Source organism: Bos javanicus, chromosome 16 (assembly GCF_032452875.1).
Source record: "Bos javanicus breed banteng chromosome 16, ARS-OSU_banteng_1.0, whole genome shotgun sequence".
In the NCBI taxonomy this organism is placed as follows: domain Eukaryota; kingdom Metazoa; phylum Chordata; class Mammalia; order Artiodactyla; family Bovidae; genus Bos; species Bos javanicus.
This window is the reverse complement of record NC_083883.1, coordinates 10,766,957-11,055,314: the sequence shown is the minus strand read 5'-3', so window position 1 is coordinate 11,055,314 and position 288,358 is coordinate 10,766,957. Positions and strand designations below refer to the sequence as shown.

The 288,358-nt window shown below is 36.8% G+C and overlaps 2 protein-coding genes across 2 annotated transcripts; both read left to right on the top strand.

The window, feature by feature from the left end:
• Window positions 1-110,423: 110,423 nt before the first annotated feature.
• LOC133228278 (endogenous retrovirus group K member 7 Gag polyprotein-like) lies at window positions 110,424-226,350 on the top strand. Its single transcript, XM_061383792.1, has 2 exons — window positions 110,424-110,628; window positions 224,354-226,350. Exons 1-2 carry the CDS (start codon window positions 110,424-110,426, stop codon window positions 226,348-226,350), a joined length of 2,202 nt encoding a protein of 733 aa, XP_061239776.1.
• A 3,386-nt stretch (window positions 226,351-229,736) lies between these two features.
• Window positions 229,737-232,301, top strand: LOC133227400 (uncharacterized). The gene has a single exon (XM_061381826.1). It carries the CDS (start codon window positions 229,737-229,739, stop codon window positions 231,804-231,806), a length of 2,070 nt encoding a protein of 689 aa, XP_061237810.1. The 3' UTR covers window positions 231,807-232,301.
• The last annotated feature ends 56,057 nt before the right edge of the window (window positions 232,302-288,358 follow it).

Here is a 288,358-nt window from a genome sequence, read left to right as displayed (position 1 = left end):
TATCATGGCCATAATTAGCTGGAAGAAAGATTGGTAATGTGGTCAGTTTTCTGACAATGAGGTACTGGGCTAAAACTCTGGTGTTCCATTACTCTCACTCCTTGAGGGACAGCTAGGAGTTTCTGCTGCTCTGAGTCAGGTTTTGTTTTCAGAAATGAAGTTAAAATGATATTTCAGTAGTGCCTTTGCTCAGCATTATGAAAGCATATTATAAATTGAAGTGAAATTCAAGGGATAATGAGGGAGTAATTTTCTCAAAAGAAAAAAAATCTTGATGAAATATTATTAATAGAAGGTTACTTATCTCTTTATAAAAATAATCACAATAATGTCCCACAGCATTTTACCCACCTATTGCTTATATTGTATAAAAAAGTAGATTATATTTGAACTGTTTTTTGTGGGTACATACAACTCATCTGGAAAATTGTTTTGTGTGGATCATTTAAAATCAACACCATCTGTACAGTCAGCTAAACAACAGCTATCACTGAATGAGGATTTTATTTAACTTGATGGAAAAATCATCATTTATACTAAATGTTTTTACATTTCCATAATAGTTTGTAGCGCCAGCTTCTCAAAGTTTGTTTTTATAGCTTTTATATCATTTTTATTTATTTATTTTTTTGGCTGATGAATCTCCTACACCTTGTCTCATCTAAAAGTTAGTCAAAAAATATAAACTATAAGATTAAGCATCTTATTATAATTTTTCAGTTTTAATAATTAGTGAATGTCTTAAATGTCTTTTATTGTGTGACCATGGCATATGTCAATCAAAAAAAAAAAAAGTTAGGGATGATGCTGAAATAATGTATATGAAGAACAAGGACTAATTTATCTTTATCATTTGAAAGAGTAAAGCTATGTAGGAAAAATGTGTAGGTTATTATCTGGCTTTATGTCATTCATACCAGCCTTTCCTCATAGTTCAGATGGTAAAGAGTCTGCCTGCAATACAGGAGACCCAGATTCCAGATTTGACCCCTGAGCCAGGAAGATCCCCTGGAGAAGGGAATGGCAACCCACTCCAATATTTTTGCCTGGAGAATTCCATGGACAGACCTTGGAGTTGCCAAGAGTTGAACATGACTGAGCGACTAACACTCATTCATATTAGATAGTATTAAATCTGAAATATTTCCAGAATCATTTCTCATAAGTTAACATAATCTATTAACTGTTTGGCCAAATAAGTTATATAAAGGAAAATAAGAAGTCTAATTTGATACAGGGAAATGGGGGAGGGGGTGGAGTGTGGGAATCCAAGAGTACCTGGCTAGGGAGATGGGCATCTTCCCTCCTAGTCAACTGCCAGTATGTGATGAAATGTGAGCTTTGAGGTTCTAAAAACGAAACAGCAACCAAAACAAACTTCCTCACCAATTGTGAGATACCTTGCTATAAAAAATACCAATTATTAATACCTAATAATTAATTTGATTTTAAAATGGCTAAAGTGTATCTAACAATTTTGTGACAGAACTGATCTATGGACCATCACATTGCAAATGCTGCATTAGATTTTGAAGTTTATACGAATGTATTTCAGGTTAAATAGGTCACTCCAACAAATGTTTACTGATTTTCATTATGATTTCTTAATCTTGTTAATGTTGATCCTTCATATTTGAAGTACATTTTGGAGAATTTTTTATAGGAAAACTAAAAAAAATAATTATTGAATAAGAAGTGGATAAGAGACAGTAAGAGGGCTTCCCCAGGTGATTAAGTGGTAAAAAAAAATTTGCCTGCCAAGCAGGAGATGGGGGTTCAATCCCTGAGTCAGGAAGATCCCCTGGAGAAAGAAATGGCAACCCACTCCAGTATTCTTGCTGGGGAAATCCCATGGATAGGGGAGCCTGGCAGGTTATAGTCCATGGGGTTGCATTCATGGGGTGCATGGTCAGTCATGTTTGACTGACCAAGAGGCACCACCAAGAGGCAGTAAATTCATACACTTAAAGAAATTAAAAGGATGTAGACATCACATTGATGAATTTTCACACACAGAAAATAGATTTGCACTATACAGCAATAGGATAATTTGTAAGCAAGATGCCATATTACTAATGTCTCATTTGTATCTAATTAGGTTTTCTAGATTTAAGCACATTTAAAACCTCAGGGTTAAATGTAGATATAATAAATTTATTTATACCATTCAGTCAATAAAACTTTTCAGAAGGCACCTTCATAAATAGTACATTTCCATAACCTTATTTTTCTTCTAAAGGTATGTAAGATACTTACATACATAAACTATGTAGGTAAGGGAGAAAACAAATCTCTATGTATATGCATAATTTTGCAGTTCTGAAATTCTGTACACTTAACTATGTATTTTCTATAAGTGATCTATTAAAGTCCCCTTTTCATCTTAAGTGTGTTGTTAAAATTTAGAATTCTTCAGTTCAGTTCAGTCACTCAGTCGTGTCCGACTCTTTGTGACCCCATGAAGCACAGCACGCCAGGCCTCCCTGTCCATTACCATCTCCCAGAGTTCACTCAGACTCACGTCCATCGAGTCAGTGATGCCATCCAGCCATCTCATCCTCTGTCATCCCCTTCTCCTCCTGCCCCCAGTCCCTCCCAACATCAGAGTCTTTTCCAATGAGTCAACTCTTCGCATGAGGTGGCCAAAGTACTGGAGTTTCAGCTTTAGCATCATTCCTTCCAAAGAAACCCTAGGGCTGATCTCCTTCAGAATGGGCTGGTTGGATCTCCTTGCAGTGAATTCTTAGGTAACTTTATCCTCACTCTAAATTTCATCTTCAGAATCAACCGAATTTTCAGGCATGGCAACATGTTTTGGAGTTAGGGTATTGAACTGATTTTAAACCATTACTTTCTGAAAGATTACTAATTGTTTTACTTTCATATTTCTTTTTTTTTTTTTCTTCACACACTGAAAAGTAGCTGTGTGTGCATATGTTTGTGCATGTGCTTGTATGCTCTCAGCTGTATCTTACTCTGCAGGCCCGTGTACTGTAGCCCACCAAGCTCCTCTGTCCATGGGATTTCCTAGGCAAGAATACTGGAGTGAGTTGCCCTCTCCTACTCCAGGAATAAATGTAAGAAGTAACAAATCATGGAGAAACGTGAAAGGCCTGGAACTTTGCAAATGGAATATGGAAAATTAAGCAGGAAATGAAGAAAGAGTGGGACTCAGCTAGTCCAACGCAGTGGTTGTAATAAATCACAGAGCAAGAGCTAGAATGAAAAACAGAGTCAGAAGAACATAGAGTAGAAGGCAGAGTTTAGGAACACCTGATAAATAGAGGCTTGAGAGGAATTCCAGAAAAAAAAACAAACAGACATGAGATTAGTGCATCAGGATATACAACAGGTCCAAAAGACAGTTGATTCAGTCAGGCACATCATGAAGTTTTGGGAAGGTATTAAAACCCAGTTAAGTAAGGGGTCTGTAATGGAGAAGGAAAATCTTCACAGATCAGATCCCCAAATGCAAGGTTCAATAACAGATTCAAAACCAATAATGCTTGCTGATTACAAAAAAGTAAAATTTAAAAAGTTTGACATATGAATTCATACATAATCTTATTTAGCATGATATTTCTGAAAGGTCAAGATTATTATACCTATTTTGTCATTGAACAACCAGTTTTAGGAATCATGCATGCTGCTGCTGCTGCTGCTAATGCTAAGTTGCTTCAGTCCTGTCTGACTTTGTGCGACCCCATAAATGGCAGCCCACCAGGCTCCCCCATCCCTGGGATTCTCCAGGCAAGAATACTGGAGTGGGTTGCCATTTCCTCCTCCAATGCATGAAAGTGAAAGATGAAAGTGAAGTCGCTCAGTTGTGTCTGACTCGTAGCAACCCCATGGACTGCAGCCTACCAGGCTCCTCTGTCCGTGAGATTTTCCAGGCAAGAGTATTGGAGAGGGGTGCCATTGCCTTCTCCAATCATGCATGGTAGTACTAAATAAATAGCAAAGCTGAGAACTGAGTCCCTGTTCCATAGGACAGTGTATTAACTTCTATCTACTCTGTATGGGACTTCCCGCATGAAGAGCTGGTAAAGAATCTATCTGCCAATGCAGGAGACTCTGGCTAGATTCCCTGGGTCAGGAAGATCTCCTGGAGAAGGAAATGGCAATCCACTCCAGTATCCTTGCCTGGGAAATCCCATGGAGAGAGAAGTCTGGCAGGCTACTGTCCATGGGGTCACAAAAGAGTTGGACACAACTTAGCTACTAAACAACAAGGAATCTACTCTGTCTACTATTCACTGTAGATTTCTATTTCCACTAATTTGTTCCTGTAGCAGATTGCTACCAATAGTGGCTTCCAGTAATACAGATCTGTTACCTTCGAGTTCTAAGGTCAGAAGTCAGAAATGGGTCTCCTGGACAAACATCAGGATGTCAGCAGAGCTGCATTCATTCTCGAAGGTTCTGATAGATGGTCTAGTTATGTGGAATGTCTTGTCCAGTTTCCAGAGGGTGTCCATATTTCTTGGCTTGTGACCCTGTTCCCACATTTTCAAAGCCAGTGACTCTGGACTAAGGCCTTCTCACGTTGTCACCTCTCTGGTTCTCCTTAGTCACAGCTTCCTCTGCATCTTCTTAGGACTCTTTGATTACATTGGGTCCCTTTGCATAATCCAGGATAATCTTTTTATAGTAATAGCAGCTGACTGGCTAATTTACTTCCACTGCCTGCACACTTAATTCAGCATTGCCATGTAATATAAGATACTGACAAGCTTCAGGTATCAAGGTGTTGAGCATTTTTTAGGGAGGCAGGGCATTGTCTGCTGAGCCCAGATGTAGAAGCCTTTGTGTATTCTCAGCTCTAAGGCCTGAGCAAGCTCTTAGGACATGATCAAACTCCAGGACATGTTAGAGGACAGATGAGCCCATGGGGTTGCAAAGAGTTGGACATGACTTAGTGACTAAACAACAACAACAAAAGGCCTCACTCAGTTAAGGGACATTCACATGGGTAACAAAGCTACCAACAGAATGTAAAGGTTTCACCCCACTTTTTCTAACAGTTTTTCTAGCTTAAACTTTCAACCTCTGGACTAATCTTAAAAAATGTCTAAATCAGAAGAAAGTGCTAAAGTATAAAGCCCTGGTCAAAAATGAGGATGCATGTGTGTGTGTGTATCCTGATGAAGAAAAAATGATGAGTATAATATATAAGGATTTCAGTCTGAAAAATGAAAAGAATAATTTCATATGTACCTGCTCATATAATATCTTTTTTAGAAAATAAGAAAGATAATGAAAAGACATATAGGGGAGCAATTTTTTTTAAGTAAGCTCTAAATAGCTAAGAGGACATTGTGTTGAATATAGATATGTCATCATTTCTGATCTCAGATTTATCTTTAGTGAATTCTAGCATAAATTATGAAAATAATAGCATGATAGGGTATTTTAAGATAATTGAGCAAAATAGAATTTATAAGAATAAAGAACAAATGTATATTAAGAAAATGACATTAAATATAAAATATAGAATCCTACTGTTAGAATGAAGACTCCAAGATTCTTACATTTTTTGCAAATAACAAATTTAAGTAAAATGAAGATGTTTCCAATCTTGTCCAAGAGCTATGCTGAGTTGGAAGTAAATAGATATAAGGTTTAGCAGTATATAATAGGCTATGTAGAAAAAAGAGTTTTTCTGTTACTCTGTTGACAAAACTAGAAATATAGGAAGTGAAATTTGCTGATCATGGGACCAGAGGGAGAGAAAAGTATGTGATAAGGTGGGAGGAATGCCATGTGGAAGTGGCATCTTACACTCAGATCCATTGGGCTTTAAAAGTGCAGTGCATCATGTGTTTTATAAAAGAAATATGGTTGCCACCATAGGCCACAGTGATACCCAAAATGTTCTGTATTCCCTAAAATAAAAAAAATAAAATAAAAAGCATGTTTAATTAACAAATCAATCATTTCAAATAACTGCTTTATGAGTGTGTGCAATGAGAGCACCTGAGTTCTTCTATCTTAGCAAATATCCAATATATGATACAGTAATAATGCCTAGAGTCATCATAATGTATATTAGGCTCTGGAGAACTTATTCATCCTATGTAATTACCACTTTGTATCCTTTGACCAGTGTCTCCTTACCTCCCCACATCTTTTCCCCTGGTAACTACCTGTCTAATTTCTGCTTTTATGTATCTCACTTTTTTAGATTCTGCATATAAGTGAGGTGGCTCAGATGGTCAAGAATCTGCTTGCACTGCAGGAGATCTGGGTATGATCCCTGTGTTGGGAAGATACTTGGGGGAAGGAAATGGCTACAGACTCCAGTATTTTTGTCTGGAGAATTCCACAGACAGAGGAGTCTGCTGGGCTCCAGTCCATGGGGTTGCAAAGAATCAGATATGACTGAGCAACTAACAGACAAACATACGTCATTTCTGTTCAGTCACTCAGTCATGTCTGATTCTTTGCAACCCCATGGACTGCAGCATGCCAGGCCTCCCTGTCCATCACCAACTCCAGGAGCTTATTCAAACTCATGTCCCTGGAGTAGATGATACCATCCAACCATCTCATCCTCTGTCATCCCCTTCTCCTCCTGCCTTCAATCTTTCCCAGTATCAGGGTCTTTTCAAATGATTCAGTTCTTTGCACCAGGGGGCCAAAGTATTAGAATTTCAGCTTCAGAATCAGGCCTTCCAATGAATATTCAGGACTGATTTGCTTTAGGATGGACTGGCTGGATCTCCTTGCAGTCCAAGGGACTCTTAAGAGTCTTCTCCAACACCACAGTTCAAAAGCAACAATTCTTTGGTGCTCAGTTTTCTTTATAGTCCAACTCTCACATCAATACATGACAACTGAAAAAACATAGCTTTGCCTAGATGGCCCTTTGTTGGCAAAATAATGTCTCTGATTTTTAATATGCTGTCTAGTTTGGTCATAACTTTTCTTCCAAGCAGCAAGTGTCTTTTAATTTTATGGCAGCAGTCACTGTCTGCAGTGATTTTGGAGCCCCCTAAAATAAAGTGTCTCACTGTTGTTGTTTCTGCATCTATTTACCATGAAGTGATGGGACCAGATGCCATGATCTTAGTTTTCTGAATGTTGAGCTTTAAGCCAAATTTTCACTATCCTCTTTCACTTTCATCAAGAGGCTCTTAGTTCTTCTTTGCTTTCTGCCATAAGGGTGGTGTCATCGGCATATCTGAGGTTATTGATATTTCTCCTGGCAATCTTCATTCCAGCATGTGCTTCATCCAGCCCAGCATTTCACACGATGTAGTCTGCATATAAGTTAAATAAACAGGGTGACAATATACAGCCTTGGGATACTCATTTCCTGATTTGAAACCAATCTGTTGTTCCATGTCCAGTTCTTACTGTTGCTTCTTGACCTGCATACAGATTTCTCAGGAGGCAGGTCAGGTGATCTGTGCCTTTATCCAATTCCTCCTGCTTCTTTAAATTCATAGACTTAATACTTTATTGCTATTAAAGCAATGTTATCAATGTTGTAATGACTTCAAAAAGATGTAATTAACATCAGGAAGCAGATAGGAAGATAGATCATAGTTAAATTTGAAAAAAATTCAGAATGTTTGTATTTGGAAATTCATTAAGCCCATAATTTAGGTGTAAACAATTGTCATTGCTGCCATTCACTGTTTTATATTTTTTATTTGGGTACATATAGAAAATGTACCCAGTGTCCTTCTCAGTCTATCAAGTCAAAGGTTTTGACAACTTTTTGTTTCTTATAGATTTTGAATATACGCTATCAATATTGTGACTAAATTGTTAATTTCTTGATGTTTCTTACATGGCATGCTTTTCTATAGACTGTTTAAAATTGCTATTTATAATAGACTGGAAAGCTATGGAACTGTAATTGTTTAGTTACATAATTATGTTTCACTGGATTGGGGGGATTTCTTTATACACCACAAGATTTTCTGTGGATAATTAAATTCTGCCACTGTTGTCAGGCCCTTGAAATTGTACATCTATGAAAAGCATGAAATCTTCTCTGAATAAAATTAAAGGTAATTTAGCAATTTTTAAAATATACTGTCCTCATCATAACATGGATAACTGAAGGCTGACATGTGACTAGGCAGCGATCTGCTAATCCTTTCATTTATATTTCTATTAAGGATGTGCATTGTTCAGTCACTAAGCTGTGTCTGACTCTGACTCATGTGTGACCCCATGGACTGTAGCACACCAGGCTTCCCTGTCCTTCTCTATATCCAAGACATAAAAATATTAAAACAAACTATTTTAGATCATTGTGAATGTGAAATAAATTGGGTAAGGGTTAAAGAACATAAATAGCCCTGACTATATGTTATTTTATGAAGATTTTTTAATGCTTGAATAGTTGTTTAAATGATTCAATGGGAAGTCTTATGTTTTGGTAAATTAATCTCGTGGGGTGAAACATAAAGTGGACATGGAGTACTAAGGTGGAACATTCTCTTAAGAAACCTTTAAAGCATTTTTTGTTTATAGAGTGTTAATGCTCTTGTGATACTTTTTCAAAATATTTTCAAGAATGTTATTACACAGATGAGGCAGAGAGACATTTCAGGATACTGACAACCCACCAATGTTATTAGCTCCATAGTAAAATAGAGAATCTTTGCTAATTCTTTTGTGAAGCCACAATATTGAGTCTTTTCACACTTTGAAACTGCTGGGAATTGCAAACTGTCTTAAAATAGGGATCTATTGTAAAAAAAAAAAAAAAAGCTTAGTAACCATTATTAGTTTTTATACAGTTTTTTGGTGTGTGTCATTTAGATATACTATATTAGTAAGAATACTCAGTTACAGTAACTTGAAAACACTAATTTGGAAAGCAACTTCTCGGCAATATTGGACTCTACATTGTAAATACTGTGTAATATAAAACGTTGTGACAAGGGTTTAGATAGGATATATGACATAAGGATACAACAGCTAGGATAGAGATCATTTTGATGTCAACTTCGTAAAGACTTTTTGGTATTAAGTACAGACTTCTGAGTGTGCTAATTATTTTCTCTACCTCTTAAACTTTTATTTGAAATTGTTCTGCTGTGTACAATTGTACATGTGTTAATAATCAAAATACTGCATTTAATGTATTTCTGTAAACTGAGCTTTGTTTTAATAAAGTATTAATATTTTGAAAAAAAAAAAAAAAGCTTAGCAACATATGCAAATCTACTACTACTACTATTACCAATTATAGTTTGTAGATGTAGAAGCTAACTTCATCTTGAACTAGTAGCAAGGGAAATCTGGGATAAATTGAAGAAGCTACATGGAATGTCCAAGGATAGTAGCCTTCCTTTCACAGATCTACTGAATCCCAATTAAAACTTGTATAAAAGCTTTTTAACATAAAGGAAAGTTGGTGGTTCTATCTTTGAAATGTAAGTATTTGTAAGTATGTATGAAGTTCAAAGGTGGTAACTCTAAATTATTTTAATAATAAATGAAAATAAGAAAACTATGTTCACGAGGACACTGTGAGAAAATAATTAAAGTAGTCATTCATCAGGCTTTTGAAGTTACTGTCTACATCCATCCATCCATCTGTCCATCCATCTATTATATCTATATCTATTTATAACATCAGTATAGCTGTATCATTAGGTGAATTAACCTTTGGTTTTGTGGATTTCATCTAAGAATTATGTTGATTCATATTCCCAAGCATGTTTTAGAGCATTCCAAATATCAGTATTCCACATCATTTATTAATATGAATGACTGACACAAATAGCCACTGTCATTTGAGAATCTGTATATCTTTTGAAAATGATAGAATAGATAGAATATAAATCAAATATTTTATGAAGAAATTCTGAGCACATTTGATTGGTCATTATTCATATTCCTGCTCTTGCACATTGTTGTACAAATTTCTTAGATGTACATAGCTAACAATATTCTTCTTGATTAGCAAAGAATTGTTCTATGTTAAATGTATTATTTTCATTCTGTATTGTACTCTCTCACTTTCTCTCTGGGATTCTCTCTGTTCTTCTTCTCTCTTTCTCTCTCTCTCTCTCCAATCCCCAGCCATCTTGGCAGAAATATGTTCAACTCAAAATATAACCCTGATAAGTAAGAAATGAACAATAAGCTTTCAATTATAAATGCTATATAGTTTACAAATACTTGTTGCCCTGGTGATTATGAGTTTTATTAATTAAATCCATGAGTAAATATTATTTCTTTTAAATTGTATAAGTGATTACATGGGATTATATTTTTTATAGTTTTCATTGTCCAATGGAAATGATAGTCAAGACTAATCAATAGTAGGAGGTAACTATAGGGACAATGAGCCAGTTTGTTTAGTCATGGAAAACCCAACTGTATCATCAGCCCATTTAGCCATGTGTAAAACAAATATCTTTCATTTCTTGAAAAAAAGATAAGTGCATATCCAAGAATAAAAATATTCTTTAGGTGAAGGCAATCCCTCATAATATTCTTTTCACATTGAGTGGTGAAACTGATTAGGGAAATATTTGTATACCTTACTTAAAGACAGATCCTTTATTTCCAAACGTTTTATGATCAAAGGTTTTGACTGAAGTTACTAAGGCAGCATTGATTTGTTTTATTTTCCATGCTTTAGTCAGCAATATCAATGTCTGAAAAGTAAACAAATTGATTATTTATAAACATACTTGATGGCAAAATATATAGAAGCTTGGATGCTGGATATTAGCTGGTGGGAACTAATATAAAGAACTTCCTTTCTAGTCATTAAAGACTCCCTTTCTAGTCATGTACCCATTTATTTCAGATGCTAAGGATTTGGTTCCTAAGTAATACATTGACCATTCAGTAATGTAACTACCCCTCTAGAAAATTTCAAATGTATTTTGAATGTCAAAGTTGACTAGAGATATTTTCTGGTAGATCAACCACTCAGATAATTGAAATTATTCTCCCTAAAGAAGGCAATTCTAGTTCACAGGCTTAGAAGATAAAATGCACAGTCAATAAACAGTAAATAGCATAATGCTGATAAGTGGCATATGGTGCTAAACATCTAAGAAGTTGACAATTGATCATAAATCATTATATCTATTATTATGTCTATTAACTGATATTTTAGTTAGGAGAATATTTAATGTCTCTTGAGTATTTTATAAAATGAAAATCTCTGACAATACTTTTTCTAATTATTATGGATGCCTACAAACAATTACAAAAGTAATGTATAGTCACACACAAGCACAAACTTAGTGACAAATTAAAGGTAAGTGTAATTGTTGATTCAGATGGTAAAGAATCTGCCTGAAATGCAGAAAACCCAGATTTGATTCCTGGGTCAGGAAGATCCCCAGGAGAAGGGAATGGCACCTGACTCCAGTATTCTTGCCTGGAGAATTCCATGGACAGAGGCGCCTGGCGGCCCATGGTCCATGGGATCACAAAGAGTTGGACACAACTGAGTGAATAACACACACACAATTTTTTTTAATTTTATTTATTTACATTTATTTTTGGCTGTGCTGGGTCTTCATTGCTATGCAGGCTTTTCTCTAGTGACAGCAAAGGTGGGTAGTGTGCAGGCTTCTCATTGTTGTGGCGAGCAAGCTCTAGGACATGTAGACTTCAGTGGCTGTGGCTCCAGGCTTCGGAGCATGGGCTCAGTAGTTGTGGAGCATGGGCTTAGTTGTCCCATGGCAAGTGGGGTCTTCACGGAACAGGGATTGAACCCATGTCTCCTACATTGGCAGGTGGATTCTTTATCACCAAGCCAACATGGAAGACTCAAGTGAAGGATAATTTACTGTAAATACCAGGCTTTGTGTGGCAATGATCAGATTTTAAAATGTATGTTGAGCAGGCACAGAAAGAAGCCAGGAGAAAAGAATTAAGTCTTTTCTGGAAGGATGATGAGATTCTGTAGATCCAGGCCCAGTGGCTTATCTGAAAGAACGTGTAAAGCCTCTGTTCTATCTCAGGTTTAAACCTGAACCTGGAGAGAAGAAATCCAGCTCCACCCACCAGAACACCGACACAAGCTTCCATAACCAAGAAACCTTGACAAGCCACCTGTACAAACCCACACACAGCAAGGAAATGCCACAATAAAGAGAACTCCACAAACTGCCAGAATACAGAAAGGACACCCCAAACTCAGCAATTTAAACAAGATTAAGAGACAAAGGAATACCCAGCAGGTAAAGGAACAGGATAAATGCCCACCAAACCAAACAAAAGAGGAAGAGATAGGGAATCTACCTGATAAAGAATTCCAAATAATGATAGTGAAATTGATCCAAAATCTTGAAATCAAAATGGAATCACAGATAAATAGCCTGGAGACAAGGATTGAGAAGATGCAAGAAAGGTTTAACAAGGACCTAGAAGAAATAAAAAAGAGTCAATATATAATGAATAATGCAATAAATGAAATAAAAAACACTCTGGAGGCAACAAATAGTAGAATAACAGAGGCAGAAGATAGGATTAGTGAAGTAGAAGATTGAATGGTAGAAATAAATGAATCAGAGAGGAAAAAAGAAAAACGAATTAAAGGAAATGAGGACAATCTCAGAGACCTCCAGGACAATATTAAACACTACAACATTCGAATCATAGGGGTCCCAGAAGAAGAAGACAAAAAGAAAGACCATGAGAAAATACTTGAGGAGATAATAGTTGAAAACTTCCTTAAAATGGGGAAGGAAATAATCACTCAAGTCCAAGAAACCCAGAGAGTCCCAAATAGGATAAACCCAAGGCGAAACACCCCAAGACACATATTAATCAAATTAACAAAGATCAAACACAAAGAACAACTATTAAAAGCAGGAAGGGAAAAACAACAAATAACACACAAGGGAATTCCCATAAGGATAACAGCTGATCTTTCAGTAGAAACTCTCCAAGCCAGGAGGGAATGGCAAGACATACTTAAAGTGATGAAAGAAAATAACCTACAGCCGAGATTATTGTACCCAGCAAGGATCTCACTCAAATATGAAGGAGAAATCAAAAGCTTTACAGACAAGCAAAAGCTGAGAGAATTCAGCACCACCAAACCAGCTCTCCAACAAATACTAAAGGATATTCTCTAGATAGGAAACACAAAAAGGGTGTATAGTTTCAAACCCAAAACAATAAAGTAAATGGCAACGGGACCATACTTATCAATAACTACCTTAAACGCAAATGGGTTGAATGCCCCAACCAAAAGACAAAGACTGGCTGAATGGTTACAAAAACAAGACCCCTACATATGTTGTCTACAAGAGACCCACCTCAAAACAGGGGACACATACAGACTGAAAGTGAAGGGCTGGAAAAAGATTTTCCATGCAAATAGGGACCAAAAGAAAGCAGGAGTAACAATACTCATATCAGATAAAATAGACTTTAAAACAAAGGCTGTGAAAAGAGACAAAGAAGGTCACTACATAATGATCAAAGGATCAATCCAAGAAGAAGATATAACAATTATAAATATATATGCACCCAACATAGGAGCACCACAATATGTAAGACAAATGCTAACAAGTGTGAAAGGAGAAGTTAACAATAATACAATAATAGTGGGAGACTTTAATACCCCACTTACACCTATGGATAGATCAACTAAACAGAAAATTAGCAAGGAAACACAAACTTTAAATGATACAATAGACCAGTTAGACCTAATTGATATCTATAGGACATTTCATCCCAAAACAATAAATTTCGCCTTTTTCTCAAGCACACACAGAACTGGAGAAGGGTTTAGCCTTGGTAAATTCAAATACATTGAAATCATTCCAAGCATCTTTTCTGACCACAATGCAGTAAGATTAGATCTCAATTACAAGAGAAAAGCTATTAAAAATTCCAACATATGGAGGCTGAACAACACGCTGCTGAATAACCAACAAATCACAGAAGAAATCAAAAAAGAAATAAAAATTTGCATAGAAACAAATGAAAATGAAAACACAACAACCCAAAACCTGTGGGACACTGTAAAAGCAGTCCTAAGGGGAAAGTTCATAGCAATACAGGCACACCTCAAGAAAAAAGAAAAAAGTCAAATAAATAATCTAACTCTACACCTAAAGCAACTAGAAAAGAAAGAAATGAAGAACCCCAGGGTTAGTAGAAGGAAAGAAATCTTAAAAATTAGGGCAGAAATAAATGCAAAAGAAACAAAAGAGACCATAGCAGAAATCAACAAAGCCAAAAGCTGGTTCTTTGAAAGGATAAATAAAATTGACAAACCATTAGCCAGACTCATCAAGAAACAAAGGGAGAAAAATCAAATCAATAAAATTAGAAATGAAAATGGAGAGATCACAACAGACAACACAGAAATACAAAGGATCATAAGAGACTACTATCAGCAATTATATGCCAATAAAATGGACAACGTGGAAGAAATGGGCAAATTCTTAGAAAAGTACAACTTTCCAAAACTGGACTAGGAAGAAATAGAAAATTTTAACAGACCCATCACAAGCACGGAAATTGAAGCTGTAATCAGAAATCTTCCAGCAAACAAAAGCCCAGGTCCAGACGGCTTCACAGCTGAATTCTACCCAAAATTTAGAGAAGAGCTAACACCTATCCTGCTCAAACTCTTCCAGAAAACTGCAGAGGAAGGCAAACTTCCAAACTCATTATATGAGGCCACCATCACCCTACTACCAAAACCTGACAAAGATGCCACAAAAAAAGAAAACTACAGGCCAATATCACTGATGAACATAGATGCAAAAATCCTTAACAAAATTCTAGCAATCAGAATCCAACAACACATTAAAGGATCATACACCATGACCAAGTGGGCTTTATCCCAGGGATGCAAGGATTCTTCAATATCTGCAAATCAATAAATGTAATACACCATATTAACAAATTGAAAAATAAAAGCCATATGATTATCTCAATAGATGCAGAGAAAGCCTTTGACAAAATTAAACACTCATTTATGATAAAAAATCTCTAGAAAGCAGGAATAGAAGGAACATACCTCAACATAATAAAGGCTATATATGACAAACCCACAGGAAACATTATCCACAATGGTGAAAAATTGAAAGCATTACCTCTAAAGTCAGGAACAAGACAAGGGTGCCCACTTTCACCATTACTATTCAACATAGTTTTGGATGTTTTGGCCACAGAAATCAGAGCAGAAAAAGAAATAAAAGGAATCCAAATTGGAAAAGAAGAAGTAAAACTCTCACTGTTTGCAGATGACATGATCCTCTACATAGAAAACCCTAAAGACTCCACCAGAAAATTACTAGAACTAATCAATGAATATAGTAAAGTTGCAGGATATAAAATCAACACACAGAAATCCCTTGCATTCCTATGCACTAATAATGAGAAAATAGAGAAATTAAGGAAACAATTCCATTCACCATTGCAACGGAAAGAATAAAATACTTAGGAATATATCTACCTAAAGAAACTAAAGACCTATATATAGAAATCTATAAAACACTGGTGAAAGAAATCAAAGAGGACACTAATAGATGGAGAAATATACCATGTTCATGGATTGGAAGAATCAATATAGTGAAAATGAGTATACTACCCAAAGCAATTTATAGATTCAATGCAATCCCTATCAAGCTACCAACGGTGTTCTTCACAGAGCTAGAACAAATAATTTCACAATTTGTATGGAAATACAAAAAACCTTGAATAGCCAAAGCTATCTTGAGAAAGAAGAATGGAACTGGAGGAATCAACCTGCCTGACTTCAGGCTCTACTATAAAGCCACAGTCATCAAGACAGTATGGTACTGGCACAAAGACAGAAATATGGGTCAATGGAACAAAATAGAAAGCCCAGAGATAAGTCCACGCACATATGGACACCTTATCTTTGACAAAGGAGGCAAGAATATACAATGGATTAAAGACAATCTCTTTAACAAGTGGTGCTGGGAAAACTGGTCAACCACTTGTAAAAGAATGAAACTAGAGCACTTTCTAACACTTTCTACATAAAAATAAACTCAAAATGAATTAAAGATCTAAATGTAAGACCAAAAACTATAAAACTCCTAGAGGAGAACATAGGCAAAACACTCTCCGACATACATCACAGCAGGATCCTCTATGACCCACCTCCCAGAATATTGGAAATAAAAGCAAAAATAAACAAATGGGATCTAATTAAACTTAAAAGCTTCTGCACAACAAAGGGAACTATAAGCAAGGTGAAAAGACAGCCTTCAGAATGGGAGAAAATAATAGCAAATGAAGCAACTGACAAACAACTAATCTCAAAAATATACAAGCAACTCCTACAGCTCAATTCCAGAAAAACAAACGACCCAATCAAAAAATGGGCCAAAAAACTAAATAGACAATTCTCCAAAGAAGACATACAGATGGCTAACAAACACATGAAAAGATGCTCAACATCACTCATTATCAGAGAAATGCAAATCAAAACCACTATGAGGTACCATTTCACGCCAGTCAGAATGGCTGCAATCCAAAAGTCTACAAGCAATAAATGCTGGAGAGGGTGTGGAGAAAAGGGAACACTCTTACACTGTTGGTGAGAATGCAAACTAGTACAGCCGCTATGGAGAACAGTGTGGAGATTCCTTCAAAAACTGGAAAGAGAACTGCCTTATGATCCAGCAACCCCACTGCTGGGCATACACACTGAGGAAACCAGAAGGGAAAGAGACACGTGTACCCCAATGTTCATCGCAGCACGGTTTATAATAGCCAGGACATGGAAGCAACCTAGATGCCCGTCAGCAGATGAATGGATAAGAAAGCTGTGGTACATACACACAATGGAGTATTACTCAGCCATTAAAAAGAATACATTTGAACCGTACTAATGAGGTGGGTGAAACTGGAGCCTATTATACAGAGTGAAGTAAGCCAGAAAGAAAAACACCAATACAGTATACTAGCATATATATGGAATTTAGAAAGATGGTAACAATAACCCTGTATACTAGACAGCAAAAGAGACACTGATGTATAGAACAGTCTTTTGGACTCCATGGGAGAGGAAGAGGGTGGGATGATTTGGGAGAATGGCATTGAAATATGTATAAAATCATATATGAAACGAGTTGCCAGTCCAGGTTCAATGCATGATACTGGATGCTTGGGGCTGGTGTACTGGGATGACCCAGAGGGATTGTATGGGGAGGGAGGATGGAGGAAGGTTCAGGATGGGGAACACATGTAGACCTGTGACAGGTTCATTTTGATATATGGCAAAACCAATACAATATTGTAAAGTTAAAAACAAACAAACAAACAAACAAAAAAAAAACACTACCACCAGGGAACGAAGATCTGCATGCCTCGTGGCCAAAAAACCAAAAAAAAAAAAAAAAAATGTATGTTGATGGCTGTGTTTGTATAGTTTGTGAATAATGAACAATTGCAATGTTTGTTTTTGATAACTGTTTAGATTATCTAACTTAGATTTATTTTTGAAACATACTATCACTACTCTCAGTAAGAAGTATAAAGTTGAAATATCTACATATAATGCTATTTTATTATAATACGAAATAATTCAAGAGTCAAAGTATCAGAAACAGGTGGTTTTTGGGTCAAGAATTCCCAGTAGATAGACATTTTGAAGCCTATACTTCCCTTTAACATTAGGAATTAGTATGCCTTTAATCTGGTAAATACTTGATGTATGTCAAAGAATCCTGTATTTTCTATTATTTTATCTTTGTCCAGTCTCAACATTTTGTTTTGACTGCCTGATCCTTGTAGGCATTTGATTTTCCTACAGGAAAATTTTTTCTATGATCTCTGAGAATTAGTTACTTAGTATTTCCTCCTCATGTCTGATACAGAAGGTGTGCAATATCACAGGCCAGGTAGCATTTGAAATTAATCCTTGGCTGGTACCCAGCCAGTCATATAAAGACATGTTTGTTTCTAATACTAAGAGGGTGACATCAATAGAATTAATGGGAAACATTATAGAATTTACATGGACTTAAATGTTTTCAAACTAGCTCAAAAGAATTGTATCATTGACTTTCTCAGTGTCATTCTTCCTCTTCTAGCCCAATATGCTATAAATGCCTCTACTTAATTAAAAGAAGGATTATTGCTGGTCATTTTGTTTCTCCTAGCTGAATCATGCCACTCTTATTACCCTAACCAAAAGGTGACTTTTTTTTTTTTCCATGAAAAAATGTTATATCACCTTATGTTATAGTAAGTATGATTTCTTCTCAGATATACTCCTTTTGTAATTTTGCAACTAGATATAATTTCACTTGGATTTACTTTCTCAACAGTATTTCTGTGTGAGGCAAAGACAAATTTCAGCAAGGTCAGTTCACTCAGGTGTGTCTGACTCTTTGCGACCTCATGAAGTACAGCATTCAAGGCTTCCCTGTCCATCATCAACTCCTGGAGTCCACCCAAACCCATGTCTATTGAGTTGGTGATGCCATCCAACCATCTCATCCTCTTCTTTCCCCTTCTCCTCCTGCCCTCAATGTTTTCCAGCATCAGCGTCTTTTCCAGTGAGTCAGCTCTTTGCATCAGGTGGCCAAAGTACTGGAGTTTCAGCTTCAACATCAGTCCTTCCAATGAACACCCAGGACTCATCTCCTTTAGAATGGACTGGTTGGATCTCCTTGCAGTCCAAGGGAATCTCAAGAGTCTTCTCCAACACCACAGTTGAAAAGCATCAGTTCTTCGGCTCTCAGCTTTCTTTATAGTCCAACCCTCACATCCATACATGACCACTGGAAAAACCATAGCCTTACCTAGATGGACCTTTGTTGACAAAGTAATGTCTCTGCTTTTCAATATGCTATCTAGGTTGGTCATAAATTTCCTTCCAAGGAGTAAGAGTCTTTTAATTTCATGGCTGCAGTCACCATCTGCAGTGATTTTGGAGCACCCAAAAATAAAGTCTGACACAGTTTCCACTGTTCCCCCATACATTTCCCATGAAGTGATGGGACTGGATGCCATGATCTTCGTTTTCTGAATGTTGAGCTTTAAGCCAACTTTTTCACTCTCCTGTTTCACCTTCATCAAGAGGTTCTTTAGTTCTTCACTTTCTGCCATAAGGGTGGTGTCATCTGCATATCTGAGGTTATTGATATTCTCCCAGCAATCTTGATTCCAGCTTGGGCTTCCTCCAGCCCAGCGTTTCTCATGATGTAATCTGTATATAAGTTAAGTAAGCAGGGTGACAATATACAGTCTTGACATACTCCTTTTCCTATTTGGAACCAGTCTGTTGTTCCATGTCCAGTTCTAACTGTTGCTTCCTGACCTGTATATAGGTTTCTCAAGAGGCAGGTCAGGTGCTCTGGTATTCCCATCTCTTGAAGAATTTTCCAGTTTGTTGTCATCCACACAGTCAAAGGCTTTATATAGTAAATAAAGCAGAAATAGATGTTTTTCGAAACTCGCTCGCTTTTTTTTGATCCAGCAGATGTTAGCAATTTGATCTCTATTTCCTCTACCTTTTCTAAAACCAGCTTAACATCTGGAAGTTCACCGTTCACGTACTGCTGAAGCCTGGATTGAAGAATTTTAAGCATCACTTTACTAGCGTGTGAGATCAATGCAATTATGTGGTAGTTTGAGCGTTCTTTGGCTTTGCCTTTCTTTGGGATTGGAATAAAAACTGACATTTTCCAGTCTTGTGGCCACTGCTGAGTTTTCCAAATTTGCTCTCATATTGAGTGCAGCACTTTCACAGCATCATCTTTCAGGATTTGGAATAGCTCAACTCAAATTCCATCACCTCCACTAGCTTTGTTCGTAGTGATGCTTCCTAAGGCCCACTTGACTTCACATTCCAGGATGTCTGGCTCTACGTGAGTGATCACACCATTGTGATTATCTGGGTCATGATCTTTTTTGTACAGTTCTTCCATGTATTCTTGCCATCTCTTCTTAATATCTTCTGCTTCTGTTAGGTTCCTGCCACTTCTGTCCTTTATTGAGCCCATCTTTGCATGAAATGTTCCCTTGATATCTCTAAAGAGTCTGAAATGCAGTACTTGGATGCAATCTCAAAAACAACAGAATGATCTCTGTTTCCAAGGCAAACCATTCAATATCATGGTAATCCAAGTCTATGCCCCAACCAGTAATGCTGAAGAAGCTGAATTGAACAGTTCTATGAAGAGCTACAAGACCTTCTAGAACTAACACCCAAAAAAGATGTCCTTTTCATTTTAGGGGATTGGAATGCAAAAGTAGGAAGTAAAGAAACACCTGTAGTAATAGACAAATTTGGCCTTGGAGTACAGAATGAAGCAGGGCAAAGGCTAACAGAGTTTTACCAAGAGAACGCACTGGTCATAGCAAACACCCTCTTCCAACAACACAAGAGAAGACTCTACACATGGACATCAGCAGATGGTCAACACCGAAATCAGATTGATTATATTCTTTGCAGCCAAAGATGGAGAAGCTCTATACAGTCAGCAAAAACAAGACTGGGAGCTGACTGTGGCTCAGTTTATGAACTTCTTATTGCCAAATTCAGACTTAAATGGAAGAAGTGGAGAAAACCACTAAACTATTAGGTCATTAAGGTATGACCTAAATCAAATTCCTTATGACTATACAATGGAAGTGAGAAATAGATTTAAGGGACTGGATCTGATAGACAGAGTGCCTGACGAACTATGGACTGAGGTTCGTGACATTGTAGAGGAGACAGGAATCAAGACCATCCCCAAGAAAAAGAAATGCAAAAAACCAAAATGGCTATCTGAGGAGGCCTTACAAATAGCTGTCAAAGAAGGGAAGTGAAAAGCAAAGGAGAAAAGGAAAGATATACCCATTTGAATGCAGAGTTCCAAAGAATAGCAAGGAGAGATAAGAAAGCCTTCCTCAGTGATCAATGCAAAAAAATAGAGGAAAACAATAGAATGGGAAGACTAGAGATCTCTTCAAGAAATTCAGCAAAATTTCATCCAAATAATTGTAGAAAGATATTTGACATGTTGTAAAATTTCTATAGAGCTCTAATTATTTGTGATAATTTTATATAAATAGGAAATCATTAGCTAGACCTATAAATATAACCATGTCTTTGAATCAGTAATTTCACAATTCCTAGAGAAATCTTGAAGAATTGAGTTTAAAAAGTGCTATGAATCAAAGTGCACACTGAAAAGGTATCAAGGATATTAACAATTAAAATGGATTAGAATTGTGAGAAAACACACTCACCAGCCGAACCAAGGGATATGTGTGTGTGTGTGTGTGTGTGTGTGTGTGTGTGTGTGTGAGTCACTCAGTCGTGTCCGACTCCTTGTGACCTCATGGACTGTAGCCCACCATGTTCCTCTCTATATGATTTTCTCCAGGCAAGAATGCTGGAATGGGTTGCCATTTCCTTCTCCAGAGAATCGCCCTTCCTGACCCAGGGATTGAACCCATGGTCTCCCACATTGCAGGCAGACTATTTATGGACTGAGCTACCAGCGAAGAGAACAAAGGGATGGACTCAGAGAAACGAAGCACAGCAAAAATGACGCTTTTAATGACGGTTTTGAAAGATTGGGTGTCTAGCCGGCAGGCACACCCAGGGCGGTTACAACAAGCAATTTATTCCCTAAACACAGGTCCCACCCCCTGGTTCCTCATTGGTTGAGTACGATGGTGTGCACAATCTTGCCTAAGTTCATCATTTCTTTACAGGGTATCCTTTTTTCTCCTTTTCCAACTTAACATCTGCATTTTTCTTTCTTTTTTTTTTTTTTAATTTTAAGGCAAAGAGCCCGGCCTCCTTTTATTATTCTGATGGCTTCTTTGAGGCGCTCCCCCTCCTCTTCCACCTCCTGCTGCATTTTTCAACAAAGAGTTTCTTGTTAGTTTATCCCTTCTGCCAACATCCTGTTTGCTTAGGAACCTTCCAGGTACATGAACTATGTCACATCCGTAAGTCCTTAGGCAAGTTTACAGTCAGGGCACAGGCATTGGATGGAGTCCTATCTCTTTAGGATCCAGGCTAATCTCTCACCCTGAACTTGAAATTTTCTAGAGTCCAGGCCTCAACTTTCTCATGTCTACAAATGCAATAAACAATATTTGATCTTTGCTACACTAATCATAAAGACTACAAAAATATGAAAATATAAAGACCTAAATGAAAGACCAGAAACTATAAAACTCTTAGAAGAAAACACAGGCAGAACACTCTGACATAAATCAGAGAAAGATCCTCTATGACACACCTCCCAGAGTAATGGAAATAAGAACCAAAATAAATGGGACCTATTAAACTTTAAAACTTTCCTTTGCACACCAAAGGAAACTACAAACAAGGTGAAAAGACAACCCTCAGAATGGGAGAAATTAATAGTAAATGAAAGAACTAACAAAGATGTAATCTCCAAAATATGCAAGAACTCATGCAGCTCAATATCAGAAAAACAAACAACCCAATGAAAACTTGGGCAGAAGACCTAAACAGACATTTCTCCAAAGAAGACATATTACAGATGGCTAATAAACACATGAAAAGATGCTCAGCATTGCTCATTTTTAGAAAAATGAAAATCAAAATTACAATGCGGTATCAACTAACACTGGTCATAATGGCCATCATCAAAAAATCTACAAACGATATAGTCCTAGAGAAGGTGTGGAGAGAAGGGAATTCTCTTGCACTGTTGGTGAGGTAGATTGATACAGCTACTATGGAGAACAGTATGCTGCTGCTGCTGCTGCTAAGTCTCTTCAGTCGTGTCCGACTCTGTGCGACCACATAGCAGCCCAGGCTCCGCTGTCCCTGGGATTCTCCAGGCAAGAACACTGGAGTGGGTTGCCATTTCCTTCTCCAATGGATGAAAGTGAAAAGTGAATGTGAAGTCGCTCAGTCGTGTCCAACTCTAGCAACCCCATGGACTGCAGCCTACCAGGCTTCTCTGTCCATGGGATTTTCCAGGCAAGAGTACTGGACTGGGGTGCCACTTCCTTCTTCAGGAGAACAGTATAGAGATCCCTTAAAAACTAGAAATAAAACTACCCTGTGACTTAACAATCCCACTACTGGGCATATACCCTGAGAAATCCATAATTGAAAAAGATACATTTCCACCAAAGTACAAGGACGTGGAAACAATCTAGATGTCCATCCACAGATGAGTGGATATAGAAGTAGTGGTACATATATACAATGGAATATTACTCAGCCACAGAAAGGAACACATTTGAGTCAGTTCTAGTGAAGTGGATCAATCTAGAGCCTATTATACAGAGTGAAGTAAGTCAGAAAGAGAAAACCAAATATAGCATATTAGCACATATATAAGGAATCTAGAAAGATGGTACTCATGAACCTATTTGGAGGGCAGCAATGGAGACCCAGACATAGAGAACAGACTTGTGGATACAGTGGGGGAAGCAGAGGGTCAGATGAATTGAGAGAGTAGCTTTGAAACATGTACATGTACAAAAGAGATGGCCAGTGGGAATTTGACACAGGAAGCTCAAATTTGATGCTCTGTGACAACCTAGATGGGTGAGAGGTATGAGGGAAGTTCCAGAGGGTAAGGACATATGTGTAGCTATGGCTGATTCATGTTGATTGTATGGCAGAAACCAACAGAATATTATAAAGGCCTTATATTCAGATTAAAATTAAATATATAAAAAATATTTTAAGAGAATATAAAAATTTAAGCACATTAAAATTCATATAAGCAATGTTAGTAATTGCATCATCTATTACAGTAACATATAGTAAATAGTATAGCTACTAAGTAATAAATAGTTGGGTAATTAACATGTTTATTAACATAACTATTACTAATTACTTTGAGAAGAAGGAAGTAAACAGAAACAGTTATGAAATCATTGTTACTTATGAAATAAGAATTCCTGGAAAGAATTTCCCCTATTATGAGGCTCTGCATTTTACTATTTTTTAAAATAATACTCTTGATTTTCAAGGGAGGATGCTTTAAATTACTCTTTTAAATTGCATAGTATTCAAATATATAATTTAACAACAGAATAAGGAGACATTAAAAATGCCATTTTTTGTCAATAATAATTAAAGTACAAGGAAAGTAAGAGCTATATAATTTTTGTGTCATTGTTCAAACTGCAATCAACAACTGTGATGTATAGAATCAAAGCCACCACTCACCTCATTTGCCATATAAAATAGAATATTGAATTTTCTTTTTTACTTCTTTCTTTCGATTTGTAAAGAGTTGTTATTTTTAAGTGCAAGACATATATGATTCGCATTAATTTGGTCTTCAGGAAATTTTTAAGAGCAAAGCCTTTGTGTTAATGCTTTAAATTACTTTTTTTGCTACTATTAATAATAAAATGATAAACGTTTTGATGAAGGAAATAATGATGGTATAACTTACAGTTTAAAACTTTTTTGATTTTATTATAAAACATTATGAGTTATTTAATTCTGGTCACCTTGTAGAAAAAATCTAAAAAAAAAACACAGATAAAACTTAATAAACATAATAAAATCTACTGACACTCATAGAGCATTTTTACATACTGATAAAATTTACCGCTACACTCCACATATAATTTTTTTAAAGTCAGGTTTATTGAGTTAAATTTTACATGATGTAGGTACATCATTTGCACCTAGTTCTCTGAATTTTAACAAAAGTGTTGTAATTGCTACTGTGGTGAAGATGCATGTGGTCTTTAATACCACAAAAATCTTCTTGCTCCATGAAGTTCCTCTCCTTCCTCTTTTACCTTATGTTCTGGCCACAACCGATATGTTTCTTATACCACTGTTTTTGCCTATTCAAGTATGATTTAGGAATTAAATCTTCTAATATCTAATCCTTTGAGTCTAGCACCTCTCACTTAATCTACTTGGATCTCATTTCTGTTGTTGAATGTATCAGCAGTTCATTCATTTGTTGATAATTAACTGTCCATTACATGTCTGTATCAGATTGTTCAAACATTAGAGTCATACACATTTGGGTAGTCTTCATGTTGTGTTTAAACCACTGTAACCTTTATATATAGATTTTTATTTGGACATATATTCTTATATTGCTTGGGAAAATAGCTAATCAAAATGCAGGGCTGTATAAATAAGTTTTAGTATAGGAGGAACATTCCAATTAATGTAATTTTCTATATTCACATGTTATTCCTCTGTCTTTTCTAACTTTTAACACTCCAGATTAAAACTGGGTCAATTATATTTTAAAACTGATTTATAGTTCTTTAAGTATCTACATATAAGTACTTTGTTGTGAATATTTTATTTTTTCAAGTTTTTGAATGATGTTTTGATAAACATTTTTTTTTAATTTAATGAGATCCAATATATCAATGAGGCCCAGGTGGTGACTGTGGTAAAGAACCCACCTGCCAATGCAGGAGACTTAAGAGACACCAGTTCAATCCTTGCACGGGGAAGACTCCCTGGAGAAGGAAATGGTAACCCACTTTGGTATTCTTGCTGGGAGAATCCCATGGACAGAGGGCCCTGGCAGGCTACAGTCCATTGGGTCCTCACAAAGAGTCACAAAGAGTCAGACATGACTGAAGCAACTTAGGGCACAGCACAATATATCAATGGGCTTTCCTGGTAGCGTAGATGATAGAGAATCTACCTGCAATGTGGGAGACCTGGGTTCAATCCCTGGGTCAGGAAGATCCTGTGGAGAAAGGAATAGCAACCCACTCCAGTTTTCTTGCTTGGGGAATTCCATGGGCAGATGAGCCTGGCTGTCTGTAGCCCAAAGAGTCAGCTAACTAACACTAATATATCAATGATTTTTAATCCTAGACACTGTATATTGCTAATTTATGTGCTTAGTTACTCAGTCGTGTCTGAATCTTTGTGACCCTAAGGACTGGAGCCTGCTAGGCTCTCTGTCCATGGGATTCTCCAGGTAAGAATACTGGGGTGGGTTGCCATGCCCTCCTCCAGATCTTCTCAACCTTTGGATCAAACCCAGGTCTCCCACATTACAGGTGGATTCTTTACTATCTGAGCCAGCAGGAAAGCCTAATTTATGTATTTAGCTAATTGTACTGTATATCTATGTCTGTATCTGTATTTATCTACAATTATTTATCCACATGTCTAATTAACATCTTCACTGGTTGTCTCATAGACATTACAGAGTATTTTACAATGTTTGAGCTCATTAATCAACCTCTTAATTTTTATCCTTTCCAGACTCAGTAAATTACATCTTAATCCATGCAGTGGATCAATCTAGACTACCTTGGTTTCATGCTTTATGTATTTTTTTTCTCACACGGCACATCCCATTCATCATCAACACTGTGAATTAGGACCACAAGTTCTGTCTTGGCTCCTTGTATTTCCTTCCACATCAGACCTGAGCTCCATCATCCAACTTCCACCACCTCTCCTCCACGATGTTTGATAAATTTCCTGTTGACTATTACAGTGCATTTTGTTGTTGTTGTCATTGTTGTTGTCTCTCATCAGTTTTCTATACAGAACCTAGAGAGATACTTAAGTGTTAATTGGGCATCCATTTCACTTGGAGTCAACTAAAATTCCTTAACTCTATCAAGTAGTCCAACCTCAAGTTTTGTGTAATCCTTTTCATTTTTTCCAACTAGAGTCTTGATGGATCATTAGTTCCTGAAAAATCCCAGGTTTGTTTCTATCTGTGGTCTTAACATGTATTGTTATATCTCATTAGACATTCTGTTTTGATCTTGCATACTCTTTCAAGTAGCAGGTCACTTATCTTGTCCTCACCAGAAACTTGACAGCCTCCACTGTTAAAAGTTTGATGACAGTTTGTATCCTAATGTGCCCTGTATAGCTTGCTCACAGCAGCTTTACCTAACATTGTTTATCCCTAATATACCTTCAGAGTAACTTAAAAGATGCCTTACCAGGGATGTTCTTAAAAAAGAAGACTCATTAACCATAAAAAATGTTCTTAATGAAAAAGTTTGAACTTATTCTTTCTTTTCATACCTTGGAAAGCAAGCTGAATCTCCCACTAATAAAATTGCCAAGGACAATAGTACCAAAAGATAAAATAATGGAATGTGGAAAATATAGGAACTTGTAAAATATTGAAACCAATAAAAATAATCAAAATGAAATATATATATTCTTTTGTTTATTCTTTCATTGGTTGTTTCCTCATTGGTCTCATCAATTTTTATCAGTCACACAAATCAAAAAAATGTTTTATCAATCACACAAATAAAGTAAGACTACTTTATACCCATATTGTGATTTACTAACAGCCAAGGGGATAAACATTTTAATTAACTTGTGAGCAGTCTATTGGATTTATTACAGCATCGTAGTAAAATTTTATGTTTTCACCACAAACAGCAATGACCTTTATATAATTTCCTTTTGGAAGAAACTGTTGAACAGAAAAAAGAAATAAAAAATCATTACCACATATTAATAATTTTAGGGAAGATTACTATCCTCAATGTAACTTGCTTTATCCATCTATTGATTATAGCTCTTCATTCACAAAAAATTTTTTAATAAATTTCCTTTATAAAATCTATTTGGAAATTTTGGCAATAGTGATAGATATTTAACAAAAATTCATCATATAGAAATTCAAAACCTATGATTCTTCATAAGATGTTTTCAAAAAAACATGAAGTTGAGAATTAATAGATGATAAATCTATTAAATAGCTCTGTATATATGTAAATATAAAATGTTCAAGTAAGAGGCACTTGTTTAACAACCTGTAGTAAATGTTCATAGAAATATTTTAATGTACTTGTATTTGAATTTACTAAAGAACACACACATTTAAGTTTAATATCTCTAATTTGTCTATACTGGTCTGTTTTGCATGAAGTCTTTAAGGGAGATTTGAATCATCACAAAAGGACAAAAGTATTTTCACTGAATTGCTTTGGCCTTATCTTCTTGATTTCATCTTTTCCACCTCCTTCTTCCTTTGGTTCTGAGTCTGTGACCATCTGCTCCTAGAACTTTACAATTTTTTTTTTTCATCCTAATGTTGCATGTTCTCATTTTACTCTACTTTTGACCTGTACTTTTTCTTGAACATCACTTGGTAAATGGCTTACCCTCTATTTAGGCTGTCTGGGACAAACAGCAGGTAACTCAATTTTCTGAAAGGGACTAGAAAATATTCTAAACATCTCAACACAGAAGAGATTGAATGAGCACATAGTGTGCCATCATCATGCCTCTTACTGATGGCAAGAAAGCATATAAGAAGCATTTGTGATCAGTCTTTTTTTTTTTTTTAAACCTGGGATTTAAAAAATAGTTTTAGAGTATAGATGATTTACAATTTTGTGTTAATTTATGCCATACAACAAAGAATCAGTTATACATATACATATATCTACTTTTTTAGTTTTTTTTCCCATATAGATCATTACAGAGTATTGAGTAGAGTTCCTTATGCTATACAGTAGGGCTTTACTAGTTATCTATTTTACGTATGAAGTGAAAGGGAAAGTTGCTCAGTTGTGTCTGACTCTTTGCGACCCCATGGACTATACAGTCCATGGAATTCTCCAGGCCAGAATACTGGAGTAGATAGCCTTTCCATTCTCCAGGGGATTTTCCCAACCCAGGGATCAAACCCAGGTCTCTTGCATTTCAGGCAGATTCTTTACCAGTTGAGCCACAAGGGAAGCCCATTTTACATATAGTAGTATCTATATGCCAATCCCAGTCTCTCAATTTATCTCCCCCCTGACCCCCTTCCTGGTAACTGTAAGTTGGTTTTCTATATCTGTGACTATTTTGGTTTTGTAAATAAGTTCATTTTTACCATTAAAAAATAATAGATTCCACATGTAAGTGACATCATATTTGTCTTTCTCTGAGTTACTTCACTCAGTAGGAGAGTCTCTGCATCCATCCATGTTGTTGCTATTGATACTGTGTTCAGTCTTGGAGACCAGTGCTATGTGCCACTCAGGGTGATCATGAGAATGGTGAGATGGTATTGTCTTCTTTTGCTGAAGAGATAGAGCTAATGTCAAATTCACAACAGGAGAAAAGGAAAACTGGAATTCTTCTTCCAGGCATATCTTTATCCCCATTAATTTTTACATAAAAGCAATTTGAAGCCCAAGGTATCTTTTCTTCCCAAGCAACTCAGTGTTTCTCAATATACTGCAAATTTAGCTATAGATCAACTCCTCCATAATTTAAACCATTTAAATAACTTTCATATAGTACACAAGAATACACATAATCAAAAAATAATCTGCTTCTATATATTTAATAATACTCTCTATAAAAGAACAAAACTAGACAATTGTGAATAGTTTAAAACTAAAACCTGGTCATTCGATTCATGGTAAAAGAAGTCAGAGTAAGCCAGAGGAGAGTAACATTGAAAAAAAAAACCATGGCAGAGAAAGTCAGATTCACAGAATTTTAGTACCAAAAGTAAAATACATTCTTGTCTATTCTAAACTTCTTTTAGAGATGAGGGTACTAACACATAGACCATTACACAATTTGCTGTAATAGAAAATGTAATTACAGAGTCAAGATACTCCTGATAAAACAAGAGCAATCACAAAGAACAACATAAAAGCAATGAACAGTATTCTGTTTTTTGGCATTAAGAGACAGCTGCATTATAAGATTTCTGTTTTACAGTGAAGGAAAATAATTGTCCATTGCGTGTTACTAAAAAGAAAATATTCACTTTTTTCTCTGAAAGGGTATTAAATGATATCATGGTAACTTGATCAATAACAAACTCATAGATGTGAAAAATAATTTCATACATATGAAAGCCATCACTGGAAAATATATGGAGAGAAAATCAAAACTGTAGCCCTACAGAAGTTTTCAGTAAAATATGTGAATCTGGTGCCCCACACTGTTTGGCTGATTCCGAACTTACCACCGTGTAAGCAACTCTCAGAAGCAACTCTCTATCATCTCAACCTTCAGCGTATTCCTCAAAGTTGTTGGCAATGCACTTGTTTAGAAGAATATTTGTAGAATTATGGGGGCTTTTTCTGTATGCTTTCTCCATTAATGATTATCATGCAGCTCTTGGACTCCATAATTAATTTGAGCTCTTAGCTTTTTTTGTCAAGGTTGATTAATCTTCATTGTTCTTCAGTGTGCCTGAAGAACTATGGACAGTGGTCCATAATATTGTACTGCTGCTGCTGCTGCTTAGTCGCTTCAGTCATTTCCGACTCTGTGTGACCCCAGAGAGGGCAGCCCACCAGGCTCCCCCGTCCCTGGGATTCTCCAGACAAGAACACTGGAGTGGGTTGCCATTTCCTTCTCCAATGCAGGAAAGTGAAAAGTAAAAGTGAAAGTGAAGTCGCTCAGTCATGTCCAACTCTTAGCAACCCCATGGACTGCAGCCCACCAGGCTCCTCCGTCCATGGGATTCTCCAGGCAAGAATACTGGAGTGGGGCGCCATTGTCTGCTCCAATAATATTGTACAGGAGGCAGCAAACAAATCATCCCAAAGAAAAAGAAAAACAAGAAGGCCAAGTGGTAATCTGAGGAGGCTTTACAAATAGCAGAAGAATGAAGAGAAGTGAAAAGCAAGGGAGAAAATGAAAGGTACATCCAATTAAGTGCAGAGTTCCAAAAAACAGCTAGAAAATACAAGAAGGACTTCTTCAATGAACAATGCTTAATAATAGAGGAAAACAACAAAAGGGGAAAGACTAGAGATCTCTTCAGGAAAACCGGAAACATCAAGGGAGGATTCCGCCCAAAGATGGGCACAATAAAGGATAAAAATGGTAGAGTCCTAGTATATGCTGAAGAGATCAAGAAGTGATGGAAAGAATACACAGAAGAACTGTATAAAATAGATCTTAATGAACCAAATTACTACAATGATGTGTTTAGTCACCCAGAGCCAGACATTCTGGAGTGCAAAGTCAAGTGGGCTTTAAGAAGCACTGCTGTTAACAAAGCTAGTGGATGTGACGAAATTCCAGTAAGGCTATTCAAATCCCTAAAAAGGTTTTGCATTCATTATGTCAGCAAATTTGAAAGACCCAGCAGTGGTCACAGGACTAGAAAAAGTCAACCCTCATCCCAATATCCAAGAAGGGTAGTACCAAAGAATGGGCTAACCATCAGACAATTGCACTCATCTCCCATGCTAGTAGGGTCATGCTTAAAATCTCGCATGCTAGGTTTTAATATTATGTGAACTAAGAACTTTCAGATGTCCACACTTGGTTTAGAAAAGGAAGAGGAACTAGAGATCAAATTGCCAGCATTCACTGGCTTATAGAGAAAGCAAGGGAATTTCAGAAAATCATCTATCTTTATTTTATCAACTACGCTAAAGCCTTTGACTGTGTGGATCATGGCAAAGTGTGGAAAGCTCTTAGAGAGATGGGACTACCAAACCATCTTACCTGTCTCCTGAGAAACCTGTGTGCAGGTCAAAAAACAAAGATCATGGCATCTGGTCCCATCACTTCATGGGAAATAGATGGGGAAACCGTGAAAACAGTGTCAGACTTTATTTTTCTGGGCTCCAAAATCACTGCAGATGGTGACTTCAGCCATGAAATTAAAAGACTCTTACTGCTTGGAAGTAAAGTTATGACCAACCTAGATAGCATATTCAAAAGCAGAGACATTACTTTGTCAACAAAGGTTCATCTAGTCAAGGCTATGGTTTTTCCTGTGGTCATGTATGGATGTGAAAGTTGGACTGTGAAGAAGGCTGAGCGCCGAAGAATTGATGCTTTTGAACTGTGGTGTTGGAGAAGACTCTTGAGAGTCCCTTGGACTGTAAGGAGATCCAACCAGTCCATTCTGAAGGACATCAGCCCTGGGATTTCTTTGGAAGGAATGATGCTAAAGCTGAAACTCCAGTAGTTTGACCACCTCATGCCAAGAGTTGACTCGTTGGAAAAGACTCTGATGCTGGGAGGGATTGGGGGCAGGAGGAGAAGGGGACGACAGAGGATGAGATGGCTGGGTGGCATCACTGACTCGATGGACGTGAGTCTCAGTGAACTCCGGGAGTTGGTGATGGACAGGGAGGCCTGGTGTGCTGCGATTCATGGCGTCGCAAAGAGTCAGACACCACTGAGTAACTGATCTGATCTGATCTGGACTGAATATATGGCTGAACCCAGTTAATGCCCCTCTAAACTTAAGAGTTGCAAAGGGTGGGTGCAGAGATCTTGTTGTCCTGCAGCACTAAAGACAAGCCTCCTATGTAAGTTTGCTTGTTTATTAAATTAACCACTTACCAACCTAGAGTGGTCTGCTTCATTTATTTGTCTCTCTTTGCTCTCCATATACTAGTGTGAGTTTCAAATTTCACCTGGGAATTTCCTAACATGGCACCCATTGTTATATATTCTAATATATTTTATATTATATATATTATACATAGAAACAGAGAGACAGAAAGAGAGAAAAAAAACAGAGACAGAGAGAGAGAAACGAGGATATTTAACTATAGATATACACATGAAAGAATAGATGAATGGGATAGAAGCTAAGTGAAAACTACTAAAGAAGGAATAGTGCATTTTATTATCTCACTGAGCACACTGAACAAGAGAACTCCAGAAAAACATATACTTCTGCTTCATAAAATACAATAAGCCTTTGACTATGTGGATCAAAAGACTGTGGAAATTTTTCCAAGAGATGGGAATACCAGACCACCTGACCTGCCTCCTGAGAAATCTGTATGCAGGTCAAGAAGTAACAGTTAGAACCAGACATGGAACAATGGACTGGTCCAAAATGGGGAAAGGAGTATGTGAAGGCTGTATATTTTCACCCAGCTTATTTAACTTCTATGCAGAGTATATCAAGTGAAAGACTGGGCTGGATGAAGCATACACTGGAATAAAGATTGCTGGAAGAAAATTATGTAAACCAATCATCCTTCAGTTAAAAAGTAAATAAATTTAAAAAAAAAGGTCACTGGGAGAAATATCAATAACCTCAGATATGCAGATGGCACCACCCTTATGGTAGAAAGCAAAGAACTAAAGAGTCTCTTGATGAAGGTGAAAGAGGAGAGTGTAAAACCTGGCTTAAAACTCAGCATTCATAAAATGAAGATCATGGCATCTGGTCCCATCACTATATGGAAAAGAGATGGGGAAACAATGGAAACAGTGACAGACTTTATTTTCTTGGGCCTCAAAATCACTGCAGATGTTGGGTGCAGCCATGAAATTAAAAGAAGTTTGCTCCTTAGAAGAAAAACTATGACTAGCCTAGACAGCATATTAAAAAGCAGAGACATTGCTTTGCCAACAAAGGTCTGTCCAGTCAAGGCTATAGTTTTTCCATTAGTCAAGTATGGATATGAGAGTTGAACCATAAAGAAGGCTGAGTGCTGAGGAATTAATGCTTTTGAACTGTGATGTTGGAGAAGACTCTTGAGAGTCCCTTGGACTGCAAGATCAAACCAGTCCATCCTTAAGCATATAAGTCCTAAATATCCATTGGAAGGACTGATGCTGAAACTGAAACTCCAATACTTTGGCCACCTGATGTGAAGAACTGACTCATTGGAAAAGACCCTGATGCTGGGAAAGGTTGAAGGCAGGAGGAGAAAAGGATGACAGATGATGAGATGGTTAGATGACATCACCATCTCGATGGACATGAGTTTTGAGCAGCTGTGGGAGTTGGTGATGGGCAGGGAAGTCTGGTATGCTGCAGTTCATGGGGTCACAGTAAGTCAGGCATGACTGAGCAACTGAACTGAACTGAACTGATTGCACTTTATTTATAATATATAGTAGATGCTAAAACTGAAATTTTGATGAGAAACATAGTGCAGAAATAGATGGGTATCTATCTTCATTGTTATGCTTTGTGTATATTCTCAACTATTTACATATATATAAATATATATCCGTGGATTTATTATTTCAGTTGAGTCACTGATGGCTCAGTGGGTGAAGAATTTGCCTGCAATGCAGGAGACACAGGAGATGAGAGTTTGAACCGTGGGTCAGGAAGATCCCCTGGAGAAAGAAGTAGCAATCCATTCCAGTCTTTTTGCTTGGGAAATCAAATGGACAGAGGAACCTGATGGGTTACAGTCCAAAGGGCTACAAAAAGTTGGCCACAACTTAGCAGCTAAACACTCATTATATATAAATGCAATTAAAGATAGGAAACTTAATTCAACTGGTTGTCTAGATTATTTCTTTCTCAGTATACAAAATATGTATGTTTAAGATAATTATATCTGATGTTAGATGCTTACACATGCATTGTTATTTAGTTTGAATTATTTTCTTAAGAATGAATCAAGATCCTGCCAGAATTGAAACTTTCAGCTTAAGCCAAATCTGAGTCATGCCAATCAGAAAGGCAGTCTGGAAAATGTTGATATTGTATATAGAGCATTAATTTCACTGCTGAATAACTTTAATGCGCTTACAGAAATGTTTCTTAAATCTCACAATGAAATAAAGCACAAATATTTTCTTGTAGCTGGCACGTTTACACTCAGACTATTTAGAAAAAAAGTTCAGCAGGGGACAAAGGAAAAAAAAAGTTGCCAGAATTAAATATTGAAATTCAGAATCATGCAGGTTATGGCTAATGTCTTCATCTGAAATAATATTTGAAATGAGAAAATCATTTATTCAGGAAAGTACCATTTTGAACTACTATATGAAGGAAAACATCATATGCATACCAAGTTGTCTGATAGAAAAAAGATTTTTCTGTGCTTTATAATTATTATAAATTTTTAAAGTAAAATTATTTTCTCTTGGCCCATTATTTTACTATTCAAAATTTGCAATTTTTCCATTTTTCTTTTACTGCAAAAATAATAATAATAAACAGTCATGTATATATACAAACTTACATACATACATGCACATAAACATAGGAAAGAAAATGTTTATCTAAATATGTCCATTTTGTAATTTAAATCTATGCTCAGGATTATGTGTCTTGTTTTACATGGGTATTTTGGAAATCAGTAATACAAATTAACATTAAAATTAACTGCAACAATTAATCTTAATTTCACTTAACACATTACTTTCTCCTGTGTAAAAGGTTAAAGTATATTAGTAAAACTCAGATGATTTAGTACTAGATACTCATTATCATTTAATAAGTTTATATGTGTTATTTTATTATTACTGTTACATTTTAATATGAATCATAAAATTTTAAACCAAAAGATAACTTGAAATAATACTAAACTCTCAATTGTGGCCTTCTCAGAAGCTTGTGATCTCAAGATTCCTCCTTCTAGATATCTAGAACCAGACTGTGGGATGGGATGGGTTAGAGGTGATTCCAGTAAGGACACAGTCCAGAGACTGGAAGTAAGATCCTGACCCCAGTTAGCTGACTCTCCAAATAATGAAGGGTGTGTCTGAACCTAAGTACATTAAAGGAAGCTGGAGAGAAAAGCAAAGTTCATATTTCACTAAATCTGCAAAAACATTAACCAATCTTGACAAAAATACTTTAATGTTGTTGCTGTTCAGTCACCCAGTCATGTCCAACTCTTTGTGACCCCGTGGACTGCAGCATGCCAGCCCTCCCTGTTTTTCACCATCTCTTGGAGTTTGCCCAAGTTCTTGTTCATTGCATCTGTGATGCATCACTTTCTGCCACTAGAGTGGTATCATCTACATATCTGAAGTCATTGATGTTTCTCTTTCCTGTCTTGATTCCAGCTTGTTACTCACTCAGCACAGCTTTTCTCATGATGCACTCAGTGTATAGGTTAAACAAACAGGGTGACAGCAGGCAGCCCTGTTGTACACCTTTCTCGATCTTGAACCAATCAGTTGTTCTGTCAGATCAGATCAGATCAGTGATGCCATCCAGCCATCTCATCCTCTATCGTCCCCTTCTCCTCCTGCCCCCAATCCCTCCCAGCATCAGGGTCTTTTCCAATGAGTCAACTCTTCGCATGAGATGGCCAAAGTACTGGAGTTTCAACTTTAGCCTCATTCCTTCCAAAGAAATCCCAGGGCTGATCTCCTTCAGAATGGACTGGTTGGATCTCCTTGCAGTCCAAGGGACTCTCAAAAGTCTTCTCCAACACCACAGTTCAAAAGCATCAATTCTTTGGCGCTCAGCCTTCGTCACAGTCCAACTCTCATATCCATACATGACCACAGGAAAAACCATAGCCTGGACTAGATGAAACTTTATCGGCAAAGTAATGTCTCTGCTTTTGAATATGTTACCTAGGTTGGTCATAACTTTCCTTCCAAGGAGTAAGCATCTTTTAATTTCATGGCTGCAGTCACCATCTGCAGTGATTTTGGAGCCCCAAAAAATAAAGTCAGCCACTGTTTCCACAGTTTCCCCATCTATTTCCCATGAAGTGATGGGACCAAATGCTATGATCTTCGTTTTCTGAATGTTGAGCTTTAAGCCAACATTTTCACTCTCTACTTTCACTTTCATCAAGAGGCTTTTTAGTTCCTCTTCAATTTCTGCATAAGGGTGGTGTCATCTGCGTATCTGAGGTTATTGATATTTCTCCCAGCAATCTTGATTCCAGCTTATGTTTCTTCCAGTCCAGCATTTCTCATGATGTACTCTGCATAGAAGTTAAATAAACAGGGTGACAATATACAGCCTTGATGTACTCCTTTTCCTATTTGGAACCAGTCTGTTGTTCCATGTCCAATTCTAACTGTTGCTTCCTGACCTGCATACAAATTTCTCAAGAGGCAGGTCAGGTGGTCTGGTATTCCCATCTATTTCAGTCAGAATTTTCCGCAGTTTATTGTGATCCACACAGTTAAAGGCTTTGGCATAGTCAATAAAGCAGAAATAGATGTTTTTCTGGAACTCTCTTGCTTTTTCCATGATCCAGCAGATATTGGCAATTTGATCTCTGGTTCCTCTGCCTTTTCTAAAACCAGCTTGAACATCAGGAAGTTCACGGTTCACATATTGCTGAAGCCTGGCTTGGAGAACTTTGAGCATTACTTTACCAGCGTGTGAGATGAGTGCAATTGTGGGGTAGTTTGAGCATTCTTTGGCATTGCCTTTCTTTGGGATTGGAATGAAAACTGATCTTTTCCAGTCCTGTGGCCAGTGCTGAGTTTTCCAAATTTGCTGGCATATTGAGTGCAGCACTTTCACAGCATCATCTTTCAGGATTTGGAATAGTTCAACTGGAATTCTATCACCTCCACTAGCTTTGTTTGTAGTGACGCTTTATAAGGCCCACTTGATTTCACATTCCAGGATATCTGGCTCTAGGTCAGTGATCACACCATCATGATTATCTGGGTCGTGAAGATCTTTTTTGTACAGTTCTTCTGTGTATTCTTGCCATCTCTTCTTATTATCTTCTGCTTCTGTTAGGTCCATACCATTTCTGTCCTTTATCGAGCCCATCTTTGCATGAAATATTCCTTTGGTCTCAAATACACCTCACTGTATCAAGGCTGTGAACTTGAAAGGGCTCTTAGTATGGGAACAATGCTTTTTGTTCAGCCTCTCAGTCATGTCCAACTCTTTGTGACCCCATGGACTGCAGCATGCCAGGCTTTTCTGTCCTTCACTATCTCCCAGAGTTTGCTTAAACTTATGTCCACTAAGTCACAAACAGTAGGCTGAGCCAAGGACAGGAGAGGGGTTAAGGAGCCTCAGATAGCCTAGATCTAGCCAGGGATCAACCTGCAGTCAGGTCATGTCCTTTCCACCTCCTCCAACAAGGTATCCTCCTTTTATTCAAAGTTACAGTCCCTGAAGATTTTTATTCATTTTCATTTTCGAGATGTCACAGATTTAGCTGCAAAGGCTCTTCCTCATGGGCCTTCATGTCCTTTTGACATAACCCATGGCTCTTTGAGCCTTTTCTTGCTTCCTGTTCAAACAAAATATTTCAGGTTCTTCTTGTAATTATACTATCCAAACCCTAAATTAGACATAAGTGCAGGAGTCCTTGTTTCATTAAGTGAAGAATTTTAGAGATAAGAATGAGACATGACTTAGAGGCCAAGAGCAAGGTTCTAGGTCCTGAAGGACCTGAGATTTTTCTTCTGGCTCTGCTGTGGCTTCTAGCGCTGACATCTTGGGAAACTTCCTTACTATGTTCTTATGTTTCCTCACTTATAAAATGGGGATAATAATAGTATCTAGCTTCTAAGATTATTGTTATAATTAAATAAAGTTTAATTACATCTAGGACATGGCCCTTATTTCGAGTTCAATTAATGTTAACTGTTGCTTTTTTATGTGCCCAACATTCTATCTTTTGATTTGATTTCAGTTTTCCAAATAAGTGTACATCCAGGAAAAGAGGGGCCTTCTAGTCATATTTTTGTGCTATTTTAGCTATTTGTTGTTGTTGTTGTTTTGTTGTTTAGTCACTAAGTTGTGTCTGAATCTTTGTGACCCTATGGATTTGCAGCCTGCCAGGCTTATCTCTCCATAGGATTTCCCAGGCAAGAATGTTGGAATGGATTGCCATTTCCTTCTTTAGGGCATATTCCTGAGCTAGGGATCAAATCTGCATCTCCTGCATTGTAGGCAGATTCTTTACCACTGAGTCACATGGGAAGTCCATTTTGGTTATATATTAGAATGTGATTTCAATGAGAGTTTCACCAGTCAGTAGCATTGCCAGGCACTTATTCTTTCTTGTCGCTTTTATATCTTTTTTACTGAAATATTGTGCTTATTTAAAAAATATATTTTATTTTGAGTTAATAGATGCTCTCATCTAGTTAATTATTCTATCTGTCACTTCAAATGTGTACTTTTTTTATGAATGTATGGGAACTTTTAAGTTCTACTTTCCTAGCAAATTTCAATCATAGAACACAGTATTATCAACTACTGTTGTCATATTACATATGAGAGCCTTAGAACTTAGTCATCTTATAATTAAAACTTTGTACCCTTTATCAACCTCATCATATTACTCTAAATGCCCAGGCCCTGGCAACCAGTTTTCTGTTCTCTATTTATATGAGTTCTTTTTTTTTTTTTTTGATTCTACATATAATGATTTGTCTTTCTCTGTGTGGCTACTTATTTAGCATAATTCCTTACAATTTAACCCATGTAATTGCAGATGGCAAAATTTTCCTTTTTCATTTTGACTGAGTAATATTCCATATATGGTATATATGTATATACACACCAATATATAGCTGAGAATGTTTTATATTTTGATTGTTGTATTAGTTACACATGAACATATTGCCAAGATTCAGAATTTACACTTAAAGTTTATGCATTTCACTAGAATTTGACTTAAAAAATAATAATATATAAAACTGAACTAGTGCACACAATTCAGGCTTGTATTCATGTTGCTATTTGACAGAAGCCAATAAAATTCTGTAAAGCAATTATCCTTCAATTAAAAAAATAAATAAATTAGAAAAAGAATTGAACCAATGCACACAATTGAGATTTGGAAGTAGTCATTTACATCTTCATCCACCATCTGGTGGAATTTGGAAATTTTTAAAAAATCGCAACATATATTCAATCTAGAATACTTAGTCCAAAAAACTTGTATTTCATTCATTGAATCACTTAAGTGTGAGAAATTTACATATGTCTTTTGTTATAATGCCTATATCAGAAAAAAATGGATTCTTTGCCAAATTGTATCTCCACAATAATTTTCCATGACACGCTATCCATTTGGCTATCCATAGTTTTGTATCTAAGAAAACTTTGTTTCTCATTATCTCATTGCTTTCTGGTAAGTTTACATCTAAAAAAATGAAACATTAATCTTCAGTCAGATTATTCTGTCATATCTTTGATATAGCTGATCTTTTCATATTCACAGAAATCATAATAATGGTTTCTAAATTAAATGCCAGTATATTTTCTGTGTTTGAGATTTCCTCAAAAATGATTCTTCAAAATAAAGGACATACTAAAATTCTAAGCAACAACTTCCCCCACAGTTTGAAATTATGTTAGCTTGGACTCAGGATATATCCTATTATAGCAATTCTTTCATTACAGGGAAAGTAATACCTCCCTTCCCTTGAGATACTAATGGAACACCACATTTTATTCAGTATTAAATTTGGGGTACTATCTGTGGTCTTAATGCTATTGTTTCCACAGTTAAGATTATTGTTCAAGCCTATGTGTCCCATACAAATAAAGGCATATTTAACAAAACCCTGATCTAAGGATCAAACCCATGTCTTTTACATTTACTGCATTGGCAAGCACTTTCTGTACCACTGGCACCACCTGGGAAGCCCCCGTTTATCAGAATAACAAAGCTAAATGTCACTTCAAACAAGTCCTGTAATCTGGGTAGATTAATTTATTGATATTTCATTTCTTGGTGGTCCTGATATGAGTCTGGCAGCCCTTCTTCAATTAGTAATTGCACCATGGTTGCATCATGTGGAACCCTTGCTCTCTGAAGTCTCAGTACATGCAAGGATTGATATATATATACATGTGTGTGTGTGTGTGTGTGTGTGTGTGTGTGTGTTTGTGTTTGAAGGACAATAGCTCTGAACAGCTTCACAAGTGGTACAAGCAACTTTCCCTCAAAGTCATGGAATAGCAGCTCTGCCGCTTCAACCTAACTGCAAGGGAGACTAGGAAGTGGAGGAGAGCTCAGGAAATACTGTAAGCACTATCCTTGCCAACAAGTAACCCCCAGATGCCCTGCAGATGAAACAGGTCAGTCTGGACACACATCCAGTCAGTTTTTGCACAGGTCCTCCAGCTCAGGGCACTCTGTTGACACAAGGTAGAAGCTCCACATCTGCTGTTGGAGACTCCACCATGTGGGAATCCAGGATTTCTGGGTTAGAAGAATTTCACTGTTTTTGGTTTTTTGCTCTTCCCCACAAGATTTGAATTTTCTGTTGTTCACTCACAATGCTACATCACACCACAGTCCCCAGGGATATAATACAACAGGGAATGAAATGAACCAAACTATACCAAAGGCATTTAAATGATAAATGTGTGCAAAGTATGTCCACAAAAGTTTATATGTGTGTATGTATGTGTGTGTATAAAGAGAAAGGAAATGCAGAGAAGGAAAGATATACCCATTTGAATGCAGGGTTCCAAAGAATAACAAAGAAAGATAAGAAAGCCTTCCTCAGTGATCAATGCAAAAAAATAGAGGAAAACAATAGAATGGGAAAGACTAGGGATCTCCTCAAGAAAATTACAGATACCAAGGGAACATTTCATGATAAGATGGGCACAATAAAGGACAGAAATGGGATGGACCTAACAGAAGCAGAAGATATTAAGAAGAGATGACAACAATACACAGAAGAACTGTACAAAAAGACCTTTATGACCCAGATAATCATGATGGTGTGATTACTCACTTAGAGCCAGACATCCTGGAATGAGAGGTCAAGTGGGCCTTAGGAAACATCACTACAAACAAAGCTAGTGGAGGTGATGATATTCCAGTTGAGCTATTTCAAATCCTGAAAGATAATGCTGTGGAAGTGTTGCACTCAATATGTCAGCAAATTTGGAAATCTCAGCAGTGGCCACAGGACTGGAAAAAGTCAGTTTTCATTCCAATCCTAAAGACAGGCAATGTCAAAGAATGCTCAAACTACTGCCCAGTTGTACTCATCTCCCACACTAGCAAAGAAATGCTTAAAATTCTCCAAGCCAGGCTTCAACAATACGTGAACCATGAAATTCCAAGAAGTTCAAGCTGGATTTAGAAAAGGCAGAAGAACCAGAGATCAAATTGCCAACATCTGTTTGATCATTGAAAAAGGGAGAGAGTTTCAGAAAAACATCTACTCCTTTATTGTGTATGCCAATGTTTTGACTGTGTGGATAACAACAAACTGTGGAAAATTCTTAAAGAGATGGGAATACCAGACCACCTGACCTGCCTCTTGAGAAATCTGTATGCAGGTCAAGAAGCAACAGTTAGAACTGGACATGGAACAACAGACTGGTTCCAAATTGGGAAAGCAGTATGTCAAGGCTATACATTGTCACCCTGCTTATTTAACTTCTATGCAGACTACATCATGAGAAATGCTAGACCAGATGAAGCACAAGCTGGAATCAAGATTACTGGGAGAAATATCAATAATCTCAGTTATGCAGATGACAGCACCCTTATGGCAGAAAGCAAAGAAGAACTAAAGAGCCTCTTGATGAAAGTGAAAGAGGACAGTGAAAAAGTTGGCTTAAAGCTCAACATTCAGAAAACGAAGATCATGGCATCTGGTCCCATCACTTCATGGCAAATAAATGGGGAAACAATGGAAACAGTGACAGACTAATTTTGGGGCTCCAAAATCACTGCAGATGGTGACTGCAGCCATGAAATTAAAAAACACTTGCTCCTTGCAAGAAAATTTATGACCAATCTAGACAGCATATTAAAAAGCAGAGACATTACTTTGCCAACAAAGATGCTTCTAGTCAAAGCTTTGATTTTTCCAGCAGTCATCTATGGATGTGAGAGTTGGACTTTAAAAAGCTGAGTACTGAAAAATTGATGCTTTTGAACAGTGGTATTAGATAAGACTTGTGAGAGTCGCTTGGACTACAAGGAGATCCAACCAATCCATTCTAAAGGAAATCAGTCCTGAATATCCTTTGGAAGAAATGATGCTAAAGCTGAAAATCCAATACTTTGGCCACCTGATGAAAAGAAGTGACTCATGAGAAAAGACCCTGATTCTGGGAAAGATTGAAGGCGGGAGGACATCACAGACTCTCTGGACATGAGTTTGAGTAAGCTCCGGGAGTTCATGATGGACAGGGAAACCTGGTGTACTGCAGTCCATGGGGTTGCAAAGTCGGACAGCACTCTGCGACTGAACTGAACTGATACATAAATATATTTCCTTTTAAAGTTTGAAAATTCTAGCTTAGATCATAAAGAAAAAAAATGCTTTTTAAAATTTCCCTGATGCATGAAGTCAGGAAAAAAGAATTTTAGGATGTGGTACCTTGGCTATTCTCTTGTGAGAGGGAGAAATTTTTATCTCTCAACGATTCCCGTAAATTGATATGTATGAAAATACATCAGTGTTAATTTTTCAATCTGATTAATCTGTCACATTAATTTGGGGAAAATCTGTCATATTCTAAAGAGCTAGGACTGAGCTCAAGGCAACCAGAAAGCACTGATGTTTAACTCATTTTCTTAAGACAGAGGCATGTTGTTAGATTTTTTAAAAACTTTCACCCTTAGCAGAGTTTATAGAAAAGACACCATAAATGCTTAGTCTTAAAATATTCTATTTAAAAGTTGACCCGTAGTATTATCTTTCCACTGACTCAGTCTCTTTGTGTGTATTCAGTAATAATTTTCCCTTAAGAGAATTATTTTCAATTTATATGACAATTATGTATTTAAGACAACACATTAAAATATTGTAGGAAGATATACAATAAATTTAAAATACCAAATTTTCCACACCCCAGAGTTAGCTACTTGCTCAGTAAAACCTTCTTTAAACTTTTTCTTTGTAGTACAATGGAAGTATTCTCTAAGCCTTTTCTAAATTTATGTTCTTAAATTGATACATATAAAACTAATACATATATATTAATTATGTATGTGTCTTTATCCTCCATTAATGCATATGGATAGGTTTAATTCTAGTTGTTAATCTTACAATGATGAAATTATTATAATTTAAAAAGTGACTACAGTAAGCTCTTCATATCTTATCTCTTTGTAAGCCAGTCACTGGGCAATAGTTATAATCTTTCTAGAATGCCTTCTACTTGAAGCACACCATCCTGGAAGAGTTTCAGAAGAGCAAAAGAGGTGTTTTATTATTACATTGGAGATTTGCCTGCTGGTTGGGAAGGGAAGGTTTTATCTTCTGCTGTGTCATCCAGGTGATGGGACCAGATGCCATGATCTTTGTTTTCTGAATGTTGAGCTTTAAGCCAACTTTTTCACTCTCCTCTTTCACTTTCATCAAGAGGCTTTTTAGTTCCTCTTCACTTTCTGCCATAAGGGTGGTGTCATTTGCATATCTGAGGTTATTGATATTTCTTCCAGCAATCTTGATTCCAGCTTGTGCTTCTTCCAGCCCAGAGTTTTTCATGATGTAGTCTGCATATAAGTTAAATAAGCAGGGTGACAATATGAAGCCTTGACATATTCCTTTTCCTATTTGGAACCACTCTGTTGTTCCATGTCCAGCTCAACATTCAGAAAACTAAGATCATGGCATCTGGTCCCATCACTTCATGGGAAATAGATGGGGAAACAGTAGAAACAGTGTCAGACTTTATTTTTGGGGCTCCAAAATCACTGCAGATGGTGATTGCAGCCATGAAATTAAAAGACACTTACTACATTATAGGGGACTGGAATGCAAAAGTAGAAAATCAAGAAACACCTGGAGTAACAGGCAAATTTAGCCTTGGAATACGGAATGAAGCAGGGCAAAGACTAATAGAGTTTCACCAAGAAAATGCACTGGTCATAACAAACACCCTCTTCCAACAACACAAGAGAAGACTCTACACATGAACATCACCAGATGGTCAACACTGAAATCATTGATTATATTCTTTGCAGCCAAAGATGGAGAAGCTCTATGCAGTCAGCAAAAATAAGACCAGGAGCTGACTGTGGCTCAGACCATGAACACCTTATTTCCAAATTCAGACTTAAATTGAAGAAAGTAGGGAAAACCGCTAGACCATTCAGGTATGACCTAAATCAAATCCCTTATGATTATACAGTGGAAGTGAGAAATAGATTTAAGGGCCTAGATCTGATAGATAGAGTGCCTGATGAACTATGGAATGAGGTTTGTGACATTGTACAGGAGACAGGGATCAAGACCATCCCCATGGAAAAGAAATGCAAAAAAGCAAAATGGCTGTCTAGGGAGGCCTTACAAATAGCTGTGAAAAGAAGAGAAGTGAAAAGCAAAGGAGAAAAGGACAGATATAAACATCTGAATGCAGAGTTCCAAAGAATAGCAAGAAGAGATAAGAAAGCCTTCCTCAGCGATCAGTGCAAAGAAATAGAGGAAAACAACAGAACGGGAAAGACTAGAGATCTCTTCAAGAAAATCAGAGATACCAAGGAACATTTCATGCAAAGATGGGCTCGATAAAGGACAGAAATGGTATGGACCTAACAGAAGCAGAAGATATTAAGAAGAGATGGCAAGAATACATGGAAGAACTGTACAAAGAAGATCTTCATGACCCAGATAATCACGATGGTGTGATCACTGACCTAGAGCCAGACATCTTGGAATGTAAAGTCAAATGGGCCTTAGAAAGCATCACTACGAACAAAGCTAGTGGAGGTGACAGAATTCCAGTTGAACTATTCCAAATCCTGAAAGATGATTCTGTGAAAGTACTGCACTCAATATGCCAGCAAATATGGAAAACTCAGCACTGGCCACAGGACTGGAAAAGATCAGTTTTCATTCCAATCCCAAAGAAAGGCAATGCCAAAGAATGCTCAAACTACCACACAATTGCACTCATCTCACACCCTAGTAAAGTAATGCTCAAAATTCTCCAAGCCAGGCTTTAGCACTATGTGAATCGTGAACTTCCTGATGTTCAAGCTGGTTTTAGAAAAGGCAGAGGAACCAGAGATCAAATTGCCAACATCTGCTGGATCATGGAAAAAGCAAGAGAGTTCCAGAAAAACATCTATTTCTGCTTTATTGACTATGCCAAAACCTTTGTGTGGATCACAATAAACTGTGGAAAAATCTGAAAGAGATGGGAATATCAGACCATCTGATCTGCCTCTTGAGAAATTTGTATGCAGATCAGGAAGCAACAGTTAGAACTGGACATGGAACAACAGACTGGCTCCAAATAGGAAAAGAAGTACGTCAAGGCTGTATATTGTCACCCTGTTTATTTAACTTCTATGCAGAGTACATCATGAGAAATGCTGGACTGGAAGAAACGTAAGCTGGAATCAAAATTGCCAGGAGAAATATCAATAACCTCAGATATGCAGATGACACCACCCTTATGGCAGAAAGTGAAGAGGAACTAAAAAGCCTCTTGATGAAAGTGCAAGAGGAGAGTGAAAAAGTTGGCTTAAAGCTCAACATTCAGAAAACGAAGATCATGGCATCCGGTCCCATCACTTCATGGGAAATAGATGGGGAAACCATGGAAACAGTGGCTGACTTTATTTTTTTGGGCTCCAAAATCACTGCAGATGGTGACTGCAGTCATGAAATTAAAAGATTCCACTTACTCCTTGGAAGGAATGTTATGACCAATCTAGATAGCATATTCAAAAGCAGAGACATTACTTTTCCAACAAAGGTCCATCTAGTCAAGGCTATGGTTTTTCCAGTGGTCATGTATGGATGTGAGAGTTGAACTGTGAAGAAAGCTGAGCACTGAAGAATTGATGCTTGTGAACTGTGGTGTTGGAGAAGACTCTTTGAGAGTCCCTTGGACTGCAAGGAGATCCAACCAGTCCATCCTAAAGATCAGCCCTGGGTGTTCATTGGAAGGACTGATGCTGAAGCTGAAACTCCAGTACTTTGGCCACCTCATGCAAAGTGTTGACTAATTGGAAAAGACTCTGATGCTGGGAGGAATTGAGGGCAGGAGGAGAAGGGGATGACAGAGTATGAGATGGCTGGATGGCATTACCGACTCGATGGACATGTGTTTGAGTGAACTCAGGGAGTTGGTGATGGACAGGGAGGCCTGCGTGCTGAGATTCATGGGGTCACAAAGAGTCGGACACGACTTAGCGCCTGAGTTGAACTGAACTGATGTCATCCAGAGAATGTTTCATATCATTGGGCTCCCTATTGACTATATTCTTGGTCTTTCACTGTTTATTTATAACAGTAATACTTCTGCAAGTTTATCTTAGGCTATAATTAGTTAGTTCATTTATGGTCTTATTCTAACTGGTATGATAACTTAATTTTTTTTTAATTATCTGAACAATATTTAGTTGTTCCATGGTGTCACTATCATCAATTGACAGGCAAGATAAGGAAGTACTTGAAATCTTTGGTAGCTCTCTTTCAAATCCATTACTTCCAAAAAAAAAAGAAAATGTGATGCACTTGAACTCTGTTCAGATTCATTTAATAGCATTAATAGGTCAAGATAGAATGTCAGTTTCTCTCTGTCTCTCCTTTTGGAGGGAGAAGTAGTGAACTGATATAAGAAATCTTAAACAGAGAATCTTCAAAAGAACATGAAAAAAATGTCTTCTTCCCCATACATTAGGATAATAATATATTGATTGATAATTATTTCATTTAACTCAAAAGACTTACTAAGTATGTATTTTGTCATAGAAATAAAGATAACCTGTTTTAACAAATACTGACTTCATTATCAGAGATGTTTTAAGCTGTCTATTTATGACCACTTAAAAATGTGTAAGAAGAAATAGAATTATCATATGAGTGATTTAGATCCCTTTGAACTTGGAATTTTAAGTAATAAAAATGATAGGGACTAAGAGGGATAAAGTATAAAGCTACTACACAATGCCTGACTTCCAGGAGCCAACTTCTAAAGGAGATACTACTCTGCAGAAATATGTATTCTATTTTTTAAATTACCTTCTGTTAAAAACATTGGTTAGTTCCATAACATCATTATTCTTAATTTTGCATATAAACCAGTAAAACATTTGTTATTAACTTTGCACAAATAAGAAAAATATGAGCTATATATAGGATCTGCATAATGGTGCATTTTAGTTAAATTTTTGTAAGAGGCATAAGGTTACATATGGTGAACAAAGGTTATCAGATTATTTTTAAAGACCCTGCCCTGAAATGTTCCTTGAATTTCACTTTGGCATGATTACCAAAAAATAACCTATCCACCCAGAACCACAAACTGCATCAAGAATAACAACAAAATGTTCATTAACGTTAATCTAATTTAGATCCTTTATCAACAGTATCTTTCCATATCCATATTAAAAAATCCACAATTATTAGACAGTCTTTTAAATGTCAATTAGATGTTGTCAGTTTTTTACATGTCATCAGATTTAAGACAGAAAAGATAACACTTAAATTTTAGTTTGAAGAAAAAATAGCGATTGGAGTGATTTTGTTTTGGTGGTGGTAGTGGTAATGCGGTGGTTTTTTTTGTTTTGTTTTTTTGTACAACTTAAATGTGAGCTGCAAGAAACTTTGTTTGAAACCAGGCAAGCTTTATAACTGTCCCAATGAGAAAAGTTATCTTTATATTTTAAGAGGATTTACAAATCAAGTCAAAAATTATCCATTATTCAAATAGGATATATGTGTATATATCCAGATATTACCATTTCAGCCTTAAAAAATATAGATTACAGGTGAATGATTAAAAGATTATACTAAGAATGCAGATTTGTATGATTACTATTCTGAAATCAGTCTCCAATCACTATTGTAGGTTTATGTTTATTAATTAAATTATTGTTGAAAATCAGTGTCATGAAATTCTGGTCTCCTCTTCATTTTAAAAAAAGTTTGCTTGACAAATTAATATTCAGAATTCTTCATTAGTATTTAGGAGTGCTGATTGAGTTATAATTATTGTAGTTTAATTTGCTATTAAATAGACGTGATCCACAATGAAATATTTTATATTAAATAACTGTTTTGTTTATTTATTGAAGATTAATCTAGCCTCAACTTTGCTGTAGTTCCCATTAAAATTATAGAAAGTTATTTAATATCTAGTAGAAAAAGGAAGGGTCATATTAAACCCTTGACATAACCATATTTTGGAGTTAAGTTCACTTCACTTTTAACTGCAAGTTGAAATGTTTCAAATTATTTAAAAATATATTATGCATTTACCCTCTCCAATATTTTCTCTGTGTGCTGAAAATGCAAAATGAAGAGAAGACAAAATGTCATGCACATTTCACTGGGAACTGAACAAAAAGATCACCTGATTCAATTCTATAAATTTATTTACTAAATTACACCACTACTTATATTGGATGAACTTTCTTAGCTTAAAAAGGAAAACAGAGAAAAGGGAACCCTCTTACACTGTTGGTGGGAATGCAAACTAGTACAGCCACTATGGAGAACAGTGTGGAGATTCCTTAAAAAACTGGAAATAGAACTGCCTTATGACCCAGCAATCCCACTGCTGGGCATACACCCTGAGGAAACCAGAATTGAAAGAGACATGTGTACCCCAATGTTCATTGCAACACTGTTTATAATAGCCAGGACATGGAAGCAACCTAGATGTCCATCAGCAGATGAATGGATAAAGAAAGCAGTGGTACATATACACCATGGAGTATTACTCAGCCATTAAAAAGAATACATTTGAATCAGTTCTTATGAGGTGGATGAAACTGGAGCCTATTATATAGACTGAAGTAAGCCAGAAAGAAAAACACCCATACAGTATACTAATGCATATATATGGAATTTAGAAAGATGGTAACAATAACCCTGTATACGAGACAGCAAAAGAGACACTGATGTATAGAACAGTCTTTTGGACTCTTTGGGAGAGGGAGAGGGTGGGATGATTTGGGAGAATGGCATTGAAACATGTATAGTATCATATATGAAACGAGTCGCCAGTCCAGGTTCGATGCACAATACTGGATGCTTGGGGCTGGTGCACTGGGACGACCCAGAGGGATGGTATGGGGAGCGAGGAGGGAGGAGGGTTCAGGATGGGAAACACATGTATACTTGTGGCAGATTCATGTCAATATATGGCAAAACCAATACAATATTTTCAAGTTAAAAAATAAAATAAAATATATATATAAAAAAAGGAAAACAATGTTTTATACATTCTGCCATTTAATTAGAAATATAAAAGCAAAATGTTTTGGGCTTGAATCTTCATTCATATAGTTTTATTAGTAGATCACCTTTCAAAAGTTATGGTAAAAATAAATAACTTCAGGCAAAATAATATTTGAAAAATATTAATTTTATAAATATTTCTTCTTTGTGTTTTTATGTTAAAAAGAGATTGAAAACTCATAATAAGGGTTATTTGATTTAGTAAAACATATAGCACTAGAAAACAGAAGATGGTTTCCAAGGTTATTTTTCCTCTTATTCCTTATTCCTTCTTATCTAAATGCATACAGCTTTCAGCCTGAACAAGCACTGAATTCACTCTTCAAATTATGTATGTACACTTGACTTAGCTCCAATGCAGGAATGGAACATAAACAAGAAAATCTGCACAGCAAACAGCCATCAGAAAAAAATCTTTGTGGTGTCCTATGTGGTCTGAAAATCATAATAAAAGTTAGCAATATATATTTGAAGAATTTTTCAAATATATTAAAAACATGTATTTCCTCTAAACAAGTTTGCATCTGCTACCAATGGATGATGTATTTTAAGGAGACCATGATTTTTAATGAGGTAGATTTTAGAAACTCATAATTATATCAATAAGAACCCCAAGTAGATTCCTATAAAAATAAAGTTTTATTCAACATACATCAGAGAAATAGTTCAATTTGAAAACTCTTCTCACTGTGTGAGTACTATTTTAAGGTAATTTCATATGTACATGAAAGTATTTTGTAATAACTTCCAAAGTCACAAAGTGATGATTTAATTGGTAAGAGATGTTTCTAAAGGTCATGAAGATGTTGTTGATTACATAATTTCTAAACTTTCTCTGACTGCTCATCTGTTCACTCACATCTGTTAAAGGACACTCCTCCAGGTCCATGTTAGCAATTCATTTGTTACACTTGATCAGATTGAAATAGAACAGAAGTAAACAGCAGATATTTGCCCAAGGCAGGTTGATTTTAAATTATTTTGGGGAAAGTTGGTCAGTTCATAAAGTTTTGGAGAAAACAATTTTATTTGCTTAGAGAAACGTTATCTTTATATAAGGTCAAATTCTTTCCTAGCAAAAAAGTAGAGAGAAGTGAAATAATTAAAGTTACTCTACTATTAATAGCAATAATGATTGCCTTTAACAAAAATACTGATAATGCAATATTTTACAAAAAAATTATTATAACAGCAGTGTAACAGTGACTGTAAGGGAATAAAAATGTTTGACATTGAAATTGACATGCAGCTAAATATGTATACTTTCACAGAATGTAAATACATCTTAAACTCATCCTCACACATTTAGATATAGAGAGTAAAGCAGAAGGTGACTAGGTGTCTTGGAGCATGCTTTGAAACAAAATTGAATTCAACACATGGGAAACTTGCCTTACTTACACTTGAAATTCAAAATTTTCTATAAATCTGTGTATATATAACTGTGCTAAAATGTGTTATAGAACATATAAGGAAAAGTCATATGAAAAAGCCAGAAATCAGCCCCACTTTAGGCACAGAATATTGTGCCCCTGGTTCTCCACCCACTTTCTTCTCCTTGGGTCTAACCACTAACCTTTGTTTACCCAGATGGAAGAGGAATCCATGAAATTCTTACAGTAATCCATTGTTGTGCTAAGATATATGCGTTCCTATTTATTTTTGTATCTTAAAAAAAATGATGATAACTTTGCTTATATTGAATATGTGGATTGACAGTAGAAACCCTTTCCCATCAGTTAGTCATATGTCCAGACAGCCCTAAGTGGCTTCCTAGATATGGAGTATCCTGAAAAAGGGGTGAGATTTTCCCAGTACTGGGAAGTGAAGGTGGGGAGACAGAGAATGAAAGGTGTCAAGGAGTGGAAGGAAAAGGAAGATGTTTAACTTACAATCTGAATCATGATATGTCTGAGTAAAAGGAGTCCAGTTAATAATTGGCCAGGACATTGGTATAAACCAGCACCATTCTGGGCAAGTGCTTGGTGTTATTAAAAAGGGGTAGAAAGTTTTGTGTTCAATGCCAGCTTATTGGGACATATGAAAATGCACATTCACTAAGGCAAATGCAGTTAAATATCATGTTATAGGGACAATTAGTTTTTTTTTTTTTTTATTAAATAAGCCATTGCAAAATAGACAGAAGGTATATAAATTAATGGTTCTCAGTGTTCATATACATATTTGCTTAGGAAACCTCTCAGGGGCAGATGTCCTGCAGAATTTAGAATTTTGATTTATAAAATTGATGAGTAATACCGTCCCAGCAGGTTTGGAGAAAACTCTAAATTTGCATATTTTCACATATGTTAACATATTTTCAACAAGACATGCATACAATCACAGCAAAATACATAAAGGTCATAAATAACCTCATGCTAATTCACACAAGGTTTCCATTAATGGACCATATGATTATGCTTGCTACTAGAGCTTTTGAGATTTACGAGGTGTGAAAAAGGAGTTGTGGACATGTACTGTATATGTACTCCAGTATGCTACTGGAGATTAGTGGAGAAATAACTCCAGAAAGAATGAAGGGACAGAGCAAAAGCAAAACCAATACCCAATTGTGGATGTGACTGGTGATAGACGCAAGGTCTGACGCTGCAAAGAGCAATATTGCATAGGAACCTGGAATGCTAGGTCCATGAATCAAGGCAAATTGGAAATGGTCAAACAGGAGATAGCAAGAGTGAACGTCGACATTCTAGGAATCAGCGAACTAAAATGGACTGGAATGGGTGAATTTAACTCAGATGACCATTATATCTGCTACTGTGGGCAGGAATCCCTTAGAAGAAATGGAGTAGCCATCATGGGCAACAAAAGAGTCCGAAATGCAGTACTTGGATGCAATCTCAAAAACGACAGAATGATCTCTGTTTATTTCCAAGGAAAACCATTCAATATTACCGTAATCCAAGCCTATGCCCCAACCAGTAACGCTGAAGAAGCTGAAGTTGAACCGGTTCTGTGAAGACCTACAAGACCTTTTAGAACTAATACCCAAAAAAGATGTCCTTTTCATTATAGGGGACTGGAATGCAAAAGTAGGAAGTCAAGAAACACCTGGAGTAAAGGGAAATTTGGCCTTGGAGTACAAAATGAAGCAGGGCAAAGGTAATAGAGTTTTGCCAAGAGAACACACTGGTCATAGCAAACACCTTCTTCCAACAAGACAAGAGAAGACTCTACGCATAGACATCAGTAGATGGTCAATACTGAAATCAGATTGATTATGTTCTTTGCAGCCAAAGATGGAGAAGTTCTATACAGTCAGCAAAAACAAGACCGGAAGCTGACTGTGGCTCAGATCATGAACTCCTTATTGCCAAATTCAGACTTAAATTGAAAAAAGTAGGGAAAACTACTAGACATTCAAGTATGACCTAAATCAAATCCCTTATGATTATACAATGGAAGTGAGAAATAGATTTAAGGGACTAGATTTGATAGAGTACCTGATGAACTATGGACAGAGTTTCGTGACATTGTACAGGAGACAGGGATCAAGACCATCCCCATGAAAAAGAAATTCAGAAAAGCAAAATGGTTCTCTGAGGAGGCCTTACAAATAATGTGAAAGGAAGAGAAGTGAAAAGCAAAGAAGAAAAGGAAAGATATTCCCATTTGAATGCAGAGTTCCAAAGAATAGCAAGGAGAGATGAGAAAGCCTTCCTCGGTGATCAATGCAAAGAAATAGAGGAAAACAACAGAAAGAGGAAGACTAGAGATTTCTTCAAGAAAATTAAAGATACCAAGGGAACATTTCATGCAAAGATGGGCTTGATAAAGGACAGAAATTGTATGGACCTAACAGAAGCAGAAGATATTAAGAAGAGGTGGCACAAAAACACAGAAGAACTGTACAAAAAAGAGCTTCATGACTCAGATAATCATGATGGTGTGATCACTCACATAAAGCCAGACATCCTGGAATGTGAAGTCAAGTGGGCCTTAGAAAGTATCACTATGAACAAAGGTAGTGGAGGTGTTAGAATTCCAGTGGAGCTATTTCAAATCATGAAAGATGATGCTGTGAAAGTGCTGCACTCAATATGCCACCAAATTTGGAAAACTCAGCAGTGGCCACAGGACTGGAAAAGGTCAGTTTGCATTCCAATCCCAAAGAAAGGCAATGCCAAAGAATACTCAAACGACCACACAATTGCACTGATCTAACATGCTGGTAAAGTAATGCTCAAAATTCTCCAAGCCAGACTTCAGCAATACATGAACCATGAACTTCAAGATGTTTGACCTGGTTTTAGAAAAGGCAGAGGAATCAGAGATCAAATTGCCAACATCCACTGGATCATCAAAAAAGCAAGAAAGTTCCATAAAAACATCTATTTCTGCTTTATTGACTATGCCAAAGCCTTTGACTGTGTGGATCACAATAAACTGTGGAAAATTCTGACTGAAATAGATGGGAATACCAGACTACCTGACCTGCCTCTTGAGAAATTTGTATGCAGGTCAGGAAGCAACAGTTAGAACTGGACATGGAACAACAGACTGGTTCCAAATAGGAAAAGGAGTTCGTCAAGGCTGTATATTGTCACCCTGCTTATTTAACTTATATGCAGAGTACATCATGAGAAACATTGGGCTGGAGAAGCACAAGCTGGAATCAAGATTGCCAGGAGAAATATCAATAACCTTAGATATGCAGATGACACCACCTTTATGGCAGAAAGTGAAGAGGAACTAAAAAGCTTCTTGATGAAAGTGAAAGAGGAGAGTGAAAAAGTTGGCTTAAAGCTCAACATTCAGAAAACTAAGATCACAGCATCTGGTCCCATCACTTCATGGGAAATAGATAGGGAAACAGTGGAAACAGTGTCAGACTTTACTTTTGGGGCTCCTAAATCACTGCAGATGGTGACTGCAGCCATGAAATTAAAAGACACTTACTTCTTGGAAGGAAAATTATGACCAACCTAGATAGCATATTAAAAAGCAGAGATATTACTTTGTCAACAAAGGTCTGTCTAGTCAAGGCTATTGTTGCTCCAGTGGTCATGTATGGATGTGAAAGTTGGACTGTGAAGAAAGCTGAGTACCAAAGAATCGGTGCTTTTGAACTGTGGTGTTGGAAGAGACTCTTGAGAGTCTCTTGGACTACAAGAAGGTCCAACCAGTCTATCCTAAAGGCAATCAGCCCTAGGTGTTCATTGGAAGGATTGATGCTAAAGCTCAAACTCCAATACTTTGGCCACCTCATGCGAAGAGTTGACTCATTGGAAAAGACTCTGATGCTGGGAGGGATTGAGGGCAGGAGGAGAAGGGGACGACAGAGGATGAGATGGCTGAATGGCATCACCAACACAATGGACATGAGGATGAGTAAACTTCAGGGGTTGGTGATCGACAGGGAGGCATATCGTGCTACAATTCAGGGGTTGCAAAGAGTCAGACATGACTGAGCAACTGAACTGAACTGAACTGTATATAAAAGGTCTTTCTTGGTAAAACTTTATATTTTTTACATTTAAAAAATAAAATAATTGATTTGTTCCTTAGTTCACTAATTGGAGATCAATCTTTACAAAACTTTTACTTTTCTTGGTTTTGTGCTTAAATCTGAAAAGAAAATGTTTTTTTTTTTTTATCTTAATGGCTCACACTATAAATTTATGCATGACCACCAACCTTCTTTGAGTTCCCAATAATAAAATGTGTATATTATCTAGTAATTATTGACATTGAGAGATGATATCTAATATTGCTTATATCTTTAAGCATATCAAACAGAATAAGTCTGTCAAATCTGAATTTCTCAATAGAACAATATTAAAAGTCTCATCCCATTTAAGTGCAAGTTATTGCCAAGGTGATTAGTATGTTTTCCACACCCATCTACAGTATTGTTCAAAACAGATTTTCCACCATTTATTGTCAATCATGATGCATAATGTAATTAAAGGCTAATAAATAACAACCACATATTAAGAGGACTCATTGGAATGACAATTTCTCTTATTTTACTCCATCATTTTTCAACTCCAAAATAATGCCATTGGATAGCTTCCCTAAATCATAGTGTTTTATTTGATATATATGTATAATATCCCCTATGGGAAGAAATGGTAACCTACTCCAATATTCTTGCCTGCAGAATTTCATGGACAGAGGAGCCTGGCAGGATGTATAGCCCATGGGGTCGCAAGGAGTCAGACATGACTCAGTGACTAACACACACACACACGTGTGTGTATAGATACGCATATATGTATATATATATGTTTATATTTTTTAACCTTCCACTGAAGAATTGTTTAGCAGATTTCAAATACAATATTTGGAATTAAATAATGCCTTATAATTTTCTATTTATATAGAAGACAGAAAAATGGAATAATTTGCACTATTAAAAGATAGAACAAATACTTAAAGTAATTTATGTATTGGTGGTTAAACTCAAGAATAAAGGTATCAGCATTTCAAATCAACTGATAAATGAGTTAAGAAATTCTTCTATAATGTTTTAAAAATCCTAACGCTTTCTTTCTGAGCTAAATTTAATGTGCTTTAAAGCTTTAACCCCTCCTCCCCCCAACAGTATAATTTTGTCAACGAATTTGTCAGTAACTAAAGGAGAAATGGTTTCAACACATTTTGGCAAAACACATAACTGCAAAACTGGTACTTTAATTTTATATTTGTCAATATGGAAGATCTGATAGATTATGAGTTTTAAATTTGAAAGATAAGGATTTAGGTTTATATATAATAAATATGAGCCATGCATGTATTTATAAATTGACTAGTAGCTCTATTATAATGAATACAAATAAAGGAGTCTTCTGGACTAAAATAGTGCTGAATTAATCTTCCATGATCAGTTGCAAATTCTTATAAAAATGGACATGAAACACCCTTAAAAGAGAATTACGTGTAATAATCAGCCATTTGCTAGAGTTTTCAAGGAATGTGAAATAAGATGCTGAAACAGTCTTATGGACTCTGTGGGAGAGGGAGAGGGTGGGAAGATGTGGGAGAATGGCAATGAAACATGTAAAATATCATGTAGGAAACGAGTTGCCAGTCCAGGTTCGATGCATGATGCTGGATGCTTGGGGCTGGTGCACTGGGAAGAGGGATGGTAAGGGATATGGGGAACACATGTATAATTCATTTTGATATTTGGCAGTAAAGTTTAAAATAAAATAAAATTGGAAGAAGGAGTAAAAAGAAATGATCAGATACTGTGTTTTAGTCTCTGTGATAGAACAGCAGGCACAATAAAATAAAAGACATTCAGAATCCAGGCCCTGAGATGAGTTGAAGGAGGTTTTATGAAACAAAACAGATATTTCAGGATATCCATAGCTTGGTCCAAGTTTCTATTTTTAAAAAAAACCTTCATTTGTTATATCTAAGCTTAAATTCATCTTATGTTTATGGGATTTACCATATATAATGTGAAGCCATCCTAAACCAAAATGATTATAACCATAAAGAATCACTACCAATTCAGTATCTTTTATTACTGTTACTGCCATACATGTTTATAATTCCTGCCATGAATAGACTGTTTAAGTAACACTGAAATAAAAATAACTGAAAAACTATCCAATATTCTGTTTATTAAAAATGAAAAACAAAACTAAAAACCAAGACAATGGAAAATTCAGTAAAGTAAGTGGAATTTCAAAGAACTAGAAAGATAGAAGTATAATACAGATAGTTTGTCTTATTTTATGGTTTTCCAGATGATATAGAAAGAGCTTAAATTTTTATATCAATAGATAAGGAATACTGTAGACACATAAACAGTATTAATAATATTTTGTAGTTTTTATCACTAATTTATGAAATGAGAGTTTAATTGATATGAATTTTAAATTGTATTTGGGAATTTGAGTCTTATGCCTTTATAATTAAGTTTTATGGAAATTCCTCTGTGTCTTGTCACTTATATTGCCTTCAAACAGGGAGATCAATCCCAGGAAATTAGCTAAAATGAGGTTATAGTCTCCCTCTTCTATGAAGTTACCTATGATAATAACATGACACCAAGATACCATTTATTCTGATATATGTTTGGGAAAATTCAATGTTCATTGGATGAAATCAAGAAGGTATTAAATATAACTTTGTTCTTACTCTTAAAAAGATGCCGGAAGGCAAAAGTGCCATTTTCTGTCAAGTACGACTCAATTGATAGTTCACTCTTCATTCTGCACAAATGCCTCCTTTAAAACGATTCAATTCCTCTTCTTCCTCATCTTCTCTGGTCAGGCAAGAGTCATCAAGAAGGAAGATTGGCCTATTATCTTCCCACCCTGTCAGAAGCAGCAGCAAGAACGGGCATGATTTTCTCATATGCTACCAGTTCAGTGCCTCATAAAACACATGAACTGTGCTATCTAGACTTAATTGTGCCTAGAGTAAAATGAAATGGAATGAAGTGGGCACTGAAATAATATGCTGGTATTACACTGTCTCTCTATGTACATATCTTAATACTATAAAAGCTAAATTAGCATGTGGACTGAATTTCTTAATAGGCTTTCCCATATTTAAAAATGGAATTTGCACCATATCTAAAATTTGAGTTGGTTATTTTTACAATAACGAACAGAAACAGTGAGAAAAATACATTCTGTTCACTTTGTCAGCCCCCTTATAAGTAGAAAAAGATTATTACCAGGTGTTATTATCTCTTAGATCAATTAATCTTTGGACAAAGCCTGGGAGATAATTGAACACAGGTCTCCCCCGCTCTTTTCTTCTTTAGGCTTTGAGAATGTGATTTTATGTATGCAAGCATATGACTGTGTGTCTGCACGAGTGCAGAAACCAGCTGAAGTAGAAAATATACTGTACGACAGTCTACTTTTCATGGCATTTCTGATCTTGCCAGTTAGAGAGTGAAAAAATTATGTGAAAGTTTATTCTTGTCAGATTTCCAGACTGTTTTCCAAGTAAAATTCTCAAAGCGATATAAGTGAACTACAGGGATTTCTTTTAAATCATATATTAAAAATAATCTGGGGACCCATCAGATCTCTTACTTTTTCATGTTAACGATTAGCTTCAGTAAAATATTAATCCCTTAAGGAAAACTTATCAATAATTGGGTGTTGATAAATCCAAACCCCAGTTGTGTGGACAGATATGAGTAGAAGGAAGAGTGTACACACACACACACACACACACATTCATACACAAAATATAAGATGGGATAAACCAATAGAGAGATGGCATGATGGGTCACATCTCTGTAAAGAACTCTGAACTAAAGAAAAATGCAAAATGTCCAGGAAAAAAAGCAAAGACCAAGCACTAGATGAGGAAAACAAAGGCGATGTCAAATAGGAGCAGGGAAGAGGAGCTGGGGACACCATAGCAGGAGGAATGAATTTGCCAGCTTGCCCATCTTCTAACCTATTATAGCTTCTTGAGGACGGTGAAAGAGAGTGAAAAATCTGGCTTTAAGCTCAATATTAAAAGAAATAAGATAATGGCATCTTGTCCCACCATTTCATGGCAAACAGAATGGGAAAAATGTGGGACCAGTGACAGATTTTACTTTCTTGGGCTCCAAAATCACTGCAGATGGTGACTGCAGCCATGAAATTAAAAGACACTTACTCCTTGGAAGAAAAGCTGTGACAAACCTAGACAGTGTATTAAAAAGCAGAGATATCACTTTGCAATCAAAGGTCCTTCTAGTCAAAGCTACGGTTTTTCCAGTAGTCACGTATGGATGTGAGAATTGTACCATAAAGAAGCCTGAGCACCAAAGATGCTTTTGAACTGTGGTGCTGGAGAAGACTCTTGAGAATCCCTTGGACAGCAAGGAGATCAAACCAGTTCATCCTAAGGGAAATCAACCCTGAATATTCATTGGAAGTATTGATGCTGAAGCTGCAATATGTTGGCCATGTGATGCAAAGAGCCAACTCATTTGAAAAGACCCTGATAATGGGAAAGATTGAAGGCAAAAGAGAAAGGGGCAGCAGAAGATGAAATGGTTAGATAGCATCATTAACTCAGAGGACATGAATTTGAGCAAACTCTGGGGGATAGTGGAGGACAGAGGAGCCTGATGTGCTGCAGACCATGGAATTGTAAAGAGTCACACAAAACTAGCTACTGAAGGACAAAAAACACATTTTGTGTATCAGTCGGAAGTTAAAGGCTCTTGGAAAGGAGCAACACATGAGAACTTGTTAATAGAACTTTTATGGATTCAGGCTGAGCAATTTGGGGTATGTAACAGTTAACTGAAGTTTCAATGGAGATCCTACCCCCTGGAAAAACTACCTGAAAATTTAAACAACACATGTGGTCACAAGTTAGAATATCACCATTATTTATTCCTCCAAGGATATGTTACTACCTAAGGTTTCTGAATTCTTCAACATATGAATAATAAACAAATATTTAATTTGAAAAGTTGGGTTGGCCAAAAAATTAATTTGGGTTTTTCTCTAAGACGTATGGAAAAGCCTGAATTAACTTTTTGGTCAATGTGATAACTTCCTGCACAAAAATGTTCTAGATCCAGATGGTGAGTAAAATTCCAAGAATTAGAAAATATTTTAAGAGATAAATGAGAAACATAACATGAAGTTGCCCTACTCATTCTGTAACCATGATCATTAAGTGAATTTAAACAGCACAAGAAAAGAATAATATAGGAAAATGTCAATTAGAAGCATACCTATGGAATTCTTAATAATAAAAATTACCTAATAGAACCTCTTCAGTTCAGTTTAGTCACTAAGTCATGTCCGACTCTTTGTGACCCCATGAATCACAGCACGCCAGGCCTCCCTGTCCATCTCCAACTCCTGGAGTTCACTCATCCTCATGTCCATTGATTCGGTGATGCCATCCAGCCATCTCATCCTCTGTCGTCCCCATCTCCTCCTGCCCCCAATCCCTCCCAGCATCAGGGTCTTTTCCAATGAGTCAACTCTTCGCATGTGATGGCCAAAGTATTGGAGTTTCAGCTTCAGCATCAGTCCTTCCAATGAACACCCAGGACTGATCTCCTTTAGAATGGACTGGTTGGATCTCCTTGCAGTCTAAGGGACAGTTCAAAAGCATCAATTCTTTGGCACTCAGCTTTCTTCACAGTCCAACTCTCACATCCATACATGACCACAGGAAAAACCATAGCCTTGACTAGATGGACCTTTGTTGGCAAAGTAATGTCTCTGCTTTTCAATATGCTATCTAGGTTGGTCATAACTTTCCTTCCGAGCAGTAAGAGTCTTTTAATTTCATGGCTGCAATCACCATCTGCAGTGATTTTGGAGCCCCCCAAAATAAAGTCTGACACTGTTTCCACTGTTTCCCCGTCTATTTCCCATGAAGTGATGGGACCAGATGCCATGATCTTAGTTTTCTGAATGTTGAGCTTTAAGCCAACTTTTTAATTCTCCTCTTTCACTTTCATTAAGAGGCTTTAGTGTCCTAATAAAATAATATGAGTTTTTATTCTGGAAAAAGCAGACTGTATTTTCTAAAACTCATAAGATACAAATTAATAATAATCTAGAAATCTATTTCTTCAACCAAAAGGCCAGTGCATAACCTTATAATACTGCTCTCTGTCCTAACTATACAATCAGTGAAAGTTCCTGCCTGCCTTCATGTTATGATTTATCAACCAAGTCATAGAATTCACTGTCTTGGTATACAACTGAAACCTTCTTGGAGTATTGCTGCCATCCACTGGGATTCACTGTGCTCCCAGGCAGAGGCATGAGAGAATGGCTCTCTTTCAATAGCAGCTCAAATGTCATTCAACCAGGAGATGACAGCCTGCACCCCTGTAAATAAGTGCATCCCCTGGGAGGCTTTTCTTTGGTTGTCATGACAGTTAGTGTTCCCTTCCTTCTATGGAAAAAAAAAGTAAAGTGTTCCCTACAAGAAAGGTACTGTTAAGCTGCAGCTTGGTGAACAAGTGAGATCATTCACTCTAATGCCTACAGAAATATGACAACAGAAAAAAAGGAAAGTTTAAGCAGAGGAGAGGTGTGAACATAAGAAGGTCTTGATTTATTCAGAAAACTGAGGTAATAATAATGACAACAAGGAATTAATGGCATATAATAATTGAATTGCTATAATGAAAAAGAAGCTGGAGGAAAAATAATTTCAATGAGGAGTTTCTAAATAGACTTTTATGAGGACATTGGTTCATTTAATTGAACATATATCTATATATTTGTCTTTTTTCATGTTCTTGTTTTTTATTTAGTAGCTATGACTAGAATATGCTTCTGTGTACTAAGAATTATTTACAAAAACATATGACAATTACACATGAATTTTAATTGTGTATTTTAAAAATGAATTAGGCATATATGCCATAATGATTTATATGTGGTTGTGCATAAATATAGGAATTCCCTGGTGGCTCAGAGGGTAAAGCGTCTGCCTACAATGCAGGAGACCTGGGTTCAATTCCTGGGTTGGAAAGATCCTCTGGAGAAGGAAATGGCAACCCACTCCAGTTCTCTTGCCTGGAAAATCCCATGGACGGAGGAACGTACATATGGGCTTTTCTGGTGGCTCAGTAGCAAAGAATCCTCCTGCCAATGCAGGACATGAGGGTTTTATTCCAGGGTCAGGAATATCCCCCAGAGAAGGAAATGGCAATTCACTCCAGGGTTCTTGCTGGGGAAATCCCATGGGCAAAGGAGCCTAGTGGTTACTGTCCAGAGGGTCACAAATAGTCAGACATTGCATAGTGACTAAAAAACAACAAATGCATATTGAAATAACAGAATATTGAAATAACATATGTATATGCTTCTTTAGAATTTTAAAAGTAATTTTAAATTTGGATATTCAATTTCATGTTGAAGCCATAGGAATTGATAAAAACATAAGAAGAAATATCAGTATTAGGAAATGTTGTATGTACTTCTTTTATTCAAGCACTTTAAGATACTTGAGTAAAAAGTTGTAAATACAGTTGTAAACACAGCTCATATTAAGCAAGCTTAATTTATTTGTTATTGTATCAAAGAATTAGGTACATCCAAAGGTTATAATGCTATGCTCTCTTCCTTTCATAAGAATAAGGAACAGTAGAATAAATGACATTTAAGGAAGAGGATATCTTTGCTAAATTATCAGTACATGATAACTAGAAGAATCTATTGATAGAGAAACCAATTTAATAATTTGTATAAGGTTCATGTTTTTAAGTAAAATATATAAATTTTAAGACTAAACAAGAAGGCATATAGCAAAATTTTGGATCTAATTATTGAATCATGTTTATGGTATTCCAGATTTTATATTCAAATCATTCTTTCCTAAAACAAGAACAGCAAGGATAGGAATAACATTGACTCAAACTTTCTCCAGTATATAGGGAGACGTTCAGTCATTTGGTCATGTCTGACTCTTTGCGACCCTATGGACTGCAACACACCAGGATTCCCTGTCCTTCACTATCTCTCAGAGTTTGCTCAAACATATGTCCTTTGAGTCAGTGATACCATCCAACCATCTTATCTTGTGTCATCCACTTCTCCTATCCTCGATCTTTCCCAGCATCCAAGTCTTTTAGAGTGAATTGGTTCTTCATATCAGATGGCTAATGTATTGGAGCTTCAGCTTTAGCATCAGTCTTCCAAAAAATATTCATAGCTGATGTCCTTTAGGAATGACTGGTTTAATCTCCTTGCTGTCCAAGGGATTCTCAAGTCTTCTCCAGTATCACATTTGGAATTTTTAAAGGATATTAGTATAAATTCAGTTTAGTTGTCTGACGTTTTGTGACCTCATGGACTGCAGCACACCAGGCCTCCCTGTCCATCACCAACTCCAGAATGTACTCAAACTCATGTCCATTGAGCCGGTGAAGCCATCCAACAATCTCATCCTCTATCATCCCCTTGTCCTACTGCCTTCAATCTTTCCCAGCATCTGGGTTTTTCCAAATGAGTCAGTTCTTCATATCAGGTAGCCAAAGTATTCTAGTTTCAGCTTCAGCATCAGTCCTTCCAATGAACACCCAGGACTGATCTCCTTTAGGATGGACTGGTTGGATCTCCTTGCTGTCCAAGGGACTCTCAAGAGTCTTCTCCAACAAACACAGTTCAAAAGCATCAATTCTTTGGCACTCAGCTTTCTTTATAGTACAACTCTCACCTCCACACAGGACTACTGGAAAACTAGAGCTTTGACTAGATAGACCTTTGTTGGCAAAGTAATATCTCTGCTTTTAATATGCTGTCTAGGTTGGTCATAACTTCTCTTCCAAGGAGCATGTGTCTTTTAATTTCATGCCTGCAGTCACCATCTGCAGTGATTTTGGAGCCCAAGAAAAATAAATTCAGCAACTTTTTCCACTGTTTCACCATCTATTTGCCATGAAATGATGGGACAAGATGCCATGATCTTAAGTTTTCTGAATGTTGAGTTTTAAGCCAACTTTTTCACTCTCCTCTTTCACTTGCATCAAGAGGCTCTTTAGTTCTTTGCTTTCTGCCATAAGGGTGGTGTCATCTGCATATCTAAGGTTATTGATATTTCTCCTGGCAGTCTTGATTCCAACTTGTGCTTCATCCAGTCCAGCGTTTCTCATGATGTACTCTGCATATAAGTTAAAGAAGCAGAGACAATACACAGCCTTGACATACTCCTTTCCCAATTTGGAACCAGTCTGTTGTTCCATATCCAGTTCTAACTGATGCTTCCTGAACTGCATACAGATTTCTCAAGAGGCAGGTCAGGTGGTCTGGTATTCCCTTCTCTTTAAGAATTTTCCAGAGTTTGTTGTGGTCCATACAGCCAAAGTCTTTGGCATAGTCAATAAAGCAGAAGTAGATGTTATAAATTAAAGACAGAACATTTGTTTTTTCTAATCAAGTAGAATACTCTAAGCAGTAAATTAGCACTAAGCGGACAATGTGTATTAAACACTTGCATCATTTATTCCACACCCATACAAATTTTGATTGCTTGTAGATTTATTATTATTTTGTATTATCATTCAGTTCAGTTCAGTCGCTCAGTCATGTCTGACTCTTTGTGACCCCATGGACTGCAGCATGTCAGTCTTCCCTGTCCATCACCAACTCCCAGTGCTTGCTCAAACTCATGTCCAAGTCAATGATGTCATCCAAACATCTCATTCTCTGATGTCCCTTTCTCCTCCTGCCTTCAATCTTTCCTAGCATCAGGGTCTTTTCCAATGAGTCTACTCTTTGCCTCAGGTAGTTGGAGCTTCAGCTTCAGCATCAGTTCTTCCAATGAATATTCAGGGTTGATTTTCTTTAGGATTGACTGATTTGATCTCCTTGCTGTTCAAGAATCTTCTCTAACACCACAGTTCAAAAGCATCAATTCTTTGGTGTTCAGCTTTCTTTACAGTCCAACTGTAACATCCATACATGACTACTGGAAAAACCATAGCTTTGACTAGACAGACTTTTGTCGGGAAAGTAATGTCTCTGTTTTTTAATAATGTATCATCATTAAAATGCTCTGCAATTTATATACTAAAGCTGTTTAAAAAGCCTTGAGAGTATAAATGGTCTTTATAGTTAATAGAAAGAACTTAGGGGATCTAGCAGTTCATAAAAGATGAATTAAGGAGGTGTGAACTGAGAATATCAGTAGGATTAAAAGAGTAAGCATGATTTCCAGGTCTTAATTGTGTAACCTATAAGAAAATGTTTGCACACTGTAGTAGTTTCAATGTGATGGTCTTGTTGCTTTATTGTGTATAAAGTCATATATAATGCTATTTTACATTCTTAGACATTTTAAAATGAAAAATCTAAATGTTGTTAAATAATAACAAAGCTATTATTCAGTTAGAGGCTGCAAGATAGAGGCGACTGTGGTTACCCAAGAAAAGAGAAAGAATTAGACTATGTTTGGCCTAAAAACAATTTTTCACACAAATGAATTAAACTTAGGTGCCCTGAGTATTTTACTGCAAACAAATGCCTTATCTAATCATAAAAGAAAATTCAAAACAGTTGTCACTTTGACAGAGCTATAAATTTGCAATAAGCTGATATTTTTTAAATGGGACATTAAATTACTTTGTTAAAAATTATAGTTTCAGTGGTTAAAAATGCAATTTATTAGATCTTTGGTTAGCATCAGATATAGCACCTCATATACAAATTATTATCTATTATATAATAAAATACCATTTCAAATGAGTGCTACTAATTTAATAAATGGTGCTGGAATAGTTATGAAGAGCTCATTTTTAATTGAGATACAGAAATTATAATAAAACTAATCTTCAAATAAATTTACATGGCTCCTCTAAATTATGTCATAGAAAAGAAGAAATAGCTATGTTTTTCAGATACACTGGCTAGTTTCAACATTTCAAAACAAAACAGTTAAAAACAAAACAAAATACAAACTAAAATAGAACAACTTAAAACATACAGTGAAGCTATGTTTGGCCAGAAGAGGTAATTTTAACTACAAAAAATAATTTATGTCCAGGAAACAAATGATTGCAAACTCAAAAGAGAAATGATATTTGGAAAATTATTTGCAAAACAAAAAAAATGTTTAGACAAGGGTTATTATATTTAATCAATTAAAATATTTTAAATTAATTTAAAAGATAAAATTGAGCAAAGAATGTGAGCCAATGATTGACAAAGAAACCAATACTGAAGAGTCATGAAAAAATATTGTGACTAGTAGATTAACAAATTCTGATGAAGATTTCTTCAAATTTCAACTTGAAAAATACAGAAAAATTCAGACAAGATTGTACAATGCTAATTAAAGCACAGAATTGCAATAGAGACACTACTTTAATTCATCCAACTCATTAGAAATTTGGGTGTTTTCATAAAGAGTCTATCAAAATTAACAACCTACAAAGTTCTCAGTGATCTGATGCCAGATCACCATCTGATCACCACTACAACCTTTGCTTGTAATGTTAGCACTAAATAGTTGAAATATATCTGTATACAAATTGCCTTTTAGTCATGAAGTTATTACAGGAGTCAAGGAGAAATTTGTTTTCTTAAAAAATTAATACACACATGTTACATATATACAAACCTAAGCAATGATTTGAATGTACCAGATAAGTGGTGGTATTATCTTCATATTAAACAGGCAACTGAGGCCAAGAGAGCTAAGAAACACACACAAAGACATACTACATTGAACTAAGAGTTAAATATAGATTATTTTTTTGTAAGTAAACTATGTGTGTGTGTCTGTGTGTGTGTGAAGTTATAAAGCTTAATTAAAAGTTTATTCAACCAGTTTTGTTATGAAGAAATGTTGTATATTTATCAAACTTACCTCACTGAATATTTAAATATGATTTTTGGTTGCAGAAAGCAACAGATTGTGACATTATATTCTTCATTTTATAATTTGTTTCACATTTAAATATGTTTAAACATTTTTGTTGTATTTTAAAAATTACATTTTAAAAATATTTTATATTTTAAAAATATTAGTTTATTCAAAATATGTTCTCCTATTCCCCAAGTCAGGAAAATCAGATGATCTGCTACTACAGTAGACTTTATTGCTGATAGATGTATTAAAAAAGAAGAGTCTGAAGACAAAATTTCTCTTCAAATATTGTGAGTCTAGACTTGAAAGAGCTTGTGAATTATTTTAATTGATTTTTACTCTCTAGTGAAATCAAAAGCCTGTTTTTATGAAAGAGGAAAGCTGAGCTAGTAAATTATTGAAGCTACAAAACTAGAATCTGGTTGAAAATTCAAATTTTTAAGCACACCACTATAATTCTGTCAATAATTAAAGGGCAGATTATGATCTCCTCAAATATAAAAAATAATAATAATCAGACCCTAAATATACATATTCTTTCAGTTCAGTTCAGTCGCTCAGTCATGTCCAACTCTTTGTAACCCCATGATTGCAGCACGCCAGGGCTCCCTGTCATCACCAACGCCCAGAGTTCACTCAGACTCACATCCATTGAGTCAGTGATGCCATCCAGCCATCTCATCCTCTGGCGTCCCCTTCTCCTCCTGCCCCCAAACCCTCCCAGCATCAGAGTCTTTTCCAATGAGTCAACTCTTCGCATGAGGTGGCCAAAGTACTGGAGTTTCAGCTTTAGCATCATTCCTTCCAAAGAAATCCCAGGGCTGATCTCCTTCAGAATGGACTGGTTGGATCTCCTTGCAGTCCAAGGGACTCTCAAGAGTCTTCTCCAACACCACAGTTCAAAGCATCAATTCTTTGGCTCTCAGCTTTCTTCACAGTCCAACTCTCACATCCATACATGACCACTGGAAAAACAATAGCGTTGTCTAGATGGACCTTAGTTGGCAAAGTAATGTCTCTGCTTTTGAATATGTGATCTAAGTTGGTCATAACTTTTCTTCTAAGGAGTAAGAGTCTTTTAATTTCATGGCTGCAGTCACCATCTGCAATGATTTTGGAGCCCAAAATAATAAAGTCTGACACTGTTTCCACGGTTTCCCCATCTATTTTCCATGAAGTGATGGGACCAGATGCCATGATCTTCATTTTCTGAATGTTGAGCTTTAAGCCAACTTTTTCACTCTCCTCTTTCATCTTCATCAAGAGGCTTTTCAGTTCCTCTTCACTTTCTGCCATAAGGGTGGTATCATCTGCATATCTGAGGTTATTGGTATTTCTCCTGGCCATCTTGATTCCAGCTTATGCTTCTTCCAGCCCAGCATTTCTCATGACGTACTCTGCATAGAAGTTAAATAAGCAGGGTGACAAAATACAGCCTTGATATACTCCTTTTCCTATTTGGAACCAGTCTGTTGTTCCATGTCCAGTTCTAACTGTTGCTTCCTAACTTGCATACAGATTTCTCAAGAGGCAGGTCAGGTGGTCTGGTATCTCTTTCAGAAGTTCCCACAGTTTATTGTGATCCACACAGTCAAAGGCTTTGACATAGTAAATAAAGCAGAAACAGATGTTTTTCTGGAATTCTCTTGCTTTTTCCATGGTCCAGCAGATGTTGGCAATTTGATCTCTGGTTCCTCTTCCTTTTCTAAAACCAGCTTGAACATCAGGAAGTTCACGGTTCACGAATTGCTGAAGCCTGGCTTGGAGAATTTTGAGCATTATTTTACTAGCATGTGAGATGAGTGCAATTGTGCGGTAGTTTGAGCATTCTTTGGCATTGCCTTTCTTTGGGATTGGAATGAATGACCTTTTCCAGTCCTGTTGCTGAGTTTTCCAAATTTGCTGGCAAAGAATCATCTTTCAGGATTTGAAATAGATCAACTGGAATTCCATCACCTCCACTAGCTTTGTTCCTAGTGATGCTTTCTAAGGCCCACTTGACTTCACTTTCCAGGATGTCTGGCTCTAGGTGAGTGATCAACCATCGTGATTATCTGGGTCGTGAAGATCTTTTTTGTACAGTTCTTCTGTATATTCTTGCCACCTCTTCTTAATATCTTCTGCTTCTCTTAGGTCCATATCATTTCTGTCCTTTATCGAGCCCATCTTTGCATGAAATGTTCCCTTGGTATCTCTAGTTTTCTTGAAGAGATCTCTAGTCTTTCCCATTCTGTTGTTTTCCTCTATTTCTTTGCACTGATCGCTGAGAAAGGCTTTATCTCTTCTTGCTATTCTTTGGAACTCTGCATTTAGATGCTTATATCTTTCCTTTTCTCCTTTGCTTTTCACTTCTCTTCTTTTCACAACTACTTGTAAGGCCTCCCCAGACACCCATTTTGGTTTTTTTTTGCATTTCTTTTCCATGGGGATGGTCTTAATCCATGTCTCCTGTACAGTGTCACGAACCTCATTCCATAGTTCATCAGGCACTCTATCTATCAGATCTAGGCCCTTAAATCTATTTCTCACTTCCACTGTATAATCATAAGGGATTTGATTTAGGTCATACCTGAATGGTCTAGCGGTTTTCCCTACTTTCTTCAATTTATGTCTGAATTTGCTAATAAGGAGTTCATGATCTGAGCCACAGTCAGCTCCTGGTCTTGTTTTTGCTGACTGTATAGAGCTTCTCCATCTTTGGCTGCAAAGAATATAATCAATCTGATTTCAGTGTTGACCATCTGGTGATGTTCATGTGTAGAGTCTTCTCTTGTGTTGTTGAAAGAGGGTGTTTGCTATGACCAGTGCATTTTCTTGGCAAAACTCTATTAGTCTTTGCCCTGCTTCATTCCATATTCCAAGGCCAAATTTACCTGTTATGCCAGGTGTTTCTTGACTTCCTACTTTTGCATTCCAGTCCCCTATAATGAAAAGGACATCTTTTTTGTGTGTTAGCTCTAAAAGGTCTTGAAGGTCTTCATAGAACCGTTCAACTTCAGCTTCTTCAGTGTTACTGGTTGGGCATAGGCTTGGATTACTATGATATTGAAAAGTTCACCTTGGAAATGAACAGAGATCATTCTGTTATTTTTGAGATTGCATCCAAGTACTGCATTTTGGACTCTTTTGTTGACCATGATGGCTACTCCATTTCTTCTGAGGGATTCCTGCCCACAGTAGTAGATATAATGGTCATCTGAGTTAAATTCACCCATTCCAGTCCATTTTAGTTCGCTGATTTCTAGAATGTCGACGTTCACTCTTGCCATCTCTTGTTTGACCATTTCCAATTTGCCTTGATTCATGGACCTGACATTCCAGGTTCCTATACAATATTGCTCTTTACAGCATCAGACCTTGCTTCTATCACCAGTCACATCCACAGCTGGGTATTGTTTTTGCTTTGGCTCCATCCCTTCATTCTTTCTGGAGTTATTTCTCCACTGATCTCCAGTAGCATATTGGGCACCTACTAACCTGGGGAAATCCTCTTTCAATATCCTATCATTTTGCCTTTTCATACTGTTCATGGGGTTCTCAAGGCAAGAATACTGAAGTGGTTTGCCATACCCTTCTCCAATGTATTCTTTAGGCACTAAGTAAATGCTTCTCAGCTTTTTGAAGTGCCAGTTTTGGAAGGAGATGATCACTGTGACTGACCACAGTGTATGAAAATATATTCATTACTCATGGAACTATTTTATTGAATAGCTACCAATGTAGCTATGAGATGTAACAGACGTGTGTTCAAAATCCCTGGGTGGGGAAGATCCCCTGGAGGAGGGCAATGGCAACCCACTCCAGTATTCTTGCCTGGAGAATCCTATGGACAGAGGAGCCTAGCAGGCTACAGTCCCTAGGGTAGCAAAGAGTCTAACATGGCTGAAGCGGCTTAGCATGCACACACACTGCAACAGATTCTCTCTCTGTCCCTGACACACTAATATAATGACAAAGTAATGTTGATGTGATTTCTACCCATATGGAGAATATATGCCTCTGAAAAAGAAAGAAAGGACTGAAATGATTGCAAAATATGAGGAAAGTGACCACTTTAGAAAACCACATGCGATGAAGCTGCTTGGCAATATAATAGGACAGAGCTTGGGCATAAATAGCACAGAATATAGGTCCTTAGATCTGGAGAAAATGCAAAAGGAATTAGGGTGTGGGATGTATGGGCTATGATTTGGGAATGTAGAGATCGTCCAGGGGTATCCCCTTTTAAGGTATTAAAGCAAGTTTATAGTTACTTGTCTTCAAAATGACAAATTCAAATTAATCAAGTATAGAAAGTCTGTCATTTGGAAACTGGTATGATTCATTTTCCATCTTCAAACTATCACTTGAATGGGAAGGGTCGATTGGAGGATTTCCATTGACAGAAGATTGGTAGGCCTGAGAATCTGTCCAAATGTGCTGGACACAGAAAGGCACATACTTTCCTTAAAAAATTCTTTAAAATGGCATGGATGTTTCCAACTTCACTCTAAGTACAGGGAGGTGGAGTTTGCTGGTGGAATCAGGTTTTTCTTTAGCTGTCGCCAATCTGATGAGAAAATGAAAACTATCAGTGTCTAGAGGATGTTTCTGCTACAAGTGAAGACACACACGTGATTTGCTGAGCTAAGGAGTGTGACTTGTACTCTGCTAGACATGGGAAGAAAAACTGAGTTGGATGGACATGACTAACCCAGCTTGTGCCAGGGCAGTCTGAGGAATATGCACTTGTCAAGTATTAATGAAAATTGAACAAAACAATATCATCAGAAGGTAGTATTAAATTTAATGTAATTTATTTCCCTTCTTGTCAAAATTTAATGGGTGTTTTCTCAGACTTCAAAGTTCTTACATTTCTGTTGAAAAAGTTCTTTCATGTATGTGAAAATTTTTGAAGTATTTTATCTGACAATAGATAGACATTAATGAGTAAAATTTTCAGGGCTTCATTTTGTTTGGATGTTTTTCTATGAGGAAAAGGACCTGTTTATATAATTGTTTGTTAGGATGTTGTCCCAAGGTATACTAAAAATGCTGTCCTTGAAAAGAGGGTCCGTTTATATATAAAAAAAAAACAAAAACAAAGATCCTTTATTAAGCCTAGGAGTGTGTCTATAAATTACAAAAACAAAGTAAAGATGATATAAGGCAATGCCAAAAAAAAAAAAAAAAGTCACAAAAATACTCATAAGAAATTGCACCTTAATTAACATTAATAATAAATGACTCACACTTATGATTATTTCTTTGATGAAAAGTCTGCATAATATAATAAACTAAATATCCACAGAGAAAATATAAAAGATAATAAATACATGGCATGTGAAAACATCGAAGCAGTATCTATTTTCAGAAGTGATTTCCTCTAATTTGTAAAATTTAGAGCAAATGGAATATCTGTCAAAGAAATAAATACAAAACTAAAATGTTTTGTTGGGTATCATTGTCCAGTTTTTTAAACCTTTACCAGATGTATCAGGTATATTGCAGAGACTGCTGTGGGTAGAGAATTAGATACATGTGCCTGTTTATTTCTTTTCTATTGGCTTTATCCAGTTTTAAAATCAATCTTCTACCATCACTATAAAATGCATTCAATAGCCTTCAATCATCTCTTCTTTAGAATGATCTGTATCAGAGAGGAGTTATATTTTCCTTCTTCAAAGTTAGAACTTTCTATGATGGTATTTTAGGTAAGAGTTTTTATAGCAATCAAATTAGTTTCTTTAGCCATTGTCTGTATATTAGAGTTTTCTGTTTCTTTAGTCAAATCTAACATTCTGTAAAAATTAAATTTTTAACTGTGTTTTAAAATTTTTGTTGGTATATGTTTGTTTATATTTCACTTTAAGTACATCATACCCATTATGTCTGAACTTTTGTAATTTTACACCATGTTTTATTTATTGGAAGTCTCTTCTTTTTACTTGGGAGGTTCTCTGAGAGTTCTATTATTATTATTAGTGTTTTACTTATTTTCAAAGAGAGAGATTTTGTCTGTATTAATTTTTGATATTGATTTATAGTTCTTTGTTCTATTAATCCTTTCCTCATCTCTAACTTTACTTTCTTTCTTTGAGAAGCAGTGCAGAGGCATTAATTTGATTGTGTTTAGCTAATTTCTTTAATAGCATAGCATGAATGCTTATTTCTTGTATTGTTTTTATTAGGCATATTTAAACATCTTTGTTTTAATTGCAATAAGTATTGCATTACTTTGTCCAAGATCTGTTATTGTAATTATTGTACTTTATTATTTACTATCACTCTGATTTCTGTTTTAATCTAAAGGTTACGCACAGATATATTTTATGAAATTTTAAACATATTTTTCTAATTGTCATCAGTGATTTTTAATCATATTAGGCTTCATTCAGAGAATTTGGTTAATATTCACTGATTTTTCAGGATTGTTAAGGCTTTGTTGTAGTTTACTACATAAAGTTTATGTTCTGTTCCACAAAGAAACATACACTCTTAGTTCTGAATTAATGTTTGTATTATTTAGATTATTTTTAAGAAGTTACTTTGCTTTTCTCTCTCTACAGTCAAACTGATTACACTATTTTCTGCATATATATTTTTTTCAGTTTGTGCCTTATTTATTTTGGATTTATACTTTAGTAATCATTATGTTTCTTGTTTCTCCTTAACTTATTAAATTTTACAAATATATTTGTCTCTTCCTTAATTTAAAAGAGTTTGATTACTATTTTTTATTAAAATTACCTAGGCTTTCTTTTCAGAGAAAGCAATGGCAATCCACTCCAGTACTCTTGCCTGGAAAATCCCATGGAGGGAGGAGCCTGGTAGGCTGCAGTCCATGGGGTCGCGAAGAGTCGGACACAACTGAGCGACTTCACTTTCACTTTTCACTTTCAAGCATTGGAGAAGGAAATGGCAACCCACTCCAGTGTTCTTGCCTGGAGAATCCCAGGGATAGGGGAGCCTGGTGGGCTGCCGTCTATGGGGTCGCACAGAGTCAGACACGACTGAAGCGACTTAGCAGCAGCAGCAGCAGGCTTTCTTTCATTTTGTGTTCTTCTTTTAAAAATTTTTGTCCTACATTATCTTATTTTCAACATCACTGCATTATTTAAATAGAAGTGCTTAACTTTAAACAATACCTTGGTAAATCATTGAGTGACTTCAGACAGCCATCTCCTGATGGTAGGGTGCAGCAGCTACCCTCTCGGCTGTTTTACCTGAGGTGTCCCAGCAGTGGAACCCACAGGTTGTTCAGTGGGTCAAGTCTTGGTGCCAAAAGGAGGACCTTCACGAGAGCTCACCCCAGTGAATATTCCCTGGAGCTTCTGCTACCAGTATCCTTCCCCCACCGTGAGCTACATGTGACCCCTGCCTCCCCAAGAGATCCTCCGTGACCCACCAGCAGTTTAGCCCAGGCTCCTCTGGAGTCACCGCTTTGGGCTGGGTCCCAGTGCACGTGAAAACTTGTGTGTGTCCTCCAAGAGCAGAGTCTCTGTTTCTCCCAGTCCTGTGGATGTCCTGCGCTCAAACTCTCCTGGCCTTCAAAGCCAAGTGCTCTGGGGACTCTTCCTCCCAATATCAGACCCTCAGGCTGAGGAACCTGAGGCAGGGCTCAGAAGTGTCACTTCTGTGGAAGAATCTCTCCAATAGAATTAATTTCCTGTCTATGGGTCACCCACCTGGCAGGTTTGGGATTTTATTATCTCACAAAAGTGCCTCTCCTACCTTCCCAATGTGGCTTTTTATTTGTCTTTGGATATAAAATACCTTTTTTTACACAGATTCCAGGCATTTCTGTAGATGGTTATTCAGCAGGTAGTTGTGATTTTGGTGTTTTCCTGAGATAAAGTAATCTCAAATCCTTCTACTCTGCCATCTTGTCCCTCCCCCCCGCCACACACACACACTCTGTAGCTCTAATTCAGTATAAGGGCATCTGTTTTTTGATTGGTGGATTTAAAGTAGTTATTATAGCCATATATTATTAAGTAATCTCAGACCTAGAATTAATCAGCTAGTTTAACATTGAAATGAAGTGAAGTGAAGTGAAGTCGTTCAGTCGTGTCTGACTCTTTGCGACCCCATGGACTGTAGCCCACTAGGCTTCTCCTTCCATGGGATTCTCCAGGCAAGAATACTGGAGTGGGCTGTCATTTCCTTCTCCAGGGGATCTTCCTGACCCAGGGATCGAACCCAGGTCTCCCACATTGCAGGCAGATGCTTTAACCTCTGAGCTACCAGGGAAGCACATAATTCATATGAATCAATCCATATGTACTATATTTTTCTATTGTGTATTGTCATAATCTTCTAGATTCTAATTTATTCCTCTATGTTCCCTTCGAATTTGAGAAACAATATATTAAAATGTGTTAAATTATCAGTAACCTTATATTATCCCAGACCAAAAAAAAAAAAAATCAACTTTGGTCTTCTAAATTGTTAACAGATAAACTGAGGCAAATAAAAACTTTTTAAGATTTTTTTTTTTTTTTGAGTGACATATATTCAAATCTGAAAGTACTCCACCTGCAGGAACTAGGAGAAAGAGTTTTATAGAACAGATGCAGAAGCAAAGCAAGGGAATTATTTGATTGGGTATGGCTCATGTAAATACACTATATGTGAAAACTAGTTGACCATTTGTGATTTGCTGTTTTTAAATATCTTTTTTATATGGATAACAGTGCATTTACAAGTGACTGGGGCACCCGGCTCCAATACTCTTGCCTGGAAAATCTCATGGACGGAGAAGCCGGTAGGCTGCAGTCCATGGGGTTGCTAAGAGTCGCACACGACTGAGCGGCTTCACTTTCACTTTTCACTTTCATGCATTGGAGGAGGAAATGTCAACCCACACCAGTGTTCTTGCCTGGATAATCCCAGGGCCAGAGGAGCCTGGTAGGAGGCCGTCTATGGGTCGCACAGAGTCGGACACGACTGAAGTGACTTAGCAGCAGCAGCAGCAGGGGCTTAGGTTTTCATTTGCTATGTAGTCTTCCAGACACTAAGTCATCTCAGTCTAATGGCCTCCTCATTTAGTTACTTTAATGCTACTGTGCCCCAGTCAGTTTTATGCTTTAATGTTTTTCGTACAAATGTACCTTTTTTACGGCATTGATTATCCCCCCCAAAAATACATTATAAAACTGCAAGTTACCCATCAACCCATATTTGTCCTTGAGTTATTAATAACCCATCTTATTTATGATGCCTTCAATATCTTCAGTGTGTGTTCAATATAAGCTGTTGTTGAAACTAATATACTGTTTCTAGTTTGATTTTATGACTTCAAACATAGAAAGCAGTATCCACCCTCCCCCACCCCCCAGTTTTTTTTTTTTTTTTTCCCTTAGAGTTTTGTTATTAGAGTCTGACATCAATATCAAGGAGAGATTGCATTAATTGTATAAATGAGTGTGTTTATTCAGTACTTAGATACTGGTTTCTAGAATTGGTCTGCCTAGATGTAAATCTCTTTCCTGGATTTTCTTATATCTACTTGGGGATAATGATAGCATTGTAGAATTGTTTTATTACATTACTCAATCACTTAAAGCTCAGGAGTCTTGCACCATATCCACACTCAAATTCATTTTAGCTTCATTATTAAAAATATTAAAATTTTCTCAGATCATTATAGACAGCATATTAAATATCCTCAGTAATAAGTTTGACTCCATACAAGAAGCAGGAAGTTCAATATATTGAGAATAAAAAATATATATAATATTGTCAAAGCTACCTAAGAAAAGAACATTGAATTATGCCTCCTATTATATGAAAAGCTAATTTTAGATAGGTTAATGAATTAACTAATAAAATAAAAATAAATATTAAAATAAATTATTTTGCAGGCATGTTAAACTCAGAAGTCCTTTGTAAAAAAGATACAAAACATAACAGGTGTAAAATAATTAACCCACTCAACAGAAACACATATCTCCAAGACTATCAGACAGAGTAGAGATTTGTGGATTATTCATGGCAAATGATATTACATAAATAGGGCAGAAATAATGGTTGCAAGTTTATAAGAGCTAAAGGGCTTCCCTGGTGGGTCAGATGGTAATGAGTCTGCCTGCAGTGTGGGAGACCTGGGTTTGATCCATGGTTTGGAAGGTCCCCTGGAGAAGAGAATGGCAGCCCACTCCAGTATTCTTGCCTGGAGAATCCCATGAACAGAAGATCCTGGTGAGTACACTCTGGTTGCAAAGAGTCAGACAGGACTAACACACACAAAGGGTCAGTACATGTAATAAAAACAAATCAATAAAGGAAGATTAATAATAAAATAGTAAAAATATCCAATGTACATCAGTAGCTAATTCAAAGAAATGCTAAAACAAATAAACACATTAAAAGATCCCAAACTTAACTAGCAGTCAAGGACATATATATCAAGAATCTGTCAATAAAACTATATCTGTTATGTAGCCAAAAAATTAAACTATAATAATTCTTATTGCTGAGATATTAGGGGAAATTATAGTATTATATTGCAAGTGACCACATGGATGTATTGACTTTTAGACAATTAAACTGTCTTTTAGATAGTTAAACTGGTAGTTTTAAGCCCTGTCTTTTCCTCTCTCTCATCCTGCCACTGGCAGTATAAAATTAATATAGGAAATATTATTACTGAATAATCAAAAAGATAATTGCATATTATTTATATTGAAGTATTTTTCTTGATGTTATTCAGGAGTTGAAACTAAGTGCATATGGTGTTTTCAGCAAGGTAGACCATCAGCCAAGGATTATAAAGAAAAGAATATAAAAGAGTTGAAATTATGAGGAATATGTATTCTACTTCAGTGGCTTTGCACTACAGATCTGTTACAAGATGAGTAGAAAATTTTTAAATAAAGCACTCTAAAAGTACAAAGGAGTTAAAGAAAAAAACTAAAGAAATTGGAAAATATAATTTAAAAATACCAAAATCTATGGAAAGAAATTAAAGCAGTGATTAAGTGAAGTTTACAAGATAAATGTTTATGTTAGAAGAAAAAATGCCTAAAATGAATGATCTAAGATTCCACTTTAAAAGCTAGAAAATAGAAATGAAACTGTGTTAAAAGAATGAAATAAGGACAGAATTCAATGAAACAGTAAACAGGCAAATAACAACAAAAAATGTGCTAAACTAAAACTGTCTCTCTTTTCATTTCTTTTTACTGTGATAAAATACACAAAATATAATATTTACAATCTTAACCATTTTAAGTGTTTTAAGTGCATCCATACTGTTGTGTAAACATCACCACCATCTATTCTGAAATGCTTTTCTTCTTGCAAAACTAAAACTTTATATCCATTAAACAATAATTCCCCATTTTTCCCTACCCCTAGTCCTTGGAAACTACCTCTCTACTTTTTATCTATGAATGAGGCTATTGTAGGTATCTCAAATAGAGAGAACTAGTGAGATATTCCGTAATGAATAAGTGATATAAACCCTGGATGCTTTAACTTTCGAGCTATAGGAAAGGTAATGCCAGTATTACGGATAATAATTAAGGTTTTTTATTGGTTTATTTCACCTATGTCCTCAAGGTTTGTCCATATCAGAATTTCCTTCCTTTTCTAGGCTGCTGCTGCTGCTGCTAAGTTGCTTTAGTCGTGTCCAACTCTGTGTGATCCCATAGATGGCAGCCCACCAGGCCCCACCATCCCTGGGATTCTCCAGGCAAGAACACTGGAGTGGGTTGCCATTTCCTCCTCCAATGCATGAAAGTGAAAAGTGAAAGTGAAGTCACCCAGTCGTGTCCGACTCTTAGCGACCCCATGGACTGCAGCTTACCAGGCTCTTCCATCCATGGGATTTTCCAGGCAAGAGTACTGGAGTGGGGTGCCATTGCCTTCTCCATTTTCTAGGCTAATACCCCATTATACATATATACCACATTTTGTTTGCTTATTCAACCTGTCAGTGGATACTTGAGCTGCTTCCACATTTTTGCTACTATGACTAATACTGCTATGGACCTGAGTGTACACATATCTTTTTTAAGATATGATTTGAATTTTTTTGATTATATACCCTGAAGTGAAATTGTTGCATCATGTGGTAATTCTAATTTTTTGAGGAATTACTTTACAGTGTTGGCAACAGCTATACCAAGTACATTTCACAACAATGCAAAAGGGTTCCAAAATTCTTCACATCTTCACCAACAGTTGTTATTTTCTATGTCTGTTTTGTTTTAATATTAGCCATCCTAATGGTTATGAGTTGATATCACATTGTGATTTGATTTTTCATTTCCCTCAGGAAGAGCAATGGTGATCATCGTTTCATGAGCTTATAAATCATTCATATATTTTTTGGAGAACTATCATTTCAGGTTCTTTGCACATTTTTTGAACCAAGTTGTTTTCTTACTGTGGAGTTTTAGGAGTCCTCCATATATTCTATATATTAAAAACCTCATTAAGTCTATGATTTGTGAATATTTTCTCTCATCTTGTGGGTTTTCTTTTTCCTTTACTCATAGTGTCTTTTGATTCACAATTGAAATAATATAATAAAATCCAGTTTGTCCATTTTTTCTTTTGTTTTCTATGCACTGATGTCATAGTCAAGAAATCACTGACAAAGACAGCATCATAACATTTTTGCCTTATGTTTTCTTCTGAGAGTTTTATAGTTTTAGGTCCAACATATATGTCACAAATTCATTTTGAGAATTTTTTGTATATAATCTTCAGTAAAGTTCCAAATTCATTAATTTTCCCAGCACTATTTGTTGAAAAGACTGTCTCATTCATTGAATGATCATGAAAGCCTTGTCAAAAATAATGTGAACATTCATTATTTCTTAACTTTTTATTTTAATCCATTGGTCTCTATATCTATCTTTATGTCAGGACCACATGTTTGATTTTTCTAACTTTGTAGCATGCTTTGAAATCAGGAAATGTGAGTCCTCCAGATTTGTTCTTTTTCAGGATTGTTTTGACTATGTGAGGTAATTTGAGATTGCATATGAATTTTAGGATTAATTTTTTCTCTTCAAGAATGTCATTGGGGTTTTGATAACAATAGCATTAAATATATAGGTTGATTTGAATTATATCAGCATATTGAGCGGAGAAGACAATGGCAACCCACTCCAGTACTCTTGCCTGGAAAATCCCATGGATGGAGGAGCCTGGTAGGCTGCAGTCCATGGGGTCGCTAAGAGTCGGACACGACTGGGTGACTTCACTTTCACTTTTCACTTTCATGCATTGGAGGAGGAAATGGCAACCCACTCCAGTGTTCTTGCCTGGAGAATCCTGGGACGGTGGAGCCTGGTGGGCTGCCGTCTATGGGGTCGCACAGAGTCGGACACGACTGAAGTGACTTAGCAGCAGCAGCAGCAGCATATTGAGAGGGTAGCAGGTAGGAAGGTTGCTGCTGCTGCTAAGTTGCTTCAGTCGTGTCCAACTCTGTGCCACCCCATAGATGGAGCCCCACCAAGCTCCCCCATACCTGGGATTCTCCAGGGAAGAACACTGGAGTGGGTTGCCATTTCCTTCTCTAATGCATGAAAGTGAAAAGTGAAAGTGATGGACTGCAGCCTACCAGGCTCCTCTGTCCATCGGATTTTCCAGGCAAGAGTACTGGAGTGGGGTGCCATCACCTTCTCCGGTAGGAAGGCTAGAGGCCACAAATGGAAGAAATAGGCTGCAAGTGTCAGACATCTTCATCTCTCCCTTAAGCAGCAGGAGGAAACAAACTGCAAGAGTCAGATTTTTTTTCCCTTCTCTATATAAAATTAAAAGGTTTCTTTTAAAATTCTGTGTTGCCATGACAACACTTGATTCCACCTGAACTTAACTTTTCTCAAACCTTGAGGTAACCAATCAGATTTTCTTATGGAAATGTTTTTCCTAATCTATGTTAATGAACTAAGTATTTGCCCTAGACTCTTGTCTTTCTTCAAGTGGGTTCTGCCTAAGACTCAGAACCCATAATCACTCAACAAGCCAGTAGGTTTTACTCATACAATTGTTCTCCTAATCTATGTTAATGAAACAATGAGGTTGCTTGGAAACCTGCCTCTCTTTAAGATTCATGTCAATTGTTTTATGGTCCTGGATGACTCACCTTGTGCCAATATTATCTCAAAATGCATGTTGTGGGTGAGATGCCTGGTGCCACTCTCTTAGTTTTGAGACATTTCCATTCTCTAATTAGCAACCTGCTAGTAGGTATATAATTTTCCCTTAAAGACTAGCAGGGGGGCACTCTTTCTGTCCCCTTCTTATGTCTATGTCAGAAGCTTTCTCTATTTCTTTTATACTTTAATAAAACTTTATTACACAAAAGCTCTGAGTGATCAAGCCTCATCACTGGCCCCAGATTGAATTCCTCTCCTCCAGAGGCCAAGAATCCTGGTGTCTTTCATGGTTCGGCAGCAATCTTTCAATATTAATAATATTAAGGTTTCTAATCTATGAGCATGAGACGTCTTTTTGTTAGGGGAAGCACACTGACTGAAACCACCCACCCTGGTCAGGCCCTTTACTAACAATTCGCATGAGTTGGCAGGAGACCCTGGTAAGGAATATGGAACTAATCAGCCACCACCAATCAGAAGAGTTCAGGAAAAGTCAAAAGGAGACACCTCTTGTCTATCCACTTCCCAGAATCCCTCTCGCTAGCGTCCACCTGGCTGAGCTATGCATGTGCCACCAGGAAAGACTCTGAATTAGAATGATTGGCCATAGATAACCCAGAAACTAATCTCATCACCATAAAACCCTAGACTGTGAGCCACGTGGCAGAGCAGTTCTCCTGGGTTCCCTTACCCTACTGCTCTCCACCGGGGTGCCCTTTCCCAATAAAATAAATCTCTTGCTTTGTCAGCACATGTGTCTCCTTGGACAATTCATTTCTGAGTGTTGGACAAGAGCCCAGTTTTGGGCCCTGGAAGGGGTTCCCCTTCCTGCAACATTTTCATTTATTTATATCTTCTGTAATTATTTTAAACAGTGTTTTTTGATTTTCAGTGTGAAAATCATTTAACTCCTTGGTTAATTCCTATTATTTCTTCATTTCATTTTAAGTAAATTATTTTCTCAATGTTCCTTCCAGATTGTTCATTGTTTGAATACAGAAATGCAACTTGTTTTTGTGTATTGACTCTGTGTCTTCCCACCTTGATTAATTTATTAGTTCTAACTTTTGTGTGTGTGTATGTGTGTGTGTAATCTCTAGAGTTTTCTACATATAATGGCATTTCATTTGCAACAGAGATGATTTTACTTCTTCCTTTCCAATTTGATGCCTTTTATTTCTTCTTCTTGCTAATTGCTTTGTCTAGGACTTCTAGTACTCTGTTGATTACAAGTGGCCAAAACAGGCATCCTTACCTTGTTTTAGATCTTAGAAGAAAAGTCTTCAGTCTTTCATCTTCAAGTATGATGTTTGCTATGGATTACTCAACATGGCTTTTATTATATTGAATAGTTTATGGTCTAGTTTGTTAAATGATTTTATCATGAAAGGATGTTGAATTTTTTTCATTATTTTTCTTCATCAGCTGTAATGACAATTTGGTTTTTTCCTTCATTCTGCTAATGTAACAGATGCAAACTTATTTGTGTAGCTCAGACCCAGAGTTTACCCATTTTCATTTGGATGTTTTATAGGAAGCCAATAAGAACATATCCAAATGCAAACTAATAACTTCTACTGTTTCTCAAGGTAGAAAATGCTGTTGATATATATTGGAACAAACAATAAATCTTAATTGCTTCCCCTTCACAAACATTTCTCTAAACAACTTACTTCTGTCCATTTTTACCAACACTGACTCAGCCAAATCTCCTACTGTGATTCATTCTCCATTCTGAGTCAGAGTAATGATTTTTAAGTAGAAATTATCAAGGCACTATTCTGATAAAACTTCTCAATATTCTTGCCTGGGAAATTCCATGGACGGAGGAGCCTGGTGGGCTGCAGTCCAAGGGACCTCAAAGTCGGACACAACTGAGCAACTAATGCACTCTTATAGTGTAAATGCTGATAAAGTAAACTTAAGATCTAAATATTCCACTAATCATGAAGACTAAGAGAAAATAAGTTCCCCCAAATCTATTGAGGATAAATGAGAGACTCATTTAACAAAACACTACACTTAAGCTTTGCCAGTAGAATATTTGTATTTAAATACAGATATGTGATTAATTCTTTAGCGGTCAGAGTGAGTCAGATATTTATAATATAGATTATATAATATTTTTATAGCACTCAGATAACAACAACACATTACCAAGAGTTTATTTGCCCACCAAAATCTTGACTAACTTGTATATAATTAACGTGAATTATCAGTGCATCTTTTACTTTAGCATAGCTATTTAAAAAAAAAGAAAAAAAAAAAACAAAAAACTTCTCAATGTATTACCATTACGTATAGTATAGTGTTAGTCGCTCAGTTTTTTTCAAATCATTGTGACCCCATGGATTGTAACCCACAAGGCTCCTGTGTCCATGGGATTCTCCAGGCAAGAATAATGGAATGGGTTGCCATTATATTCTCCATTCACAATATATTGCCATTATTCTTAGTTAAAGAAAAGAAAAAAAAGTTTAATGTGGTCTATGACAATTAGAATAAACTTGCTCAGCTTATCTCCCCAAACTCATCCATGCCACTCTCCCTCTGGATCCTTGACCCTCTATTGATCAGTATTTTCTGTTATCCAGATGTTAAAATTTATCTGATTATTATGATGTATCCAGGCCCTCACACATTCAAGTCTAACTTCCTGAAATGTTCTCTATTAGCATTATCACATAGCTAATTCTTATAACTAGTCTCACATTCAGTGCTATTGAAGATATTATTTCCCAAAAAACAAAGGTCAGGACCACTGTTATATGCTCCAATAACATCTACACATTAGTATTATCCTTAATACTAGCATTACCTTCCCTATAGCTCTCTCTTTCAAGACTGAAAAGTAAAGCATTCAGGGTTTATATCGCTCATTCATCACTGAATATCTCAGAATTCATCATGGTTTTCACAATACAGTAGTTTTAAAATTATCATTTGCTGAATGAATCAGTGATTGGATTAGACAAAATATATATTGTAAAATAGATAACAAAGGATTTATTTAATGTAGCTTAATGTTTTGACTTGTATTAAAGCTCTATCTTGTGATTTTCATAAAACTAATATATTCTGTATTCTTTGTGCCACAGAAATCTAAAATTTGTAGAAATGTAGCATTTAAAGATTTTCTCACATGAGAGCAGATTGCCTAGCAGGATAAACAGGGAAGTAAGGTTTAGACATCATAAAAAAGTCAACATTATTTCTGTTTCCTATATTTTGTTGGGGATTTTTGCATTTATGTCATAAAGGATATAGGCCTATAATTGTTTTTCTTTCTTTCTTTCTTTCTTTTTTTTTTGCATTATATTTGTTTACAATGTTGTGTTAGCTTCTGCTGTACAACAAAGTGTATCAGCTATATGTATATATATGTCCCCCCTCTCTTGGACCTCCCTCCTACCCCAACCCTCCCCACCCATTTAGGTTATCACAGAACACTGAGCTGAGCTCCCTGTGCTATACAGCAGGTTCCCACTAGCTATCTATTTTACAGATGAGGTGGCTCAGTGGTAAATAAACTGTTTGCCACTGTAAGAGATGGCAGAGATGCAGGTTCCATTCCTGGGTCAAGAAGATCCCCTGGAGAAGGGAATGGCAACTCACTCCTGTGTTCTTGCCTCGAAACTCCCACGGACACCAGAGCCTGGAGGGCTACAGTCCAGGGGGTCACAAAGAATGGGACATGACTGAGCACACAGTGTATCTATGTCCATCTTAACCTCTCAGTTCATCCTGCCCTCCACATCTGCCGTGTGTCCTCATGTCCATTCTCTATGTCTACCTATTCCTGCCCTGCAGATAGGTGCATATATACCATTTTTCTAGATTCCACATATATGCATTAATACGTGATATCTGTTTCTCTCTTTCTGACAATTCTGTATGACACATTCTAGGTCCATTCATGTCTCCACAAATGATAAAATTTTACTTATACAATAATTCTATTTTCTTATAGTGTCCTTGTCTGACTTTAGTATCAGAGATTACTATCAGAGATTACATTAGCAAACCAAATTTAAAAACATTAAATAACATTAAAATGATCATATACTATGCTCAAATGATATTTATCCCTGGGATTGTCAAGATGGTTTAATTTAGCAAATCAATACATGGGTATACAATGTTAGCAAAAAGGAGGATAAAAATCATATGATCATATCAATAGATGCAGAAAAAGCATTTGTCAAAATTTACATTCATTTTCTGACAAAAATTCTCAACAGATTAAGTATAGAAAGAGTTAAGTTCATCATCATAAAGGCCATGAATGACAATCATACACCTAATATCATACTTGATGATATGGCAGAAAGATTTTTCTTCAAGATCAGAAATAATATTAAAATCCCCACTGTTGCCACTTCTATTCAACATAGTAATAGAAGTCTTAAGAATAATTAGGTCAGAAAAAGAAGTAAGGCATCTAAATAATAAATAAATGAATAATACTTTTTCTGTTTGCAGATGACATGATCTTATACATGGAAACATCTAAAAACTCCACCAAAACCTATTAGAACGAAAAACAAATATACTAAAGTTGCAGGATACAAAATATCATATATTTATCAGAAGGATTTCTATACATCAACCACAAAGTATCTGAAATTTTTTGAAAAAACTAATTTCTGAAAAAATAATCCCATTTATAATAGCATCAAAAATAGGAATAAACTTAATCAAGGAGGTGAAAGGTACATATACTGATAAAAGTATAAAATATTGATAAGATGAATAAAGAAAATACAAATATATAAAATTACTTCCTGTCTTCATGGATTAAATAATTAATATTAATAAAATGGACATACTACCCAAATCAATGTACAGATACATCTGTAATCCCTATCAAAATTCTGATGGCATTTATCACAGAAACAGAACAAAAATCTTAAAGTTTGTATGGAAACCACCCCGCCCAAAAAAAAGACCTCAAGGTACCTAAAACATCTTGAGAAAGAACAGAGTAGAATGATTCACACTTTCTGATTTCAAATTATAATACAAAGCTATAATAAAAGCATGATAAAAACAGACATGTAGACCAATGGAACAGAATGAAGAGTTGAGAAATAACCAATGCATATAAGGTCAATTAATTTACACCAAGCAGCTAAGAATATAAAATAGGAAATAAAGAAATGGTGTTTAAAAACTTGGTCATCACATACAGAAGAATTAACTGGATGCTCTATCTCATATCACACACAAAAAGCAACTCAAAATGCATTAAATACTTTAACGTAAGACTTGAAAATGTGAGACTCCTAGAAGAAACAAAGGGGTCAATCACCTTGATTGGTCTTGACAGTGATTTTTTTTTTTTTTAATTTGACACCGAAGGCAGAGACAACAAAATAAAAAATAAACAAGTGGGACTGCATCAAACTAAAAAGCTTCTTCACATCAAAAGAAATCATGAACAAAATAAAAAGGCAACTTATGAAATGAGAAAGTAAAATATCAGCAAATCACACATCCAAAAAGGAATTTATATCCAAGATACACAAGAAGCTTAAACAGCTCAAAAGCCAAAAATAAATAGGCCACTTAATGAATGGACAAAAGATCTGAAGAGACATTTTTCCAAAGACATAAAAATGGTCAACAGGTACAGGAGAAAAATACTCAATATACCCAAACACAAAGGCAGTGCAAGCCAAAACCACAATAAGATGTTATCTCATATGTGTTAGGACAGCTGTTAACAAAAGCACAAGGGTAAGAAAAGCTGAGGAGGAGGTAAAGAAAAGAGAATATTTTAGCATTATTGGTAGGAATGTAAATTGGTACAGCCTTTACTGAAAATAATATGGATGTTCCTCAAAAAATTAAAAATAGAACACTTCTGGAAATTTATTTAAGGAAATACTGTGCTGTGCTTCCACGGTCAGTTGTGTCCAACCCTTTGCGACCCCATGGACTGTAGCCCGCCAGGCTCTTCTGTCCGTGGGGATTCTCCAGGCAAGAATACTGGAATGGATTGTCATGCCCTCCTCCAGCGGATCGTCCCAAGCCAGGGATCGAATCCAGGTCTCCCACATAGCAGACGGATTCTTTATTATATGAGCCACCAGGGAAGAGTCAGACATGACTTAGTGACTAAACAAACCAACATCATCTATCTATTAAATATCTATCTACGTAAATATATGTACACATACATTTATATTTGTGTATATATGTGTATATACACATATGCATATATTATTTTTGTTTAGTCGCTAAGTCGTGTCAGACTCTTGAGACCCCATGAACTGTAGCCCGCCATGCTTCCCTGGCCATGGGATTTCTCAGGTAAGAATACTGGAGTGGGTTGTCATTTCCTTCTCAAGGGGATCTTCCCAACCCAGGGATTGAACCCATGTCTCCAGCATTGGCAGGTGGATTCTGTACCACCTACCCTCCAGGGAGAAACTCATGCATATACATACATACATACATACACACACACATACACACACACACACACACACACATACACACACACACATATATTTATATATTTTTTCTTCTGTACCACAAACCCACTTCATTAGCCTCTCTGAATATGTATCACAAATAGGGCTAGTTTTCTCTATACCACCTTTATTGCTACCAGTGTATAATTGATCTCTTAGTTAAAAGTGTGAACTCTGATTTCCTGAATTCAAATCTCAGTTCTAACACATACTAGCTTGATTAGGAATGCAACTCAGACACTTAAGTTTCAAATCTGAAATATGGAGACAATAATAACTTTGAAGCCAGTTACTTCTTAATGAGGTAAGCTCCCAGGTGTTCTCTTTGTTTCTAAACCTGTCTTCCCTCCCTGCCATATTTGCCCTCCAATCCATAAAACATAATTCTTTAAAACACAAATCTTCTTATCATTCTGGTCAAATGCTCCTACCACTGAAATCAGGTATAGAATAAAATCTAAGGTTCATACTCTAGCAGATAATCAAAACTCTGTCTACCTCTATTCAGAATATTTTTTTAATTTTTATTGGAATATAATTGCTTTATAATATTGTATTCATTTCTTCTGTACAGTAAAGTGAATCAGCCATAAGTGTGTGTGTATATATCCCCTCTTTAGTGGATTTCCTTCCGATTTAGGTCACCACAGAGCACTAAGTAGATAGAGCTCCCTAAGCTGTATAGTAGTTTCCCATTAATAATAGAGGCCAGGTCTCCTGCATTATAGGCAGGATTTTTTTTTTTTTAACCATCTGAACCATCAGGGATATCCATCTACTTTATACATAGTATCAGTAGTGTATATATGTCAATCTAATCTCCCAATTCATTCCATCTCCCCTCCCCATCTCGGTGCCCAAAAGTTTGTTCTCCACCTCTGTGTCTCTTATTTCTGCTTTGCAAATAAGATCTGTACCATCTTCCTCAGTTCCATGGATATGCATTAATATACAATATCTGTTTTTCTCTTTCTGACTTACTTCACTCTGTATGACAGTCTCTAGGTCTATCCACTCCTGTCATTACAAATGACCCAATTTCATTTCTTTTTATGCCTGAGTAACCTCCCATTGTGAATATGTACCACATCTTCTTTACCCATTCTTCTTAAGTTGCTTCCGTGTCCTGGCTACTATAAATGGTGATGCTACTATGAACATGAAATAAACTCTAAATGGATTAAAGACCTAAATTAAAGGCCATAAACCACTATAAATCTCTTAAGGGAAACCATAGGCAGAACACTCTGACATAAATCATGGAAAGATTTTTGACCCACCTCCTAGAGTAATGGACATAAAAACAAAAACAATCAAATCAGACCTAATTAAACTTAAAAGCTTCTGCATAGCAAAAGAAACCATAAATGAGGCAAAAAGACAACCCTCAGGATAGGAGACGGTATTTACAAATGAAGCAACAGACAATAGATTAATCTCCAAAATAATATAAATAAATCATTCAGCTCAATATCAAAAAACAAAACAACTCAATCAAAAAATGGTTGGAAGACCAAAATAGGTATTTCTCCAGATAAGACATACAGATGGGCTTCTCAGAACATATGGTTGCCTACTTTCCCACTTTTTTTTTTTTTCCTCCACAAAACCACACATCTAGGATGCCTTAACCATCTCAAGCTTAACCCCACCTCAGAGTCTGTGTACTCAGTATCCTTCATGTCTAAACACTTTTTGGTCCCTTGTTTCATTTAGGATAATCTTTGAGTAGAATGTCCTAAGTGAGGCTTACTCTTACCTCCAGAAATCTCAGCTGATTTCTTTGTATTCAATAGCATTTTTCACTAACTAGCACTTGTATTTTTTATATGTTCATTTGGATAATAGTCATGTACACTTAGGACAAAGATATTTGTGTTTTATTTGCTATATTGCCAGTACAATAATAACAAGTGTGCAATTCCATTGATTGGGCCTAACAGAAGAGAAGATATTAAGAAGAGGTGGCAAGAATACACAGAACTGTACAAAAGAGATCTTCATGACCCAGATAATCACGATGGCATGATCACTCACCTAGAGCCAGACATCCTGGAATGTGAAGTCAAGTGGGCTTTAGGAAGCATCACTTCAAGCAAACCTAGTGGAGATGATGGAATTCCAGTTGAGCTATTTCAAATCCTAAAAGATGATACTGTGAAAGTGCTGCACTCAATATGCCAGCAAATTTGGAAAGCTCAGCAGTGCCCACAGGGCTGGAAAAGGTGTTTTCATTCCAATCCCTAATAAAGGCAATGTCAAAAAATGCTCAAACTACTGCACAATTGCACGCATCTCTAACACACTAGTAAAGTAATGCTGAAAATTCTCCAATCCAAGTTTCAACAATACATGAACCGTGAATTTCCAGATGTTCAAGATGGATTTAGAAAAGGCAGAGGAACCAGAGATCAAATTGCCAACATCTGTAGGTCATCAAAAAAGCAAGAGAGTTCCAGAAAAACATCTATTTCTGCTTTATTGACTATGCCAAAGCCTTTGACTGTGTGGATCACAATAAACTGTGGGAAATTCTTCAAGAAATGGGAATACCAGACTACCTGACCTGCCTCCTGAGAAATCTCTATGTAGGTCAGGAAGCAACCGTTAGAACTGGACATGGAACAACAAACTGGTTCCAAATAGGAAAAGAAGTACGTCAAGGCTGCATATTGTCACGCTGCTTATTTAACTTAAATGCAGAGTACATCATGAAAAATACTGGGCTAGGCTGTGAAAAGAGACAAAGAAGGTCACTACATAATGATCAAAGGATCAATCCAAGAAGAAGATATAACAATTATAAATATATATGCACCCAACACGGGAGCACCACAGTACGTAAGACAAATGCTAACAAGTATGAAAGGAGAAATTAACAATAACACAATAACAGTGGGAGACTTTAATACCCCACTTACACCTATGGATAGATCAGCTAAACAGAAAATCAACAAGGAAACACAAACTTTAAACGATACAATAGACCAGTTAGACCTAATTGATATCTATAGGACATTTCATCCCAAAACAATAAATTTCACCTTTTTCTCAAGCGCACATGGAACCTTCTCCAAGATAGATCACATCCTGGGTCATAAAGCTAGCCTTGGTAAATTCAAAAAAATAGAAATCATTCCAAGCATTTTTTCTGACCACAATGCAGTAAGATTAGATCTCAATTACAGGAGAAAAACTATTAAAAATTCCAACATATGGAGGCTGAACAACACGCTGCTGAATAAGCAACAAATCACAGAAGAAATCAAAAAAGAAATCAAAATTTGCATAGAAACGAATGAAAATGAAAACACAACAACTCAAAACCTGTGGGACACGGTAAAAGCAGTCCTAAGGGGAAAGTTCATAGCAATACAGGCACACCTCAAGAAAAAAGAAAAAAGTCAAATAAATAATCTAACTCTACACCTAAAGCAACTAGAAAAGGAAGAAATGAAGAACCCCAGGGTTAGTAGAAGGAAAGAAATCTTAAAAATTAGAGCAGAAATAAATGCAAAAGAAACAAAAGAGACCATAGAAAAATCAGCAAAACCAAAAGCTGGTTCTTTGAAAGGATAAATAAAATTGACAAACCATTAGCCAGACTCATCAAGAAACAAAGGGAGAAAAATCAAATCACCAAAATTAGAAACGAAAATGGAGAGATACAGAAATACAAAGGATCATAAGAGACTACTATTAACAATTATATGCCAATAAAATGGACAACGTGGAAGAAATGGACAAATTCTTAGAAAAGTACAACTTTCCAAAACTGGACCAGGAATAAATAGAAAATCTTAACAGACCCATCAGAAGCACGGAAATTGAAACTGTAATCAGAAATCTTCCAGCAAACAAAAGCCCAGGTCCAGATGGCTTCACAGCTGAATTCTACCAAAAATTTAGAGAAGAGCTAACACCTATCCTGCTCAAACTCTTCCAGAAAATTGCAGAGGAAGGTAAACTTCCAAACTCATTCTATGAGGCCACCTCACCCTAATACCAAAACCTGACAAAGATGCCACAAAAAAAGAAAACTACAGGCCAATATCACTGATGAACATAGATGCAAAAATCCTTAACAAAATTCTAGCAATCAGAATCCAACAACACATTAAAAAGATCATACACCATGATCAAGTGGGCTTTATCCCAGGGATGCAAGGATTCTTCAATATCCGCAAATCAATCAATGTAATACACCACATTAACAAATTGAAAAATAAAAACCATATGATTATCTCAATAGATGCAGAGAAAGCCTTTGACAAAATTCAACATCCATTTATGATAAAAACTCTCCAGAAAGCAGGAATAGAAGGAACACATCTCAACATAATAAAAGCTATATATGACAAACCCACAGCAAACATTATCCTCAATGGTGAAAAATTGAAAGCATTTCCTCTAAAGTCAGTAATAAGACAAGGGTGCCCACTTTCACCATTACTATTCAACATAGTTTTGGAAGTTTTGGCCACAGCAATCAGAGCAGAAAAAGAAATAAAAGGAATCCAAATTGGAAAAGAAGAAGTAAAACTCTCACTATTTGCAGATGACATGATCCTCTACATAGAAAACCCTAAAGATTCCACCAGAAAATTACTAGAACTAATCAATGACTATAGTAAAATTGCAGGATATAAAATCAACACACAGAAATCCCTTGCATTCCTATGCACTAATAATGAGAAAACAGAAAGAGAAATTAAGGAAACAATTCCATTCACCATTGCAACGGAAAGAATAAAATAGGAATATATCTACCTAAAGAAACTAAAGACCTATATATAGAAAACTATAAAACACTGGTGAAAGAAATCAAAGAGGACACTAATAGATGGAGAAATATACCATGTTCATGGATTGGAAGAATCAATATAGTGAAAATGAGTATACTACCCAAAGCAATTTATAGATTCAATGCAATCCCTATCAAGCTACCAACAGTATTCTTCACAGAGCTAGAACAAATAATTTCACAATTTGTATGGAAATACAAAAAACCTCGAATAGCCAAAGTGATCTTGAGAAAGAAGAATGGAACTGGAGGAATCAACCTACCTGACTTCAGGCTCTATTACAAAGCCACAGTTATCAAGACAGTATGGTACTGGCACAAAGACAGAAATATTGATCAATGGAATAAAATAGAAAGCCCAGAGATAAATCCACGCACATATGGACACCTTATCTTTGACAAAGCAGGCAAGAATATACAATGGATTAAAGACAATCTCTTTAACAAGTGGTGCTGGGAAATCTGGTCAACCACTTGTAAAAGAATGAAACTAGACCACTTTCTAACACCATACACAAAAATAAACCCAAAATGGATTAAAGATCTAAACGTAAGACCAGAAACTGTAAAACTCCTAGAGGAGAACATAGGCAAAACACTCTCGGACATACATCACAGCAGTTTTCTCTATGACCCACCTCCCAGAACATTGGAAATAAAAGCAAAAATAAACAAATGGGACCTAATTAACCTCAAAAGCTTCTGCACATCAAAGGAAACTATTAGCAAGGTGAAAAGACAGCCTTCAGAATGGGAGAAAATAATAGCAAATGAAGCAACTGACAAACAACTAATCTCAAAAATATACAAGCAACTCCTACAGCTCAACTCCAGAAAAAAAAACGACCCAATCAAAAAATGGGACAAAGAACTAAATAGACATTTCTCCAAAGAAGACATACAGATGGCTAACAAACACATGAAAAGATGCTCAACATCACTCATTATCAGAGAAATGCAAATCAAAACCACTATGAGGTACCATTTCACACCAGTCAGAATGGGTGTGATCCAAAAGTCTACAAATAATAAATGCTGGAGAGGGTGTGGAGAAAAGGAAACAGTCTTACACTGTTGGTGGGAATGCAAACTAGTACAGCCACTATGGAGAACAGTGTGGAGATTCCTTCAAAAAACTGGAAATAGAACTGCCTTATGATCCAGCAATCCCACTGCTGGGCATACACACTGAGGAAACCAGAAGGGAAAGAGACACGTGTACCCCAATGTTCATCACAGCACTGTTTATAATAGCCAGGACATGGAAGCAACCTAGATGTCCATCAGCAGATGAATGGATAAGAAAGCAGTGGTACATATACACAATGGAGTATTACTCAGCCATTAAAAAGAATACATTTGAATCAGTTCTAATGAGGTGGATGAAACTGGAGCCTATTATACAGAGTGAAGTAAGCCAGAAGGAAAAACATAAATACAGTATACTAACGCATATATATGGAATTTAGAAAGATGGTAACAATAACCCGGTGTACGAGACAGCAAAAGAGACACTGATGTATAGAACAGTCTTATGGACTCTGTGGGAGAGGGAGAGGGTGGGAAGATTTGGGAGAATGGCATTGAAACATGTAAAATATCATGTAAGAAACGAGTTGCCAGTCCAGGTTCAATGCACGATACTGGATGCTTGGGGCTAGTGCACTGGGACGACCCAGAGGGATGGTATGGGGAGGGAGGAGGGAGGAGGGTTCAGGTTGGGGAACACATGTATACCTGTGGCGGATTCATTTTGATATTTGGCAAAACTAATACAATTATGTAAAGTTTAAAAATAGAATAAAATTTAAAAAATAAAATAAAATTACTTGCAGAAAATAAAATAAAATTTAAAAGTCAAAAAAAAAAAAAAGAAGAAAAATACTGGGCTGAATGAAGCACAAGCTGGAATCGAAATTGCTGGGAGAAATATCAATAACCTTAGATATGCAGATGACACCACCCGTATGGCAGAAAATGAGGAAGAACTAAAGAGCCTCTTGATGAAAGTGAAAGAGGAGAGTGAAAAAGTTGGCCTAAAACTCAACATTCAGAAAACTAAGATTATGGCATCCAGTCCCATCACTTCATGGCAAATAGAGGAGGAAACAGTGGAGACAGTGGCTGACTTTATTTTTCTGGGCTCCAAAATCACTGCAAATGGTGATTGCAGCCATGAAATTAAAAGACACTTACTCCTTGGAAAGAAAGTTATGACCAACCTAGACAGCATATTAAAAAGTAGCAACATTACTTTGCCAACAAACATCCATCTAGTCAAGGCTATGGTTTTTCCAGTAGTCATGTATGGATGTGAGAGTTGTACTCTAAAGAAATCTGAGTGCCAAAGACTGATGCTTTTGAACTGTGATATTGGAGAAGACTCTTGAGAGTCCCTTGGACTGCAAGGAGATCCAACCAGTCCATCCTAAAGATCAGTCCTAGGTGTTCATTGGAAGGACTGATGTTGAAGCTGAAACTTCAATACTTTGGCCACCTTATGTGAAGAGCTGACTCATTTGAAAAGACTCTGATGCTGGGAAAGACTGAAGGTGGGAGGAGAAGGGGATGACAGAAGATGAGATGGTTGGATGGCATCACAAACTCAATGGAGATGAGTTTGGGTAAATCCGGGAGTTGGTGATGGACAGGTAGGCCTGGTATGCTGTAGTCCATGGGGTTGCAAAGGGTCAAATACAACTGAGTGACTGAACTGAACTGAATGCCATTGATTAAATAAACTAAAACAGAACAATCTTTGCATGATCTCTCTGTTAAAGACAGAGAACTTTGTACAAAACTCTTGTAGGTCGGAAGGCTTTAATGGTAAATCATGCAATTTTATCAGATATGTGTATATACTTAAATAACCCAATATGTTTGTACTTATATTTATGTATATGTGTATATATGTATGTGTGTATATATATATATATATATATATATATATATATATATATATATATAGTATTGTACAGAAACTCTCTACCCCCCTTTTTTTTCTGTTGAGTTTTATTTCAAACAAAGAGGCAGAATAGTGTGAATATTTCTTATTTGATTCAAGACTATTTTAAACAAAAGGGAAATGCCAGTTAAGTGGTGAATTTAGAATTCAGTGACTCAGCGCAAAAGCTATCAAAGTGTGTTATTTTATGGTGTAAGTTTTTTTTTTTTTTCCTGGTACAATCTAGATTTATATGTCACATAGGAGAATTGAAAAAGAGACATTCTATATTTAAGGAATTTGGTTTATTCCTATAGGAACCTTTTGGCAATGAGTTGTGTGAGAGAAAATGACTAAGAATTTCAGATTCTAATGCTCTGCTATTTGTTCTCTTCTTCTCTTTTCAATGTTCCAGTGTCTTGAACAATTTAAATGATTGAGATTTCAACTATGTGATTAAAAGGCCTGACAAACTGCATTTCTACTTTCAAATGTTAAGAAAGAAAAAGCAACACACAAAACAGTATCTGATTAATTCCAGTTTCATTTTGAGGTACTTTGAAAAAAGTTAATGCTGAAACTTCTCTCCATGCAATTTTTTTTTTTTTAATTTTGTAATGTCCACATTTTATTCTTGCTATTTATATTTATGAACAGTATCTTTCTGAAGTTTAGGATTTTTCTTTTAGGTCTATAGCTTTTACAATTTAAAAGGAGAATTCATAACCTATAATTTAGGCCTAATATTACAAAAGATAATTTCTGCTGAGAGAATTATTATTAAAAAAAGAAACTTCAATTTAGCATGTTTCCTTTGGAAGGAAATCTTTACTTTACAGAAAACAAAGGAGAAAAGACAATAGTTCCTGTGGTCCCTTTAATTTCTGTGGCATTAAATGCAATGGGTTCTTTTTCAGCTCCAATTTATTTACTTGAACCTTCTACTTTACTTAATATAGCTAAAGTTTTCTTAATTTAATTTTATTTTTTTTCAAAAAGCCAACTCACTGTTTTGTCAATTCTGTTTTGATTCTCTATTTTATTATTCCCATCCTTTTGCTAACTTTAAACTTGTTTTTATTCTAACTTAGTATGATAAATTAGGTTTCTTTCAAATCATTCTTCTTTTTAATGTAGATATGTATTGCTAAAATAAATATCTTAGTCCACTTAGGACTGCTTTTATTACATCTTACTGACTCTAGCAGTCTTGGGAGGTGCAACATGTTTTGGAGGGGGTCACCATTACCCAAGGAGGGAACACAGCCCCACCCATTAGCAGACAGTTGGATTAAAGATTTACTGAGCATGCTCTTGCCCACCAGGGCAAGCCCCAGTTTTCCCTACAACCAGTCCCTCCTATCAGGAAGCTTTCACAAGCCTCTTATCCTCATCCATTAGAGGGCAGACAGAAGGAAATACAGTCACAGGAAACTAACCAAAGTGATCATATGGACCACAGCCTTGTGTAATTCGGTGAAACTAGGAGCCATGGTGCGTACAGCCACCCAAGATGGAGGGGCCATGGTAGAGATTTCTAACAAAATGTAGTCCACTGGTGAGGGCGATGGCAAACCACTTCAGCATTAATGTCTTCAGAACTCCATGAATGGCATGAAAAGGCAAAGATATGACACTGAAAGATGAATTCCTCAGGTTGGTAGCTGCCTGATAGGCTACTGGAGAAGAACAGAGAAACAGCTCCAGAAGGAAGGAGGAGGCTGAGTCAAAGACGAAACAACACACAGCTGTGGCTGTGTCTGGCATTGAAAGTAAACTACAATGCTGTGAAAAACAGTATTTCATAGGAACCTGGAATGTTAGGTCCATGAATCAAGGTAAACTGGAAGTGATCAAACAGGAGAAGGCAAGAGTAAACATCAACATTTTAGGAATCAGTGAACTTAAATGGACAGGATTGGGTGAATTTAATTCAGATGACAATTGTATCTACTTCTGTGGGGGAAAATCCCTGAAAAGAAATGCAGTAGCACTCAGAGTCAACAGAAGAGTCCAAAATGCAGTACTTGGATGCAATTTCAAAAACAGAATGATCTAAGTTCATTTCCAAGGCAAACCATTCAATATTACAGTAATCCAAGTCCATGCCCCAACCATTAATGCTGAAGAAGCTGAGGTTGAGTGATTCTATGATAACTTATAAGGCCTTCTAGCACTAACACCCAAAAAAGATGGCCTTTTCAGAAACATAGTAGATTGGAATGAAGAAGCATGAAGTCAAGAGATACCTGGAGTTACAGGCAAATGTGGCCTTGGAGTTCAAAATGAGGCAGGGTAAAGGCTAACAGAGTTTTGCCAAGAGAACTCATTTCTCATAGCAAACACCCTCTTCCAACAACACAAGAGAAGACTCTACACACGGACATCACCAGATGGACAATACTGAAATCAGATTGATTATATTCTTTGCAGCCAAAGATGGAGAAGCTCTATAGAGTCAGCAAAATCAAGACTGGAAAACGACTGTGGTTCAGATTTCCTTATTGTGAAATTCAGACTTAAATGGAAGAAAGTAGGGAAAACAACAAGCAATTCAGATATGAACGAAATCAAACCCCTTATGATTATATAGTGGAAGTGACACAAAATTTCAAGGGATTAAATCTGATAGAGCACCTAAATATCTATGGACAGAAGTTGGTAATATTATTGTCAATATGATATAATATTGACAGAAGGCAGTCAATCAAGACCATCCCCAAGAAAAAGAAATGCAGAAAGGCAAAACAGTTGTCTGAGGAGACCTTACAAATAGCTGAGAAAAGAGAAGTGAAAGGCAAAGAAGAAAAGGAAAGATATACCTATCTGAATACAGAGTTCCAAAGAATAGCAAGGGGAGATAAGAAAGCCTCCCTAAGTTAATAATGCAAAGAAATAGAGGAAAAGAATAGAATGGGGAAGACTAGAGATCTCTTCAAGAAAATTAGAGATACCAAGGGAAAAGCTTCATGCAAAGATGGGCACAAAAAAGAACAGAAACAATATGGACCTAAAAGAAGCAAAAAATATTAAGAAGAATTAGCAAGAATACACAGAGAAAAAATACAAAAAAGATGTTAATGACCCAGATAACCATGATGGTGTAACCACTCACCTAGAGCCAGACGTTTTGGAGTGCAAAGTCAAGTAGGGCTTAGGAAGCATAACTTCAAATAAAGCTAGTGGAGGTCATGGGATTCCAGCTGAGCTATTTCAAATCCTAAAAGGTGATGCTGTTACAGTTCTGCACTCAATATGCAAGCAAAGTAGGAAAACTCAGCAATGGCCACAGAATTGGAAAAGGTCAGTTTTCTTTCCAGTCCCAAAGAAGACCAGTTCCAAGGAATGTTCAAACTACCACACAATTGCCCTCATTTCACATGCTAGCAAAGTAATGCTCAAAATTCTCCAAGCTAGGCTTCAACATTACACAAACTGAAAACTTCCAGATGTACAAGCTGGATTTAGAAAAGGAAGAGGGACCAGAAATCAAATTGCCAGCATGTGTTGGATCACAGGAAAGCAAGGGAATTACAGAAAACAATATCCACTTCTGCCTCATTGACTATGCTAAAAGCTTTGACTTCACATTCCAGGATGTCTGGCTCTAGCTGAGTGATCACACCATAATGGTTATCTGGGTCATGAAGATCTTTTTTGTATATGTATTCTGTGTATTCTTGCCACCTCTTCTTAATATTTTCTGCTTCTGTTAGGTCCATACCATTTCTGCCCTTTATTGTGCTCATCTTTCCATGAAATGTTCCCTTGGTATCTCTAATTTTCTTGAAGAGATCTCTAGTCTTTCCCATTCTATTGTTTTCCTCTATTTCTTCGCACTGATCACTGAGGAATGCTTTCTTATCTCTCCTTGCTATTCTTTGGAACTCTGCATCCAAATGGGTATATCTTTCCTTTTCTCCTTTGCCTTTAGCTTCTCTTCTTTTCTCAGCTATTTGTAAGGCCTCCTCAGACAACTGTTTTGCTTTTTGCATTTCTTTTCCATGGGGATGGTCTTGATCACTGGCTCCTGTACAATGTCATGAACATCTGTCCATAGTTCTTCAGGCACTCTATCAGATCGAATCCCTGGAATCTATTTGTCACTTCCACTGTATAATCATAAGATTTGATTAGGTCATACCTGAATGGTCTAGTGGTTTTCCCTATTTTCTCCCATTTCAGTCTGAATTTTTCAATAAGTGTTGATGATCTGAGCCACAGTCAGCTCCCAGTCTTATTTTTGCTGACTATATAGATCTTCTCCATCTTTGGCTGCAAAGTATATAATCAATATGATTTCAGTATTGTCCATCTGGTGATGTTCATGTGTAGAGTCTTCTCTTGTGTTGTTGGAAGAGGGTGTTTGCTATGACAAGTGAGTTCTCTTTGCAAAACTCTGTTAGGCTTTGCCCTGCTTCATTTTGAACTCCAAGGCCACACTTGCCTGTTACTCCTGATATCACTTGACTTCCTACTTTTACATTCCAGTCCCCTATGATGAAAAGGATGTATTTTTTTTTGGGGGGGTGGTGTTAGTTCTAGAAGGTCTTGTAGGTTTTCATAGAACCATTCAAATTCAGCTTCTTCAGCATTAGTGGTTGGGGCATAGACTTGGATTATTGTGATATTGAATGGTTTGCCTTGGAAACGGACAGCGCTCATTCTGTCATTTTTGAGTTTGTACCCACATACTGCATTTTTGGCTCTTTTGTTGACTCTGAGTGCCTTTCTTCTAAGGGATTATTCCCTACAGTAGCAGATGTAATAGTCATCTGAATTAAACTCGCCCATTCCCATCCATTTTAGTTTACTGATTCCTAAAATGTCGATGTTCACTCTTGCCAACATCTGTTTGACCACTTCTAATTTACCTTGATTCATGGACATAACATTCCATGTTCGTATGCAATACTGCTATTTACAGCATTAGACTTTACTTCCACCACCAGTCACATCCACAACTGGGTGTTGTTTTTGCTTTGGCTCCATCTCTTCATTCTTTCTGGAGTTATTTCTCCACTCTTCTCCAGTAGCATATTGGGCACCTACCAACCTGGGAAATTCATCTTTCAGTGTCATATATTCTGGCCTTTTTATACTGTTCATGGGGTTCTGAAGGCAATAATATTGAAGTGGTTTGCCATTCCCTTCTCCAGTGGACCACATTTTGTCAGGACTCCCCACCACGATCCATCCATCTTGGGGGGTCCTACAGCATGGCTGGCAGTTTCATTGAATTAGACAAGGCTGTGGTCCAGGTGATCAGTTTGACTAGTTTTCTTTAATTTTGGTTTTCCTGTGAAATGCTGGGCAGGATGAACCGCAACTTGCAATGCCAGGCTGGGTGAAGTGCAAGCTGGAATCAAGAATGCCAGGAGAAATATCAATAACTTCATATAGTCAGATGACACCACCCTTATGGCAGAAAGTGGGGAGGAATTAAAGAGCCTCTTGATGAAAGTGAACGAGGAGAGTGAAAATGCTGGCCTAAAACTCAACATTCAGAAAATGAAATCACAGCATCTGGTCCCATCACTTTATGGCAAATAGATGGGGAAACAGTGGAAACAGTGACAGACTATTTTCTTGGCCTCTAAAACCACTACAAATGGTGACTACAGTCATGAAATTAAAAGACATTTACTCCTTGGAAGAAAAGGTATGACCCACCTAGACAGCATATTAAAAAGCAGAGACATGACTTTGCTGACAAAGTTCCATCTATTCAAAGCTATGGTTTTTCCAGTAGTCATGATGGATGTGAGAGTTGGACTATAAAGAAAGCTGAGCACTGAAGAATTGATGCTTTTAACCAGTGGTGTTGGAGAAGACTCTTGACAGTCCCTTGGACAGTAAGGAGATCAAACCAGTCAATCCTAAAGAAAATCACTCCTGAATGTCCATTAGAATGACTGCTGCTGAAGCTGAAACTCCAATACCTTGGCCACCTGATGTGAAAGAACTGACTTTTTGGATAAGACCCAGATGCTAGGAAATATTGAAGGCTGGTGAAGAAGGGACAACAGAGGATGAGATGGTTGGATGGCATCACCATCTTGATGCATGTGAATTTGAGTAAGCTCTGGGAGTTGGTGATGGACATGAAAAGCTGGCATGCTGCAGTCCATGAGGTCACAAAGAGTTGGACATGACTGAGTGTCTGAACTGGACTGAAAGGCTTTGACTCTATGGATCATTACAAACTGTGGAATACTCTTCAAGAGATGGGAATACTATACCACCTTACTTGCCTCCTGAGAAACCTAATTACATGTTAAGAAACATAGTTAGAAATGGACATGGAACAACAGACTGGTTCAAATTTGGGAAAGGTGTACTTCAAGGTTGTACATTGTCACCCTGCTTATTTAACTTCTATACAGAGTATATCACGTGAAATGCCAGGCTGAATGAAGCACAAGGTGGAATCAAGATTGTTGGGAAAATTATCAACAACCTTTAATGTACAGATGACATCACCATAATAGCAGAAAGAGGAAAACAAACAAACAACTAAAGAGCCTCATGATGAAGGTAAAAGAGAGGAATGAAAAAGCTGGCTTAAAACTCAGCATTCCAAAATGAAGGTCATGGCAAATAGATGAGGAAACAATGGAAACAGTGACAGACTATTTTCTTGAGCTCCAAACCACTGCAGATGGTGACTGCAGCCATGAAATTAAAAGATGCTTGCTCTTTAGAAGAAAAGCTATGACAAACCTAGACAGTGTATTGAAAAGCAGAGACAACACTTTGCTGACAAACATCCATATAGTTAAAGCTATGGTTTTTCCAGTAGTCATGTGTGAATGTGAGAGTTGGACCATAAGGAAGTCTGAATGCCAAAGAACTGATCATTTCAAACTGTGATGTTGGAGAAGAACTCAATGTATATGAGTTTGAGCAAGCTCCAGGAGATGAAGGACAAGGAAGCCTGGTGTGCTGTAGTCCATGGGTTTGCAAAGAGTTGAATGCAACTGAATGACTGAACAACAGCAGTATGAATTTTAGTATGTTGTGTGTTTATTTTTATGTCTCTAAATATATTTTCTGATTTTCTTTTGATTTTTTCTTGAGCCATTATTTGCATAGGAATGTATTTTTTGCTTTTCATGAGTCTGTGAATTTTCCACTTTTCCTTCTTATTGGTTAATAATTATTGACTTCAGTTTCATATAATGAGTTGTAAAACTTACTTGATATGATTTCACTATGAAAAATTGTCAGAATTTGGATAACCTAGAAAATTGAATATGATTTTAGAATCATGCAACATATCAATTATGTACTATAAAGAAATAGTAAATTTGAAAAGAGCAATGACTATGGATATTGAAATAATGATAATAATAAAATTTTCCAACAAATATAAGCATAGGCACAGATTGCTTCTCTGGTAAATTTTATCAAGCACATAAAGAAGAATGAATGCCAATCTTTCTCAAACCATTCCTAAATTTTGAAGAAAAAGGAAAGCTGTACACAGGGTTATTGTTACTCATTTTATGAGGCCACTGTTACCTGGATACATGCCAGAGTCCAGCTCCAGCAGCCAGGGAATCAGCCTGAAGGGGTGAACGGTGTCGGTGGATGATGATGTAGTCTCTGACTCATCGTACGGAACTACATGTTTATTTCAAGCTTCAGGTTCTCTTTTATACTTTGACCAAAGCATTAGGTCAGAGGTTTGACATTTTCAGTTTCCCCCATCCAGGTTTACTGTCTCCACAAATCATTGTTGTCCTAGGAACAGAGTTCCTGCTTCAGTGATTCTCTCAGAATCGGCTTTACTGTCTGTTATCTACTTTCTCTTATGTGTCCTATACTTAACTTGTGATTACATAGTAACTCATGCTACATTCCTCAGTTTACTTCTTATCTTTCTAAATCCTGTTTGCCCCTAGCATCTTAAGATCACTATCTCCTAAAAAGGCTTCTAGCTATTCTTAATTATTCCTAAGTCCTAAACTCAACAAACTTCTTTTGCCATAAATATTTCCCTCACAAACAGGCCTCAGAAAACAATCCTTCCCATGGCCTCAAGCTGCGGCCTACGTGCTCATCCTAGGATATTCTTTGTAAAGATCCTTGAACAAATTTCAATGGTTACTTTATAGATTATTTTCTGGGCACAACTATAGAAGGCTTTATGCTTTCTCATGCTTCTCTCAAGCACCTTAACATTCTTTCCAGCAAACTCAACCGAAGAAAGGAAAGAACAAGTCTGAATCACAAGAGCTAACTCCTTCATCCTGGGTCCGTGCCTGCGGGATGAGGAGAGGGGGTTGGGGGCTGTGCCTCCATTTTGTCAGTAATATCTAATACGGCTCCCGACAGATACTAAAATCAAACAAAGACCTTGCACTAAAAGAAATTACAGATCAATAGCCTGTAATGCAAAAATCCTCACACATATATAGTCAACTGACCTCAACAAAGATGCCAATTATACAGAATGATGAAAGGAAATCTCTTCAACAGATTGTATCAGGAAAACTGGATATTCATATGCAAAATACTGAAATTGTATCTCTTACACCTGTCAAAGATCAACTCAGAATGGACCAAGAACTTAAATTAAAGACCTAAAACTGTAAAACTCCTAGAAGAAAACATAAACAAGTTCTAGACATCTGTTTTTACAATGTCTTGAACATACACCAAAAAAGTAGGACAGAAGTTAAATAGACAAAGAACTATATTAAATTAAAAAGCTTCTACCCATCAGAGGAAAAAAAAAACAAATCAAGAGTGAAAGGCAACCTATGGAGTGGGAGGAAATATTTACAAACCATTTATCTGAGAAGGAGTTTGTATAAAAAATGTGTAAGACACAACTCAACAACAACAAAAGCAGAGACACATAACTCAAAAATGGTCAAACGACTTGAACAGATAAATGGCCGACAATTATTTGAAAAAGTGTTCAAATTCTAGAGATCTGTGTAGTAGCTGTAGTTAAGGACATGGTACTGCATACTTCAATTTGTTTTTAGAAAGTAGATCTCATGTTAAGCATTCTAACTATACATACAAAGATAATAATAAAAGGACAAAGACTCATACTGAGACAATGAATATATTTGTTATCTTGATTTAGGGACAGCAGCATAGATGTACACATACGCCCAAACCCATCTAGTTGTATATGAAACATTTCTGTATTAAATATTTTGTGTATCAGTTATACCTCAATAAAGCGGTTAATAGGAGAAAGTATAATTTATGAACAATACACAAATTTGCCCTATCACTTCTTAGGTCTCTACTGAAAAGTTAAACTCTGCAAAATCTAGAAATACTCTTAAAGTGTCCTAATTGAAGTTCTAATTGAAAAAAAAAAAATCCAACAAATATTTTGGTTTCAGAAATCAAAGGAAACTACTTTTGCGTGCCCAATGGTGAATGAAGATTTTATTACATATAGACTTCACTTTTGTTCCTTGTTCCTCTGCCCAGCTTAGTGACTACATACTTCAGAAATTAAACCTTGCCCATAGTATTTTCCTGGAAGAATTTCAAAGTTTGAGGAAAATACTCCCTATATCTTTTTATTTCTCTTCTTTCACCCTCCTGTTTATTGCAGCAGATAGACACACAAATACACACACACCTGCATACCATTACTCCTTCTGGGAATTAATGTCCCTAAATATAAAAGAAGACATCATATATTTTTCTTCTTCTATATTGTTCTTACCCCCATTGCTATAATTGGCAAAGACACAACTCTTAATTATGCTAATCTGTAATCCTCTCCTTTTCTCTCTCTTCCTCTCCATGTGTTTTAACTGTTCATAAGAAAAATATGTCATGGATTCAGTGATTTCTTTTAAGTTTGGAAGGATATAAACCTTAAAAGAAAAATCCAAGTTAAATCCAGATACTACAAGAAGAAACCTAAGAGACTCCAAAATGAAAAGATAACATGAAATGACAATCAAAAGACCAGTTCACTTTCGTAGATGGATCTGGTAAGCAAGTAACTACACAGATGACAAAGTAGTCGATCTTTCACACTGTGTCATCAGTACTGTCAATTCTATTCATTATGAAGACACAATTATTGGCCTAATTAATCAAGCAAAAACTCACATGTGCAGCATAGATGTAAATGTGAATCTGTCCCTTTTCCCTTGTTCAGGAGAACAAAGTTCCTAATAAGGAGTATAAGATAAAATTTTGATGTCATTTTCTTTTGATCATTCCTCAAAAAAAGAGATGAGATTTTGAAGATGCTCACTTCAGTGCCCTCAGCTAAAAATGAGATGCTGTGAAGTCTGTAGGGAAAAGACCTTTTATAACTTCTCTAAAATGACTTTGAACACAAAGTTGCCTAAAACTCAAAAGTGGCATGAAGGGCTCATGTTGTTACTTAATTGCAAAAATCACATTTTACTGTATTATACACAATTAGTGGGTTATGATAAAAAGTTAGTGATATTTTTAAGCTGAAGAATTCTATTTCAGGTAGGCAAAGACTGTCAAGGACTGGAACACAACAACAGAGTGTCTCCTAATTTTCCTTAATTTTGTCCTAGGATCATCAATTACTAATACTTAAAAAAAATGATTTTTTTAGGAACAGGATTAATCATTCCAAAAGTATTAAATATTCCATTTTTAACCAGTTAATATTTTAAAGAATATCTTGTTTCCAATTTTTATAATGTCAGATTATAATTGTGGCTGCTGCTGCTGCTGCTAAGTCGCTTCAGTCATGTCCAACTCTGTGCAACCCCATAGATAGCAGCCCACCAGGCTCCCCCATCCCTGGGATTCTCCAGGCAAGAACACTGGAGTGGGTTGCCATTTCCTTCTCCAATGCTTGAAAGTGAAAAGTGAAAGTGAAGTCGTTCAATTGTGTCTGACTCTTCACGACCCCATGGATGGCAGCCTACCAGGCTCCTCCGTCCACGGGATTTTCCAGGCAAGAGTACTGGAGTGGGGTGCCATTGCCTTCTCCGATAATTGTGGCTATTCATCTTAAAACAAACAAACCAAAAGAATCATACGTAATAGTCTCTAATATTGGTATCCTTGATTAAATGACTATGAAATATGCTTTTTTTTTTAGTTCAGTTCAGTTCAATCGCTCAGTAGTGTCTGATTCTTTGCAACCCCATGGACGGCAGCACGCCAGGTTTCCCTGTCCATCACCAACTCCCAGAGCTTACTCAAACTCAGGTCCATATAGTGAGTGATGCCATCCAGCCATATCATCCTCTGTCTTCCCCTTCTTCTCCTGCCTTCAATCGTTCCCAGCTTCAGGGTGTTTGCCAGTGAGTCAGTTCTTCACATCAGGTGGCCAAAGTACTAGAGTTTACGCTTTAGCATCAGTCCTAGTAATGAATATTCAGGACTGATTTCTTTTAGGATGACTGGTTGGATCTCCTTGCAGTCTAAGGGACTCTCAAGAGTCTTCTCCAAAATTTTTGAGAATTGATTTATTATACATCATTTGTGAATAGATATGAATTAGAATTAGGTTTTAGTATACAGAGTAAAATTAAAGGCCATGGCAAATGTATATAATATATGTAAGTATATGCTATATAATATGTAAACTATTAAGGCTTACTTTTATAATTTTTAAATTATTTGTATCATGACTTTAAAACTTTTTGGGCACATTTTAACACAATATAATTGGTGAGTGAGCTTTTAAATGTCAGTTCCACTAGTCCCTGTCTCCAAGGCCCTGAGCAAGTAACTGAAACTCTCAGAGCTTCAGTTTTGTCATTGTCAAATAAATGATTAATAATACCTTCCTCATAAAAATGCTATTAAAGAGAAATGAGAAGAGTACACAAGAAATCAGGACCTTTTCCTAGCTCATAGTTAGCATTTAATGAATGAGAACTACTATTTTATATTTTTTAAGAAACCTTGATCTACTCTGTGTCATCTGGTTCACTTTTGAGTCTCAGAGCTCAGCTGCAATCCTGGCAAACATTAGATATTCAATAATTATTTATAGACACTTGAAAAAACCTTGAGTTACTGTTTTGCCAAAAGTTTTTGCTTTCGTCTCAGGTTCAAAGGATATTTTAACAAAATAAGCCACTAGTTATATCCAAATAAATATTTATTAGTGAATTATCTAGCTTACTTTCAACATACTAACATTAAAAGAAAAGAGAAATAGAAAGAGCAGAATATATATCACCAAATTGGGCTTTGACCAACATCCAGACTTAATCAGTGCTGGGAAGTCCCAAGTCACAGCACATCAGGAGTCCCAGTTGGGAAAAGGTCCCAGGCAGTGTGTCAGCTCCATGGATGAGGCTTCAAAGATAGCAGTTCAGAGTTCCTGCTTATAATCCCAGTTCAGTTCAGTTCAGTTCAGTCACTCAGTCATGTCCGACTCTTTACAACTCCACGGACTGTAGCACACCAGGTTTCCCTGTCTATCACCAACTCCCAGAGCTTATTCAAACTCATGTCCGTACAGTCAGTGATGCCATCCAACCATCTCATCCTCTGTTGTCCACTTCTCCTCTTGCCTTCTACCTCTCACAGTATCAGGATCTTTTCCAATGAACCAGTTCTTCACATCAGGTGGCCAAAGTATTGGAATTTCAGCTTTAGCATCAGTCCTTCCAATGAATAATCCCAGGATGGAAGCAGACTGATATCACCATCAATCTGTGACCAAATTGCAAGCTTGTTTTCATGTTAATGCTGTTTGTTTTGTCTTGTAAAACTTGAAATTTTGCTAACCCTGGGGCTTGTTTGGGCCCTCCAGGGGCTCAACAATCTCAAGATTTCTCCCCCATCTTATCTATGATGATGCAAGTCTTGCGCTCACAGCAGGCAGCCTCTCGGGGCAGTGTCCAGGCAGAAGCAAGGTCAGAGGCCTGCTCTGCTTTGTCTCTGAAGGCTAAACAAGACTATTCATTTAATTTCCCTAAGAGTTACACAGATCATCTTTTATATGTATTTCTGAGTAATGGGATTTAGAAACAATAATCAGTATAGAATAGAAAGAAAGAAAATTATAACCTAAGGCAACATTTCATTTTGAAGATCAATAAATAAAATAAGCAATCTTTCATACTAAAAGAAGAAAAGACCTACTACTGAGTATAGTAGATTGCAATGAGATGTCATTGTTTTAGTTAGAGTATCATTTTAAAGCACTTTTTTGAACTCATACAATTTCTGAATCTCTTTTACATTTATCATCCAATGCTCTGCTTGTTCAAATCAACTCTATGAGATGGATATTATCATTATTCTTATGTTAGGTAGTTAGAATAGGAAAAAAGGAGTCAAAAATGGCCATGGCTAAAAGGCAAAGAAGGGAAAAGCCCACACAAATAGAACAAAGGTAGGTCAAAGGACTGGAGTGAGGACCTCAAGTAAAACAAACAGCACTCCTGGCTAGCCCAGTTTACATAGGGCAGGCCCTGGGGGAGGAAAAAACATGTTAAAAAAGGAGCCAAAATTGGGCCGGGCCTCTCTTCTCTTTGCGTCTTTTGGGTCGGCATTCCCTCACACCTTGAGGATGTATTTCCCTTTACTTTGTAAATAAAACTGAACTGTAACACTCACTGGCCCATCCAAGAACTGTAACACTGGTCCATTCGTTGTTTCAAATTTTTGTTGTGACGAGACAGAACCAAGGAAATTATACACTACCTCGACATCTATGGTGCTGTTTCTCAGATTTTACCTGGCTGAAACAACCTCTGCACGGCCCCAGCGAGGAGGAAGCCAAGTAAAGCAGGAGCCCAACAAAAATTCATGGTGCCTGGCTTCAGGACCCAGCGAAGCTCAGGCTCTGATGTCTCATTGCAAAAATTCAGTTAGAGACACAGCGATAGGTAAGAGGTGGATGTGTTCGGATTCAGAGAGAAGCACACTCCAAAGGGAGTGGGCCATCACAGAGGGCAAATGCTGTGACCATGCATGTGGTGTGGTTAGGTTTTGCAAGCTGGGTGAATTCATATGCTAGTGAGTGGGAGGATCATCCCAACTATTGGGGAAAAACCCACCTGTCTTTTGACAGTCTGCCTTGGAATGGTCCTGCCACTTCTGGGTGTGTCATTTAGCCTACAGATTGGGGATCAAGGTTTAGTTGAATTTGCTTTGTCATCTTGGACCCATTTGATTTTAATTGGTTTATGTTATGCCCTCGTGCAATGTCATTCTTTCAAAAGTTGTACCCTGCCCCTTCCCTCCTGTTTCATGCTCTTTTCTTGAGCCCCATCCAGACCCGCAATGTTGCCTCTACAATCTTCTGGAGGACAACCAGGAAATAGCTGGCATTTGGGAGGAAAATACTGTATAAGATCCAACCCCTCTAGATGTTCACACCTTCATCTTCCATGTTTCCTACAACATGTGCAACATCAGCATCTCTCAGTGAACGTGCTAAGGCGGGAGACAGGCACACAATGGCTGCTAGAAGTCCATCTGTTGGCATCTCTTCAAAGGCAATTGGGTTTCCAGGGATACTGTTTGCCATTTTGGGAATTAGCCCTGCAGGCCATTTGGGCCCAAACCGTTACCACCCTTCTCCTAAAGTTGCAAACATATCCCCGGATCAAATCTCCACTCCACTTTTATGGAACATCTGGTTTGTTGTCTCTTATCAATTTGTTCTTAAGCCACTTATTAACCCCTACAACCAGGACCCTGCCCCCTTACTGCTCTTATGGAGGACTAGGGGAGGAAATAAATGACTTATATTCTGTCAGAGCAATAAGAAGATAAGGGTTATGGCTGTTTCACCAGGTTCCCAGCCTCAGGACACAGGTTGGATTGCTTTACATCATGATATCTGTACCCATCTGTGGTGAACAAACTGGCAATAAATTAAAAGTGTAACCCCTTAATCCTACCCAGCACTGGTCATACTGGAGACCTTGAGGACGCCCAACTCCAGCCTGGGAGTCCCCGGAAGTCGACCTGCCTCGACCTACCTAGGGATCCAGTTCCTGGGAGGTTGTCACGCCTCAACCTGATTGAGGATCCATCAGCCTGGGATCCCAGGAAGTCCACCTGCCTAATGATCTGGTGTCCAAGAGGTTGTCATGCCTCAACCTGCTCAGGGATCTGCCAGTCTGGGAGATCCCACGAGGTTAACCTGCCTTGACCTGCCTAGGGATCTGGTCCTTGAAAGGTTTTCATGCCTCAACATGCTCAGGGATCTGCCAGTCCAGGGGTCCCAGGAGGTCAACATGCCTTGACCTGCCCAGGGACCCAATTCTCAGGAAGCCGACCTGCCTCAACGTGCCTGGAATTCACCCTCCAGGAGGCTGTCATGCCTCAGCTTGCTGGGGGATCTGCACCTGACATGGGGACTCCTGGCTCTCAGATTGCAACAGTACTGGGTAGGATAAGCTTCAGAAAGACTCACCCCTAGGGAAGTCCACCCATGGAAATAGTAGGAAGCCTATTACTTTTGGGACTGTGCTCAGTCTCAGCAGTAACTCAGGAGCCCAATGAGAACCCCATTGCCTTTCTGGAAAGACTAAAAGAGGCTCTCTGAAAGTTTACCAATCTGAACTTAGACTCTTACTAGGGACAGGTGATTTTAAAGGAAAATTCCTGTCCCAATGTGCATCAGATATTGGGATAAAGTTACAACAGCTACAGCAGCAGAACCCTGCTGCCATTTTAGGTGAGATGGTCCAGAAATTCACCAAAACCTTTTATAACAGAGAACAGGAAAGGGAGGCCAAGGTCCAGGAAAGGGAGAAAAGAAAAGAGAAGAGGGAAGCCCAGATGCTGGCCGCCCTCCAGGGAACCCGTAAGGCAAACCCTGAGTCTTTAAAGGACAAGGCATGAGGCAAATGCCTAATCTGTAGGCAGGTGAGGCATTGGCCAAAGAGTGTCCAAACCTTGATAAGTCTCCTAAAATGGCTTGCTATAAATGCCATCAGTTGAGACATTGGTCAGCACTCTGCCCTGGGGACCCAAGAGCCTCAAGGTCCAGCACCAAGCCTTCCCTCATGATGGTTCAACAGGACAGAAGCAGCCAACTCCAGCCAGCCCTCCTGTCACAGATAACCATCATGGGGCTGGAGCCAAGGGTGCAACTGGATGTGGCAGGTAGGTCCGAGAATTTCTTGGTTGACACAGGGGCTACCTATTCTGTCCTGACCTCCTACTCCAGAGCCTTCTCCTCCCAAACTTGTACCATTTTGGGTGCTACAGGAAAAACGAATACAAAAGATTCATCTGAGCTCTTCATCATTGCTGGGATGAACACATATTTTCCCACCAGTTTCTGGTGGTCCCTGAATATCCTACTCCTTTATTGGGGAGAAATCTCTCCTGCCTTTGAAATCTTCCAGCTGTTGCAGTCTTCCAGCTTGTTGCAGCTTTAAAACCCTCTTGGGGGAAAAATATTTTTACCAGCCACCAAGTAAAACAACTCCTGAATGGAAGAGGCCATTTATGGATGTCTGATCAAAGGATCCTCAGATATCAAGTGGCGCTGATGGAAAATCCAGGCCAAACTCTATTCCCTTGTGAGCTTTTTAACACTGCTACCCTCCTGCCTACCCTTGAGGGCTCTCTTCCCCCTTCACTCTTGCCTAGAAACTTTGGACCACTGGACAGATCCCTGAGAGGGATTGTTGGAAGATCCTCTGGCCAATCCTGAGGAAATCTGGTACACTGATGGAAGATTTGTCTTGGATGGAAAAAGAAGACCTGGACATGCAGTGCTTTCCAATTTTGAGACCATAGAGGCTAAACCTTTGCCACCAGATACTTCAGTCCAATTGGCTGAGCTCATAGCCCTGACTCAAGCTTTAGAGCTGGGAAAATGAAAAAAGATTAGACATTTACACTGACTCCATGTATGCCTTTCTGGTGCTATATGCACATGCTGCTATTTGAAAAGAAAGAGGCCACTTGACCACCCGAGGGTCCCCAATCAAATATGATGAAAAAATCCTTAGGCTCTTGGAGGCAGTCCACCTGCTGCTGAGGTTTCAGTCTCCCACTGTAAAGGACACCAAACTGGGATCATAGTAGTGGCCAAAGGGAACTAAGCAGCCAACCAGGCAGCTAAGAGAGCTGCATTACAGAATAATGACCTAATAGGGGTTACCACCTTAGTTCCACAGACTAATTTGCCAGAAACTCCTTCATATACCAAAGGTGAGACTCTTAAAGCTAAGAGTGGGGGCTTTCAAGATCATATGGGGTGGTTCCAAAGGAGGGACTCCTTTTTCTTTCTGGGAACCTCCAACATAAGTTAGTTAACTGCTTACATGCTACCACTCATTTAGGGAAAAAGGCCCTCCAAAGATTATTAGAATGGTCCTTCAAAGGAACAAGCCTCCAAATGACTATAAGGCAAGTGGTCTGCTCTTGTCCCACTTGCCAATTAAACAACCCCCAAGGAGCTTGAAGACCCCAGCTGGCCCAGCCCATCTAATGATGTGGGACCTACCCAGGAGAGGACTGGCAGATGGACTTCACCCAGATGCCAGTTTCTCAAGGGTATAAATACCTATTGGTCATGATTAGATACATTCACAGGATGGATTGAAGGCTTTCTCCTCTGGACTGAGAAGGCTGAGGGGGTGGTAAAAAAAAAAAAAAAAAAAAACTGCTCCATGAAATCACTCTGAGATTTGGTCTGCCCAGGTCATTACAAAGTGACAATGGGACATTATTTACTTCTAAGCTCGCCCAAGGGGTCTCTATAGCATTGCTGCTGCTGCTGCTAAGTATCTTCAGTCATGTCCACCTCTGTGCAACACCATAGACAGCAACCCACCAGGCTCCACCATCCCTGGGGTTCTCCAGGCAAGAACACTGAAGTGGGTTGCCATTTCCTTCTCCAATGCATGAAAGTGAAAAGTAAAAGTGAAGTTGCTCAGTCGTGTCCGACTCTTCAAGCCTCCATGGACTGCAGTCTACCAGGCTCCTCCGTCCATGGGATTTTCCAGGCAAGAGTACTGGAGTGGGTTGCTATTATCTTCTCTGCTCTAAAGCATTGGACATTATTTATTATCACCATTGTGCCTGGAGGCCTCAGTCTTCAGGAAAAATAGAAAGAACCAACCAATTCTTAAAATCAGCAATAAAAATAATAACCCAGGAGACCTTCCTGGAATGGAAGAAGGCTTTACCAATAGCTCTCCTCTGCACCAGTATTGCCTCTAAGGAACAGGTTGGTCTTAGTCCTTATGAAATGCTATATGGGAGACCTTTTGTTTATGTCAATGACCTCTTCCTTGATCCAGAGGCTCTGACCCTCCGGTCTTATACCATGGCCACTGGGCAATTCCAACAAGATATATGCTTGTGGGGTGTCAACCAGGACCCTAAAGAATCACCACCATATGCTCAGGGACTCAAGTCCTAATTAAAGTATGGAAAGATGGGTCCCCAAAGGCTGAACTCCAGCCCACATGGAAGGGCCCCTACACTCTAATACTTTCTACCCCCACAGCAGTCAAGGTACCAGGACACAACTCCTGGATTCACTACTCAGGAGTCAAGCTGTGGAAGAAAACAGAAGAGGACACTCAATAAACCTGTGTGCCCCTGGGAGATCTCAGACACATATTCAGAACTAAAAATGAGTAACATTCTAATGAACACCCCAAAATTAAGTTTCTGGGCTAAGATTTCTCAGGACAGCTCTAAAGACCCACCATAGTTTGGTAGGGATTGTACTTCAAAACAGACTGGAGATAGATCTCCTGATCCTTGGACAAGGAGGGACTTGAGCCATCTTGAATGAAATGTGTTGTTTCTGGGTAAATACCTCCAACTAAGTTAAAGAAAATCTCAAAGTCCTCAAGAAAAACATTCAGACCCTACAGGATCTCAAAGAACCAGTTGGAGAGTTCTCAGGGTGGCTGCTGATCTTCCTGGTGATGGGAAATTTGGAGTTAGCTAATGCCCCTACTAGTCCCTGTCATCGCCATATGGATGCTGCTTATGATTGTTCTATGTATTATCAATTGTCTAAACTATTTTGTCTCTGCCCAGGTCAACAAGCTACAACATGCAATGCCAGTTCAACAATGATATATAAAACTGCAGCCAACCACAGAAAATAGCACTCACCCTTAGATGGGCACTGCTACAAGGACTCTGAGGCTTGAGACTAGCAATAGGGGGAGGCCCAATGCCCCTCGCCATCCAGTTCAGCAGGAAGTAGCCATAGAGACCATGACGTCCCTATTCCCAAAGAATTGAGTCCCCCATCTCTTGAGGGGGGAATGTTAAGTAGTGAGAATAGGAAAAAAGAGCCCAAAATGGCTGTGGCTAAAGGACAAAGAAGGGCAAAGCCCAGACAAATAGAGCAAAAGAAGGTCTGAGGACCTCAGGTAAAGCAAAGAGCACTCCTGGCTAGCCCAATTTACACAGGGCAGGCCCAGGGAAAGGAGAAAAAAACATGTAAAAAGAGGAGCCAAAATTGGGGCAGGGCCTCTCTTCTCTTCACGTCTTTTGGGTCGGCATACCCTTACTCCTTGAGGATGTATTTTCCTTTACTTTTTAAATAAAACTGAGCTGTAACACGGGACTGTAACACTGGCCCATCCAAGAGCTGTAACACTGGTCTGTCTGAAGGTTGTAATACCGACCCATCTGTCACTTCAAATTTTGTTATGATGAGACAGAACCGAGGAAATTATACACTCTCTGACACTTATTTTATAGCAAAGGGAGATTGATGAGGTTAAGATATTCTCTCATGGTCACTCAGCTGATATGTGTCAGTTTGAATGTTTAATATTTGAATTGTATATGAGTATGTATGTGTGTATGTATAAAGCAACTGCAGTTTGTGTGTGTATATTGGAATTTAATTTATTAACCATATACATATGAAAACTTAAATTATTTTAAGCTTACAGTTTAAAATTGCAAATACTATTTTTTCCCTCATGACTTGATTAATACATCATGGAACAAGTTAAAAGATTAAATTTCCTTAAACAATCATATTCCATTTATAAATTTGGCTAATTAAATTATAATAAATTCTATATTTCACAGTTAACATGATATTCTTAAGCACTCTCAATACCTCATAGAATACTATTAGAATTTATCAAGCAAACTATTTTTAAGCATTTAAAGAAATCATAAATATAATAAGCCAAAATAATAAATGTAGTAAATTAAGTTCTCATATATTCCAATATCATTTAGAAACCTTAACAAATGTGATTGTGCTATGCGACTTAGCCTCACACACGCAACAGTTCCAATTTCCTCTTTCAAATTATAATCATGCCTAATGTTCCAGGTTCTCTCATATTTCATATTCTCTTAAATATTAATCTTCAATAACAAACTCAACAACACATGAGAAATAAAGGAATAAAAAAAAATTTTTAATTAAAAAAAAACAAACAACAACTATATTGCAATAAAACAACTTTCTAGGCAAAAAGGACAGTTATGCTGTGGGTTGAAATTCTTTGTCTTACTTCTAAGATATCTCAGTTATTAAGTCATTTACCCACCACATGAGGCAGTTTCTATTGTTCTAAAATTACTGGGTCAAAGTATCATAGGCAAGATACAGCTCAGTTATACATCAGTATTAAAGATTGAAAATTTGTACCAGTGTATCACAGACTATTACACTGATTTACCTGAACAACTATGAAACTGTCAAGAATTGGTCTTCCTTGGTGACTCAGATGGTAAAGAATTTGCCTGCCATACAGGAGACATGGGTTCGATCCCTGGGTTGGGACAATCCCCTGGAGGAGGGCATGGCAACCCACTCCACTATTTGTACCTGGAGAATCTCCATGGACAGAGGAACCTGGCAGGCTATGGGGTTACAAAGAGTCAGACACAACTGAGCAACTAAGAACAAGCACATCAAAATACTTCTCACTGTCAAGCTCTCTGTTCTGTCTGCAAAGTCAACAAAAAACTTTGAAGCAAAAACATTTTATTTAGAATTTATTTTCACAACCTAGTGCAGCATTTATATACTGAACAATTTTTAAATTACAGATTACTCAATTTTTATATCTTTCCTAATTGAACACCTAACTAGGATAGTCATGGAATTTTGCACATCACTCCACACTGACCCATGTCCATAGCCACCCATACACACACACACACACACACACACACACACACACACACGTAGGTATGCATATGCACAAAATGCATAAATATTTGCATACAGTTAACCACCTTTCATAGTCACTTATTATGTTGTAATAATTGTATTCATTTTTCTTTATGAAAATATTATGTATATTATCTCATTGCAATTTTTATAAAATTTCCAGTACATAGAGATACACAATAAGCAGAGTATCAGATAATAAAATTAGTAAAATATTTATGAAATGGTTATTAGCAATTGAAAGAACCATGCCAACGTGATTCAGATCACCATTTTGTATACAACTGAAGAAATGTTTTTATTAATAAATAATTCTTTATATCTTTTTTTAGATTCCATATATAAATGATATTGTATAATATTTCTTTGTCTGACTTACTCTTTCTCTGTCTGACTTACTTTACTCAGTATGACAAACTCTAGGTCCATCCATGTTGCTGAAAATAGCATTATTTCATTCTTTTTAATGTCAAGTAATATTCCATTTTATGTATGCACCATATCTTCTATAACATGGTCCTAAAGGACACATCCACCTTAATGTTCATTGCAGCACTATTTGGAATAGCCAAGACTTGGAAGCTACCTAAATGTCCACTGACTATAGAAAATTCATCAATGTGATAAGTGATCTTTATTTCAAAGCATGCTTCTACCTATTTGTCATGTTTACAGGAATTTGTCTCATAGATCAGAGATTGTATTGTATCTGTGTTTTCTTTAGAAAGCTTTCTTTTAGTCCAAAATTGAGATATATATTAATACCTTTTCAGTGGCCTTTCTGCTAGTTCTATCATACTTACATACATTCTGCAACTCTCTGCATTGGTTGTGTCTACTTAGCTTATTTCTGCTGATGCAACAGGGACTACTTGAAGACAGAGTTATTGATTGACCATCACTATCTGTAGAAGCCAATGTAAATACTGTAAGATTATTAGTCAAAATTATTAAATAAGGAAATAAATGTAATGGTACAGAAGGTATATTTAGTTATATTCTTTACCTCAATTAAACAATTATCAAACATTTTATACAGTAACAGCAGAAATCTACTGATAATGGGAAATGAGTAACTTTTAATAATGAGATTTTTTAATACACTTCAAAACCCCTCCTAAATTTGCTAATGCCTATTCATGTTTAATATCAATGTACTAATATGCTGACCATCCTAGCTGAAACTTCTGATTCACAGAGTCTTTAGAATGAACTACAAGAAGTGTCTCCAAGGTTAAAAGAGAGAACATGGATAGTGTTATAAAAATAAATTTCCATATGTATAATCTCCCTATGGTCTCTTTACTAAAATTGATTTGCCTGAAAACTGACCTATATGTCTCTCTAGGTTCTCTTTTTCCATATCCTGTTTTGTGAAATACCCTACCTAAAGAAATACATCCTTTTACTGTCCAGAACTTTATTCTGATATATTGCTCCTGGGTGTGAAATCAACTGGGATGCAAAAGTAAGTGTCAGTTAGAATTATTAGTTCTTGAGAAAGCCCCTTTTATGGTTTATTATATCATAAAACATGTGTGCATTTTCCATATATATTTTTGTTGAGTTAATGAAGCTTTGGAAACAAAGTATTTTGGCACTTGTTGAGATATTTAAAATTCAGAGATAGCATAGAAAAGTCGGTGAAAGTGACTTTTCTCTTTAATCTTTCAAGAGTTATTGTCAAATAGTTCATGGCTCCTCAGGAAGAGATTTTTAAAAGCAAATCAAAGAAAATATTGAAAGATAAAAATTATTCATTAGCCCATGGGGTCACAAAGAGTCTAACATGACTTAGTGACTAAACAACAAATTAAGAATAAGCAGTGTTTCTACATTTTCTTGTGACTAATCATTAGGAAGAGTGAGCATCTATACAGGAAAGTCCTAAAAAAAAAAAAAAAGTGAAATTTGTTTATGTTGCCAAATCTTTTAAATGTCACTGCAGTGCTTCCGAGGATGATCAAAAGTTTTAGGATACACTGAAGGGGAAAATGTGCGTGTGTGTGTGTGTGTGTGTGTGTGTGTGTTTACATACATTCTTCATGATTCTATGAAGTAGGCAATACATTATTAGAATGAAATATATATTACAGTTATGGTCAATTCTTATTTTTTTCTTTAAAGTATTTCTAAACATCTATTTCTGCTTTATTGACTATGCCAAAGCCTTTGACTGTGTGGATCACAATAAACTGTGGAAAATTCTGAAAGAGATGAGAATACCACACCACTTGACCTGTCTCTTGAGAAACCTGTATGCAGGTCAGGAAGCAACAGTTAGAACTGGACATGGAACAGCAAACTGATTCCAAGTAGGAAAAGGAGTACGTCAAGGCTGTATATTGTTACCCTGCTTATTTAACTCATATGCTGAGTGAAAGTGAAAGTGAAGTCGCTCAGTCGTGTCTGACTCTTTGCAACCCCATGAACTGTAGCCTACCAGCCTACTTTGTCCATGAGATTTTCCAGGCAAGAATACTGGACTGGGTTGCGAGCAGAGTACATCATGAGAAATGCTGGGCTGGAGGAAGCACAAGCTGGAATCAAGATTGCCAGGAGAAATATCAAAAACCTCATATATGCAGATGACACCACCCTTATGGCAGAAAGTGATGAAGAACTAAAGAGCCTCTTGATGAAAGTGAAAGAGGAAAGTGAAAAAGTTGGCTTAAAGCTCAACATTCAGAAAACTAAGATCATGGCATCCAGTCCCATCACTTCATGGCAAATAGATGAGGAAACAGTGGAAACAGTGGCTGACTTTATTTTTCTGGGCTCCAAAATCACTGCAGATGGTGATTGCAGCCATGAAATAAAAAGATGCTTACTCCTTGGAAGGAAAGTTATGACCAACCTAGACAGCATATTAAAAAGCAGAGACATTACTGTGCAACAAAGGTCTGTCTAGTCAAGGCTATGGTTTTTCCATTGGTCATGTATGGATGTGAGAGTTGGACTATAAAGAAGGCTGAGCACCAAAGAATTGATGCTTTTGAACTGTGATATTGGAGAAGACTCTTGAGAGTCCCTTGGACTGCAAGGAGCTCCAACCAGTCCATCCTAAAGGAGATCAGTCCTGGGTGTTTATTGGAGGGACTGAAGCTGAAACTCCAGTACTTTGGCCACCTGACGCAAAGAGCTGACTCATTTGAAAAGACCCTGATGCTGGGAAAGATTGAGGGCAGGAGGAGAAGGGGACGACAGAGGATGAGATGGTTGGATGGCATAACCGACTCGATGGACATAGGTTTGGGTGGACTCCAGGAGTTGGTGATGGACAGTGAGTCCTGGCGTGCTGTGATTCATGGGGTCACAAAGAGTCAGACACAACTGAGTGACTGAACTTAACTGATTTACTATTACTATAGTAGATGTTGGTTTATTTGATTTTAGCATGATGTAATTTTCTTTTTCATTAAATAGAAAGCAAATTATAATGGAAATTGGTTTGACAATGGAAATTGCTTTTGCTAAATTTTTAAATTATTTAAGAACTTCAATATAGTAGAAAATAAATAAAATTCAATTTTAAATTTTTGACAAGAACCACTTAAATATATGAGAGATTTTTAAAAACTATTTCATTTGAATACTTAGTAGCATGTGCTGTGCTTAGTCACTTAGTCATGTCTGAGTCTTTATGACCCCATGGGCTGTAGCCCATCAGGCTCCTCTGTACATGGGGATTCTCCAGGCAAGAATACTGGAGTGGATTGCCACACATGCCTCCAGGGGATCTTCCCAATCCAGGAATGGAACCCAGGTCTCCTGCATTGCAGACAGATTCTTTACCATCTGAGCCACCAGGGAAGCCCACTTAAGAAGATGTGTAATGATATTATAATTCCTATTTTTTCCTGATTTGTTTGTAAATCTGATAAAATAATAATCTTATTAGGTGTTTTAGTGTATTAGGTAGGATTATGAATCTTATGACTTGTTAAAAGCATTTTACAATTTGATAAAACTGAAAATCAAGTTAACATGCATCTAATGACAAATAAGCAAGTCCTATTACATGTTTTCTGTTCCTTGATTTCAACAAAATTGATAAAGGACTGAGCTTAGTTATCAATTGACAGGTCATTAATTATATTTTATGATGATAGAATCATATAAATTTTGACTTATAACTTTAAAGGAGCTAGAATAATGGTATGCTATAAACATACTGAAATTCCTTCCATTTACATCTACTATTTTATTTGATCAAGGTTCCTTAGAGGTTATACCTATGAAAACAAAACACTGATTCTAACAAAAGCAATAATCCTTGGGGGATATAGAAACTACTTGAAGCAAAAAAAAAAAAAAAAGAAAGAAATCTTCATTCATCTCCATAAGAAATATATTTCTAAAGAAATATTATTTTTGACTTTGAAATTGCAGATCATTAACTAACATTAATTATATGATGAAAAGAATTGCAACAATATAAAAAGTAAATAACATATTTGGGATCTCCATATATTGGTGATAAATATGACAGTGATTAATAAAGGACTTACAAACTAGAAATATAAAACATTAAGATAAAAATTAAAGTCATAAATTCTTAAATGGAAGTTCAATATAATTTCTTAGAACCAGCAACCATGTAACATTTCTGGTGATTAAAGACTTTTTCTAATATATCTTAAGTAATTGGTGTGGGTGTCAGGTTGCTTGGTTATTTTAATTCCCTAGGAAAGTAATATCATGATTATATTTTAAATATTAAAATCTGAGTAGATTGAGAATATATGGAGAACTGAGGTCATATGTCACAGATTATTAAAGGTCATGATAAGCTGATGTGAAACTTGCTGCTTCAAGAATAATATTCATAATTCATTTGATTTAGCTAGTATACAAAGACTCTTGTGTAAATATTCCAGATCATCAATGAAGAAGCAGCAGGTAAGAAAACACTGAATTTTTGTTTTAGGATTTTTACCAAAGCAGTGCTTCAGCTAAATCTTTTTTTTTTTTTTTAACAAATATCTACTGAATACTATATATATATATATATTTTTTTTTTCTCCAAATACCAGGTAAGCACTAGAAATGCAAATATAAAAAACAAAAGATGATTTTTTAAAAAAAGTATTTATTGGGGGAGTGGGAGGAGACAGATTGTAAATTGTATAAATATAACCATGTAACCACAATTTGCTTACTTTAAACATGAGTTTGCATTCAAAGAAATGTTGATCCAAAAATCCAAGAATAATTGAAATTGTTATATTTTTCTGACTCCTAGCAGTAAACAACCAATAAAAAAAAGAGGGTTTCTGCCTCCTTTATCTCATGATGGTGCACAAAGATGAAGAATGTTAATTCTAAATCTCTGTAATTACATAGCAACTGTTACACCAGATAACCACCCTGGGCAGAAGATAAGATTTGGCCTATATATCTAAACAACTTGCTGCTTAATAGCCATGAGGAGCTCATGAATTGGTGAACTAGGAGTTCAGAAAAAAACAAGTTAGAGTGGATAACATTTGAGCTTAGTTCAACATTTGAGATGAAGAAAGGATAGGATTTAAGTATTTCCAGGTAAGAAGAAAAACTGTCAAAGGAAGCATGTATGTAACATTGTGGGAACATTCCAAGAAAGAAAAATAAGTCAATCTTAGTAATGGTGAAGTGAAAGTTAGGATATAGAAGGAAATCCCATTCAAAGGGCACCAAGATACCCAGGCATCAGTTATCTTTTCTGCTCAGCTGACCTCTCTAAAGTTTATGTTCCTGCCAAAGTAAAGATCCCAGTACAGCAGAAAAAGGGCAGGAGTCAATATAGCTGATTTTGCTATGTGGACTTGAGTTGTCATAACCCTTGTCCATTCCTTTAGTGCTCTCATTAGGACGGCTGCAATATTCTTCTGTTTGGTTTTCATCTTTATCATGTTTCCCATTCCTCATTCCTTACCAATAAAGTTTCACGTAGTAGTCGGTGTAGTCTTTACTTGAATTAGGTCACGTCTGTACATTATTAACTTTCAAAAAGGTTTAAGTTAGTTTGTGTGTGCATGCTAAGTCACTTTGGTTGTGTCCAACTCTATGTGATCCCATGAACTGTTGCCCACCAAGCTCCTCTGTCCATGGAATTCTCCAGGCAGGAGTACTGGAGTGGGTTTCCATGACTCCTCCAGGGGATCTTACTGACTTAGGGATCGAACCCGTGTCTCTTAAGTCCCCTGCATTGGCAGGCCAGTTCTTTACCACTAGCGCCACCTGGCAAGCCCTAGGTTAACTTAGTGTACATATTATATGCCAGTTTTGTTTTGTTTTGTTTTATTTTTAACTGTGTAAGGTCTTACTGCAGCATGCAGGATCTTTGTTGTGGCATGCGGGCTCTTAGCAGCGTACAGGTTTCTCTCTGGTGGTGGTTTGTGGGCTTAATTTGCCTCATCGTACATGGGATCTTTGTTCCCTGCATTGGAAAGTGGATTCTTAATCACTGGACCACTGGGGAAGTCTGTATAGGCCAATCTTTTAACATATTCTGCAAGTAGAATGATCATATAATTCTTTGTGTAAAAGTGTCTGAGGGTGAACATTCTTGTTTGTTGTTCTGTTGTTAAGTCATGTCTGACTCTTTGTTACCCCATGAACTGCAGCACACCAGACTTCCCTGGTGAACATTAGGAAACTTATTAATAATTACACTAAAAAGATTTCATGATCTTACTTAGGGCATGATTGAATGCACAGTCCCTCTCCACAATGGCATGTGAGATTTGACTCCTGACTATTTAGCCAACCTCATCACATTGCAGTCTCTGGACAACTTACTTCTCAAGTTTATCTGTGATGGTCTTCTATCTGTTCAATACAAATGCTGTTATAATTGCTCTTCTATTTTCACCACCATCCCATCCAAATTTGCTTTCTCAGTTGCTGCCTCCCATATACTATTTCTCAATTGCTGCCTACCATTGGAGAAGGAAATGGCAACCCACTCCAGTGTTCTTGCCTGGAGAATCCCAGGGATGGGGGAGCCTGGTGGGCTGCCATCTATGGGGTCACACAGAGTTGGACATGACTGAAGCGACTTAGAAGCAGCAGCAGCAGCAGCATACTATCTATATTTTTACACATTATTTTTGCTCTCTGATTTTGTTGTTGAATTTAATTTCATGTTGTCTCCTTTCACAAGAATGTAGATATTTAAAATAGTATATTTGCCTAGCTTGTTCATTACTCTGTCACCAGTGCCTAGAAAAATGTTTGTCATATTTAAGGAACTTAATGATTGTTGAGTAAATAGATGAGCTATTCAGTTCACATAACATATCAGAAAATATTTCAGGAGAATAGTCAGGGTCTTATGAGACATTGAAACAGCAATTGGTATTAGAGATAAAAAAAAATAAGAAATAAGTGTAAAAAACTTTGCAGCAGTAAAAGGATTTTGGATTGGCACACTGTGGATAGCACATTGTTTTTAAAACAGGCAATATTGACATTTTGGAAGGATAATTCTTTGTTATTATCTAGTGTACTGAAGAATTTAGGGTTATTTGGCTTTAGTCTGCTAAAAAAGTGATACTTTTGTCTTTGTGACAGTACAGTGTGTTCTTACATATTTTAAATATACTTTACAGAGTGGAAAAGATTGAAAACCATTGCTCTGCACCAACCCCCCAAAAATATAGAATGATCTTAAGATTTGTGGTGTGAAGGTGAGGTAGAAGTTGATGAAAACCTAAAATAAGAACACTGGAGAAGTAGCGACAAATTTTAAGTCTTTCACATGCCGCACACGTGCAAGCATTTTTAAAGTAGGTCCAAGACTAAGCTATAAATGTAGATTTTATTATTGCTCATATAATAACTTTTGTGAGCACATTGCCTTCTTCAGTAATGACAGAAAAGAAAGAAGAAGTCTACTGAAGATTGAACACCCAGAAAGCAGGACAGAGTTCACAAAGAGGCTCAGCAGAAATAGTCAAACTTGGGGGAAATCTATGAGTTAATCACTGACAAGCCCAGATTTTTTTTGACAATAAAAAGTGATTTCAATATTATTCTGAATTAGTTTTGACTTAGAAACTAATGGAAGCAAAACTTATTTGATATCTGATCCTTTCCTCTATGAATTTTAATAACGATTGATGATGAGATCTTAATGTCAGATGACTTTCTCTATTAAAGACTGCTATGGATAAATTGGAATTTGGAATGAAGCAGGGCAAAGACTAATAGAGTTTTGCCAAGAAAATGCACTGGTCATAACAAACACCCTCTTCCAACAACACAAGAGAAGACTCTATACATGGACATCACCAGATGGTCAACACCAAAATCAGATTGATTATATTCTTTGCAGCCAAAGATGGAGAAGCTCTATACAGTCAGCAAAAACAAGACCAGGAGCTGACTGTGGCTCAGACCATGAACTCCTTATTGACAAATTCAGACTGAAATTGGATAAAGTAGGGAAAACCACCAGACCATTCAGGTATGACCTAAATCAAATCCCTTATGATTATACAGTGGAAGTGAGAAATAGATTTAAGGGCCTAGATCTGACAGATAGAGTGCCTGATGAACTATGGAATGAGGTTCATGACATTGTACAGGAGACAGGGATCAAGACCATCCCCATAGAAAAGAAATGCAAAAAAGCAAAATGGCTGTCTGGGGAGGCCTTACAAATAGCTGTGAAAAGAAGAGAAGTGAAAAGCAAAGGAGAAAAGGAAAGATATAAACATCTGAATGCAGAGTTCCAAAGAATAGCAAGCAGAGATAAGAAAGCCTTCCTCAGCAATCAATGCAAAGAAATAGAGGAAAACAACAGAATGGGAAAGACTAGGGATCTCTTCAAGAAAATCAGAATACCAAAGGAACATTTCATGCAAAGATGGGCTCGATAAAGGACAGAAATGGTATGGACCTAACAGAAGCAGAAGATATTAAGAAGAGATGGCAAGAATACACAGAAGAACTGTACAAAAAAGATCTTCACAACCCAGATAATCATGATGGTGTGATCACTGACCAAGAGCCAGACATCCTGGAATGTGAAGTCAAGTGGGCCTTAGAAAACATCACTACGAACAAAGCTAGTGGAGGTGATGGAATTCTAGTTGAGCTATATCAAATCCTAAAAGATGATTCTGTGAAAGTGCTGCACTCAATATGCCAGCAAATTTGGAAAACTCAGCAGTGGCCACAGGACTGAAAAAGGTCAGTTTTCATTCCAATCCCAAAGAAAGGCAATGCCAAAGAATTCTCAAACTACCTCACAATTGCACTCATCTCACACGCTAGTAAAGTAATGCTCAAAATTTTCCAAGCCAGGCTTCAGCAATATGTGAACCGTGAACTTCCTGATGTTCAAGCTGGTTTTAGAAAAGGCAGAGGAACCAGAGATCAAATTGTCAACATCCACTGAGAGAGTTCTGGAAAAACATCTATTTCTGCTTTATTGACTATGCCAAAGCCTTTGACTGTGTGGATCACAATCAACTGTGGAAAATTCTGAAAGAGATGGGAATACCAGACCACCTGATCTGCCTCTTGAGAAATTAGTATGCAGGTCAGGAAGCAACAGTTAGAACTGGACATGGAACAACAGACTGGTTTCAAATAGGAAAAGGAGTTCGTCAAGGCTGTATATTGTCACCCTCTTTATTTAACTTATATGCAGAGTACATCAAGAGAAACGCTGGATTGGAAGAAACACAAGCTGGAATCAAGATTGCTGGGAGAAATATCAATAACCTCAGATATGCAGATGACACCACCCTTATGGCAGAAAGTGAAGAGGAACTCAAAAGCCTCTTCATGAAAGTGAAAGAGGAGAGTGAAAAAGTTGGCTTAAAGCTCAACATTCAGAAAAGGAAGATCATGGCATCCGGTCCCACCACTTCATGGGAAATAAATGGGGAAACAGTGTCAGACTTTTTTTTTTTTCTGGGCCCCAAAATCACTACAGATGGTGACTGCAACCATGAAATTAAAAGTCACTTACTCCTTGGAAGGAAAGTTATGACCAACCTAGATAGCATATTCAAAAGCAGAGACATTACTTTGCCAACAAAGGTTCGTCTAGTCAAGGCTATGGTTTTTCCTGTGGTCATGTATGGATGTGAGAGTTGGACTGTGAAGAAGGCTGAGAGCCAAAGAATTGATGCTTTTGAACTGTGGTGTTGGAGAAGACTCTTGAGAGTCCCTTGGACTGCAAGGAGATCCAACCAGTCCATTCTGAAGGAGATCAGCCCTGGGATTTCTTTGGAAGGAATGATGCTAAAGCTGAAACTCCAGTACTTTGGCCACCTCATGCAAATAATTGACTCATTGGAAAAGACCCTGATGCTGGGAGGGATTGCGGGCAGGAGGAGAAGGGGACGACAGAGGATGAGATGGCTGGATGGCATCACTGACTCGACGGACATGAGTCTGAGTGAACTCAGGGAATTGGTGATGGACAGGGAGGCCTGGCGTGCTGCGATTCATGGGGTCGCAAAGAGTCGGACACGGCTGAGTGACTGAACTGAACTGAGGTCCCATTTGTTTGTTTTTGTTTTTTATTTCCACTACTCTAGGAGGTGGGTCAAAGAGGATCTTGTGATGATGTATGTCAAAGAGTGTACTACTGCCTTTGTTTCCTCCAAGAGCTTTATAGTTTTTGGCTTTACATCTAAGTCTTTAATCCATTTTGAGTTTTATGTTTCTGTTTAGTGTTAGGAAGTGTTCTAGTTTCATTCTTTTACATGTAGCTATCCAGTTTTCCCAGCACCACTTAATGAAGAGACCATCTTTCTCCATTGTATATTCTTACCTTCTTTTTCAAAGCTATGTGGATTCATCTCAGGGCTTTCTGTCTTGTTCCACTGGTCTATATTTCTGTTTTTGTGCCAATAGCATACTGTCTTGATGACTATAGCTTCAGATGACATGATACTATGCATAGAAAACCCTAAGTATGTCACCAGAAAATTACTAGACCTAATCAATGAATATAGTAAAGTTGAAGAATATAAAATTTATACACAGAAATCCCTTGCTTTCCTATACACTAACAATAAAAAAGCAGAAAGAGAAACTAAGGTAACAATCCCATTCTCCATTACAACAAAAAGAATGAAATACCTTAGAATAAATTTACCTAAAGAGACAAAAGACCTATATGTAGAAAACTATAGGACACTGATGAAAGAAATCAAAGATGACAGAAACAGGTAGATATACCATGTTCTTAGATTGGAAGAATCAATATTGTAAAAATAACTGTACTACCCAACGTAATCTACAGATCAAATGCAATCCCTATCCAAGTGCCAATGGTATTTTTCACAGAAGTAGAACAAAAATTTCACAATTTGTATGAAAACAATAAAGATCCTGAATAGCCAAAGCAATCTTGAGAAAGAAAAATGGAGCTGGAGGAATCACCCTTCCTGACTTCAAGCTACAGTGTCCTTTTAATGAACTTACTGTCTGCTTGGGGTGTCCCAGCAGTAAAGAATCCAGTGGTAAAGAATCCACCTGCAATGCAGCAAATGCATGTTCAGTCCTTGGGTCAGGAAGATGCTCTGAAAGAGGAAATGGCAACCCAGTCCAGTATTCTTGACACAGAAATTCCATGGACACGGGTGCCACGTGTTAGTGGATTCATGTTGATGTATGACAAAACCAATACAATATTGTAATTAGCCTCTAATTAAAATAAATAAATTTAATTTAAAAAAAAGAAATTCCATGGACAGAGGAGCCTGGTGGGCTATAGTTCATAGGGTTGTAAAGACTTGGGCACAACTGAGCAACTGAGCACGTGCATACACACACACACACACACACTGTCAGCTTAAAGGAGCTGCATCCAGCCCATCTTGTGACTAGGAATTCTGTCACAATGATTATGCAGACAGATGGCAAGAAATCTAGTAACAGAATCCAGAGGAATACAGTTTTTTTTTTTTTTTCTAAGAAAAATTAGGAACTAGGGATAGAAATCCATGTGAAGTAATGTGAGCTAGTATTTTTAAAAGACATTGAGAAAATGTAAGGACTCCAACTTTAGAAAGGTCAACTGTAGGAGTTTTTGGACTCTCCTATACCATTTTGCAGGTACACGCCACACATTTTCTCTTATGCTAAGTGGTTTAGATGATCAGTGTCCAACTTCCAAGTTTCTTGCAGAAAAATCTGTATTTCCCACTTGCAACAAGTCTGAGAAAAATAGTCTTTGTCAGATGGCTCTCTCTGTTACTTTTTCCAAGTGGTAAACTCAATGATTTATACTTCTTCCATTTTATGTCTAGATTAACATGACATCATTAATTTCCATTTATATAGAGCAGGATAGAGAGAGTAGGAAAGATCATGATCAATATCACTTTTCCCTACAGTCTTTTGACTAGAACTCAGTCACAAGAACTCACATGGGTGGAAGAAAGGCTAAGAAATATATCTATATTCAAAGAAAAATAAAAGTCATTTTAAGGACATACATCACTCTCTCTGCCACATTGTGAAATGATTGAACTTAAGTGGGATCAGGTTCTCTGAGAAAGGCAAATAAATAACACCCTACAAAGCACTTAGATATGATTACTATGAATGAACATGGTTAGAAATGGAATGTATTCACAAAATTTAGGAGAGAAGATATTAAGGTTATTCTTTGTGTGTGTTTTTTTTTTAAGTCGATTTTTTTAAGCATAAGTAACCTCTGTTTTTCATTTAAAAAATAGTAAATACTGGAAAAGCAGTATTCTTTCCCCAGCACATATAGAAATAATGTGGCCCCAAAACAGAGCAATTAGGATTTATATAAAATAAAAAGCTAGAAATAGAATTTGTTTTCCTTGGACACTACACAGAGAAGCTGGACATGAGAGAATGGGATATGAAAGATAAAGAAAGAAGCAAACTGCAAAGAAAAACCCAATAAGACATTCTTAAAAGTATATAATAGTTGCTTAAAGTCTTTTCATACATTCTTAATATGATAAAAAAATAAGAAATTTAACAAAGGTGTCTCATACTGAAAAATGTTTTAAATTTTGTTGAAATATAATTTATATACAGGTTTGTGTTAGTTTCACAAACACAGGCTTCAGGTATACAACAAAGGTACAGATAAATTAGATATTATATACATCATATTATGTATATATAGTATAATAATATTATATATATTATAAATTATATATATATTTACATTCTCTTCTATTAAAGGTTATTATAAGACATTGAATATATCTCCCTGAATTATATCTTGTTGGTTATGTATATTGTATATAGTAGCGTACATATTTTAATCCCAAATCCTAATTTATTCCTCCCCTCACTGCTCCTTGGTAATAGCAAGTATGTTTTCTATGTCTGTGAGTCTATGAAATATAAAAAGACCACAGGGATCAAAGATAAAAAAAAAAAATTAGAACTAAAGAGACATTGAAGATAACTTTAGTTGTGTTTGAGAATCACTTTGGTAAAAATGAATCAATACAGCAGACAAGCAAATCCCTGATATGGATAATTAGTTTAAAATACTCACTCAGAATGAAGAGTTGACAAGAAAAAGATAAAATTGCATTGAATAAAAGAGAAGTATGAGGCATACAGAATGAGGTCTACTTAACATCTCTAAAATAAATAAAATATGCTATGTCTGCTTAATATACATACATGTTAAAATATTAAACATATAAAACCTGACCTTAAACCTACATATCAGATGCATATGAAATAATTTTCATTCAGCCATTATTTCTCAAGATTTTTTGTGTTCATCAATATTAATTTGGATCAAGAGGGAGAAATAAATATCAACCATACATTAATACAGTGAATGATGAGAATTATAGTGCTATCTTTTGGAAACGGGGAAAAGCATGTTGTTAATTATTTTGTGGTCTAGGTCTATTTTAGGGAAAATAGACTTCAATTAGTGATTTTATTGTTTAGAGTTTATAAATTTAAAAAAATCTATATTCAATATCATTCAAGGGATAAAACATGGCAGATATCATAATCTGGCTTAAAGTCTTTCCAATCACCTTTATTCATTGCAGATTTTAAAAGTAAATTTCTCAGACTTCTTTCTCACTGAGGTACTGACTGACTTTTCACCCAGAATCACCTAACCAGATATACAGAGAAGATCTGAAAATTAAGAGTAAATATAAAGACATAGATATGCAATTTGGCTTTGCAGACTATTTTTTCAGTGTTCTAGAATTTATTCTCTGCATAGCTGCTGTTCCAAAGCAGGTTGAAGCACCATCAATGTTTCCAGGAAAAAGCTTCATGAAATCATTTTCCTTCCTTTCCCAGAGGAAGAATATTAGTTTTCATAATCCCCAAGGGGTTCTGTGAACTCTCTTACACACTTATATTCATCCTTTTCTGCTTAACTTAGCTAGACTGGTTCATCTTACTTGTTCCTATAATTCTTGATTTAAACAGGGTAAAAGTTTTAAGAAAGTATGTCTTAATGTATATCTATTAAGACACACTATCTTTTAAAGAGCAGCTGAAAGTTTTACTTTCAATGTAGTTCAATTCTTCAATATTATCTTCTATATTTGTGCTATGTGCTTTTTAAGAAATTTTTGCCTCTTCCAAAGTTGTGAATATATTCTTGGATGTGTTACTCTAGAAAAATTTTGTAGCATTTAATTTAGGCCTATGGTACATCTCAATTTGACTTTTTTCCTCTATCGTGTGAGACTAGGGTTAAGTTTCTTCTCTTTTCAGTATGGATAATAAGCTGTTTCAGTTTTATTTTGTTTTCCCATGAAAATGCTTAGTGCTCTCATCAAAAACCATTTGGCTTGTTCAACCCATAAAGAGCCTGGAAGTCATCACCCCAACCATACAAAAAAAAAGAAGAAAAAAAGCTGACACACTGAAAAATAAACAATTTTTAGATCCATTAGAGAATTGGGATCTCAGTGAAAATTGAGGCACTGAAAAGCTTACAAAACACAAGCAGGTATAGAAAATTTCAGCTTATCAGGAGCAGAAGCATAGAATCAAACCATCATAACTAGAGCTGGTATCCGAAGGAAGATTTTAAACTGTAACTGATGAAATGCTGGAGGCTAAGTGTAGACTAACTTGAGAGGTAAAAACTCTAAGGGACTCAGTCTCAGGAGACCACCACATTGTAATGAGCCCTACCAGATTCTCCTTTTGAAGATAGCAGAAAAAGGCTATCTTATGCAGAATGAGGGGAAAGAAGCCATGCTTTTGTAGTTTTATTGAGAAATAATTGACATGTGTGTGGATGCCAAGTTGTTTCAATTGTGTCTGATTCTTTGTGACCTATGGACTGTGGCCCACCAGGCTCCTCTGTCCATAGGGATTCTGCAGGCAAGAATACCGGAATAGGTTGTCATGCCCTCCTCCAGGGGATCTTCCCAACCCAGGGATCAAACCCACATCTCTAATGTCTCCTGAATTGATAGGCAGGTTCTTTACCATTAATGCCACCTGGGAAGCCAACGGACATACACCACTGTATGTAAGCTTAAAGCATTAAGCATAGTGGTTTTATTTACATATATTGTGAAATGATTACCCCAGTATTTTCACCTAACATTCATCTTCTCATACAGATACGTTAAAAAGAAAACAGAAAAAAAATTTTGCAATAATAACTCTAAGAATTTACTCTTAGCAATTTTCTGATATATCATGCAGCAGTATCAACAAAAATCATCATGTTGTTATGACATCCCTAGTCTCTATCTTGTAACAGGAAATTTGTTCCTTTTGACCACATTACCCAGCTTCCCTCTTCTCTCCCCTTGCCCTGGTAACCACAAATCTGATCGCTTCTTTTTCTATGAGATTTTGTTTGCTTTTTTTAAGCTTCCCTCATCCCTTGGACTGCAAGGAGATCCAACCAGTCCATTCTGAAGGAGATCAGCCCTGGGATTTCTTTGGAAGGAATGATGCTAAAACTGAAACTCCAGTACTTTGGCCACCTCATGCGAAGAGTTGACTCATTGGAAAAGACTCTGATGCTGGGAGGGATTGGGGGCAAGAGGAGAAGGGGAGGACAGAGGATGAGATGGCTCGATGGCATCACTGACTCGATGGACGTGAGTCTGAGTGAACTCCGGGAGTTGGTGATGGACAGGGAGGCCTGGCGTGCTGCGATTCATGGGGTCGCAGAGAGTCAGACACGACTGAGGGACTGACCTGAAATGAACAGAACTGATACCTAAGTAAAGTTATTCAATATGTGTCTTTTTCTGTCTGACTTATTTAACTTAGCATAATGCCTTCCAGGTCCATCCATGTTGTCTCAAATGATTTCTCTCATTTTTGACTGAATAATATTACAGTGTTTCTGTATCACAACTTCCTTTTCCTTTTGTTCATTGGTGGACACTTGGGTTGTTTTCGTCTTCCACTACTGTAAACAAGGCTTCTAAAAACATCACGGTGCAGACATTGTTTTGAGTTAGTGTTTTCATTATTTTGGATATATTCCCAGAAGTAAAATTGCTGGATGGTATGGTGGTTCTGGAGAAGGCAATGGCACCCCACTCCAGTACTCTTTCCTGGAGAGTCCCATGAAGAGAGGAGCCTGGTGGGCTGTAGTCCATGGGGTCGCTAAGAGTTGGACACGACTGAACGACTTCACTTTCACTTTTCACTTTCATGCACTGGAGAAGGAAATGGCAACCCACTCCAATGTTCTTGCCTGGAGAAACCCAGGGACGGGGGAGCCTGGTGGGCTGCCATCTATGGGGTCACACAGAGTCGGACAGGACTGAAGCGACTTAGCAGTAGCAGCATGGTGGTTCTACCTAGATAGCATATTCAAAAGCAGAGACATTACTTTGCCAACAAAGGTCCATGTAGTCAAGGCTATGGTTTTTCCTGTGGTCATGTATGGATGTGAGAGTTGGACAGTGAAGAAGGCTAAGCGCCAAAGAATTGATGCTTTGAACTGTGGTGTTGGAGAAGACTCTTGAGAGTCCCTTGGACTGCAAGGAGATCCAACCAGTCCATTCTGAAGGAGATCAGCCCTGGGATTTCTTTGGAGGGAATGGTGCTAAAGCTTAAACTCCAGTACTTTGGCCACCTCATGGGAAGAGTTGACTCATTGGAAAAGACTCTGATGCTGGGAGGGTTTGCGGGCAGGAGGAGAAGGGGACGACAGAGGATGAGATGGCTGGATGGCATCACTGACTCAATGGATGTGAGTCTGAGTGAACTCTGGGAGCTAGTGATGGACAAGGAGGCCTGGCGTGCTGGGATTTATGGGGTCGCAAAGAGTCTGACACAACTGAGTGACTGAACTGATGGTGGTTCTATTCTTAATTTTAACAGGATCCTCCATACTGTTTTCCATAGTGACTGTACCCATTTACAAACTCACCAGCAGTTCATGGGTTTCTTTTCTCCACATCCACACCTGCATTTGTTATTGTTTTGATGCCTTTTTGATTATAGTCATTCTAACAGGTATGGAAGACAATTCATTTGTATTTTCTTAAAGACTTATGATGTTGAGCATATTTTCATGTACCTGTTGGTCTTTCCTATACCTTATTTGGGGGAAAGTTTTTTCAGGTTCTTTGCTCATTTTTAATTGAGGTATTTTGTTTTATTTTTATTGAGTTGTAATTTATTTATTTTTCATATCAATCCTTTACCAAGTAAAGGATTTACAAATATTCTTTTTATATCAGGATAATCTTCACATTGTAAAATGAGTTTGGAAGTGCTATCTTCAGTTTTTTGGAAGAGTTTGAGAAATATTGATGCTAATTCTTCTTTAAATGTTTTGCAATCATTCTGTAGGTTTCCTTTTCATTTTGTTGATGATTTCTTTTGCTCTGTAGAAGCTTTTTAATTTGATGTAGTCCATATGTTAATTTTGTTTCTTGTCCTTTCATTGTCATAGCGAAAATTCATTAAAAGACCTGTGTCAAGAAGTTTTATTCATATGTTTCTTTTAGGAGTTTTTTTGTGATTTGGGGTCTTACCTTTAAATGCATTTTGAGTTAATTTTTATAAGTAATATAAGATATAACTCCAGTTTCTTTTACATGTGAATAACCAATTATCCAAGCATAATTTATTAGAGAGATGTCTATTCTACATCATGTATTCTTGGGTGTCTTGTCAAATATCAGTTGACCATATATTCTCAGGCTTATTCCTATACTTTTGATTCATCTCATTGGTCTATTTGTCTGTTTTTATAACAATACTATACTTTTTTTTTATATTTATTGCTTTATAGTGTAACTTGAAATTAGGAAGTGTGATGCTTCCTGCTTTATTCTTTTTTTCTCAGGATTTTTATTTATTTATTTGTTTTGGTTATTTGGGCATATTTAGTTTCTAGATAAATTTTGTTTTTTTCTACTTATGTAAGAATGTCATGGGAATCTTGATGGAAATTGCATTGAATCTATAGATGACTTTTTGGGCAACATTGACATTTTAACATTAATTCTTCTAATACATGAATGTGAAACTCCTTTCCATATATTCAATTTATTTCATCAGTGTCTCATGGTTTTCAGAGTTGAGAACTTTTACCTCTTTAGTTCAATTGATCCTAAGCAACTTATTGTTTTTGATGTTATTGTAAATGGAATAAAACAACTTCATTTCTTTAAAAAACAATCATTGTTCAGGTATAGAAATGTTACTGATTATTGTGTTAATTTAAATATTGCAAGTTTACCAAATTTTCATTGACTGGATCCAATGATTTTTTGGTGATCTTTAAGATTCTTTTTCTATAAGATCATGTTACCTACAAATAGAGACAATTTTAGTTTTCTCTTTCCAATTTTCATACATGCGTGCATATATTTGTTTCGGTTACCTGATTGCTCTAGCCCGGACTTCTGGTATTATGTTAAGTGAAAGTGGTGAGAACTTGTCTTATTCCTGATCTTAGAAGAAAAACTTTCAACTTTGCATGACTGATAATAATGTTAGCTGTGGATCTGTTATATACAAACTTTATTATGCTGAGATATGTTTCTTCTATACCTAATTTGTTCAGAGGTTTTATCATGAATGGATGTTGAATTCTTTTGAATACTTTTTTTTTTTGCATTTTTGAGATGATCCTATGATTTTCTTTCATTTTATTAATTTGATATATAACACTGATTTATTTATATATGTTGAACCATTCCAGCATTTTTGCTTTCTGACATTCCAGGGATAAATCCCACTTGATAAAGGTACATTTTTTAGTAAGTTGATGAATTCAGTTTACTAGTATTTTGAGCAGTTTTGCATCTTTATTCATCAGGGATACTACCCTGTAATTTTCTTTTCTAGTAGTATCCTTTTCTGATTTTTGTATCTGGGTAATGCTCACATTGTAAAATGAGTTTGGAAGTGTTTATTCTCTTCAATTTTGGGGAAGAGTTTGAGAAATATTGATGTTAAATCTTCTTTAAAGGTTTGATAAAATTTACCAGTGAATTCACCAGGTTTTAGGCTTTTCTCCATTGTAGACAGCAATGTTTTCCTTATAATGAGAGATTTTAAACTTTTTACTAGAGTTATGAGTGATTTATGTGCCACTATTGCCATAGCCTCAGAATCTAACTGTTACTATATATTTGCCATTACCAGTGAGATTTACACTGCCTTGTTATCTTTTTATAACGTTAATTAGTAAAGTTCTGCTTCCACTCAAAGAACACCCGTTAGTGTTTCTTGTAAGGCATATCTGGTGGTAATAAGCTCCTTCAGTTTTTGTCTACTTGGGAAAAGCCAAAGACAACAAGAAACACAAAAACCAGGACACCAGAGGACATTTTAGCCTCTAATACCATAGCTGAAGCTCATAGTAAATGTGGCCTGTCAACTCACACTAAAGGTCTGTCTATCTGAGTTCTTTTTATCTGATACATCAGGTTCAACTTTCAAACAGAACTATCAAAAGACAACCTACAAAGGCAAACAACACTGTTTAATGAATCAAAGAGAATATAAAAGCTAAAAGCAGATATTTCAGAGACTTTTGTGTTTTCAAACAAAATTTTTTAAATAGCATGAATAATATGTTAAGAGGTCAAATAGAAAAAGTGGAAGCTGTGCAAGAACAATATGAATAATGCAAGCAGAGAGATGTAAAGTCAAAAAACTCAAAAACTCAAAAAAGAATATAAAGGAAATGCTAGAAATCAAAAACACTAAGAGAAGTAAAGAATGCCTCTGATGGATCATCAGCAGACAAGATGTGGAGAGGAAAGAATCCGTGAGCTTGAGGATATACCAGTAGAAACTTTCAAAATTTAAATGCAAAGAGAAAAAAAGAATCAAAATTTTGAATAAAATATTTAAGAACTAAGGGGAAATCACAAAAAGTGTAATGTATGTCATGAGAATACAAGAAGACATGAAAGAGAGAAATGGGTAGAAGTATTTGAAGTAATAAAGGCTAAAATTCTTCCAAAATTAATGACAGACAACTCATTCAGGAAGCTCAGAGAAAACAAGCAAGATAAATACCCTCAGATTCAGAACTGAATCAACAAATTGGGTTCAAACTGTTTAAAATCCAGACAAAAAGAAAAACTTATACAATGCTAGGGGGAAAACAAAAACAAAAAACCTGACATACAGAAGGAGAATAAGAATTACCTTGGATTTCTATTCAAAGTAATGCTACTCTTGTGTATGGAATACACATCTTATTTATCCAGTCAGTTGTTGATGTACATTAAGGCTGTATCCATTTCTTGACAACTGTAAATAGTGCTGTTGTGAATGTTGGATTGTATATATTTTGAATTAGTGTTTTCCTTTGAATTGGTGGATCATATGGTAATTCTATATTTAGCTTTGGGGCGCATCCTTACTATTTTCCATAGTGGGTGAACCAACCTACATTTCCACCAACAATGTACATGGGTTCCCTTTTCCCCACATTGTTGACAATGTTTGTTATTTGTGATCTTTTGGATGATAACCATTCTGACAGGTGTGAGGCAATATCTTATGGTTAAGACTTGAATTTCACTGATTGTGAGCAATGTTGAGAATTTTTTCATGTGTCTTTTGACCGTCTTGATTTTCTCACTAAAAAATATCTGTTCAATTATTCTTTTCATTTTCTAATAGAGTTGTATTTTTTTAGATGTTGAGTTGTATTTTTTTTTAGATGTTGTAGAAGTTATTTATGGGGAAATTATAATTATGTGGTATTGTTGTTGTTTAGCAACTCAGTCATGTCTGACTCTTTGCAACCCCATGGACTGCAGCAGACCATATATGTGGTATATTAATCCCTTATTGGGAATGATGATAGTCATATCATTTGTAAATATTTTCTCCCATTCAATAGGTGGTGCTTTTGTTTTGTTAATAGTTTACTTTGCTGTGCAAATCTTTTCAGTTAGATTAGGTCCCATTTACTTTTGCTTTCATGTCCTTTCCCTTGAAAGAGTGTTCTGCCTACTTTTTTTTTCCCCTCTGGTAGTTTTATGGTATCTGTTCTATATTTAAGTCTTTAATCCATTATGACTTTATTTTTACATATAGTAGTGTTAGAGAATATTCTAATATAATTTTTTAATTTTTAGTGAAGTGTAGTTGATCTACAATGTTGTGTTAATTTTGCTGTACAGAAAAAGTGTATATATACACACACATTCTTTTAATATTCTTTTTCATTAAGGTTTATCTCAGGATATTAAATATAGTTTCATGTACTATACCGTAGACTCTTGTTGTTTATATATAATATTTTGGATCTGCTAACCCCAAACTTCAAGTCCATTCCTCTCCCACTCTCTCTCCACTTTGGCAACCACAACTTTGTTCTCCATGTCTGTGAGTTTGTTTCTGTTTGATAGATAGGTTCATTTGTATCATATTTTAGATTCCAAATATAAGCGATATCATTTGGTATTTGTCTTTCTCTTTCTGGGCATCCCTGGTGGCTCAGAGGTTAAAGCATCTGCCTGCAATGCGGGAGACCTGGGTTTGATCCCTGTGTCAGGAAGGTCCCCTGGAAAAGGAAATGGCAACCCACTCCAGTACTCTTGCCTGGAGAATCCCATGGACAGAGGAGCCTGGTGGGCTACAGTCCACAGGGTCCCAAAGAGTCGGATACAACTGAGTGACTTCACTTTCATTTTCACTTTTGGACTTACTTCACTAGGTATGCTAATCTCTAGATCCATGCATGTTGCTGCAAATGGCATTATTTCATCCTTTTTATGGTTGAGTAATATTCCATTGTATATATGTACCACATCTTTATCCACTCATCTGTTGATGGACATTTAGGTTGTTTCTATATCTTGACTATTGTGAATATAGTGCTGCTATGAATATAGGGGTGCATGTATTTTGAGGATTGTAATTTTGTCTAAATATATGCCCAGGAATGGGATTTCCAGATCATATAGAAATTCTATATTTAATTTTTGAGAAATCTGCACCAATTTACATTCCCACCCATGGTGTCTGAGGTTTTCTTTTCTCCACACCCTCTACAGAATTTTTTATTCCTAGAATTTTTAATGAGGGTCATTCTGACAGGTGTGAGGTGGCACCTCATTGTAGGTTTGATTTTCATTTCTCTAATAATTAGTGATGCTGAACATCATTTCATGTGTATATAAACCTTATGTATGTCTTCTTTGTAGAAATGTTTAGGTCTTCTCTTCATTTTTTGTTTGGGTTGATTTTTTGCTGTTAAGTTGTATAAGTTGACTTCATATTTTTGAAAATAAGTTCTTGTCAATCTCATTGACAAGACAATCCCAGTTTGTAGGTTGTATTTTTGTTGTTTATGGTTTCTTTTGCTGTGCAAATGCTTGTAAATAGGTCCCATTCATTCGTATTTGTTTTTATTTCTATTGCATTGGAAGACTGCCATAAGAAAGCAGTGGTTTGATTTATGTCAATGAATGTTTTGCCTATTATCTCTTCCAGGAGTTTTATGGTGCCGTGTCTTATGTCTAAGTCTTTAAGGCATTTTGAGTTTGTTTTTGAGTGTGGTGTGAGCACATGCTTTAATTTCACTGATTTCCATGCAGCTGTCCAACTTTCTCAACAAGACTTGCTGAAGAGGTTTTTTGTTTCCCATTGTATAGTCTTGTTTCCTCTGTCAAAGATTAATTGATTGCAAGTGTCTGGGGTTATTTCTCTTCTCTCTATCATGTTGCACTGATCTGTTTCTGTTTATGTCAGTACCATACTATTTCATTGCCCTGGTTTTACAGTGCAGTCTGAATATATATTCAATATTATCCATGGCTTATTTATTCTCCATTTGCCCTTTATTCTGAAATCTCAAGACTTCTATATTGATGTTATTCCACTCATGTGTCATTAGCAATATTCTGACCAAAAATGTCATGTCTTACAAAAGAAATAGGAATGATGTCTTCTCACTTCAGTATGCTACTCATTCTGCCAAGTCAAAGAGAAGTAGAAAATAATTTTTAACTAATAGAGAAAATAAAGCAAAAATATAAATAAAATTTACCACCTCCATTTCAAATTATGAATAAGACAAGAAATGATTTTGTAGATAAATTGTAGTTTTTTAAAAGCGTATGCACACATACTGATATACTTTTAACATCTATACTAATTGAAAAGTTTTGACAAAAGGATTTTTTAAACTTTCATAAATAACAGAAAAATTTTGTTGAAAGTATCTGATATAGATATATATGACATATACCTATAGATAGATATAGATATATATGACAAAAATAATTGATTACTTTAGCAACAATTTATAGCTACCAGGATTTTGAACATTATAAGATGGTCTATATAACACAAAATGTGGGAAAAGGGAATATTAACATACTGCTAGTGGAAATATAAATTATTATAGTATTTAGTATAAGTTCTAAGTAAGTAATCAGTAATTTCTATCTTGGAAAATATTTCATAATACATAAAAATCACAAGTACATAAGTGTGTCTGATACTATTTATTTTGTCCAGTTTCCTTCTAAACTATTTCTAACATTCAAAGGTTTGCATTCTATGATACTTGGGATAAAGATAGTATTTTAAGGTCTGTAAGCTCAGACTGTAAAGAATCTGCCTGCAACGCAGGAGACACAGATTCATTCCCTGGGTTGGGAAGATATCCTGGAGAAGAGAATAGCTATTCACTCCAGTATTCTTGGGGCTTTCCTGGTGGCTTAGAAGGTAAAGAATCTGCCTGCAATGCAGATGCCACTGAGCAACTAAGACTTTCATTTTCAAGGTAGATGAATTTGTGCAGGCTTTATTTGCAACTGAAGCATTCAGAGAGGAGAACATTAAAAAAGACACCAAGTTTGCTCATATTAATTTTGGAAAAAATCAGCATAGTTCTGACATCAAAAGTTTTAAGGAAAGTTTCCTGATTTTAGGTTATACATGGCAGCAGTGGCAGTAGCTTACTGGATAGCATATTCTTTTTTTCATTTGTTTGTTTTTTTCATGTGGTGTTCTTCCTGGAGACTTAGGTTAGTGATATTTTAACCCTCTCACTGATCCTGGAAGATTATATTAATACATGTTTATTATGTATATGTTTATAGGTATATCTTCAAATACATACACATATATTCATTAAATTCCTTTACATGCATTAAGAGTGATATATGTTATCTGTAATTAAGAATATTTATTAATATAGAAATTAGGACAATAAACATTTAAGGGATAGGGATTTGTATTGGTTTCCAATCAGTTAGTTTTGTTGGAAATGAGGATCCAGTTTCAGCAAAGAAACTTGATAAATGTTGGCACTCAGTGATCAATCAGTGGCATATTTATACAGTCAAATGTGATCATCTAGAATAATGTGTGTATTGAAGCAAAGCTTTGAAAGACTGAGAGACTGGAAACAGTAGACTAGCATGAGGTTCAGTTTACTCACTCATTTGTGTCTGACTCTTAGCAACCCCATACCCTGCAGCATGCCCGGCTTCCCTGTCCATCACCAACTCCCGGAGCTTGCTCCAACTCATGTCCATTGAGTCAGTGATGCCAAAAAAACACCTCATCCTCTGTCATCACGTTCTCCTCCTGCTTTCAATTTTTCCTAGCATCAGGGTCTTTCCCAATGAGTCAGTACTTTGCATCAGGTGGCCAAAGTACTGGAGCTTCAGCTTAAGCATCAGTCCTCCCAGTGAATATTCAGCACTGATTTCCTTATTAACTAGTTTGATCTCTTTGCAGTCCAAGGGACTCTGAAGAGTCTTCTCCAACACCATAGTTCAAAACCATCAATTCTCTGGTGCTCACCTTTCTTTATGGCCCAACTGTCACTTCTATAAATGACTACTGGAAAAGCCATAGCTTTGACTAGACAGACCTCTGTTGGCCATGCTTTTCTGTTCTTCACTATCTTCTGGAGTTTTCTCAAACTCATCTCCACTGAGTCAGTGATGCCATCCAATCGTCTCCTCCTCTGCCACCCCCTTCACTTCTTACCCTCAACCTATCCCAGAATCAGGGTCTTTTCCAATGAGTTGGCTGTTTGCCTCAGGTGCACAAAGTATGGGAGCTTCAGCATCAGTCCTTCCAATGAACATTCAGGGTTGATTTCTTTTAGTATTGACTGATTTGATCTCCCTGCTGTTCAAGAGACTCTCAAAAGTCTTATCCAGCACCACAATTTTAAATCTAGACAGCATATTAAAAAGCAGAGACATCAATTTGCTGACAAAAGTCCATGTATTCATGCATTTTATAAAGTTCATTCTTTAACTGATTCAATTTTTTTTCTCCATTACTAAATAAACTCAAAAGTTAAAAAAAAATTGCAAAGTAAATGTCTACAAACAAAATAGGTATAGGTATATGAGAAAATATTTTAACAATAAATATATTTTACACCGTAAATGATTATATTCTTAGTTCAAGTGAATATTGTAGGAAAGCTTATCTTTGTATCTATTTTAAAAATCAATTTGTGGTTTTTAATGATAATATATTAAATATTAGTACTATATATTTCAAACACTATGCAAAACTACATTAGGAAATAAGTTATATTCCATGTCTTATAAAATAATGCTAATGTTACCTGGAATCAAAAGTACTACAAAGAAAGAGATATATTGAAATGTAAATTAAAAAATTGTGTTCCACTTTAATTGGGTTCATTTTCTTTTTTAATATTTATTTTATATTGGAATATAGTTGATTTACAATGTTGTATTAGTTTCTGGTATACAACAAAGTGATTCAGTTATATATATATATACACCTATTCTTTTTCAATAATTTTCCCGTTTTAGGTATTAGAGAAGATTGAGTATAGTTCCTTGTGCTGTACAGCAGGTACTTGTTGGTTATCAATTTTAAATGTAATAGTATGTATATGTCAATCACAAAATCTCAATCTATCCCTCAACTCCCACTTTCCCCTTTGGTAACTGGAAGTTTGTTTTCTGAGCCTGTGCCTCTGTTTCTTCTTTGTAAATAAGTACAATTATATCAACTCTTTTAGGTTACACTCATAAGCAATATCATATGATATTTGTCTTTCTCTGTCTGACTTACTTTGTTTAGTATGAAAATCTCCAGGTCCATCCATGTAGCTGCAAGGACATTATTTTTGTTCTTTTTTATGCCTGAGTAATACTCCAATGTGTATGTGTATCTCCTTTATTCATTTATCTGTTAATGAACATTTATCTTGCTTCTGTGTCTTCACTATTCTAAACAATGTTGCAGTGAATATTAAGGTTCATGTATTATTTTGAACCATGTTTTTCTCTAGATATATGCTGAAGAATGAGTTTGCTGGATCACATGGTAACTCTATTTTTTAGTTTTTTAAGGAAACGCCATACTGTTCTCCACATGGATTTACCAGTTTGCATTCTCAGCTATAGCACAAGAGGGCTCCCTTTTCCCTGTCCAGCGTTTATTGTGTGTAGATATTTTGACGATAGTCATTCTGACCCTGTGAGGTGATAATCTCATTGTAGTTTTGATTTACTTTCCTCTAATAATTAGTCATGTTGAGCATCTTTTCACATGCCTCCTGGCCATTTGCATGTATTCTTTGGAGAAATGTCTCTATAGGTTTTCTACTATGTTTTGATTGGTTTGCTTGTTTTCTTTTTTTGATATTGACCTGCATGAGTTATTTGTATTTGAAGATTAATCCCTTGCTGGTTGCATTGTTTGCAAAATTTTCTCCTATTTGTGGGTTGTCTTTTCCTTTTGTTTATGGTTTCCTTTATCGTGCAAAAGCTTTTGAATTTAACTAGATCTCACTTGTTTTTGTTTTTATTTCCATTGCTCTCTAGGAGACAGATTAAAAAAGATATCATTTGATATATGTCAAATTTCATGTTTTATATCAAATTTTCCTTTGTTTTCCTCTAAGTTTTATGATATTCCATTTTAAATTTAGTTCTTTAATCCATTTTGAGTTTTTGTGTATTGTGTTAAAGAATGTTATACTTTCATTGCTTTACATGTAGCTGTCCTATATTCCCAGCAACATTTACTGGGGTGATTGTCTTTTCTCCATTGTATAGTCTCGCCTCCTTTGGCATAGATTAATTGACCATATGTGCATGGGTTTATTTCTGGGCTTTCTATCCTGTTTTATTGATCTTTATTTCTCTTTTTTTGTGCCAATATCATACTGTTTTGATGACTGTAGTATAGTCTACAGTCAGAGAGCCTGATACCTCACCTGTTTTTTCTTTCCTAAGATTGCTTTGGTTACTTGGAGTCTTTTGTGTCTCTATAGAAATTTTACAATTTATCATAACACTTCTATGAAAGAAGCCATTGATAATTTGGTAAAGATTGCATTGAATTTCTAGATTGTGTTAGGTAGTATAGTCACTTTTAGAGTACTGGTTTTTCCAGTCCAAAAATATAGCATATCTTTTTATCATTTTTTATATTTTATGTAGAAAAATATCTTCAAGGATATAAACAAATTAAAAAAGTTACACACTTTGGGAATTGTCTTAATACTTTCACTGCATCTGAAAACATACCAGGCTATTAGAAATTGTAGTGCAGAAAGATACTATTGCTCTCAGTATTTTTTAAAGTTTATCTTGGGTAGGATAGTACTCTAATATATATAAAATTTTGACTAATTAGTATGAAATTAATTTGACAAATGACAAATATGACATTTATCATGATAAAAATATTTTATCTACTTGCATTTTTATATCTTTATTAATTTAAATAGTATTTCCCCCAAATTATTCATGTTCGTGAAAGTGAAAGTCGCCCAGTTGTGTCTGACTCTTTGCAACCCCATGGACTATTCAGTCCATGGAATTCTCCAGTCCAGAATACTGGAATGGGTAGCCTTTCCCTTCTCCAGGAGATCCTCCCAACCCAGGGATCAAATCCAGGTCTGCCACATTTCAGGCAGAGTCTTTACCAGCTAAGCCACAAGGGAAGCCCAAGGATACTGGAGTGGGTAGTCTATCCCTTCTCCAATGGGTCTTCCCTTACCAGGAATCAAACCAGGGTCTCCTGCATTGCAGGTAGATTTTTTTACCAACTGAACTATCAGGGAAGCCCTAATCATGTTTGCAAGCATCTCTAATTCTTAGTAATAAACACATAATACATCATGCAATTTACCTTGTTAACTTATTTAATGTTTCTCATGTTTAATATAATTGAGTTATTTCTTGTTACTTAAAAAAATTTGAATTGCTTATTTCTTTACTTTGGTTTCTTTGATACTTTTATCTTGCTAATGAAGTTCCAATATATTTGAATTTTCTAATATTAAAATAATTAACTTTATGAATTTATGCTTGCTATATTTTTAAATTCTTAATTTTATCCCAATTTTAAGTTCAGTTCAGTCACTGAGTCATATCTGACTCTATTCGACCCCATGGACTGCAGCATGAAGGCTTCCCTGTCCATCACCAACTCCCAGAGCTTGCTAAACTCATGTCCATTGATTCTGTGATGTCATCCTACCATCTCATCTTCTGTTGTCCCCTTCTCCTCCTGCAGCAGAGTCTTTTCCAGTGAGTCATTTCTTCGCATCAGGTGGCCAAAGTATTGGAGTTTCACCTTCAGCATCAGTTTTTCCAGTGAAAATTCAGGACTGGTTTCATTTAGGATGGACTGGTTTGATCTCCTTGTCCAAGGGAACCTCAAGAGTCTTCTCCAACACCACAGTTCAAAAGCTCAGCTTTCTTTTTGGTCCAACTAGTTCTCACATCCATACATGACTAGTGGAAAAGCATAGCTTTGATTAGACCGAACTTTGTCAGCAATAAATGTCTCTGCTTCTTAATAAGGTGTCTAGGTTTGTCATAACTTTTCTTCCAAGGAGCTAGCGACTTTTAATTGCATGGCTGCAATCGCCGTCCACAGTGATTTTGGAGCCCGAGAAAATAAAGTCTCTCACTGTTTCCACTGTTTCCCCATCTATTTGCCATGAATTGATGGGAACGGTGTGAAGTGATGCCACCTGATGTGAGGAAGTGTCTCATTTGAAAAGACCCTGATGCTGGGAAAGATTGAAGGAGGGAGAAGGGGACAACAGAGGATGAGATGGTTGGATGGCATCACAGAATCAATGGACATGAGCTTTAGTAAACTGTGGGGGTTGGTGGATGAACAGGGAAGCCCATTGTGCTGCAGTCCATGTGGTCACAAAGAGTTGGACATGACTGAGTGACTGAACTGAACTGATGGGACCAGGTGCCATAATCTTCTTTTTTTTAATGTTGGGTTTTAAGCCAGCTTTTTCATTCTGCTCTTTCACTTTCGAAAAGGGACTATTTCCTCTTCACTTTCTGCCATAAGGGTGGTGTCATCGGCATATCTGTGGTTATTGATGTTTCTTCCTGCAATCTTGAGTCCAGCTTGTGCTTCCTCCAACCTAATATATTCCACGATGTAATCTGCATATAAGTTAAATAAGCAGGGTGACAATATACACCCTTGACATACTCCTTTCCCAATTTGAAACCAATCTGTTGTTCCATGTTCAGTTCTAACTGTGGCTTCTTGACCTGCATACAGATTTCTCAGGAGGCAGGTAAGGTGGTCTGGTATTCCCATCACTTTAAGAATTTTCCACAGTTTGTAGTGATCTACACAGTCAAAGGCTTTGGTGTAGTCAATAAAGCAGAAGTAGATATTTTTCTGCAACTCTCTTGCTTTTTCTATGATTCAACAGATGTTGGTAGTTTGATCTCTGGTACCTCTGCCTTTTCTAAATCCAGCTTGGACATCGGAAAGTTTTTGGTTCACATACTGTTGAAACCTGGCTTAGAGAATTTTGATCATTACTTTGCTAGCATGCGAGATGACTGCAATTGTGTGGTAGTTTGAACATTCTTTGGCATTGTCTTTCTTTGAGATTAGAATGAAACCTGGACCTTTTTCAGTCCTGTGGCCACTGCTGAGTTTTCCAAATTTGCTGGCATATTGAATACAGCACTTTCATAACTTCATCTCTAAGGATTTGAAATAACTCAGTTGGAATTCTGTCACCTCCAATAGCTTTGTTCATAGTGATGCTTCCTTATGCCCACTTGACTTCGCATTCCAGAATGTTTGGCTCTAGGTGAGTGATCGTGGTTATCTGATTCATTAAGATCTTTTTTGTATAGCTCTCATGTGTATTCTTGCCACCTCTTCTTAATATCTTCTGCTCTGTTCAGTCCATACCTTTTCTGTCCTTATTGTGCAAATCTTTGCATGAAATATTCCCTTGGTATCTCTAATTTTCTTAAAGAGATCTCTAGTCTTCCCATTCTATTGCTTTCCTCTATTCCTTTGCATTGATCACTTAAGAAGGCTTTCTTATCTCTCCTTTTTCTTTGGAACTCTGCATTCAGATGTCTATATCTTTCCTTTTCTCCTTTGCCTTTAGTTTCCAAATTTATTGATATATAATTACATATAGCATTGTATTAGCTTATGATATACAGATACTGATTTGTTATATGTATATATTGCAAATGATGACTCCAATAATTTTGGTTAACATGTAACATCTCACATTGTTACACATTTTTTGTGTCATATAAATTTTAAATTTTACTCTTGGAATTTCAGATGTAAAATACAGCTTTATTAACTGTAGTCATCTACTATGCATTATATTGCTAGAATTAGTTGTCGTAACTTCCCTAGTGGCTCAGATGGTAAAGCGTCTGCCTACAATGCAGGAGACCCAGGTTCGATCCCTGGGTCGAGAAGATCCCCTGGAGAAGGAAATGGAAACCCACTCCAGTGTTCTTGCCTGGAAAATCACATGGACGGAGGACCCTGGTTGGCTACTGTCCATGGGGTCGCAAAGAGTCGGTCACGACTGAGCGTCTTCACTATCTGTCTATCTATTGCTGTAAGTTAGGACCTTTTGTGTACCTTGTTCTATTTCCCCTGCCCCCAGACCCTTCCTCTGGCAATCACACCAATCTGTTTTCTGTTTATTTGAGTTTGCTCATTTGCTTGTACTTTGCTTATTTGTTTTCTTCAGTTCAGTAGCTCAGTCATGTCTGACTCTTTGCGACCCCAGGGACTGCAGCATGACAGGCTTCCCTATACATCACCAACTCCCAGAGCTTGCTCAACTCATGTCCATTGAGTCAGTGATACCATCCATCCATCGCATCCTCTGTCGTCCCCTTCTCCTCCTGCCTTCATTCTTTCCCAGAATCAGGGTCTGTTTTCTTAAATTCTACGTATAAGTGTGATCACACAGTATTTGTTATTTTTTGTTTGTTTGTTTCACATATTCACTTAGCATCATGTCCTCTTGTCCACTCATATTTGTTTCAAAAGACAAGAACTCCTTTAAAAAATATTTGAATGGGGTTGACTTACAATGGTGCATTAGTTTCTACTGTACCATAAGGTGAATCAGTTATCATGTACATATATACACTTTTTTTTAGATCTTTTTACCATATAGGTCATTACAGAGTATTGAGAAGATTTCCCTATTCTATCCAGCAGGTCTTTATTAATTATCTATCATATATGTGTGTATATATATATATATATATATATATATATATATAGTAGTGTATATACATCAATTTCAATCTCCCAATTTATCCCTCTCCCCTTTCCCCCCATGGAAACCATAAGTTTGTTTTCTACATCTGTGACTCTATTTCTGTTTTGCAAACAAGTTTATTCCATTTTATAAATAAGTTTACTGTTCAGTTTAGTTTAGTCACTCAGTCATGTCCAACTCTTTGTAACCCCATGGACTGCAGCATGCCTAGCCTCCTTATCCGTAACCAACTCCTGGGGTCTAACTCAATGAAACTATGCGCTCTGCCATGTAGGGCCACACAAGATGAATGGGTCATGGTGGAGAGTTTCTGACAGAATGTGCTCCACTGGAGAAAGGAATGGCAAACCACTTCACTATTCTTGCCTTGAGAAGCTCACGGACAGTATTAAAAGTTTACTGTACCATTTTGTAAATTCCACATATAGGTAAGGTCATATGATATTTGTCTTTCTCTGTTTGAAGCAAGCTTCACTCAGTGTGACAATCTCTAGATCTATCCATGTTGCTGCAAATGACATTATTTTTTTCATTTTTATGGCTAATATTCCACTGTTTATATGTACCCCATCTTCTTTATCCATTTCTCTTTTGATGAAATAGAATTTCCTTTTTAATTTGGCACAATATTGCATTGTGTGTGTGTGTGTATGTGTGTATGTGTATACACATGTATATCTCTCTGTGTGTATATACATATGTCTATATGTGTATTGCTGTAAGTACCACAGTGTTGGAGAAGACTCTTGAGAGTCCCTTGGACTGTAAGGAGATCAAATCAGTCAATCCTAATGAAATCAGTCCCAAATATTTATTGGAAGGACTGATGGCTGAAGGTGAAGCTCCAATATTTTGGCCACATGATATGAAGAATTGACTAATTGGAAAAGACCCTGATGCTGGGAAAGACAGAAGGCAGGAGGAGAAGGGGATGACAGAGGATGAGATGATTGGATGGCATCACCGACTTGGTGGATATGAATTTGAACAAGCTCTGGGAGTTGGTGATGGACAGAGAAGCCTGGCGTGCTGCAGTCCATGGGGTCGCAGAGTCAGACACAACTGAGTAACTGAAGTGAACTGAAATGTATGCATTTTATTTATAAATTATAGTAGATGTTAAAGACTGAGTGACTGAACTGATATATCCACGATTGCGTGCTAAGTCACTTTGGTGCACTTTGGTGGAGTCCTATGCTTTGCGATCCTATGGACAGTAGCCCACCAGGCTCCTCTGTCCATGGGATTCTCCAGGCAAGAATACTGGCATGGGTTGCCATGCCATCTTCCAGGGGATCTTCCCGACTGAGGAATCAAACCTGTATTGGAGGCAGATTCTTTACAACTGAGCCACCAGTGAAGCTATATATATATATATCCAGGGACACTTGTTTCTATATGTTGGGTATTGTAAGTAATGCTGCAATAAACATGGGGGAGCGGGTGGAGATATCTCTTTGAGAATGTGATTTCTTTTCTTCAGATCTACACCCATAAAAAGTATTCCCAGATCATATGGTATTTCTATTTTTAATTTTTTAATTTCTTGAAGCACCTCCACACTGTTTTATACAGTTGCTACAGCAATTTCCATCCCACTAAGTTCAAAAAGGTCTCAGCCTGTTCATCACATCCTCAACACATTTGTTATATCTTTTGGATAATACTCATTCTAACAGGTATGAGGCACTATCCATTGTTGTTTTTATTTGCTTTACCCTGATTATTAATAACATGAGCATGTCTTCATGTACCAGTCTTCCATCTGTATGTCCTCTTTGAAGAAGTGTTTTTTAAATTCCTCTGCCCATTGATAATTAAACTTGCTACTGAGCTGGATGTATTATATATATATATATATATATTGGATGTTAATCCCTAATGAGATATATGTTGCAAATATTTTCTCACATTACATAGGTTTCCTTTTCATTTTGTAGATGGTTTCTTTTGCTATGTAGAAGCATTTTAGTTTGATGTAGCCTAACTTATTTCTTTTGATTTTGTTGCCTTTGCTTCTGATGTGAAAATTTAAAAACTTATTGCTAAGATTGGTGTCAAGGGACTTACATTTTAGATTTTCTTCTAGTTTTACACTTGCAAATTTTATGTTCAGGTCTTTATTTATTTTTTTAATTTTATTTTTAAACTTTACAAATTGTATTAGTTTTGCCAAATATCAAAATGAATCTGCCACAGTTCAGGTCTTTAATCTATGTTCTATTGGTTTCTGTTATTAGGGATGTTGCTGACCAATTTCTCTAAACCATTTATTGATAGATTTATTCTTTCCCTATTATATATTTTGGGTTCTTTCACTGTGAATTATAATGACCATATATGTGTGGGTTTATTCCTGGGCTTTTTAATCTGATCCACTGTTAGGGAGGTGGCTTTACTTGTAGCTCAGTCAGTAAAGAATCTGCCTGCAATGCAAGAGACCCAGTTCTGATTTCTAGGTTGGGAAGATCCCCTGGAGAAGGAAATGACAATCCACTCCAGTATTTTTGCTGGGAGAGTCTCTGGGGTATAGGAGCCTGGCAGGCCATAGTCCATGGGGTTGCAAGAGTCAGATATGACTTTGCCATTAACCCAACACCACCACCATTGTTAGGAAATTAAATAGTCTTGTTTAGGCTTCACTTCACTTTTCACCTTCATGCATTGGAGAAAGAAATGGCAACCCACTCCAGTGTTCTTGCCTGGAGAATCCCAGAGACGGGGGAGCCTGCTGGGCTGCCGTCTCTGGGGTCGCACAGAGTTAGACACGACTGAAGCAACTTAGCAGCAGCAGCAGGCTTCAGAGACAAAGCAGAGTAGGTCTCTGGCCTTGCTTCTCACCTCCCTGGACACTTTCCTGACTGTGAGTGACTGCCAGCTGTGAATTCAGGACTTGAAACACCACAGATAAGATAAGGGATGAATCTTGAGATTGTTGAGTTCCTGGAGGAGGGCTGGACAACAAAGCTCTGGGCTTAACAACATTCCAAGTATTACACATTAACATGAAATCAGAGCTGCTGTTTACTTATAGGTTGATGGTGATATCCCTTTGCATCCTGAGATTATAAGCAGGAACCCAAACTAGGATCTTTGACATCTCACCCATGGAGCAGACACATTGCTTGGGACGTTTTCCCAGTTGGGACTTGAGATGTGCTGTGTCATGGGACTTCCCAGCACTATTTGATTCTGGATGTTGGTCAAAACTGAATTTTGTGATGTATGCTCTGCTGTTTCTATTTTTCTTTTCTTTTAATGTTAGTATATTAAAAGTAAGCTAGGTAATTCTTTAATACATATTTGTATTCTTTATTTGTATATAATGAGTGGCTTACTTTGTTAACAAATCCTTTGAACCTGAGATGAAAGTGAAAGCTTTCAACAAAACATCCATTTATCTATGTGTCTATATTTATGCCAGTGCCATTTTCTTTTGATGACTAGATTTATATTTTGAAATTAGGAAGCAGGATGCCTCCAACTTTGTTGATCTTGCTGAGGATTACTTTGGGTATTTGGAATCTTTTGGAGTTCCATGCCACAACTGCCAGTACTATGTTGACTAAAAGTAGCAAGAATGGTCCCCCTTGATTAGTTCCTGATCTTAATGGCATCCCACTCCAGTACTCTTGCCTGGAAATCCCATGGATGGAGGAGCCTGGAAGGCTGCAGTCCATGGGGTCGCTAAGAGTTGGACACAACTGAGCGATTTCACTTTCACTTTTCACTTTCATGCATCAGAGAAGGAAATGGCAAGCCACTCCAGTGTTCTTGCCTGGAGAATCCCAGGGACGGGGGAGCCTGGTGGGCTGCTGTCTATGGGGTCACACAGAGTCGGACACGACTGAAGTGACTTAGCAGCAGCAACAGCAGCAGATAAAGTGCTTTCAACCTTTCACCATTAAATATGGTGTTGCTTGTGGACTTGTTTTACATATCCTTTATTTTGCCAACGTAGGTTGTCTGTATACCTAGTTTGAGAACTTTTATGAATGGGTGTCGAATTTTATCTGAAGCTTTTTCTGCATCTTTGAGATGATAGTGTAATTTTAAACTTTTGTTAGGGTGATTTATCATAATGATTAATTTTCAAATGTTGAGTCATTCTAACATCTGTGAAATAAATCCTGCTTGATTGTGGTGTATAATCATTTTAATATACTGTTGTATTTGGTTTGCTAATATTTTGTTAATGATTTTTATATCCATAATACAGTAGTATTGGTCTGCAATTTTTCGTATCAAGGTAATGCTGGGATCCTAAAATAGTTTGGAAATATACCTTCTTCACCCAACTTTTAAGAATTTCTGAAGGACTGCCATTAATTATTTAAATGTTTCATAAAACTCATCAATTAAAACACCTGATCAAGTTATTTTTTTGGAAGATTTTGAGTATTAATCTTATTACAAGCAATTGGTTTAAATTTTTATTTTATTTTATTTTCAAAAACAGCATCAATAGTAGTATGGTTTAAGTGTTTCTTCAAGTGTATTAGTTTTTTTGCCAATATTTGCTTATGGTAGTCTCTGTTGATCCTTTATATTGTATGGTTTCATTTGTAATGTCTCCCTTTCATTTCTAATTTTATTTGAGTTCTTTCTCTTTATTTCCTGGTAGGTATAGCTAAAAGTTTCTCTACTTTATCTTTTAAAATAACTACTTCTTACTTTCTCTGATTTTTTTCTATTGTATGTTTAGTCTCCATTTATTTATTTCTACTATTACATTTTATATTTCCTCCCCCTACCAACTTTGGCCTTAGTTTCTTCTACTAACTTTGACCTATACTTTCTTAAGGTATAAAGTTGGCCTGTTTGAGATCTTTAAAGTGAAAGTGAAAGTGAGGTTGCTCAGTCGTGTCCGACTCTGCAACCCCATGGGCTGTAGCCTACCAGGCTTCTCCATCCATGGGATTTTCCAGGCAAGAGTATCAGAGTGGGTTGCCATTTCCTTCTCCAGGGGATCTTCCTGACCCAGGGATCAAACCTGGGTCTCCTGCATTGCAGGCAGACGCTTTACTCTCTGAGCCACTGTCAGGAAGCATTTAACAGGAGGCTTCCTGTGTGCTGTTTTGGATCTGTCATGAATCCTCTGTTCTTTATTAAGTCCTGAATATTCAGGAATTAAGAGGAGTGGCAAACCGCTCCTAGGGCTGAGAAATGCATGCATTTCCTTCGTTGGTTTTTCCATACGGTGATAAGTAACCATTTTTGATCCTCTTCCTTTTTATGAACCATACAGTAAAAGTGATTATTTACAACCCTTTCTCTTCGATATGGATTGCCTTATGTTTACTTGATAATTTGTAAGTCTTGATACTTGATAATTTGTAAGTCTGGACTTTTGATCTTTACTTTACTTGATAATATTAAACTATCAAGTAAAGATCTTTTTTTTTATCAAGTAAAGTTATCAATATTATCAAGTAAAGATCTTTTTCTCTTGATAATCTTTACTTAACAATTAAAGATAATTTGATCTTTACTTAATAATTTTTTATCTTTACTTGATAATTTGTAAGTCTGGACTTTTGATCTTTATCTTTGCTGAACAAAGCTACCTTGTAAGACAGTATATATATTCACATTATGTTGAATAAAACACGTGTTCCATCAGAGCCTGGGTCCCTGTGTCTTTCTTTCTTTCTCTCTCTCTCAAGCTAATTCTTTGGAGCGCAGAAGCCCGCTGAGCTCACTTTCTTGCTCGGGCTTGTAAGACCCTCGTGAGAGGGGGCCCTGTGCCTATGTGAAGCAGTGCAAGCCCCGTGTCAAGGGCTTTATTGGTTTTCTGCATAAACCAAGGAATATCAGCCTCTTTCTCTCTCTCTTTTACTTTCTTATTGTCGACTCCAGACCACCAGGTTCCGGTCCATTAAAGGACCTCAACAAGCCACCATTTGAAATCTTACTTCTTTCTTAATGTAGGCATTTATGACTATGATGTCCCTCTCTAAAATGCTTCTGCTATACATAGTAAATTTTGATGTGATATATTTATATGTATTTGTCTCAAGGTATTTTTGTAAAATTTCTCTTTTGACTTCTTTTTTGATCCAATGGCTGTTTATTCTCCACATATTTATGGATTTTCCAGTTTTCTTTTTATAATTAATTTCTAGTTTTGTACATTTATGTAAGAACATGTGCTTAATCTGATTTTAATCTTCTTTCATTTGTCAAGACTTATTTTGTGGTCCCATCTGTGATCTTGGAAAGTGTCCAGGTGTAACTGAGAAAATGTGTATTCTCCAGAGGTTGGATGGCATTTTCTGTACAATCTGTTAAGCCCTTCAGGTATAATGTGTTCTTTAAATCCAATGTTTCTTTACTAATATTTCTGTCTAGATGTCTATCCATTGCTGAAAGTGGAATATTCAAGTGAGGTATTATTCTATTGCCACTGGAAAAGAGGGAGGTATTAAATTTTGTTTTCTAAAAATTGTTTTTTTCAAGTCTTTTCCTGAGATATAACTCTAAACCCTTCTGATTTTCAAAGTGGTAGTACTGTATTATTCTTCTGACTTTATGCTAGTGATTAATGGTAGTCTCAGGATGGACACTTTATAACCACATGGTTGGTCTTTTCAGCATAGTCTCAGGCTTCTAGACCTGACATGGAGAGAAAATGCAGTAGGTCTGCTTTCTAGACCTTCCTAGATTTACTTGATGTGTCCATTCATTTGGCTGGTCATATTTGTACCACTTAAAATAAAACAATATTAGTAAATATATCACGTTTCTGAGTTCTGTCATTGTACTGAAGTATCAAACCTGAGGACATATGCAGCTTCTGAATTTATATTCAGTTGCTGAGAAGTGCCTGTGGCCTGGAGACCCCCAAAACTGTGGTTTTCATCTAAAGTAAGGATGGTCTTAGAAAACCATACCCTTAAACCTTGGAATCTGTACTAACTCTGAGTGGTTAGCATAATAATTCTTTGAGAAATATTGATAAAATTAAATAAAAGTATAGATATTTTACATATATTGCTGCTGCTGGTGCTGCTGCTAAGTCGATTCAGTTGTGTCTGACTCTGTGTAACCACATAGACGACAGCTCACCAGGCTCCACCATCCCTGGGATTTTCCAGGCAAGAATACTGGAGTGGGTTGCCATTTCCTTCTCCAATGCATGAAAGTGAAAAGTGAAAGTGAAGTCGCTCAGTCGTGTCTGACTCTTAGCGACCCCATGGACTGCAGCCTATCAGGCTCCTCTGCCCATGAGAATTTCCAGGCAAGAGTACTGGAGTGGGTTGCCATTGCTTACATATGTTACATAATCATAATATTTGCTATAGTTTGATATTATCAGTGATGCAATTTTAAAATCCCATATTCTTTTTTATTTATTGGTAATACTGATAAATTCACTGTGATAAATTCACTGTGTAAAATAATCCAATGTTGCAAATTTGACTTTGGGTGTGACTTATTTTGTAACTACGTATATGGTCTTTCCGGGTAAAAGTGCACATAAAAATGTTTGTTCTTAGTTATAACATTCCCCTTTTCATAATAGCATAGTAATTTAAAAACCTTTTAATTAACCACTTCTACTCCAGGACTGGAAAAGATCAGTTTTCATCCCGATCCCAAAGAAAGGCAATGCCAAAGAATGCTCAAACTACTGCACAATTGCACTCATCTCACATGCTAGTAAAGTAATGCTCAAAATTCTCCAAGCCAGGCTTCAGCAATATGTGAACCATGAACTTCCTGATGTTCAAGCTGGTTTTAGAAAAGGCAGAGGAACCAGAGATCAAATTGCCAACATCTGCTGGATCATGGAAAAAGCAAGAGAGTTCCAGAAAAACATCTGTTTCTGCTTTATTGACTACGCCAAAGCCTTTGACTCTGTGGATCACAATAAACTGTGGGAAATTCTGAAAGAGACGGGAATACCAGACCACCTGACTTGCCTCTTGAGAAATTTGTAGGCAGGTCAGGAAGCAACAGTTCAAACTGGACATGGAACAACAGACTGGTTCCAAATAGGAAAAGAAGTACGTCAAGGCTGTATATTGTCACCCTGCTTATTTAACTTCTATGCAGAGTACATCATGAGAAATGCTGGACTGGAAGAAACACAAGCTGGAATCAAGATTGCCGGGAGAAATCTCAATAACCTCAGATATGCAGATGACACCACCCCTATGACAGAAAGTGAAGAGGAACTCAAAAGCCTCTTGATGCAAGTGAAAGAGGGGAGTGAAAAAGTTGGCTTAAAGCTCAACATTCAGAAAACGAAGATCATGGCATCCAGTCCCATCACTTCATGGGAAATAGATGGGGAAACAGTGGAAACAGTGTCAGACTTTCTTTTTGGGGGCTCCAAAATCACTACAGATGGTGACTGCAGCCATGAAAATAAAAGAGGCTTACTCCTTGGAAGGAAAGTTATGACCAAACTAGATAGCATATTGAAAAGCAGAGGCATTACTTTGCCAACAAAGGTCCATCTAGTCAAGGCTATGGTTTTTCCAGTGGTCATGTATGGATGTGAGAGTTGGACTGTGAAAAAGGCTGAGCTCCGAAGAATTGATACTTTTGAACTGTGGTGTTGGAGAAGACTCTTGAGAGTCCCTTGGACTGCAAGGAGATCCAACCAGTCCATTCTGAAGGAGATCAACCCTGCAATTTCTTTGGAAGAAATGATGCTAAAGCTGAGACTCCAGTACTTTGGCCACCTCATACGAAGAGTTGACTCATTGGAAAAGACTCTGATGCTGGGAGGGATTGGGGGCAGGAAGAGAAGGGGACGACAGAGGATGAGATGGCTGGATAGCATCACTGACTCAATGGACATGAATCTCAGTGAACACCGGGAGTTGGTGATGGACAGGGAGGCCTAGCGTGCTGTGATTCATGAGGTCGCAAAAACTTGGACACAACTGAGCGACTGAACTGCTTCCATTTAATGCAACATTTAGATAATTTTTTTAATAAGACCCCATCTAAATGCTTAGACTTTAGTGATATTGTTTCATACATTCAAATCATTGCTAGTTTTCCCACTTGTCTTTCAAGAACATACATTTATTTTTAAAGTTTTATTATACATTCCGATAGCTTATACATATCCATTAATATTTATATGCTTGCTATATCAAATAGTCAATATTCATTGTACTCTCTAGTTTTTCTTTTATCTCTTATTTCCATAAGCAAAGCTTAGGAAAATATAAATACATTTTGAAATTCATTATTCTACTTGATTTCTACTCTGAGATTTATGTTTTGCTTGAATTTTTTAGTTGAATTATTTTCGTATTTTCTTTCAGTTCAGTTCAGTCACTCAGTCCTGTCTGACTCTTTGAGACCCCATGAATCAAAGCACGCCAGGCCTCCCTGTCCATCACCAACTCCAGGAGTTCACTCAAACTCATGTCCATCACTTCGGTGATGTCATCCAGCCATCTCATCTTCTGTCATCCCCTTCTCCTGCCCTCAATCCCTCCCAATATCAGAGTCTTTTTCGATGAGTCAGCTCTTTGCATCAGGTGACCAAAGTATTGGAGTTTCAGCTTTAGCATCATCCTTCCAATGAAGACCCAGGAGTGATCTCCTTTGGAATGGACTGGTTGGATCTCCTTGCAAAAGAGTCTTCTCCAACACCACAGTTCAAAAGTATCAATTCTTCAGCGCTCAGCTTTCTTCACAGCCCAACTCTCACATCCATACATGACCACTGGAAAACCCATAGCCTTGACTAGATGGACCTTTGTTGGCAAAGTAATGTCTCTGCTTTTGAATATGCTATCTAGGTTGATCATAACTTTCCTTCCAAGGAGTAAGCATCTTTTAATTTCATGGCTGCAATCACCATCTGCAATGATTTTTGGAGCCCAAAAAAGAAAGTCTGACACTGTTTCCCCATCTATTTCTCATGAAGTGATGAAACCAGAAGCCATGATCTTTGTTTTCTAAATGTTGAGCTTTAAGCCAACTTTTTCACTCTCCTCTTTCACTTGCATCAGGAGGCTTTTTAGTTCCTCTTCACTTTCTGTCATAAGGGTGGTATCATCTACATATCTGAGGTTATTGATATTTCTCCCAGCAATCTTGATTCCAGCTTGTGTTTCTTCCAGTCCAGCGTTTCTCATCATGTACTGTGCATATAAGTTAAATAAGCAGTGTTTCAATATACAGCCTTGACATACTCCTTTTCATATTTGGAACCAGTCTGTTGTTCCATGTCCAGTTCTAACTGTTGCTTCTTGACCTGCATATAGGTTTCTCAAGAGGCAGGTCAGATGGTCTGGTATTCTTATCTCTTTCAGAATTTTCCACAGTTTATTGTGATCCACACAGTCAAAGGCTTTGGCATAGTCAATAAAGCAGAAATAGATGTTTTTCTGGAACTCTCTTCCTTTTGTGATGATCCAGTGGATGTTGGCAATTTGAACTCTCATTCCTCTGCCTTTTCTAAAACCAGCTTGAACATCTGGAAGTTCACAGTTCACTTAGAGGTAAAATAAATAGATATTTTGTTTTCTGAATTTTTGTAATATCTGAAATGCACCCTTCTTAAAAATGTTATGTGAGTGAATGATATCTTGGATAAGCAAAGAGTTGGGGGCTGTGGTCTTTGCTTTCCGAGGCTTGCAGAGGCTATTCCCCACTGCTTTAGCACCTACTGAGGAGACAAGGACACTGGCAGAATAACTTTTCATCATTTGTGAGTCATATATCCTCACTCTATCTGGAAACTTTATAGAATTATTTCAGCTAAAGAAATTTTATGAGGCTAAGACTCATATTAATAGTCTTCCTATCATTCCTGCCTGTAAGTTAATAATGAAGTTCATTCAATCTGAGGAATAAAGTTTTCTATATTTTTAAAAATTTTACTTGAAATATTGCTTTATGTACAGAGTAGACAAAATAATTTAACTTGCAACTATTAACACAGATTGCAACTTTGTCAGATGGTATCATTTTGTTAGGTTTGCTCCAGATATTATTTTGCTGTCATTTTAAGTAAAAATAACTTACATATAAGAAGGATTTTTTGTATCTCTCCACAACCTACTCACTTTCTTCTTTCTCCAGAGGTAAAACCTATAATGAACTTAGAAATTATTAAACAATAGAGAGATTAAAAAAATGTTTTTCTTTTAAAAACTTTAAGTAAATGATATCTACTTTTGCAAATTTTTTCAAGATAATTTTTCAGTTTTACCACTCTTGATTCGTATAGTATCTGTTTATAGATTTGAACTACTTTAATATTTCCAGATGGCTCATTGGTAAAGAATCCACCTTCCATTTCAGGACGTACGAGTCCAATCTCTGGGTTGGGAAGATCCCCTGGAGGAGAAATCACAACCCACTCCAATATTCTTGCTTGGAGATTCCCATGGAAAGAGGTGCCTGACAGGCTACAGTACATGGAGTCACAAGGAGTTGGACACAACTGAGCATGCATGTATATATACACATAATTATTCCATTTTTATAAAAATTTTGTTATGTTTTGAAATTTAGATAAATATATATGTATGTTTATATATATTCATATATATATACACACACACATTCTTAAATTATGCATATATCTTTGGTATTTATTTTCATTTTAATGTTCATTTTAGATGTCTCATATATGGCTGTAATAATCCCATTCAAAATATATTTATATTGTTGAGATATATGCATATACCTTTCTAGAATATTTCCTTTGAGATAATTGCTAAATCTTGAGCAATATTACATCACACAAAGTTTAAAATGTATTCTGAAGGGCTTATATTTATGTATTTTATTACAAATATCTTATTATATGAGCTCTATATATTTTCATGTTTTAAATAAACAAATAATAGTAATGTATTTCAGCATTATTATTTGAGATGTATATTCAGTATTAAAATAAGGAAAGGATTAATAAGGAATAATTTATAGTAAGTTTATTACCTGGAATCCATATATGTGTATGTTATTAGTTAGATTACTCAATTTCAAAGCACCATTTATTTAATATGTATTGTTGTCCAATCCCTATCATGAGCCAACGTGGTACCAACAACACTGAGCCTTTTGTTTGTGAATTAGAGTGACCGTGGCTCTGTCCCTGGGAGGTTCCATAGGTACTAGAGACCTGTGTACATCTGGAGCATAGTCAATGGCACTGACACCAATGTTAAATTAGCTGATGCCACTTGACAATTACATGGATATTTCTGTGCCAGAAACTAGACCAAGGAACATATGCTCCTAATATCTTACATTAGAATGAAACTTCTGTTAAGATAGTGAAAGAAGGCATTCTGCTGAGCCCAGAGGCAGTCCTGTTGCTCTTGCAAAAATCAACAGCAAAAATATAAATTAACTAATTAATCAAAGCAAGGCTTCTATGATCAGATTTTGAACAAGTTCCATATATTCTTGAAACATTTTTGGTTGTGTGTCTGTATTGGATTTTGAATATGTCTGTTAGATCTGTGTGTGTTCAGTCATGTCTGACTTTTTGCAACCCCAAGGACTGTAGCCCACGAGGCTCCACTGTCATTGGATTTTACAGGCAAGAGTATTGGAGTAGGTTGATATTCTCTTCTCCAGAGAATCTTCCTGACCCAGGGATTGAGCCACATCTCTTGTATCTCCTGCATTGGCAAGCAGATTTTTTACCACTTGTGCCACCATGCTGCTACTGCTAAGTTGCTTCAGTCGTGTCCAACTCTGTGCGACCCTGTAGACAGCAGCCTCCCAGGCTCCTCCGTCCTTGGGATTCTCCAGGCAAGAATGCTGGAGTGGGTTGCCATTTCCTTCTCCAATGCATGACAGTGAAAAATGAAAGTAAAGTCACTCAGTCGTGTCTGACTGTTCACAACCCCATGGACTGCAGCCTACCAGGCTCCTCCGTCCATGGGAGTTTCCAGGCAAGAGTACTGGAGTGGATTGCCATTGCCTTCTAAAGCCTATTAAATTGCAGCCCTTTCTAATGCTTTGCTGGTCATGATCTGTCAACTACCAAAATAATGAATTACTGAGTAGTTTTCTTATAGTGACTGTGGATATATAAAAATTGACTTCTTTTTCTCTATATATTTGAGAGTATGTATATACATATATATATATATGTATATATATATGAGAGTATATAATTATATCCATCTATCTAAAAGTTAATTATTATGTCTTCCTGATTTTTAAAAATGATTATGATTATGTAGTATCTCTCAATCATCATTCATTATTTTTAATCTTAAGATCTCTTCTGTATGATATGAATTTATTGTGTCTATTTTCTTTATGTTTATACCTACTCAGAATTAAATAGATATTTTCTCAAAAGGAAATGATGATGGTCAACAGAAATGATGATGGTCAACAGAAATGATGCTCAACATCAGTAATAATCAAGGAAGTGAAAATCAAAACCACAGTAAGATATTACCTGACACTTGTCAGAATGGCTATCATCAAAAAGAATACAAATAACAAATGTTGGGGAGGGCGTGGAGAAACAGGAACTCTCATATACTTTTGGTGGGAATGCAGATTGGTGAAGCCACTGTGGAAAACAATATGGAAGTTTCTCCAAAAAACTAAAAATAGAACTACCATATGGTCCACAAATTAAACTCCTGGGTGTATATCCCAAAGAAACAAAAACACTAATTTGGAAAGACACACACACACACCCCAGTGTCCATTGTTTACAATTGCCAAGATGTGAAAGCAACCTATGTGTCCATCAGCAGTCAAATGGACAAAAAAGTTGTGACTTTCACACACACACACACAGATATACTACTTAGCCATAAAAAAGGGATGAAGCTTTTTCCATTTTCAGTAACAAGGATGGACTTGAAGTTCATTATGCTAAGTGAAATAATCCAAAGACAAATACTATATGATATCACTTACATGTGTAATCCAAAAAAGTTCAAGAAACCCAGGAATAAAACTAAAGAAGCAGACTCACAGATATAGCAAACAAGCTAGTCGTTACTATTGGGGAGTTGGAAGGGATAGTATAGAGGTAGGGGGCAAAAAGAGGCTATTACAGAGTTATAAAATTGTGTGTGTAAAAGTTTTGAAAATTGTAACACAACAGAACTTAAAAAATGCTTTATTCCACTGAAAAGAGAGAAACGTTTCTACTTCCAGAAAACACCATCAGAAAAAAAAGAAAGAACGGACATTTAGGTGACTTATATTCATCCCTTTAAAGCATAAGATTAGCTCTGAAGCCTATGTCAGAAAAAAAAAAAAGAGTTTATTTACTATGCTGCTATGTAAAATATTGTAAAGGGAAAGTTACAATAAATAATTACAGAAGTATTTTATGTAGAGTTATGTTAAAGTAGCAAAGCAGTTATTTTCAAAAGGAAGCCTACTAATCATTATTGTGGGAAGCATATCTCCACTAAGTAAGAAATTCATGAGAAGATAAGTTTTAACTCAGCCAAGTAGAAATTTTATGACCCAATGAATAATTTCAGATTGTCCATTCCAATCAATTAAAATATAATTATGCACTGATGAATGCATACATTCTGAAGCATTTGCTTAATTTAAAAATGCAATTCCATAAAGATCATGGGCTAGATAAAATATCATTGTTGTCATGGAAAGAACTGACATATATACCATTTAACAGAATGTAACAACAACAAAAAAATATAAGATTCTAAATCTGACAGAAGCATAAATCTCTCTAGCTGTTCAGGAACTCCATACAGATCCATCCCTACCCCTCTCTCCATATGGATGGAAGTGCATTTTGGAAGAGTATTTAACCAAATGGAATCTCATCAGGAAGTATTTCAAAGAAGTGCTTTTTAATGTTCAAATATAAATGTACTTTGATAACCTTCCTTTTATCCAGCCCACTAAAAAAATGCTTTTCTAATACTGCCTTCCCCCAAAGCCCAAGCTGGTTAATCATAGGATCTCTTTGAATAACCTTTGATCCTACCAGGTGATTAAAGGCAAATTTGAAAAGAATACACAAGACACTGATGCAAGTTTGACCTTGGTAAAATTGTAAAATTTTTAAGTAAGTATTACTTAAAATACTGCCTCAACTAATCGACACACAGGTCTTTTAGATAAACTATAAACAAGTTCTTACTTCCCTGGATCCTTATTGGGTTACCTGGAGCTAGTTCCTTTTCTGAACTTCAGTTTACTTATGTGTAAAGTTGGAAAACAATCTGATGCCACATAAAATTTAGTTGGAATCACCTAATGCTGCATATTGATTTTTCCGTTATAAAAAATATGCTATGCAGATTGGAATAAAGGTGGAGGATCATAGGAGGTAGAATTCACCTCTTCCCACAAATGCATTAAAAATACCTCTACTAATGGAACGATTCTTACAGATCACCTACTGAACACTAGCTGAATATCTCCTGAAGACCTCAAATGCCTAAGGACAAGAAAGTTCTCCACATATGTAGGCAGGATGAAAAGAAAAAAAAAAAAAAAAAAAGAGGAAAGATGCACCCTATGAGGGCCAGTGGGGATATCAGGACAGAAGCTTCAGAGTCTCAGAGGAGAGCACAACCAGCTAGTGGCAAGCAGAAGAGAGAGAAACCTACACAGATGGTCCATGCCCCAACCCTGCGCAACCCAGCCTGAGAGTGCATTTGCTGGTATGAACAGGGGCTTGTCCTGGAACTCAGGGTTTAGAGGGCAGACCCAGGAGAGAACTACCATTGGCTGTTTGGAGACAGCCTGAGGGGCTAGGAGTGTGGAGAGCAGCAACCAGAGTATTCGCAGAAGAATCCTAGGACACATAAAAGCTAAGTGTTACTGTGAAGTGGCCTGTGAAGGGCGGAGTAGGACACCCATTGCAACCTCTGCCCCACCCACAGGCTCCTGCCTCTGTAGGCTCCAGGAGAGACTCTGGCACAAGTAGAGCACTTTGCTTACTCTAGCTGTTGCCTCAGCAATCAGGGAGCAGATTCCAACTGTTTGCTAATACACAAGTTGGGGTTGGAATCACAGCTGAGCCCCAGAGGCCATCTGACTCAGAGCTGAAATCTCTCCCCAGAGCTGTGCAAACTGCATGTTTATAGTGCCACTGATGTAAATTCAGGACCTGGGGAACGTGTGAAGGGACAACTAGTGCCTCTAAGGCTGGGACAGGTCTGACCTGAGAAGCTGTGGGCTTTGTGGGTGCATACACATGAGGGCTGGACTGGGCCAGGGTCTGAGCTGCCTCCAGCACTTCACCACAGTCCTGGGATCTTACATCAGTGAGGCTGCACAGATGGCTTTGTGAAACCAAAGCCTAAGAGGCAACAAGCCAGTTGCCAGCTTACACCCATCAGAATGGCCATCATTAAAAACTATATAAATAGCAAATGCTGGAATGGGTGTGGAGAAAAGGAAACCCTCCTACACTGTTGGTGAGAATGTGAATTGGTATATAACCACTACAGAACTTCCTCAGAAAACTAAAAAGAGTTTCCATATGATCCTGTAATCCCACTCCTGGGCATATATCCAGACAAAACTATAATTCAAAAAGACCTATGTATCCCTGTGTTCATACCAGCACATAGCAAAGACATGGGAACAACCTAAATTTATTGACATCAAAGAATGAATGGATAAAGATTCCATATATACAATGGAACATTACTCAGGCACTGAAAAGAATGAAATAATGCCACTTCCAGCAACATGGATGGACTCAGAAATTATCATACTAAGCAAAATATGTCAGAAAAAGACAAATACCATGTTATATCACTTATATGTGGAATCTGAAGTAAGATACAAATCAGTGTGTATGTGTGTACGCACACGTGTGTGTGTGTGTGTGTGTAACAGGTATTTTGCTGTACAGAAGAAATTAACACATTGTAAATCAACTATACTTTCAATAACATTTAAAAAAATAAATAGAATATGCTGTAAGTTCATGTATTAAATGTAATGCCATGGCACTCTTTCACTGAAGCAACTATTACTTCCTTTAAGTAATTATTTTCTGCCTTGTTCTGTTTATATTCTGTGAATAACCAGCCTATCTTGGTAAATATGTAGGCTAAGCTGATTTTAAAGTTTTTCATTTTATTTTAAATTGACCTACTGTTTACAAGAAGGACCAGGTAGGTGACATATTATAGATAGAAAATGATCAAAGTTGGAGTTCAGTGTGTAATAACTTGGAGAGGGAAATGGCAACCCACTCCAGTGTTCTTGCCTGGAGAATCCCAGGGACGGGGAAGCCTGGTGGGCTGCCGTCTCTGGGGTCGCACAGAGTTGGACACAACTGAAGCAACTTAGCAGCAGCAGTGTAATAACTAAGTCATTATTTTTATTATCAACCTTTTAATGGATTTCCCTGGTGGCTTAGTTGTTAAAAAAAATCCACCTGCAATACAGGAGACTGCCTGCAATGCAGGAGACCTGGGTTCCATCCCTTGGTCGGGAAGATCCCCTGGAGAAGGAAAAGGCAACACACTCCAGTATTCTTGCCTGGGAAATCCCATGAACAGAGGAGCCTGGTGGGCTACAGTCCATGGAGTCACAAGAATCAGACATAGCTTAGTGACTAAGCCATTCAGACGTACAACATAATGATCTGATATTTCTACAAGTTATTCTATGTATAAAGTTATAAAATCATGGCAATATTCTCTGTCTTGCTTTTTATTTAGTAGACAGTCTCAGTTTTGTTTCATTATCATTAATACACTTTATTGTAGGTGTTTGTCTAACCCTACATGTTATTGTGATATTTTTAGCATTATTGTTTGACTTAACAAAAAACATATTTTTAATATGAATAAATATGAAAAATGCAAAAATCTTAACCACTGAACTATTTTTTCACATGGAAAATATGAATATATGGTAGAATTGAGCCAAAGGGAATAATCAGATGGAGCAGAGTAAAACTGAATATGTCAGAAAAAAGTATAATCTCAAAGTTTACACGACATAAAGGAGAAGCATATCAGTTAAGTTTCCTTTATTTCAGGAAATGAAAAAACTAGATAATTTAAAGGAGTAGTTTATAGAACTGAAATTCTTAACACTTTGGGCAGAGCCAATCCAGGAACCCAGGCATTAGACACTTGTCAAAGTCTTCGGGGTACAACTTCAGAAATGACTTAGCTATATACATTCTGTTATGAGTGCTAAATTTAAGTCTAGTTAGCAAGAATTCATTTCCAGTAAATATTGAAAGTATGTGATAGAAAATTATACATCAGTGAATCACAAGTATACATTTATGCATATTACTTTATCAACCATTTTGATCTCCTAAATATAGAACTTTTTTTAAAATTTTTAACATTAAATTGGTTTTAGATTGAAATCTAAATTTAAGTCTACTATTGTTTAAAATAATACATTTAAATATAATTGAATGTTAAGGTGAAACTCCAAAATTTCTAAAATTAGATAAAATACAATGCATCTTGGAACTATAACTTAAAGTCTTCATGCTCCTTATTTTCAGATGGTCCACTCAAATTTTATTTAAGCATTTTCTGGAGATAGTTCATTTCATTGTGTACTTTGAAATGAGGTAGAGAACTTATATATATCTCTAGGTTGTGAATCATTTTTATGGAGAAAATAGTTTATTTTCTATATTTTAGTAGAGGACTTTAGGAAAAAAATTGGCAATGGCTGCTTTGGGGGGAAGTTATTTTCTTTCAGAGAGCACTGGAAAGGCCCCAGGCAAGTGTTTTAATTAACAACAATTCCATCTATCATGTGAGTGCCCCCAAACTCAATTATCCACTTGAATAGTTCCAAACTTCCAGAATAAACCTTTGAACAACACAGTGGAATTATCAAAAGTGAGAAAAGTAGATTCATGCCTTACACTCTGAAACATGGTCATTTATTTTGTTACCACAACCTTTGTGCAAACAAATGCAGTTTTTATTTTACACAGGTATATGATATTATTACTATAAACCAGAAATATATTTTGTTATATAGATTATTAACCTTGCATTTGTGTGATGTTTTTAATGTTTGAATAAATCTTATTTAGGACAATTCTTAAGAACTATTTGCTAGACAAGAATGAAATTAATCGTTACTATGATTTTCAAATGCTGATTTTATTATCAATTTTGCCATAGTATATTGAGTATAAATATTGGTAATAAATTACTCATAAAATAATAATTCATATTGGTTAAGAGAATCTTAATGTCAGAGCTTCATTTTGCTTCTATTTCTAATACCTTTGAAATGGACACTTTACTTATCAGCTAGCTTGGTTTCCTCACTTTACAAAAAGTGGTTAAAATGGTTGAATGGTGTTAGGTTCATAGAAGGCTTAGTATATGTTCTTGTATATTGGAAATTTATGAAATTGTTAATATATTGGTAAACTACAAATAATAAAATTATTTCTAACTATTTACATATGCTAAAATTATTAAAGGCATTGCTTTTCATTTTATCAACATGAAAGTATTTTTTAGGTCCTTGATCATAGAACACACACTTTTGTTTTACATATTAGAGTTGAATGAAAAAAGCTTTTTTCATTTTATGTTCACTTAAGTGTTTGAATGGCAAAATATAATGTAAATATTCTATAAATAAATTTTCTAACTCTGAACATAAGATGGAGAGTGATGATTCCCTATCTTTATTAAGTTTGGGTTTTCATATTCTGGATTATGTTATATGAATGTTATTATGTAAAACAACACAAATCTATTACCCAAATATGAAAAAGAGTTTATTGTTGTTTGGTATCCTTAGAAACTTTAAAGACTAACGTTTTTTCTTACCTACTCTAGGAAATTGAAGTGAGAACAGGAAGAATATATTTATTTGGTTTATTTCAGTTATTAGTCCTTCATTTATGCTCCCCTTTCTCTTTTCTTCTCTCCCTTCCTGCCTGCCAACTTTTATTAACATAATAGAATTTTTGGGGATAGTTCATCCTTTATAATTTCCTCATGTCCAAAATTCAGGATTATTTAAAAGAAAAACAACAACAAAAAGTAACCCAACAGCAGATTTACTAAAATTAAAATGCAACCCAGTTGAAAAGCACAATATTAAAAACAGAGGTCACATAAAATTTAGAATTACATACATTTGAATTCTGAAAGTTGAACAATGTAGAGACAGAGTAACACTTTTCTATTATAAGTGGGTCATTCCTAACCAATCAATAATTGAACAAACGGTAAAATATTAACTAGCAGCAGACATCAACCAGCAATACTACATAGGAAAGGATAGGTAGACAGCAGAGTACCAGGATATCAAAGAGGAAAAAGAAAGAACAGACATCAGTGTCCAAATCTGTCATATGGTTCCATCAAATATCTGGAGAGAAGAGGACAGACTGGGATGCAACTTATAAATTATTTGTATTATGTTATGATCAAGAGTTGAAATGCTTTTTGCCACCTCAACATGCATTCACTATGTTTTTGGAAATAGTATGTCAAATGTCTTCCAAATAACTGTTCACTTTCTCATCATCTGTATAATTGGGTTAATTGGCTTCATCCCAGAGTTCAGAAATAATCAGCCCACTCAGGCAGGTCAAAGTCAAGAATCTCATCCTTCTAAGCTGTGAGAATAGATAGAGAATCTTATTTCCAAGGAAAGGGAATATTTTTATTTGTTTAGAAGAAGGCACATAGACACCTTCTGTATTTTCTGCTGGGTACCATCAACATCGAGTTGATGTGAAACTATGAGCCCTGGACAGAAAGCAATAGAAAACAGATCCTAGAGATGGAAAGAAAGACTAGCCATAGAGTATTGTTTAAGGTTTGGAAGTAAACTATACTTATTACAAGACGTCCCCTAACTGTTAATTTAATTAAGTCAATATATTCCTTTATACTTCAAAAAGCTTGTCTATTCAAATCCCAAAAGTCCTAAATGGCACATAAATACACCATTGTAAACACACATCCACATGTAAAGAATGCACACACACACACACAGAAGAAATTTGAGGATATTTTTCAATTGTAACAAATTTTATTTGTCCATAAACATTAAATTGATAATCTAATGTAAATTACTAAATTAAAAAATTTGTAAGAGCTATCAATTTTTTTAAAAAGACCACAGCTTATAGAAATCTGTTGCATTTCTTTTCACTAACAATGAAATGTCAGAAAGAGAACAAAAATCCCATTTAAAGTCATGTTAAAACAATACCTAGGAATAAACCTGACCAAAGAGGTGAAAGACTGAGAACTATACACTGAAAACTGTAAACACTGATAAAGAAAATTGAAGATGATTCAGAGAAATGTAAAGATATCCCATGCTGTTGGACTGGAAGAGTTAATATTGTTAAAATGGCTACACTATCCAAAGAAATCTACAGATTTAATGTGATCTGTATCAAATTACCCATGAAATTTTTAATAGAATTAGAAAAAATAAGCTTTATATAGAACAATAAAAGACCCAGAATTGCCAAGGAAATCTGGAGGAAAAAGAACAAAGCTGGAGGCAAAATCCTCCCAGACTTCAGACAGTATTACAAATCTACAGTAATCAAGACATAAGGGTATTGACACAAAAACAGATATATAGATCAATGAAACAGAATGAAAAAATAGAAATAAATTCACACATACATACAATTAGTTAACCTTTGACAAAGGAGACTGGAGAAAAGACAGTCTCTTTAGCAAGTGGGGTTGGGAAAACTGGACAACCACATGTAAATTGATGAAGTTAGAACATACTTTCACACCATTTACAGAAATAAACTAAAAATGCTTTAAAATTTTAAATATAAGACAAGACACCATAAAACACCTACAAGAGTACATAGGCAAAACAGTGTGACATAAATTAGAGCACTTTTTCTCAAGCCAGACTCCCAAGGCAAAAGAAATGAAAGCAAAAATAAACAAATAGGATCTAATCAAACTTAGAAGACTTTGCATAGCAAGAGTGGGATGATTGAGAGAATAGCATTGAAACTTGTATATTATTATATGTGAAACAGATCACCAGTCCAAGTTTGATGCATGAGACAGGGTGCTCAGGGCAGGTGCACTGGGATGACCCCGAGGGATGGGATGGGGAAGGAGGTGGGAGGGAGGTTCACGATGAGGAACACATTAACATCCATGGCTGATTCATGTGAATGTATGGCAGAAACTACCACAATATTGTAAAATAATTAACTTCCAATTAAAATAAATTAATTTAAAAAAAGGAAACTATAAACAAAGACAACTTATGGATTCAGAGAAAATATTTGCAAACAATGTGACTGACATCGGCTTGATTTCCAAAATATGCAAACAGCTCATACAGCTCAATAACACACACACACACACATTAAAAAAATAGAAAACGTAAGTAGACATTTCTCAAAAAAAAAAAAAAAAGACATACAGGTGGCTATCAAGCACATAAAAAGATGCTCCACATCACTAATTATTAGAGAAACACAAATCAAAACTCAAATGAGGTGTCACCTCATATTGGTCAGAATGTCCAATTAACAAAATAAATTCTGGAATTTATCAAATAAATTATCAAAAATTTACAAATAAATTCTGAAAAGGCAATGGAGAAAAGGGAACTCTCCTAAACTGCTGGTGGGAATGTAAATTGGTATAGCCACTATGGAAACCAGTAAGAAAAGTTCCTTAAAAAACTAAAAACAGAGTTATCATACGACCCAGCAATCCCACTCCTAGACATGTAACCGGAAAAGACAAAAACTCCAATTTGAAAAGATACATGCACCTCAATATTCAAAGCAACATGTATGAGAGCCAAAACATGGAAGCAACCTAAAAGTCTATTGACAGATGAATGCAAAAAGATACAGGATGTGTATATAGGGGAATATTACTCAGCCACAAAAATAAAAGTATTGCCATTTGCAGCAATATGGATAATCTTAGAGATTATCGTACTAAGTAAATCGGGCAAAGACAAATATTACATGTAGAATCTAAAATGCTGATACAAATTAACTTATCTACCAAACAGAAACAGACTCACACACACATGAAAGGATAGGTAGACAACAAAGTACCAGGATATCAAAGAAGAGGAAAAAGAAAGGACAGGTATCAGTTTCCAAAAACCTGTCAAATGGTTTCATCAAATGTCTGGAGAGAAGGAGTCTCCCAAAAGGGAAGAGGGGAGGGATAAATTAGGACTTTGCCATCACTGATATAACAAGGACCTACTGTATAGCACAGGGAACTAATTATATGCAATATCTTGTAACAAACTATAATGGACAAGAATCTGAAAAAGTATATTTATAACTTGTAACTGAATCATTTTCCAGTACACCTGAAACTAATACAACATTATAAATTAATGTATTTCAATTAAATAAAAAGTACAGTTCTCACGTAAAGCATGAGTTTCTTAAAGATCTCATAGACCTATAAATACCTGTGAAATGTAAAAAATATTTTATAAGAAATTTTATAATAATTCTGATCATTGCACACATTTCTGTAGCAATGTGTTGTGTTTATCATACCACCTGCTCAAGACACCATTCATATAGACTTAGATTTTCACCTTTGATCCTCATAACTAGATCTAATTAAGTGATATAAGCAGTCATCCCACAGTTTTCATATGCTGTTGCAATGTTAATGGTCACAGTATGAGGTTACATGAAACAAGTTAACTAAGTGAATATGAAATTTTGCCATTAAATTTAGCAGCAGGCATAAAAAGTTCTCTATTACAAAATATAATATGAATGTATTGTTAATCCTTTTAAGTTCATTTTGTTTATCAAATACAACTTGACACAATGATCATGAAAGATACCTCATATATGCACTATAACTGTGGGGGAAAAAAATGAGTTATCTTGTTTTCTATTGATTGCTCTTTCATGAATATATCCTCAATCCTTCACTGTACTCTGTATGAAGCTCCTGCTGGAGATTTCCATGTAAAACAGTAGAGCAGTTATGCTGTTTAACTTCATTTCATAATTTATCTCATTAAAAGGGGTATTTTAAAATAGTTACCTTTAGTTTTTAAAAACATCAAATATTACTCCCAACAAATTTAATAAGAACAATTTTACCAAAAATAATCTTATGTTTTATGCCACAATAAGATGCTATTATCATAAAGTCTTGTAAAGCTATAGATATTTAGAAAAATATGTCCATATGGCAAGATGGTGGTGATTCATGGCACATAATATCACTCATTTTGCATGACTAAGCAGCTAGCGAAATGTGCAAATATAATTAGCCACACACCTCATCTGTGAAAGGGTATCTATAAAATGAATCCAGTTCATGGAGACTATAGGGTTCATTAACTCTTTGGAGCCATTAGAGTACCATTCAAAAGGCATTTGTTCTCTCTGACATAATTTTCTGAATCATACTCTAGTGGCTGGCCTTGGGTATTCATTTACTTGCAGACACCAGGAGAGAGATAGGGAAAAAAAAAGAACTAAAAAGAAAAGAAGAGGAAGAGAGGGGAGGGAGGAAAGTAGGGAGAAAGGAAGGAAGAGGGATATTTTAATATATGTAAGTCTCCCAACAATAAAACATTTTCTATTTCCAGTTTTCTCTAATAAATTCTTATTACTTTTTGTTTAGAAATGGCTAAACATTATTTGTAAATATGCTTATAAATAACTAAAATGTTTATGGATAGCTTTCTGAATTACCATAAAATATCTATTTGTCTATTTGTCTGTCTATATCCATCCATCCCAGCTTTCCAAGTGGTAAAGAACTCTCCTGCCAATGCAGGTAGGTATAAGACACATTGGTTCGATCCCTGGTGGGGAAGATCCTATGGAGGAGGGTACAGCAACCCACTCCAATGTTCTTGTCTGAAGAATCCCATGGACAGAGAAGCATGTTGAGCTATAGTCTATACGGTTGCACAGAGTCAGACACAACTGAAGCAGCTTAGCATCCATCCATCCATCCGTCTGTCCACTCATTATCTATTTTCAAAAGAAATAAAACCAACTCAGTGGGATATTTGGGTTTTTTTAATTAATTAAGACTCAGACAATAGCATATGCTCTATTTTGATAATATATTCTTTTTGCCAGACACTTCTGAATTCTTAACTATTTAAAAGTTGAGCAAGGCAACTTAAAAATATTATTTATTAAACATAGTAAGTGAAGTATAGCCAGGTCAAAAATTTTAGTAAAAATGCAAATTATGTGTTAAAAATATTTTGTGCATTTTTCATATAGGCAAATAAAAATTCAATTATTTTGACTTACTTATAAAATGGAGATCTTAATGTATATATCCTGTATTTATCTGGAGAAGGACATGGCAATCCGCTCCAGTATTCTAGCCTGGAATGCCATGGACAGAAGAGCCTGGCTGGCTACAGTCCATGGGGTCGCAAGAGTTGGATACAACTTAGCGACTAAACAACCACCACCATGCATTTATATGTTTTTAAACTTTCTATGCTTTTATTTCCATAACAACAAATATGATATTTCAGCTAAAGTTATCATAACTATTTCCTATTGAGGACCATACAGAAGACATAGGACAGAGTGTTTAACAGGTACTCTCTAAATATTGTATGGATAAATGTTTAGGCTGTAGAAAGAGACAGATAAATTGTTAATTCACGTTATCTATTTTAAAACTACTGAACTATTTTTAAATTACTTCTAAACTCTCCTTACATAATTTCCATTTCCATATAACTGTTTCAACCTGTATAAAACAAATCTACCTTTGAATAACATATTTTGGAAAGAGTAATACTATCTTATTTTTCGCTGATATAGATACACATGGAATAAATGATGGTATAGTGAATGTTTAGCTATTTAAACAGTGTTTCTGGAGGATATTTTGCCTCCTTTTTCTTTTTTTAATTTGAGATGTAACTGACATAAAAACTGTGCAAGTTTCAGTTCACTTCAGGTTAGTCGCTCAGTCATGTCCAACTCTATGACCCCATGGATTGCTGCAGCCCCCCAGGCTTCTCTGGGTCCATCACCAACTCCCAGAGCTCACTCAAACACATGTCCATTGAAGTGGTGATGCAATCCAACCATCTCATCTTCTGTTTTCCCCTTCTCCTTCCATCTTCAATCTTTCCCAGCATCAGGGTCTTTTCTAAGGAATCAGTTCTTCACAAGTGGCCAAAGTATTGGAGCTTCCGCTTTAGCATCAGTACCTCCAATGAATATTCAGGACTGATTTTCTTTTGGATTGACTGGTTTGATCTTGCTGTCCAAGGGACTCGCAAGTGTCTTCTCTAACTCCACAGTTAAAATCATCAATTCTCTGGCACTCAGCTTTCTATATGTTCCAGCTTTCATATCCTTACATGACTACTGAAAAACCATAGCTTTGACTAGATGGACATTTGTCGGCAAAGTAGTCTCTGCTTTTTAATATGCTGTCTAGGTTGGTCACAGCTCTTCTTCCGAGGAGCAGGCAACTTTTAATTTCATGGTTTCAGTCACCATCTGCAGTGATTTTGGAGGTCAAGAAACTAAAGTCTGTATCTGTTTCCATTGTTTCCCCATCTATTTGCCATGAAGTGATAGGACCAGATACCATGACCTTTGTTTTCTGAATGTTGAGCTTCATGCCAGCTTTTCACTCTCCTCTTTCACTTTCATCAAGAGCCTCTAGTTCTTCTTCGCTCTCTGGCATAAGGGTGGTGTCCTCTGCATATATAAGGTTATTGGTATTTCTCCCTGTACTCTTCATTCTAGCTTATGCTTCATCCAGCCCAGCATTTTGCATGATGTATTCTGCATATAAGTTAAATAAGCAAGGTGACAATATACAGCCTTGATGTCCTCCTTTCCATTTGGCACCAGTCCATTGTTCCATGTCCGGTTCTTACTGTTGCTTCTTGACCTGCATGCAGATTTCTCAGGAGGCAAGTAAGGTGATCTGGTATTCCCATCTCTTTAAGAATTTTCCAGTTTGTTGTGATTCACACAGTCAAAGGCTTTGGCATAGTCTTGGTGTTAGTGCAATTTTAAGGTGTTCAATTTATTGATTTGGTATGTTTATATATTGCAGTATGATTCACACCATAGCATTAAGTAACCCCTCTACTCATCTCATATTATTTATTTTTCATTGGGAGATTATTAATATCTTGTCTCCTAGAAACTGTGAAATATATAATACAGTATTGTTGATTGTATGTACTACACTGTACCTTAGATATCCAGAATTTACTCATCTTCTAATTGCAAGTTTTTTGTTTTTTTTTTTTCCCCCACCCTGTCCTCCTCAGGCCCTGGTAATTACTATTCTACTTTGTTTCTATGATTTGGCTTTTTAGATTCTATGTTAATGTTGTAACCAATGATGGATTTATTTTTCTCACATGGCTGTATAATACTGACTATAAAGTATCCTTTTTTGTCCATTCATGGATGAACACTTAGGCCTTTTTCTACATCGTGGCTATTGTGAATAATAGCAATAAACATGGAAGTGCAGATAGCTTTTCAATATCCTATTTTAATTTCCTTTGGATATATATCCAGAAGTGGGAATGATGGATCTTATGAGAGTTCTATTTTTTTTTTTAAGAAACCTCCATACTGTTTCCCATAATGCCTACACAATTTACAGTCTCACCAAGAGGGAACAAGGTTACCTTTCTCTATATCTTTGTCAATATTGTTGTCTCTGGTCTTCTTGATGACAGTTATTCTAACATGTGTACAGTGGTATGTAATCATGATTTTGATTTGTATTTTAAATATGACTAGTGGAGAGGGCAATGGCATCCCACTCCAGTACTCTTGCCTGGAAAATCTCATGGGTGGAGGAGTCAGTAGGCTGCAGTCCATGGGGTCACAAAGAGTTGGACAAGACTGAGTGACTTCACTTTCACTTTTCACTTTCATGCATTGGAGAAGGAAATGACACCCCACTCCAGTGTTCGTGCCTGGAGAATCCCAGGGACGGGGAAGCCTGGTGGGCTGCCATCTATGGGGTCGCACAGAATTGGACATGACTAAAGTGACTTAGCAGTAGCAGCAGCAGCAGAGATGGTGAACACCTTTCATTTACCTGTGGGCAATCTATATATGTTCTTAGGGAAAGTATCTACTCAGGTTCTCTGCACATTGTAAACTCCGTTTGTTTTTTGTTCTTTTTGCTATTGAGTTGTAAGTGTTCTCTACATATTTTGTATATTAATCCCTTATCAGATATATGGTTCAAAAATTATCATGAAGTGCATGGTTGCCTTTTTATTGTATTGTTTCTTTTTATTGAAGTATAGTTGACTTACAATATTATATCACTTTCAGTAAGTAATAGCAATTTGACATTTTTATAAATTATAATCCATTTAAATGTATTAAAATAATGGTTATATTTCCTTGTGATGTACAATGTATCCTTGTTGTTCATTTGTATTACACATAGTAGTTTGTGTCTCTTGGTCCCATAGCCCTATCTCACCTCTTCCTGCTTCTCTTTATCACTGGTAGCCACTAGTTTGTTCTCTATGTCTGTGATCTGTTTCTGTTTTGTTGTCTACATTTATTTTTTAGACTCAGCATATAAGTGATAATAGAGTATTTTTGTTTATTTGTATGACATGTTGTGAATCATAATACTCTCTATGTCCATCTTCTTCTTCTTTTTTTTCAGCCATGCCACATGACTTGTGGAATCTTAGTTCCCCAACCAAGAAACAAACCCATGCCTGTAACAGTGAAAGTTCAGAGTCCTAACCAGTGGACCATCCACACAATTCCCCACATTGTTGCAAATAATAGGATTTCATATTTTTATGGCTGAGTAACATCCTATACACAAACACACACACACATGCATATTCAGTAGTGTCCAACTCTTTGCGATCTCATGAACTCTAGCCTGCCAGGTTCCTCTATCCATGGAATTTCCCAGGCAAGAACACTGGAATAGGTTGCCATTTCCTACTCCAGAGGATCTTCCTGACCAGAGATCAAACTTTCATCTGCATTGGCAGGCAGATGTATTACCACTCAGAGCCACCTGGGAAACTTATGTATGAATATGTATATTTCACATCTTCTTATTACTTCCTTACATTCTTCTATTGAAAGCCACTAAGTTTGATTTCATACCTTGGCTTTTGTAGAAGATTTTGCTGAGAACTTGGGGTGCATTTATCTTTTTAAATTAGTGTTTTCATTTTCTTCACATATATAATCTAGCAGTAGAATTGCCAGATCATATGGGAGTTTTAGTTTTTATATTAACCTCATACAGTTTTCCATAGTTGTTATAACAATGTACCTTCCCACCAGCAGGGTAAAGGCTCCCTTTTTCCACATGATCAACAACATTTATTATTAGTAGACTTTAAGGATAGTCATTTTGATTTATATTTCTTTGATGATTAGCATATGGAAAAGAAGAGACATTACCTTGCCAACAAAGGTCCATCTAGTCAAGGCTATGGTTTTTCCAGTGGTCATGTATGGATGCGAGAGTTGGACTGTGAAGAAGGCTGAGTGCCTAAGAATTGATGCTTTTGAACTGTGATGTTGGACAAAACTCTTGAGAGTCCCTTGGACTGCAAGGAGATCCAACCAGTCCATTCTAGAGAAGATCAGCCCTGGGTGTTCTTTGGAAGGAATGATGCTAAAGCTGAAACTCCAGTACTTTGGCCACCTCATGCGAAGAGTTGACTCATTGGAAAAGACTCTGATGCTGGGAGGGATTGGGGGCAGAAGGAGAAGGGGACGACAGAGGATGAGATGGGTGGATGGCATCACTGACTCGATGGACATGAGTTTGAGTGAGCTCCAGGAGATGGTGATGGACAGGGAGGCCTGGTGTGCTGCGATTCATGGGGTCACAAAGAGTCGGACACAACTGAGCAACTGAACTGACTGACTGATGATTAGCAGTATTGAGCATGTTTTCATGTGCTTGTTTGCCATATGTGTCGCTTTTTTGGAAAATGACTTCAGGTGTTTCTGATTTTTTAAAAATTGAGTTCATTGTGTTTTTGATACTGAGATGTATGAGCTATTTATAAGTTTTGAATATTGATCCCTTATTGATGATATTATTTGCAAACATTTTCTCCCATTTTGTAGGCTGCATTTTTGTTTTTTCCATGGTTTTCTTTGTTGTGCAAAAAGTTTTACTTTAAGTCCTATTTGTTTATTTTTATTTTTATTTCTCTTGGTTTAGGAGAAAGATCCAAAAGTTAGAGCTACAATTTTTGTTTAAGAATGTTCTTTCTATATTCTCTTTTAGGAGGTTTCTGGTTTCAGGTTTTACATTTAAATCTTTAATCCGCTTTGAGTTTATTTTTTTCTATGCTATAAGGAAATGTTCTAATCTCATTATTTTATAGGTAGCTGTAAATTTTTCACAGAACTGCTTATTTCTGCCTCATTGTATACTCTTGCCTTCATTGTAAATTAATTGACCATAGTTTGGAGGTGTATTTTCAGACTATTCTTTTACATTGGTCTATATATCTGCTTTTATTCCAGTACCATACTATGGGACACTCCACCCCAAAACAAGGGAATACTCATTTTCAAAAAATATAAATGAAACTTTCTCCAGGATATATCTAGGAGGAGACCACATGAGGCCATAAAAAAGTTAAGAAATTTAAGACAATAGAAATTATATCAAGTATTTTACAACTGCAATGGTATGAAACTATAAATAATTACAGGTAAAAAATGGGAAAAGCACAAACGTAAGATTAGACAATATGCTACTAAGGAAACATTGGGTCAATGAAGAAATCAAAGAGGAAATAAGAAAATAACTCAAAACAAATAAAGATAGAAAAACAACTTTACAGAATTTAGAAGATGCAGCAACAGCAGTTCTGAAAGCAAGTTTATGGTGATACAAGGCTACCTCAAAAAACAATTACAATCTCAAGTAAAGTATCTAATCTTGTATTTAAGGGGCTAGATAAAGAACTAAAAACCCCAAAGTTACCAGAAGACATAATAAAGATTGATGTGAAGATAAAATAAAATAGCTCTTTCCCCCCCCCCAAAAAAAAAACAAAGAGGTCAATGAAACTAACAATTTTTTTTTTTTGAAAAGACAGAGGGGGGGATGATTTGGGAGAATGGCATTAAAACACATATAATATCATATAAGAAATGAATCGCCAGTCCAGGTTCGATGCAGGATACAGGAAGCTTGGGGCTGGTGCACTGGGATGACCCAGAGGGATGGTATGGGGAGGGAGATGGGAGGGGGGTTCAGGATGGGGAACACATGTATGCCCATGGCAGATGCATGTTGATGTATGGCAAAACCAATACAATATTGTAAAGTAAAAAAATAAAATAAAAATAAATTAATTAATTAAATTAAATTTAAAAATAAATAAATAAATAAAATATAAGCAGTGTGTAAATTATACAAACAGAAAAAATATGTTTCTAGCTGTAGTATTAAATACTTTTATACTCTAATCAAGTAAACAACTGTGATTTTTCAACTCTGAAAAAAATTATTAAAAAAATTTGAGTTCTATTAAAAAAAATCAAAATAATAAAAAACTTTTATACTTTCAGTCCACCAATATTAAAACATAGCAGTAATGTATTTTTAAGGTAATAATAAAATGTTATTCCATACGTACCATATATGACTGGTTATAATTAGGTTTGATTGAATGATTCATTTTGATTGCTTTTCTAAGTTAAAAAATGAAATATGTAATCTAAGATCAATAAATATAATTCAAATTAAAAAAATTAATTAACCCTCAATAAGACTAAAAACGAATAAAAGAGAGGAATGAAATAAAAGAACAAATGAAAGAGGAGAAATAAACAGTATCACAGAGATATAAAAAGAGCACAAGTGCATACTATGAACAATTAGATGCCAACAAGTTGAACAACCTAGAAGAAATGGACAATATTTAGGAAGAGATAGATAGTCTGAATAGAAGAAATACTAGTACTGTAATTGAAATGGTAATGAAAAATACTCCCAGCAAGCAAAAGTTCACAGGGGATGGCTTCACAGGGAAAGTCTACCAAATATTTTAAAAGCTAATACATATGCTTTATTAAAATTTGCAAAGAATGGAAGAACATGGAATATTTCCAAATTCATTCTATGAGGTCACCATTACACTGATACCAAAATGAAACAAAAACACTACAAAAAAGCAAATTACAGTCAATATCTCTTTGAATATAGATGCAAAAATTCTCAACAAAATATTAGCAAACTGACTCCAATAACATATAAAAAAGATCATACACCACAACCAAAATGAACTTATCCCAATGTCAACATATGCAAAGCAATATGATACACCGCATCAAAAAAAACAAAAAAAAACCGAAATGACAAAACTACATGATTATCTCAATAGACACAGAAATGCATTTAATAAAATAAGAATCCTCAAAGTTGATATAGAAGGATCATATTTCAACATAATAAAAGCTATTTATGACAAACATATAGCTGACATCATACTCAAAGGTGAAAAGCTGAAAGTTTTTGATCTAAAAGGAGGAAGAAAACAAGGAGGCCCACTTTTATATAGTTGTGGAATCCCTAGACATAGAATCAGACAAAAAAAAGGAAATAACATGCATCCACATTGGAAAGGAAGAAGTAAAACTGTCACTATATACAGATGACATGGTACTATAGAGAATGCTAAACTATCCACCAAAATAATCTATTAGAACTAATAATTAAGTAAATTTTCAAAATAAAAGATTAATATTCATTAGCCTGTCACTTTTCTATACACTCATAATGATCTATCATAATGAAAAGCAAAATATATTCTATTTATAATCACATCAAAAAGAATAAAATACCTAGAAATAAACTTAACCAAAGAGGGGAAGACATAGTCTGAAAACTAAAAAATAATGAGGGAGTTTGAAAATGATACAAAGAAATGATAAGATATTGTGCATTTTAGGTTTAGAAGAATTGATATATTTTTTAAAATTTCCATACCACTCAAAACAGTTTACAGGCTTAAAACGATCCCTATGAAAATACCCGTGAGTTTTTTTTTTTTTTTTCACACAACTAGAATAATCCTAAAATTTATACAGAACCACAAAAGAATCTGAGTTGCCAAATCAATCTTGAGAAAAAATAACAAAGTTGGAGGTATCATGGTTCCTGACTTCAGACAAAAGCTATAGTAATCAAAAGAGCATGATACTGATTTTTTGTTGTCTAAAACATTTTTAGATTGATGTATTTCCACTTGTTGATTTTTCCTTTTGTTGTGCTTTTAGTGACGTATCCAAAAAATCATCGCCAAAATCAATGTTGAGGCACTTTTTCCTTATAATCTCTTCTAGCACTTTTGATTACATTTCTAGAACTTTTATGATTATATTTCTTGTGTAAGTCTTTAATCCATTTTAACGTTAACTTTGGTGAGTTGTCTGCATATGGATATACAGTTTTACCAACATCATTTATTGAAGAGACTATTCTTTTCTAGTTGAGTATTATTTACTGCTTTGTCAAGTATAAGTTGACCATATATTATCTGGGTGTATCTCTCTGTTCTCTATTCTGTTCAATGGGCCTATGTGTCTATTTTCATGCTAGTAACATGCTGTTATTGATTACTACAGCTATTTTGAATGCTACAGTAATATAGTTTGGAGTCAGGAAGTGTGATTCCTCCAGGTTTGTTCTTTATCAAGATGTCTCATGCTCTTCAGGATTGCTTTTGGCCCAATACAAATTACAGGACTGTTTTATCTAGTTCTGTGAAAATTATCATTGGAATGTTGATAGGGATTGAACTGAAATTATAGATGACTTTTACTAGTAGGGCATTTTAATATTCTTATGATTCATGTTTGTATGATACCTTACCATTTGTTTGTTTCTCTGTCAATTTCTTTAACCAAAGTCTTGAAATATCCATTGTACAAATCTTTTATTCCTTGGTTAAATATATTCCTAAGTATTTTATTGTTTTTGATGCTATTGTGAGTAAGATTGTTCTACTTTACATTTCAGATTTGTAGATGGCATAATATTATATTTCATTCAGATCAGATCAGATCAGTCCCTCAGTCGTGTCTGACTCTTTGCAATCCCATGAATCGCAGCACTCCAGGCCTCCCTGTCCATCACCAACTCCCGGAGTTCGCTGAGACTCATGTCCATCGAGTCAGTGATGCCATCCAGCCATCTCATCCTCTGGCATCCCCTTCTCCTCCTGCCCCCAATCCCTCCCAGCATCAGAGTCTTTTCCAACGAGTCAACTCTTCGCATGAGGTGGCCAAAGTACTGGAGTTTCCGCTTTAGCATCATTCCTTCCAAAGAAATCCCAGGGCTGATCTCCTTCAGAATGGACTGATTGGATCTCCTTGCAGTCCAAGGGACTCTCAAGAGTCTTCTCCAACACCACAGTTCAAAAGCATCAATTCTTCAGCTCTCAGCCTTCTTCCCAGTCCAACTCTCACATCCATACATGACCACAGGAAAAACCATAGCCTTGACTAGATGTTTCATTATTAGTATACAAAAACACAACTCTTGTCTATTAATTCTCTATCCCTCAACTTTACTGAATGTGTTAGTTTTAACAGCTTTTTGGTGGAGTCTTTAGGGCCACCTATACATAATATTCAGAGAAGGCAATGATACCCCACTCCAGTACTCTTGCCTGGAAAATCCCATGGATGGAGGAACCTGGTAGGCTGCAGTCCATGGGGTCACTAGAGTCGGACACAACTGAGTGACTTCACTTTCACTTTTCACTTTCATGCATTGGAGAAGGAAATGGCAACCCACTCCAGTGTTCTTGCCTGGAGAATCCCAGGGATGGGGGAGCCTGGTGGGCTGCCATCTATGGGGTCGCACAGAGTCGGACACGACCAAAGTGACTTAGTAGCACCAGCAGCAGCATATATAATATTATGCCATCTACAAGTAAGACAGCAGTAACTGCTCCATATTCTAGCAATGCTACCATAAAAATTTAACTTCTTCTGTCCTTTTTTTTTAATACATCAGATTTTCTCCAACTAATACTTACCTTGCATTAAATTTTCCAATTAAGAACATATCTGTGTTAATACACCACTAAATAGATCACTCATTTTCATCTATTCATTGAGGCTTTGTGGGATGGAATCTTTCAGTAGTGCAAATAATTGATAACAGTAATGGATTATGTAATGCAAACCATAAAAAGAAAGTGAATGTGTCTGGCCACTTTTTATTAGAAAAGAAAATGAAGAAACTGTGCATATGACATCAATAAACTTTTGTAGACTTTTGTACATATAATAAGGAAAGAAAGATTCAGCAATAAAAATAATTAGGACCATATCAAAAGTTCTAGCAAAAAGAACTCATTTAGTTTTGAGTCAAACAATATGATGACCTATTTCACTCTGTTAAATTTTTATTTAATATAGAATGATTTGTAAAACTAAATGATTATTTTTGAACTAATGAATACAGAGATGGGTAAAGATAAGAAATAATAAAAAATAATCTATAAGAGTTTGAATTTTTTTTTACAAGTGGGATAATAGAGAACACAAATTTGAAAATTTATATTTGGTAAACTCAGAAGTTTAGTCTATAGAAAATTTGTAGTGTGTCTGTTTCATTCTCCTCTCTCATGTCACTCAAAATTAAAATTTCTCTGAAATATTAAATATTGTACATGTTAATCCCAATTTGATATATCCTATTTTACATTTTAAAGTATTATATAAAAAGATTTGCAAACTCCTTATTGCAAAATTCAGACTTAAGTTGAACAAAGCAGAGAAAAACCACTAGGCCATTCAGATAGTCCCTAAATCAAATCCCTTATGATTATACAGTAGCAGGGACAAATAGATTGAAGGGATTAGATCTGATACATAGAGACCCTGAAGAACTACGGATGGAGGTTCATAACACTGTACAAGAGGCAGTGACCAAAACCATCCACAAGAAAAACAAATGGAAAAAGGCAAAATGGCTGTCTGAGGAGGTCTTACAAATAGCTGAGAAAAGAAGTGAAAGGCAAAGGAGGAAAGGAAGGGTATAACCATATGAATGCTGAGTTTCAAAGATTAGAAAAATGAGATAAGAAAGGCTTCCTTGGTGATCAACGCCAAGAAATGGAGGAAAACAGTAGAATAGAAAAGACTATAGAGATCTCTTCAAGAAAATTAGAGATAGCAAGGGAACGCTTCATACAAAGATGAGCACAATAAAGGACAGAAACAATATGGAACTAACAGAAGCAGATTTGAAGAAGAGGTGGCAAGAATTCCCAAAAGAACTATACAAAAAAAGATCTTAATTAACCAGATAACCACGATGGAGTGATCACTCACCTAGAGCCAGACATCCTGGAGTGTGAAGTCAACTGGGCCTTAGGAAGCATCACTACGAACAAAGCTCATGGACGTGATGGAAATACAGTTGAGCTATTTCAAAACCTAAAAGATGACGCTGTGAAAGTGCTGCACTCAATACATCAACAAATTTGGAAAACTCAGCAGTGGCCACAGGACTGGAAAACTCAATTTTTATTCCAATTCCAAAGAAAGGCAATGGCAAAAAATGTTTGAACTACTGCACAATTACACTCACCTCAGTTCAGTTCAGTCGCTCAGTCGTGTTTGACTCTTTGTGGCCCCCTTGATTGCATCACATCAGGCTTACCTGTCCATCATCAATGATAGAGAGAGGACTCAATGCTGTAAGAGAAAATCAGAGAGTCAGTTACAAGGGAATCCCCATGAAGCTATCAGCTGATTTTTTTTTTTTTTTTAATGGAAGCTTTGATTAAATCTGGACACTCCCTCTGGTCTCCAAAGTCCTGAAATTAAAAAACAAAAAACAACCCTACAATCTAGAATATGCTACTTAAAAAAATGTCATTTAAAATAGAAGAAGACATAAAGAATTTTTCATACAAGCAATACTGAAATAATACAGCAAACTAAGCATTCTAAAATACATATTGAAAGGTCTCTAAATGGAAAAGAAGCAAGAATCCATAAGAAAGGGAAAATCACAACAGGAAAGTTAGATGTATGCAAGTACTGGAGATCACTTAATTAAGACAGTACATAGATTAAAAAGCAATCCTATAAAAGTGATTATTACCACAATGAATAGAAAAAGTATAAATGTGAATATAAAATAAAACATTTAAATCACAAAATGTGGGAGAGTGAAGTCGCTCAGTCGTGTCCCACTCTTTGTGACCCCATGGATTGTAGCCTACCAGGATCCTCTGTCCATAGAATTTTCCAGGCAAGAGTACTGGAGTGGGTTGCCAGTTCCTTCTCGAGGGGATCTTCCTGACCCAGGGATCGAACCCAGGTCTCCCACATGGCGGGCAGACACTTTACGGTCTGACCCACCTAGGAAGCCCTTGTGGGAGAATGGAGTAAGAATTTGTAGATTTTTTAGAATGTTTTTGAGTGTATATGATAAGTCTAATGCAAGACAATATAGTTAGAAGTAACATAATTGAAAAATCAGGATATCCACAAATCAAAAACATACAATGGATCCACAGAAACTCGAAAGGAACTCAAGCATAAAACAAAAGAAAACCATGGAAACACAAAAAGAAAAACATAGGGAAGAATAAAGGCTCAATAGAGAACTGCAAAATTAACTGGAAAACGAAGTTTAAAATGGCAATAAACACATACTTATCAACACTTTAAATGTTGATAAGCTACTTGCTCCAATCAAAAGACCTAGGATCACAGAACATTGGATAGTAAACTAAGTACCTAAAATATGCTGCCTACAAGAACCCATTTTAGGGTGAAAGACATATATATTAAACTGAGGGAATTGAAAGAGATATTTCATGCAAATGGAAATGACAAAAAAGTCAGGGTGGCATTACTCATATCAGATAACATAGACTTTAAAGCAAAGGTCATAAAGAAAGACACTATAAAGTGATGAAAGGATCAAATACAATTAAAAAAATACTCCTTAACATACATGCACCAAATATAGGAATATCTAAATAGATAAAACGAATAGCAGCATGCATAAAGGGAAAAAAAATCTGATAGGAATACAATAATAGTGAGAGACTTTACCATTCCAGAAACATCAGTGGACAGTTCTTCCAGACAGAAAGTCAATAAGCTAACAGATCTTGAATGACACAATAAAATAGTTAGGTTAAATTGATAACTACAGGACATTATATCTAAAAACACAGAATAACATTCTTTTTGAGTGCAAATGCAACATTCTCTGGGATAGATCATAAACCTGGACATAGAACAAGCTTCAATGAATTTAAGAGGAGAGGAATTATTTCAAGCATTTTTTCTGACCACAGTGGCATGAAACGAGACATCAACCACAGAAAGAGAAAAGAGAAAAGACAGGTGATTACATGGAAACTAAACAACAGGATACTAAAAAACCAAAGAGTCAACATGAAATCAAAGAGGACGTTAAAAAGAATACCTTGAGACAAATGACAATGAAAACACAATTACAAAAACTCTATGGAATGCAGCAAAAGTAATTCTAAGATAGAAATTTATAGCAATGCAAGCCTTACTCAAAAAAACAAGAAAAATCCCAAATAAGCAACCTAATCTACCACCTAGAAGGATTAGAGAAAGAACAGACAGAACCTAAAGTCAGAAGAAGGAAATAAATAATAAAGCTCAGAGAGAAAATAAATAAAACAGAGATTAAAAATGAAAATGCAACATAAGGAATGTGAGAAAATATTTGCAAACCATAAGACAAACAAGGGATTATTTTTCAAAATATACAAACTGCTCATACAACTCAAAAAAAAAAAGAAAACAAACCCTATCAAAATATTGGCAGAAGAACTGAAGAGACATTTCTCCAAAGAACACATACAGATGACCAATAGGCACATGAAAAAATGCTGAACATCACTAATTTATTAAAGAAATGTCAATCATAATTACAATGAGGTATCAGCTCACACCAGTCAGAATGGTCATCATCACATCTAAAAATAATAATTGCCAGAGAGAACATGAAGAAAATGGAACCTTTGTACATTGCTGGTGGGAATGCATTTTGTTACAGCTACTCTGGACACCATTATGGAAGTATCCTTAAAAAAGTAAAAATAGTTACTGTATGATCCAGAAATCCCACTCTGGCCATATATCTGGGAAAGATAAAAACTAATTTGAAAAGGTACATGTGCCCCAGAGTTTATAGCAGCACTATTTATGACAGCCAAGATATGAAAGCAGCCTGAGTTTATCAACAGATAAGATGTGTGCATATATATATATATATACACACACACACATACGTGTGCATGTATATATACATATATACAATGTAATATTAATCAGTCAAAGAAAAAGAATCAAGTAATGCCATTTGCAACAACATGGATGAACCTAGGGATCATCAAACTAAGTAAGTCAGACAGAGAAAGAAAATTTTATATATCATTTATATATAAAAAATAGTGATACAAATGAATTTATTTGCAAAATAGAAAAATAAAACTCATATATATAGAAAACAAACTTATGGGTACCAAAGGGGATATGGGAGGGAGGATAAATTAGGAATATGGAATTAACAGATACACACTACCATATATAAAATAAGCAAAAAGGAATTACTGTAGAGTACAAGAAAGTATATGCAACATCTTATAATAACCTATAATGGAAAAGAATCAAATACAAGAGTATTTACATATATGAAGTACATATAACCAATTTGCTGTATACCTGAATCTAGCACAATATTGTAAATCAACTATACCTAATTTTAAAAAATGGATCAATGTTAAGAACTAAAGCTATAAAATTAGAAGGAACCCAAGGCATAAACTATAGGGACCTTGATTTAAGCAAAGTTTTCTTAGACACCTAAATCTCAAGCTATCAAAATTATTAAATTGGAATTCAAAATATTTGCTATTGGAGATTATTTGTGGAATTTTGTCTTTAAGCATTATGTCATGAATTCCAGTGCCCCACCATGTCCAAGAGTAACAAAAAATTACTAAACTCAAATATCTAAAAATCTCCATAGCTTTTCTGGTCCAGCTATAAACCAACTATATATCTATACATTGTATGAAAAACCCTTTGCTGGCAGTCTTCTAAAACTTCATTTTGCTAGTGCAATCACTGAGTCTCTTGAGCTAAAGTTCCAGTTTTTCTTTTACTTTGCCAGGAGATGATTTGTAATCTACAATGACCTAACCCTTAATAGTAAGATATAGATCTTGTAGAATTTAGTATAGTAAGCATAGTATTCCTAATAAAATAGGTGTTTATATGATGTCTTTAGACTTTTGTCATTGTGAAATATAATTAGGCAAAAATGTTTGTATAAAATAATTGGACTTTTTGTTTTTAAGGTGTAGAATGTGGTAAGTAATTTGACTTTGTTATTAGCATAACTCCAGTACTTTGGCCACCTCATGTAAAGAGTTGACTCATTGGAAAAGGCTCTGATGCTGGGAGGGATTGGGGGCAGGAGGAGAAGGGGATGACAGAGGATGAGATGGCTGGATGGCATCACTGACTTGATGGACGTGAGTCTCAGTGAACTCCAGGAGTTGGTGATGGACAGGAAGGCCTGGCGTGCTGCGATTCATGGGGTCGCCAAGAGTCGGACACGACTGAGCAACTGATCTGATCTGATCTGAATCAGGCCTAAGTTTTATATTTAATAAATTGATTTTTGGTTACAAGATGCAATATTTGGTAAATAACTAGACTTTAGTTTTTATTTAAGGTCATTAGACTCTTTACTTTGGAAACATAAATCTAGTAAATATTTTGACATTAATTTACTTTACTTTTGCCACATGATTTGCTATTGCTTAACTATATATCACTGTTATCAAATTTTACTATAAAAGGCTACATGATTAATATTTTAGTCTTTTTGGCTACTACAATTTCTAGTACACATTCCTCTCTTGTAATTTGTATCAATACAAACACATGTATAACTGATAAAAATTACTTTAGGTCTTAAGACATATGAACTTAGGCTCATTGGCCATAGTTCAATGATTACTGTATGTATAAATACATTTTTCATGTATTTTTCCTTTATTCTTCATTGCCTAATTTCAGCTGAATTCAGGAGACAATGTTCCAGAGGAAAGCAGTGGGTATAGGCCAAAAAAGTCTCCAATCCAAATGGTCTCTGAGAGATAAATTGTTAGAGGTCTTGCTAGGCTGAAGACAAGTTTGAAAAGTACGATTAGCTAAATTATGCCTTATGCCCTACAATGTTTTTAGAAATACACTTCACATGGCATAAATTTGCAAAATCAAAAAATCTTCATTAAAAGTAAATTACCACTTGGAGAAGACAACTTTTGGCAAAGATCACTGGAACTACATTCACCTATATGTCATACACATTTAAAAATCATCAATTTGGCCATAGTTTTCTCTTTACTTATTTAAGTTTACATATTTTTCAATTCTTCAATCTTGTTCATTTCACCAATAATAATAAATTGTCAAAGACTAGGATTTTATATATAAAATCATCAAATTAAATATAAAACCAGCTCTCAATAGTACAACCAATGTAAGAAGTGGTATAAAACTATCATATACATTAATCTTGCAAATAGTACATTTTTGTAAACAGTGAATACATTAAGGAAAATCCTTCCACTAGAATTATCAAGATGCAAGAAAGTATCTGCCACAAAACACCCAAAGAAAATATTCCTACAGCTCCAGCAAAATTGTTTGCAACTTTTGTGTGACTGTTAGGTTCTTCTTTTGTAGGTATAAATTGGGCTCTTGATGTCAATCAAAGATCAAGGTAAATTGTTTTGTGGGTCTATTGGTTAGATGATTCTAGGAATATAATTTCCTCAGATACTCAGGGAAATATGTCCTCTTATGAAATTCCAAAGGGATAAAACTCTTTATAGTGAATAAATAGTTACAAGTGGAACAGATCACCAAAGATGTTCATTCTATAAGACTTGGAGAATTTGAGATACTCATCAAATATTTGTCACTCACTGTGGCTGAGATGTTAAATAGTAATATTCAAACTACAGATGCACAATGATTCAACCAAGTATCCTTATTTCAGGTAGATTAAAAAATAGGATTATAATGGGTGGGGAGGGGCAGTGGTTGTATATGAAATATCTAAAATATTTTATAATAGTTCAAGAAACACTGGGCCATGTCTACTGTTAGAGAAAAAATATGCCACATGTATTATTTGCTATAATTTTAATCTTTTTCATAGTGATTTATTATTTGCATAGCTATTATTTTTGTCAATACAGGATATGAGTTTAAAATTGAAAATTATGTGTAATGGTATTTACTATAACTTCTTATCTAGATAGTGTATATTCACTCAGTATTTTATCTATGAGATAGAGTTTTATATGAGATAATTTTGAAACCACTTTATCTAATGTTGAAGAAGAAAATGGCAACCCACTCCAGTATTCTTGCCTGGAGAATTCCATGGACAGAAGAGCCTGAAAGTTAGGAAAGGTTTGTGCTTATTATTACCTATTTGCACATGTAAGTATGGCTTTAGTATTTGAAACTATAGACTATAAAGAATTTTAAGTTTTTGCTCTTCTTTTTAATACATGGTTTTGTTTTTCTTTTGTGAATATAATACTATATAAAAAAATTCTAAGTCTACATTGAAAACTGAAGTATTATGGTAATGATGACCCTATATGCAAGACAGCAAAAGAGCCACAGATGTAAAGAACAGACTTTTGGACTCTGTAGGAGAAGGCGAGGGTGGGATGATTTGTGAGAATAGCATTGAAACATGTATATGTGAAATAGATCACCAGTCCATGTTCAATGCATGAGACAGGACGGTGTACTGGGATGACACTGAGGGATGGGATGGGGAGAGAGGTAGGAGTGGAGCTAGGAGATAGGAGGGAGGTAGGATGGGGGACAGATGTACATCTATGGCTGATTCCTGTCAATGTATGGCAAAAACCACTACAACATTGTAAAGTAATTAGCCTCCAATTAAAATTTAAAAATTAATTAAAAATAACTGAAATACAATACATATGATCTTAGAAATTTTTAATGTCACTTTAAGGCTTAAATTTATGAGACATTTTTATAAATTTATATAGACTTTGGGATTTTATTTTATCCATTTCATGATTATTTAGAACATTTAATTTTTTTTAGATTCTATATGCTATGTTTTCATTGTTATGCTGAATGGCATTATAATTTTTAGTGTTTAAAGATTATAATTAGATTATGTTAGATGATTGTAAATGGGAATTCATGCTTACAGAATATTCCATTAAGTTTTTCACTGTAGAGAAAGTAAATGTATATGAGACATGATACAATTTTTCCTTTATAGGTTTTCATTTCAAGTAGAAGTAATGTCATTCTAATACCAAGGAACTGAAGAGACTCTTGATGAGGGTGAAAGAGGAGACTGAAAGAGCTGGCTTGAAACTCAACAATAAAAAACATAAGATCATGGCATCTGGTCCCATCACTTCATGGCAAACAGGGAAAAAGTGAAAACAGTGATAGATTTTATTTTATTGGACTCAAAATCACTGCAGATGGTGACTGTAGCCATGAAATTAAAAGACACTTGCTCCTTGGAAGAAAAGCTATGACAAACTTAGAGTATTAAAGAGGGCTTGTGCTTATTCTGTATTTTGGAAGGATTTGTGAAAGAAGGTCTGTAGAGTCTAAGCTATAGTTTATCCAGTAGTTATGAATAGATGTGAGAGTTGGACCGTAAAGAAGGCTGAGCATCAAAGAATTGAAGCTTTTGAATAGTGGCGCTGGAGAAGACACTTGTGAGTCCCTTGGACTGCAAGGAGGTCAAACCAGTGAATCCTAAATGAAATCAGTTCTGAATATTCATTGGAAGGACTGATGCTGAAGCTGAAGTCCAATACTTTGGCCACCTGATGCAAAGAGCTGGCTCACTGGGAAAACTCTGATGCTGGGAACGATTGAGGGAAGAGAAGAGGGTGACAGAGGAGATGGTTAGATGGCATCACTGACTAAATGGAAATGAAATTGGGCAAACTCCAGGAGATAGTGGAGGACAAAGGAGCCTGGCATGCTGCAGTCCATGGGATCACGAAGAATCAAATATGACTTAGTGACTGAACAACAACAATACCAAAGATCTTAAACTCACTCACATATATGCAGGTCATTAAAGAAATAAAGAAATAACTTTCTAAAGAATCATACTGGAAATGTTCATTGATATTTTCTGAAATATGCCTAATTTAATATCTTTTAGGATTCTGCCTTTAAAAGTGGTTATGGGGCAAAATGGTGATAAGAGGGGCTCAATAGACTTCCCCACTGAAACAATAATTTACTCAGTAATATTATATAACAAAAACACCAACTATTTAAAGTCTGTGGAAACTTTCTAAGGGGAAACAGTATATGGAGAACTGTTTATTCAAGAAAATCCATGAACCCTCAGTAAGAATCTTGAGAGTTTGTAACATTTGAGCCATGAACTGTTTCCCAACTTGATTCCCACCTCAGTGTGATGGAAGCTTTATTCTGGGTGGATATATTCATGAAGATGAAGTTCCCACTTACCTCAACACCCAATATAGGTATATATTTGTATCCCTGGAGGAGTAGGATATTAGTATTCTCACCCTCTCCTTAGCTCTTGAGTTTTAGAAGCTGTAATTCAGGCAGCTGTGGAAGAAAGGACAAAGCCTCCCTTTTATAAGACAAGTAGATACAGAAAATCTAATTAAACTTATACTAGTTACAAATGATGTAATTAGTAATCTAAGTATATAAAAAATCTCAGGTCCAGATGTAGTGAATTCTACAACTTAAAACATAATTAATGCCAATCTTTCATAAATCCTTCCAAAATACAGAATAAGCACAAGCCCTCCCCAATGCATTCTATGAGGTCCATATTACCTCAATACCAAAATCAGAAAAATATACACGAGAAGTCTATTGATCTATAACTCACATGAATATGAACACATTGACATCCTGGCAAACATACTAGCAAATATAATCCATCAATATGTAACAAAAAGTATACATCACGACAAAATGGGGTTTATACTAGGTATGCAAAGTTGTGTTAACATCTGTAAAATAATTCATTTAATATGCTGTATTAACATTATAGATTACAGGGATCCCATGATTGGTTATATATCTATAGATGTAGAAATAGCTTTTGACAAAATCTGAAAAGCTTTCACTGAAAGAAAAGAAACAGTCAAAACACTAGAAATATAGAAAGGCCATCAACAATTTAAAAGGCATCTAAGAAAATCCCCATCTAATATTAAAGGCGAAAGAATGTTTCTCTCTTAAGATTAGGAACAATCAATGGATGTCTACTCTCCACTTTCATTCAGCATTCACTGGAGGATATATCCAGAGCAATTAGACATGAAAAAAGAGACACTCAGAATAGAAAAGAAGTAAAAAAAAAAAAAATCTCTATTCACAGAAGACATGATATTCTATACATCAAATCCTAAGGAAAACACTAAAAAACTATCAGGGCTTAGTTTAGAAACTTGCAGAGTACTTTAGCAAAGTTATAGGATAAAAGTAAATAAAATCAATTGTGTTCATATAAACTAGCAATAAACACACCATCAATGAAAAGTAAACAGTAACTTGCAAAGCATTACAAAGAATGAAGAATGAAATACTAGGAGAAAAATTAATAGATGGACTGCAAAACATCTAATAACTATAAAACAATTACTACAAAAAAGCTAAGAAGATCCATTTCTCAGAAAACAAGAAAGACATGAATCAGAAGGCAATACATTGAACATGATTTTACTCTCCAAACTGATCTACATATTCAGCTCAGTCTATATAACCTCAATTGGTTTTTTTTTTTTTTCAGAAATTCTTTTTAAGTGACTAGAAATTAAATTTTTTTAAAAAACAGAGGAATTAAGTCCTGATTACAAAACTGATTATGTAGCCACATAATTAAGACAGGGTAGTCCTGAAATAAGGATAGATCATTGGGGGAAAAAAATGATAGTCCAGAAATAGCAAGTATGTGTAAGGTCAATTAATTCTTACTAAGGGTGCTAAGACAATTCAATTGAGTAAAGAATAGTTGTCTTCACCCCCCCAAAATGGTGCTGGTACAAGACCTCTACCTCAAATCATATATTAGAATTAAATCAAAATGAATTTGTAAGATCTAAAACTATTTAGAAGAGTTAAAACTATAAAACTCCTAGAATAAAATTTGGGGTACATCTTTGTCATCTTGGAGTTAGGTGATGTCATTTTGGGATTAGGTGATGGCTCCTTAGATATGACACCAATAGGGCAAGTAATAAAAGAAAATAAAATACATAAAGTGGGCTACACATTTACAAATTTATGCTGCAAATTATGTCAATAGCATGAAAATGCATCCCAAGAATGGTAGAAAAAAATGTGTGCAATTTATATATCCAATAAGAGACTGGTGTCTAGAATATATAAGGAACATTTACAACTCAGTAAGACAAAGAGACATCACTTTGTCAACAAAGGTCTGTATAGTCAAAGTATGGTTTTTCCAGTATTTAATTACAGATCTGAGAGTTGGACCATAAAGAAGGCTGAGCACAAAGAACTGATGCTTTCTAACTGTGGAACTGGAGAAGACTCTTTTGAGAGTCCCTTGGACAGCAGGGAAATCAAACCAGTCAATCTTAAAGGAAATCAACCCTGAATATTCATTGGTAGGACTAATGCTGAAGCTGAAACTCCAAGACTTTGGCCACCTGGTGTGAAGAACCGACTCATTGGAAAACACCCTGATGCTGGGAAAGATTGAAGACAGGAGAAGAAGGGGGTGACAGAAGATGAGATGATTGGATGGTATCACTGACTCAATGAACATGAGTTTGAGCAAACTTTGGGAGATGATGGAAGACAGGGAGGCCTGGTCTGCTGCAGCCCATGTGGTCACAAAGAGTCAAACATGACTTAGCAACTGAAATAACAGACAAAGACAAATTTTAAAATAAAAAATTGTCAAAATGTATGAAGATAATTTCTCCAAATAAGAAATATGTTGGGTGAAGAACTGAAAATATACTCAACATCGTTAGTCATTCAGTTCAGTTCAGTTCAGTTCAGTCACTCAGTCGTGTCTGACTCTTTGCAACCCCATGAATCTCAGCACGCCAGGCCTTCCTGTCCATCACCATCTCCCGGAGTTCACTCAGACTCACATCCATCGAGTCAGTGATGCCATCTAGCCATCTCATCATCTGTCTTCCCTTTCTCCTCCTGCCCCCAATCCCTCCCAGCATCAGAGTCTTTTCCAATGAGTCAACTCTTCGCATTAGGTGGCCAAAGTACTGGAGTTTCCGCTTTAGCATCATTCCTTCCAAAGAAATCCCAGGGCTGATCTCCTTCAGAATGGACTGGTTGGATCTCCTTGCAGCCCAAGGGACTCCCAAGAGTCTTTTCCAACATCACAGTTCAAAAGCATCAATTCTTCGGCATTAGGAAAATAAAAATTAGAAAAAAAAAAAAAAAAGAGATACCATTCAGTCCTCACTGGGATGTCTATAATCTAAAAGCCAGGTAATAATATATGTTGACTAGTATGTGAAGTGTTTGCCATCTTCATATATTACTAGAGGTAATGTAAAATTATGTGGTTATATGTAACATAATTTGGCAGTTTTTTAAATAATTAAAAATAGATTTCCTGCATGACTCAGCAATTTCAAACCTAAATATAAAACTAAGAAAAATGAAGACAAATACTGAAATATATGGACAAATGTTTGTAAAAGCATTACTTACATTATGACAAATGGAAACTCCAACTGTCTATCAAATGATCAATGGATAAATTTGGCATATCCATACAATGAAGCTTTATGAAGCATGGATAAACCTTGCAAACATTATGAAGGAAATTAGCCATGAAAGATCACATTATAAATGATTCCATGTTTACGAATTGTCTAAAATGGTGAATCTATAGAGACAGAATGCAGATTAGTGGTTGATTAGGATGATGGACATAATAATGATGGGGAGAAAGATGGAAATTACTGTTAATGGGTACTGAGTTTCTTTCAGGAATGATATAATGTTCCAATACTAGATCACATTGATATTTGTACAGCATTATGAATTAATTAAAAATCATTGCATGTAAATTTTTAATGGATAGAGTATATGGTATGGAACTTTTGTGTATGTATGTGCTTGCACTCATGCATGCTCGGTCACTTCAGTTTTGTTCGACTATTTGAGACCGTGTGGACCTTAGTCTGCTGGTGGTACGAGTGGTAAAGAACCCACCTGCCAATGTAGGAGACACAGGTTCAGTCTCTGGGATAGGAAGATCCCCTTGAGAAGGGAAAAACAACCCATTACAGTAGTCTTGCCTAGGAAATCCCATGGACAGAGGAGCTTGGCTGGCTACAGTCCAAAGGGTCACAGAGAGTCAGATATGACTGAGAAACTGAGCACAATCTATACGAATTTGAATGAAATAAATTCATTTTGTAGCATTTATTTCTTCATCTGGCAATTGCAAAGCTTATACCAGATTATGTCCAACATCCATATGTCTTCTAATGTTTTTTTAATATATTTATTTTTGCTTCTGACAGTTAATCTTTACATATCTTCAGTGCTTAGTAAGGGCTTCTCTGGTGGCACAGTGTTACAGAACCTGCCTGCAATGTAGGACATATGGGTTTGATCCCTGGGTTGGGAGGATCCCCTGGAGAAGGAAATGGCAACCCACTCCAGTATTCTTGCCTGGTAAATTACATGGACAGTGGAGTCTGGTGGGCTACAGTCCAGGGATTGCAAAGAGTCAGACATGACTGAGAGACTACGTGTGTGCAATGCTTAGTAAAACCACACATAAACTTTATTTTCATTAATAATGATACTCTATATTTTTACAGTCCAATATGCTTTTTAAGTAATTTTGAGTATAGGCTAAAAGCTTGCTAAATTCCTGTTTTCTTATTTAGTTAACTAAGGTTACAATTTGATCTAATTCATATCACTAATGAGCAAATTTTTATTTAAAGGACAATTCCCAGCTTTTTGAAAAATCTCATACACTTCAATAGTACTAAATATTTTCATTTTTATAAAATATTAAATATCAGACTAATTTCATATTAAACATAACTATTGATTCAATTTGGCACTCATTTCAATAGATCTTTAAGTTTCTCTTTTCAATTCAATGACTGTTAGTATCCATATACAAGAAGCCCTTCCATTTTAAGTGTTTTTGATAGAGTACTTCATAAACCTCATAGGTGAATGCGATGTCAGATTCCAGGACAGTTATTGACAATGTCTATGATCTTTCTCAATTATCAATATTTTTGATACTTAAATTTGATTGCAGCCTTCCAACAAGAACTAATTCAAACTAACAACATGATCTATGTGTCAAATATTTATATCTACATTTATATATCTATCCTATAAAAATTATTATCCTAAAAAAAATATTTTGTTTGGGAGGGGGGGTTTTGGCTCAATGGTAAAGAATCTGCCTGCTAATGCAGGAGACATGGGTTCAATCCCTAGGTCAGGAAGTTCCCCTGGAGAAGGAAGTGACAACCCACTTCATTATTCTTGCCTGAGAAATCCCATGAATTTTGAGGAACTTGGTGGGCTTCAGTCCATGTGTTGGCAGAAGAGTTGGACATGACTTAGCAACTAAATAACAACAAATATATATATATATATATTTAAAATTTTTGTGCTGGGTAGTATGATACCCCATTCAGAATATCTGTAAGAATTTCTGTTTTCTTTCTTTTATTTATAGTATTAGAAACCAAAATCTGGGCACTAGGTATAATAATTATTATTGGGGTGTCATTGCATTTAGGCTCTTTCAGTGGATTGAAAACAATATATGTGTATGTGTGTGTGTGTGTGTGTGTACATTATCCTTTATATGTACTAATATATAAAATATCCAAAAATATGTCTATAGGAATGGTTTGCAGCTATATTTAGCTAAACAAGTGTTCCTACTATTGTTTCCAACCTTGTTCCATTACCATGGATCATTTTAGCCTCCCCTTAGGGCTTGTGTGCAATCTCCTACTTCAGAGACCTAGTCCCTACAATCCATCATACATTTACTTAATTCTAGAATATGTGTACTGTATAGTGGTTTCAGAATTGTTAGTCTGTATCCCTGTGGAAAAAAATTTATCAGCTAGAATATAATGCTTTATAATTTCTTTTGCCTTTGCTTTTTTACAGTTTTTACTTATTTCCATAGTCACATAGTTCAGCATCTTTCTCCTCCCTGACTTCTGTGAGATTGTTTTATATATTTATAAACATGTTTAGATTGTTTTATCATTCTCTGCTCAATCCTGAACTTCCTTAACTTCCTAAATGATCTTTGGGGGGAGAGTATTTGCATAAATTAAAGCATACTTCTTTGTGCTGTAAATCCTATGGGTTTTGCTGAATGTTTAATTTCTTGTACTCACCATAATGGTATCATACAAAATAGTTTTACCTCCATAAAAATATTCTCTATGATTCACCTAAGATTCACCTACCCAATCCTTCACATCTGCTCCCTGTAATCCCTGAAAACTACTGAATTCTTTACCCACTCTATAGTTTTGTTTGCTTCCATTTTTGAATCATCTCTCATGCAGTAGAGAAAGTAAATATTCTCTAATTTTTTGACATTTACTGGCAAATGTATTAGTAAGCCCTGAAAAGTTAATTTCATGGGTAATATAGTACAACATATAATAACTGTATTGCTAATAATTTTAACAATTTATACCAACAACACAGTCCTTTATAAAAAATATTCAAGCAAACACAAAAATAAAGTATTCTCAGCAATTTCATATTTATTTTAAAAATTAAGGAAATATTTAAAATTTGGTTTTAAATACATACTTCAGGCTCAGAAGTCTTTATCTGAATTCTTCTAAATACGTAATTATCAGCAAGCTTTTTATTAAATCTTCTGAATATAATAAGAGGAAGTCATTTACAACTAACTTCAGGAAGTCAGTATCAAAATTGATATCAAAATTAAAAAAGGCATTTACAAGGATGGAAATTGTATATTTCCTGAAAATTTAATTCATTTAGGATTTATTCCTGTTATGCAGGAATAATTTTCCTTCAAAATATCAAACCAACTAATTCATGAATTAATAACAGTAACAAAATGATATAATCATTGTATCAGAGGAATAGGGGCATGACAAGATTCAATGAGTATTCATGAAAATTTAAAAAAAATTAAAAAGCAAGTGTTTGACACTAACTTCCTTAATTTGATGAATTATGGGATGTAATAATAAACTTAATAATTATGATAAGATGTTGAAAGTGTCTCATGAGATGAGGAATGAGACCAAGATTCCTCTTATGATTAACTATATTTAGCATTGTTTAGAATTCTTAGTTCATAAAAGAGACAAGAAACATTAGGATAAAATAATTGGAATGGAGAAAGTAGAATAATTATTATTTGCAGCCAAAATGATTAGTGTATAAAAAATCTCCAATACTTTTTCAGTATTAATAAGTGAATTTAGATAGGAGGCAAGGACAAGCTGGCAGAATGGAAAAGTGTGACCTCACTTTTTTGGTAAACCACTATTTACAACAACAACAACAACAAAAATCCTCGAACTGACCAAAAAAGATAATCTACATCCAAAGACAAAGAAGCAGCCATGATGAGATGGTAGTAGGGATGCAATCATGATAAAAGGAAATTCCACATCTGCTATGTAGGCAACCCACAAGCTGGACAATAATTACATCACAGAAGTCCTCTCACAGAAGTTCAAGTTATGAGTCCCATGCCAGGCTGCCCAGCCTGAGGGTCTGGCAATGGGAGGAGGGGATCCCAGAGAATCTGGCTTTGAAGGCCAATGGGATTTGACTGCATGAATTCTACAGATCTGGAGGAAAAAGAAAAAGATTGGAGGCACAGATTAAAAAGAGACAAGAAATGTTTAACAAAGACATAGATAGAGCTAAAAAACAAATAATAACTGAAATGAAAAGTAAACTAGAAGGAATGAATCACAGAATAAGTGAGCAGAAGAAAACAGAAGTGACCTGGAAGATAGAATGGGATAAACCTCTACCATGGAACAGAATAAAGATGAATGAAAACATCTAAAAGGCATTTGGGACACTAAACACACTAACATGCATATTATAGGAGTCTCAGAAGGAGAAAAGAGTGAAAGGATCTGAGAAATGACAGCTATAAACTTCCCTAACTTAGGAAAGGAAAAAGTCACCTAAGTCCAGGAAGCACAGGGATTCTTAGGCAGGATAAATTATGGAGGAACATGCTGAGACATACAGTAATCAAACTGACAAAAGAAAGAAAAAATATTAAAATCAGCAAGAGAAAAGCAAAGAATAATATATGAGGAAGCATCCATAGGGTTATCAGCTGATTTCTTAGCAGAAACTCTGCAGGGCAGAAGGAAGTGGCACAATATATTTAAAGTGATGAAAGAGAAGAACTTACTACTTGTTCATATTCAAAGGAGAAATCAAAAGTTTTCTAATAAGCAAAAGTTAAGAGAATTCGGCAGCACAAGGCCAGTCTGGAACAAATATTAAGGACTTTGGATGGAAAAGAAAAGGCCACAACTAGAAATTATGAATGGAAAAGTTCACTGGAAAAAGCAAACCTACATTAAAGATAGGTTTAAACCTACATAATCCCAATAACCATAAAGAGAAGGATACAAATGCAGGATATTGGGAATGCATGTGAAATAAAAAGACCAACAACTTTAAAAAACTCTTGTTTATGTATAGACTGCTATATCAAAACCTCATGGTAACTGCAAACAAAAAAATCTACAATAGATACACACATAAAAAAGAAAAGGAATCCAAACACAACCCTAAAATTAATCACCAAATCAGAAGAATACAAAACAGGAAAGGAAGAAAAAAGACCCGCAAAAATAAAACCAGAACAGTAAACAAAATAGCAATAAGAACACAAATATCGATAATTAACTCAAATGTAAATGTATTGAATGCTCCAACCAAAAGACATTGATTCACTAAATGAATACAAAAACAGAACCCATATAAAAATTGTCTACAAGAGACCCACTTCAAATCTAAGGACACATACAGACTTAAAGTCAAGGGATGGAAAAAAGAATTCCATGAAATTGAAATCAAAAGAAATCTGTAGGATACTCATATCAGACAAAATAGACTATAAAATAAAGATTATTACAAGAAACCAAGAAGGGCACTACATAATGATTAAGGGGTCAATTCAAGAAGAAAATGTAATAATTATATATGCACCCATCATAGGAGCATGTCAACATGTAAGGCAAATACTAACAGGTGTAAAAGGAAAAATCCACAGTAATACAATAATAGTGAGAACTTTAACATCCCACATTCATCAATGGAGGGTCATCCAGACAGAAAATCAATATGCAAACACAGGCCTTAAATGACACACTAGACCAGATGAACTTAAGTGATATTTATAGAGCATTTCATCCAAAACCAGTAGAAAACATATTCTTCTCAAGTGCACATGGAATATTCAAGGTAGATCACATGCTGGACCACAAACTAAGCCTCAGTAAATCTAGGAAAATTGAAGTCATATCAAACATCTTTTCCAAACATAATACTATGTAGTTAAAAAACAACTATATGAAAAAAATTATACAAAGACAAAAACACTTGGAGGTTAGGCAATAGGCTTCTAAACAGCCAATGGATATCTGAAGAAATCAAAGAGGACATTAACAAAAAAAATCCCTAGAGAGAAATGAAAATGAAAACACCATGAACCAAAACCTATGGAACACAGCAAAAACAGTTCTAAGAGAAACGTTTATAGCAAGAAATGCTTACCTCAGAAACAAGTAAATCTAAAACAACCTAACCTTACACCTAAAGCAATTAGAGAAATAGAAATGAAACCTAATGTTAGTAGAAGGAATAAAATCATTAAAATTAGAGCAGAAATAAATGAAATAAAGACAAATTATAAAAAGAAAGATAAATGAAACTAAAAACAGGTTCTTTGAAAACATAAACAAAATTGATTAGCCTGTAGCCCAGACATGACAAGAAAAACAGGGAGAGGGCTCAAAAAAATAAAATCACAAATGAATGGGGGGGGGGGGGAGTTACAATAGACACCACAGAAATGCAAAGAACCAGAGACTACCACAAGCACTGTATTCAGATAAAATGGACAACATAGGAAAAAATGGATAAATTCTTAGAAATATATGTTACAAGACTGGACTAGAAAGAAATAGAAAATATGAACAGACCATTCACAAGTACTGAAATTGAAACTGTGATTTTCAAACCCCCAACAGAGACTTACCTGGCAGTCCAGTGGTTCAGACTCCATGTTCTCAATGCAGGCAGCGTGGGTTTAATACCTGGTCAGCAAACTAAGATCCTGCACGCCACATTGTGCAGCAAAAAAAAAAAAAAAAAAAGAAAGAAAGAAAGAAAAGAAAACAAGTCAAAACTCCCAACAAAGAAAAATCCATGACCAGAAGTCTTCACAGATGAATTGTATCAAACATTTAGAGAAAACTTAAAACTTGTCCTTTTAAAACTATGCCAAAAAAACTGCAGCAAAAACAATAATCCCAAATTCATTCTGTGAGACCATCAGCTCTGTGATAGCAAAACAAGACAAAAATACCACAGAAAAGAAAATTACGAGACAATATCAGTGATGAACATACAGACACACACACAAATAAACCTCAGTAAAATACTAGGAAAACCAAAACCTCAGTAAAATACTAGGAAAACCAAATCCAACAATACATTAAAAGGATCATATACCATAATCAAGTGGGATTTATCCCAGGGATGCAAGAGTTTTTCAATATCCTCAAGTCAATCAGTGTGATACCTCACAAAAGCAATTTGAATAAAAGCCATATCATAATATCAATAGAAGCAGAAAAAACTTTTGACAAAATTCAACACCTATTACAAAACAAACAAACAAAAAAAAAACAAGCAAAAAAGAAAACTCCAGAAGTGGGCATAGAAGGAGCATATCTCAACATAATAAAGGCCATATATGACAAAGCCATAGCAAGCATCATTCTCAGTGGTGAAAAATTGAAAACATTTCCTCTAAGATCAAGAACAAGACAAGGATGTCCACTCTTGCCTTTATAATTCAGAAAGTTTTGGAAGTCCTACCCATGGCAATCAGAAAAGAAAAAGAAATAAAATGAACCCAAATTGGAAAAGAAGCAAAATGTCACTGTTTGAAGATGATATGATACTTTACACCAAAAATCTTAAAGCTGCTTAAAGAGCTCATTAATGAGTTTGGCAAAGTTGCAAGGTACAAAATTAATTTACAGAAATCTGTTGCATTTCTATACACTACTTAACAAAGGTCAGCAAGATAAATTAAGCAAACAATCCCATTTATCACTGCATTAAATATAATAAAATACCTAGGAACAAACCTACCTGGGAATAAATCTACCTAAGGAAGCAAAAGACCTATCTGAAAAATATAAGATGCTGATAAAAGAAATCGGTGATGACCCAGACAGATGGAGAGATACACCATGTTCTTGGAATGGAAGAATGTGTACAATGAAAATGACCATACTGTGACAATCTCAGACAATCTACAGATTCAACATAATCACCATCAAATTACCAATGGCATTTCTCACACAACTAGGACAAAAAATGTTAAGTTTGCATAGAGACACAAGCAAGCCTGAATAATCAAAGCAAAACTGAGAAAGAAAAATGAAGCTGGATGAAACAGGCTCCCTGACTTCAGACTAAACTCAAATATGTAGTCATCAAAACAGGAGGGCACTGGCAGAAAAACAGAAATACAGATCAATGGAACAGGATAGTAAGCCTAGAAATAAACCCATGCACCCAAGGTCAATTAATCAATGACAAAGAAGCCAAAAATACATACTGGAGAAAAATATTCTATTCATGAAATGGTGCTAGAGAAACTGGATAGCCATATTTAAAAGAAGTAAAGTAGAGCATTCTTTAACACCATACACAAAAATAAACACAAAATGGATTGCAGATATCAATGTAAGACCTGATACTCTAAAACTCAGAGGAAATCTGGGGCAGAACACTCTTACATAAATTACAAAAATATATTTTTGGATCTTCCTTGTAGAGGAATGAACACAAAAACAAGAATAAGCAAGTGAGATCTAGTCAAACTCAAAAGTTTTTCAAAAGCTTTCACAAATAAAAACAAAAAGGCAACCCACAGAATGGACGAAAATATTTGCAAACAAAGTAATCAATAAGGGGTTAATCTCCAAAATCTACAAACAATGCATGCAGCTCAATTAAAAAAGAAAAATCAAAAATGGGTAGAAGACCTAAATAGATATTTCTTTAAAGAAGATCTACAGATGTCCAGGAGGCACATGAAAAAATTCTCTGCATCACTAATTATTAAAGAAATCCAAATCACAACTACAGTGACATATCATCTCACATCAGTCAAAATGGCCATCATCAGAAAATCTACAAACAATAAACGCTGGTGGAGTTGTGAGAAAAGGAACCCTTCTACACTGTTAGTGGGAATGTTAATTGGTACAGCCACTATACGGAGGTTCCTTAAAGAACTAAAAATACAGCTACCACATGATCTAGCAATCCCACTCCTGGGCATGTATCTGGAGGAAATCTTAGTTTGACATGATACATGTACCCCAATGTTCATTGCAGTACTGTTTACAATAGCTAAAACATGAAAGTAACATAAATATCCATTGACAGATGAATGCATAAAGAAGGTGTGATACATATATAGAATAGAATGATGCTCAACCATAAAGTATAATGAAATAATCCCCTTTGTAGCAACATGGATGGACCTGGAGATTATTATACTAAGTCAAGTAAGTCAGACAAAGATAAATATCATATGATGTTTTATACATATAAACATATACATTGTTTATATGTAGAATCTAAAATAACAGTGATACAAAAGAACTTATTTACAAAACAGAGACAGACTCACAGACTTAGAAAACAAACTATGGTACCAAAGGGAAAAGGTGGGGTGGAGTGAGGGATAAACTGGGAGTGTGGAATTGATAAGTACACACTACTATGTTTAACATAGACAACAAACAAGGACTATTCTATATCACAGGAAAATCTGCAGCATATTCTGTAATAAGCTAAATGGGAAAATAATTTGAAAAAGAACAGATATGTGTATAACTGAACCACTTTGCTGTAAACCTGAAACTGGCATGACTCTGTTCATCAACCTTACCCCAATGTAAAGTAAAACTTGAGAGTTAACTTAGTAAGGTCACTGGGTACAATATCAATAATCAAAGCAGCCATAGCTGTACAAAAGAACAGCTAGAAAATAAATTTAAATGAATTCCATTTATCAATGTAACATCAAAGCCCAGTGAATGCATAGGAATATAGTAAAATTGTACAAACACTTTTAAAAACTGCAGAAAATTATTTGAATTTATTAAAGAAATTCTAAATAAATGAATGTTCAATTGAAGATTTGATATTTTAAAGAAAATAATTTCCTCAAAGCCAGCAACATAACTTCAAACAAAATTACACAAGAATTTTCTGTAGTTGTGTGGTAAGTGTGTATATCAATGAGCAAAATTACTGGGGGCTTCCCAGGTGGTGCTAGTGGGTAAAGAACCTGCCTGCCAAAGCAGGAGACATTTGAGAGGTGGGTTCGATCCCTGGGTCGGGAAGATTCCCTAGCAAAAGGCATGGCAACCCACTCCAGGATTCTTGTCTAGAGAATCCCATGGACAGAGGCTGACAGTCCATAGGGTCTCAAAGAGTCAGACACGACTGAAATGACTTAGCATGCACAGAAATGAAAAGAGTAAGAAAACAAAAAGGATTCTTGAGAAAATTAAAAATAGCCAGATGATATACATTATCATTTACTAAGATCGTTAGAACATCATAGTAATTTTAATGTAATATCAACACAAGTATAGACATACAGACCAGGAGAAAAAGATCCAGAGTTCAAAAGTAGACTCACAGATGACTTGATTTATAAAACAACTGGATAACATTTTGGGAAAATACCTTTCAAATAAATTAGAATATCTATTTTTATGCACATAAAAATATAGGTCCTGACTTCCTATATCACTTCATATTCAAAAATTGATTTCAAATAAGTTTTTGTACATATGAGAGCATAACACTGATGCTTTCAGAAGTATTCATATGAAATTTTTTTACAAACTTGGATGAGAACTTAAAAAAAAAAGATATATAAAGGAAACTGTTTATAAATTGTTCAGTCACCAAGTTGTGTCCAGTGTAAAATTAGGTTGATTATCAAAAGACATCTTTGTGTTAGTGAAACTGAAACCCACAGATATTTGGAATTATAATACCTCACCTGGAAAACCAATACTGAATACATACAGAGCACTTACTTATCAATATGACAGACTGCACAATGGGACATGGCTTCAAAAATGAGGCTATATAAGATGCATGTGTATGTATGTATATACATATTTCTTTTTCTATTCTATAAATTGTTAAGACAAAGTAAAATTAAATTTGATTAAAATCATTCAAAGAGCTAAGAGAAAAAAACTGACAATCAAATAGTGATGAGGCTTTTGAACATAGAGACCATGTTGCCACTGCTGTCATAAATCCAAACAGGCAATACACTCTTGGGAAAATATTTTTGCAGTATTAACTGAAGTTCAATATACTTGTGAGATATTTACAATACTTATGAGAGTTGCAAGTCACCCTGAATATTCATTGGAAGGGCTAACACTGAGGCTGAAACTCCAATACTTTGTCCACCTGATGTGAAAAGTTGACTCATTGGAAAAGACCCTGATGCTGGGAAAGATTGAAGGCAAAAGGAGAAGGGGGCACAAGAGGGTAAGATGGTTAGATAGCATCACCGACTCAATGGGCATAAATTTTAGCAAACTCCAAGAGATCATGAAAGAAGGCAAAGCCTGGCTTGCTGCAATCCATGGGGTTGCAAAGAGTCGGACACGACTTAGCACATGAACAACAATATACTTATATTCTATGGCTCAGGAATTACTCTCATTTATCTATTTCTGAGATGTATTTATATGTTCACTGATTTTAGATATGTTTCTAACAGAGATGTGTGTACAGTTGATCTTTAAACTACATAGGGTTTGAACTGCACAGGCCCACTTATGCATGGACTTTCTTCAAATAAGTGTATTCAAAAACTGTGCAGATATTTGCAACAATTTGAAAAACTTGCAGATGATCTGCATAGCTTAGAAATATTTAAAAATTAAGAAAAATTAGTTATGAAAGCATAAGACATATGTAAATATTCTATCTTTACATAGGTATAAGGTGAGTGATATTAATATTAAACATAAAATTATCATGTTATAAATCTAGCCTTGGTAAATTAAAAAAAATAGAAATCATTCCAAGCATCTTCTCTGACCACAACGCAGTAAGATTAGATCTCAATTACAGAAGAAAAACTATTAAAAATTCCAACATATGGAGGCTGAACAACACGCTGCTGAATAACCAACAAATCACAGAAGAAATCAAAAAAGAAATCAAAATTTGCATAGAAATGAATGAAAATGAAGACACAACAACCCAAAACCTGTAGGACACTGTAAAAGCAGTCCTAAGAGGAAAGTTCATAGCAATACAGGCATACCTCAAGAAACAAGAAAAAAGTCAAATAAATAACCTAACTCTACACCTAAAGCAACTAGAAAAGGAAGAAATGAAGAACCCTAGGGTTAGTAGAAGGAAAGAAATCTTAAAAATTAGGGCAAAATAAATGCAAAAGAAACAAAAGAGACCATAGCAAAAATCAACAAAGCCAAAAGCTGGTTCTTTGAAAGGATAAATAAAATTGACAAACCATTAGCCAGACTCATCAAGAAACAAAGGGAGAAAAATCAAATCAATAAAATTAGAAATGAAAATGGAGAGATCACAACAGACAACACAGAAATACAAAGGATCATAAAAGACTACTATCAATAATTACATGCCAATAAAATGGACAAATTTTGAGATAATCACATGGTTTTTATTTTTCAATTTGTTAATGTGGCGTATTATTTGGAAGAAATGGACAAATTCTTAGAAAAGTACAACTTTCCAAAACTGGACCAGGAAGAAATAGAAAATCTTAACAGACCCATCACAAGCATGGAAATTGAAACTGTAATCAGAAATCTTCCAGCAAACAAAAGCCCATGTCCAGATGGCTTCACAGCTGAATTCTACCAAAAATTTAGAGAAGAGCTAACACCTATCCTACTCAAACTCTTCCAGAAAATTGCAGAGGAAGGTAAACTTCCAAACTCATTCTATGAGGCCACCATCACCCTAATACCAAAACCTGACAAAGGTCCCACAAAAAAAGAAAACTACAGGCCAATAGCACTGATGAACATAGATGCAAAAATCCTTAACAAAATTCTAGCAATAAGAATCCAACAACACATTAAAAAGATCATACACCATGACCAAGTAGGCTTTATCCCAGGGATGCAAGAATTCTTCAATATCCGCAAATCAATCAATGTAATACGCCACATTAACAAATTGAAAAATAAAAACCATATGATTATCTCAATAGATGCAGAGAAAGCCTTTGACAAAATTCAACATCCATTTATGATAAAAACTCTCCAGAAAACAGGAATAGAAGGAACATACCTCAACATAATAAAAGCTATATATGACAAACACACAGCAAACATTATCCTCAATGGTGAAAAATTGAAAGCATTTCCTCTAAAGTCAGGAACAAGACAAGGGTGCCCACTTTCACCATTACTATTCAACATAGTTTGGAAGTTTTGGCCACAGCAATCAGAGCAGAAACAGAAATTAAAAAAATCCAAATTGGAAAAGAAAGTAAAACTCTCACTGTTTGCAGATGACATGATCCTCTACATAGAAAACCCATATTTTATATCATATAAAGTAACATTAATGTAGGTACCAACAGACAATTTACCTTGTAAATAATGTAGATTTATGCTATTGATAAATGCAGTAATATGCATAAATGCATTTTCCCTTTCTTATGTTTCTTGATAATTTATTTTCTATAGCTGATTTTGTTGTAAGAATACAGTACATATGCATATATTAATAAAACATACAAAATATTTGTAAATGGACTGTGTATGTTATTGCTAATGCTCCCAGTCAACAGTAGGCAATGAGTAGCTAAGTTTCAGGAGAGTCAAAAGTTACATGCAATTTTCAACTGCGTGGAGGGCTCAGTGCTCCTAACCCCTGCATTGTTCAAGGGTCAAGTGTATATTTTCACCACACACTGTGTTTAAGAACATTCACAGCAGCACTGGTCATAATAACCTAAAATAGCAAAAACACAAATTCTCACCAGCAGTAGAAGAAATAAACTTGTACATGTGTAGCATTGTGCACTATAAGTAGTTGAAAACCTACAAGCTATACCTATATATAACAATATGGATAGATATAACACATAATGAAGAATCAAATAATTCAAACACAAAAGTATTCAAAATTATTACTTCATTTATGAAAACTTCAAACACAGAGACAGCTGATATTTTATAACAGAATTTAGGGTTGTATATTACTTTAGTGTACTTTTTAAGGGAATACTGACAATAAACAGAAAGAAGGATGTTACTAAGGTATTTGTGGGATACTAGTCATTTATCTCAGAGAAGGCAATGGCACCCCACTCCAGTACTCTTGCCTGGAAAATCCTATGGACAGGGGAGCCTGGTAGGCTGCAGTCCATGGGGTCGTGAAGAGTTGGACACGACTGAGCCACTTCACTCTCACTTTTCACTTTCATGCATTGGAGAAGGAAAGGCAACCCACTCCAGTGTTCTTGCCTGGAGAATCCCAAGGATGGCAGAACCTGGTGAGCTGCTGTCTATGGGGTCGCACAGAGTCGGACATGACTGAAGCGACTTAGTAGTAGTAGTAGTCATTTATCTGTGAGTTAACTAAATATGTGTTAATTTTGTGAAAATTCATTAAACTGTACACTTATATTTTATTTCTGTTTCTCACTACATGTTATATTTCAATAAAAATAGTTTCCTAAATATACAATTTAAATTGTTCTTCAGTGACTAAAAATGATCTAATAAATCAAAATATAAAGTGGAATTTCAGGAGCTAGAACATAAATTGATGATATTTTATAGGCTGATATTTTAAATTGGCAATTCAGAAAGACATGAGATAATATCATTGAAGCCAGTAATAATGGCCTAACTACTCTTTGCTTTGCCAATAATTTTAAAAGTAAAATTATATACATTCTATTGCTAACTAAATAGACATCAATTCTCTATAACTTCTTAAAAGGGCAAAAACATGGAGAATGCCATTTGGGAATGATTAGGAGTATATTTTCTGTTATAAAGTAAGATAAGGTCAGATAGATTTTATTGATATCTAGCAGGCATTCCATTGAATAGCAGCAGAGTAAATTTTCTTCTCAAGTGCATATGAAGCATTCTCCAGGATGGATCACATCTTGTGCCATATACCAAGCCTCAGTAAATTTAAGAAAGCTGAAATTATATCAAACATCTTTTCTGACCACAACACTATGAGATTAGAAGTCAATTATAGGAAAAATAAAATCTGTAAAAACACAAACACATAGAGGCTAAACAATATGCTACTAAACAATGGAAACTGAAGAAATTAAAGTGAAATTGTTAGTTGCTTAGCTGTGTCTGACTCTTTGTGACCCCATGGACTGTAGCCCTCCAGTCTCCTCTGTCCATGCAATTCTCCAGGAAGCATAGAAAAGGAAATTTTAAAAATACTTGCAAAGAGACATAAGCTAATAGAAAAGTAGGAGGAATTAGAGTTCATTTCTCTCCACAGATGTATCAAGAAAACATCTACGAATGGAACAATTCTCACAGCACACCAACTGAACACAAGCAGAAGATCGCAAACACCAGAAAGAAAAGAAAGATTCCCATGTAACTGAATAGGATGAAAGATAGAAGAGAAAAATGAAGAAAGCAGGATAGAACCTGAGCCATGGAATGGGGAGGGGAGCTGCAGGAGAGGGGAGATTCTTACATCTGTTGAAGTCCCCTCACTGACTATATCAGTTGGGACAAAAGGAAAGCACCTGGGGCTGTCCTGTGCAATGGCCAGTATGTGGCAGGCAGAACAGAATGAGACCTACCCAGATGATCCTTGACACAGCCCTGAGTGTCCCAGCCTGGGACGTGTGTCCATCAGTGTGCACAGGGGCTGGGTGCTGAAACATGCAGATTGGAGAGTGAAACAGAGAGGACTGCTTCTGGGTAGGAGGAGACAGCATACGGGGGCAAGAATGAGGATATTCACAACCAGAAATACTTGTGGAGGAAACTGGGACTGCCAAAAGCAAGGTGCCAGTATTGAGTGATGCTTATGTAGTGGAATCCCATCACAGGCTTTCTCCCCATGAGCTGACCCCTGCTGCCCTGCAGGTGCTAGGAAAGGTCCCCACTGGGACTGACCCTTTTGTGCCTGCCATTTGGTGCTAAAAAGGCCCCTCTCCAGGGCTGAATCTCTTGTGACTGTGGCCACTGACTTCCCCACGCATCTTGCCACTGAGATGCCAGATCTCTGGCTTGCATCCACTACCCCACAAACCTAGAACCACTGGGGCCCCCATGACCATAGTAGCCATGCCTCCATTGCACTCTATCCTCACTAGGGCTCACCCAAATGCTCGAGGGCAACCTTGGTTGAAGACTTCTGTGGGTGGCCCACATGCAGAGGTGGGGCTAAAACAACAACTGAGCCCCAGGGTTCATGCAAGTAAGAAAGAAAACCTGAACTCTCCACTCGCAGCTGCACAAACCACAAATTGACAAAGCTGCAGCCAGTTTGGGAAAAACTCAGTGCCTACAAAACATTTGAATGGACGAGTGCTCCCACAGCCAAGATGGACCTAGCTTTTGCAACTGTAGAATTTGATGGCCCATACCCATGGGGGTTTGGCCAGGCAAAAGTCTCAGCTGCCTTCATTACACCTACACCAGGTCCTGATCCATGATTACTGTGTTACTGGGATCTGACTTCTGTGGATTTACTTTGGTGCCCTGGTAAAAGCAACATCTGAGAGACATCAGGGTCAACTACTGGCGTAGCAAGTGCCAACATCAGCATAATCTGAGACCTCGCACAACAGGTGAAAGGTGACAAAAACAGAGTATACCCACAGGTGAACAGCTCCAGAGAATGAATACTAAGTTCTTCTCCCAGTGGGAGTGCTCCAACTCCACCCACCTCACACCACAGATCAGAATCACAGCTAAGACAGAGATCTGCAGACCTCTACTACAACAACCAGGGAGGAGACTCTGATGTTGACAAGGCAGTGACAACCACAGTACCAAAGGGAGGCCCTTAGTACTCAATATCTAGGGCAGACTTTGATCAACACAACGCCAATCAAAGTCACTGTCAAGGAGATAATGGCACAAGCCTCTGGATAAAACTCACACACCTCGGGGGGTGGGGGGGTGCAGATACCAGAAGCAAGAGAAACTATCATTCTGAAGCTTGCTGAAAGAGGCCACAACCACAAAAAGTTTCACAAAATGAGATGACAAAGAAATATGTTGCAGATAAAGGAATAAGATAAAAATGGCATAAGGAAGGCTGAGCACTGAAGAATTGATGCTTTCAAAGTGTGGTGTTGGAGAAGATTCTTGAGAGTCCCTTGGACTGCAAGGAATCAAGCCAGTCAATCCTAAAGGAAATCAACCTGGAATATTCATTGGAAGGACTGATGCTGAAGCTGAAACTCCAGTACTTTGGCCTCCTGATGTGAAGAGCTGACTCATTGGAAAAGATCCTGATGGAGAAGGGGGCAACAGAGGATGAGATGGTTGGATGGCATCATCGACTCAATGGACATGAGCAAACTCCAAGAGATAGTGAAGGAGAGGGAAGCCTGACATGCTGCAGTCCATGGGGTCTGAAAGAACTGGACATGACTGAGCAACTGAACAATGACAAAATTACCTACAAGAAATATTACTGAAGAGGATAAAATCAATCTATCTGAAAAAGAATTCAGAGTAATGATAGTAAAGATGATCCAAGATCTCAGAAGCAGAATGGAGGCACAGATAGAGAAGGTATAAGAAAACTTTAGGACACACTTAGAAGAACTAGGAAACAAATACACACAGATGAAAAAGACAATAACTTAAATAAAGAAAAAAAAATACACTAGACGGAATCAATAGCAGAATAACTATGCAAAAGAATGGATAAATCATCCATTCATTCTGAATGGATTCATTCCATTCAATCCATTCATTCCACTCAATGGATTCTGTTTCCATTCGGTGGAAATCTGCTGGGGAATAATGTTAAAAAAAAAAAAAAGAATAAAATGAAATATGAACAGTCTCAGGGATGTTTAAGTCAACATTCAACATGACACTATTTGAATTACAGGTGTCTTAGAAGAAGAAGAAGAAGGGAAAGAGCCTGAAAACAATTTTTGAAGAGATCACAATCAAAAAATTCCCTAACATGGGAAAAGAAATATTTACCCAAGTCCAGAAAGTGTAGTGAGTCTTATTTAGCATAAAACCAAGGAAGAACACACTGAGATATATATTAATCAAACTAACAAAAATTAAATACAAAGAAAAATATTAAAAACAGCAAGGGAAAAGTAACAAATAGCATACAAGGGGACACTCAAGTTTATCAGCTGATTTTTCAGCAGAAACTCTTTAGAAGGGAGTGCCTTGACATATATAAAGTGATGCAAGAGGAAAACCTGCAACCAAGAATAGTCTACCCAGCAAGGCTCTGATTCAGATTTGATGGAGAAATCAAAAGCTTTACCGACAAATGTAAACTAAGAAAATTCAGTACTGCCAAACTAGCATTACAGTAACTGCTAAAGAAACTTATCTAGGCAAAAATCACAGAAGTACAAAAGAGGAAGGGATGAAAAATAGAGACCTACAAAAACAAACCCAAAACAATTAAGAAAATGGCAATAAAAATACACATACTGATAATTACCTTAAATATAAATAAATTAAATGCACCAACCAAAAGACACAGATTGGTTGAATGAATACCAAACAAAACCTGCATATATGTGGTCTACAAGAGACCCACTTAGACCTAGGGATAAGTGCAGACTGAAACTGAGGGGATGGTAAATGATATTCCACGCAAATGGAAATCAAATGATAGCTGAAGTAGCATACTCATATCAGGCAAAATAGACTTTAAAATGATTACTACAAGAGACAAGGAAGGATACTACATAATGATCAAGGGATCAATCCAATAAATTCTTCTCGCGATTCTAACAATTGCAACTATTTATGCAGCCATCACAGAGGCACATCAATATATAAATTAAATGTTAACGGCCATAAAAGGAGAAATCAACAATAACACAAAGATACTGAAGGATTTAACATCCCCCTTAAACCATTAGACTGATTATCTGGATAGAAGATTAATAAGGAAATACAACCTTTAAATATTGCACCAAAAAGAATTAATTGATATTTACAGGATATTCCATATGAAAGAAACAGAATATACTTTATTCTCAAGTACACATGAAATGTTCTTCAGGACAGATCACATCTTGGGTCACAAATCAAGCCTTGGTAAATATAAGCAAACTTAAATCATATCAAGCATCTTTTCTGAATGTAACTGATTAGAAATCAATTACTGAAAAAATGTATAAAAACAAACACACAAAATCTAAACAATATGTTACAAAATAACCAATGGATCATTGAAGAAATGTGAAAAAAGTGAAAAAAAAAAAAAAAACCTAGAAGCTAATGACAACCAAAACACAATGATCTAAAAATCTAAAACCAATGCCACTGCTGTTGCTAAGTCACTTCAGTCATGTCTGACTCTTTGCAACCCTATGGATCATATCCCAACAAGCTCCTCTTTCCATGGGATTCTCCAGACAAGAATACTGGAATGGGTTGCCATGCCCTCCTCCAAGGGATCTTCCTGACCCAGGGTTTGAACCCACATCTCTTATGTCTCCTGCATTGGCAGGCTACTGGCACCATCTGGGAAGTCCCAAATCTGATGGAATGCAGCAAAAGTAGTCCTGTCAGGGAAGTTTAAAGTAATACAATCTCACTTCAAGAAACAAGAAGATCTCAAACAACCTAACCTTACACCTAAAGCAACTAGAAAAAGAGGAACAAATGAAACCTGAAGTTAGAAGAAGGAAATAAAGCCTAAACATTAGAGCAGAAATAAATGAAATACAAATGAATGAAATACAAAACAAAACAACTGCAAAGATCAATGAAATTAAAGCTGGTTCTTTGAGAAGATAAACAAAACTAATAAGCCTTTGGCCAGATTCATCAATAAAAACAGGGGAAGGATGCAAATCTATAAAATTAGAAATAAAAAAATTTTACAAGTGACACAACAAAAGTATAAAGGATCCTAATAGATTACCACAAGAAACTATAAGCCAATAAAATCAATAATCTGGAAGAAATGGACAAATTCTTAGAAAGGTACAACCTTGTAGGACTAAACTGGGAATAAATAGAAAAAACGAATGGAGAAATCACAAGTATCGAAATTGAAAGTGTGATTAAAAATCTTCCAAGAGGAAGCTTCCAGTTCAAGATGGCACAGTAGAAGGATGTGTGCTCATCTCCTCCTGCAAGAGCACCAAAATCACAGCTAGCTGTTGAACAAACACTGGCAGGAAGAGGCTGAAACACACCAAAAAAACATACCCCATGTCCAAAGACAATGAAGAAGCCACAGTGAGACAGTAGGAAGGGCACCATCACAATAAAATCAAATTCCATACTTGCCAGGTAGGTGACCCACAAACTGGAGAACAATAATACCAACAAAATTCTCCCACTGTTGTCAAGGTTCTCAACCTCACATTAGGCTTCCCAGCCTGGGGATTCTACAAAGGCACTGGTAAACTCCAGGGAATCTGACCGTGAAGGGCAGTAGGATTTGATTATAGTACTTCCACAAACTGTGGGAAAGACTCCAGTCTTTAAGGGTACACACAAAGTCTTGTGTGCACCGTGACCCAGAGGAAAGGAGCAGTGATCCCACAGGGGACTGAACCAAAACTACCTGCTAGAGTTGAAGGTCCTCCTGTGGAGGTGTGGGACAGCAGGGGTTCACCACAGGGATGGGGGCACTGACAAAAGCAGTTCTGGAAGGCCCCCTTGGCATACACCCTCTTAGAGATTGCCCCTAATGCTACCATAGAGCCCAGACCCCAGGGATGGGTTGCCTCAGGCCAAAGAACTAATAGGGAGGAAGCACAACCCTTCCGGTCAGCAGATAATTGGATTAAAGCTTTACTAGGAAGGCCCTGTCCACCAGAGCAAGACCCAGTTTTACCCATCCCCAGTCCCTCCCATCAGGAAACTTATACAAACCTCTGACCCTCCTCCATTGGAGAGCAGACAGAAGAAGCAAGAAAAGCTACAGTCCCACAGCTAGAACAAAAACCACATTATAGAAAGTTAATCATGATGAAAAAGAAAGTTATGTCCCAGATGAAGGGATGAGATAAAAACCTCAGAGAAACAACTGAACAAAGTGGAGATAGGCAACCGTCCAGAAAAAGAATTCAGAATAATGATAGTAAAGATGATCCAGTATCTCAGGAAAACAATGGAGAAAATGCAAGAAATGTTTACCAAAGAAACAAACAACAAACAAATAACAAACAGAGATGAATAATACACTAGAATGAACCAACAGCAGAATAACTGAGGCAGAGAAAGGATAAATGACCTGGAGGACAGAATGGTGGAGATCACTGCCACAGAACAGAATATAGGGAAAAAAAAAAAATGAGAAGAAATGATGACAGCCTATGAGGGCTCTGAGACAGCATTAAATACACCAACATTCACATTATAGGGGTCCCAGAAGGAGAAGAGTGAGAGACAGGACCTGAGAAAATACTTGAAGAGGTAATAGCTCAAAACTTCCCTAACATAAGAAAGGAAATAGTGAACCAAGTCTAGGAAAACAGAGAGTCCCAGGCAGTATAAACCCAAGGTGGAACACACTGAAACACATAGTAATCAAACTGACAAAAATTAAACACAAAGATAAAATATTAAAAGTAACAAAGGAAAAATGACAACATACAAGGGAACTCCCATCAGGTTATCAGCTGATTTCTAAATAGAAACTCTACAAACCAGAAGAGACTGGCATGATATATTTAAAGTGATGAAAGGGAAAAACCTTCATCCAAGAATGCTCTTCCCAGCAAGACTCTGCTTCGGATTTGATGGAGAAATCAAAAGCTTTCCAGACACGCAAAAGTTAAGAGAATTCAGCAGCACCAAACAAGCTTTACAACAAATGCTAAAGGAACTTCTTAGGCAGAAAACACAAGACAAGGAAAACTTCTACAGAAAATATACCCAAACAATTGAGAATGTGGTAAGAGGATCACACATATCAATAATTACCTTAAATGTAAGTGGATAAAATGCACCAACCAAAGGACACAGACTGGCTGGTGGATGAAAACATGTGCATGTATGCACTTCCACTTATATCACTCTGCTTGACCACCCAAATTCTATGTAATTATTTTATACTGTTTGGTTAAACATGTTCCCATAGTGGCTTGCAATTGTAATTACCTTTTATTTTTTGTCTGGCTCTTGGCTGTGAAAACTGATAAAGATTCTTTACTACTGTGAAAAAAAAAAAAATCTTCCAACAAACAAAAATCCAAGACCAAATGGCTTCATGGGTGAATTCTATTAACAATTTAAAGAAGAGCTAATACCTATCTTTCTCAAATTCTTCCAAAACATTGCAGAGGGAGGAACACTCCCAAACTCATCCTACAAATTTACCATCACCCTGATACCAAAGTCAAAGATATCACAAAATAAAGAAAATTATAGGCCAATATCACTGATGAACATAAATGCAAAAATTATCAACAAAATGCTAACAAACAGAATCTAACAACACATTAAAAGGATCATACACCATGATCAAGTGGGATTGATTACAAGATGCAAAGATTTTTCAATTTATGCAAATCAGTGAATGTAATACACCATATTAACAATTTCAAGAATAAAAACCATATGATCTTTTCAATATTTGCAGAAAAAGTTTTGACAAAATTCAACACCATTTGTGAAAATAAATCTCCAGAAGGTGGCCACAAAGGGAACCTACCTCAAAATAATAAAGGCCATATATGAAAAAGCCACAGCAAACATCATTCTCAATGGTGACAAGCTGAAAGCATATCCTCTACATGTTTCAGAAAAAAAAAAAAATCCAAGTATGCCCACTCTTATCACTATTATTCAACAGAGTTTTGGTAGTCTTAGCCAAGGCAATAAAAGAAGAAAAAGAAATAAAAGGAATCCAAATCAGAAAAGAAGAACTAAAACTGTCACTGTTTACAGATGATGTAACACTATACTTAGAAAATCCTAAAGAGGCCACTGGAAAACTTCTAGAGCTTATCAATGGATTTGGTAAAGTTGCATGAGACAAAATTAATTGACAGAGCTCTTTTGCATTCCTATGTATTAGCAACACAAGATGAGAAAGAGAAATTGAGGAAACAATCCCATTTACCATTGCAACAAAAAGAACAAAATACCTAGGAATAAACCTAATGAGGCAAAATACCAGTACTCAATAAACTGTAAGATACTGTTGAAAGAAATCAAACTGTACACAAATGGAGAGATATACCATGTTTGGGATTGGAGGAATTGATATTGTGAAAATGACTATTCTATCCAAAGCAATCTACAGAGTCAATGCTTTTTCCAAATGACCAATGGTATTTTTCACAGAGTTAGATACAAACATTTTTATAATGTGTGTAGAGACACAAAAGACTCTAAGTAGTCAAAGCAAACTTGAGAAAGAAAAATGGAGCTGGAGGAATCACATTCCCTGACTACAAAGCTACAGTCATCAAAACATAATGGTACTGGCACAAAAACATACATATAGATAAATGGAAAAGGATAGAAAGCCCAGAGATAAACCCACATATCAGTGATAACCTCATCTGTGACAGTGGAAGTAACAACATACAATGAAGGCAAGACAATCTCTTCAAGAAATAGTTCTGGGGAAACTGGACAGCTACATGTAAAACAATAAAATTAGAACACACTCCCTAACACCATACACAAAAATAAATGCAAAATGGTTTAAAGACCTAAATATAAAGCAAGACACCATAAGCTCATAGAGAAAAATATAGGCAGAACACATTCTGCTGTAAATTATGTCAAGATCATTTTTGATGTATCTCCTAGGACTGATTCCAAATAGGAAAAGGAGTATGTCAAAGCTGTATATTGTCACCCTGCTTATTTAACTTATATGCAGAGTACATCATGAGAAATGCTGGGCTGGTTGAAGCACAGGCTGGCATCAAGATTGCCAGGAGAAATATCAATAACCTCAGATATGCAGATGACATGACCCTTATTCCAGAAAGTGAAGAGGAACTAAAGAGCATCTTGATGAAACTGAAAGAAGAGAGTGAAAAGTTGGCTTAAAGGTCAATATTCAGAAAACTAAGATCATGGCATCTGGTCCCATCATCTCATGGCAAATAGATGGGGAAACAGTGGAAACAGTGACTGACTATTTTTCTGGGCTCCAAACTCACTGCAGATGGTGATTGCAGCAATGAAATTAAAAGATGTTTACTCCTTGGAAGGAAAGTTATGACCAACCTAGACAGCATACTAGAAAACAGAGACATTACTTTGCCAACAAAGGTCCGTCTAGTCAAAGCTATGGTTTTTCTAGTGGTCATGTATGGATGTGAGAGTTGGACTGTGAAGAAAGCTGAGCGCCGAAAAATTGATGCTTTTCAACTGTGGTGTTGGAGAAGACTCTTGAGAGTCCCTTGGACTGCAGGAAGATCCAACCAGTCCATTCTAAATGAGATCAGTCCTGGGTATTCATTGGAAGGACTGATGTTGAAACTGAAACTCCAATACTTTGGCCACCTGATGTGAAGAGCTCACTCATTTGAAAAGACCCTGATGCTGGGAAAGATTGAGGGCAGGAGGAGAAGGGGACAACAGAGGATGAGATGGTTGGATGGCATCACTGACTCGATGGACATGGGTTTGGGTGGACTCCGGGAGTTGGTGATGGACAGGGAGACCTGGCGTACTGCAGTTCATGGGGTTGCAAAGAGTCGGACACGACTAAGCAACTGAACTGAACTGAAGTGGACTACGGTAATGACTATTAGAATAAAACTATTAGAATGACTATTAGAATAAAAACAAATGGAGCCTAATTAAACTTAAAAGATTTTGCACAGCAAAAAAATTATAAATATAATGAAAAGACAACCCTCTTAAGGAAGGAAAATATTTGCAAAAAAAGCAATCAAAAAGGGATTAATCTCTAAAATATATAAACAATTCATTCAGCTCAATACTAAAAAAAAAATGAAGAAAAAAATGGGTGAAGATGTAAACAGACATTTCTGCAAAGAAGACACACAAATGGTCCAATAGCACAGGAAAAGTTGCTCAACATCATTTTTCAGTGAAATGCAAATCAAAACGACACTGGTTGGAATGACCATCATCAAAAAATCTACAAATTATAAATGTTATAGAGGATGCAGATAAAAGGGACCCTTCTACACTGTTGGTGGGAATCTAAACTGGCACATCCACTATGGAGAAGAGTATGGAGGTTCCTTAAAAAGGTAAAAACAGAACTGCCATATGATGCAGGACGATAAAGAAGGCTGACTGATGAAGAATTGATGGCTTCAAACTGTGGTGCTGAAGACTCTTGAGAGTCTCTTGGACTGCAAGGAGATCCAACCAGTCAATCCCAAAGAAATCAAACCTGAATATTCATTGGAAAGACTGATGCTGAAGGTGAAGCTCCAACACTTTGGCCACCAGATGTGAAGAGATGACTCATTAGAAAAGACCCTGATGCTGGGAAAGATTGAAGGCAGAAGGAGATGGGAATGACAGAGGACGAGATGGTTGGATGGCATCACTGACTTGGTGGACATGAGTTTGAGCAAGCTCCAGGAGATGGTGAAGAACAGGGAAGCTTGGCATGCTGCATTGCATAGGGTCACAAGGAGTTGGACATGACTGAGCAACTGAACAACATGATCCAGAAATCTCATTTCTGCACATTTATCTGGAGAAAACAATAATTCAAAAACATACATGCACTCCAGTGTTCAATGCAGAACAATTTACTATAGTCAGGACATGTAAGCAACCTAAATGTCCATTGACAGAGAAATGGATTAAGAAGACATGGTGCATACATTCAATGGAGTATTACTCAGCCTTATAAAAGAATGAAATAATGCCATTTGCAGAAACGTAGATGTGCATAAAGATTATGCTACTGTGTAAAGTAAATCAGACAGAGAAAGACAAATACCATTATATTGTTTATATGTGGAATCTAAACGGTTACAAATGAATTTGTCTATGAAACAGATACAGAGGTACGAATGTAGGGGAAAAAACCTTACTAAAGGGTAAGTGGGGGAAAATTGGAAGGTTTGGATTGAAAAACATACTACCATATTCAAGATAGATAACTAATAAGAAACTGCTTTATAATACAGGAAACTACGCAATAATCTGTAATGGCTTGTATGGGAAAAGTGTCTAAAAATTAGTGGATTATATATATACATATGAATATATATATATATATATATATATATATATATATACACACACATTTTGCTATACAGCAGAAACTAACACAACACTGTAAATCAACTATACTTCAATAAAAATTAATATAAAAATTAAGTTAAATTCAATAAATTTCCCATTATTCTTAGTTTCTAGCACATATTAAGGTTTGAAAGAAGCATGTATAGATATATATTTGAGGTCAGTGCTGCTGCTGCTGCTAAGTTACTTCAGTCGTGTCTCCCACTCTGTGAGACCCCATAGACGGCAGCCCACCAGGCTCCCCCGTCCCTGGGATTCTCCAGGCAAGAACACTGGAGTGGGTTGCCATTTCCTTCTCCAATGCATGAAAGTGAAAAGTGAAAGTGAAGTCACTCAGTCGTGTCCAACTCCTAGCGGTCCCATGAACTACAGTGTTGGGGGCCAGAGTGAGGTACTCCGCCCATGGCAAAGGTCATGAGGAAGGAGGCTCGACATACGCAAAGGCGGGATCGAGCCTCAGGAGTCCCCCTGGAACTCCTCGAGTGTCTACCCCCATAACCAGAGCCTGCCTACTTTACTACTTTGTGCTCTTACCTACACCTCTGACTTTACGGGGGGCTGTCCCCCACCACCTCTTTCGGAGAAGGAGTTAACCTAGAGCTCCAGTCAAAAAAAACTCTTGGGTGTGACAAGAGTGTTTTAACCTACAAACTCCTCTGAAGGTTCTCTGGCCTGCCTGACAGGCTCGTCCGGCCACATGTGATTGCTCACAGCCTCCCAACCGTGAGAGGCACGAGATGCTTTAAACCTTCTAAAAAAAAAACAGGTTCCTTAGAAAAGTTAGAAAACTATTAGTATAAGTATAATGGGCTAATTAGAAATTGTGTTGGTGAAGGGTTTTTCATTTGTTGAGCCAATGTTTGTTGCTAAGTCTCCATATCCCCTGCCCTTACACACATTAATGAATATATAGAATTGACCTTTGATATTAGTCACGTTAGACCTTAGGCTAAGTAAATTCTTTCCTTAACTAAAACCCACTACACCCTCACCCTGTAGGAGTGTAACTTTACTTGGGTGGCGTCTGTTTTGAGAATAATCAGCCCTAGAGAAATAAGTGTCCTGATTGACTGACCTCTGTCACAAGGAGAGGGTCGTAAATTGTCAGCAGGCCCCCCCTGGCCAGAAGATGATGTAACACCCCTAAGACCTCTGTATACATTTGTGTGAAGCACCTGACTTTAATAAAAGTCAGGACTGCTGTCCCCACGTGACTTTTGTATAACATCTCAGTGTATAAAAACAGACTCTGGAAAATAAAGAATGGGATCAGTTTCTCAAAATACTGGTCTCCCCATGTCTCTCTCTCCCTCTGGCTGAGTCTCCATCTGGAGCACGGAACCCACCAAGCTTACTAATTTTGCCTGGGCTTCTAAGATCCGACCGGGGAGGCCTCAGTGTCTCCTCTCCTTCAGGAGAACGGAAGGACGCCTGCGGCCTACGTAAGTGGTGCAAGCTTCTTGTCTTGAAGTTTTATTGGTCCCCCGCGTAAACCAAGCTACTCAGCCTCTTTTCTCCACTGAATTTTCCTACTGAGCTATCCTTATTCTATTACTCTTTATATCTCTAATCAATATCTAATTGAAACTATCGTATCCTGACCCTCGCCGACGCCGTCTCTCCTTCGAGTACCCTGGATCAGCCGGGGCTGGTCCCCGGCAGGTGGCGCCCGAGACAGGGACTTTCGAAGGTAAGCTCCCCAAAGCAATCAGAGCCATCAGCTCTATTGCTCCCCGTTCTCGGAACAACTGGGTCACCAGCCCTCTTGTTCCCCCACGGAGCAGTTTGGGTCACCAGCCCTACTGCTCCTCCCTCGGAACAGTTTGAGCCATCAGCCTACTGTTCCTCCCCCCGGAACAATCTGGGCCATCAGCCCTATTGTTCTTCCAGTGTTCGGGACGGCTAGGACCCCACTCAAGGGTGCCGCGGACCCCCCTGTAGGATAGACAGGGCGAGAGGAGTGGGAAGTGTTGAAAGTGTTAAAGAGTTAGACTTAGAGAAAACAGTTTCTGAAGTTAAAAGGCCAAAGAAAAGCCTGATCTTTTGATAGCTTAAAGCAAAATCTTTTACTATACTTAATTTTCTGACATGGGTAATACTGAATCAAATGAAAGACAGCTCTTTATAGGAGTAATTTTACAGTTATTAGGTAAAAGAGGAATCAAAGTTAAGAAATCTGCCATTCAATCATTTTTTTCATTTGTACAAGAGCACTGTCCCTGGTTTCCAGACGAAGGCTCTGTTAACTTAGAGGTCTGGGAAAAAGTAGGAAAACAGCTAAAAACTTACCATGCTGAACATGGCTCAGAAAAGGTGCCTAATGACGCCTTTTCCTTATGGAATATCATTAGAGATGTCTTAGATCCTGCCCCTGATTCAGAAAAAGTACATCTTAAAGGGGATAGTGAAGAAAATGCTGTAGCTAAACCTGCCTCTGAATCTAAAAGAGTGACTTTTAAAGAGGAAAATGAGGATGAAACTGTAGTTAAACCTGAGGAAAATGAGAAAAACGAAGACCTGCCTGACTATCGGCAATTAAGAAAGATGTTAGCAGCTATGACTACTCAGGAACAACTTAAAGATAGGGATGAGAAACAGGATCAGCTTCCCCAGAAAGAAAAAGAGAATTTAGACGAGATAACAGCTAAATATCACTCTGATGAAAATTGGCATCTTTTAAACAAAGATGCCCCAAAAAGCCTAAGAGAAACTTCCCCTGTCAGGCCATCAGCTCCAAGGAGCTTAAGGGAAACGTCTCCTATCAGGCCGTATGCCCCTAGAAATTCCCAAGAGACTTTTCCATTTAACCCATATATAACCTCTGGATACCAAACAATTCAGAGAGCTCCAGAGTACAGAGCAGAGGATATGGAACCTATGCCACTGCTGCCACCTCCCATACCAAGCCGTACAGGTCCTATTAACCCCACAAGATTGCCGCCACCTCCTTATCGAAGTGGGAAATTTCCAATATCGATCCCACGGAGACGGGCCTATTCTGCCCCTAGCGAGAAATTCGATCCCCAGCTTCAGGCTTGCTTCCCTTTGATTTTTGACAATGATGAAAGGGAACAAAAGGCTATCGACTGGGAGCCTGTTTCTTTTCAATTAGTGAAAGAACTTAAAAATGCGTGTATTTCATATGGGCCTAAAGCCCCGTATACGATGCAGCTAGTAGAAAATTTAGCAGGCCAATGGTTAACACCTCGAGAATGGAAAACAATTGCTAGGGCCTGCCTGTCCGGAGGACATTTTATACTTTGGAAATCTGAATATGATGATCTCGCTCATATATATGCTTTTACTAACCAAAATACAGACCTTAAACATATCACTGAACCTATATTACTTGGTCAGACCGACTACCCCTCGTATGACGAACAGATGAAATTAGATAGAACTGCTATACAACAGGTGGCTGATTGTGCCTTTACTGCCTGGCGTTCGTTGCCTGATGGTAAGGCATCAGGTACTGCTCTATCTGATATTAAACAAAAGTCAGAAGAACCATTTGAAGACTTTGTCTCACGACTCTCAGAAGCTGTCCAGAGAATAATTTCTGATTCTGAGGGAGCTAAATTATTAACAAAACACTTGGCCTTTGAAAATGCTAATTCCACCTGCCAGGCTATACTGCGCCCTATTAGAAGAACTGGATCTTTAATTGATTATATGAAACAGTGTGCAGATGTAGGACCATCAATGCTACAGGGTGTTGCTATAGCTGCAGCAATAAAAGGGAATTCTTATCAGCAGGCAGTCCAATCCTTTTTTACTAACAAGAATAAGCCATCACAAGGTGATCCCAATAACCAAGGCAGGAATGCATTCCCTAGAACTTGTTTTTCCTGTGGCCAGGAAGGACACACTTTTCGTGACTGCCCTCAAAAAACACCTGGTTCTTATCTGCCTAATCCGGCCCTACCGGCTGTGTCTGCTCTACAGAACCCTGCCCCCCTGCCCATGAATCCTAGGTCTCTTTGCCCTCGCTGCCAGAGAGGATATCATTGGGCGAGGGACTGTAGGTCAAGATCTCATAAAAATGGAACCTTTTTAGGCCCCGACCAGCACTCGGGAAACGGGTTGAGGGGCCAGCCCCAGGCCCCGATAACGATTGGGGCAGCCTCACTAAACCCATTCATTCCCTTCGTTCCGTCGCGGAGCTCATCAGAGCAACCCCAGGCAGCGCAGGACTGGACCTCAGTTCCACCACCTCAACAATATTAACTCCAGATAGCCCGAGTGTAAAAATTCCTACAGGAATTAAAGGGCCATTACCAACTGGCCTGGTAGGAATTATACTAGGCAGAGGCTCCCTAGCTATGCAAGGTCTTACAGTTATTCCTGGAGTGATTGATTCAGATTATACAGGAGAAATTCAAATAATGATTTCACCCCCGACTAAAACTTTCCAAATACATCAGGGACAGAGAATAGCCCAACTTTTACTTTTGCCTTATCATACTGCAATTGGGCAAACAGCCACCCAAAATGAAAGACAGGACAAAGGATTTGGGTCTAGTGATATGGCTTTTTGGGTAACAGAAATTACTAAAAAGCGTCCTATGAAATCTATTCTTGTCAGTGGCAAGTCTATTGAAGGGCTATTAGACACAGGAGCAGATGTTTCCTGTATTTCTGGGAAAGACTGGCCCAATTCCTGGCCCACACATACTACCGCAAATAACTTAGTGGGCATCGGGAGAGCTTCTGCAGTAGCCCAAAGTGCAAAAATTTTAAACTGGCAATTTGAGGATACCCATGGGACATTTCAACCGTATGTGATTCCTTCGCTGCCCTTCTCGCTGTGGGGGAGGGATGTGCTGTCTCAAATGGGCATGTTACTTTTTAGCCCTGATGATAAAGTAACTTCTCAAATGTTACAAATGGGCTATGATCCCTCAGAAGGGTTAGGTAGACAGCAGACAGGAATAACTGAGCCAATTTGCCCTGCTCCTCTAAAGTTCCGTGCTGGATTAGGGTATCCAAATTTTTGATGGAGGCCATTGTTTTTGCTGCCGACCCCATTACGTGGAAATCTCAGGACCCAGTATGGGTAGAACAATGGCCTCTGACTAAAGAAAAACTTCTGGCAGCTAAAACATTAATTTTTGAACAACTAGATTTGGGACATGTCGAGCCCTCCAATAGCCCCTGGAATATTTTTGTTATTTTTGTTATTAAGAAAAAGTCTGGTAAATGGAGACTTTTACAAGATTTAAGAGCTATTAATGCCACCATGGAGGACATGGGGGCCCTACAACCTGGGCTCCCTTCCCCAGTAGCCATTCCAGAGGGATACAATGTAATTGTAATTGATTTACAAGATTGTTTTTTCACCATTCCCTTAAATACTGAGGATAAAAAGCGATTTGCCTTTAGTCTTCCGTCAGAAAATCTTAAACAGCCTTATCTACGGTTTCAGTGGAAGGTTTTGCCTCAAGGAATGAAAAATAGCCCCACCCTATGTCAAAAGTTTGTTAGTGCTGCTTTAGAAGATGTTAGAAGTAAATATGAACAAGTCTATATGATCCATTATATGGATGACATCTTAATTGCCCACCCTGATAGGGCTCATTTACAAACTGTCCTCCAGGATTTGACCCAAGCATTAACAGACAGAGGCTTAAAAATTGCCCCAGAGAAAATTCAAGTCAATCCGCCCATAACCTACTTAGGACGGGTTATCAGTTCAGAAACTGTAACTCATGCCCCCTTAAAATTGAGAAAAGATCACCTTGTTACTTTAAATGATTATCAAAAACTTTTAGGCGATATTAATTGGATCCGGCCTTATTTGAAGTTAACCACTGCTGAATTAAAGCCTCTCTTTAATATTTTACGTGGGGATCCTGACCCAACTTCTAAAAGACAATTAACTGCTGAAGCTCAAGAAGCTTTAGACAAAGTAGAAGCAGCCTTATCTGATAGCTATGTAAAAAGAGTTAATTTACAGACAAACTGGCAATTCCTCTGCTTAGCTACTCCAACCGCACCTACGGGAGTTTTATGGCAAAACGGCCCCCTAGAATGGGTCCATCTCCCCGCCCAAGCTAAAAAAGTAGTGGCTTCTTATCCAGGACTGATAGCTACGTTGATATTAAAAGGGAGAAAGCGGAGCATTGAAATGTTCGGTAAAGAACCAGCAGAAATTGTAATTCCATATAATAAAGAACAACTTGATGCTCTTCTAATGTTTGATGAAGACTGGCAGATTGCCATAGGAAATTATTGTGGTCAAATTCTGCATCATTTACCTTCGCATGTTTTGCTGAATTTTATATCCAGACATCCAGTTATTTTCCCTGTCAGATGTAAACAATCTCCTATTCCAAATGCTCAGATAGTTTTTACTGATGGGTCAGCAAATGGTAAAGCCTCCATAGTCACTAAAAATCACCAAAAGGTTTTAGAAACACGGGAAACTTCAGCTCAAAAAGCTGAAATAACAGCAGTCATAGAGGCTTTTGCTATGTTTGCAGATGAAGAATTTAACCTTTATTCTGATTCTCAGTATATTGTCAGGTTGTTTCCACACATTGAAACTGCGGTTTTGCCTGAAAATAAGACTACCATATTTCATTTGTTAAGTAATTTACAGCAACAAATTTGGAAAAGAAATAAAATATTTTTCATTGGACACATTCGGGCTCATTCCGGATTGCCTGGCCCTTTAAATGCCTTTAATGACTTGGCTGACTTGTTAACCAGAAATGCAGTGGCTACGGTGATTGAGGAAGCCAGAGCCTCTCACTCACTTCATCATCAAAATGCTACCGCTTTAAGATATCAATTCCAAATTCCCAGAGAAACTGCTAGGGAGATTGTGCGCTCTTGCTTACACTGCCCCACTGTTTATAATAGTCTACCTATGGGAGTTAACCCTCGCGGTCTCAAACCTAACGTGCTCTGGCAAATGGATGTAACTCATGTCTCTTCATTTGGAAAACTTTCTTTTGTTCATGTAACTGTAGATACCTTTTCTCATGTTATTATTGCAACTGCTCGTACTGGGGAGGCAGTTAAAGACGTTATACAACATCTCTTTACTTGCTTTTCATATCTAGGTCTGCCAAAGGCTTTGAAAACTGATAATGCCCCTGCGTATACTTCTAAGTCTTTTCAGGAATTTTGTTCACAGTTTCAAATTAAACACAATACAGGCATCCCTTATAATCCCCAGGGACAAGCCATTGTGGAAAGAGCACATCAAACATTAAAGCTTCAAATTCAAAAATTAAAAGAAGGGGAGTTTAAGTATAGCTCTCCCCATCAAATCTTGCAACATGCTCTTTTTGTAATAAATATTTTAAATGCCGATTCGGCCGGAACTACTGCAATGCTTCGCCATTGGTGCCCGGAGCAATTGAATGCAAAGCCATTAGTCAAATGGAAGGACCTCCTCTCCGGACAATGGAAAGGTCCCGACCCATTGTTAACCAGCGGTCGAGGATATGCTTGTGTTTTTCCACAGGACGCAGATTCTCCAATTTGGGTTCCAGACAGGTTGATTCGTCATGTCTCAGCCCCTCGGATACCGAACTCCACGGCTGCCACGACCCCGCAAGAGGAGGGGACCCCCTCTGCCTCCGCTTCCTCCGCCAGCACGGGAGATGTCGCCGACATCGAGACAATTGACTTCAGGGACCTCGGATGAGCAAGGAACGGATCCGCCCACCAAACAGATGTCTCAACTACACATACGGGACACTACTCCCCCTGATTCCCTGCGCCGCAGAAACATCCCAGGCCGCCCAACTCAGGCGACCCGGAATGCCCCCATACCCACATGGGGACAAATAAAAACACTTTGTCACCAGGCACGAGGAATGACTTCCTCACAGGGATCTCCAGCTTCTCCTGAGAAAATGTTTATTGCCATGCTTGCCTTGCTTTCCTGCCAGGTAAGCGCCTCTCCTATTCCAGCTAAGTATTGGGCATATCTCCCAGATCCTCCAACTTTCCAGGTTGTTTCCTGGAATAATGAGCCTATACGGGTCAACACAGACCAACCTCAGCTTTTGGGAGGATTCTATACTTCTTACACCAAAGATAAATATCCTATTAATTTTAATTATACCTTCAGGGGATTAATAGACGACCTTCCTGTTTGCTTTAACTTCCCCAATAATCCAAAGAGTTTTATTACACCCACTAAAGAAGGGTGCATTGGGGCCTCTACAAAAATAATTGTAACAGATTCCTCAAAAATAGATTCCCAGTCTTTACGTCATCGGGTAGTTTGGGTATTAGTGGCCCGCTTGCCCGGGATCCGTGACCCTTATGTGACCCTGCGTTTTACACCCCCTCCCGGTTATCCAGAGTGTTATAAGGTTGCTCCTTCAGATGAAGTGTGGAAGACCATAGATGGCCGTACTGGGTATCCGACTTGGACAACTTGTACTTATAGTTCAAGGATCAATTATAGAATACCAGGCGGTGGGAATTATACTATTCAGGACTGGAGCAACCCGAATCCGGGTGAGGATCCATTGATCAAGAAAACATTTAAAGGCAGATTCGAGAATTGGAATAGGATTCCTGTCCCTTGGCCTGCGCAAGCCACTAGATGGCACATTAACCAATTTGTTCCTCCCATGCTGTCTTATACAACTAAAAGCAAAACCTATTGGCAACCTGAGATTTGGAGAGCCCTTGCTGCTACTGCCCCCGTTTCTTTATCTCGCCCAGATAACGATTCCACTTATTCTGTTTTAGCTTGTTTACCCTCACCTTATGTTTTCCTTTTTACTAATGACTCCAACAAACTTAATGTACGCATGAATTATTCAGGTGGACCTAATGTGGTAACTTGTGAAAAATGTATGCTTTCATCCTGTTTGACCCCTCAATATAATGTTTGCTCTTTTGTGGTGTTGCGACGCCCACCCTATCTCATGATACCCGTGACAGTGACCTCCCACTGGTATGACAATTACGGTCTCGCCGTGTTACAACAACTACAGGATTTAATGCGATCACGACGGTTTGTGGGCTTACTTATTTTAGGAATATCAGCTTTAATAGCAGCAATTAGTTCTGTTACTGCAGCAGCAATATCATTGACTCAACAAGTGCATACTGCGCAATATGTTGATACCATGTCTAAAAATGTTTCTTTAACTCTAGCAACTCAGGAAGCTATAGATAGGAAATTAGAGATGAGAGTAGACGCCTTAGAAGAAGCAATTATGCATATTGGGACTGAGTTACAGGCTTTGAAGGTGAAGATGGCTTTGACATGCCACGCTGATTACAGGTGGATATGCGTGACATCTTTGAAAGTAAACGAGACAGATTATGAATGGGAAAAGATTAAAAATCATATCTCAGGTGTTTGGAACAGTTCTGATATTGGCCTGGACTTAGGAAAACTTCATAATCAAATACAGACCTTGGAACACTCTCGACTGGATTTTACTGCCACTGGAGCAGCTAATGACTTTTTTCACACCTTCTCTAATTTTATTTCTGGAAAAAATATTCTGTCTAATATCCCTGGTTATGTTGTTTTTGGTGCTCTAATCCTACTTCTCATAATCACTCTTCCTTGTATTGTCAGGATTCTTCGGCAGAGCATTCGGAGGCTTGCGACTGAGCTGCATCTGGCTGCTTTAAGAAATAAAAAAGGGAGAGATGTTGGGGGCCAGAGTGAGGTACTCCGCCCATGGCAAAGGTCATGAGGAAGGAGGCTCGACATACGCAAAGGCGGGATCGAGCCTCAGGAGTCCCCCTGGAACTCCTCGAGCGTCTACCCCCATAACAGAGCCTGCCTACTTTACTACTTTGTGCTCTTACCTACACCTCTGACTTTACGGGGGGCTGTCCCCCACCACCTCTTTCGGAGAAGGAGTTAACCTAGAGCTCCAGTCAAAAAAAACTCTTGGGTGTGACAAGAGTGTTTTAACCTACAAACTCCTCTGAAGGTTCTCTGGCCTGCCTGACAGGCTCGTCCGGCCACATGTGATTGCTCACAGCCTCCCAACCGTGAGAGGCACGAGATGCTTTAAACCTTCTAAAAAAAAAACAGGTTCCTTAGAAAAGTTAGAAAACTATTAGTATAAGTATAATGGGCTAATTAGAAATTGTGTTGGTGAAGGGTTTTTCATTTGTTGAGCCAATGTTTGTTGCTAAGTCTCCATATCCCCTGCCCTTACACACATTAATGAATATATAGAATTGACCTTTGATATTAGTCACGTTAGACCTTAGGCTAAGTAAATTCTTTCCTTAACTAAAACCCACTACACCCTCACCCTGTAGGAGTGTAACTTTACTTGGGTGGCGTCTGTTTTGAGAATAATCAGCCCTAGAGAAATAAGTGTCCTGATTGACTGACCTCTGTCACAAGGAGAGGGTCGTAAATTGTCAGCAGGCCCCCCTGGCCAGAAGATGATGTAACACCCCTAAGACCTCTGTATACATTTGTGTGAAGCACCTGACTTTAATAAAAGTCAGGACTGCTGTCCCCACGTGACTTTTGTATAACATCTCAGTGTATAAAAACAGACTCTGGAAAATAAAGAATGGGATCAGTTTCTCAAAATACTGGTCTCCCCATGTCTCTCTCTCCCTCTGGCTGAGTCTCCATCTGGAGCACGGAACCCACCAAGCTTACTAATTTTGCCTGGGCTTCTAAGATCCGACCGGGGAGGCCTCAGTGTCTCCTCTCCTTCGGGAGAACGGAAGGACGCCTGCGGCCTACGTAAGTGGTGCAAGCTTCTTGTCTTGAAGTTTTATTGGTCCCCCGCGTAAACCAAGCTACTCAGCCTCTTTTCTCCACTGAATTTTCCTACTGAGCTATCCTTATTCTATTACTCTTTATATCTCTAATCAATATCTAATTGAAACTATCGTATCCTGACCCTCGCCGACGCCGTCTCTCCTTCGAGTACCCTGGATCAGCCGGGGCTGGTCCCCGGCACTACAGCCTACCAGGCTCCTCTGTCCATGGGATTTTCTAGGCAAGAGTACTGGAGTGGGTTGCCATTGCCGTCTCTGTTGAGGTCATTAATACATATATAATTACACAATACTTAGACCCTGCTTCTCCTACATATTATCATTTTATAATTCCTTATAGTTATTGCATATCCTTTGGAAAAATTCAACATTATTAAGAGTTTTATTAATGTTTCAATATTTTATATATACAATCTTTATAAAGCTATTTGAATTCTGTTTAGAATTTTATTTTAATATTAAGTTTGAAAATAATGTAGAAATTCAGCATAAAGGAGAAAACATAAAATTGAATATATAAATGAATTCATTAGTATAATTACTCATGCTCTATTCTATCATTACAAGTTATAATCTTTCAATTTACATGAAGCTCTTCCGAATATCTTTCTAATTGTAACATCAATTTGAAATTCATCCTTTTTTGTAATACCTGATTTTGGTGCCTTGTAAATTGATAATCTCCTACCAGTTTCAGAACTGCATCAATTGGTATCAATTCATTTCTTCTTCTAACCTAAAATCTGACATTTGCTCTCCTAAGAGGGTGAGATGAGTTTCCTTTTCAACATTTGAAATCACCCCTTCTTTGATCTTTTGAAAAAAGAGTAACAGTAGTCTTTAAAGTTATATCACTTTGATCTTGGTATAAGAATACTTGATGTGAAACTCTGTTTCAAAGATACATTGAGTATGATTTGGAAGTTCTAATTCATAATTTATACTGCACTTCATATAAGTTTGGGGGGTAAACAACTATGCAATTGTGGAAATAAGTTTGTTTTTTAGTACTCCAATGAATGTCCTGCTATCATTGAAAATGATGCATGTAAGCATCAGATCAGATCAGATCAGTTGCTCAGTCGTGTCCGACTCTGTGACCCCATGAATTGCAGCACGCCAGGCCTCCCTGTCCATCACCAACTCCCGGAGTTCACCCAGACTCACATCCATCGAGTCAGTGATGCCATCCAGCCATCTCATCCTCTGTCGTCCCCTTCTCCTCTTGCCCCCAAGCCCTCCCAGCATCAGAGTCTTTTCCAATGAGTCAACTCTTTGCATGAGGTGGCCAAAGTACTGGAGTTTCAGCTTTAGCATCATTCCTTCCAAAAAATTCAATAAAGCAGAGTAGATGTTTTTGTGGAACTGTTTTGCTTTTTTTATGATCTAACGGATGTTGGCAATTTGATCCCTGGTTCCTCTGCCTTTTCTAAATTCAGCTTGAAAATCTTGAAATTCATGTTTCATGTACTTTTGAGCCCTAGCTTGGAGAGTTATGAGCAGTATTTTGCTACCGTGTGAAAAGAGTGCAATTATGCAGTAGTTTGAACATTCTTTGGTGTTGCCTTTCTTTGGGATTGGAATGAAAACTGACCTTTTCCAGGCCTGTGGCCACTGCTGAGTTTTTCAAATTTGCTGACATATTGAGTGCAGCACTTTCACAGCATCATCTTTTAGGATTTGAAATAGCTCAACTGGATTCCATCACCTCCACTAGTGATGCTTCCTAAGGCCCACTTGACTTCACATTCCAGGATGTCTGGCTCTAGGTGAGTGATCACACCATCATGGTTATCTGGGTCATGAAGATCTTTTTTGTATAATTCTTCGTGTATTCTTGTCATTTCTTTTTAATATCTTCTGCTTCTGTTAAGTCGATAGTGTTTCTGTCCTTTATTGAGCCCATCTTTGCATGAAATGTTCCCTTGGTATCTCTAATTTTCTTGAAGAGATCTCCAGTCTTTCCCATTCTATGTTTTCCTCTATTTCTTTGCATTGATCACTGAGGAAGGCTTTCTTCTCTCTCCTTGCTATTCTTTGGAACTCTGCATTCAAATGGGTATATCTTCATTATATATAAACTAGATAACTAATGAGAACCTACTGTCTAGCACAGGGAACTGTACTAAATGTACTGTGATGATCATAACAGGAAGAAGTAAAAAAGGGAAAGGGTATATTTGTATGACTGATGCATTTTGGTGTATAGTAGAAGCTAATAGAACATAGTAACACAACTATTGGAGAAGGCAATGGCACCCCACTCCAGTACTCTTGCCTGGAAAATCCTATGGATGGAGGAGCCTGGTAGGCTGCAGTCCATGGGGTTGCTAAGAGTCGGACACGACTGAGCAACTTCACTTTCACTTTTCACTTTCATGCATTGGAGAAGGAAATGGCAACCCACTCCAGTGTTCTTGCCTGGAGAATCCCAGGGAGGGAGAGCCTGGTGGGCTGCCGTCTATGGGGTCACACAGAGTCGGACACGACTGAAGCAACTTAACAGCAGCAGCAACACAACTATACTCAAATAAAATTAATTTAAAAAAGAATGTAGCTGGTACTTTAAACTCACATGATATGCAAAAAATAACATCAAATAGATCAAAAAGTAAATATGAGATCTAAATCCATAAAAATCTTAGAAAAAAGTAGGGATAAATTTTGACCTTGGATTTTACAACTTCATAGGTTTGTCAACAAAAGCAGGAGTGAGAAAATACAGACATTAGGGACTTTATCAAAAGTGATATTTTTCTGCTTCAAGGGGCATCATTCAGAAATTGAAAATAGCACCCACAGATATGAGGGAATTTTTTGCAAATCATATCTGATAAGAGATTTGTATTATTGACATTTAAGAAACACAACTCAGTAATAAAAGGACAAAAAAACCATTTTTTAAAACTGGGGAAATGCTTTTAAAAGACATTTCTCCAAGGAACATATAATATAGGCAATGAGATGCTCAACATCATTAGGCATTGGGGAAATTCAAATCAAAACCAAAATGAGATACTACTTCAATCCCACTAAAGTTGCTGGAATGAAAAAGTCAGGAAATGCCAAACATTACTGAGGATATGGAGAAATCAGAACTCTCATACATTCCTGGTGGGACTGTAAAATGGTATAGCCACTTTGTAAAACAGTCTGCAAGTTCCTGAAATGAACAGAGCTACCATATAACACAATAATTCTGGATATTGGGTTCACCAAGAGTTCATTCAGTTTTGCTTTCTGTAAGATGTTATAGAAAAACATAAATAATTTTTTGGCCAACCCAATATATATGTCTAAGAGAAATGAAAGCATATGTTCCACACAAAAATTCTGATTAAAATTTATAGCAGCACTGTTTATAATGGCCAAAAGTGGAAACAATTCAATTGTCTATCAACTGACTGACTGACAATTGAAGAATAGCCATACTACAGACTATTGTTCAGAAATAGTGATTTTCTGATATATTCTACAACACAGGTCAACATTGAAAAAATGCCAAATGAAAGAAGCCAGTCACAAAAGACAAGATATATAATTTCATTCACATAAAATATCCACAATAGGCAGATCTATAAAGACCAAGTAAATTATTAGCTGTTTAAAGGAGAGGCGTATAAGGGATAACATCTCAAGGATTGGTTGTTTCTTCTTAAAGTGATTAAAAAGTTCTAAAATTGACTATGGTGGTAGTTTCTGTGACTATCCTAAAGATAACTGAACTGTATGATGTGTGAATTATATCTCAATAAAGCAATTAAAAACACAAAACAAACAAAAAAATGAAACCATCATTATCGTAAATAATCCATACACAAATCTACACATTTCAAATGGACAATCTTTATAAGCCTATATCTCCTGAAGAAATGGAATCAATCATTTTTAAAACAAAAAACATCAAGCTCAGATGGCTTAATTGGTGATTTATACCAGCACATTTATGTAAAGAATTAAACAAATTCTCCATAATCTCTTTCAGAAGATAGACATAGAGAGAGTACTTTCTAACTCAGTTGGTAAGGCCAACATTACCCTTTCACTAAAATCAGATAATGATGTAACAACAACAAAAAAATCTACAGCCAGTATTTCTCTTGAAGATAGATGCAAAAATTCTCACAGTATTAGCAAATAGAATTTAACAATATATGAAAAAAGTATATACAATGACCATGTGGGATTTATTACAGGTTTTCGAGGCTGATTCAACATTTGAAAAACAATGTAATCCTCACATCAACATCATAACAAAGAAGCTCTCATGATTATATTAATGGATGCAGAAGAAGTATTTAACAGAATCTAACACCCATTAGAGAAGGAAATGGCAACCCACTCCAGTGTTCTTGCCTGGAGAATCCCAGGGACAGGGGAGCCTGGTGGCCTGCCATCTCTGGGCTCACACAGAGTCGGACACGACTGAAGTGACGCAGCAGCAGCAGCAATACCCATTAAGGTCTTCCCAGGTTGCACAGTGGTAAAGAAATTCCCTGCCAATGCAGGAGACACAGGAGATGCAGCTTTGACCCAGGATTGGGAAGATCCCCTGGAAAAGGAAATGGCAACCCACTCCAGTATTCTTGTCTGGGAAATCTAATGGACAGAGGAGCCTGGTAGGCTACAGTCCATGGTGTCGCAATAGAGTCAGGCATGACTTAGCAACTGAACAACAAAAATATGTCATTATACATTTGTCCAAGCCCCACAGAACCTACAATACAGAGTGAACCCTAATGTAAAGTACAAACTTGGGTAATAATGATGTGTCAATGTAGATTCATCTTTTGTAAAAGACACACCACTTTGAAATGGAATGTCAAGAGTGGAAGAGGATGGTGAGTGGGAAGTATATGGGAACTTCCTGCTTAATATTTCTGTGAACCTAAAAAACTAAAACTAAAACCTAAAACTGCTCTAAAAAATACAGTCCATCAAAATTACAAAATATATATATATATATATGTATTTTATTTATTTGGCTGTACAATGTCTTAGTTAGGGCATGTGGGATCTTTAGTTACAGCATGTGAACACTTAGTGGTCACATGTATGATCTAGTTCCCTGACCAGGGATCAAACCCAGGCCCCCTGAATTGGGAGCACAGAGTCTTAACCACTGGACTATCAGGGAAATCCCTTAGCTGGATTCTTGAGGGGATTTCCTGAAGATGTCCAGGGCTCTTTTTCTGCAAAGGCATATTCTATCTGATATTCTTTCCTGCAAATTCTAGCTACCACACTTGTCTGGATTCCTAACTGTATCTCCTCGGTAAGGGAGGCTTTCTAGCTCTGCTTTGGTTCCTGCTTCCCAAAACTTGAGTCATAGCCTGGAATGTCTTCAGCAATAAACTGGGCAAATGGGAAACTAACAAAGTGGACCCTTTCTCATTACTCCTACTTACCGTCCCTCATTGCTTGATGTCCAACATCTTAAGAGCCATTGTTTCATGTATTTTTCCTGCTGTTTAGTTGTTGAGCTAGGTCAGTAAATCTCACCCTGTTACTGCATTTTGGCTAGAAGAAGGTGCCATGGTTGTTTTTCACTTACAGCATAAATTAGTCTTTCTTGGCTTCTAGGAAAAAGTTGAAGTAATATTAATATTAGTAATATTAATCTGCTCAAAAACTGGATGTAGGATAATTTAAAAAACCTCACACATAATTTATAAACAAGTTCTGAACATATGTGTGTGTGTGTTCTACATGACAACAGAACAAGAGTAATAAAACTAACATAGCTAAGAGTCTTCAGTTCAGTTCAGTTCAGTCGCTCAGTCTTGTCCGACTCTTTGCAACCCCATGAATTGCAGCATGCCAGGCCTCCCTGTCCATCACCAACTCCTGGAGTTCACCCAAACTCACATCCATCGAGTTGGTGATGCCATCCAGCCATCTCATCCTATGTCATCCCTTTCTCCTCCTGCCCTCAATCCCTCCCAGCATCAGAGTCTTTTCCAATGAGTCAACACTTCCCATGAGGTGGCCAAAGTACTATAGTTTCAGCTTTAACATCTTTACTTCCAAAGAAATCCCAGGGCTGATCTCCTTCAGAATGGACTGGTTGGATCTCCTTGCAGTCCAAGGGACTCTCAAGAGTCTTCTCCAACACCACAGTTCAAAAGCATCAATTCTTCAGCCCTCAGCTTTCTTCACAGTCCAACTCTCACATCCATACATGACCACTGGAAAAACCATAGCCTTGACCAGATGGACCTTTGTTGGAAAAGTAATGCCTCTGCTTTTGAATATGCTATCTAGGTTGGTCATGACTTTCCTTCCAAAGAATAAGCGTCTTTTAATTTCATAGCTGCAATCACCATCTGCCGTGATTTTGGAGCCCCCAAAAATAAAGTCTGACATTGTTTCCACTGTTTCCCCATCTATTTCCCATGAAGTGATGGGACCAGATGCCATGATCTTCATTTTCTGAATGTTGAGCTTTAAGCCAACTTTTTCACTCTCCTCTTTCACCTTCATCGAGAGGCTTTTTAGTTCCTCTTCTCTTTTGCCATAAGGGTGGTGTCATCTGCATATCTGAGGTTATTGATACTTCTCCCTGCAATCTTGATTCCACCTGTGCTTTTCCAGCCCAGCAGGACAGAAAGACCAATTAGATGCCTACATAATTCTTAGAAGAAATAGAGATGCTAAATACATGTGGCTATCACTAAACTTTGGCTTTAATTTCACACCACTACAGCCAGGATCAGGAAGACAAGATGTGATCTCCCAGAATTTTCTGCCTCTTAAGAGCCACGGTCTTTATTTCCTTGGAACCTAAGACTGGTAATTAGACATTAAAACAAGGAGTCCAGCTTCTGCTAACATTCATTACTGTCAAAGTAACCTTATCTGTCAATAATACTCCTCAGGTATGCATCTGCCTCACTTCCAACTTATAAATGTGATACCAAATTTACATTCAGAACTCTAGCTTTAGAGATATCTGAAAAATGCAATATTTAGCTTTCCAACCTTAGAGATACAAGGCAAAAGAAAGGTTATGAGTGTCAGTCAACACATCCATCAATCTCCATCACTCTGGCTACTCAAATTCCATTCATAGCTTTCTATGCATAATAAATGTCCATCTGTACCAGAAGACAAAGCTAAAGAGGGTATCCAGTATAACATCAGTCAGGGTATCTATCTCAAAGTGACATCCACTCTCTGCTTACTTAGTCACTATTCTGCTCTGCTTTTCTGTAAATAGAAATCCAATTTCTATTATCAAAGAAGCTAATTATCAAAATGTACTATTTATAAGTGTTAAGGAAAAAGAAGGGCAAAGCATATATCCACAATAAAGGAAAGAAGAAAATATCCATAGTCATTAGAGAAAAGTAACTGCAGATCCACTTTAGGGAATGTCATAAGGAAATGTAAGGAGAGATCTAATAAATGTGTATTTGAAGAAAAGAGAATATATTTAGTTACTAAAGCCTGCTTATCAGTTTACAGGGATATGGTCAGTAGTTATAATGTTTTTATCTCCCAAATATTTTATGTTGCATTTTCCTTTCAACAGCATCTCAGCACTTGACATTTTATTACTCAGTACTTTGAGCCATTAGTGTTTATACTTCTACTATTATCACATATTATTAAGGAGTTGACTAATGAATGGAGGAGCCCATGTTTTCAAAACAGTCTCTTCTTTATCTCCCTCTTTTTGACAATCAGGATTAATCCTATCACCCAGGATGATAAATATCTTGTTTTGTTGATTCAAGGGTGATGAAATCCAAAGGGGCACAGGGACTATATGAAAACGGTGTTTTTATTTTCTGGGTGAATTTTACCTTTAAACCAGAAGAGCACAAATTTCTGCTGATGGAAAACAAAACATTTGTTAGCTGATTATAAGGAAAGACCACTTACAAATCCTTGAAAACCAGAACAATATGTTACAGCTGGGGCAGAAATGGTATCAAATATTGCCAAGGGAAGGGTTATTCATACCCAACAAATTTGCTTATTGGCCAAGTCACATTTTGTGGGACAGTGTACTTACAGCTTATAGTGATGCCTTTACTAAATCTTCAAAAGGCCATTTCAACTTTACATGAAAAGTTTTTCTGAGAAAACTATGAAAAGTCAAATTCCTTAGACATGAGTCGCTTCATGGATATCAATTTTACTCTGTTGCTATTACAAAGTGAATAATTTATTTAAAAATTTTATTCAAATTGTTTATTGTACAAAATACATAATAGTGAATTAGACAGTAAACCCACAAATGTTAGTGCTTATATAAGCACTGGGATCAAAGAAGATTTCCATATCTAACATAGCATTTATTCAAGTGAAAAGAAAGAGTTGTTTATTTATAAAAGAGGGGAATCAGACATAATGAAACTTTCACTGAGTGGGTTCCCCATCCTCCAGAGAAATGGTGTAACAACAGGTAATAACAGTGAGGTATGAACCTGTGAGACTGTTTCCCATTAATGACAGTCATCTATTTAGATGAAGTGGGGGGGGAAATACATGCTGTTTGATCCAGGAATAATCACCTCAGCTGCCTTGCAGATTACTGATCTGATTTTATAGTCATCATTGAAATAAGCTGATGTTTACCAGGACTGGTAAATTTGTCCCTCTTGATTATCGAACATTTCTTCTGTAGTAAATTACTCTTTTGAGTATTCACACAAGAAACAACTATGTTATCTCACTTGATCCTGACTCTAAAAGTTCTTTACATAATAATCTCAAGATCCTTTTATGAGGAACCCACCAATTGTTATTTTTAATTGCCCTTACCTTCTCGCCATATGGTCAGTCATCGTCCATAAATTATTACATATTTTTTACCTCTGGCATTCCCTTCTTTAGAAAAAAAAAAAAAGTATACTTCAGGATATACTGGACAAAGTTTGTCCAGTTGAGAGCTTGATCTCCACTAGCCTTCAGGTCCATGCTTCACTGTACAGGTGAAGTGGAATAGCTTTTCATTTGTAGCAGCATCCAGGCAATGAGCCAAAACCAACTGTAACTCAGGCTTATATGTGATTTCCTGAGTTGATTGCCCATTATGATCTCTCTGTGGTTCCATAGATGTGTACAAAACATTAGTGGCTTTAGGACACAGAGGGCTTCCCTCATAGCTCAGTTGGTAAAGAATCTGCCTGCAATGCAGGACCTGGTTTGATTCCTGGGTCAGGAAGATCCCCTGGAGAAGGGATAGGCTACCCACTCCAGTATTCTTGGGCTTCTCTTATGGCTCAGCTGGTAAAGAATCTGCCTGCAAAGCAGGAGACCTGGGTTCAATCCTTGGGTTGGGAAGATCCCCGGGAGAAGGGAAAGGCTACCTACTCCTGTATTTAGCCTGGAGAATTTCATGGACAGTCCATGGGATCGCAAACAGTCGGACATGACTGAGCGACTTTCACTTTCACTTTTAGGGCACAGAGTTAGGTTCCTCATTCATACACTTTTACATGTTAAAGGGGTCCTTATCAGAAGTATATGAGTCTGAGAGTATTTCTCTTAAGAAGAATGTGCTTAAGAAGAATAGAAAAAAGTATGATGTTATTGCAGGTGTTGGCAACATGGCAAAGACAAAAGAGACAAGCCTGAGAATTAGCTTGTGTTCCATAAACAGTTCTGTGATGTGCTTCTCTGACTGGAGATTTCTGCAAACTCCAACTAGAATCCTGATCCAACAGAGAAACATCAGTCCTCCTCTTGGATTTGCTGGCTCAGCAACAGCATCTGTACAGCAGCATGAACAATGCCAGGATGGCAGCTGTATTATCTCTTATCTTGTATTCTGTAGTTCATGGGTGACAGCCAAATACTCAGTCAAATATCCTTTATGAACTCCAAAATGGAAATTGATCCAGTAAGCATCTATTAGGTTGTTTTCTTTTGGCTAAAGAAATCAGGTGTTGTAATAGATAAATCCAAAAATCTCAGTGAGAAAAAATCAGAAATAGAAAAGAAGAAACAAAAATAATCACAGGTTATATGTTTGCATACATAAAAGTATCCAGAACTAAATTAATAATAATTATTTCATCATTGTTAGGACTAACATTATTAATAGTATGGCTGGTGATATATTTTATTTTAAAACAGACGTAATGCATATTATTTACTTCCTGACTTTACATTTATATGGAATTGTAATGATCCAACCATAGTCAAAATGCTACTGAAGAACAAAAAATGTATGGTATTACTGCAGGTATTGACAATGTAGCAAATGAAACAGAGGGGCAAACCTGAGATTAGACCTACACATACACAGAAGATTGAGATGGACATTGCAGCCGAGCAGACAGTAGGGGGAGGATGGGATTTTTAATAATTGGTGCTAGAAAATCTGGTTATTTATATAAAGAAAAAGACATGAATTTGGACCTCTATATCACACGTTTATAGAGAATCAATGCCAGGTAGACTGAAGTCCTGAATGTGAAAATCAACCATGTAAAACCTTTGAAAACTAATATAAGAGATTATCCTATGACCTTGAAAAAGAGGATGATTTCCAAGACAAAACATGGAAGAAATAACCTAAGGGAGATATTGGCATATGGTATATACATTAAAATTAGAACCTCTTAAAAGCTATGAAAAAATTAAGCTGAAGAATGATGGCTACACAGACATATAAAGAACTTTACATATTACATAAGATTAAAAAGGCAAGTGGATATAGACAAACTTTACAAAAGATGAATTCCAAACGGCTAATAAATGCATAAAGATGCAATCTCTAATAACTAGACAAAAGCAAATAAAAGCCACAATATGACTCTTCTGTACCATGATTGGTTGGCTAACATGAAATTCTGACACTATCAGTGTTGGTGAGGATGGGGATCTATGAGAATTTTCATACACTGTTAAAGGTCATGAAAATCAGACAAAGATACTTAAGAACACATTGACAATTTCTCTAAAGTTTACCATATGCATATTCTACAATTTAGTAATTCTACTTCCAGCTGTAGACCCTAGAGAAACGAGTGCACATATAATCCAGAAAGCATGCATAAGAATATTCATAGCATCAACATTTACAACTGCCAAAATTGGATACTACCCAAATGTTCATCAACATTTGAATAAATGAATAAATTGTGGTATAATCACAACAGAATACACGGGACAATAAAAAGGTGATGAACCACAGCTCTAGGCCATTGGGAAGAGTCCCAGACACATTAAAAAAAAGGCAAAAAAAGAATAAAGCAAACAAACAATAAAAACATATACAAGGCAGTATAAAAGGCTAATAGATGTTGACAGATAAATATACATTTTCTGAAATCCCAAGGAATTGTTTTGCTTCATCACTTCACACATCAGGGTATTAAACATAAAGGCCTGTATCTTTATAATCTGAGGATAGGTTTTAAACTGATGGTTATCCACACTGAAATCTAATGAGGTTTATTCTGCTATATTTAACCTTAACAGCAATGATGTTTGTCAAGCCGAGAGTATAATAAATTTTATTAAGCTTATAAGGAAAAGTAGAAGAAAATGAAGCTATGCTGTCATGTCACAGTGAGAGGATACCTCCCATTACTACTTTTGATAAGGAGGCAATGATTGAAAGGAAATGCTTTCACCATTTCATTTTCATACTTTTTCCTCCTCAAAAGACTCTGATGCTGGGAGGGATTGGGGACAGGAGGAGAAGGGGACGCCAGAGGATGAGATGGCTGGATGGCATCACTGACTCGATGGACATGAGTCTGGGTGAACTCCGGGAGTTGGTGATGGACAGGGAGGCCTGGAGTGCTGCGATTCATGGGGTCGCAAAGAGCCGGACACGACTGAGTGACTGATCTGATCTGATACTCACAGATATTTCTGAGCTAAACAAACTGCTAATTGAATAATGCTTTGTATTGTTATTACAAATGCTATTTGTAATGCTATTGTATTGCAATTGTAATACAATATTGTATTGTAATGCTATTGTATTGTATTGCAAATATAAGGTCCTTCCTCAGCCGAGTTTCAGGAGAATAAAGTTGAACAAAGCTTCTGTGAAGAGACAGAAATGATGTTTTTAACTCATAAACCCACTTTCTATATCCATTGTGAATGAACAAAAGTTTTAGAACACTGATGAAATGGCAACAAATCATTTTGCTCCCAAGGAACACCTGAAGACCTATTGCAGAAAAGGTTTCCTAACACTGAGGAGGGCAGAATATCTGAGAAAGCGCCTTTCTTATGACTCAGCATCACAGGTCTAGAGATGAAGATAGCTTTAGGAATTCCCTACCCTCATCAGCAGGTTAGTAAGCACAGAGTAACATGAATGATCATCTAACCAGGGGAAAAGGACCAATTAAATCCTAAAGAGAGACCCTATCAAGGCTCAGGAGAACAAAACCACCCATGGGTTATGGTAGCTGAGGAAATGAATAAAACTCTGCTGTACATCAGTCCTTACCCTCAACATTTGTTAAATCCACAGGAATTTGAAGCTATTGGTTTTAAAGGTAGCCACGACAATAAACCTCTAGCCAATTAAAGCCCTAACAAGATTCACCCAGTACTCACTCTCAAGAATAAACAGAAGACACATGACCATCTCCAGGTATAACTAATATTTCTTAAAGTATCTTGCACATCATGAACAAGTAGGAAAATATGAATTAAAAGTAATAATTCAGCACAGCAAGTATTAAAAGATTGCTATTAATAATAACAACAATCATGTAAAACAAACTTTATCAGACATAGCTAGTAGAAGTATAAATTGAGACAATCAGTTTGGAAAGGTATCTGAAAGTATTTACCAAAACTGAATTAGGGCTTAGCAAGTATATGCTCCCAAAGAATATTGTGCACATATTTATACTGAAAATGTATGAAAATGTTCATAGCAGTAATATTCATAAAAATGCAAACTGAAAAAAAACAAGCACATCTCTCTGCAGTAGATAGGGAAATGTAAATATATAAATGTATTATCATCATATACTCCAACATGTTGGGGAAGGAAATGGCAACCCACTCCAGTATTCTTGCCTGGAGAATCCCATGGACTGAGGAACCTCTCAGGCTATAGTCCATGCGGTCACAAAGAGTCAGACACTACTGAGTGACTAGGCAACTCCAACAAGTTAATGAATTACAGCCATGTGCATCAAGAATGAGTTTCACAAACATTACAGGGAAGAAACCAACTCAAAAACATACACAGTTAAGACTCCACTCATGTCAATGTCAATCATGATAAAAATTAGTTCTCAGTGGAAAGTCAAGTCAGTGCTTCTTCCTGGCTGGAGATTATTGTCTGTGATGACACAGTACAGTTTCTGGGTTGCAGTTAATAGTCTGTAACTTGTTTTCTGTTTCACTTACATAGTATTTTTTCCTCAAATTTTTGCCAATTCATCCAAGTATTATTATGAACTATGTAGATGTTTATAAATCAAAAGGTACTTAATTCATAAAATAATCCAATCCTTCTCCCTTGAAAGAAAGCAAAATAAATGAAGACATTTTGGAAATAAACAGGTATGGGAAGATAGGCTTCAAGGCCTGGGGCAACGTGAACCATGTGCCCTGGCAGCAGGTGTGCCTCATCATTGACATCATTTATAAGCATGTTTATCATGATAATGGAAAGACTGAATTTTAACTAGAGCACTATTGTTAAATCTCTATAAACAATGCACTCAAGACAGAGTATTTTCATGTCCCACCCCTTAATCATTACTTTGAATAAACAGCCAGAAGGAATCAGAATTTCAAGACCACTCAAAATATTATTCTAAGCATTGAATTAATAATATATATTGAAAAGTATTGTGATGATTAGAAGAGAAACTCAAAGTCTGTGATAATCATGAAAATAAACTTTTTTGAAATGCATAAGTCAAAATACTTAATGGAAAATCACATTAATCAGCCAACATTTCTTGAAGGCTTACCTTGCTTCAGGCTCTCTTTCAGGTACTTTGAAGACATTGATCAATAACAGGTAAAATTCCCTTCGCTTGTGCAACTTTTATTTCAGTGAACAGTACCAAAAAGCAAACCAATTCAGCAACAATTGCACTTAGACACTTTCAAAAGTTGACATGAGCTAGACAAAACAAAAATATAGAAGACCCAAATTATGCAATTAACAGCCTCAGACTGTGCATTAAGTTGCATACAAAACTAGAAATGCATTCTTTTATAGTAAGTAGTATACATGAAATGCTTACAACGGTCATTATTATACCGTGGAAGCCACAATTATCAACCTACTAAAGAAAATAGCATTTCACACATGCAGTATTCTTTTATTTCATTGCAATAAATTCAATGCATGTAGAAATTAAGGATATAGTGTAGGGGAAAAATCAGTGTCTTAAAATAAGATTAACGTTTTGGCTAAAGATAAAATCTTGGTATCCCACTCTACTCTTTGGAAGATAAACCATAGGCAGCAGTCTCCAACTTTTTGGCACCAGGAATGAGTTTCTTGGAAGATACTTTTCCCAGATAGGGTTTAGGGGAGGAATGTTTTGAGATGATTCAAGTACATGATATTTATTATGCACTTTAATCTAATGTTGCCTCTGATATGAGAGGAGGTACTGGTCTGTGGCCCCAAGGTTGGGGACCCATGCCATAGAGTGTGGTTGTGGATGGATCCAATGAAGGTCTTAACCTTTATCACCAGGAGGGATGTTTGCACCACGGTACTCTTCCATCTGCCCTCTGGAGACTGCTGTGCTGCATGTTGGGAAGACCCCAGAAGCTTCTGGGCATGTCTCTCACTGGCTTCCCCTTCCTTGCTTCAATCAGCCCATGCTGTTGTCCTGCAACCAGAAAGATACTTTGCACCTGGAGCATCTCTCAAAGGTCTTCCCTCTACCTTCTGCAGGTGAAGAAGGTCTGTGGTGAACAGTGTGTGAGTGCTGTATGGTGCTGTCATTTGGCCTTCCCACAATCTATAGCCATCAGGTCAGCCTAAGAACAGTGAAAGGTTTGTTAAAAGAGTGTCTAATTTGCCCATATCTCTCAGAATAGCAGATTTCTTATGAACCTACCACTTTGCCAATATTAAGAGCAACTGAGCAGAAACTAACCCAATACTTTAAAGCAATCTATGTTGTTGTTCTAATCGCAAAGTCACAACCAACTCTTTGCAACTCCATGGACTGTAGCCCTACTGGGCTCCTCTGTCCAAGGGATTCTCCAGGTAAGAATGCTGAAGTGGTAGCCATTTCCTTCTCCAGAGGATCTTCCCAACCAGGCGTTGAACCCATGTCTCCTGAATTTACAGGTGGATTCTTTACCACTGAGCCAACTGAGAAGCTCAAAACAACTATATCTCAATTTTAAAAAAAGCAATGAGGATACTTTCCCCTTGAAAATGGCTACTTATATTCTGGATATTTATTTACATTTCTTTGCATCCTTAACTCTCTGATGGATTTTTAAAAACACTCTGATTGTATGGCTCATTTTGCCTTTTCTCATATTTTAAGGAGGAACAATAGTCTACCGATACTCTCTAACACCCTGTACACAAGCATTCTATTTTGATTTTAATCTAAAGACTGCAAAAGGCACAACTACATGAATACATACTAATAACTGCATTGCAAATAGAGAATGTTATCTAAATTATGAAACCAGTCACTCTTGAATTGTTTCAGCCTGGAGGTATTTTCACACATGGGTTCCACTTAGAGATTTCATCCAGTTATTTCCTCCCGACTATTCTGTTCACTCAGCCATTAAATCATCCAAACACAAATTCCACTTGGTGTCCGTCTTCACAGGGACTGCCTTCCACTATGTCGATGGTTATACTCTTGGCTCAACAAGCAGCCTATGTCCTCCTGGTGATCCTTTCCCCATGTCCTCATCTGTTTCATGTAAACTCATTGTCCTTTACATTTCAACTCACTGTAGAATATATTCTGCTTCTTGCTTCTTAAACTACCTTGGACATATCTCTTCCTACCAACATTTAAACATGTTCTTTGCAGTTTTTGAAGTCAAGACTGCTTACGATGCTATTTTCTATGAGAAATATTGTTGACAGTCCTGCATCACCATTTTTCTTGCTCCAAATTACTTCCTTCCCACACATAACACTTTCATTTTTTGAAAAATAGTTCATTAGAGCTGATACCTTCCAGGTAAGCACATCTTCATATTCTTCTAGTCCCAGTTCATGCTCCCCAGCTATGTTACTGTTGTGATATGAATAGCTTCAGTAAATCTGTGGACTTTTTACAGAAGGTTCACATACTGGCTCCCTGATTCCTCTAACCCAGTAATTGTCACCTCCACCCTTTTAATCCCATTCCATAATACTAACTTGCATCTTTTCATAATCTAGGACAGCCCTTTGTTGTTCAGCTACTCAGTCATGTCCTCCTCTTTGTGACTCTATGGACTGCAACACTCTAGGCTTCCCTCTCCTTCACTATGTCCTGGAGTTTGCTCAAACTCATCTCCATAGTTCAGTGATGCCATACAACAGTCACATCTTCTATCATCCCCTTCAATCTTTCCCTCCTGCTTTCAATCTTTCCCAGCATCAGGGTATTTTCTAATGAGTCAGCTCTTCACATCAAGTGGCCAAAGTATTGGAGCTTCAGTTTCAGCAGAGTCTTCTCCAACAGTTAAAAAGTATTAATTCTTTGCTGCTCAGCCTTCTTTATGGTCCATCTCTCACATCCATACATGACTACTGGAAAAACCATAGCTTTGACTATATGGACCTTGGTCAGCATTCTCTGCTTTTTAATATGCTGCCTAGGTTGGTCATAGCTTTTCTTCCAAGGAGCAAGCGTCTTTTAATTTCATGGCTTCAGTCTCCATCTGCAGTGATTTTGGAGCCCAAGAAAATAAAGTCTGTCAATGTTTCCCTTGTTTCCCCATCTATTTGCCATGAAGTGATAGAACTGAATGAATAGCTCTACCTCTGGGCTAATTATACATTGTGATTTCTATATAAAAGTTGTTTCAGTTTTCATTAATTCCCATATTTATGTATCCTCAGGAAAATATTATCTTCCATTCTGTCCTTATTCATTCTCAATTACTTCTTTTTTAAAAATTTTTATTTATTTTTGCTGTACTGGGTCTCAGTTGTGGCATGTGGAATCTAGTTCCCTGACCAAGATTTGAACTCAGCTCCCCTGGTGGCTCACATGGTAAAGCATCTGCCTGCAATGTGGGAGACCTGGATTCGATTCCTGGATTGGAAAGATCCCCTGAAGAAGGAAATGGCAATCCACTCCAGCACTCTTAGCTGGAAAATCCCATGGACGGAGGAGCCTGATACGCTACAGTCCATGGAGTCGCAAAGAGTCAGACACCACTGAGCGATTTCACTTTCCTTTCCCCAAATAAGGAGGGTGGAGTCGTAGCCACTTGAACACCAGAAATCCCTTAATTAGTTATTTTTTTATGTTAATTCTCTTTCCTTATGTCTTATGGAGGCCATAGAATAAGAGTTTAATCTCCCACAACTCCTAATCAACACTTCTGCATTCTTTACTTTCAATTACTTTATATTGTCTCTTAGGTAAAAACCACTTGAATTAGGCATATCTTCATATTTCAATCACCTTCAAAAACTGACACTAAATGTCCTCCAAGCCAGGCTTCAGCAATATGTGAACCGTGAACTTCCTGATGTTCAAGCTGGTTTTAGAAAAGGCAGAGGAACCAGAGATCAAATTGCCAACATCCGCTGGATCATAGAAAAAGCAAGAGAGTTCCAGAAAAAACATCTATTTCTGCTTTATTGACTATGCCAAAGCCTTTAACTGTGTGGATCACAATCAACTTCAAGAGATGGGAATACCAGACCATGTGATCTGCCTCTTGAGAAATTTGTATGCAGGTCAGGAAGCAACAGTTAGAACTGGACATGGAACAACAGACTGGTTCCAAACAGGAAAAGAAGTTCATCAAGGCTGTATATTGTCACCCTGTTTATTTAACTTATATGCAGAGTACATCATGAGAAACGCTGGACTGGAAGAAACACAAGCTGGAATCAAGATTGCCAGGAGAAATATCAATAATCTCAGATATGCAGATGACACCACCCTTATGGCAGAAAGTGAAGAGGAACTCAAAAGCCTCTTGATGCAAGTGAAAGTGGAGAGTGAAAAAGTTGGCTTAAAGCTCAACATTCAGAAAAGGAAGATCATGGCATCCGGTCCCACCACTTCATGGGAAATAGATGGGGAAACAGTGGAAACAGTGTCAGACTTTTTCTGGGCTCCAAAATCACTGCAGATGGTGACTGCAGCCATGAAATTAAAAGACGCTTACTCCTTGGAAGGAAAGTTATGACCATCCTAGATAGCATATTCAAAAGCAGAGACATTACTTTGCCAACAAAAGTCAGTCTAGTCAAGGCTATGGTTTTTCCTGTGGTCATGTATGGATGTGAGAGTTGGACTGTGAAGAAGGCTGAGTGCCAAAGAATTGATGCTTTTGAACTGTGGTGTTGGAGAAGACTCTTGAGAGTCCCTTGGACTGCAAGGAGATCCAACCAGTGCATTCTGAAGGAGATCAGCCCTGGGATTTCTTTGGAAGGAATGATGCTAAAGCTGAAACTCCAGTACTTTGGCCACCTCATGCGAAGAGTTGACTCATTGGAAAAGACTCTGATGCTGGGAGGGATTGAGGGCAGGAGGAGAAGGGGACGACAGAGGATGAGATGGCTGGATGGCATCACTGACTCGATGGACGTGAGTCTCAGTGAACTCCAGGAGTTGGTTATGGACAGGGAAGCCTGGCGTGCTGTGATTCACGGGATCGCAAAGAGTCGGACACGACTGAGCGACTGATCTGATCTGATCTAAAAGCCATCGATTGTGTGTATTCCAACAAACTTTGGAATATTCTTAAAGAGATGAGAATATGAAAACACATTACCTGGTGGCTGAGAAACCTGTATGCAGGTCAGGAAGCAACAGTTAGAACTGGACATGAAACAATGGGCTGGCTCAAAATTCGGAAAGGATTACTTAAAGACTGTATACTGTCACTCTACTTATTTAACTTGTATGCAGAAGTACATCATATGAAATGTTGGGCTGAATGAAGCACAAGCTGGAATAAAGATTGCCAGGAGAAATATGAACAACCTCAGTTATGCAGATGATACCACTTTAGTGGCAGAAAGTGAAGAAGAGCCAAAGATCCTTTTGATAAAGGTGAAAAGGGAGAGTGAAATATATGGCTTAATATTTAGCATTCAAAAAACTAAGATCATGGCATCTGGTCCTATCACTTCATGGCAAATATATGGGAAAAGTGGAAACAGTGTCAGATTTCATTTTCTTGGGCCCCAAAATCAAGGTGTGTGGTGACTACAGCCCCAAAATTAAAAGACGCTTGCTTTTTGGAAGAAAATCTATGAAATGCCTAAACAAAGTATTAAAAAGCAGAAACATCACTTTTCTGACAAAGGTCCATATAGTCAAGGCTGTTGTTTTTCCTGTAGTTATGTATAGATGTGAGAGTTGGACTATAAAGAAGGCTGAGAACCAAAGAAATGATGCTTTCAAACTGTGATTCTAGAGAAAACTATTGAGAGTACTGTGGAAGCAAGAAGATCAAACCAGTCATCCTAAAGGAATTCAACCCTGAATATTCCAGAAGGAATATTCCTTCTGGAATATTCTGGAATAAAGCACCAGAAGAACTGATGCTGAAGTTGAAGCTCCTATATTTTGGCCACCTGGTGCCAGGAGTCAACTCATTGGAAATGGCCCTGATGCTGGGGAAAAAGAGAAGGGGGTGAGGATGAATTGGTTGGAAGATATCACTGACTCAATGGACATGAGTTTGAACAAACTCAGGGAAATAGTGAAAGACAGGGAAGCCTGGCATGCTGCACTTCATGGGGTCACAAAGAGTCAGACATGACTTTGTGACTGAACAACAGCAACGTTTCCTCTTATGTAAAGCTTTCACTTGAATTAGGCAAATGTTCATATTTCAATCAATGGCAACTCCATCCAGTATTCTTGCCTGGGATATTCTATGGACAGAAAATTCCTGGCTGGCTACAATCTACGTGGTCACAAAGACTGGACACAGCTAAGTGACAGAGCACAAAGCAATGGGCATTTATTATGTTACAATTTTTGTGGGTTAGGAATCCAAGGCCAGCTTAGTCGGGACTTCTGGCTAAGGGAGTTGACAAAGGTGAAAAATGTATCAGCTGGGACTGGAGTCATCTTAGGGCTCAATTAAATCTGAATTGGCTTTCAAAATTGCTCAGGCAGTTGTTGATAGGATTCACCTCCTCTGGTTTATTGGCCTGCAGGCCCCTATTCCTTCCCGGCTATTGGATGGAGTCAGGAAAGACTATTTTTTGCCAGGTCAACCTCATGAGGGACAGTACTATCACAACACCCAGGAAGAAGAGTTCATGGGAGTCAGCTCTAATGCCACCTGCTGCAATCAATTTGTGCAGATCTGTAACATTATTGAGAGTAAAGAAAGTAAAAGCATAATCAGTTACAATTGCTCAAAGCACTGTGTTTTTTATGGAACAAAAAGACAAAATTTATCCAAGCAATTTTTTTTTTAATCGGTAATAAACATGTAAAAAAAATTATAATTTAAGCTTCAAAATATAAATTATAATTTAAGCTTCATCACTATGAACAAAGCGAGTGGAGGTGATGGAATTCCAATTGAGCTATTTCAAATTCTAAAAGATGATGCTGTGAAAGTGCTGCACTAAATATGACAGCAAATATGGAAAACTCAGCTGTGGCCACAGGTCTGGAGAAGGTCAGCTTTCATTTCAATCCCAAAGAAAAGCAATGCCAAATAATGTTCAAACTACTACACAATGGCACTCATCTCACACTGTAGCAAAGTAATGCTCAAAATTCTCCAAGCCAGGCTTCAACAGTACATGAACCATGAACTTCCAGATAGATGTTCAAGCTGGATTCAGAAAAGTCAGAGAAATCAGAGATCAAATTACCAACATCCGTTGGATCATCTAGAAAGCAAGAGAGTTCCACATACACTTCTGCTTTATTGACTATGCCAAAGCCTTTGACTGTGTGGTCACAATAAACTGTGGAAAATTATGTAAGAGGTAGAAATACCAGACCACCTTACTTGCCTCATGAGAAATCTGTATGCAGGTCAAGAAACAACAGTTAAAACTGTATATGGAACAATAGACTTGTTTGAAATACGGAAAGGGATATGTCAAGGCTGTATATTGTCACCCTGCTTATTTAACTTATATGCAGAGTACATCATGCAAAATACCAGGCTGGATGAAGCACAAGCTGGAATCTAGATTTCCAGGAGAAATATCAGTAACCTCAGATATGCAAATGACACCACCCTTATGGCAGAAAGCAAAGAACTAAAGAGCCTCTTGATGAAAGTGAAAGAATAAAGTGAGGCCAGAAACTATAAAACTCCTAGAGGAGATCATAGGCAAAACACTCTCCAACATAAATCACAGCAGGATCCTCTATGACCCACCTCCAAGAATATTGGAAATAAAAGCAAAAATAAACAAATGGGACCTAATTAAAATTAAAAGCTTTGCACAACAAAGGAAACTATACTACTACTACTACTACTACTACTACTACTACTACTAAGTCGCTTCAGTCGTGTCCGACTCTGGGCGACCCCATGGACTGCAGCCTACCAGGCTTCTCCGTCCATGGGATTCTCCAGGCAAGAACACTGGAGTGGGTTGCCATTTCCTTCTCCAATGCATGCAAGTGAAAAGTGAAAGTGAAGGCGCTCAGTCCTGTGCGACTCTTAGTGACCCCATGGACTGCAGCCTACCAGGCTCCTCCATCCATGGGATTTTCCGGGCAACAGTACTGGAGTAGGGTGCCATTGTCTTCTCCCAAAGGAAACTATAAGCAAGGTGAAAAGACAGCCTTCAGAATGGGAGAAAATAATAGCAAACAAAGCAACTAACAAACAACTAATCTAAGAAATATACAAGCAACTCCTGCAGCTCAATTCCAGAAAAATAAATGACCCAATCAAAAAATGGGACAAAGAACTAAATAGACATTTCTCCAAAGACATACATATGGCTAACAAACATATGAAAAGATGCTCAACATCACTCAATATCAGAGAAATGCTAATCAAAACCACAATGAGGTACCATTTTACGCCAGTCAGAATGGCTGCAATCCAAAAGTCTACAAGCAATAAATGCTAGACAGGATGTGAAGAAAAGGGAACCCTCTTACACTGTTGGTAAGAATGCAAACTAGTACAGCCACTATGGAGAACAGTGTGGAGATTCCTTAGAAAACTGGAAATAGAACTGCCTCATGACCCAGCAATCCCACTGCTGGGCATACACACCAAGGAAACCAGAATTGATAGAGACACGTGTACCCCAATGTTTATCACAGCACTGTTTATAATAGCCAGGACATGGGAGCAACCTAGATGTCCATCAGCAGATGAATGGATAAGAAAGCAGTGGTACATATACACAATGGAGTATTACTCAGCCGTTAAAAAGAATACATTTGAATCAGTTCTAATGAGGTGGATGAAACTGGAGCCGATTTTACAGAGTGAAGTAAGCCAGAAAGAAAAACACCAATACAGTATACTAGCACATATATATAGAATTTAGAAAGATGGTAACAATAACCCTGTATGCAAGACAGCAAAAGAGACACAGAAATATAGAACAGTCTTTTGGACTCTGGGAGCGGGAGAGTGTGGGATGATTTGGGAGAATGGCATTAATACATGTATAATATAAAATAAGAAACGAGTTGCCAGTCCAGGTTCAATGCACGATACAGGATGCTTGGGGCTGGTGCTCCAGAATGACCCAGAGGGATGGTATGGGGAGGGAGGTGGGAGGGGGGTTCAGGATGGGGAACACATGTACACCCATGGCAGATTCATGTTGATATATGGCAAAACCAATACAATATTGTAAATTAATTAGCCTCCAATTAAAATAAATAAATTTAAATTAAAAAAAAAAAGATGGTGAAAAAATTGGCTTAAAACTCAACATTCAGAAAACTAAGATCATGGCATCTGGCCCCATCACTTCATGGCAAATAGATGGGGAAACGGTGGAAACAGTAAGAAGCTGTATTTCTTCAGGCTCCAAAAATCACTGCAGATGGTGACTGAAACCATGAAATTAAAAGATGTTTGCTCCTTGGAAGAAAAGCTATGACAAACCTAGACTGCATACTAAAAAGCAGAGATATTACTTTGCCAACAAAATTCTGTCTTGTCAAAGCTATGGTATTTCTAGGAGTCATGTAGGGATGTGAGAGTTGGACTATAAAGGAAGTTGAGTACTGAAGAATTGAAGAATTGATGCTTTTGAACTGTGGTGTTGGAGAAGACTCTTGAGAGTCCCATGGACTGCAAGCAGATCAAACCAGTCAATCCTAAAATAAATCAATCCTGAATATTCTTTGGAAGGACTGATGCTGAAGCTGAAACTCCAATACTTTGACCGCCTGATGTGAAGAACTGACTCATTGGAAAAGACCCTGATGCTGGGAAAGATTGAAGGCAGGAGGAGAAGGGGATGAGAGAGTACGAGATGGCTGGATGGCATTACTGACTTAATGGACATGAGTTTGAGCAAGCTCTGGGAGTTGGTGAAGGACAGGGAAGCCTGGTGTGCTGCAGTCCATGGCGTGGCAAAGAGTCTGACACAATTGAGCAACTGAACTGAAGCTTCAAAAAATTCCTCCCAAATGATACGCTGGAAATCTCACTAAAACATGCTTTATAAACACAGTCTGTGGTTTTACTTTTTTGGTTGTTTTTTATTGCTGTTGACTATGGCAACATTGTTGGAAAAGGAAATGGCTCCAGAATCCCAGGGATGGGGGAGCCTGGTGGGCTGCAGTCTATGGGGTCCGCATAGAGGTGGACACTACTGAAGCGACTCAGCAGGAGCAGCAGTAGCATGGCAACATTGTATCAAGAATCTGAGCCAGTTTTTAAAATACATTCCTCAATTCTCTTTAATTCCAGTGCATTACCAATCCTTGCATTCCTTATTGTATCTTATATTTTTATAGATGGTCAATAAACATTCATTGTACAAAAGATTGCCAAAAATTTACTTGTATTTCAGGCTTTCAGAGTCAGTGAAAGACTGCTAATTTGAGAATTCACAGATTAATTGAAGAGACAAAAAGTATGTGATTGAAAAAGAGATGCAAGTTATCAAAAACAACATAAAAGTAGTTAATATTTAATATCTTTAATAATGTGAGGTAGGACTTAGTCGAGATAAAATTGGACAGGATTCAAGAAAAATATTAATGTAAGATAGCGGATATTACTTAACTTTTTTATTTTTAATTGAAATATAATTTGAAGCATTATGTTAGTTTCAGATGTACAGCAAAATGCTTCAGTTACATGTATAACTAAAAATGCATATATATATTCTTTTTCAGATTTTTCTTTTATAGATTATTATAAAATATTGAATATATTATAGCTCCCTGTACTATTGAGTAGCTCTATTTTATATATACAAGTGTGAATATGTTAATCCCAAGCTTCCAGTTTCTCTCTCCCACCCTCTCCTACATATTTATTTACTTTTAACAAGTAAATAAAGACAACTGTCTGACAGGATTTAATTCAATGTTCAATTAAAATAATTCAACTTGCTGCTTTGAATACCTAGGCAGAGCCAAAAATATTCAGTAAGAAATGACAAGCAAATAAATATACATATACATACATACATACTCTCAAACATAGATACATATACAGACACACCCAATGAATGAATAAATAAATAAATTCATGATTAGTGAAATTAGAGAATTAATGAAAACTTGAAATATTTTCTCCAACTTTGGAAATTTAATAAGTCAAATTTTTGAGATGGTTGGATGGTATCATCAACTCAATGGACATGAGAATGAGCAAAGTATGGGAGATAGTGAAGGACAGGGAAGTCTGGTGTGCTGCAGTCCATGGAGTTGCAAAAAGCGTCAGACACAACTGAGTGACTAAACAAGCCCCAAAAAGCTTGGACTGCAAGGAGATCAAACTAGTCAATCCTGATGGAAATCAACTCTAAATATTCATTGGAAGCTCTGAGATGCTGAAGTTGAAGCTCTAACACTCTGGGCCACCTGATGCGAAGAACCGACTCGGAAAAGACACTTATGCTGGGAAAGATGAAGACAGGAGGAGAAGTGAGTCATAGAGCATGCGATGGTTGGATAGCATCACTGACTTGATGAATATGAGTTTGAGCAAACTCTGGAAGAGGGTGGAGGACAAGGGAGCCTGGAGTGCTGCAGTCCATGGGGTTGCAAATAGTTGGATAAACTTGGCGACTGAACAAAAAACTCTGAATTTGGCAACTCATGGACAGACACTATTTTTTCTTTACTCATTTATAATTTTTCCTAATCTTTGCAATGGATAAGTATCCCTTTGATTGAGAGAGAAGTAATATTTTAAATGAAACAAAAGTAAGTAATAAATAAGAAAATGAGGGGCTTCCCAGATAGCTTAAATAGTAAAGAATATGCTTGCAATGCAGGAGACCCAGGTTCGATCCCTGGGTCAGGAAGATCCCCTGGAGAAGGGCATGGAAACCCACTCCAGTATTCTTGCCTGGATAATTCCATGGGCAGAGGAGCCTGGCAGGCTACAGTCCATGGGGTCACAAAGAGTGGGACATGACCGAGAGACTAATACACACACACACACACACACACACACAAGATAAATGAAAGGAGACAACAATATCTCTTCATGAACTGTTTGAAAGTTTCCCAGCCAGTATCTTGTGCTCTTGCTGTAAGTTGAGAAATGTCTTGTATAATGTTTGTTGTTGTTTGTGCTGGGTCTTCATTGCTGCCTGCAGGTTTTCTCTAGTTGTGGTAAGCGGGAAGGGGGATTACTCTTTCTCTGCTGTGCGCAGGCTTCTCATTGCGGGGGCTTCTCTTGCTGAGGCTTTAGGGATGTGGACTTAATTTGCTCAAAGGCATATGGAATCTTCCCAGACCAGGGATCAAACCCATGTCTCCTGCATTGGCAGGCAGACTCTTAACTACTGGCTTAACAGCGAATTCCTTTAGAAAGTCCTTTCACTCAGGATTTTTCTTTCATATATGTGTGTCTTTTACATAGTCTTATACTGGATTGCATTCCATTGCATACATGTGATTTAGCTTAATTTTAAACCATCTGCACTTCTATAGGTGAAGGTCTATGGCGAAGGCAAAGTTCTTATCACAGAGAACTTGAATCCTGTGAAAAAGTTTAACATATTCTGTATATTTCTTATTTCTTATATTTTCAGGTTGTTAGCTATTCCCAATAACTCATATCAGCTGGAAAGAGCAAAGTTTAATTGTGATTCACTATCTTCTGATTTATGACAGGCTCTTTTTACCCACAAAAGGATTGTCTTTTATATATTCAGAATGCATACACAGTCCTACTGTGTCTCTTGAGATGCTAACCTCATCAAGGAGGAATTGATGCTTTTGTCTCTGTTTCAGGATAAAAATTCCTCTTCGCTCCCTTTGGTCTTGTATTTACCCTTGTTTTTGCAAATATTGTATCTTCGTTTTGTCTACCGAAAATTCACATACCATAATATTAATTTCATGCTTAAGTCTTATTGAGAGATATTTTATAAAACAAATAATAGATTATATTTCAGAATAACTGTGCCTGCATCCTGGTTCTGTCATTCTAGTGACATAACTTTATATGGGTGTTTGAAAACCCTTTTTATAATGGTGGCCAAGTTAAGATGGTCCAAGAATCTGATTATATTGAAGAACTGAGGCAGATCAACTTCTAATAAGTCATGTCAAAACCATCTAATTTTTCACAACCAAATAAACAGCCATTGTAATCACTAAGAGCAACCTTATCAATGTTAACTAAATATTAATATTTAAGAGGAACAAAACAACTTCATGTAATAATGATATTGTATTAAGAACAAATTTCTATTTATTCAAGTTGTGGTAATTCAACACATTTGCTAATTAGATATACATTAACAGATATGTGACTTTTAAAATATTGAATAATTCCTTTGTTATGGACCACTTTTTAGAGTTCTAGAAAAGAACTTCTATGAGTTACTATTAATGCATGTCAGCTAACTTTAGTAACTTTTATAAGCAACAAGCCTTTACTGTTATATACAGCAAAGTCCTTTCACTGTTAAACGAATTCACTGTTAAGCCAGTAGTTAAGATTCTGCCTGCCAATGCAAGAGACATGGGTTTGATCCCTGGTCTGGGAAGATCCCATATGCCCTTGAGCAAATTAAGTCCACATCCCTAAATTAGAATCTGTGAAATGTTACATAATTCTCCCCATGAAAAACAAACAAAAAGAGGCCTTGCATTTTTGAATTAGCTAAGCATAGAGCTTCCATTAGTCTTTGTATGCGCTAAAGAGCATCTGTTGGTAAATGTGGATTTTAAAGTTATTAAATTTATGTTTTGGAGAAGGCAATGGCAACCCACTCTGGTACTCTTGCCTGGAGAATCCCATGGATGCAGGAGCCTGGTGGCCTGCTGTCTATGGGGTCGCACAGAGTCGGACACGACTGAAGCGACTTAGTGGCAGCAGCAGCAGATACTTAGAGACAGATCTGTTTTCACACAGGGTATACAGAACTCCAGGGAGGTCATGTTTGCCTTCTTTCCCCTTGTGCATTTGGCTTCTATGTTTCTGGCATGTTTGGGTGTTTGCTTTGCTCCTGTTAGGCAGTGGGATAATTGACATGCTCTGCACAAAGATTTTAAGTTTTAAATTACTGTGTGGGTACAACATCCACCCTTCTCTCACCTACCCTCACACCTAGAAACCTGATGGAACTGTGCTGTCTTGAGACCCTGGCAGAAAAATCATTTTAATTTCTAGTAAATTGAGGAAGGCTCACATATCTGGGCAGAGAAGGCAATGGTACCCCACTCCAGTACTCTTGCCTGGAAAATCCCATGGATGCAGGAGCCTGGTAGGCTGCAGTCTATGGGGTTGCTAAGAGTCGGACATGACTGAGCACCTTCACTTTCACTTTTCACTTTCATGCATTGGAGAAGGAAATGGCAACCCACTCCAGTGTTCTTGCCTGGAGAATCCCAGGGACTGGGGAGCCTGATGGGCTGCCGTCTATGGGGTCAGCTAAAATGCTTTATATGCAATAAGTGCATCATCCATGAGATTGTACTAGATTTTGGTAAAATAAATCATTTTTTTTTAGTCCTCTATCATATTTCTTCAAAGTGCATTCCATGAAATACCAGTTTGGTTTTTTTTCTTTAATCCAAACAGGAAGGAAAAAACATTATCTAATTTATTTAATCTGGGGAAACAATGTGTTTAAAATAATTGCAACATATTTTAAAATATACCTTCTAGTCTGCAATAAAATTGTGAAATATATCAAATATATTTTCTGAATTTTTTAATCATATGATGCTATTTCAAAGACTATTGTGAATCTAGGGTAGCACTGTCCAGCAGACATTTCTACTGTGATGGAAATATTCCGTATGTGTGCTTTCCAAAACCCAAAATGTAGACACTCATCACTAGTGGCTTTTGAATACTTGAAATGTGATTAGCATGATGGCATTTATGCTCAGTCGCTAAGTTGTAGCTGACTCTTTTTGTGATCCCATGGACTGTATAGCCCGCCAGGCTCCTCAGTCCATGAAATTTTCCAGGCAAGAATACTGGAGTGGGTTGCCATTTCGCTCTCCAGGGATTCTTCCTTACCCAGGGATTGAGCCTGTGTCTCCTGCTTGGTAGGTGGATTCTTTACAACCTGTGCCATCTGGGGAGCCCCAAGTGTGATGGAAGAACTGAATTTTAATGTTATTTCATTTTAAACAAATTTTAAATAGCCACCTGTAGCTAATGGCTGATTTATTGGACAACTCAGATCTAGATTCTCAAAACCTAACCAAGTTATGCTGCTCTATCACAACAGTTATGACTAATGTGGTTTGTATGTACCTCTAGAGCACATCAACCAGGAAGGTGATGATTGTAAATATTTCTAAGGAACCATGACTGGAGAACAGCACTGATGAATGTACTAATAATGAAGACAGGAGAAATGTCTGCAAGCAGAAAAAGTCCAAGGGTCAGCAACAAAAGCTGGATGAGGCCAAAGGCAACTACAAATTCTGAAGGGCATAATTTATTGCAGCTGTCTCATTAGTGCTCTTTATTCCCTACTCCTCCCTTGTGTTATAAGAAAGGGAGAATGGGAAAGATCAAGCTAAGATGAATATGTTCATGTGGCAGAACTGCTGCTCAGAGACAAGGCTAGAATTGTGCAGGAACAGACAATTAAAATGTGTTTCATTCTATTGCCACATTATTTATGACAATATATAAAAAAATTGTATATGATTATGAGGATTGGCTTACCTTGCCATTTTATCATTTGCAGTGATCCATATTCAAGCCTAAATGACAGTATAAAGGTTTCAACAATGCAAGTGTTAGCACTTTACAACCAACATCAAAGTATTACTCAGTCATAAAAATCAATTAATGTCATCTGTAGCAATATGGATGGACCTAGAGATTATGCTACTAAGTGAAGTAGGTCAGAAAGAGAATGACAGATACCACATATATTTGGAATCTAAAATATGACACAAATGAATTTATTTACAAAACAGAAATAGACTCACAGACATAGACAACAAATGCATGATTACCAAAGGGAAAACGTTGGGGGGAGGGTAAATTAGGAGTTTGGGATTAAAAGAAATATGCTACTATATATAAAATAAACAATGAGGATCTATTGTATAAAATAGGGGATTATATTCAATGTCTTGTAATGAACTAAAATGAAAAATAATCTGAAAAAGAATAGAAATATATAGCTATAGCTGAATCATTGTGCTGTATATCTGAAATTATCACATCATTTAAAATCACCTATGCTTCAACTTAAAAAAAAAGAATCAAAGTAATACTGATGATAGTGCAGACATGCTGGACAAGACACAGGTTGGCTTGCATTCACGTACTCTGGAAATTGCTCTAAACTGAGCAAAAGATAACACTGAACAAAACAAGGGAAAGAAAGCCTCAGGAAAAGGTCACTAAGTTATATGACCACAATATTTTACACATTTAAAGCACTTCCAACTTTTAAAATATTGGCAGGGATTAAAGGAAAGATATAAACATCTGAATGCAGAGTTCCAAAGAATAGCAAGAAGAGATAAGAAAGCTTTCTTCAGCGATCAATGCAAAGAAATAGAGGAAAACAACAGAATGGGAAAGACTAGGGATCTCTTCAAGAAAATCAGAGATACCAAAGGAACATTTCATGCAAAGATGGGCTCGATAAAGGACAGAAATGGTATGGACCTAACAGAAGCAGAAGATATTCAGAAGAGATGGCAACAATACACAGAAGAGCTGTACAAAAAGATCTTCACAACCAAGATAATCACGATGGTGTGATCACTGACCTAGAGCCAGACATCCTGGAATGTGAAGTCAAGTGGGCCTTAGAAAGCATCACTACGAACAAAGCTAGTGGAGGTGATGGAATTCCAGTTGAGCTCTTCCAAATCCTGAAAGATGATGCTGTGAAAGTGCTGCACTCAATATGCCAGCAAATTTGGAAAAGTCAGCAGTTGCCACAGGACTGGAAAAGGTTAGTTTTCATTCCAATCCCAAAAAAAGGCAATGCCAAAGAATGCTCAAACTACCACACAATTGCACTCATCTCACACGCTAGTAAAGTAATGCTCAAAATTCTCCAAGCCAGACTTCAGCAATATGTGAACCATGAACTTCCTGATGTTCAAGCTGGTTTTAGAAAAGGCAGAGGAACCCGAGATCAAATTGCCAACATCCGCTGAATCATCAAAAAAGCAAGAGTTCCAGAAAAACATCTATTTCTGCTTTATTGACTATGCCAAAGCCTTTGACTGTGTGGATCACAATAAACTGTGGAAAATTCTGAAAGAGATGGGAATACCAGACCACCTGAACTGCCTCTTGAGAAATTTGTAGGCAGGTCAGGAAGCAACAGTTAGAACTGGACATGGAACAAGACTGGTTCCAAATCGGGAAAGGAGTATGTCAAGGCTGTATATTGTCACCCTGCTTATTTAACTTCTATGCAGAGTACATCATGAGAAACGCTGGACTGAAAGAAACACAAGCTGGAATCAAGATTGCCGGGAGAAATATCAATAACCTCAGATATGCAGATGACACCACCCTTATGGCAGAAAGTGAAGAGGAACTCAAAAGCCTCTTGATGAAAGTGAAAGTGGAGAGTGGAAAAGTTGGCTTAAAACTCAACATTCAGAAAAGGAAGATCATGGCATCCGGTCCCACCACTTCATGGGAAATAGATGGGGAAACAGTGGAAATAGTGTCAGACTTTATTTTTCTGGGCTCCAAAATCACTACAGATGTTGACTGCAGCCATGAAATTAAAAGACGCTTACTCCTTGGAAGGAAAGTTATGACCAACCTAGATAGCATATTCAAAAGCAGAGACATTACTTTGCCAACAAAGGTTCGTCTAGTCAAGGCTATGGTTTTTCCTGTGGTCATGTATGGATGTGAGAGTTGGACTGTGAAGAAGGCTGAGTGCCGAAAAATTGATGCTTTTGAACTGTGGTGTTGGAGAAGACTCTTGAGAGTCTCTTGGACTGCAAGGAGATCCAACCAGTCCATTCTGAAGGAGATCAGCCCTGGGTTTTCTTTGGAAGGAATGATGCTAAAGCTGAAATTTCAGTACTTTGGCCACCTCATGCGAAGAGTTGACTCATTGGAAAAGACTCTGATGCTGGGAGGGATTGGGGGCAGGAGGAGAAGGGGACGACAGAGGATGAGATGGCTGGATGGCATCAATGACTCGATGTACGTGAGTCTGAGTGAACTCTGGGAGTTGGTGATGGACAGGGAGGCCTGGCGTGCTGCGATTCATGGGGTCGCAAAGAGTCGGACAAGACTGAGCGACTGATCTGATCTGATCTCATGATCTTCTTAAAAACCCTCAGAGTTATGCATGGAAATATAGCCCTGATGATGATGATGATAGTGGTAATGAGGTTTATGATAATAATGAGGATAATGATAATGATAGTGGTGATCTCATCAAAAGTATTCCCTGAGTAGCTTCATGTCCATAACTGTTTTCCTGAGAGTTCAAACTTGAAGTTAATAGAGTTGGGTTAAATTTGGCTCACGTTTTCTGGGTCTTACAGTGTTAAGTAGGGTAAAAATTCTGCTGTTGAGAAGACTAGGGGGCATCCTGATATTTTTGCTTATCTATGAGCTGGAATTTTTGACTGATACATAAAGTGTATTTTCTTCTCATCTTTAAAGTCAATATAAGTCAGTGTAAGCCCAGGCACACAATCTTCAATCTTTCAATATATTTTTTCAAATATATTTTTTTGGGGGGATAGCAAAAGTAGGGCTAGATATCAGGTATTAAAGTTTTCAGTAAAGTATCTGTTTTTTTTCTTTTATGTGTGTGTGTATGTGTATGTGTGTGTGTGTGTGTGTGTGTGTGTGTGTGTGTGTGTGTGTGTATAGGAGCCCAGCTATCTGTACACTATATATTTAAGGCATTATTTGCCTATCTAGTAAAGGGGTCAGCAAACTTACCTGAAAGCCAAATTCAGACCTGAATCTGGCCTCAGAATTGAGAATATTTCATTTTTATATTTTTTTAAAAGTTGTGAAGACAAAGAAGAGCATTTAAGAGGCCTCTGTGACCCTTAAAATCTAAAGTATTAACTTTATAAAAACTCTATTTAAAAAGTATTAAAAAACTTTTTTCAGTCTATAATCTAGTACAGTCAACATTTCCCTACATACTATTTTCCTTTTCTGTTGTTCCCATCCTATTTTTCCTTATTGGTGTTTATTCATTCCTGTTATCTTTGTGAAGATGAGATTCCATTCTGTTTTTCTCAAAATTTTCTAAATTTTATTATGGCCTGTTTCAAACCCTACTTATTTCTAGTCACATTATTGAAATTTTTATACCCACTGTTCTTTATTATTTGTTATAGTGGTTAGTTGATGTACAATGACTCAATTGTAAACATTATATTTATTATATATTATATATACAATATTTTTCATAATAATTTCCCTTATAGGTTATTGTAAAAATATTCAATATAGTTCCCTGTGCTATACAGTAGGTTTTTGTTTATCTATTTTATATATAGTAGTATATGTATTTGTTAATCCCAAACTTCTAATTTATCCCTCTCCCTGAACTGTTCCTTTATGCTATATCAATAAGGTACCCATTTTAAGGTTTCAATTAAAGTATTAGGCTAAAATTTTCAAATACTTTTTGGTAATTTTATTGTTCTTTATTTCTTGGGAAAGTGGAAAAGTGTTAGTTGCTGAGTTATGTCTGACTCTTTGTGACCCCATGGACTATAGTGCACCAGGCTCCTCTGTCTATGGAATTTCCCAGGCAAGAATATGGAGTGGGTAGCCATTCCCTTCTCCAGGTGATTTTCCTGACCCAGAGGTTAAATTTGGGTCTCCTGTGTTGCAGGCAGATTTTCTACTGACTGAGCCACCAGGGAAGCCTGTCTTTATAAATTACTCACTTTATTTTCATCTTTCTATTTCCTGTAATAGTTGTGCTTGTTATTTTAGTGAATCCTCAATTGTATTCTCTCTTAAAAGGATGAGTTTTTCTGGGCTTCTCTTGTGGCTCAGCTGGTAAAGAATCTACCTACCTTGTGGGAGACCTGCATTCGATCCCTGGGTTGGGAAGTTCCCCTGGAGAAGGGAAAGGTTACCCACTCCAGTATTCTGGCCTGGAGAATTCTGTGGACTGTGTGCAGTGGCAAAGAGTCGGACATGACTGAACAACTTTCACTTTCACTTTTTTGGATAATAAGAGTAGGTTTGGTTTTGTCCAAGTGAAATCGACTGTGATTGTTTTCTCTGAGCCATGGCTGAATCTTTCCACCATACATAGATGTTCTATTGTGTTCTTAATTCTTTCTTGCATTACTTTTCTCCACCCATCTCTGCCATCAGTATCTTTTATTTTTCTTAACCTAATGTTATTGACAGCATAAATAAATTTGTATTGATTGTCCTTTGTTTGGGCTTCCCTGGTGACTCAGACAGTAAAGAATCTGTCTGCAATGCAGGAGACACAGGTTTGATCCCTGAGTTGGGAAGAGCTCCTGAAGAAGGAAATGGCAACCCACTCCAGTATTCTTGCCTGGGAAATCCCATGGACAGATGAGCCTGGCTGGCTACAGTCCATGGGGTCACAAAGAGTCAGATATGACTGAGCAACTAACACACAAGCACACATCTTTTCTTCGGAGTAACCATTGTTTTGAGGGAGCATGTATTTGTTAAATTTCTTTTTCATCCTCAAGGAACTAAACCATCCTGGTACACACTTTAGTCCTTTTGAGGTTTTACTAAATTGTTGCAGTTATAATAAAATTAGAACCTCAGAAAATTGCTCCACATTTCCATGATCATGTTCAGATGCTTACTCATGTTTTCATTAAGGATGGGATCTATCCTTCTCAACAGGCATATTTACTGACAATTTTTGTTCCCTAAAGTTAGTATCAGGGAAGCTCAGGTGGCTCAGTGGTAAAGAACCAACCCAACAATGCAAGAGATGCAACAGACCCACCCTTGATCCCTGGGTTGAGAAGATCCCATGCAGAAGGAAATGGCAACCCACTCCAGTATTCTTGCCTGGGAAATCCCATGGACAGAGAAGCCTGGCAGTCTACAGTCCATGGGGGTGCAAAAAGTCAGACACAACTGAGTGACTAAGCAGCAAAGCAAATTTAGTATCAGATCCCCCTTTATCTCCCATCACTCCACTGAGGGTGATTCTGTCCTCACTTTGGTGTGAATTATGTTTGACTTTACAAGCCTGTCTTGCAGTGTTTTATTAAAGATAGAGATTTATGTGTTTGCTGTCTGGGGTAAGCTGAGTAATTAGTACTCAGAGAGTACTCAGAGAGATCTCAACATCCAAATCCTGAAGCTTAGTAAATATTCTACCTTCTGTGGCAAAAAAGCACTTTACACATGAGGTTATATCAAGAAAACAGATGTAGCAACTGTCATGGATTATCTGGGTCATCCCAAGAATCCTTATAAGGAGAAGGCAGGTGAGCCCATAGAAGTCCTGTTTGGAGTGATGCAGCCAAAAGCAATGAAGCCACCAGAAGCTGGAAGAGGCCAGGGGGCAATTCTTACCTGGAGCCTCTGGAAAAAAGTTTTGAAGACACTGTGACTTTAGCCCAATGAAACTTATTTTGAACTACTTCTTTCCAGAATTGTAGAGAATATATCTGTATTATGCAAGACACCAATCTAAGGTAATTTGTTACAGCAGAAATAGAAAACAAACTATTCTTGGTCTATATCATTTGGAGGCAAGGGTGTCCTGGTAGGTTCACTAAGTAGATATCAATAGGAAATAAATAGGCAGAGAATGTCCATCTATTTTAGGGGGAAAAAAATCGACTATTTCTTCAATTATTTTCTTCCTTCCTTTCTTTTTCTTTCTTTCTTTCTTTTTTTTTTAACTATTTAGGAGAAGGGAATAACAGAAGACAAGGTGACTGGATGGCATCCTTGACTCAATGGACATGAGTCTGAGCAAGCTCTGAGAAGTGGTAAAGGACAGGGAAGCCTGGTGTGATGCAGTCCATGGGGTCACAAAGAGTGAGACAGAAAATTTTTACTATTCTTGTTACTATTTACTCTCTTCTGTATTTTGATACTTTACTTTTGTTTATATAACCTAGATTTTTTTTATTATATATCCTGTATCTTAGTATTTTCTTGCAGGATTCTGCTTTTAGTATTATGAAATTAACTCAGCATGATAATATTCCTGCTGAGAATAACTGGAAAACAACAGATAACTTATAAAAAAGTCCATTATATGACATTAAAAAAAATGAGTACAAACAGTACTAGAGGAATCAAGATCCAAGAGGGAAGGGAACTCCTTTTGACAGAGTTCCATTTTAATGTTATGGACAAGGAGGACTTTGAAGAGACTCTTTCTAAGTGATTATGCTGAAGACTTCATGTTTGGAGGAATTTGACGTGGAAGAGTGCACTATGAGAGCTCCTGTCAATCTGCATGGGTTTCCACAAATATCAGCTGGTAGTTTGGGCTATTGTTATGGTCTTATCTTACTGGGAAGGATAACAGAAGTAGGACAGCAAGTAAAAAGCTTAAACAGATTTCCTCCAACTGGTCTCTAAACACCATTGCAACTGGTTTCCTCATATTAGGATTCAGCTCAGCATTCATCCTGTAGAGAGAATTTTTAATTTGTTGTCGTCATTAATTCTAGAATTCCTTTTAATATGTATTTCTTTTGTTGGATTGTTGTTCAGTTATGTCTGATTCTTTGCGACCCCATGCACTGCAGCACACCAGGCCTCCCTGTCCTTTACCATCTCTCTGAGCTTGCTCAAACTCATATCCATTGAGTCAGTGATGCCACCCAACTATCTCATCCTCTGTTGCCCCCTTCTCCTCCTGCCTTCAGTCTTTCCCAGCATCAGGGTCTTTTCTAATGAGTCAGTTCTTCACATCAAGTGGCCAGTGTATTGGAGCTTCAGCTTCAGCATCAATCCTCCTAAAGAATATACAGGATGGATATCCTTTAGGATTGACTGGTTTGATCTCCTTGCAGTGCAAGGGACTCCGCAAGAGTCTTCTCCAAATTCACAGATCACTCTCAAGAGTCTCAAGAGTCGAGTCAGTCTCAAGATCTAACTCTCAAAGAGTCAAATCAAAAGCATCAGTTCTTTGGGTTCAGCCTTCTTTGTGGCCTAGCTCTCACATCCATACATGACTTCTGGAAAAACCATAGCTTTGACTAGATGGACGTTTGTTGGCAAAGTAATGTCTCTACTTTTTAATGTCTAGGTTTCTCATAGCTTTTCTTTCAAGAAGCAAGCATCTTTTCATTTCATGGCTATAGTCACTGTCTGCAGTGATTTTCAGTTCAGTTCAGTTGCTCAGTTGTGTCCAACTGTTTGCAGTGATTTTGGTGCCCCTCAAAATAAAGTTTGTCATTGTTTACATTGTTTCCCCACTTATTTGCCATGAAGTGATGGGGCTGGATGCCATGATCTTAGTTTTTTGAATGTTGAGTTTTAAGCCAGCTTTTTCACTCTCCTCTTTCACCTTCATCAAGAGGCTCTTTAGTTCCTCTTCTCTTTCTACCATAAGAGTGATATCATCTGCACATCTGAGGTTATTGATATTTCTCCTAGAAATCTTGATTCCAGCTTGTGCTTCCTCCAGCGCAGCATTTCTCATGATGTACTCTGCATTGGAGTTAAACAAGCTGGATGACAGCCTTGACGTACTCCTTTCCCAATTTGGAACCACTCCATTTTTCCATGTCTGGTCTAACTATTGCTTTTCTTTCTTTGGATAACATATTTTTATTTCATATATTTTTATTATACATTATATAAATTAAAATATTATAAGAAACTTATCACACACTTTGATCAATACAGGTGAGAAATCCCTTTAACATTTGAGATTATTCAGTAAAAGAGAGAGAGGTCAACATTTTCTACTTTCCTATTATTTTAATGTTTCAAGACAAAATTATTCCCTATTTTTATCTTTGCAGGAGAATGCTACTATAGAGCCAATAAAGTGATAAACTCAGGAAATTACCAAAAATAATAGCTTAAGAAATAGAGTCACAGATGTAGAAAATAAAATTATAGTTGCATGGAGGCGATAAATTGGGAGAACAGGATTGACATTTACACACTGCAGATGGTAAAGCATCTGCCTACAATGATGCAGACCCAGGTCTAATCCCTGGGTTAGGAAGATCTCCTGGAGAAGGAAATGGCAACCCACTCCAGTATTCTTGCCTGGAAAATCCCATGGCTACAGTCCATGGGGTCGCAAAGAGTCGGACACTACTGAGCGACTTCACCTTCACTTTCAAGCAGTTGTATAAAAAAAGAGTATATGACTATTTTAATTTTGAACAAAAAAATGTTAGTAATTCTTCTCTGCAGAATGTGCATCTAAAACATGCATGCTAGTAAATTAAAAAATATATATATATATGCCAAGAGCAAATTAGATTAGCTAATAATCCAGTGTTTCCTCATGAAAACAATGTATACAGAAATTATGTATATTTACAATGCTAATTTTTTGCTATAAGATCAAGTGCTTGCAATATATTTTATTTCTTAGGGCAATAAGACCTAAAGGAATTTCCTAAGGTCATCACATCCATTTTTCTGACTTAAGGTCTGCAACTACCCAAACAAAGCAATTAATCACACAGCCTGATTCTTATCTCACCAAAGGGAAAGACTAGCCTTGGAAAAAAATGCTATGAAGCCTCAAAGAACAACTGCAGATAGTTCACACTTTAATCCATGGGGCATTGGCTCCAGAACCCCACGTGGATTCCAAAACCCATTATCTGCTTAAATCACTTATGTAACATGGCATAATATTTACATATAATGTATACATACTCCTGTACTTTAAATCATCTCTAGATTACTTATATTACCTAATACAATGTAACTGCTGTGTAAATAGCTGTAAACACAATGTAAATACTTGGTATATTGCTGTGAGCACATAGGAAATTCACGCTTTGCCTTTTGAAACATGGATTTTTGTTCTGAGCACTTTCAATCTGTGGTTTACTGAATCCGTGAATGTAGAATCTGCAGATATGGTGAGCAGACTGTATATGACAGGGCATTAAAAAGTCAACAGTGTATGTAGTCACAAGTCCTCAGTTGCTGAGCTTGTTCTGACATCATAACATTTATTCTATAGTTTCTTGTGAATATTTCCTTTAGAGAGTGTCCTAAACGATGGTGTGATCATTCACCTAGAGCCAGACATCCTGGAATGTGAAGTAAAGTAGGCCGTAGGAAGCATCACTACAAAAAAAGCTAGTGGAAGTGATGGAATTCCAGTTGAGCTATTTCAAATCCTGAAAGATGACTCTGTGACTGTGCTGCATTCAATATGCCAACAAATTTGGAAACCTCAGCAGTGGCCACAGGACTGGAAAAGGTCAGTTTTCATTCCAATTCCAAAGAAAGGCAATGCCAAAGAATGCTCAAACTACCACACAATTGCACTCATCTCACACACTAGTAAAGTAATGCTCAAAATTCTCCAAGCCAGGCTTCAGCAATTGAACTGTGAACATCCAGATGTTCAAGCTCGTTTTAGAAAAGGCAGAGGAACCAGAGATCAAATTGCCAACATTGGCTGGATCATGGAAAAAGCAAGAGAGTTTCAGAAAAACATTTATTTCTGCTTTATTGACTACACCAAAGCCTTTGACTATGTGGATCGCTACAAACTGTAGGAAATTCTGAAAGAGATGGGAATACCAGACCACCTGACCTGTCTCTTGAGAGACCTATATGCAGGTCAAGAAGCAACAGTTAGAAATGGACATGGAACAACGGATTGGTTCCAAATAGGAAAAGGAGTACGTCAAGGCTATATATTGTCACCCTGCTTATTTAACTTCTATGCAGAGTACATCATGAGAAACACGGGGCTGGAGGAATCACAAGCTGGAATCAAGATTGCTGGGAGAAATATCAATAACCTCAGATATGCAGATGACACCAGCCTTATGGCAGAAAGTGAAGAACTAAAGAGCCTCTTGATGAAAGTGAAAGTGGAGAGTGAAAAAGTTGGCTTAAAGCTCAACACTCAGAAAATGAAGATCATGGCATCTGGTCCCATCACTTCATGGGAAACAGACAGGGAAACACTGGAAACAATGGCTGACTTTATTTTTTTGGGCTCCAAAATCACTGCAGATGGTGACTGCAGCCATGAAATTAAAAGACGCTTACTGCTTGGAAGGAAAGTTATGACCAACCTAGACAGCATTTTAAAAAGCAGAGACGTTACTTTGCCAACAAAGGTCCATCTAGTCAAGGCTATGGTTTTTCCAGTGGTCATGTATGGATGTAAGAGTTGGACTATAAAGAAAGCGGAGCACCAAAGAATTGATGCTTTTGAACTGTGATGTTGGAGAAAACTCTTGAGAGTCCCTTGGATTGCGAGGAGGTCCAACCAGTCCATCCTAAAGGAGATAAGTCCTCGGTGTTCATTGGAAAGACTGATGTTGAAGCTGAAACTCCAATACTTTGGCCACCTGATGCGAAGAGCTGACTCATTGGAAAAGACCCTGATGCTGGGAAAGATTGAGGGCAGGAGGACATAGCTGGATGGCATCACTGACTCAATGGACATGGATTTGAGTAGACTCCGGGAGTTGATGATGGACAGGGAGGCCTGGCATGCTGCGTTTCATGGGATCACAAAGAGTTGGACACGACTGAGTGACTAAACTGAACTACTGCCATGGATACTCTTTACAGCACCATCAGTTCTTAAAATAATAATGACTATGGGAAAACTGGAGAAGGCAATGGCACCCCACTCCAGTACTCATGCCTGGAGAATCCCATGGACGGAGGAGCCTGTTAGGCTGCAGTCCATGGGGTCGAGAAGAGTCGGACATGACTGAGTGACTTCACTTTCACTTTTCACTTTCCTGCATTGGAGAAGGAAATGGCAACCCACTCCAATGTTCTTGCCTGGAGAATCCCTTGGATGGCGGGGCTTGGTGGGCTGCCGTCTATGGTGTCGCACAGAGTCGGACATGACTGAAGCGACTTAGCAGTTGCAGCAGCAGCAGCATGGGAAAACTATTAAGTATGGAAGAAAATCTCAGGGCTAGTGTTGTAAATTATTATAATAGGTTATTACACAGTCCTACAACCTCTGGTCATTGAACAGAGAAGTGAAATGGAGATGAGTATAGGGAACAGAAAGGAAGAAAACTCCGTTTGGTGCACACACCCCCTCTGATTCCCACCCACCCCTGCCTTCCTGCCTCAGCTTCTCTTCCATCTCCCTCATACATAGAATTTCTTTTTAATAATAAAGGAACTAGAACGTTCCAATCTTAAACTCTATTGCAACTGAATCAAATTATATACAATTTCACATCAAAAGTTAAAGGTTAATGAGTGATAGATTTTTAATAGCATAAAACCTTGGGATTTCTTTCCTTTATAAATTTGCAGCATGAACTTGCTGACCCTGCATTTATCCCTTGATAAGAAGAGACTTCAAAGACATTCCTAGTTTTTGAAATTCAGTCACTCTAGGGTGCAGATATCACCGTGGTTTAATGTCTAAGAAATATGAAGTGGAAATAAAGGAAAACTGGGAAGACTTTCTCTTGCTGATTGCCATAACTTTTTCCCTACCTTGTCAGATAGTGCCTGGGGCAAGCCAAGAGATAAAATAACCCATATTTTATCTTCATCCTACAGATTTAGTGTCCATGACTTGTCCTGCTCACAGCTGTCTTTTTTCTGGCTTTCTTCAGTTTTTCTACATAATCATTTTTTCTGCTTTCATTTAAAGGTATTTACATAATGATTTCTAAAGCAATTCTATAAGTGTTTTGACAAAACAGACTTTGGGAAGTTAAAACCATTCAAAAACTTTCTAAAAGAAAGTTTTTCAGTTGTAACATAATTTTAAAGTATAGAATTTGACCTTTACAAAATACAATGTAAGCAAAGCTCAATTACAGGAATTGGTGAAACGATGTTCAAAGAAACAGTGTAGGAGACAGTTTTGCAGAGGGATCTGTGACTAAAAGAAAATGTCAGGAAGATAAGTGACTGACATTGACCTCTGTCTGGAACAATCCTATTCTCACTTCTGGCACCTGCCATAATGATTTCCCTTATGATTTCTCTCAGAGCTTTAAGTAGAGAATGCTTTTTCTAGGTGGGGGAAATTAAAGTATAAATAGATGACAGTTAAAGAGAAATCATGTTTGCTTTCTTCTTGCAACTTTGGAAGAAAATTAATTATTTTCACTGATATAAAAGTCTGTTTCATATAGATCACCTATACTACTGGTAGAGAAAATGACCTCAGAGAGCACACCAATACTGGGAATACAGCAATGCTTAGCATTTTTTAAAGAAATAATGATGATTTTTCTCTAGCCCTTTTATTGTTCATTATAGTTTACAAGCATATATACATGTATATGTACGCATATATATGTACATATGAATGCACATACTCATTCACAAAAGGCAACCATCATGGGCTAAATGACATGGATCACAGAAAACCCTTATAAAAATATTTCTTGTTAATAGTTGAGATTTTGATGAGCGGAGAATTCTTGCACACACAAATATCTGTATATGTATTATTGAGGTGCTGTGTGCTCAGTTGTTCAGTCATCTCCAGCTCTTTCCCACAACAAGGCCTGTAGCCTGCCAGACTGATCTGTCCATGGCTTTCTCCAGGCAAGAATACTGGAGTGGGTGACCATTCCCTACTCCAGGGGATCTTCCTGACCCAGGGATTGAACCCATGTCTCTTGTATCTCCTGCACCGGCAGGCAGGTTCTTTACCACTAGCACCACCTGGGAAGCTATTGATACTATCCATAAAATAGATAACTAATGAGAACCTACTATATACCATAGAAAACCACTCAGTGCTCTGTGGTGACTCAGATAGGAAGAAAATCCCAAAAAGAAAGGATATATGCAAACATATAGCTGATTCATTTTCTATAGAGAAGAAACTAAATTGTAAGACAACTATACTGCATAAAATTAGTAAGAATAAAATCATTTAAAGTGATTCACCATAAAAAATAACACAAAAATAAATATTGACATGGATATTCTTATATAAGTTGAAACCATTTTCTAGAACTAGAAAAATCTAAAATTGGAGATGAATATACATGAGACAAATATGATGGTGTATGGGCTGAAGACCTACAAGACCTTTTAGAACTAATACCCAAAAAAGATGTCCTTTTCATTATAGGGGACTGGAATGCAAAAGTAGGAAGTCAAGAAACACCTGAAGTAACAGGCAAATTTGGCCTTGGAATACAGAATGAAGCAGGGCAAAGACTGATAGAGTTTTGCCAAGAAAATGCACTGGTCATAACAAACACCCTGTTCCAACAACACAAGAGAAGACTCTATATATGGACATCACCAGATGGTCAACACCGAAATCAGATTGATTATATTCTTTGCAGCCAAAGATGGAGAAGCTCTATACAGTAAGCAAAAACAAGACCAGGAGCTGACTATGGCTCAGACCATGAACTCCTTATTGCCAAATTCCGACTTAATTTGAAGAAAGTAGGGAAAATCACTAGACCATTCAGGTATGACCTAAATCGAATCCCTTATGATTATACAGTGGAAGTGAGAAATAGATTTAAGGACCTAGATCTGATAGATAGAGTGCCTGATGAACTATGGAATGAGGTTCGTGACATTGTACAGGAGACAGGGATCAAGACCATTCCCATAGAAAAGAAATGCAAAAAAAGCAAAATGGCTGTCTGTGGAGGCCTTACAAATAGCTGTGAAAACAAGAGAAGTGAAAAGCAAAGGAAAAAAGGAAAGATATAAACATCTGAATGCAGAGCTCCAAAGAATAGCAAGAAGAGATAAGTAAGCTTTCTTCAGCAATCAATGCAAAGGAAAAGAGGAAAACAACAGAATGAGAAAGACTAGGAATCTCTTCAAGAAAATCAGAGATACCAAAGGAACATTTCATGCAAAGATGGGCTCGATAAAGGACAGAAATGGTATGGACCTAACAGAAGCAGAAGATATTCAGAAGAGATGGCAACAATACACAGAAGAACTGTACAAAAAGATCTTCACAACCAAGATAATCACGATGGTGTGATCACTGACCTAGAGCCAGACATCCTGGAATGTGAAGTCAAGTGGGCCTTAGAAAGCATCACTACGAACAAAGCTAGTGGAGGTGATGGAATTCCAGTTGAGCTCTTCCAAATCCTGAAAGATGATGCTGTGAAAGTGCTGCACTCAGTATGCCAGCAAATTTGGAAAACTCAGCAGTGGCCACAGAACTGGAAAAGGTCAGTTTTCATTCCAATCCCAAAGAAAGGCAATGCCAAAGAATGCTCAAACTACCACACAATTGCACTCATCTCACACGCTAGTAAAGTAATGCTCAAAATTCTCCAAGCCAGGCTTCACAATATGTGAACCGTGAACTTCCTGATGTTCAAACTGGTTTGAGAAAAGGCAGAGGAACCAGAGATCAAATTGCCAACATTGGCTGGATCATGGAAAAAGCAAGAGAGTTCCAGAAAAACATCTATTTCTGCTTTATTGACTATGCCAAAGCCTTTGACTGTGTGGATCACAATAAACTGTGGAAAATTCTGAAAGAGATGGGAATACCAGAACACCTGATCTGCCTCTTGAGAAATTTGTATGCAGATCAGGAAGCAACAGTTAGAACTGGACATGGAACAAGACTGATTCCAAATCGGGAAAGGAGTTTGTCAAGGCTGTATATTGTCATCTTGTTTATTTAACTTATATGCAGAGTACATCATGAGAAACGCTGGACTGGAAGAAACACAAGCTGGAATCAAGATTGCCAGGAGAAATCTCAATCACCTCAGATATGCAGATGACACCACCCTTATGGCAGAAAGTGAAGAGGAACTCAAAAGCCTCTTGATGAAAGTGAAAGTGGAGAGTGAAAAAGTTGGCTTAAAGCTCAACATTCAGAAAACGAAGATCATGGCACCCGGTCCCACCACTTCATGGGAAATAGATGGGGAAACAGTGGAAACAGTGTCAGACTTTTTCCTGGGCTCCAAAATCACTACAGATGGTGACTGCAGCCATGAAATTAAAAGACGCTTACTCCTTGGAAGGAAAGTTATGACCATCCTAGATAGCATATTCAAAAGCAGAGACATTACTTTGCCAACAAAGGTTCGTGTAGTCAAGGCTATGGTTTTTCCTGTGGTCATGTATGGATGTGAGAGTTGGACTGTGAAGAAGGGTGAGCGCTGAAGAATTGATGCTTTTGAACTGTGGTGTTGGAGAAGACTCTTGAGAGTCCCTTGGACTGCAAGGAGATCCAACCAGTGCATTCTGAAGGAGATCAGCCCTGGGATTTCTTTGGAAGGAATGATGCTAAAGCTGAAACTCCAGTACTTTGGCCACCTCATGCGAAGAGTTGACTCATTGGAAAAGACTCTGATGCTGGGAGGGATTGGGGGCAGGAGGAGAAGGGGACGACAGAGGATGAGATGGCTGGATGGCATCACTGACTCAATGGACGTGAGTCTCAGTGAACTCCGGGAGTTGGTTATGGACAGGGAGGCCTGGCATGCTGCGATTCATGGGGTCGCAAAGAGTCGGACACGACTGAGCGACTGATCTGATCTGATCTTAGGATATGTCTTTAAAGAAGTAATTAAATCAGGTCGCTGGGCTGGGCCTTAACCCACTATGACTGGTGTCCACAGAAGGGGAGATTATGACCCAGGCACTCACAGAGAGACTATCATATGCGACACTGCATAAAGACTAGCATCTACAAGCCAAAGAGAGAAGTTCTTAGAGGAAACCAACCCTGGGTACACCTTGATCTTGAACTTCCAGCTTCCACAATGGTGACAAACTAGATTTCTGTTGTTTAAGGAACTCATTCTATATACTTTGTTGTGGTAACTCTAGTATGCTAATACATATGAGATAAAACAAAAGAAAGAAAAAGGCTGGCATTTACTCATGTAAATGAAGCACATTTCCTTGTCTATATTCAAGGACAAATGATACATTAAAAAAAAAAAAATCACCCAAGTAAAAATGTCTTTAAAATACAAACATTAGACTACACTCAAATTTCCCTTTTCAACTTCTCTTTTATGACTTACACTACCTAGAAAATAATGAAAATAAATGTTTTTATCCATCATTAAAGGAAAAAAAAAAGTCTTCCCCTTGTCATTTCCTCTGTCATTAAGGCTCAGATGATGGAATGAACTTGGGGGTCTTTTGTAGAGCTGGCAAATTAGCAAAAAAACTGCTTAAAAGTTTAGAGGAGGGACTTCCCTTGTGCTCTAGCAGCTAAGACTGTGCACTCCCAATGCAGTAGGCCCAGGTTCGATCTCTGGTCAGAGAAGTAGATCTGACATTCTGCAACTAAAAGATCCTGCATAGCACAACTAAAGATGCCACAGCTCAGGCCTGGCATAGCCAAACAAAAAAAAAAAAGAGACACTAAAAGCTCAGGCCTGGCATAATCAAACAAACAAAAAGAGATACAAAAAAAAAAAAAACTTCAGGGGAAATAATTTGTAAAAAGACTTTGTTGATTGATTTCCCTTTATTTTAGCTTTTCTTCTCCTAGATCACTCTTTTCCATATTGGTTAACTCCCTATCTCACTGGTTACAGATCATCCCTTATCAGAGCTTTCACTAGCATCAGTGTCTAAAACCACCTTGTCACAATCTCTCACTCTGCCTTTCTTTTTTCTCTATGCAAAGAATTTTTATGAAGGAAAATGAAGCACCTCCTAACATGTCTACATATATGTTTCTTTGGGGGCTTCCCAGGTGACTTAGTAATCCGCCTGCAACGCAAGACATCTGGGTTTGATCCCTGGGTCAGAAAGGTTCCCTTGCGGAGGAAATAACAACCCACTCCAGTATTCTTGCCTGGGAAATCCCATGGACAGAGGAGCCTGGCAAGCTACAGTCCTTGGGTTCCCAAAGAGTCAGACACAACTTAGTAACTGAACAACAATGTTTCTTTATGCCTTTTTTTTTTTTAACAGAAATGCACATTTCAGAAGGGCTTTGTTTTATTCATATAATCTATTAATAATAGAGATTTATTGAATGCTATTTTTATTTGATGTTATTAATTTGAAAGGGAGGAGCCCTGTGACTTGCAATAGTGACTCATTTCTACCTGGCTATTGGAAAGTCAAGCCCTGTTTGGTCTTTAGTGAAATGAATATGTATATTTCAGGCCCATCCAAAAAAGTGGGCAAAGCCAAAAATCTTTCCATAGGGCTTTGCCCTGATCATTGAGGACTCCAGAGTCAGGAAATTTGGTGATTAGAATTTGAATTGGCTTCTCTCAAACCACATGCCCACCCTTCCTACCAGGTCCCCACCTGGAAAATGTAGTTTTTGGTTTGTCTTTTGTTCTAATAGAAAGAAAAATCAAAAGCAAAGAAAACATGGACTCAGAAAAATATCCTAAACAAAATATTTGATTAAAATGACAAAGGAAAACATAATAGAAAGTAAATTTGTTTAAATAGTGTCACAATATAATCTGATTTATATAATATTTAATATAATCTAATGTTTACAGAATTTGTTAATCTGACCTCCAGACTATTCAGAGGAATCCTCCTAAAAATGCATGTATGTTCATGTTCTTTCCTGTCGAAAATTCCTCAGAGAAGCCCATTGGTCTTTTTAAAGACCACATGTGCAATATTCTGTTTAAGGACCTAGCTAGAAACTGCTTCCTTAAATACCCATGTTCTGGCCTAACTATAAGTTTGATCTTGGACTGGTGAATTTACTTTTTTCTCTATTTGGAATTTCTGAGCTGCTTGACTAGTAATGTAAAATTGCTCCCTTCGGTGGTTAAAGTCTCTCACTAAAGCAGGGGCTGTGAGAGTGAAAAGAGGGGAATAAATCTGGGTTTGTCTAAGTCCAGTGCTGTTTTTCAGCATGCATTTCAGCGGAATAATTCTATATCAGCACATCATTGCCTTAGGCCATAACTTGTGTGGCATTTTTCAGTGAGAGGGTTCAGTGTTTCCAAGACACCTAACACTTTTAAAACAGAGATGACAAATGCATGCAATTGTTCTTCAGACACTTGGGCACAGCAGTGTAAAATTTGGGGTAATCAAATCAGGAAACATAGCCTTAAAGCAATTTCCTCAGACTTGTGGTTATGAAGAGAGCAATATATTCTGGGATTCAACAAAGTGCTGGTGTGTGGTCTGGGGGTTCCTGCATAGTTAGCTGAGTTATCATCAGATTAGTGATCTGCTGCTTGCTTGGGCAAAACATGGGTGTGGCACTCCCTGCCGGGTGACGCTATGAAAGTGTGAAAACTATAAATAAAACAAAACAATTTATTTTCCTTAAATCAAGTAGAACTTCATATTGTATATAAAACCATGATTCTAGCTTCCTACAGTATTAAGTATTTTAAAGTGACTATGAGGTTTCTATAGAACTTTTAAATATACATTCTAATTTTATTATTCTCTTCAGAATTAAGAGGCAAGTACTGGAGAAGAATAGATGAATGCCCAGTTTTCCAGGAATCTAGGCTGTTTACTGAGGACAGGTGAATAATTAGAACAAGGCTAGTGTTTCTGACAGTTTATGCACAGATATCAGTATCTTTGATGCTAAATGCAGCAAATTCCAAGAGTAAGTTCCCCCAGGAAACCTTTCCTTTGTTTTCTTGCCAAACTCAAGGTGGCTATGCTCTAAATAATACCAAATATACAAAGATTTTAAAAGTGCAAAATTTTCAACCCTGCATTGAAAGAGCCTGATGTAGCAGATTTTAGTACAGTTCCATTTCCACACTCTTCAGATCTTGCTTTGAAATTAAACAAATTTAACCAGCACAATTTATTGAAAAATATGTTCACATTGCATTTTCTAATGAAAGATTGTTGCTGACCCACAAAAAGATACCAGGATTCTTGGCCTCCAGAGGAGAAGAATTCAATCTGGGGCCAGAAACGAGGCTTGATCGCTCAGAGCTTTTTGTGTAATAAAGTTTCATTAAAGTATAAAAGAGATAGAGAAAGTTTCTGACATAGGCATAGGGGCATAGTATCCCCCTGCTAGTCTTCAGCTGGATGTTATATAGTCACTAGCAGTTTGTTAATGAAAGAAAGGAATGTCTTAAAACTCAGAATGGCACCAAGCCCCTTATCCATAAGATATATTTTGGGATAATCTCAGCACCAGATGATTCATCCCAAGCCATAAAACGATTGACTTGAATATTGTAGAAGGGCAGATTACCATACAGATAGTTTCATTTACATAGATTAGGGGAACAATGTCTGAGTATAACATAATTGTTTGTCAAGTAGGTTTAGGGCCATTAGGCGGAACCGACTTGAAGACAGAGTCTGGGGTAAATGCATAGTACACAAGCATTTCCACAAGAAGAATGCATTGGTTAACTCAAGGTTAGAGAATAGTTAACTTCAGGTGAAACCAGGTGTCATTATGGCAACACAGTATTTTAGGAGAAACCTCCTTTTAAATTTGTAAAGAGATGGGGGAAAAAAATATCGCTAGTTTGTTTCCTCCTGCCGCTTAAGAGAGATAAAAATGTCATGCTTGCAGCCTATTTCCTCTGTTTAGAGACCCCTGGCCTTCCTGCCTGTTAACCTCTCACTAAAGCATATGTTTCTAATTTGGCTTGCCTTGTTTAAAAGGGGAGAAAATACATTAAGAGTTAAAAGAGGTGATTATCCTAAAAATGCACCAGAATCTCTCAAAATTATAGAGCAAAGTAAAATGGGGCCTCATGGGAAAATCCTTCCATCTCTCTTTTTCTGCCTGGGGTATGTGGCCTACATGCTCTGCTTCTCTGTCCCCGGTTCACTTCAGTGTCTCTGCAGACTGCACACTCCACTCATCCTCATTCAGCTTTCAGGGGACAAGTGATATTTCTCTCCCTAGATGGCAGCCTTACCTCCTAGGTCTGCCTACTCTTCTAGTTCTCACAGTTTAACAACTGAGTTCCTATAGTATCCCATTTCCGAAATCTCATTTCAGAGAATCCACTTGGCCTGCCTTGACCTGATTTAATGAGCTCTGGGCAGAGTCCAGGGTCATCTGGTCCAGAGCAAGGGCCAAGCTTGAAGGCAGGCATAGAAAGCATTGGTACTGGGGGGTATATAAAACATTTTACACTAAAATTATAATGTACATTCATCAGATATTTGTAAATTATATGGATACTTGAGAAGAAAGCTTATCTTAAAGGGTCCATGATGTTAGGTGATAATTGGTGCTTGTTATTAGTTAAAGAGTGTGGGAGAAACTTGATAGGAATTCTACTACTTGCAACAGGATCTGACTATAATCTGTTATTTCAGTCAGCAAATATTTGTTGATCACTTGCTATTTACCACATGATGAGACAGTAAGAATAAGCCATGAAGGGACACATGAGCATGTTTCAGCAGAGGCAGCAACCAGAGATTTTGCTGAAAAGTTAGGAGCGGTGATGCCAGGATATCAACTGCAGGTGCTGTTCTTCCTGTTAGCTACCTGTTAGCTGGAGACAGTACTGATTTGAAAACTGTCCAACACCTGCAACTTTACATAAATATTTACATATCAGTTCCTTTTTCTTTTTACAACTCATAGATTTGGGCTTCTCTGATGGCTCAGGGGTAAAGAATTCACTTGTAACTTAGGAGACGCAGGTTCAGTCCTTGGGCCGGGAAGATGCCACTTACGGCAGAGTAGCTAAGCCCCTGCACCCACAACTACTGAGCCTGTGTTCCAGAGCCCAGGAGTTGCAACTTCTGAGCCCTCATTCCACAAGTATTGAAGCTCTCAAGTCCTAGAGCCCATGCTCTGCAACAAGAGAAGCCATGCAATAGGAAGCCTGTGCATTGCAACTAGAGATTAGCCCCTGCTCACCACAACTAAAGAAAAGCCCCCACAGCAACTAAGACACCACAGCCACAAATAAATAAATAAATAAAATTATTTTTAAAAACTCATAGATTTTCAGATGATGTAAATACATATATCACTCAGCTATATTTTAGCTGGTATTGAAAATTTTAAATATCTGTTTAAAAACATCAGGATGAAAATAATGATCTGTAATTAAATTCTTTCTTCTCCTATTTACCAAGATAACCTCAAATGAGTTACTATCTCACAGTAGTTCTCATTGCTCAATTCAAAAAATATATGGAATAATAAGTTAATTCACTCTAATTGAGAAAATTATAACCCATTTAATACACTAGCTATATTTGAATGATGTGCTAAATTGAATTTAAAATCCCCACCAACAAAGCCATCACTTACCAGTGATAAAATGTTAGATAAAGTACTCTTTTGAATATTGTTTCAAGTTGTATTCGGAGCTTATATTTAACCCATATTTTGACAAACATGGTCATTCATGTCTTTTCTTAATATAGAATTATTTTAAAAAATGATACATCGAAAAATTCAAAACTTATCCCATTTGGTCTTCCTTAGAACAAAGTTTTAAACTTCATAAAATAATTGCAATTTTCTTAAGGGAGATTATCTGAGATATCGTATCTGGCCTACTTTTAACAAGAATAATCTATGTCAGCTAAAGTAATATAGATTTTTATTACAGTTGAAGTACCAACATAATAATGAGAGTTAACTGAAAATTAATTCAATATTTTCAAATTTGTTACAATATCTTGAAATACTGTAAAATTTGATATTAATTTGTATACATTTCCTAAAATACAAACCTCAGGTTTTTGTTGCAATGGATGTATCAACTGACTGATATGTTTATCTTCAGTTCAAACATTAACTGGCCATTGAAAATAATCAGTGGGAAAAATACAATTATTTTAATTTACTCAGGAAAATAGATCTTTCTAATGTATGGTAACAGGGAGGGAGGCACAAAGGAGGGGACACAGGTATACTTATGGCTGATTCATGGTGATGTATGGCATAAACTAACACAATATTGTAAAACAATTATCCTCCAATTAAAAATGTAAAAAAAGAAATAATAAACTATGGTAATGATTGATCATGATTGAGAAATTTACTTTTAAAATCTGCTGTGTATGAATTTTTCAATATCCACCATGGATCATATTTAACTCATCACAGATTATTGACATTAAGTTAGTAATTTAAAGGTTTAAGTTTGAAAAGCTAACTGCATGCAATCTTAAAATAGTTGTTCATCTTAGAGTTAAAGATGATGTAATGTGAACCATAAAAATACTAAGCTAGGGAAATTATGGACTTCCCCAGTGGCTCAGGGGTTAAAAAAATTCCACCTACAATGCAGGGAACACAGGAGATGTGGGCTCGATCCCTGGATTGGGAAGATCCCCTAGAGTAGGGCACGGCGATCCATTCGCGTATTCTTGCCTGGAGAATCCCATGGACAGAGCAACCTGGCAGGCTACCGTCCATGGGGTTGCAAACAGTCAGACACCATGGAAGCGACTGAGCACGCACACAGGGAAACATTGCATCTTTGTGAAAAATGCCATTTAAATAAACACACCATGGGATAAAGTTCAAAATGTTATAGAGAGCAATAATAGCTTCAAAGCCAACTCACATTTTAAGAAATATTATGTTAGACATGATTTAGAATATAGAGTGTGCAAAGAATAAAAATATTACGTTTGAATTGATCTGAATTCCACTTAAAGTTTCAGGCAATCATTCTCTACTTAAACTCCATTTGAGTAGGTTGTTAATTTTTTTCAATGGAAAATAATATACAAAAACTTTGTTTATATATATACATATTTGTGTATTGGTAATTAATGATCCTCCATGACACAGTCATGTCCTGAGTCCACTGTTTATTAGTGGGCTTGTGGGATATGATATGTTGCTTTTTTCTTGGTCTGCTTTACTCTCAATCATTGTTCATTTATAACCCTTTTGGCCAAGGAAAAAAACTGTATTGGTAGTTCTGAGAAAGCACAGTATTTCAAAGAAAAATAACCCATGACCTTAAAACTCTAAATGGGAAAGAAAATTGGCCAGAATTTAATCAGTCACAGGGTTCACAGGCTTTCTTTTTTCTAAAATTGAACTTACTTTAATTTTCTTTAATAGATTTATAGAAATATGTGAGTCCCTCCTGATAATGCTGTATTGAATGATATTAAAGAAGGGAAAAATTCTACACACAAAATAAAAGTGTTATAATAGATGGTCATGGAGTTTATAATCTATTGTGGCTGTTTCCATAGTGATTTCAGAGAGAGAAATACTGTGTGCTACCCAGTATAACTTCTATCACACTTAGAGAGAGACACACCTTTAATGAAATGAGATTATTTTAATGGATCTCAGGCTGACCTACTTCTACTGTTTTATTTAGGTTTCCTGCTTTTTGTATAGTGTATTCATAACCATAATCTTATTGAATGATGTTAAAATATTGTTCTTTAATTATTTGACACTTTATGAACACCTCCAGAGATTTAAACATATAACATTTGAATTTATTAGTTTCAGTAGTCATTCTACCTATGCTCTATCAAGCATCCCTTTTTACCTAAAATAGTGCCTGGAGCATAGAAATTGCTAAGAAAGACACACACAGAGGATCACAAATGTACTCATTTAATAAAGAATGTATCCATATTGAACTTCCTTCACCCTTCATTCAGGAATTATGTAAGAGCAAGTGGGCTGTTTGATATGATCACGAGTCTGAACATTTAGTCCCCTTTATCATGGCCGCATTTCAAACCTTGTATATTAAAATGAAGATACATCTCTGAATTCTACCTACTGCAGCAATATTTCACCTTTGGTAGAGTTTCTGAGAAAAGGTTAAAAAAGAAAGATCATATTGCTGTTTATTGTTGTGTTGTGATTTTACATGTCTTTTTCACTCAAATTTCACACCTCTGAAAGAAGATTACAAGTATTGGTACTAAGACTCCCATTCCAGATTGTAATAATTTCTCCAGTTCTTCCAGAACAGCTTAAAGGTAAGGATACTGAAGTGTATACTAAGCGATTATTATTTATAAGTTGAGTCTGCACAGCTTGAAGCAGCTCCTTGCAGGACACCATGCTCAGCAGGAAGCTCCTTTTTCTTGTCACTTTAGGAAAGAAAAATTGTAACTAACTTTTAAACCAGGTACCTCTATGCTCTACTCATCTCCAGCCCAAGGACACTGTTCAAATCTTATAATCACACAATGTCTTGCCTAGCTTGTTAGTTGTTTCAGTAGCTCAGAGAAGTAGAGTGAAGAATAAGTAATTGACAGATGACCAGATCTCTTCTCTAGCTTCCCCTTCAGCAATCTCCTGAATGAACTGTGTGATCAACCTGTGTGAACAAGGTAACATCTAGAGGAAGATCAAGAGGAGTCCACAAGCCTGCACACAGTGGAGAATGGCAACAACTCAACCCCTCATCTCAGTGATTAACTGGCATGACTTCTCTGTTTACCTTAAGAATTTTCATAACTGAGGAGAATCTCCAGAGGTGATTTTCGGGGAACACTGAGTCCACCATCTCCCCAGATTTCTGGCATTCTGACCAAAGTCATTTTTATTTTGCTACCCACATTTGAGAGTATTGATTTTGAAAATGGTAAGAAGAGGGGCCCCCAATTCAATAACGCTGCCAATGAAATTTGTTAATAAAGAAAACACATGTGAAACATTGGGCTGAGATGTGAATGTCATAGAAGAGAGCATTTCACTCAGGAAAGAAAAGTCTGGGCAGCCGATAGTAATACTGGATAAGCAGGAGTTGGGATGAAAAGGTATGGATATAAGCAGCAGCCACATCATGAATGGTCTTCTAGGTAGTGACAGGCTATTATTATTTTTCATAATCAAGATGAATTGCCACTGGGTAGTTATAATTGTGTCTGGGGTTAAGGGAGGGAGTAATGATGGTAAAATAAAAACAAAGAAAAAACTTCTAAGAACAATCCAGAATAAAAGATGAAAAATGCCTAGAATAATCTTGAACCTGTGGAGAAGTGGTGAAGGAGGGGGGTGATGATCATAAAAGAGAAATAAAGAAAAAAAAAAAACTTCCAGAAATAACCCAGAATAAAGGATGAAAAATGTCTAGAATAATCTTGAATCTGTGGAGAAGTGGTGAAGGAGTGGGTGATGATGATAAAAGAGAAATAAAGAAAATAAATTAAATTTAAAAAATAAATAAAGATTAACCAAAACAAAAAAAAACAAAAAACTTCTAGAAATAACCCAGAATAAAGGATGAAAAATGTCTAGAATAATCTTGAACCTGTGGAGAAGTGGTGAAGGAGCGGGTGATGATGATAAAAGAGAAATAAAGAAAATAAATTAAATTTAAAAAATAAATAAAGATTAACCAAAAAAAAAAAAAAAACTTCTAGAAATAACCCAGAATAAAGGATGAAAAATGTCTAGAATACTCTTGGACATGTAAAGAACTGGTAAGATTTGGAAAACCTGTGGGTTTATGAAAAGAAACCTGATTATCTGGATGTAGGTTCCACAAAAAAGAGAAGAATCAGTGATGACTTCTTGAGTTTGAGACCGATTAACTCAAACTGTGAAAGGTTTCACTAGGACTCCTTCTAGTGCTACCATATGCTAATTGAACTCTATAGCTCAAGAATTCTATAAAGTTATCTTTATAAGGACATTCTTTAGAATATACTGTTATAAGTTTTAGCCACTGGATATCAGCTTTGGGAATAGAAGCCTATGTGAATAGGTGGTGAGGTGAACAAGCTTGCAAAAGGACTCAGAAACATGACAGTAGATAGAATCAAGCACGCAAGATAT

Coding starts and splice junctions, on each gene's coding strand:
- LOC133228278 (XM_061383792.1), top strand. CDS start 110,424: ATGCCTCAACATGCTCAGGGATCTGCCAGTCCAGGGGTCCCAGGAGGT. Junction 110,629..224,353: donor TCAGATTGCAACAGTACTGG/GTAGGATAAGCT, acceptor CCTGGTTTCCAG/ACGAAGGCTCTGTTAACTTA.
- LOC133227400 (XM_061381826.1), top strand. CDS start 229,737: ATGTCGCCGACATCGAGACAATTGACTTCAGGGACCTCGGATGAGCAA.